A 238326-nucleotide genomic window follows, 5' to 3' on the forward strand; every position below is an offset into this window, starting at 1 on the left:
AGGTTGACAATTCCTCTCCTAATGCGATCCAGGCATCGGCAAGGCATGAAACTAACTGTGTTACATTCTTGTTGATTACTACAATTCACATTCATTATTGATTAATCTATCGATGAAGCGCTTCTCAAGCAACTCTGGTCGCTCAAAGTACCTCTACATTTTGAAATTTACATTAATATACACACACACACACACAGGCACAGGCACAGATACGCACACACAGACACACCCCAGTGGTTGCATTGTTGCCCCAGTGCAACAATGCGAGGTAGCTACCAGCTTGACGGGACCAGATAAATGAGTTGTGTTCTCAACTACAGCTTAAGTTAGTTTTCTAATGGTTCCTCTAGACCTCGAGGGCCAACCAAGACACACCCCAACTGTACTCCATCCTCGCCCACAACAGACTGAAGACAAAGCATGGCATCTGAGACACCCGACCAGAGGTTATTCACTCAAAATTTAAGACATCCCTCATCTCGATGTGCATTAGGGAAGTTTTCTCCTACAGTCTTGTAGATAATAATATTAATAGTAATAATTATATTACATACAACACATCTCAGAATCCTTTGGGACAGATCAACTTCCCCTCTGGATCCTCCTCTCTGTCTTCGCATCTAATGTTATTACTGAACCCTGAAATTATGAACCCTATAAAGGTTTGGTGCAAGATAAAAAAAAATCATTCAGGAGCTACGAGCTTGTACATATCGGTTGAGTCGAAATGATCCCTAAAAGGTAACATTTAGTAGTATCAAAAACTAAAGCCATTAATTGTCTCTAGTTGTGTAAGCTTACACCTTATGAAGGGCGCAAATTAAATGTACATTTTCCTTATCTTAAGCTAGGAGAGAGATAGTTCTGAGCTGTGCTCGAACACTGAGGATGGATTTGACATTTGATATGTCCAGAAATTTGATAAACAGGAAGGTTTCACATGATGTCAAGCACATTCCAAGCCATCATCTTCACCATTTCACAATTATAATGAGACTGAAATCTCTATTCCCATTTAATTGTTAGACTCTGACACTGGGGGATCAAACCAAGAAGTACAAAAAAGTAGCTGTGTGCACATCCCACCTTCTGCCCAGGTGCAGGACAGATAAAGTAGTATAGAGTGAAAGAAATGTAATGCCCGCAGCACTGTTTAAGCTCCCATATTAATTTAATGATCAATTCACAGCAACGTGTCGACCCTAATGGGTCTTCTTCAGGCAAATGGAAACAGGCAAACCAAGAACCATATGGCTGGGAGTCTAACATGCTAGGCATATTAGACTCGTATATCCTGTATATCCTGTATATAACATGTATATCCTGCCCTTTGTGATGGAACCTGTTTGCTTGAACTAAGCTTCTCACCCTGGCTGTCTCAGAGCTGGAATGAAGGATTTGAGATGGTAATGGCTTAGAAGCACAAACCCGCTGAGCGTCACTCCTAAAATCTCCACCTGGTCAGAGATCCCCTGCTACCCACCAAGCTATGGGCCTTGCTCACCTAGCGCCCATCCTGGTTCTACAGACTAGCTTGGGGATGTATGCAATCACTTCCCCATCCAGCAATTGACTAGCTGGATGCGGGAAGTGAATGCATTAAGATTTCAACATGCAATTCACCCACTCAGCTAGTTCAGCTAGGCTTGTTAGTAATTGGGCTTCGGTGGATTTTCTTGAACAGGAAATGCTAAAACGTGTGCATGGGCCAGCTACGGAAGTCTAGACTTAGAGCTAATGTCTGTTTCAAGAAAGACTTCAAGGATCTCACCAATCACAAGCAGCCTGAGCAGGAGTTGGAGTATTGTTTTGGGTAGAAGGAAAGGAAGGAAGCGTTACGTAATCGTCCATTTGCGTCCATATGACATCAAACAAAGGTATCCGCTCCAGAAGGGATATACTCTGAGTCCTCTTATGGGAGGGAGGGAGCCGCGGGCCAATCACAACCGTCCTTGCTGAAGCGCCACAACTGTTTTGACAAGCAGCCGTTAAAGGAGCAGGAAGCTCTGCTGGACTCCATAAACCAGACCTATGAAAGCCTCGTTTTGTCTTCACTCAGCAGTTTAAAAAACGTCAACTGGCATAAACTGATTTATTTGTTGTTGTTTATGTGTTATGGGATATGTTGGATGAAATCATGGGCTTGCCTCACAAACATGTATTAACTGTATATATCTCTTTATGTAATAATAATAATTTCTTATATATATATTATATATTATATAATATAACTTAATCTGTAAAATCTGATGAGGCTATGAGAGAACAAGGAAATATGCAGTGTAAGAGCTCAATTAAACAACCTACTTTAAGACCCACAGAAAAATACAATAACAGACTGACTACCAAGCAGCCATGGGAGTTAGCCAATAGGCTCACTGCCTGCAGTCTGTTTACCAGCTGTTCAGCCAATGGCAACACTTAATTTTCCCTCCCTTTTGAAGTGGCTCCGCATGTGTTTTAACTTCAGTGTTGCCGAGGCTGGAAGAGAGGCTGTCTCTCTCTCACTCATGCGCGCATGCACAGACGCATGCATGCACGCACACACACACACACACACACACACACACACACACACACACACACACACACACACACACACACACACACACACACACACACACACACACACACACACACACACACACATTCTCTCCCTCTGACGGTTGAAAACAGGAGTGGGTGGGGTGCTAGTAAACAGGTTTACTAGCATACAGCTCTGTATATTCAGAAAGCAACCCAGTACTATGGAGCGGAGGCATGCAAAGACAACCACAGAAAGCGCACATGAGCGAACAAAACAACCTCATGGATTTGTGTATTGTGTTAAGTGAGATTTCCGTTTGCGGTAACACAGAAACACAGAAAAAAAGAAATAGAAAGGAGAGCTATTCACCATGGATGTGTGAGGGAGGTAGAGTAGGGTTTTGAACCAGCCACTGAGGTTTGAACCCCACTGCGTAATTAAAGTTCCTGGAAGAGGAAAGGGGTCTGCTTTAGGAAGTCATAACAACAAAATCACATGAAACCGAGCCTTGTCTGGCGCTGTTGTAGTGGGGTTAGAGGGATCTGAATCTGGGCTGGTTTAGTCTAATCCCAGACAGGAGAAACACAAGTTCCTTTTCTGGCAGGGAGCTAGAATTCTTTGCCTTCACAAGACTAATTGTTCCTCTGTTTTCACTGACGACCCCAAAATTTTGGAGAATATGCATCGCAGGGGTATAAAAAAGTTTTGGTATATATTTTTTTTTTTATCACTGAGGTAAAACTAGAAAGACTAATCCATATCCTCATCTGATATTGTTCAATATCTGGAGACGAGAGAGAGCATAGAGAGAGAGATTCATTTAGCATGAACATGTACAATATATCCACTGTAGACATATTTTTCCTCATCCTTTTTACAGGTTTTTAAAGGTTTTTATATCCAGTGTAAATACACATTCCTGGCTCTTTCCCAGAGAACATTTTTGAGCGTTCACTGACATTCTGGGAGTATGAGAGGAATTTAAAGTAGATAAGGAGACATGTAGCTCATCAACGATATGTATACTATATAGAGAGGGGACTACAGGGACTACTGACACTCATTTAAACAAAGAATTTTCTTATAGTTCTTTGCTAGCCTGTAGTGCTATGCTACTAGCCTAGCAAGCTAGAAGGCAGCACTCCACCAACTAACACCCTGGAAACTGGAAATATTCAATTCCTATGATACATTAAAAATTTCAACCCGTTATCACACGATTTCTTGCTCATGCTCACGAAAATGAATATTAAATCGTGTCCCAGAGCACAATTGTGAGCACAATGTGAACCCATGCATTTTGAATGGGAGTTTCTCTGACTTTTTCGTGCTACACAGAACGAAATGTTGTTTCGTTCTGTGTAGCAAACAAAAATTGTTTGTTTGAAGTAAAAACCGGCTAAATCATTTATATTTAAATTAGTTAATGGCTGAAGTGCACAGGTGATAAATCCTCATCTAGGTTTGTGTAAATTACACTTACACGGAACTCATAAACTTGTTTGCAACGTGAACTGTGCTTGCATTGTGTAAATAAATGTTAATCATCACAGTGTCCCCCTCCTATCACAGGAACCTAGAATCAATAAGTTTGGGGGTTGTTCAGATTATTGTGTGCATATAAAATGTTCATGTATTAAATACAGGATATATGCATGCATGTTACAGAAAATTAAAGGTCCTAAACAGGTGCATATGTATGTATACGATAACTTGGGGGGGGCAATCACCATAGCAACCTTGACAGTCAAGTGACGCCGATGCAGGCCCATTGAAAAGAATTGGCCAATAAAACGTAGGCATTTCACATGTTGTACTACATTCTGGTGTGAGACTGGGTGTAAGGGACGTGATTAGTTTCAGTTTTTGAGCTCTGCTGCAGAAATCAAAAAAAATCTGATCGTTGTTGTTTTGACACATCCATAACTAGAGGGTACACTGCGCCCCCCCATACACCTTCTGAAGTCTGAAATTCTTGGTTTAAATGTCATTCTGTGTAGCATAAAAAAGTCAGAGAAACGCTCCCATTCAAAATGCATGGGTTTACATTTTGTTCTGTTTAGCACAAAAAAGTCAGAGAAACGCTCCCATTCAAAATGCATGGGTTTACATTTCGTTCTGTGAAAAAGTCTGAGAAACACTCCCATTCAAAATGCATGGGTTTACATTTCGTTCTGTGTTGCACAAAAAAGTTGGACAATCTTTCTCTTGGACACGATTCAATCGCTAAATTTTTGTGAGCATGAGCACAAAATCGCGTGCGGTCTGGTAACAAACCGCACAGGATCACATTCTGCAAAATTCTGCTAACCTTCTTATTCTGATTCCTATTGGCCACTCTGCACTCTGTCCAACTGTACTTTACTAACTTGCTCAGGCAGCACTGTATATCAATTTCTGCATGTAGATGATTAGAGCAGTGGAAGGTCTACCAAATGATTCCAGATATATAGCTGGAATTTTGGGGGAAAACATGGCAACTGGATGTAAATGTATTCTAAATGCTACCTGGGTGGTGAAATATAATCCATTACCAAAAACAATACATTATGTAGTCATGGCTTCCAAATATTCTAGAAGGTTAACACACACAGTTGATCATTATGGCTGTTAGGTGAATATTTTCTATTGATGTGAGACTGTATATATGCTTTATGCGAGTGAGAGACTTAATAGTGGTCATGGTGTTCGAATCCCAGCCAAAAGGTTTTGGTATGAATGCCAATGTCTGCAGTCTACCTGATGCCTCTTACCAGTACCTGATCCTTAATGACATTTTATCTAAAAATGCACTGCAAGTCACCTTGGATTAAAGCATCTGCTAAATTACTATAATGCTAAAAATACTCAGCCAGAGAGAGAGAGAGAGAGAGTGAGTGTTGGAGAACATCTGGCATACTTCTGTAAGCACAATTTTGGATATGTGGAAAGTGTTCACCATTGGCTTGCGTTGAACTGCATGAAAACTGATTTCAAGATGGGGATCGGTCACAAACGACTCCCACATCCACACCCGTCTTTCCACTACATGTTTACCAGCATAGCCTATGATCGTTCAACCTCATCCTTTAGCAGACAACAAGCTGCTAGTCTATTCCCAGGCTAGTAGAGGCTAGTCTAGGACGAGGCCATTAGGGGCTAGTCAAGGGCCAGGCCACTAGGAGCTAGTCCAGGCCCAGGCTGGTAGAGGGCGAGGCTACCAGAGACTAAACTAGGCACATGCTACCAGAGATTAGTCTGTGCCCAGACTAGTAGAGGCTACTGTAGGCTGGGCACAGGCAACTTGAGGCTAGTCCAAGCAGACTAGTACAGGTGACTAGAAGCTAGTATAGGCCAAAGATACCAGAGGCTAGTCTAGGCCAAGACTATCAGAGGCTTGTTTAGGTCAAGTCTACCAGAGGATTATCCAGGCCCAGGCTAGTAGAAGTTAGTCTAGGCCCAGGCTACCCAGGCATCTATTCTCACTGGGAGTAGTAGCTATCTAATTATGGAGCATAGAGCTAGCACGGTATTGTGACAATTAGGTTAAAGACTGGATGCCTCAGTGCAGAGTAAAATGGCTACTCTTTTAAATAACTAAAATGTGAGAACTACATGCATAAAACCATACTGAAAGGTCAGAGAGGTATTTAAATGAAAGGGAATGAGGTTGAGACAACCATGCACTGGACATGGGTCATGTCATTAATGTTCATATTTGACACTTCATTTGGAAACCCAACCCTTTTTCCATCTTGTAAAGTTGAATATGGAAAAGCTTGAACTTGAAATTCCTTTGCTTCTAAAATGTAATGCAACAAATAGTCTTTTCTTTTTTTTTCTTTTTTAAATTTTTATGTAAACAAAGCACAGCGACAGAGAAGAAAAAACAAAACAAAAAACATCAACAACAACAGAGTAACAAAAAACAACAGAGCTGCCAGATAAATAAAAAATGAATAAATCAAAGGTGTGTCTTGGATGAATGTAATATTGCTGTTATCTACATGGCCAGGTGTTACAGAAATACAAGTTGCAATACAGTCAAGGGCACATCTCTACAGAAAAGGATTACATGTATTTAAGATAGTCAATGAATGGTCCCCAGATGCTCAGAAAGCGGTTTTGTGTTTTAGAGTTGTGGAATCGTAACCTTTCCATCTGGATAATCCCAGTCATTTTGTTGAGCCATTTTCGAAAGCAAGGGGGAACGGAGGATTTCCAGTCCAGGAGAATAATTTTCTTTGCAGCAACCATGCCAAGCATTAATGCTTGTTGTATCTCAGGCGAGTACCTGAGAGCATTCTCTGAGCACCCAAAGAGTGCCAGCTCTGGGTCAGGGGTAATGTCCAATTTATAGACCAGACTTAGCCACTGAAATACATCACACCAGAACTTATGCAGTTGAGGACATAACCAAAAAAGATGTGATAACGAACCCTCCGCATCTCCACATCGGTCACACAGTGGAGAAAGTGATGGATAGATCCTATGCAGCTTAAGCTTAGAATAATGCAATCGATGAACAACTTTGTATTGAATAAATTTGTATCTAACAGATTACCTTCATTCCAGGTATCGTCAGACACCTCAAGCTCCAGCTCGTTAGACCAGGCTTCCCTGAGATGGTGAGTGGATGCGGAGGTGGAGAACAAGGACACAAAGCGAGATATTAGGTGCCTGGAGTCAGGAGGAAGCAGCATGAGATCATAGAATGGGCAACTTGTTGGCATGGTTTCAAAGTTTGGAAATACACCTTTAACATAGTGCCTGATTTGAAGACATCGAAAGTGATGAGAATTTGGTAAATTAAACTTTGTTGTCAGCTGACCAAATTAAGCAAAATGTTTGTCTACATATAGGTCTCCAAGGGCAACAAGTCCCCTCTCTCTCCAGTCTGCAAACACCCTATCCGCCTGGGATGGTAAAAATGAATGATTATGGCATATAGGAGTGTGTACAGGTATTCGGCAGCTTGCAAACGCTTCTTATCTGATTCAAGATCCTAAGGGAGTTTCTCAAAATAAAGTTGTTACCAATAAGTTTACAAGGAGACTCTGTCTTGGAAAAAAGTAAGGTGCAAAGGGAAGAGCCTTGTACCGCTGTGGCTTCAATGTTTAACCACAGGGGAGAGCTGTTAGGTGTCTCACCGGGCTGACCCTGCCACCAGTACATCAAGGCCCTAGGATTAGCTGCCCAATAGTAATTCCTGAATACAGGGAGACCAAACCCCCCCTCCTCTGTAGGCTTTTGCAGGTGTGCTTTAGATACGCGATGCGCCTTGTACCACCAAATAAAAGGAAAGACAATTGAGTCTAGATTCTTAAAAAATGCTGAGGTGAGAAAGATTGGCAGATTCTGAAATAAGTACAAAAACTTAGGAAGAGCCACCATCTTGATTGCATTGATACGCCCTACCATGGACAATGGCAGAGTTCTCCATTGCTCTATATTGCTTTTTAGCTTAAAGATCACATCAGCATAGTTAAGTTTAAATAAATGCTTAGGGTCACAGGGTATTTTAAGCCCTAGATATGTGAAATGATCTTTCACTAGTGTAAATGGCAATGTGTCAAGAAAACGTGGGTCTAAACTGTCTGATAGGGGCATGAACTCACTCTTTCCCCAGTTGATTGTGTAGCCAGAGAGTTTGCCAAATGAGTTAATGAAGTCAAGCAAAGGGGGAACAGACACCTCTGGGTCCGAGAGATACCAGAAATTCACCAGTAACTTTGGTAGCGTAAGTTGTAACTTCAGGGCGAACTTCTACATCGGTTTCTGGATGTTGAAGGTCATACATCGCTGGCCGTTCAAACTCTTCTTCCTCAGGTTCCCAGTAAACCAGTTTGAATCTTGAAGGAGGTTGGCTGGAACTGACCTTGATCCATGGTCTGCTGGATTATGTTTGGTATTGATGTAGTTCCACTGATCTGGCCGAGAAGATTTCCTGATTCTTGTCACTCTGTTTGCCACGTAGACATAGAAGTTCCTGGACGTGTTGTAGATGTAACCCAGTACTATCTTGTCCGTGTAGAACTTGACTGCATGAATCTCTCTACATCAATTTCCTCCATTATCAGGTCTGCCATTTCCGTTGCAAGAACAGCTGCACATAGTTCCAAACGAGGAACAGTGTGTGCAGGACGTGGCGCCAGCTTAGCCTTGCCCATGATGAAGCCAACGTGGCTCCGTCCTTCTTACTCAAAGGTAAGCTACAGCTGATATGGCTAGAGTTGATGCGTCAGAGAAGATACAGATTTATTTGTGGACAGTGGTGAGCAGAGAAATGTCCTTTGGATCTGAAGCTGTAAAAGCTCCGTTAGGGAGTCTCTCCAAGCGTTCCACTGTATTTCCTTCTCTTTTGGCAGTGGAGTGTCCCAGTCATGCTCTGCTGTGGATATCTCTCTCATAAGTGCCTTGCCTTGTATCGTGATTGGTGATACAAAACCCAAGGGATCAAAGAGACTGTTTACAGTTGAGAGTATGCCCCTTCTAGTGAACGGGTTTTCCTTGTTGGACACAGAGAAGAAGAAGAAGAAGTCTGTTTGTAGGTCCCATCTGAGGCCGAGACTGCGTTGGGGAGGCAGCGGATCAGTGTTAAGGTCAAGATCTTTCAAACCTTTCGCATGGTCTTCTGTTGGGAATGTGTCCATAACGGTGCTGCTGTTAGATGCAATCATATGTAGCATGATGCTTGACTCGGCTAACATCTTCCTTGTTCTTTTCAGAACATCGACAGCTTTTCCTGCAGTGGGGAAAGAGGTAAGTCCATCATCCACATAGAAGTTCCTCATGACGAATTGCTCAGCATCCGTCCCATGCTCTTTCTGTCCCTCTTGTGGTGCTCTTCTCAAGCTGTAGATGGCAACAGCTGGTGAAGGGCTGTTACCGAAAACATGTACTGTCATTCGGTACTCGGTCACTGGTTTTGTGAGGTCCTTCGAACCACAGGAATCTAAGAAAGTCACGGTGGTCCTCACAGACAGTGAACAGTAAAACATCTGTTGGATGTCTGCCGAGACTGCAACCTGCTCTCTGCGGAAGCGGATGAGGACACCGAGAAGAGTGTTATTTAGGTCTGGTCCCTTTAAGAGGACATCGTTTAAGGAAACACCTTTGTGTTTGGCGCTAGAGTCGAACACCACCCGTATTTGGTCTGGCTTCTGGGGATTGTAGACTCCAAATGTTGGTAGGTACCAACACTCTTGATCTTTCTTCAATGGTGGAGCTAGCTCTGCCTGGCCTGACTCAAACGTCTTCTGCATGAACTTGATGTATTGTTTTTTCATGTCTGGCTTTCTTTCTAGAGTGCGACTCAGAGATGACAAACGTTTTGCTGCTTGCTCCCTATTATTTGGGAGGTGGCGCCTCGGGTTACGGAAAGGTAATGGAGCCACCCAGCCATTTGCATCATTCATGTAGACATTTCTATCCATGATCTCTAGAAATGCTTCATCTTCCAATGACAAGGCTACTTTCTCATCATCTTTGGTCCTTTAGAATACATTGACTAAGTTCATCTGTGTTGTCTTCCAGGAGGTTGGGTTCTCTTGAGCTTTGACTTTCTGTTTTCTTGTCCAATTTTTCCTTGATGTGGATTACACTGGCACATGGACTAAGAAAAGATGGTCGTCCATTTGGTAGAACGTTGGTCCTGTAAACATTGATGGTGCTTGGCTTGTGGGTTCCTCCCAGACAAACATCTCCAACAATAACCCAGCCAAGGTCGAGTTGTTGAGCATAGGGTGTATTATTGAGTCAGTTGTAGTGTTTACACACTTTATGTACACGTAGTATGTCTCTGTCGAGGAGGAGAATAGCTGCTTCTGGATCGATAGGTGGGATTTTATCCACCACTTCCTTGAGGTGTGGATAATGGCGTGCTATCTCGGGTGAGGGGATCTCAAGGCTGTCATCAGGCATCATATCACACTATGATGGTAGGAAGAGGGATTTGCGTGTCTCCATCAATTGACTCCACTACGAGATTGCTTGCACATCTCCCAGACACCTCTACTACCCCTGAGCAAGTTTTAAGGGTGTATGGAGCAGCACCTGCTTCAATACCAAAGGTGTCAAACAGTTTGGTCTTGGCCAAGGACCGGTTACTTTGTTCATCGATGACAGAGTATGCTTTAATGGCTCTGTCTCTTTGACCTGCAGGGTCATAATTGTTAAGCCACAGAAATGATTCGAATGCTTTAAACATTAATACTCACAGACTAAGACTTTCTCTGGACAACCGAAAAGAGAAGGAACTGACATGCTGTGCTCTCTGGAATGTTGCATTAAACTAGATAACTAATTACGGTAACACAGGAGAGCCAAAACACAACTCAATCATGCAATGCCATTATCAACCACTAGCCGTCTAGAGCAAAAACAAATTGTGGGGGCAGAACAGCATCTTTAAGCGCATCCTTCCCACTAGTCCACCGTATTTCTGCCAAGGCTTACATTTGCAAACGCCTGCTTTTTATCTGGACACATGACGTCGCACACTTTCATCATGCAGCTCTTCAGAAACTCTCCCTCAGTAAATGGCCGGGCTGATATGGCAATCTCCTCCACTACAATAAAACTTGTTTTCACAGCAGCTTCACTTTTTGATTTCGCTTTGGTGAAAAACGTCTGCTGTGATGTCAGATTACTCTTCAACTCCTCTACCTTCTGTAGCTTCTGCTCTGCATCCAGGTGTTTTAACTTGTCCTGATATTTTGTCTCGTAGTGCCGTCTTAGATTATACTCCTTAATTACAGCCACATTACCTCCGCAAATGAGACACACGGGTTTACCGGCAATGTCAGTAAACTATATACTCATTCTCCCACCGGTTTTGAAAGGCTCCGTTTTCAGAATCAACTTTTCTGTTGGCCATTGTTAGGGGCTAGCTTTGATTTGAAATTAGAGTTGTATACATAAACAGACGTTTGATCTGGGATTTGTAGTTTGTGTATTGGCGCTTCATATTGATTGATTGATTGAAATTCTTTATTGACACATGTACAAAGGTAAGCGTACAAATGTACATCAGGTCAAAAGGATGACACAAAAAAGCCCATGGGCTTATTTCCATTGTGGTCCCTTTGTAGTGTAAACATGTTGATAGGTGTAGTGTGTGTGTCAAATGTAATGTAGGCCTACATGACAGTGTGGGAACAAAGTAAAAAATGACATTCTAATCAGACATTCACAATTCATAAAATATGACATATCTATAAAAGAGACACCATAATAAATATCCCTATGACTGTCTGCTGCTCAACCATTTCTTTAAGGCTGTTTTAAAACTGACAAGAGAAACAATTGTCTTCATACTAGCAGGTAATCCATAAAACTGAAGCTGAATATAAAAAGGAACCCTTTCCCATACAACTTCTAAATCTGAACAACACCAGATCAGTGGCACTTCTCCTTGTGGAGTAGCTATGTGTGTTTAGCATCCTAGAGAAATAATTGCATAAATATTTAGGTACCTTGTTTTTAATAATTCTATGCACCATACACAGTTGTATATAGTTTACTCTATCCTCGACTTTCAACCACTTAAGGCTACTACAATGAGCAGGAGTGAGATGAGTGAGAGGTTGTAGCTTAAGGATCAGCCTTACTAGTTTATTTTGAGATGTGTTATTTTTGTGGATTTTAGGGAGGTTTGAAAACCATGAAGTGCAGGCATAATCAAAGTGGCCTTGAGCTGTCCTATCAATTAGGTGGGATATTCTAGCCAGAAATTTTATTCTCTGATTTATTTTGGAAATAACCTTCACAGCCATACCCTCCCCAGTTAATTTATTGTCAAGAATGCAACCTAAGTATGTCACAGTTTGTTTGGCTGTGATCTCAGATTCACCCACTACCACCTTGAATCCAGGTGACTCAATTTTGAACTTGATCCAAAGAGTATTGATTCAGTTTTACCTAAATGGAGGGACAGCTTGTTTTCAGACAGTCATGTACTGACCTTCTGAAGTTCTGAACTCAGTAAACTCTCCACCACAGCTTTATCTTGATGAAAGACTAAGAGGGCTGAATCATCTGCATAAAGATAGAGGTTGCAGGTACAAGCTGACTCCATGTCATTGATATAAAGCAGAACAAATAGAGGCCCTAGGATGCTTCCTTGAGGGACACCACATGACAGTGGGAGTGGGTTTGACATAATCCCATTTACATCCACTACTTGTTCTCTGCCTTCCAAATAGGACTGAACCCACTGAAGTGATGTATTGTTGAAACCCAATGCCCTGAGTTTAGCTAACAGAATAGTGTGGTTAACTGTGTCAAAAGCTTTTTGAAGATCTAACAACCATACCACAATATTTTCCTTCATCCACTTTCTTGATGTGATCCGTCAAGTAAAGCAGACAAGTATCGGTAGAGTGTGACTTTCTAAAACCAGATTTAAATTCATAAAGAAGATTGTGTGAGGATAAGTATTTTTCTATCTGCTCATTAACAACCCTTTCCATTATTTTTGAGAGGCAACATAATATGGATACAGGGCAATAGTTTCCCTGCTCTAATTTACTTCCTCTTATGTGTAAGGGGGTTACACTCGCCCTTTTATATCTCCGGGCCATTAAAAAAAGATACATCAAATTATCTCGCGGGCCGGATATAATTGTACGCCGGGCCGGATGTGGCCCACAGGCCTCGAGTTTGACACATATGGATTAGACTCTTGCCGTATCCGGTCGGTAAAACAGCAAAAACATCATTCTTGCTAAGGAAAGGTTTGAGCGCCGTCTTCTGTTCCTCTTTTAGAGGGAAAGCCAAGTCTAACTATTATCATTGATTAAAACAACTGGTGTTTAATTGTAGCCATCTTGCAATGTTTACTGAATGATTCTGTCGCAGCGCTGGCCTCATCTGTTTAGCTCGATTGGTTTATGATCAGATCCAGGGGAATGGGGTAATCAGCATATTACTGATTCCCAGAGTGACTCACTGAGCAAATTCAAATTGGGCTCTCGCGAGAAGGGTTTCCAGGGTAACATTTCTCCCTAATGCACTTCAATTAACAAGAAATGCTCCCACTGCAGAATTAAGTTTCAATTTAAAATCAACAAAAAAATGTATACAAATCAACAAGTTTAGAATGTATTTCCAAATAAAACTCCCTATTTTGTATGAGGCCAAATAGGGCATCAATAAATGAAACCATCAAGTAATTAATTTCTCTTTTATTTATTAAGCTTATTTCATAAATTATCGCACATAAAAGTTCCTTTTCAATAGTTACAAAGTGGGCTTCTTTATGTAGCGCCTGGAAAACAAAACGAAAGACAAAACAAATGAAAGTTGACTGAAGGAGTGGGAAAAGCAGTTTGATCCCAATAAAAAGTTAGCTTAGCAGCCGTGTGTCAACGTCATGCTAGCAGCAAATAAAAACCGTTACATATACGGGGGTTGTTCTGAAAAGCACATGCTAAAAATATAACTGTAGAAGGAATGCTAACTTTAATTCTCCAGTGTATTCAAACAACAAATAAAAACAAGGAAAAGGAGGAAAACACTTAAAAATAAAAAAGTAAACAGTACTAGCTACAAGGGAGGCTTCACCAAAACAGAACAAAACTCAGACTCTTAGAAATGGCATTTTTTTGTTGCTTGGCTCTCCCTGTTACTGCCGGAATTAGCATGAATAGCTACATGAGGCTAACGGTAGCTGAGAAACAGCAAACTGGCGGAGGAGTTTTGACACTGCACCTAGGAAACAATTGGATCTAACTAGATCCGGTCCGTTCTGGGCCAGGCGTCCTGGTTCCTCGTCTCGTGTTCTACGTTTCCTTCTACAGCCACCTGCTGCATCGTCATAACACCTCCTTGCTGAACAATTAGAGCAGAGGAAATTATCCATCGATTTGTGATTCACAAAAGGGGTAACCCACAGTGTTTCGATGCCCACTGCCAACAGCATGATTGACTAGGGTTGTAACGTTGGTCTGCATGGCTGCCTGTTCCTTCTCTCTGTGGTCCCGAGGACGAGGCAAAACTTTGATCACATGCTTCTTCCTGTTCCAGGGGGCCGGGACTTCCTGTCTTCACCAGGAGGACCTACTTGGACATCTGCTGCAGGAGGTTCTGGAGGAACTCGTGGTATGAGAGGCCCATCTCCGAGCGGTCCTCCACCATGTTCTGGAAGAAGTCTAACTTTGCAGAAGCATCCTCCCTAAAGAGACACAAACAGACCAGTCACTACAGGGAGAATAGCTTAGATTGGTCTCATTCATCATGGCAACATTGGTCATGTTGGTCTGGACCAATGGTTCCCAAACTATGTCATATACTCCATGTGACAATTTACATCGTACAGAGTACCCCCATCATCATGGATAGCTCACAAAAAAGTTTTTGTTCTTAATTCTGCTGCATAAACAAAAGTGAACACGCATATACGTACTGTAACATTCAGCCCCCGAGAACAATGGGGTTCAGTAATGGAAGGCCGGTACATTCCTAATCGCTTGCTGTAGGCCATGCCCATATATGGTCATCTTCCTCTGCCACCAAGTGGAGAGGTTCCTGTTACAGCTGCTCCGCATTGGGATAACGAGGGGTTAAGAGGCAACAGCACGCCGCTGGAGGGTGTGCAGGGGTGGGTGTGTGCCACAACAGGGAACCCTACAGAGACCACACTGTCCTAGACCCACGACATCGGAGAACAGGAGTACGTAAGAGGAGACGACGGCATCGACCCGCTTAGGTTACTCTTTGCCCCCTCATCAAAAGGAGGTTGGCTTTATCATTCAGACTACTTTTGTTAGCGTTTTGAACCCTTTTCCGGGGAGGATTTACCTTATTAGGACTTTATTTGACTACCTCCAGTTCCTGAGCCTGTTAATAAAAGTGAATTTCATTCCTTTGGTTGTGGACCTTGTTAATTATCCAGTCTAGCCACGTGACATTCCCCATCCCGACGGTTTGCCACAGTACATATGTATAGGGATTTTTTTTTGTTGGTTTCGTTTATCAATGACCAAGAGCAAGCCGTGTAGATCTTTCAGTGCATTTTCCTGTCATGGATAAGAGGAACGGGAGTGTTGTTACACAGGGCTGCATGCATCTATTTTTGGTACTGAGCCTTTAGTCAGCCACAGCACTGTTTGGGAAGGTAAATCGCTGATTCATTTCACAAACCCCCAAGATCAATCCATGTACCCCCGGGGGTAAGGGTTCCCCACCTTGACAACTGTTGGTCTAGACAAATTATCACGACTCCGTAATGTACCAAGTAAACCAATAGTCTGGTACTAATAATTAGGATTATTTATCAAAAATGTCCTGCAATTTGCTGCAATTTTAATCCAGATTAGCTACACACCAGGCAGCGCTAACATTGCTAGCATGCTAGTCAAGTAAAGCCAAAGACTGCGGTATTTTTGTACTACAATAACCGCACCAACAACAGCAGTTAAAATGCGGGCACCATCCATCAAACCAAGTCTATCGTAACAATCATGTCATGTGACCCGACTGCAGATTTTCACATTCCGGGTCCTGGCAGCTAAACGCTAGGTGGGGGCACTTAGCTCCCGTCCGTACACCAGCTCTCCACCAAGACGAGGCTGTGCTGTGTTTTCTCTCTCTCTAGCTTTGGGTCAGGACCTCAAGTGGGTTGTCCTGATAGGCAGCTGGGCAGACCCTGATGTCGTCGTTTGGTGCTGCATGTGCTTTCTTGCAAATTGTCTGTAAGTAGCTACGGATAAAGCGTATGATTGATGACTGCAGAGAGCGTTACAGTGTAGAGGAGTACGTGGGTCTCACCTGACAATGTAGAACACGGAGCTGAACGCCCGGTTGTCCTGAAGCCAGTCGAGGAACGCCCTCACCCTCTCTGAAAGCTTGGTCTCCAGCTCTGGGATCTCCGTCTGAGATTCAGGAACAACTTTATTTCTACAGTGCTTATCATGAAAAACAGTACCAACAAAGAGCTTAACAAGGGAATTAGCATCAACTTAAACTGAGATTGTACAATTAAGTGATTATAAGAAAGCTATACATCAAGTTATTACAAGATGTATGTAAAAATGTAAAAGTATCGACTCTTCGTCTGACAGGAAGGGATTACAGTCACTTAACGCTGCGTCTCCATAGGATGAAGGAAAAAAGAGACAGAGCTAAACACATCCTACTTATTGCTAGAAACAAGAGGTCCAGATCTTGGGAGGAAACTCATCCTAGAGCCAGGCTCTGGGCTCTGCGGTCTATGGAGGAACATGCACAAGGTCTGGTATGTTAACTATGTAGGTGGTTTAGGTTCCCAGCCCATCTATCCAGATATATGAAATGAACATCATGTCAACACACACACCCACAGACGCTGCTATTATGGGATGATTACTTACTGTCACGCCAGGGAGAGGGAGAGAGGGGGATTTTGGAGGGGGGATTTTAAACAGCTAATCCAGCAGTAATGCTGGCTAGGTATTGGCTGTGTAGGGGAGGTGGGGGTAATAGAAGAGAAGATAGGTTGAGGTGGAGGAGACAGAGGGGAGAAGGATGAGGAAAGGTGTAGAGGAGGTGAAATAAAGGTGGTATAGAGGGCGTGTAGCAGAGGTAGTGAAGGAAGGACCTGGAGAGGCAGAAGAGAGTAGAGGAGGAGGTAAAGGGAAGGTGGTATAGATGACGTGTAGCAGAGGAAGAGAGGAAAGGACCTGGAAAGGAGAAAGAGTAGAAGAGGAGGAGGAGAGGAGGAGGAGAGGAGGTGTGGCTGAAAGAGAGTAGAGGAGCTAGAGAAAAGAGGTGAAATTGAGGAGGTGAAGAGGAGGTTTAGCGGAAAGAACGACGAGGAGCTGGAGAGGAGGTACGGAGGAGGTGGGGAAAAGGTAGACTTATATTTTAATGGGAACAACCCTACACCAACATCCTACGTATTGCTGGATTTGACTGCCTGGTTTTTAATGACTTTTCAGTTCAACGCAGAGCTTGTGAAAATGTTTGCTTATGGATTTACGGAAATGAAAAAAAGACTAAAAGACTTGGCACTTTAGCAGTTGAATCAGCATTGTTGTGCTGCGCTTTTGCAATGGTTTTATAAACAATGATTGAAAACTGATTCAGAGTTCACAGTACAGACTAGGTTAGGAGAGGTCAAAGTTTGCAGCGCTAATTTGTTGAGGAGGGGCCAGGGTTCAGATTGTTACCGGAGGGTCATAGGACTAAATAGGGTTAATAGGAAAGGTCCGGAGAGGTCAAAGTTTAGGGTACTAACCATATTAGGAGGTATAGAGGCATAGTTGGGACACCCCAGGACATCTCTGATGAACATCTCATTCACACACTTCCCGACCCACAGGTACAACACCTGCAGAGAGACAAGAGATGGAGTAGGTCAGAATGAAGGCATGTGTTAAAGAATGCCCCATAAGTTGCGCCATGAAGTTAAACTTAATTCATTTAGAGGCTGGCAATATTATGGGTCAGTCTTTCACTCTGGACAAGTCACTCCCAACCCATTGTTTGATAACCTGGGATTCCAAAGCTGCTAATAACAGGTCAGAGGTAACCTATAATGGCCAATTTGATTCAACATCATCTTATCCAGTTTTCAATTTACTTTAAAGTCGAGATTTGGAACAGGATCAATTTAAGCAATACTATGTTACCCACTCCATCACTTTAAATAAAAAAAACTAAGAAAATGTTTTCCCCCCACCATCAGGTGGCGGGGGGTCTTACGCTGCCACAGTCCAGTAGGAAGGCTCCGTCTCGGCTCAGCCTCTCAGCTGATAGGTGGAGCAGGCGGGGCTGAGGGACCACTGTGTCGTTCAGATGCAGGGCACCCTGCAGATAGGAGGGGGAACAACATCATTAACAACTGTGCATCACCATTCTAACACGTTCTGAATAGCAGTGGCTAACAGCGAGTTTGCATACATGTCATTAAGTAGCAGGTAGGGTTAGGGATTTTGCTCTCGGATGCCTAGAGGTAGACGAGGACATTGGGGATTGAACTGAAATCAAACCACCAAACCCCCCTAGATTTCCTCAACAATAATTATTATAATAACCTTTATTATACAATAATCGTAGGTGTCTAGCACTTTTGGGGGGAGATGGGAAGTCGGGGTGGTACCTGGTCAGAGATGGTGTCCATGCGGTACATGTCTGGGTAAACCATGCGCATGATCTGCTGCAGCGGCTGGGTCTTGAACTCACACATGGCGAAGACGCGGTCGTCCAGACGCGTGCTCGTGCCAGTCCGCAGCGCTTTCTGTTGGCAAACACAGACTCAGTCTCAGGCACTCACTCCGTCACTCTCTCCATCTCTCCCTCTCTCCCTCCCCCCTCTCATAACAGGAGCTGCTAACGGCAGCTGTTTCAAAAAAGGCAGAAGTGTGTTTTACTGAATCCACACCAGTGAAGAAAAAAAGTGTCTTTAGAAAAGACATACACAACCTTAGAAAACGAACTGAATACACACATACATACGTATGTACAATGTGGCTTTGGGAACGTATGACTGGAACATAAATATGTATGAGTTGTATTTCCAGTTATGGGTGTGGTGTACTTTGTGAGTGTGTGGTTAAGTTTAGGGTGCGGTTCATTGGCTTTAGAGGTATAAATGACACATATTGTTGCTCATTGGGATACAGTGCCTTGCAAAAGTATTCATACCCCTTGAACTTTTCCACATTTTGTCACGTTACAATCGCACACGTAAATTTATTTTATTGGGATTTCATGTGATATACCAACACAAAGGGGCTCATAATTGTGAAGTGGAATGAAAATGAAACATGGTTTTCAATTGTTTTTATAAATAAAGAAAAGTGTGGCGTTCAAAAGTAATCAGCCCCCCTCAGTCAATACTTTGTAGAACCACCTATCACTGCAATTACAGCTGCAACTCTATTGGGGTATCTCTCTACCTATCTCTATCTAGAGACTGACATTTTTGCCCATTCTTCTTTGCAAAATAGCTCGAGCTTCAGATTAAGCATCAGATTGGATGAAGAGAGTCTGTGAACAGCAGTTTTCAAGTCTTTCCAGATATTCTCAATTGTATTTAGGTCTGGACTTTGACTGGGCCATTCTAACACATGACTATGCTTTGACCTAAACCAATCCACAGTAGATCTGGCTGTATGTTTAGGGTAGTTGTCCAGCTGAAAGGTGAACCTCCGCCCCACTCTCAAGTCTTTTGCAGACTAACAGGTTTTCTGCCCTGTATTTGGCTCCATCCATCGTGATGTGTAGTGTTAGTTTTCTGCCATACATTGCATTTTGCATTAAGGCCAAAATCTTCAAGTTTCGTCTCATCTGACCAGAGCACCTTCCTCCAACCCTTGCCACAAGCCATGCGGGGGACACAGCATAGTCAGATGAGAGGTTTTTGGCCTTAATGCAAAATGCAATGTATGGCAGAAAACTAACACCACACGTCACCCTGAACACACCATCCACACCATGAAACATGGTGGTGGCAGCATCATGCTGTGGGGATGCTTTTCTTCAGCAGGGACATGAAAGCTGGTCAGAGTTGATGGGAAGATGGATGGAGCCAAAAACAGGGCAGAAAACCTGTTGAGACTGGGCCGAGGTTCACCTTCCAGCAGGAAAACTACCCTAAACATACAGACACATACAGATGGATAACCTTCCTGATTAAGAGGGCCACAATTTTTCATCATCACTATCAGAGGGCCACATAATCGGATATGAGAGAAGCTACAAAATAATTCAAAATAAGAACAAATTATGTGTAGATATTTGTCTGTATCAGTGGTGGCTGGTAATGAAAGTTGTTGGTGTGGGGTAGTCATGAACGTCTGGGGGTCCTCCCCCAGAAAAAATGTTGAATTTGGTAGATTAGGTGGTAGATTGGTAGATTTCCTGTATTGTGGTGCATTTTGGGGATGGCCACTACCTAAAAAATCATTCAGATTCATAGCCTATGTATGTTAATTGAACCAACATACATTAAATTCATATTTTCTATATTCAAATGCCATTTTTAACATGTCTATACTCTTGTTAAACGACAAACACAACAAGTTTGTTTTAAAAGCCACATGAGTAATTCTTATTTTTTTCAGTGCAAAGGGCTCACATACATTATCATTCAATGATGGCACAAAACTGAAAAACAGTGACCCAACATTAAGTGCAACAACTAGCATTATATTCAGCTCAGTTGTAGTAGTGGCGACTTAAGTTGAAATCTTTCATGACTTATGTTTCTAAGCAAACTAGACACATGGGTTTGCCTTTGAATTCTATGAAAAGATGAGATGAAATTCTATGAGAAGATGGTTTTTGTTAATCAAGTTTTCTGTAAAAAAAAAAGATATATATTTTTTTTATAATTTATTTATTTTTAATCTTAAATTATCTGCGGGCCTCACAGAGTGAGAATGCAGGCCGCATGTAGCCTGTGGGCCGCCAGTTGCCCATCCCTGGTTTATACCAAAGCATATTCACGTGTTAGAATGGCCCAATCAAAGTCCAGACCTAAATAGAATTGAGAATATCTGGAAAGACTTCAAAATTGCTGTTCACAGGTGCTCTCCATCCAATCTGACGGTAAATCTGAAGCTCAAGCTATTTTGCAAAGAAGAATGGGCAAAAATGTCAGTCTCTAGATGTGCAAAGCTGGTAGAGACATACCCCAAAAGACTTGCAGCTGTAATTGCAGCGAAGGTAGTTCTACATAGTATTGACTCAGGGGGGCTGAATACTTTCACAAGCCACACTTTTCAGTTTTTTATTTATAAAAAAAAGTAGAAAACCATGTTTGGTTTTCAATCCACTACACAATTATGCGCCCTTTTGTGTTGGTTTATCAGATGAAACCCCAATAAAATAAATGTATGTGTGGTTGAAATGTGACAAAATGTGGAAAGGTTCAAGGTTGTATGAATACTATTGCAAGGCACTGTATCCATGTGTGGCCCGTGCAGCACCAGCACCTGTTTGAGCAGGGCCAGGATGTAGAGGGGGAAGAGCCGCAGGTTGTCGGGGGCGATCAGGCCGTGCTGCTGCAGGGTGGACACAGTGTTGCGGTACACGCCGAGCCCGTCCACCACCGCGTTGAGCAGCGCGTCGCGGGCATCCGACAGACTGGACGACACAGAGCGGTCGATGGCTGGATAAAAAGATTACACCAGACACCATCATGAGTTAAACACCTGAGTTTTTCTGTTTTTGTCTAGTACAGGTTAGGGGGTTGTGGGACATTGCTGGCTTAGGAGTTACAAATATTGATATATCTGATGCTAATGTTTTTTAAGGGTAAAGGGCCCTTAAATAGAATAAGAACGGACTGCCTAATGATTCGTATCGATGAGAAAACCGATACTAACTACTTGAATTTCACTATTATTATAAATGATAAGGAGCTGATGGTATAGAAAAAGCCATGTCAAAACATAACATTTGAAAAGACAATAGTGAGGATAACAAATGCTCCAATGAAAATATTAATTAATTATTAAGTTCCAGGCGTCTGTAAATAATAATTTGATTCATTCAGTTTCACAGACTGTCACAATAAATTAAATTAAAACTATGAAGTGAAATTTGCTATGTTCTTTGGCCTTTGGGGCGGTGGTGGTGTGACTGACCCATGTTGGCCAGCAGGCAGGTTATGGCCTGGACGTCAGCCCCAGCGAAAACGTCACTCAGCTGGCTGACAACCGGCAGACACAGTGTGTGCACCCGGATTCGCCTCTTCCCTGCACACAGTAGGGGGAGAATGACATCGGTTTGCAGTATGCACAAGTTTTAATTTATGTGGTTAATGAATTAATGAATGAACGAATATATGAATGAATAAAGAAAAAAATGCCTGTAGTATGTGTACATTACCGATGTATATGTATATTTATGTATGCATCTATGGGCATGTATAGAGTGTGTACCCCTACCTTTACTAAAGGTGTTCAGCAGTGCAGCCTGGGTATGTGTATATAAACGTGTGTATTAGTATAAAGTAGCGTATCTAAAATTATGTGTTGGTGTATACCTTTACTGGAGGTGTACAGCAGAGCAGCCTGGAAGCAGGCCAGCGATGAGTCCACCAGAGAGTCATCGATGGACATCTGGACGGCAAAGGCAGAGTCTGGGTTCACGTTGGCCAGGGAAAGCAGGTCTGTGGAGCGCACAAAGAAGTTCCCGTGGAACGTGTGGATAGACAAGCCTGAGGAGGAGAAAGATTGTTAGAGATCAACCAGAACTTTTAAACCAGTGCATTTACACATGAACTACTAAACCAATCTGAATCTGGTACATTCAGTTACGTAAACACTAGGGCTATCCCCGACTAAGAATTTCCACTAGAGGCAATCCATCCTGACTATATTATAGGTTTATGTTATTCCGTTCCCACAATTTACACATATCAACTCAACCCACAAAACTTTTTATACCTGTATTTGACTTAAGTGAAATAGTTATAGAGCTAGCGGGATACACTTCTAATTTACAATTTTAAAGTAATATTGATTGGAGACATTTTGAAACGTAAGACGTATGACGCTCTATCGAGAGAAGTGATACAGCCTGATGGCCTGCCAGGCTAGCACTAGGTAGCACTAGTAGGCTAAACGCATTTTCGCTCAGAGCCAGTGCGGCTGAAATGTAGAAGAAGCTTGTCACTGCCCCGGCCTGCACTGCACTTTCGTTCATAATGCAAACTCATACTTATGCCAAGCCACAGGAGAAGGAATCCTTGTTGCCAAAAAAGCGAAAAAGGGAATTAAAAAGGCAACGTGACCAAGCAAATTCAAAAAACGAGGGTAAACAAAGCTTTTAGGTTTAAAGAGCTCATAAAGGATTACGATTTACAAAGGGAAGCTGTAGTTGCCTGCCATCTTCTCGACAAGTAAGTCAATGTTACGGTCTAAATTACAAGCTTTTCTCATTGCTTGGTTGTGTAATTCCTTACATAGGCAGCATAACAGTAGAACATGTATAGTTAAAAGCCTAAACAGCCTCGTTGGTGGATAGCAGCATAGGCTATGTTTGATTGAATAAGGGTTGCATTTCATGCCTACTACCTCCAACCGATCCACTGCCTCTCTGTCCTTTCCCCCTCCCTAACGTTGAATCACCTAATGATGATGATCTCTGAAAATGCACGCACATCAAAAAATAAACGAATAAAGAATGTATCAATGAATCTAATTAATTAATAATTAATACACATCTTTCATGCGTTGTAGAGCAATATAAGTAGTAAGTAAAAAATGTGTGTTTGTTGTGTGTCAAGTTGTTAACTGATGCTATAGGCTAGACTACGACATAGTAATGAGGTTACAACGTCCATTTTAAAAAGTGAGCACTATTCGTTTGAATGCAACAATTTTACCACTAGATTGGAGTAATTCCTACAGTGTCCCTTTAAAGTAATTTCATACAACAATGAAGAATCAAAAAGTTCAAGAATCATTTAAATGCATTCAATTTCACAAAATAACTGCTTTTCAATGCCTCAATACATAAACAATAGGTAGAGTCAGACAGAAAGATAAATGGATGGCCTTTTTTTAAGCAAAAAATACACTGAAACTACAACTACAAACTACCAGCCTCTGACCTTTAAACTCTTGACCCCTGACCCCCGGGTACCTTTGGTGCAGCGTATCCTCATGACGGCCTCAAAGCCAATCTTGCGGCTGAGGTATCGGTCCAGGTCCTTCCTGAACTTGTTTCGCTGGGCAGGGTTGTGCACGTGATGGTAGGACGGATAGTAGAAGATACTGCCTGCCGAGTACTTAGACACACACGCTGAAGAGGAGAAGGGGAGGAGGGAGAAATGGAGAAGAGGAGTTAATATTATAATAAGATTTAATTAAAGTAAAGGCTGGCTTTCAGGCCATTCAAGTTATAAAAGATAGTTCTGGAAAAATAGTTAACGCTTTATGTTAAAGGACAATTCCGGTATTTTGGACATTGAGCCCTCTTTCTGGTTTGTCTAGGATGAAATAGAGTGGTTGACATCGAAATTTTGACTATTGGTCCTGTCTCAGGACAGTTTAGCAGTTTATAAATTTTAATCTGTAACAAAAAAAAAAATCTGAATGCCAATGTCAATAATTACATTTTTCCAAAAAGTTTCACCATTACAGAGTAAATAGGCCCTATACTTTGTTACATAGATGTACACTGTGTGTCCTTCAGGGACACCTTCCTTATAGTGAACTGCACCCCCTTTTTCTGAATCCATGTTTTGCTGAATCCATCAAAACGGCTTATTGTTACCTGTCTGCTCACTGACTGCGGTTACATGGTCGGACCATGATGATGGCATCAGGGTTAGGGTTAGGGTGTAGTGCAGTGAAGTCTAGAGAGATGCGCGGATGAGCTGTAATGTCATCTGCACCCGCTGCTTAATATCAATAATCCACCTGCAGCAATGTTTGTTTCAACAATTGATACCCGCACCCACCGATCATCATTCATTTAGGTGATCAGACGTCCCAATTTTGAGTTGCATGTACAGCGTCCCAACAAAAGCCAGTCGCCACACTAAAATGTTCAACCACTATGAAATGTCCCCTGTTGTCAGCGATTACACAACCAACGTGGTCTTATTATAGCCTGGCTCCGCCCGCCCACCTACTTCCGCCCAAATTTCATTTTCCCTTCAGTAGTCAGTCTGGGGCTGGGGCTTGTTAGTGGGATTTTGCCAGAACAAATTTCTGTGTGACCAATCAGCGAACAGAGGAAGTGGCTGAGAACGATGACGTCGAAGTAGCGACGTATTGTCAATGACAAGACCCAGCCTCGACAGTTGACTGCAAACATTATCTCTGTCCTTACTATCGAATATTAATGTAGAATTTGTAATTGTTCCTTGAACTCTAAAATTAGATGAACAAAACCTGCAGCTATCGTTGACAGACATCTTCACGCTTCATCTTGTTTTGTTTGTGTACACAGCCTGCGCATGCGCGCAACGTAGTTTCCGGCCGGTCCCGGCGCATGACAAACGTCACGACCAAACGCTATTGCGATTGATTATGGCAGATCCAGAGTGGCACTGGGCAGATCCAATAGTTTTAAACTTCAACAGACACCCGCCTCCAAGTGAGTGAACGTTTGCCAATTACAGCAGTTCCAGACCTTCTGTACAAATGAAATGAAGTACGATGGTCTGGTAGCACCAGGCTAGTCTTATTATATCCCGACCATTAACTAAAAGCCACATGGAAAGAATAAAGCATCCAGCGTATGATTTTAACAATGTGTGAGGGCATACGCAGCAGCTGGAATGATGACGGTAACCAGCGGACGAGTGTAACCGCGACCCGCCCGTAATTCATCCAAATAGATATTACTTACTTACTTACTTTTCTTCCACGCAATCCACCCAACCTGCGGATTATCCGCAGTGTCCGCCCGGGTATGACCGCCAACCGCGCATCTCTACTAGTCCTTACTTTAGTTATTTCTTTACTAGTTAGTAAACACTAAAGCTAAACAGTAGTAAACAGTAAAGCTCCAGCTGTTCATGCGATTCCCTCTCGCAACTGGTGGCGGGGTTCCCTCCATGTCAACAATGGATACGTCATTGCGATTCCCCCAAAAATTCTGGCATGCCAAACTTTTCATCGTGGGGTTTTCGAACGTCGCAGACGAAAAAAATCGCAGATCGCAAGCATGTCACATTACAAGACCTCATCTCGTCGCCGACTTTTCAAAATCGTGTACGACTCGCAAATTTGTCTGTGGCGAACGAATCGGGGCAAAATCGGGCTGAAATCGTGTAGTCTGAACCAGCTATTAGGTGACAAATTTATTAAATGGATCTCTCTACATATGCCGCACCTAGTGCTTCAGTTTTAACGAATGGCCTGAGGTCCCCTGCGTTTCGAATATATATATATAGATATCTCCAAACACACTCATATTAATTTACACACACACACACACACACACACACACACACACACACACACACACACACACACACACACACACACACACACACACACACACACACACACACACACACACACACACACACACACTTTTTCTTCGCTATTTTCTAATACAAGATGCTTCATAGACATGTGCAATAGCTGGGCCATTGATGTAATTTCTCAGAATCCGATCAATGGAGAATGAGAATCCCGGACAAAAGCAAATCACTCAGAATGAAGCAGTACTCATAGTGAGTCTGACAGTGCACCTTTAAGACAGTAAGAACATGCGTTGAGATGGTAAGAGATACAAGGTGTGTATGCGCGTGCGTGCATCTCACCAAGGGTGGCCAGGTCAGCGTACTGGGAGCTGAGCAGGAAGAGGTCCACAGCGATCTGCTGACCGGAGCAGTCCAGGGCTAACTTCTTATAGAAGTCAGTCGCTGGTCCGAGGTGCTGAACACCCTGAACACATAGAGGTAGACAGATTAACGCAGCATCTTAACCATTTATACTATGCTCAGCCAACTATCTGTATCTTGATACTGGAGAGCAAAGGATATAGAGTGTAAAAAGCTGGTGGCTATATGTGTTTACATTCCCTTTCACACATGCAACCAGGGCCGATGGACTGCGGGTGTAAGGGGGACAGGCTTGGGGAATTTTTTTTTTTTTTGGATTGTTGTTCAAATAGTTTAATAACATAACTAAATGTCATGCGGCAATATGTCACAGCCACAGTTTAATAAATTGGCTCTGGCTCTCAGAAGAGAAAGGTGAAGAAAGACAGGGAGAGAAGACACAATTGAGGAAGTCAGGTTCTGACTTATTTTCTAAGGAAGGTGAGCACAAACGTTTAAACACACAAGATGAAACCCCATTCTTAACTCCGTTATCGTTGTTAAAACAAACAGAGACAACCCAAAGCAAGCGCAGGCAATAGGCTACACTTTCAAATGATGAGGCCTTGGTTATTAAGGTAAAGGTTCAATAAAGTGTACGGTAGGCTAATATTGCAACATCAGGCTACTGATTTAAAGCAACCTAATATAAAATGAATACTAAGCCGTTATTAGGCTACATGATAAATAATAACCTATGTGCGAACAATGCCGTAACAAGCATGCACAACATAGGGTGTGCAAGGGGCCTATGTGTGGGTACCTTGCTGGAGGAGCGCTGGTTGGGGTCCTCTCTGGACGGTAGCAGCCCAGCCCCGAGGGAGGGCAGCTGGGTCTGGAAGACGGAGATGCGCCCCCCTGTGGGGGACATGAGATGGTGGGCCGCCTGCAGTGCGGGGCCAAGGGCACTGTGGGTCACCCGGCTCTCCCTGAACATTGAGGGCAAGGAGCCCAGCAGGTCCTTCACCAGCTGGGGGGGGGGGGTAGAAGAGAAGAGTAGAGGAAGAGGGGTAGGAGGATGCAGAGAAGAGGGGGAGAGGGGGGAAGAGAGGCGGAGACGAGGACAAATGGGAAGAGGGTAAGGAGAGGAAGGGGGGGGAAGGAGGATGAGGAGGGGAATCAGTAACGCAAATCACTAAGTATGTGCTCCGCGCACACACTTAAAAAGTAGAACCTAGAGCTGCTTTTTCACCAAAATGACCCACAACATTTAGTCCCAGATATTTCAAGGGCCATAAAGGTTGTCTGTGTTTCCACCACTGTCTAAAGACCCGTGAATATTGGGCAAATTAAGGTAATTTTACATCAGGCACATAACGAATAAAGGACATGGAAAAGAGAGACATAATGAGAAAAATCTGATGAGAAAAATCTGGAAAAAAAAAGTTATGAATTGAATGTGCAGCATTTTCCGAAAAGATGGCAGTTATGGCAGTGAAAAAGATGGATTCAAACCTCAACCTCATATAGCCAGTTATACGAGCATATGCTCCGTACTCTGTACAAAAAATATCCATTGTATTTGGAGGATTCAGTAATTATGGAGTTTGATTTTTAATCAAAGTCTAAAAAAGTACAGCGAAGGGCAGTTTGTGGTTGAAGGGGATTAAGATAAGTGTGTGTGAATTCTTTAATACATCCATGTTTGGGAGAGATTCATTTTGAGGTTGCACATCGCCATGTTATCAAAAGCAATCTATATTCACGTCCCGCAGTGCAAGTAAAACACTTGCTATCGATATGAATGATATACATATAACAGAAAGTGATAATTATAGAGATGTAGTTAACCACCGATGCTATAAAAAAGGGCCGTGTGATTAACTGCATGTCAAAATTAACCGGGATTAAGTCGGGTCTCGGATGCAGATGTTGAAATGGCTGAGATAAAATCTCAGCCATTTATCTCATTTATCTCAGCCAAGTACATAACCAATCAGAGATGTTCAGAACTGCAAACACCACCCCCAAAGTTGAAAGTACTACCATGAGCAGGGCCCGTCGGGGAAGAAATAATGTCCCAAGAAATTAATTTAGACCCTGGGTAAAGTTTCTGTGGTTGTAACACAGCGTAACATATAACCATACATTAATTACAAAAGGCCCATCTTGATACGTAATGAGACGGTATGGTGCAGTGATCATGATTGACAAACTAATGATACGGAATGAATTGACTGATAAAAAAAAAGACTGTCTGCAGTCTGCACCTCCAGGCTGTCCTTCAGGTTCACCATGAGGCTGTCGTGAGACGGAATGAAGATATCTGCAATATTAAAAAACAAAATCAACACATGTCCAATCCAAAGTTCAAAGTTCCCTCGCTGTGATTATAATAGGTGGAACAGCATCAGAGAAGCAGGGCATAACAGTGGCCATAAAAAATATAAGAAACAAGAGATTTTTAGGATCTTTGTGGTTCTGGTTGAGGCCCGAGATTTTGAGAAAGTTTTTTCTTTAATTCAATAAAAGTTTTGACTTTGTTTTTGTTCTGCAGCAGACCACTGGTGTTCCACCATGCCCCCTGGCGTTGTAGAGGTGAAGATTTGGCGTTTGAGGAAGATGATACATGGGATCAAGCAGTTCTACTATGTTGTGGCAGATCTAGGGGGCGACGGTATAGAGCCTGGGCCAGAATTAACGAATGCAAAGAAATGCGCCTGGTTTCCTCTTTCATTAAGGAGATTTCTACCGAAGAGAAACTAATTCCCTCGAGTGGCTGAGGCTTTGAGAAGGGTATTTAATATGTTTATTTCTGCAGCAGCCAGGCTACAAGGTGTTGATTTGAAACCTTTATTGACACATTGTGTGTTTTCTAGAAAATTTCACCCAGATTTGAAGTTGGCTATAAAATTATTATTAAGACATTATTAAGCTGAAGTTGGATTTGTGAGGTGATGTGGTCATACCGTCGATGTCTGAGACCACCAGCATCTGAGGCTGGGAGAGACCCTGCTGCAGGTTGTAGAAGTGGACCGTGCTGTCGAACGTCAGGAAGCCCACCCGCATGCGTGTGTCTCCCGGCAACCTGGCACCACACACACACAAAAATGTAACTCACGCCTAAAACACGTGTGTGTGTGTGTGTGTGTGTGTGTGTGTGTGTGTGTGTGTGTGTGTGTGTGTGTGTGTGTGTGTGTGTGTGTGTGTGTGTGTGTGTGTGTGTGTGTGTGTGTGTGTAATAGAGTACATGACCATTTCAGTTTCAACTGAATTCAACTGAACCCAAACAGTTCAGTTGAATTTGGGTGTGCTCGTGTGAACATGTGTCCCCATGACATCAAGGCAGATATTGGGAAAAATGTCCATTGTGTTTTTTCAGCCATTTACAACCTCTGGCTCCTCCATATTCTGATATTATAAAGATGACTATTAAGATTAACTATCTCAAAACTTCTGTCATCCATCTATGGCCAATCTGGGATCGCACAACTTCTGGGGGGAGATGGCACAGAGCCTTGGTCAGAAACCTTCACTGCAAGGGGCAGAGTTATGCCTTGTTTCCTGTTTCGTTAGAGATATTTTTTCTGCTCAATTGGATGGTGCTTTCAGAAGGTACACTGTGTTATGGAGTCTACACAAATACAAAGCTAAAGTAAGCAAAACACTCCTAACCACGATCAGAGCTATCCTGCCTCCAGACTTTAGATATGATTCTGAAGACTTATTTGTGTGACTAGTCTATGTAGACTGGGTAGCCCCACCCATTCTGCCGGTGATTTGAGTTTGACCTGCAGAAGGGTCTGGAGAAGACCAATACATTTCTTTCTACAAACGTGCAATCTACGATTGAGCTTGGTCTGGCAAGCAAGACTAATGGATCGAGATGACAGGAAAACTTGTCTACTATTCTACATAGCGATGTCCTGATACCACTTTTTCACTTCCAATACGGATATCAGTCCGATACTTTGTTTTACTCTTGAACAAATAATAATAATAAAATTAAAGCTGCGAGCAGCGTTTAAGGTGCCAAGCCTGAGCCGACCAATATAACCCTATTGACCAATAAACCATCAAACCTAACCCTACCGTCCAATAAACCAACAAACCTAACCCTAACCCTACCGACCAATAAACTATCAAACCTAACCCTAACCCTACCGAAAAATATATATATTTTTGCATTTTTTAACCCTGTTAACCCTGCCTTTTGACGTTAAGTAAAATTTGGACGATTTTGAGCCTCAGGCCATGTTGTTTTGCCAATCGACTTCATTTTACTTGAGCAGTTGGAACTTTGGGCCCCAACAGCCACTGAGTGGGTCCCGCGCAAATCAAACATTGCGTCTATGAACTGTGGCGATTTTAGTGACAGGCCACGCCCATTTCGATGCCACGCCCTATTTTAAAATATGTTGAATTTATCTTGTTCAGAATTTGATTCTGAACAACTTTTGTATTGGAGTCAACATCATAGGAGTCCAACTTGATGTTGATATGAGCAATTAACTGTTTTTGCGGTTTAAACCACGCCCGTTTTAGAACTGAATGGCTCATGGGTGCTTTAAACTTGAATGTACAGACTAATCTTTACGTCAGATTGAAGATAATGGTCCATATATGATATGGGCTAAAGGATTTTTGTCAAAGTCAAAAAACCTGGGATCGTTAGGCAATTAAATGTTTTTAACTGAATTCAAAATGGTGGAAAATCTGGGAACCGGAAGTCTTACGTTCTTGAGGCATATTTGTTCATCATGTGGATATGCATGTGTGAGCAAAGTTTCATGAGTGTAGGTCAAACGGGTTAAGAGATATGCTTGTGCAAAGTTTGCATTTTTGGACAATTGGTATAGCACCACCTTTAGGCCAATCAGTGTAATATTTGCTGTCTGCTAATCTTGGGTCAACCTCTACAGGTCTAGTAAGTTTCATAAAAAGCGTGCGAGCGGTTTAGGCTGTGAAAGCAAACGCGGCGGAATAAAATAATAAAAACATTGACAATTACAATAAGTTGCCTTCGCACACTTTGTGCTTGGCACCTAATAATAATAAAACAAACAATTACAATAGGTTGCCTCGCACTTTGTGCTTGGCACCTAATAACACTAACAATTACAATACAATTTATTAGGTGCCTCGCACTTTGTGCTTGGCACCTAATAAAACTAACAATTACAATAAGTTGCCTTCGCACACTGTGCTTGGCACCTAAAAATTGTTGCAAGCAACCATGACGGGGCCCTACTGTTTGATGAATATGGTGGTGGCCTAATGAATACATGATGGTAAAGATTATTTGATGTCATGCCATGTCTCCCAGAAGAGTTGGTTGAACCAGCACATGGTCGTGAGTCCGATGCAATACCACTACACTACATGGACATGTTCACTGCAAAAGGCAGAATAGAGTAAATTTAGAGAAATAGTCCAGAAGGTCTAGATGGCATTGGTATGCCTTAAAAACTGGTTAACGGAAGATGACATATCTAAACAATCACCAACCATGTTTCTAAAGCATACTGTGTCAAAATCCACTGTCAAATGGACATTTGCAAAATAATGTGTGTACCGCTTGAAGGTCCAGCCTGCATTGGAGAGAGGCCGTGGTTCAGAAGAACTTCAAACATATTTGCTCATTGCTCATGATTCCCAATTAGCAATCATTTGTAGTAACCAGGAAAAGTGTTATTGACGTTATTCTTTCACATCTAGTTAATTGAGAAAAGCTCACAATATCATGAGGCTTGTACCGTTGGACTCCTTGCAGTCTCTTTCATATGACATATTGTTTGCGTAGATAACATGACACGAAAAAGATAGTTTACGTTAGCATTTAGCTTCTACCGGAAGTACATCAGATATGTAAGAAGCAGCTAGCCTCTAGCCATATAAACGGGGGTCCCCACACACAAACGGCCGATATATAATAATCATATTTCCAATAGATTAATCATTTTAATCAATTGGACGCCCGCAACACCAAAAATGGTCAGCTTTTGTGATAACCACAAGCGTGGAGATGACAACAGCTGTGCTCCGCTCTAGCCCAAGCTGAAGTCACTGTTGAGATACTGCCACAGCGCTGGCTGTTCAACAGGTAGCTCTAATGCACTCTCTCTCATGCACATGTGCCTAATTGGCTACCACTGTTGTCACGTGACATGCTGTGCGCATCGGATCATACTTCTATCTCCCCTGCGTCATCCGATCCAGTGTACTGGGCCATTATCAGACCGATACCGATGCCGTGGATCGGAGACACAAAGCACTGACTCAATCTCCACCAAACACTCCTGGGCAAGAGATTATAGTTCAACATATAATCAGGGAGCATCTTTTTGGAATGTAAATTTGACACTCACTTATCCAGGTTGTCAAGCAGGGAGTCGCAGAAGTGCTGGAGGTAGCCGGCCTCCATGGCATTGTGAGACACGTCCAACACAAACAGGTAAACGGCAGGCTGGGGAGGACGCAGCTTGGACACATAGAACCAGATTAACATCACATTGTGTTGAACACATTGAACAAGATTAGGATTGACCACATTAGATGTGTACACAAAGAAACTGATTAACACTGCATTGTGTGTGAACTAGGGATGCACCGATACTGTGTGCTCAAGTACTCTTAAAACTTCTTGATACAACCACCCAATACCACTTGTGACAGTCCTGGGCCCGGTTTCCTGATAACGTCCACTCTTAGTGTGTGAGTGTCTTGTGTGTTTGGGCCGACCGTCCATACGGATCCGGCGGATCCGGTGCCCGAAAACGCACTTTTCTGAAACCATGTCCCAGGGTGGATTCAGATAAAAACGGACCTATGCGGTTTTGTGTTAGGATTCGTGTGGACGCCAGAAATGCAAACAATCAAAGCCCCCCCACCAGCTTGGGAGTTGTGTTGAGTTGTGTTGATTTTTTAATTAATTTATTTGATTTGTATTATTTTTGTAGCTTTAAATACAACCTCTTGGTAAATTTAATTACTAACTGTACATTAAAAAGTATTTCTGCTCAATCTAAAAGGTTTAACAACTGCTTTCTCCTCCTCGGCTGTTTGTATACAGCACGCATGGGCTTGATGTGCGCAGGCTTGACGCGCTCAACTTTTTTTTTGTGGAGAACCAATGCCACACAGTGGCCTTGATATGTACTACAGCATTTTCTCGGTGCGTTTGCAAGGAGTTCGTCTTAATGGAGATATTCCTGAAACGCATCAAAGGAAAACGGATCGTTTTCGCACGTGTGGACGGGGCCTGAGCGCGCTACAAAGACTCCTACGTTTAGACTTATCAAAGTTGTTTACCTCTATAGGCGTGGTTCCCGAACGGTCTCTTAGGAGTCTTCTTAGGAAACACTCCTTACATCGTTCGTACACGGCGCTGTCCAGAAAGACAGTGCTGAAATCGATTGCTCAGAGTTCGATTTTCCATTTCATGCGCAGGTGCTTGACAGCATTATAAAAAATATTGCAGTCTTTACGAATAAAACATTGCTCGAAATCCTTCTAGTAGGCCTAAACATTTATTTAACCATGGGCAAACATACTAGCATAGCTTACACTTATTTAAAAAATATATAGAAAATATAGAAACAGCGGAGGAGATTGAGGCAATTACATCCTTAAAGGGGTAGTTCGGAATTTTGGACATCGGACCTCAATTCCAAGTGAGCTATTGGCCGTGTCCCAATTCAGGGGTTGCATCCTTCGAAGGATGCGTCCTTCGAAGGATGCAGCCTTCGTAGACCGCGAAGGCTGCATCGAAGGCCGAACGAGCGTTGTGGAATGGGACGGTCTAGCCTACGGAGCATTTCCGGATTGCGTAACCAGCCGTTAACGTCCTTTACCTTGCGTGACCACGCGCCGCTCCTGTCTCCTAGCAACCCTGACAGCTGCGGTTCAAACCGGACAGTGGAGGAGATATATGGAGCCAGAAATTATCATTTTATTGGTTATGTTTTATCTTTTATTGGAGGAGTGGGAGAAGATTCACCGCCGGAGCCGGCGGGTGAAGAGGAAGAGAGGACGTTGGCTTAACGTTAATTAGTTTAACGTTATATGTCTAGCGTTAATGTAATTGAACTTTGACAATAAAGTTACATATTTAAAATGGTCCCAACCTTACTTTTATATAAAAAAATGTTTTACGTAGTTTTGTCATTAAATATGTATTCGCTGCAGCTGCTGCTTCCGCTCTCTCCGCGCCATTTCTGAAAAAATATCCAACGCGCAATGAATGTTGGGATACGTTGGGCCGTGAAGGATGCATCCGATGCGTCCTTCAAATCCGGGAAACGAAGGCTGCATATCTCGGCCGCATTCGAAGGACCCTTCGAAATGGGACAGCACTTGACGCGCCGCTGTGACGTATGCGGTCTTCAAATGCGTCCTTCGAAGGACGCAACCCCTGAATTGGGACACGGCCATTGTGTTATTTATCATTGGAGACCATTTAACACGTTTCATTGAGTCCTTCTAGTTGCAGAAATCGCTGGTGCAAGTCGATGGGAACTGCTAACCTGCCAATAAAAACAGTTTTACCCACTCCACAGTACACCCGAGGCAAACCAATTATAACGCCCGACTATTGATGTAAATGTCTGTGTTGATAGAATAATGTTAGAAATACTATCCTTGTATCGCAATGATCGCATTACATTTTGAGGGACTACATTCTTAGCAGCGGCGGAATTTCACTTTGCTCCGGTGTAGCAACCAATTCACTACAGCAGAACGTAAACAGAAGCACACTCCAGGTAATATCAGTCCACCACTGTCGTAGCCTGCTTCCAACTACAGGGATTATAAACTAAATGCAATGCGATGCAAGGGTTGTTTTATTTCTAACATTATTCTATCAACACAGACATTTACATAGATAGTCTGGCGTTATAATTGGTTTGCCTCGGGTGTACTGTGGAGTGGGTAACACTGTTTTTATTGGGAGGCTAGCAGTTCCCATCGACTTGCGCCAGCCTAGCACCAGCGATCTCTGCAACTAAGACTGAATGAAACATGTTGAAAACGGTCTCCAATGATAAATAACACATTGGCTCACTTGGAAATGAGGTTTGATGTCCAAAATTACGAACTACCCCTTTAATTAACATGCCGTTTCATTTGGCCTCAATTGGCTAGAACTGCGCACTTGGAATAAACTATTGAACAACTTGGCCTATGAAATGCATGCACATTTTATTATGTGCTTGTGTTTCCAGCAATTATTTTCTTCATGAATGACTTAAAACCATTGGTGAAACAACACTGCCAATGTGGCAGCTCCATGGGCAACAGGGATTTCTAAAGGTTACTGCACAGTGGCGACGACTAGCGTCAGGAGCTGAAACATCACTACGGTAGAGCTAAGAAGGTTCTATGAGCGCTTCAGTCCAACCTTAACAAACGACGTACGAAAGAGATTTGTAGCAAAGAACGTTTCGGGAAACACACAAAATGTTAAGGTAGAACTTAAAGTTGAGGTTTAAAATGACGAGGCGTTAAGAAGGCTTTAAGAAGGTTTCGGGAAACCGGGTCCTGAGCCATCTTGCTTCCCTGTTTCTGCTGGCCTGTGTTCTCCTTCCAGGGAAGCTGATTGCCTGGCCCCTCCCACCTCATTGAGGGATTGAACTCATTGAGGGATGACCTCGCTCTCTCCCACCTGAAAGGCTGGTGCCTGCCTGGCATCCAACTGGGTTTTCTGTTCCTTTAGCTTTTGTTGCTTACTCTTAGTTTAGCTTAACATTTAGTTTAGCATTTAATATCACTCAAACACCACACTACAATACTGAGTTATTAAATAAATGTAGCTGCCATTTAACTGTGTGGACCGCCCTTCATGGTTGTGCTCTTAAACAAGCTGGGCATAACACACTTTACGCAATGTAAACAGTAATGGTATTAATAATCATATCGGTACTCGGTAACAGCAAGTATCCAAATGTAAGAATCTGTACAGAATCGATGCATCCCTAGTGTGAACCCATTGAACCAGATTAAAACAACATTGTAAATAACACATTGAACCAGATTAACATAATTTTGTATGTGAACATATTTAACCAGATTGACACCAAACTATATGTGAACACCGGGTCACATTAACACCATGTCATATCTGACACAGAATCAGATAAAGACACATATGAAAACATGAAATCAGATTAAACCAATGCATGTCTCTGTGTATGCACAAACACTTTGGATAAAACAAGTGCAGAAATTTAAGCATGTTTACTGGATGTTCACAATTCGTATATACTATCTAGTGGGCAACCTAGACCTTGACACAATTTCTCCAACACAACTATTAAAAAGAGGAGAGGAAAGAGCAGAATTGGAGGGATGAAGAGAAAAGGAAAGAGGAGCGGAAAGTGAGGAGATAAGAAAGGAGAGGAAAGAAGACAGGAGAGGAGAGGATTCCTACCATGTAGTCTGAAGAGGCGATGAACTCCACGGTGGCATTCTGAACCTCTGGTCTCTTGTGGGGTTCACCATAAGACCTGGTCACCGGGTTATACATGAACTCATCTGGGACTGGAGAGAGGGAGAGGGGGGAGGGAGGGAGGGGGAGAGAGTACGAGAGACTTCATACGATTGTTTCTCAAAAGTTGCTTCATAGAAAACTATTTCAATTCCCCTCCGTTTTCAAAAAAATGACTGTCCACACCAGCGGTGTAATAGAAAATATCTAAGAAAACAAGGCAAGGCAAAAACTAAAAACGCTCACATAATCATGCTAAGCCAGAAGGTGGCGATAAAACCTTTGTGTCAAACACCACAGGAGTACATTAGCAGCATGCACATTGATGGGCTACTTCTTGAGTAGAGAATACAGCAACGTAGCCTGAAAGCGCAAAGCTAGGTTGACATGTAAACATGTAATTAGTGTGGTTGCAAAACAATCCACACGATTGTTATCTCGTGTCTTATTAGTGTGGTTGCAAAGCAAGACACACTATTGTAATCATGTGTTTTATTAGGTATTAGGAGTATCTGTGGATACCTATTGTTATTCTAGAGATTCTTAATATAATTATTCCAGATTGGTAACCCCTATAGCTCAGCTCGATTGCACAACATTTTTCATATTTTTGGACTTGCCTGAATAAAAAACTGAAAAAAAAACCGGCGTTAGTAAATGGAGTTTACTAACGGAATGGAGTTATGGCAAATTCAATATTTGCTAATTTGCGCTGATTGTTCTATCAACCACAAATCACCTTCACAAGGAAAAAAATAAATCTTGTGTGGTCACAGCTCCAATTTGAAAAATGTGAAAGATGCAGGAATAGGAGTACCCCTCCCTTAAAACATGTGAACATAGTTTGTGCGTCTATGTATGTCTGAGTGTGCTTGTGCATGCACATGTGCGTCTGTCTCTGTCTGTGTTTCTCTGTATGTCTGAGTGTGCATGCGTGCATGTATGTATGTTAAGTCCTATGTAATGTCTACAACGCTGATGTGCTTGAAAGGGCAGCTGCTGGGATAGATGGTGCGTGGGCTGAGAATACCATGTGGTACTGCTTGCAGTCCTAGTTTTATATTATTTTTTTAGGGTAATTATCTATTCCTATAATTTGTTGTATTTACACCAAACCAGAACCAAAAAGTCAGGCATACATCAATGCAGTGCACACTTTTCGAGATCATCCATCGCAGAGTTTTTTATTATTAATACTAACAATATGAATAATCAATATGGAAAGCGAATGGGGCAAAAAACGCTAAAAATCAACCACTCTAAAACGTCAACCACTCTGAAAATTGGTATCCGGGCCTTATTTGACATGCTGAATCTTTTGCAAAAGTACCAAGGAGTAGGTGTACCAAAAAATAAAAAAGACCAGAACCGTAAGCCCAAATTAACCACAATTTGGAACACATACTCCTCAATACTGCCAGGGTTGTCAAAGTTGGTACAAGCAGGTCTCCAAAAAGTAAGGGCCCTCTTCGGTGACAGGGGACACCATAAATTGCAATCAAACAAAAACAATCAGCCCCATTGTTCGATCAATCACAAGTAGGGTTGCAACGATTCGTCAACGTTGTCGATAATAGAAATAGTCGATAATCAATTCCATTGTCGACAATTGTCGCCAGACGTGTTTTTCCAACGGAGTGAGGCATCTCGCTTCATTACAATCTCTGCCGAGAGTCGCACATGCGCAATAGCGTCTCTGCCGAGCGGTAACGTATACAGAAATGGCGGCGTCCTACACAGCAGCTACGCGTACCAAAACTTCTAAAGTTTGGGAGCATTTTAGCCTGGATACGGCGAATAAAAAGATTACTTGCAAGGTTTGCAAAGCAGACCTTGCGTATCACGGCAGCACCTTGGTGATGCACGAACATTTAAAGAGCACGTCGGACAGTTGATCGAAACAGAGTCTGACTCGCCTCGGTAAGATTCAAGTAACATTCAAGCCAATACGTTTTGTTTTTCAAATGAAATTATTATTATTATTATTATTATTAGGAACACCGCGCCCGCGGTGTGGAAACCGTGTGCTTAAATCCTTCCCAGTGCTTCATCCGAGCAGTGTTTGTAATAACACCGTTTAAAATAACAGCGTTATGTAACGCCGTTATTTTTCAGTAACGGGGTAATCCAACTAATTAATTTTTCCGTCGTTACAACGCTGTTACTGTTACTGACAGTTAAATGTGGTGCGTTACTATGAATTGATTGAATAAACTGTGTAATCCGAACGCACCCCTGGCTGCACACACAAACTGCTAGTGAGGAGACCGGGTTTAACAAAGAGATAAGCGATTATGATTGGCATGTTTTATGGTAGCCAATCGGAGCCAGCGTTTTTACACACAAGCCAGGATACGCGTGCCACACGGACACGCACACACAAATACCAAACAGATTCGATGAAGCAGTAGAAATGGCGAGTCCGAAGCAATCAGATGAAAAGTTGTCATTTTCAAGGTGGAGATATAAGCACTACTTCAAATTCATTGAGGTCAAAGGAAAGAATGTGCATGTAAAGTGAACATTATGTCCAGGAGCAAAGACTTTGTCGACATCTGTTGTAAGCAACTCTAATTTAATGAAGCATCCCACAACGACAGACGCATCTACAAAGCTACTTTTTTTTTTACAGTAACGCAAATAATTACTTTCCCTGGTAACTAGATACTTTTACTATAGAGTAATTCAGTTACTAACTCTGTTATATATATATATATATATATATATATATATAGTATAATAGATGCATTTTGAAGTACCCATGTTTCTTGTGTTTATTATCATTTGCCACATAATTAAAGCAACTTCATGCTCAATTTAAGAAGATTTTTATAATTATCAGATTAGTCGACTAATCGTTTCAATAGTTGGTGACTAGTCGACTATTAAAATAGTCGTTAGTTGCAGCCCTAATCACAAGTCAGCGTCAAAACGGTCCAGGAACATTAAACTCGACGTGCTCGCTCATTAGCCTCGCTAGTATTAGCATGTCAGCATGCATGTGCACACGACGAGTTGGCGCAATTACACACATTTTTTAGACAAAATGCACATGCGGCAACATGTCTAGTTAAACCTAACAATACTAGCCGGTAAACACGGCCGTATTCCGCCATTGTTTGTAGGTTTCTCACACATGATCAATGATTGAAACAATTGCCCTGTGTAAATCAAGGTCATAATGTCATCGCATTGGGAAACCTTTGTGGGGTGAGTTTTGAAAAATATCCACCCTTGAAGGAGTTTTATTAAAAGCTTAGTTTTCAGTGACCTGAATTATCGTTTTGGTGTGGACAGGAGGGCAAAGCGCCTAGAAAATGTTCTATTTTTAGAAATGCCCATTTACGTGTGGACGAGAGTGACTTCTGAATATCCATCTCCTGACAAGTAACAATATTCAAGCTAGCCCTGGCACAGAAGCAAAAAACATTAGTTTTTGATAGTCGTTTGTGATCAGGGCCGGTAGAATCCTGGAGGGTTCAAATAAAGAGTCTGGTCTTACCATCATTGACCCGGTAACAAAGGTTACATTTCCACCGCCGCTGGTCCAGAAACGACACAAAGGGATTGATGTACGTCCGACATGACCGGCAGCGCACGATGGTGTTGGATGTGATCACTGGCAACTGCTGCGAGAGAGAGCAAGAGTTTATGGGTTCATGATTTTAAGATTCATTATTATTATTATTATTATTATATATTCAATATATATTTATTCAGCATTTAGTATTTTTGTGGTTTAAATCATTTTTACTACAAATATGTTCAGTATCTATTAGCTGATATTACCATCTCTTAAAGATTTGTGAGGGAATTCTGATTAGAAGGAAACCATAGTTCAGTAAATAAAACTATACATCTCAACACATGTCTACCTTTCTCCTCTGCACCAGTGTTTGACCTTTGCCCTACATCCGAACAGCGTGCCTGTAGTAGACAGCCGACAATGGAACCCCACACAGTTTGCAGGAGCCCAAAATGCAGGCCAGGAATTCTGCACTTGATGTGTTTATATTTATTCTATGTTCTATCTTTACATTTCACTTTTCATCAGAACACAGAAATTTCTCCCTCGGATTAATAAAGTGTCCGGAGTCTGAATCCAGTAGTGTAATTGGTTGGTCTCTCCTGTGACTCCAGGATTCATGGGTGTGGTATCAGGTTCAGGTCCAGTCTTACCTGCAGGTCTCTGAAGGGGTGGAGCAGTAGACCCAGTGGGAGGCGGGCCTTGTTGAGCAGGGCCTGGGTCTGGGGGATGCTGCTCAGGGTGCACCGGAAGGTCCTGGGAATGGAGAGGAGAGGAAAGGGTTATAGAACCCAACAGGAAGTCATCCCCCAGCAGAAAGGTTCTGGGTTCCATCTTCAATGTCCACACGCTACCTTTAGGCATCCTTAAGGAAGTGGCCTCCTAACCCCTACTTGCACATTAATGACATGTATGTATGGCTTTGGATACAATTGATTGAACTACAATGTATATGTAAAACAGAAAACTAAGGTAACACAATGTCCATTTCATATTTAGTTAGTTAACACATGGTAATGCTTAGGTAATAGTCAAAAACAGCCTATGAACATTAGGTCAGGGACGTTTCAGACAAATGTTGCATGTATTGGCCATCACCTTTGAACCATGTTATGTCAAATCCAGCTGAATGGTTCTCGGCCTCCCGTTAAAGCGGCAGTACTTACTGAGGGCTGCAGTTGACCTTCTTCAGGTCCGGGCTGAGGTTGGGCTCTGGGGCCTCCAGAGGCCGGGCAGGAAGCAAGGACCTTTCATGAAGCAGGTTGACCGGCATCAGGGCCTCCATCTCCAGCTCTGGCACACCGCTGAGACCCCCCAGGGCCGCAGACAGCTCGGACATGTTGGGGAAGGGCTAAGGAGACGAGAGGGACCAAACCATGTCAGACACAATCGTGCTTAACCTCTTTAAACCAGTCATATATCATCCAGTCATATATACTAAAAACTTGAGTACATATATGTGGGCGGCATTAGCTCAGGGGGTAGAGCGGGTTGGCTGGTAACTGCAAGGTTGGTGGTTCGATCCCCGGCTCCTCCTAGCTGAGTGTCGAGGTGTCCCTGAGCAAGGCACCTAACCCTAACTGCTCCCGACGTGCTGGCTGTCGCCTTGCATGGCTGACGCTGCCGTCGGTGTGTGAATGTGTGTATGAATGGGTGAATGTCAGGCAATATTGTAAAGCGCTTTGGGTGGCCACTGGTTGCAGAAAATGCGCTATATAAATGCAGTTCATTTACCATGACTCCTGGTTTCAATTATTATAAGTATTCACTATAAGCTTTGGAAAACCTGATAACCTGATAACCTAATATATATAAATATATATAATTAGGTTATCAGGTTTTCCAAAGCTTATAGTGAATACTAGGCCTGTGTCAAAATAGCGCAAGTGCCTTTTTTCAATCGTTCCAAACGAGGAGAGAGCCTACAGCCGCCTTATTTAACAGCACTCCTCCTTTTTTGTGCAGCCACTCTCAGATTTTAGGGTTGAAAATATCTTTAGCTCTCTTTTCAGAGAGCCTTTGGTGTCGTCACTGCCACTCCTTTTCCGGCAACCAATAATATCTTAGATGGGCTCATCACCCTTGTAAACAAGGAAATGGAGGATATGTCAAATATAGATTACAAAAAGGAAACTACACGAAGCTAGTCTGTCATCCAATGACGTTTTGAGTGATGTAATGTTATGTTCTCTCACGGCACAAGCGCTTCTTCCGAGCACTCCACCAGCACCCTGGTTGGCTGTTCATTCACCTGAGCGTACTGCTGGGGCTGCTGCTTCCCATATAGATCATGGGAGGGGGAGGAGTCCACATGGGGGGCTGGGCCCTGCTGATAGGCTGGCTGCATGCCAGGGTAACCATAGTTATTGTAGGGTGGGCCGTGATTGGGCATATCACCGGAGGGGGGGGTCGAGTCTGGATGAGAGACCAAGAGAGAAATAACAGAAGAAATCCTTTGTATTTATTATCTGAATTATGAAAGGAGAAACGGTATAACAGTATGATTATAAGTAGTTTAAATATATTAAACAGTGGTGAGTGTACCTGGATAACTGCCCCCCTCCAGACAGTCAAAGTTGTTGGGAACAGGAGAGGCACTGCCTGTAGTAGAGGAGGAGGTATCCCCTCCTGAGACAGCAAGAGTGATTTTTTTTTTTTATCAAGATGGTCCATCAGAGGAGATGGCAAAACAGAAAGAAAAGAAGGAACTTGAATTATGTGAATCATTACTTTGTGAAGATGAGTTTTTACAACACATACAGAGAAAGATTAATGTAAGCATTTAGCATGAGGCTAACTAGCATAGTGTGTACCAGGAGAGAAATAACCTTTGACACAGCTTTGAGTGGAATAAAAAGCTAAAATTATGGTGTACACACACAGAGCAAGTTAACTCAATGAACAAAGGCAGCGTCATCAGCTCAGAGCTCATTGACTGGGTCATGATACAATCATATCCTGCTAATCCCATTGGCTAACCCGGGTCCAGGATTATCTGGGGGGGGGCAGGGGGTACGGGGTTAAAGATCCTCTTTACCTCCCATTTTATGAAGACACACAAACACACAAACAGTCTTATGGCTTAAACAAACTTCATTTGAGTTGTGAAAGGAACTGGGTACCGAGAGAAATCACCTAGGAACAATATTATTTACAGTGTAGTGCTTTGGGAATTGGACAGGCCAACCCTGAACAGGAGAGCCCTAACGGGACTTAGCGCATCTTGCTCTGGGGAGCGGGACAAGGCTAAAATTAGCACAACTTTTGTTACATCAGATGCTAATTAAGAGTCCACTACCAGGGGGGGATTCTGCCATGGGCCTGCCGTCGGTAACATAAACAACGTAAGTAGGATATGGAGGGGGAGGGGAGAAGGAGGTTTGAAAGCTACAGCAGACCTGCTTCCTCATCCTCATCTTCATCGTCGTCCTCCTCTTCCTCAGAGCTGGAATCGGAGGGACCTGCAGCAGGGCTGGGGTTGGGGTCACATGCCAGGCTACCGCTTCTGTTAGCAACATAGCCATAGTGCATTCCTGTTGGGAGGAGGGGGACAACAGTCAAGACTAGAGTGGGGGGGAGAGACGCGACCAGCTGTAGTGTGTGTGTGTGTGTGTGTGTGTGTGTGTGTGTGTGTGTGTGTGTGTGTGTGTGTGTGTGTGTGTGTGTGTGTGTGTGTGTGTGTGTGTGTGTGTGTGTTCACTGTTAGTCCCGTCTAATGACTAAATCCAATCCACAGACTTTTTAATCACTTAAAATAAAACAGGTCTGTCCCACAGCCATCCACGAGTAAGTAAAAGTCTTCATTAGAACCAGACACACATCAACATCACTAACGCTATGTGTAAAGTCCTCCCACTGCTCTACTCCAAAACAACACACCAACATTTGCATCTTTGTTGAGGAGGTGGAAGCAGGCTTTTCTTCCTTGTTGGAATATGACCATGCTGAAAAACCAGGAGCAGTAGCAACATGCAGGGTTGCCAATTGGTAATGGACCAAAAAGGTGACAACAAACTATGCCAGAAAAGAAAGAAAATAATAAACAAACTCTGTTTACATGACACATAAAAGCCTGTTAGTGATATTCAGACCTACTATATGAAGCAGTGCTTCAGTCGCAACCATTAGAATTGTTTATGTATTTTTTACGTGACATTATAAAAAAAAAAAAAAAATACAACTAAGTTCATACACAACAACAGTACTAAAAAAGTATCAAAGTTTTCGTGGATCATGTTGGGTCATTTCCTAAAACTTACAATCCAAAACACTTTTTTTGTTAAATGACAGTGTTTCAATTCCAACTAAAACAGTAGATTCACTGGCTCTTTAAATTGACAAGCTAACCTTATCTCCAGCATAATTATTTAAAAATCAGGCTGCTTACAGAGTGTTCTCCACGCTGCCTGCGATCTGAGCTAGCAGTCTGCACGAGCAAACGAGCGGCACGAGAAGGTCTACCAGCATCAGCGGAGTTGATGGCGAAGTCATGGCCCACTCTACTCTGCCTCTCATCAGCTAGTCCTCATTGATAACTTGGATGAGACGTAGAACCCCCACCCCCGTGGTGATTTAACTTATTTGGCTTTAAGTTATATCTAGCAAACATGTTGCTGGGAGTGAGGATTAGCATGGACCTGTAGACGTGTGGTCTCTACTCGAAATAACCTGACCAGTGGAACCACAACAAACGCGTGAAGCTGACAATAATCTTTGATCCAGAAGAGGATTGATGAGTAGAATAGAATAGAATAGAATATACTTTATTGTCATTTCCTGCATGAAAATTGTCTTTGGTCTCACTGATAAAACACATAGGATACATTAGAATAGACACATTCATTCCATTAAACAGACATATATCCACCAGATTGGCATGGCACATCACATATACCCCCTCCCTCTAGCCAACACACACAAGCATATCAGATACAACAAGGCAACAAGCACCAGTTCCAGCCCATTTATAGCGCTCTTGTCTACACCTCCCTTTCATCTAGCTTACCTTGGTTTGTTGACCATGGAAATTGCATTTGGGATAAAAGAGTCTTTGTATATTGTTTTCCTTGCCATGCTCAAGTTCAGAATGGAGGGGGTGGGTGTCAACATCTAATATGTTCATGGTTTTTCTGTGTACTGCAGTGCTGTGTGCAGTCCTGCCATCTTAACAATGCTAAAACGATAGCATCGTCTTCCCATTGTCAGTATCCCTCCTTGGCCAAAAGCAAACTCTGCCAGCACTTTCCTGTAGCCGGTGGGAAGACTGGCTAAAATATCCTGTCCAGACACCAACGTCCTTAGAAAAAGTGTTGGCAAAGGTTTAAAATGTGTAGACTGGCCACTCTAAAACTAGATTTGCTCAAATCCGTCTCCTAAATATCCCATCTTGCATACGCAAATTTGTTTATCTTATAAAAGAAGAATATGTCTGTAACAAAACAAGAAAAACTGCATAACTCCAACCCTCTGGTTTCCGAGCCAAGGCGCTGTGCCCCCCCCCCCCCCCCCCCCAAAAAAAAAGTTCAGCTACAGCATTATCTAACTTCTGGATCAAAGATTAGAAATAGGCTAGCAAGACCATTCAGTTTGAACTTACAGTGTTACAAAATGTAATCTCTTGCTTTACCTTGCTGGTGTCCTGGGGAGGAGTGGACTGAAGTGGAGGGGGAGCCCGAGGGGGGTCTGTCTCCATCTGCCATCATGTTACCGTAGCTGACACCTCGGTAGGGGTCATAGATTGCAGCTGCGTGGCTGTTTTGGTCATAGTGATGTTGGTGCGATGTGGGTTGGTCTGCTAACGGTGTAGAATCACAAACTACCGTCAGTCATTGAAATTGGTTAGGAAATTGTTCCTACAATTTTGTAATAGTGACAATTTACCATTAGTATTTAGACTTATTAGCCTAGGATGAAATAGAGTGGTTGAAACCGAAAATTTGACTAGTGGTCCTGTCTCTTTTGTCGTGTGTTATTGGGCATTTTGTAAATCCATTGATTTCTGTAGGAAGACTCATTGCACGTTGACCAGAAACGGAAAGAGGGGCTGGTTGTAGTCTTATCGCTTGGTTCTAGCCCTACTGTTGATGCGGTGAACCGAGCGAAAACACTACAACCAATTGTAAACAGCTCCATTTCCATTTCAGGTCCGGTTTCCGTTTCAATGGGATTTACAAAATGCCAAATAAAGCACAACAGAAACTGTATTTCACTATGATACTTGATTTGGACCACAAACGAACACCACTAACCATTCGTTGCACATTTATGAAAAGGAACATTTAGTGTTGTTTTAAGGACAGGTTTCTGAATGCCCATAGACAGCCATTCTGAAGCAGTCAGCAATTTGAAATGAGCCAAATACCTGAGACAGGACCAATAGTCAAATTTCATCCTAGAGAAACCAGAACGGGGGCAATGTTCAAAATACCGTAATTGTCCTTTAAGTTTAGCAGACACTTTTATTCAAAGTGACTTATTATATACACGTCATCAGTGAGCCAGTGTGGGTGAGGGCATCTGGCTCTAGGACACCTACAGAAGAGGTGCATATGTTGGGCTTCGAATCCAGAACCTGCTCTTCTAAGAGTCTTCGAACAGTCAAACACCCTTACCACTTAGAGTATCCTATATGATATAAATCTAAATCAACACCATGGCTACAGTCAGAAAAATTCCCCAGGATGCACCTGGGTTCAGGGTTTCAGGGGGTAGTATTCACCTGGGTGATGCGGTGTCCCGTTGTAAGCTGTGGATGTGTGATGTGTGGCCGGCGCACCGCAGAACTGCTGCACTGCTGTTGGTGAGGACGCAGGGGGAAGCAAGCTAGTGTTGGCTGATGTCTGGGGATACTGATGTAGCGGAGCCCCCACCAGCATGGGCACAGCCCCGGGGGCCTGGCAGGGAGACTGTGACGACCGCAGGGTGCCGTACTGGCTGCTGCCCGGAGCCGAGGGGTACGATACAATAGGGTAGAGGGGAGCTCCCACGCCGTTGGCTGGCGGCTGATTGATCTGCTGTCGCTGTTGTTGTTGATGTTGCAGTTGCTGTGTTTGGGGAGCGTGGTACGTCTGCTTTCCATAGTACGAGTCAGGTGTGCAATACAGGGCCTGCTGAGGTGGTGGGTCGTGCAGAGCGTTCGTAGGCAGGGGTGGGACGTAGAGCTGGGCAGCAGTAGTAGATGGATGTGGGGGTCGGACGGCTGTGGGTGCTACATTTGGTGGTGGGTGCTGTTGAGGGAGTTGGGGTTGGTGGTGCTGGTTGTTTTGTTGGTGAAAGTAGTTGGTAGTGTGGCCAGTGTTAGAGAGGGGTTTGGAGGGAGGGGGTCCGCTGTAAGTTTGATGCGGGGGTGGGTGCGGATACAGACTGGTCGGTGGGTACATGGCCAGGTATGACTGCTCCGAACCTGAGGACCAACAAATGGAAAGACTCAGTTATCCTATGGTGGTTGACATACAAAACATATCCAAGAAAATCTAAATCCCTCTAACTTTATTCACATTTCGCAAATGCATCATGCATGGGAAACACAACAAGATAAAAAAAGTGCATCAAATAACAGTAAACTGAATGACATAAATGTAAATGAAACAATCAAATGACAGAAGACAGAAGATGGCATCGTTATGTTTTCCATCGGGTAAAAATTATAATGAGCTGAAATAATGACAATAGTATTACCATCACACTCAAGGCACGGGTTATGTCATAAATAAAACACATAGGCGGAGTGAGGGGATGCTAACTAACGCTACATTAAGAGAAGCTATCTTAGCAATACTAAAATAAATGCAATAACAAAACAGACATAGGAAATGTCTGATGTGAGTGTTATGTTAACCAAAATATAATGATAACCATAATCGCATGATGCGCAGTGTGTGTCAGACACCTTGCAGGCTACGGTTCGGCTAGCTACATCATCTCTGCCTGACCGGAGCTAGCACGCATTAAGCCCGCTAGCAAGCAATTAAGGTTTCTGTTCGGCGTTAGTTTATTTGAACGTCAAACAGAGCTTTAATGCTATGCTAACATAGCATAACATAACGCATTAAAGCTCCGTGTGAGTGTATAGATGTCAAAGGGCTGTCTTACTGCATTCATAACAAAATATTGATGTATTGTATTATATCAATAATCGTTATATCAAAACAACCAGGACTTGAAAACAAAAAACATGACAATTCGCAATGGAACAAAACAATATTTGTTGATGAAAAACTGGTCAACTTAAACTTGTTTAGCTTATCGGCTAATCGCTACCTAGGCGGCCTGATTTACCATTCCGGTAGGCGGGCGCAGCGGCAGCTGAGCTCGGCGTTGAATTCTGGTTGTAGCCGGCGGAGGTGGAGGTATTCCGGTTCGTAAAACCCGGAGCAGACATTACGCTCAGTGCTCCTTTTCTTATGACCGCAGGGGTGAATATGAATACATGAGAAACTATTAAAAAATTATTGATTCTCCACAAAAATAAGCCGGTTGTCGGTTGGTGGGAGTCTTGATTCGGGGGTTATCCTCTTATCGGAAGCGGCTCCGGCTGTGGGCTTGCCCCGGTTGAGGATGTTGATGGACTCTTCTCGCTGGGTTCCAAGTTGTCACTCCCCCCTGCGGATCTAACAATATCTTGCCAAATAGGGCTTCAAAGTACTTAATTTCGAGTTGTTTAAATGCCTTCAAAGGTAAATTGTGTTTTATTTTTGATTTTAACTAAATTCAGTGACAAAGTTACACATTAACTAACGGGTTTAGGATATAGGGTAAATTGTCTATCTTTTTTTTTCTTTTGGTTTATTAGTCACTGAATGATTAAATTCTCGTCTCCCATGTTGTGGGAATTTCCTTTGAGGCGTTTTATGAAGTTAGCAGAATAGGTGTTCACACCAAGCAGGTAGAACAAATGTTTATAAATTTGTGTATTTTCTAATTTCACATATTGTTCAATAAAGCTTTAATTTTGCCATCATCACCAAACAGTATCGACGTCATGGCGATGTCCGAGCCCTAGATTGTGACATTAATGATTTTTCCAAGAAAAATAAAACAATAATTTAATGTTTATGTTCAAATGAATAACAGTAAAAAAAATAAATAATAAGATTATGTTTAGTTCAATTTTCCAATAAGCAACAGATTTTATAGTTTCATGAATAAAAGTGGTTCATTAAATGTCTTAAACGTGTCTAGTGAATATAATAACAATAAGATTTTATTTCTTCATAGGCCTCAAAAGAAAAAAATGATGCAGTTCTGCTTGGTAATTTGGCATTTTCTTATTCTATTTTTGTTTGTTTCTGTCCATATGACCAACAGTCTCGGATCATTTTGCTGGCTCGCTGGTGAGCGATGCTATGATGGTGATGACCTCTTCCTCATGGCGCATCCTGTGGAATTCTGGGCCGTCGGTCCGTGCACTCACACTTCTCCTTGAGCATGGCGGGACCTATTGCGCAAGACTCCTCGCCTTGTTGCGGGGCCTTGGTCTGGCACGCAGAGCAGCAGGCGGTCCTCCCGACACCCCTGCATGCTGGGCAGGACAAGACCAGCTGGCAGCAGAACCGGGTAGTACACAGTTGGTACTGGTCCCATGGAGCGCTACAGTACCTGCACTCTGGACACAGGGCAGAAACATGCAGGGAGAGAGGATTTACGTCACAAAACTGTCCGAAAAGCCTGCTTTATGGAAGAGACAATAACTTCAGATTGACGTTGATAAGGTTATACATATCGACATAAAGCTATGTAAAAAGCTATCTATTTAAGATCCATAAAATAAATCTATACAAAATATCTATTGCAGGACATCAAAAAGGTGCCAATACATTTATCTACTTATAGTAATAATTTCCCGTCATAAAGTACATCTTATCATTTCTTTCTAGAGGGGTTCCAATAACATTTTTTCCTTCCCGATACCCGATTACGATAGCTGAACTTGAGTATCGGCTGATACCGAGTACAATTCTTTTGGGGGATATACTGTACATTATTCATTTATTTTAATAGCTCTATACTACTAACCCTGTATGGATATACCGATACAGCATCTATCATTGTAACTACTAATAGTTTTTCTCTTACGATGAATGTATAGTCGGTTCACTTACTGTCGACAAAATGTACTAATTGTAAGTTGCTTTGGATAAAAGCCTCTGCATCTTATGCAGTATCAGAGGCATTTACGATACTGGTATTGGAACAATCTATTTCTTTCAAACTAGGTTTTTGGGATCTGGTGATATAATACAACATATTGTAGCTTTTCACATATTTTCCTCAACCCTACGAACCCTACAGGATTCTCAGTACAGCCCTCATGTCCTCACTGACCTGAGATGATGTCTGCGTTGGAGGAAATAGTATAGCGTCCGTCGAAGACAAACAGCTTTCCCCGATAGAAGCCATCCGGGAAGCGCTCCAGATACTTGTGGATGCCTCCCTTTAGCTGGTAAACTTCTTTACACACTTCCTGAACATACCACAAGACCAACATCATCTTCTGCTGACAACAGAAGCAGCCAGAATGTTTTTCTCCAGCAGTAAGAATACTCCAATGAAAGCAGGAAAAAAAGACGTGGCAAAGAGCCTTTATTTGACCACCTCATCTGGTGTTTATTATCATTATTACAAGCCATTTAAAAATCTTCTCTCTAGTGACAGGAGAAGAGAGCGTGTCCATCCAGATCTATGTTAGATAGAGTAACCTACCATTTGGAACAGTCCACTGGGTAGGTTCCGCCTTTTTAATGTGAGCGTATGTACCTTGGAGAGGAGATATGCGGAGGCCCTCTCACAGCGGATACCCCCGGTGCAATACATCAGGACCTTCTTGTCCCGGAACAGGTCGAGGTTCTGGTCAACATATTCTGGGAAGTAGCTGAACTTCCGGATGTTGGGAGCCAGGCACTGACTGAACTGACCCTAGGATCAGAAGGCAGTTAAAACAAATAATTTATTACTAACCTTCCTTTTTTCAATTCTGTAATTTGGGATCCATTACTTTTCAATCTTTTCTTCCCTTTACCACTGGGAAACATAACTTTAGCCTAACTATACTACTTCAGCAAATTGTTTTAGATGTGCAAAAGAAGGATGTATTAACAAAGATGTAACACACACCATATCCTGTGGAGACAGAATAAACAGGAAAACCTTGTCATTAACAGAATATAAAGAGCTGAGACGTTACATACGATTTTACTCTCATAGAAGTTTCGACAGTCGAGGAGCACAGTGTCCTGAGAAGACTCTCCTTCAGACAGAAGAGATTCTACTTCCTGGTGGAACTCCTCAGGGTTCAGATGAGTTCCTGGAAGACACAAAGAAACATCTACTCTGGGACACTTTATTTTATTCAAAAAGGGTAGGTTTTTATTTAAGCCCATCAGCTAGTCTTGTACATAAAATTATGTACATTAAGTAGACAAATAGACACAAATTATAGGAGTGCTTTTACCAATCAAACATCTACTATTACAAGTAAGACAATTAACTATCAACACCCCTGACCTTAAAGTCACAATGTGGACATTTCAACTAGCTTGTAACTTAAAATAACCTGGATATATCTGTCGTCAATGCTGATCGATAAAATCACATCCTACAACTTATATATTCTACAAATAAAAAAGGCTGGCCTTGTGTATATCTCTTTATTTTCAGGAATCGTACTATCGTGCCATGCCAGCCGGGCTACACTAGTTAGCGTGACACAGTTGAACACCCAGTTAGAGTGAACAAAACCAAACAGTTCAAGTAGTTTTTAATTCAAACTAAAGTTTACATATGGTGACTGTAGACCCCTGCAGATGGGGTTGGAGTACTTGGAATACTTGGATTTCTAAAATATATAGGACATACAACAATACTGTATGGTATCGGTATGGTATTGCATAAGGATTGTTGGCAGCGATATTAGTATGAGGTGAAGGTTACCTGCCAGCTTATAGGAGATGACATCAGGGTTGACTCCCATGGGAACTATCTCCTCGTATACCCCCACCCTTAGGTCTGAGAAACACTCTGCACCCCCATCACTAGACTGGAGAGCGCGCACACACACACACACACACACACACACACACACACACACACACACACACACACACACACACGGTCTGTCAGTTGCTGTCAGTTTCTGTCAGTTTTCTTTAAATTAGATGAAAGCTTAAGGATATTTTTTTGCATTCATAATGACAGTTAATGTATGATGGATCCAATTGATAATTGTACGGTCATAGAAACCATACCTAACCTTTTTTTATATGCATTACATTATTTGATCATTTGACAATAGCGATACAACATCAGGCTAATCAATATTTATATATTATAAAGTGATTATAAATCAACGATCAGTCAATGTCTAATTGTGAACCCCAGCCCTCACTCTGCTGTCTGAGATGTGACTGCATTGGTTTTGGGATCTCCATCTCACCTTAAAGTCTTCCTCTTCCATTGAGTTGAAAAGCGCATGGGAGCACATGGTCTTAATGTAGATGTCAGTTGCCAAGATGCTCCCACCAACTGTTCCGTTGATGCCTTCCGTCGACACCCGTACCTGAAAAATAAAAATAAAAATTACAATATGCTAAATATATACAGCAGTTACCTTGATGTGTATCAATAAAGCTTAATTTTAATTGTAAATTGCAAAATTCCAAAACAATATTGACAGGTTGTGATGTCTTCCATTCATCTGGCAGACTGTACCAAAAGAGAGGGCCAGAGTCCCTAAACACTGTCAACTTGTAGGTCTTGGTCCTTACCTTATAGGAACGATGAGGAGTAGAAAGTAGTGGTAAGTATTTACCTTGCCAGTTAAATGAAGCTTCTCACACAGAGCCTTTTGCCAGGCGCAGATAGTGTAGGGGTCGTCCACCCGAAAGTAACGGTAATAGAGGAGGACTTTACCTAGGCCCCTGATGAGCAGATGGATGTTATAACAACATGCATGATCAGCTAAATTGCACAGTGCAGAAAGAGAGTAAAATAAAAGCATGATTGTTACTTCTGAAGCTCTTCCACTGTTAGGTAACTGGTATCAGGCAGCCATGAAGAGATATCCACTGCTTCTTTATTGTGATCTCTGGGGAGCGGTCTCTCACATTTTTTATCCTCCAGCTGGCTCAACAAATGCTGAAATGTTACCTCTGTGAGCTGTTGGACTTCAGTTACGTGGGTCCTGGCCACATGCTTATGAACAGAAGATGGTTCCCTGAAGGTTTGATCACAACAGTGCCAAACTGGTTGTGAGATCGAATCCCCGTTACTGGCATTTCGTTTTGACGCCACATATGACGAAAAAGCCTGCAAAAAAACATAGTTTATTATTCTGAAAGTATGGAAACCTGCGTCTCTTAATGCGTTTTGATTTACTCACTTGTCTTCTGCAGAAGGTGTTCAACTTTCTAAGTGTGGTAGAAAGTTGGGGCTTCCCTTGTTTTGATTCACTCCGTGTGAATGTCTCCAATTCTAAGTCCGAGAAAAATTCGTCTGAAGACATCTGACACTTTTAATAGCGCTAAATGTTTAATTTAAAATACTATTGTTTTGCTCTTAATACACAGGTTCCTCTCAGCTTCTCGGGTTACGTGCTTACTGTTGGATAATATACAAGTTGTTTCAGAAGTCTATTTTCTGTGATTCATAAAAATACTTATCTAGAGAAAAATATGCGGAATCGGTAAATAAAACCTGGATGTGTAGTTTAAGAAAGCCTGCGATCACCTGAATGTGTATGAACGTCGGAAGACAAAACGCGGCGGACCGCCAGCCACAGCCGCCTGACCTCCCGCTGCACCGGATGTGCATCACTTGAATTCGACCGCTATTATTTTCTGCAACGGGGACTGAAACATCTAGAAGCTTTAAAAGTTGGTTACGCATTTTGTTAATTATTCCCTTTTGCACCAGTCGCTCAAAATCTGTTAGCATAACGGCATTAGGAAAATGTCAAGGAGACGACACAGTGACGAGAGTGAAGGTAAGTGGATGCTGGTGCACCGTTCGGCTTGGTGCTAGGCTAACGGGCTAGTTAGCGTGCCGACGCCGAGCGCCGACTGGAGCGGCGCAGCAATGCGCTAGAATTAGCTTCTCCAAATACGTGAAGAAGCCGGGAATGTTTCAAATCGTCACTTATAATGCGCCCGTGCTGGGTTTATAGCATGCTTCCTGTTATTGACTGAACTTGACTTGTTTAGTCTGATCTCCAGTGATGTAGCCTAGCCGCTAGCCACTATCAGAGCCGTGTGGTTAACCTGGGGGCGTGACTGAAGCCCGTGATGCGCGTGGTGCTGTTTAACAAAAAATAATGTCATGGGCAAGTGGTATTTATCTCTCCATCGACCTTATTTGATATCAGTATAAGCACTGCATATACATTTGAAGTAGAGACAAGCGGACGTTGCGATCTCCGCTTTTCCCTCCATGTAGTGCCCTGAACACGAAGTTCTTTCTTAGTCTCATCTGATTGTATTTAATGTTGATATAACTTTCTATTTTGTAACGCTTAAAGCAGTTTGCTTATTATATACATTTTATGTACTCGAATGATTATTGCACCATTTTAGTCAGGGATGTACCGATACCACTTTTTCACATCCAGCAGCCGTGGCTATCTGCCGATACCAATTGTTCTGCCCTCGATCCCCAGCGCCTTGCCAGGGTCGACAGATAGTTAAACTCCTCTCCAACAAACCACGCAGACGACACGTTCCAGTTCACTCTTATTGTGTGATTAAGAAGGGGGAAACAACGATGTTTTTAAAGGCCAACCTGTAGCTAGAGAAGTAGCAAAGAGAAGACGAGTGCGAAGCACATTGCTTTCCAATGTAATGGATGGTAATGACATCAGGCAAGACTTTACAAGCATTACCAACTTTCGCCAGTAGATGGCATCAGTGGACCATTAACAAACCTAAAACGTTCTATTACATTGATCAGTGGAAACATACATCTAACAGAACCCCGATATCAGTACATTACTTTGTTTTATTCTTGAACAAAAAATTAAACTACAAAATGCAATTCCTGCACAATGTGGTGTGTGCTGTTGTGCAAAGTGAGGTTGAAAATGTTTTAGTAAAGCCACATAGTTTAAGATGTAAAGAAATGTTAAATGGAGTAAATCAAGGTAAGGGATTTCAACAGTCTAAATAGAGACAATGCAAATAGCGCACCATTATTAGGTGCCAAGCACACAAAGTGTGCGAAGGCAACTTATTGTAATTGTCAATGTTTTTATTATTATTATTCCGCGTTTGCATTGCACATCCTACACTGATCGCACGCTTTTTATGAAACTTACTAGACGTGTAGAGGTTGACCCAAGATTAGCACACAGCAAGTATTACACTGATTGGCCCAAAGGTGACGCTATACCAACTGCCCAAAAATGCAAACTTTGCACAAGCATATCTCGTAACCGGTTTGACCTACACTCATGAAACTTTGCTCACACATGTAAATCCTCATGATGAACAAATAAGCCTTTTGAACTGAAAATTTTCGGGTTGCCAAATTTTCCGCCATTTTGCAATTAGTTAAAAACAGTAAATTGCCTAATGATCCTAGGTTTTTTGAATTTGACAAAAGTCCTTTAGCCCATATCATCTATGGACCATTATCTTCAGTCTGAGGTGAAGATTAGTCTGTACATTCAAGTTGCAAGCACCCATGAGCCATTGAGTTCTAAAACGGGCGTGGTTTAAACCGCGAAAATAGTTAATTGCTCATATCAACATCAAGTTGGACTCCTATGATGTTGACCCCAATACAAAAGTTAATAATAATAATCAAATTCTGAACAAGATAAACTCAACATATTTTCAAATATTGCCTTGTATTTGAATGAACTCCTCCTAGGAAATTTATCGGATCTGCTTCAAAATTGGTCAGTACAGTCAAGAAATGGTGCTGAATGAACGCTATAACATTTGTGACTGTACGTTGAAGGGCGTGTCCGTGGCGTGACGTCGAAGTTGGCCACTTTGAATGGAATTTCACGGCGTGGCCTGTCACTAAAATCGCCACAGTTCATAGACACAATGTTTGATTTGAGCGGGACCGACACAGTGGCTATTGGGGTCCAAAGTTTCAACTGCTCAGTTAATATGAAGTTGATTGCCAAAATAACATGGCCCCCAGAGTCTAAAAATCAAAAATCGTCAATTTTACTTGATGCCAAAAGGCTGGGTTAACTTAACCCCATCATCATCAAACTTAATGGTTAGGTTAGGGTTAGGTTTATGGACTGCGTCATGGTCTGGTTAGGTTTGATGGTTTATTGGTTGGTAGGGTTAGGGTTAGGTTTGATGGTTTATTGGTCGGTAGGGTTAGGGTTAGGTTTGATGGTTTATTGATCGGTAGGGTTTGGGTTAGGTCTGATGGTTTATTGGTCGGTAGGGTTAGGTTTGATGGTTTTGTGACTGTACATCGAAGGGCATGTCCGTTGAAAAGTTGAAAGTTGAACACCTTCTGCAGAAGACAAGTGAGTAAATCAAAACGCATGTCCGGCTCAGGCTTGGCACCTTAAACGCTGCTCGCAGATTTAATTTTTTAAATGGTTGAAAACAAATAAAGTGAAGAGTTAAGCAGCATTATTGTGTTGCGTGGTATGCGCCATAACACCAACAGCATAATGGTTATCCAGATAACAAAGAAGTGTACAACACTTGCGTTACAGTGTGTGTATTCACACATACACATGTGGCGCTCACACGGTCGTAGCTCATTGTCTCATTGGCGGGCCAAGCAGAGAAAGGGGAGGTAACCTGGCCCCTTATGACGACATACCGTAGTTTCCCGACTAAGCTGCGGTTTATACACAAATTTTCCAAAATTCCATAAGCTATGTGGCTTATGCATGGGTGCGGCCAATATATGGGAAAAGTTAATTAGGTTATTCGTTCTTTGCTACAAATTTCTTTCATACGTCGTTCGTTGGTAAGGTTGGTCTGAAGCGCTCGTAGAACCTTCTTAGCGCTACCGTAGTGATGATTGCAGCTCCTGACGACAGTCTCCGCCACTGTACAGTAACCTTTAGAAATCCCCGTTGCGCATGAAACTGCCACATTGGCAGTGTTGTGTTTCACCAATATACAGTACAGTAGGCCTACATATAGCCTACGGTACAGCAGGCGAGGTCAGCTCGACTCCCTTCCAATAATTTCAAAAACGTGCAACTTCAAAAAATTATTGTATTTATTTTACAATTCAAAAATGAACAAAACTGTCTTCTAAATTAATGAAATGACACTGGGAAATGAATAAACTTTTTTCAACCACCTCCGCTTTCCCTTGACGGTGCGCAAAGCCCGCACACAGACAGGTAGCAAAAAGAAAAGCAGTCTCAGCATAAACAGTTGTGAGTTAAATTTGTCCATCGGGGCATCAATTCCTCTAATGCTGACGTTTAAAATAAATCAGCACCGATTTGCCTTGATCTTCAACTGTAGCCTTGCTGAACTCCCTGCATCCTCGCTGTCTTTATTCCTTTTTTTCCAGATTCAGGTCTTATGGTGAACTAGCTCATTGTCAGGTGTTTAACAGCGACACTCACTCAGAGACAGTTAAGAAAGACAGGTCCTGTAGCTGCTAAGTGCGTTTGATGTGCTCTCGCCATTCTCCTGCACAAAAATGTGTGTGTGCCAAGCAGTAGGTGTAGTCGGTCTTTGCAGTGACCACTTGGCTGAAGGGTTTTATATGCCTATTCATTACATAATTAGCCCATTTGAAACTTGTGCAGCCTATATACAGGTGCGGCTTATGCATAATTCTGTTTTTTCAATTAAATCAATTAAAGGCTTGCGGTTTATCCACGATGCGGCCTATATGTGGGAAATTATGGTAGGGCGGCGGGCGAAATTCCAAATCGGCACGTTTGAGCTTTCATTTTTTCATATGCGGAGCAGTATACCTAGTGCTCGTTTTACACCTAACACCATTTATAGCCACTGGGGGACCATTGGCAGGCTATGGGAACTCATATTAATGTTAGAAACCCTCCATAAAGTGAAATTTTCATGCCATGGGACCTTTGAGGTTGAAATGCTGCCACACCATTGACATGACTGTTCAAGCGATGGCTCTCATGCGATGGCTCTCATGCACATTAGGGCTGCTCGATTATGGAAAAAATCATAATCACGATTAAAAAAACGAAAGAAAAACAATTATTTTTCAGTTTGAAAACATGATGCATTTATTCATAATTTCTCTCCAAAAAAAACACTTTGTAAATGAGAACTTTGAAATTTCCCCTTAAAAATATACACAAAATGGTCAAATAGAAAATGAAGTCCAGATATGAATCCAGCTGTTCCGCAATTTCTATAAAAAAAAAAAATTAATTTAAAAATCGTTTCGACTCGATTATATTAGTTTGGTGATCGTTTCACTCAATTTTGATCGAAATCACGATCAAAATTTGATTAATCGCCCAGCCCTAATGCACATGCAACTAATTGGCTACTGCTGTTTTTATCAATGACACGTTGCGTGCATCAGATCTTTTTTTTTTTTTTTCTCCCCTCCTATATCTGATCCAGCCCATGCCGTTGTTCGGATCTGGACATCCTTCATTTTGGTTATATTATTATTGTTCAATGCACTTATGTAAGTCACTTTGGACAAAAGAGTCAGATAATTAAATGTAATGGTTATAAACAATATTGCACCCTTGTTTGTCATGCATGAACTTTCTGTCAACAATTCTGTGAAGTGTTCAATCACTTTAGAACACTTTGAACATTGAAAGCTTTGACCGAAAGTTGTCCCTTTTGTACCGGCAACCAAACAATATAACTTTATGGCTTCCTTCTATTTTCAGGCTACTTGTTCTCTCACAGGGGAGAGTACATTTCACACATGTTATTGCTCTTTTAAACGGATAACCCTGAGAATTTGTGTGTTATAAGTTTGATTTGGTTCTGCTCTCATCACAAAACTCATCACCCCTTCATATAGGAGGCCAGGCCCACAAGAGGAGAAGAACATCGGAGCCCACTGAGATTGAAGACCGCCTCGAGTCGTTAATATGTCGTGTGGGAGAGAAGGTATTTTCCGATACGTGATCCAACGCTTTATACAGTAATGCTACGTCACTGGGTCACACAGTGATGCCGTTCAAAACAGTGACGTACAATACAGACATGTTTTCCCTAATGTTCCTCCCACAGAGGAATCACGTATCGGTATTTTCCGATACGTGATCCAACGCTTTATACAGTAATGCTACGTCACTGGGTCACACAGTGATCCCGTTCAAAACAGTGACGTACAATACAGACATGTTTTCCCTAATGTTCCTCCCACAGAGTACCTCCTCTCTGGAGAGCAACCTGGAGGGCCTGGCGGGGGTCCTGGAAGCGGACCTTCCCAACTACAAGAACAAGATCCTGCGCATCTTGTGTGCTGTGTACGTTCCGAGGAAATGGCTTTTTATGAGTGCATTGAATACATTTCATTAATATTCTTTCCGTAGTTTAACTAGTAGTTCATTCATATTTTTAATTCCGTATTCCCTTTCCTACAAAGTTGTTGTCCTCATATTGGACTGATTCTATGTATTTAATTTGTGTGTTTCAGTGCTAGAACCCTACCAGAGAAGTTGTCCGTGTATACTACTCTAGTGGGTCTCCTCAACGCAAGGAACTACAACTTTGGCGGCGAGTTTGTGGAAGCCATGATCAGACAACTCAAGGAAACATTGAAAAACAATTTCTACAATGAAGCACTTTACCTGGTCAGTTGTGTGTGACACAGGTAGCATCACTGGTTACTCCCCAAAGTAATGAAGTACATGGAAACAATATTTCGGCACAATGTATTTCAGCATGCAAAACATTACATTAGAAGGGTGGCATCTGCAATGGTCAGGGTTTTCCTCTCCCAGCCAGAAAGGTACTGTATTTGATCCCCAAAGCCAGCTCTCTACCTGTAGGCATTATTCTGCTGAATTGCCCAAACCCCTATCGGCTACTTAATGTAAAACATCTTGGATAGAAGAGTTGACTAAATATTAACTCATGAATGTGTTAAGTTAATTGTTTGTATTCATATTTTGTAGCTACCTGATATTATTCTTTGATTGTAGCTTTAAAACTAATTGTCTGTAAAAATGTCTATTCTCAGGTGCGTTTTCTGTCTGATCTGGTGAACTGTCACGTGATCGCGGCTCCCTCAATGGTTGCCATGTTTGAAAACTTCATCAGCGTGACCCAGGAGGAGGACGTACCCCAGGTAAATCAGCAGCACATGTATACAGAGTACACAGTGATTTGTACTGTGTTTAAGTAGCAGCCATCCAAAGAGTTAAACTTTATTTGGCAGGATACTCTGGTGGTTGGGGTGTTTGACTCAAAGCCAAAAGGTTCTGGGTTCAATTCTCTGGGTTCAATTCTCTGATGTTTGCAGTCTACCTATATTTTTAATCTGCCTTCTGTTGGCCAAAAAACATCTCTGGCTGTTCAAAACGTAAGAACAGCCAGAGAGCCTATGTCGTTTCCAGCATAGCCGTTTAGTGCTTTGCGGCTCCTGACCCTAATCCTAACCTGCAATATAAAAGTTGTGGGACCCTTTTGTGTGCTCAGGTGCGGTCGGACTGGTTCTTGCACGTTGTTCTTTCCTGTCTGCCCTGGGTGGGGAAGGAGCTTTACGAGAAGAAAGACGTTGAGATGGACCGCCTCCTCAACCAGATCGAAGGATACCTCAAGTAAGCTCTTTCGAGTGGGTTTGTAAAATGACCTAAGAAGACCAACTTGAAATTAAAACTGCGTGCAGTGATGAACGGGACCTCGCACCGGCTTGCGGCCGCATCACGTGCCGTCGTAACATATGCGCACAAGGCACCGCACATGTTACGACGGCACGTGATGCGGCCGCAAGCCGGTGTGAGGTCCCGTTCATCACTGCGCGCAGTTTTAATTTTAATTTTTAGCGAATTTATGTAATCTGTAGAAGCAGATGAGATAAATTCCCTAGGAGGAGTTAGTTGAAATACAAGGCAAAAAAGTGAAAAAATTTCATTCAAAATGGCCAACTTTGACGGCACGCCACGGACACGCCCTTCAACGTACAGTCACAAATTTTATAGTGTTCGTTCAGCTCCATCTTTTGACTGTACTGACCTATTTTGAAGCATATCGGATAAATTGCCTAGGAGGAGTTTGTTCAAATACAAGGTGAAAAAGCGAAATTTGCAGCCGAAAGTGAAAATAAAAAATGCAAATAGCCGACTTCCGGTGGGTTTTGGGGCATGGGTCCAAGAGGCTTTTCTGTAGGTATTGGTACGTTATACGTGCCTACCGATTTTCATACATATTGGTGAAACGTGGCGCAGGGGCTGCTTTTTAAAGTTCCTGTAGGGGGCGCTACAAACATGACAAACACGAATTTTGGTATGTGAGCTACAGGCACCAGTTTACACGCGTCCTGTGAATTTCATATTCATAACTATTACGGTCTCCGCAGAGTGATTGACCCTCCTCTGGCGGCCATTTTGTTTTTCCAATCAACTTCATTTTACTTGAGCAGTTAGAACTTTGGTCCCCAATGGCCACTGAGTTGGTCCCGCTCAAATCCAACATTGCGTCTATGAACTGTGGCTATTTTAGTAACAGGCCACGCCCATTTCGATGGCACACCCCATTTGAAAAAATGTTGACTTTATCTTGTTCAGAATTTGATTCTGAACAACTTTAGTAGAGGGGTCCAACATCATAGGAGTCCAACTTCATGTAGATATGTGCAATTTACTATTTTCGGGGTGAAAAACACACCCCTTTTAGAACTCAATGGCTCATGAGTAATTACTTTATTGTACAGACTAATCCTTATGTCAGATTGAAGATAATGGGCCATAGATGATATCTGCCAAAGGATTTTTGTCAAAGTCGAAAAACCTGGGATCCTTGGGGAATTTACTGTTTTTAACTATTCAAAATGGCGGGAAATCTGGCTACCGGAAGTGCTAAGTCAGTATCTGCAAATTTGTTCATCATGAGGATTTGCATGTGTGGCAAAAAAAAAAGAGTGTAGGTCAAACCGGTGACACGATATGCTTGTGTAAACGTTGAATTTTTGGCATAGTTGGTATAGCGCCACCTTGGGGTCAATGTGAATTTGACGCATAAAATATCAAATTTTACAGCAGTCCCAACAAATGTGCCAAAAAAAAACATTTCGTATATGTTCAGGGGGGGGGAAATGCAGTCGAAACCGTGAAAAATAATAAGAAGAAACAGACCAATTACAATAGGGACCTTGCCGGTTTCGGCTCGGTCCGTAATTAAAATTAAAAGATTACCTCACATAAAAGCCTGTGTTTTTGTGTGTTTGTAAGAAGTGATTTTATGGAGGCTGTCCGAGACTCGTCTCCTCAGGCATGGCCTAATGGTTGTTTCCTCTGCAGGAGACGGTCAAAGACCCACCTGCCCATGCTCCAGGTGTGGACTGCTGAGAAGCCCCACCCCCAGGAGGAGGTGAGAGGAACACACCACACCTCCACCTGTTCCATATCCATGTTGATCTGTTCATTCTGAAAACATCTGTTCAAGTATTGTCATCCTCTCTCTGTGATTAATGTTTTTACTGTTATTTTAATCAAATTTCCTGATGTGTTGCCCTAGTTACGATGACAATTCAGGTGATAGTCAGGTGTAGAAGAAGATACATTTCTACATTTTGTTAATCCCATGAGGAATTTAATGTTTGTTAAAACTCTTTATTATTATTATTATTATTATTATTATTATTATTAAAAATAATTTGAACTCTGCATTTAATGATTCTAACATGCTAGGAGCAGCTGGCTGACAAAGTAGTGCCCACTGTAGTGGTTTGATTAAAATGTTTAATAATGAAGTGTTTCATTCACTGTATGAATAAAGTTTGATTTGATCCTGGTTCTTGCAGTACCTGGACTGTCTGTGGGCCCAGATTCAGAAGCTGAAGAAGGACCGCTGGCAGGAACGCCACATCCTGCGCCCGTACATTGCCTTCGACAGCGTTCTGTGTGAGGCACTGCAGCATAACCTGCCACCCTTTACCCCGCCGGGTCACATGCCCGACACCCAGTACCCCATGCCCAGGGTTGTCTTCCGCATGTTTGACTACACGGATGCCCCAGAGGTAAAGAGGACAAGTACCCCCACCCCGCTGAATGTTGCGTGTTTGCTAATGGTGTCCTAGCTGTACACGTGGAAATGCACACCAATTGCAATCTTTCACATCATGTTATATACACAAACTATATATAATGTACTTAAAATATCAAACCATATCACTGATCAAAATTCCTCAAAGTAGAGACCAAATACTACCACCAACAAACATCTCTTCTAGTTACAACCACAAATGATGTCTTCCCTTTGTTATTCTTGTCATCAAAGTGTTGTTTGATTCTATAAAACCACCAGCAACTGATAATCTACTGTCTTAGCTAATAGTGTTTCACAGGAAATCTGAAAATTGTCTTTAATTAGAACGTGGTCTTTATCTCCCTCAGGTGGTAGTATGGTGCATTTGCAATGGTTTGGCTTGATTTCATCAATTTGATTCACTCTGACCTTTTAATATAGGGGTCAACGTTTAACAATGGGTACTCGAGATATCCACCTGTTTGTGTCTCATCACGTTTATATTGTACTTTATGCATTGGCTTGAATCAGATTAATTGTTTTTATTTGTAGTCTCTAGGGCAGGGGTGTCAAATGTACGGCCCGCGGGCCTAATCCGGCCCACAGTCTAATTTAATCCAGCCCGCCAGATAATATCTAATGTCTATCAGAACTGGCCCGCCGGCATATCGCATTTCAGCGCTAACACGCGTCTTGGTGCGGTAACCCTGGCGCGTCAACTCCGGCAGCCCGTAATCCCAATGGGTAATATTTAGAGTGGAGTAGTAAGTTTATCTTGAGATAACGTGACAATTTTTGAAAAAAAATTAAAAAATTCAGTTGAGTGTAATAATCAGAAATGCCTCAATACTGCCTCTTTGGTCTGTAAATGAACAGAGCAGTGGAGTGCGAGCTCCGTGGGTTGAGAAAATGAACTGATGCTAGATAGCACTAAATTCTACACTCAGCTTTTAAGCATAGGTAAAAAAGGGGGGGGGGAAGTTAACTACAAGATCACATGTATTGTTAAATAGCTAAGATAGCTTCCTAAAATAAATGGCCTAAATGAAACTGTTCATCTTTGACTCATTTCCTGAAACCTGTCTTGGTGCCCAGGGTCCGGTGATGCCCGGCAGCCACTCTGTGGAGCGCTTTGTGATCGAGGAGAACCTGCACTGCATCATCAAATCCCACTGGAAGGAGAGGAAATCATGGTGGGACTGTGTGACTCAGAGCTGTATATATGCTCACACAAATTAATTTGTAATGTATACGTTTGGGGTTTTGAAGTATGATTATCTGCCAGATATAGCTCCTCACATTTGTAATGGTTGCAAAAAATAGATTGTTGTTTTTTGGGGGTATATTGACATTGGATATTAATATTTAATGACCAATACAGGTTGGATCGGTTCTAACCAAACATAAATAAAATATAGTGGACGTTGAATATTAACTCATTCTTTTCTGAGTTGTGATTAGTCAATGTAACTTCTTAAACGTTGCCTTTCTCCCTTCCCTTCAGCGCGGCTCAGTTACTCAGCTACCCTGGAAAAAACAAGATCCCTCTCAATTACCACATCGTGGAGGTACGCTGGTCTGCATCATGACCGTGACCTTGGAGTGACTTCCATCTTAAAATACAGATTTAATTATTAATCGCACACAGAAACTTTGGGCAGAAGTACAGGAAGAATTAATAATAAGAAGAATATACTATTTTAAAAAGTGTCTGATTTGCATTTAATAAGTCACCATCTCCCCTCCCTCAGGTGATCTTTGGAGAGCTGTTCCAGCTTCCCTGTGCACCCCACCTAGACGTCATGTACACCACGCTGCTCATTGAGCTCTGCAAGCTGCAGCCTGGATCTCTGCCTCAAGTCGTATCCTTGTTCCGTTCTGGTGGGGAAGGGTTGCACTGGAAGAGGTCTACATCAGCCTGGCTAACGCCAGACCAAATCTCAAGAAGATTTAGTCTGGGAACCACACATTAATTTTCTCATATTTGAGGTGTGGTTTACAAATGCCCAGAGCCGTTTATTGGGCACAACGATTGTCTATCAAATGCGTCTACGTAGCTCATAGCCAATAAAAATAAAATTCAAAATAAACTAAACTACTTATAACACTATCTAAGGCTGCATCAAAAGGTTACTTCTCGTCTGCTGCCATGTTGGATTCATAGATATAAACAAACGACAAGCTTCGGTGAGTCGCATAGACGTCGTCATCGTCTTGCTGCCCCCCCCCCCCCCCCCCCCCCGTTCTGTGATTGGTTCCCTCGCTGAGGAACAATCGGATCCATGGAATCCAGGCTGCCTAGCAGAGTGAAATGAATTTGCGCGCAAGGCAGCAGGCTAGGTCTATATAACATCAGATGGAAATTCATTAATCCCAGACGGGAAAATCTGGAATCTTATTTAGTTGACTACAACAAAAGGAACAACAAAAGATAAGGTTACATAACTAAAATATAATATAATACAATAATTGATAAATGGCAAAGTAAAATAAGCCCAATTGAATACGTTTGGAGTATATCGCTTTTGTAGGCAAGCAGATCAGGTAAGCTTCAGCCTAACCTACCTAGTTGCTAGATAAATAGCCATCCAGTATTGTTATGTCTGATGTTAATATAAATGTAATATCACCTATGGGTAGTTCTGGGTGTCTTCTCTGACATTGTGACCTTGACAGTTTCCTGCCAGCTGGCCCAAGCCACTGAGATGCTGTACATGAGACTGGACACCATGAACACCACATGCATAGATAGGTGAGGGCTTTTAACAAAAGGTTAAAATGATTTCATGCCTTTTACAAATTTGCTTTTTCGAAAGCGGTGGGAGCTTTACTCATGTCAATGACTTTGTTTTTCAGACTGATCAACTGGTTTTCTCACCATTTGAGCAACTTCCAATTCCGATGGAGCTGGGATGACTGGTAATAAATAAGTTTAATTTATACCAGAGTTTTTATATTTAGAACTGTACACGCATTGATAATCATGTAGTTTATATTGCTCGCATCAACGAGGGCTTGGGGTAAGGGGTGTTTTTTGATAAAGGGCTGTAGAGATAAATGTGTCGCTATTTGAATCTGCTCATTCATTCCCCTGTTTAGGGCAGACTGTTTGACGCTGGATGCGGAGAAACCCAAACCAAAGTTTGTCAAGGAAGTTCTTGAGAAGAGCATGAGGTAGGAAGCATTTGGAGACCATTAAACCACAATGGATTTGGAACTTTTTATTTCCTCTTCATTTCAATTGTTCTGGTATAACTGATCTTACTATATAGTCATATAGCAGACCCTTTTTCCAAACTCTACTTAAAGCTTATTCAGATAGAGGTCATTAAGGAGCAGGTATTGGGTTAGACATATACATCTTGCTCTAGTATGACAGCAGGTATTCAGGGGATCTTGGGCATCGATTCCGTAACCTTTCAGCTGAGAGACAAAACACCTTAGCCTTCCAGCAGTTGCCAGTGAATAATAAAGTATAAGGCGGTGTTCTGTGAGGTCCTTATATTGCTGTGTGTTGTCCAGGCTGTCCTACCACCAGAGGATAGTGGACATCGTCCCAGCTGGTTTCACCGCCCTAATCCCGGCCGAGCCATCCTTCTACTACAAATACGGAGAGGAGTCTGCCGGTAGGCTGTCCTCTAGCACCCCTTGAATGCCAAACTAGCGCTTAAAGCCCAACTATATAATGAAACTAATTCAGAAAACACAAACAGAGGCTCAGTGTGTATTGAGTGATATCAAATCCAACGCCCAGACTCTGTCTCTGTTTCGCTATGTCTTTTTCTCTCGGTCTCTGTCTGGCGTAGCTTCGTTACCGGGATACCAAACATCCATCACCGTGGGCAACGCCATCAAGAACCGAGCGTCCAATGAGGAGATCCTGGCTATCCTGAAGGATATGCCCAAACCTAACCAGGAGGAGGACGACGGTGAGCCAGTTATATAAGATCTCAAACATCTTACTTCTGCAAACCCTTTCACTGATGGGTAGCTTCAATGGCTTTGGCCCACCAGCGACCCAGGTTTGATGTTGACCTAGGCTACGTGTCATTTCCTCTCTTTTTAAACCCACTCTCTGCCTTTACTGCCCCGTCTATAAATGCAGAAAAACATCCATACAAATGTATAGCCGTTTCTCAATACCAAGTACGCGGACTACGTACTCTCAGACTTGGAAGTACGTACATGGCATGTCCGGACTTCGAAGTACAGACTTCCGAGAACGCGAGTACGCACCTGCAATTGGAAGAGCAGCGGACTCGATGACGTCACCACCTCAGCTCTGTTAACTGTGCTTTATGGCCTCAAACTACTGAACAATATAAACTAATTATATAAAACTAAACCCCAGCCTCTTTCATTTTAAAATAGTATGTTAATATTTTGAATGAATATAAATTAAAAGATATGCTTGTTGTGTGTATTTATATACACATACTCGCGTACTTTGAATTGGAACAGTACTTGGGCTACCACTGATGAAGTTTCACGAGAACGAAAGTACACGAGTACAGACGAGAACGAGAATTGAGAAACGGCTTATATTTATTCTAAAAGAATATCATGTGTTTTTGAGGTTTGTGGTCCTATCTTTTTCTGGACCCCCATCTACAAAGCGAAACAACGATTGTTGAAACAGCATACTCTCTCTGTCTCTCTGTCTGTGTGTGTGTGTGGTGGTTTGTCTAGACGAGGGTGAGAGCTTCAACCCTCTGAAAACGGAGGTGTTTTTGCAGACATTGCTCCACCTGGCCGCCAAGTCCTTCAGCCACTCCTTCAGTGCCCTCGCCAAGTAAGTCTACAGTAACAAAACTATTCTGAGACTAAAGTAGGATGGCTACAGTCCTTCAGAAAAGTTTCAGTGCGACACTCGACAAGCATTGAGTCGATGTTTAATATGACCATGGGAGGAGTTACTGGAATCTGACAAAGATTTCTTCCATAGGAAGGACAAGGGATTATGTACAATTATTATGTTGGTTACACTGGTCATAGAGAGTTGGCAAATCGATTATATTTTGTAAGTATGGAACTATGTCAGGGCTCCAGAGTGCAACCAAAATATTTAAGGGTGCGACTAATAATTTCTCTAGGTCGCACTGGTGCACCTGACGCAGCCCGGGTGAAAACTTATAAGATAAATTTCTTTCACAATCGCATCATCTCTCTGTGTTCTCCTGTGACCGAACTCACACTCATGGTAGGATCATATCATCACCGAGGTGCTGCCGTGATACACAAGGTCTGCTTTGCAAACTAATAATATTTTTATTCGCCGTATCCAGGCTAAAATGCTCCCAAACTTTTGAAGTTTTGGTACGCGTAGCTGCTGTGTAGGACGCCGCCATTTCTGTATACGTTACCGCTCGGCAGAGACGCTATTGCGCATGTGCGACTCTCGGTAGAGATTCTAATGAAGTGAGATGCCTCACTCCGTTGGAAAAACACGTCTGGCGACAATTGTCGACAATGGAATTCATTGTCGACTATTTCTATTATCGATTTTTGTCGACAAACGACGAATCGTTGCAGCCCTAATGTGCATAACTATTCACCCCACTAAAGTTGCTTTGGATAAGTCTCTATGAGCTAGCCACATCTTACCACAGGGATTTTTGCCCAATCTTCCTTGCAAACCTGCTCCAGCTCCTTCAAGTTGAATGGTTTGCACTTGTGAACAGCAATCTTTAAGTCTGACCACTGATTTTCTATTGGATTGAGGTCTGGGCTTTGACTAGGCCATTCCAACACATTTACTTGTTTCCCCTTAAACCACTCAAGTGTTGCTTTAGCAGTGTTTGGTGTCATTGTCCTGCTGGAAGGTGAACCTCCGTCCTAGCCTCAAATCACGCACAGAGTGGTACAGGTTTTGCTCAAGAATATCCCTGTATTTAGCACCATCCATCTTTCCCTCAACTCTGTAACGATACGCGTATTCAAACCGAAAACTTTCGTGTTTTATGTGGTCCTTACACAAATGAAAAGACAGCAAATACAGGATAAAAACACAATAAAGTCCAGGACTTATTTCTATTGTGGTCCTCAACACAAAACATCAGGACAAGACAAGGCAGTCACAGAGTCGGAGTGTCACAGAAAGTGTGATAATCAATAAAAACGTTTTTCAAAATTATTTATTTGTTTTTTATATTTAAAAAAATTCGGTACGTACCGAAATGAAATGTGCATCGAATCGTTAGACCCGTACTGAAAAATTTCGGTACGAATGAGTGTATCGTTACACCCCAGTACTGACAGATCATGTGACACTTGGATTGCACACAGGTCTACATCATTTCACTAATTATGTGACTTCTGAAGGTAATTGGTTGCACCAGATTGTTTTTATGGGAGTCATAACAAAAAAATATGGGTGCACCTAAATGTTGTGCTGGTGCACCTAAAAAAATAATTTAAAAAAAGTTAGACACACGAGTGCAACCAATGCATAAAGTTAGACTGGAGGCCTGAACTATGTATATATTGTAACTGTCATTTTTTTCAGTGTCAAAACTGCATCTTGGGTTGGGCATATTCTATGTCGGACCTGCTGTTGTATTGATTCCACCAGGCTGTGGTCTAAAGTGTGTTGTGATTCAACTCTCCAGGTTCCATGAGATCCTGAAGGTGCTGACTGATAGTGATGAGGGGAAGTTACACATCCTCAGGGTGGTGTATGAGGTGTGGCGGAACCATCCACAGGTACAGACCCAATGTTCTGCTGCTAACCTAGCATATAGCTGCTAACCTAGCATGTGTTTTACCTGCCATATTGTATTCAAGACTTGCCTTTTCTTCTTCAGTCTTCCCTCCCACGCCACATTATGAATGTATGTGTTTTTTACTTCCTGCTCTGTTCCAGATGATCTCTGTGCTGGTAGACAAGATGATCCGGACCCAGATCGTGGACTGTGCTGCAGTCGCCAACTGGCTCTTCTCCCAAGACATGGCCCATGAATTCACCAGGTGTGCCACCTTATTTAAAACTTTAATATGGAAAATATCAACTAGATATTACAGCAATAAAATATATTACAAAAACTAGCTTTTTGTAAGTTTTGCAATTTTTTGTAACTTGTAACTGATTAGGTGAGTGCTGCATGCAGTGCTCAACTATTGTTCTTCTTAGGTTTTATTCTTTCTTTCTTCTTTATTATTCTCTACAAACTTTGGGACCCATCTCCTTCCACAATTTTCTTCTAGAGACTCCATTCCAATTTTAAAATGTTCATTTTAGCTTGGAATCGCGCACTTCCTTTCACATTTAACTTTTTAAGGTATTCTACTTTTAAAACATAATTTATTACAATGAAAGTCAATTCTCTGACACTTCAGACTTCGTAACTTCAGACTCCGTTAACCTTTATTCTTTATTCATTATTCAAGACAGTCATATTTATTTTTAAGGTTTAACAAGGGAATAATTGTAGAACAGAATATAATTATTTTTCCATAAATATAATTATAGCCTTTTAGTAACTTAAAACGTCTCACATTTTCACATATTAAGACGGCTCATTTTGTATTGTTGTTCTTCACCCTTCTCATAACTATGTATCACTGCCATGAATTAAGGTCCCTCACTAGCCACAACCAGAAAATGGTTAACCTGTCAACTCTTGTTTTAACGTGAGAAATGTGTTAAAACGACCAAACTCTACATGCTAATGGTGCTATCCATTTATATGGTACGTCCTAGCCCTTTGTATTTGTATCACGTTGGTCATTTTAATGTTGATTTTTCAATGCTCTTACACACTTGATTACATTGCTACTTTATTCCGGTCACCAATTGATGAATTGCACGGTCTTGCTGTGCGTGCAATACAATGTAAAGTTGTGTTTGTTTTGTCGAGCTGGTTTGCTAAAGAGGCTAATGTAGCTAACAATAACAATGACTAGCCAATGAGAAACAGGAAAGCTATAAGTGCTGCAAGCCAGGAAATTACGTCACGTTCTTGCTAGAGCAGGTCGGATGTACCGGCGTACCATACAAATGGGTAGCACCATTACACGCAGAATTTGGTCTTCTTAAGGTTATGTTTCTAAAACGTTATTTTCTCCAATGGCCTCCCGTGCTTTGTTGCTTCATCTTCAGGTTCTACATCTGGGAGATCCTGCACTCGACAATCCGCAAGATGAACAAACACGTCCAGAAGATCCAGAAGGAGCTGGAGGAGGTCAAGGCCCGGCTAGACAAGCAGCAGAACAAGAAGGTTGGGAAGGCAGCCATGTTTGTGGTTTGTTTATGTTTGTAGTTATCCTGGTTAAGTTACAGTCACATTCATGTTACATTCATTCTTTAGAAATAAGTTTATTGATCTTTGAAAGGTTGTACTTGCATTATTATGCCATTATCATTATATTAGTTGAAAATGGTCTCAAAACGGCAATATTATCACTTATCACACGCAATAATTTCTGGGACAATTTATCGCCCAGCGAAATTTGTTATTGTGACAGGCCTATGTATATATGTATATATAATGTATGTATTTTGACTAACCAACACAAGCATCGATGTAGCTCCATACGTTTATTTCTCGAGCCTATTCCTCGCAGAACTCTAATTGTGTGCTTGTGTCTTGCCAGAGGGACAGTGGGGATGAAGAGGACATGGAGAAGAACAGTGAGGATGAGGAGGGTCAGCTGGAGGAGCAGATTGAGAGGCTGCAGGAGAAGGTGGAGTCGGCCCAGAGTGAACAGAAGAACCTCTTCCTCGTCATATTCCAGGTAGCTAGCCTGACCCAAACACCCAGCCTCACCCTTGCGACCCTGACGTCCCCCAGCCTTACAATCCCCAAACACAACCCAGTTGGAGCCCCGACCCAGTCAGATTTAAAAAGTGTGCTGATGGTTGTTTGTTTATAAAGTACATTGATGCATATGGTTGTTTGTTTATAAAGTACATTGGTGCATAAGCATGGGCGTCAGTTTGGTTTGGAATGTACTGGGGACAGAGACGCATTCGAAAGTGCATTTTCAGAAGTGCTGGGTACAATGAGGATGCACTCTTTTTAGTGCAGGTAATGAAAGGTTCTGAAAGAAGAAAGCGTTTCCAAAAAGCATTGGACATATGTGCCACTATGTTCTGCTCCATGTACCCAATGTTGACAACGTGACATGATGACATGACTAAGCTACCAACATGAACAAAGAGGAGCTAGGAAAGGAAATTAACTACGTGTTTAAGTTCAGAAGGGGCAAACGTGTGGCGACACACAGCACTACAAATGTTGTCAAGATTGAAAAAGCAATTAATAATTGTTGCACAGCTGAACGCTGTATCATGAGCTGGCTGTTCTCAATTCACAACACACATCCATCCAATCTACATCAGGCATTCTGACCAAAAACTCATGCACTCCCCACCACGATTTTTCCAGAATTCAAGCAAAGAAAGAATGACCATTTTGAAGTCACAAGAGACTGACTCCACCGACTCCACTATCGTCATCTCCACTATACCCAACACTGTACGAACGCAAACCATGGAGTTAGGCTGCTTGGTGACTATGGCTAACATCAATTGCGAGAGTTAAGACAGCCGACCACTTGAGTGCAAAAAACACAAAAGACCTTGCCACAGCACCAGCAAATCTTAAGCAATAAATATTGCGTCTTACCTTTATTTATGTGGCAGTGGTCTGCAGATGCATCCCGTGGTGTAGCCTGCCACATCCATTTAGTTCAACAGGTTATCGCTCTGATACTGTCCATGGTACTAGCAACCTGCTCTGGTGCTGTTTACCTTCATGTATTCAGGCTAAAATGACTTGATTGTCTGATGCCTCATTATTGCATCCCAGCCAAAGAGTATCGGTATTAATACCTCATTCATTGTCCAAGCCAGGCTGGCAGCTCATACAAAAATAAGTAAGGGATAATGTATAGAACGTCGGTCATTATCGGGAAATAAACCCAGACAGGGCAAACCGGACACCGACGTGAAGCGGAGTGGTCACCCTGAAGGGGCTTATGACCGGTGACGTTCTGTACATTATCCCGCTTATTACATGGCTACTTGCCAAAACGAAAAAATAACATCACACGGTGTCTTTTTACAATTTATTTGTTTCCAGCATTCGTAGTGTTGATCAATAGAGAAATAGTCTGCCAAAGACATTGACGTTGCTTAGCAACCGAATCCGCTGGGGTTGATCAGTTACCGGACTACTTGCGGAGTGATACGAGAGACGAGAATCAGAGCCACTTTCCTTGACAGCGGTCATTATATGCTTAGAAATGGTAATTATTGAAAAATAATTCACCGCAGGAAGTCGGGAAGGCCCCTACAAGTGAACGGCGCATTCCACAGCATTGAGAAGAGCCGTGTAATAATCCATAATATTTCAACTCAAGTTTTCTGTCTTTTTAAGTGGTGGGTACAAAATGAATCTTCACAAAAACTGGTGGGTACTCGTCCCCAGCGTAATCGACGCCTATGTGCATAAGGTTTCAAAGTGCACTGATGTAAGTGTGTTGTGCTAATTGTTTGCATGTTGTTGTGTAGCGTTTCATCATGATGCTGACGGAGCACCTGGTCCGCTGTGAGACGGCCAGTGTGGACATCAACACACCCTGGTACAAGACCTGTACAGAGAGACTGCAGCAGATCTTCCTTATGGTAACACCAACACCCAAACACCACCATTATATAACTAGACACGATATAACTACCACTATATATTTATACTGAGGATGTGAATATCAAATTTTTTTCATGGTCAAATAATCAGAGGATGGTAAGAATGAATAATGAAATATTCGATGTGTGCTGACATTCACAAAGGCAGCCATGGATCATTGGCCATAAATCATTTCATATATATATAGGCCTTAGGCCCTGTCTCAATTCTCCCCCTTCCCCTAGATTTGAGCCCTAACCCTAGATTTGAGCCCTAACCCTAGATTTTGCACGTTCCTGCTAAGAGGTAGGATGTTCCAATACTTAAGAGAGCAAGGGGCAGTGCTGTTTTTCCCTTAAAATAAACCCTTGAACGCTAGCCAGTTCCTTAGCTGACTTGCAACTAAAGGCACTCAAAGCAAGTATTCTTGTTAAGGGGAGAGAAATGGCACTGGGCATTAGTCTGTTGTCCAACTCGCTCTCCGTTCGAGACTAATTAGTGTACTGGTGCTGTTTGGTTGCAGTGTATGAATATTAATGTTTGTGTATATTGTTTTTTCTGTGCATGATTAAGAATAAAAAAAAACTAGAAAATGCATTTCCTGCAGAAAATGCGGTGAGTGCTGTAGTGCAAAGTAAGGTTGAAAATATGTTTTAATGAAGCCACATAGTTTAAGACATTCAAATGGCTTGAATCAAGTGAAAAGATGTGTATTCTTTCACATGTAGTTAATCGAGATGAGCTCACAAAATTATGAGGCTTATGCACAGCTTTCATATGACATTGTGTAGATGGCATGATTTTAAAAAGATCATTTTTAAGCATTGTTGTTAGCATTTAACTTCTACCGGAAGTACACCCGATATGTTGGTAGCCATATAAACGGGGGTCCCCCCCCAAATGCCCCTATATATATCTATATATCTATATCTCTCTCTCCAATCGATTAATCATTTTAGTGCCTGTGAAACAAGAAATTTGGTACCAGTGGATAAAAAGTCTTTCACCGCTGATTTTGTTGGTTAATGATGATTGAAATCAGCTGATACTGGTTAGTTGGCTTGAGTAATGAGCTGTGGTCTCTCCCTTCATCAGCACCATGTTACCATCCAGCCCTACGTGGGGACCCTGGAGAACCTGTTGTTCACAGCTGAGCTGGACCCACACATCCTGGCTGTGTACCAGCAGTTCTGTGCCCTGCAGCTCTGAGACGCACCACACACACCAGCTCTTGCATCAAGATTCTCATCATAACATTTGATTTTTATTTTTATACTTTGTGTGCCATGGAGTAGCTGACTGCATAGTAGCCGATTGTTTAGGACATTTACTTTGAAAGAGTACAAACAAGAAATGGGGGGAAAAGCTATTTCTATGTTGTCATTTTTCTGTAGTTTTCTTGGTCCCTTTTGTTTCTTTTTACCATATACTCTTAGTCCTGTGAGTGTTTTAACCCGTCGCTCACTGTGAGCCTGACTGACGAAGGAGATGGCTTTGGATCAACTAAAAACCCAGAGAGCCCTCTACTTTTTATATGTATTTTATGTAAACTGGGAAATTATTAAAACTCTTTTGAGTCTTCACATGTCTTTTTTTTTTATGTGTTCGATAGCTATCATGCACATTGCAGCACACACACTCCGTCTACTTTGCAGTTCTTTCATAGCATAAGTTTTGGGGGAAAAAATATATATATTTAAGCAATAGATCACGACAGGCTGTGGTGTACGCTCATTATACCACAGTTAAGGGGCGTTGTCCGTCCCGACGCGCAGCGGAGGGGCGGCGACCCCCTTCACTGTGGTAGGGGGTCGCCGCCCCTCCGCTGCGCGTCGGGACGGACAACGCCCCTTAACTGTGGTATAATGAGCGTACACCACAGCCTGTCGTGATCTATTGCTTAATTATAACATATCTACAGGTTCAAACGGAATTCATATTTTTATTCTGCCTCATTTATCAACCGTACTTAAACACAGATGGAATTCACCAAAATGTACTTATACGTACTTAGGAATGTGTGTAAATATAAGCACAGCTCTGCCTCTGGCCATGTGTACAAACAGTATCTACTGATCGCGATATTACAAGCAAAAAGCAAAGCATTAGTTAAGCAATAGATCACGACAGGCTGTGGTATACGCTCATTATATACCCCCTTCACTGTGGTATAATGACCGTATACCACTGACTGAAGTGATCTATTGCTTTTATAAAACGGTTACGTAAGTATGGCGAAATTAAAGTCATAGACGCCCTCAATTTTGAAAAAGCGAGAAAGTCGGAAAAGCATTTTTTTTAACGAATACAAAAAAGTAGTCCCTCCTGGCTGCCTGCAAAGTGTACGGCGGTTGCTATGCAACACACTGTAGCGTCCTTCAGAGAGAAGGCTAGAGACGGTAGCTTGGTTCGCCGGCAATTTAGCCTATTATCGAGTTCACTCGAACTCGATAGTAGGCTAAATTGCCCACCGTGTGCCTATTGCTTTACAACATGTCCACCCTCTCCAGCAATCAACATGTTTTTAGACTTCAGTGAACTATGCTATCGCTTTTATATATAAATAAACAACAGTTAGAGTTAGGCGCGGAGTGATACTGAACTCTGTAAACTGAACGGGTGCCATAGCTGTGTGTATACGCTCAATATACAACAGTTGGGAACCAATCAGATCGCTTGATTTAAGCCACCCGTTTTATAAAGTGTCAATGTATCGTATAAGCAATGAATCAACATACACCTATGTCCTGTTTTCTTTAATAAGAAATAGCAATAATAAAGAATCCTGGATCCTTATAAAAATTGAAATTTTCAGTTAAATTCAGTTGAAAAAGATAGGGATGGTAGATTATTGTTGGCTGACTACTAAATAGGAACAGGGTGACCCTGATAAATATATATGGGCCCAACTTTGACAACCCCATATTCTTTAATAACTTGATTATGAAACTTGCTATGGTTGAGGATCTGTATTGTGGGCGGAGATTTTTATCTGGTTTTTAACCCTACAATGGATCACTCTTCATCCAAATCAACCAATCTAAGGAAAGCTGCTACAGTTTTGATTCAAGGCATAAAATAATTAGGTATGACTGAAATATGGAGGAACATTTATCCAAACCAAATCTAATTTTCCTCCATATTTCAGTTATACCTAAATCTTTTATATATTTTACTTATTTTTTCAGGAGTACATAACACATTCTAGAATTTACATGTTTTTGCACCCTAACCCTAACCCTTGCTTAGGGATTGCTCTTACCTAGCTGCAACCTTTTTAGACCATAATCCCTTGAAACTTACCTGGACAATTGATATGCAACATTCAACACCCTATAGATGGAGATTTTAAAATGGCATGCTAAAAGATCCCGAATTTATCTCATATAACAAATATAGACATGTTTTTAGATGCAAATTCAAATTCCTCCTCACACGCCAATATTTGGGAAGCTCTCAAGGCCTATATGAGAGGCCATATCCTTTCATACAATGCCCATAAAGTAAGAGTAAAATAAAGAAAAACTAGCTTAATTGGAAACAGATATTTAAAAAATTGAACAGGATCACATTGCCACTAAAGAACATTTCAAACTAAAACAGGATATTATATCTGTGCACCCATAAAGCAGAAGCTGCTATGGCTAGGACCAAGTATCATTATTATACATTTGCAAACAAAACAAGCAAATTATTAGCTTGGCAAATTAAGAAGGAGAAATCTTATAAATATATACACTCAATAGTTACTCAAAATATTCAAATTATATAATTCAAAATATTTTATGAAGACTTATATTAGGTATTGAACTGAACAGGATGATGAAAATATTGGAGCAAAACATTATATGGAAGGGATACCTCTTCACAAATTACAAAATTATGATTAAAAAAAACTTGATGCTGACATATCCCAGATGGAGGTCCACCTCGCTATTAACTCTCTACAAAATAATAAGGCTCCTGGGCTAGACGGTTTCCCAATTGAGTATTATAAGGCTTTCTCCAAGAAATGATTGGCTCCCCTAACAAATATGATTAAAGAAGCTCTAGAAAAACAGAAACTACCAGATTCATTGGAAGTAGCAACAATCACACTGCTACCCAACCCTGCTAACCAGCCAGACTGGGACACCCATCTTCCCATGGTGCTCCTGGCGTGTCGCTCTGCGGTCCAGGAGTCCACAGCATGCACACCTGCCCTTCTCATGCTGGGGAGAGAGCTCCGCACCCCAGCAGAGTTGGCGTTTGGTTGGCCGTCTGATTCCCCGGCTGTTCCCCCGGGTCCTGAATACGCCAGGAGGCTTCAGGACCGCCTCGAGTCAGCCCACGCTTTTGCCCGAGAGCAGCAGCAGAGTGCCGGTGTGAGGCAAAAGAGGAACTACGGTATGATTGGAGGACCCAGGGAAGGCACTTTCTGGCTGCAGAGCTAGTCTGGGTCTACAACCCCCAACGGAAGAAGGGCCGGTGCCCTAAGCTCGACAGTCAGTGGGTGGGTCCCAGCAGAGTCCTGGAGAGGTTGGGGGAGGTGGTTTGCAGGGTGCAGATGCCTCCCCAGGGAAAGAAAGTGGCTCTACATAGGGACAGACTAGCTCCTTACAGAGGGGGCTCTTCTCCACATGCACCGGTAACGCCGTATTCACCTCCCCATCCTTCCTCCTCACGCCCTGCTCTCTCCCCTGTTCCCCGTGGTGACAGCTCTCTGCCAGTGACTAATTTACCCGTCCCCTCTTCTTCCCCTCCTCCAGTGGCTGAATCCTCTGCCCCTGTTCCCTTGTCCCCAGTACCTCAAGGTACTGGGGAACTGGAGGGGCTAGGGCCTAGGGTTGGCCCCGTTGGGGGCCACTGTCAGTCAGTGGCCACTGACCGCCACTGTCTCAGTGGCGGTTTTAGGCACAGGCGAAGTGGGCATTATTTCATGACACATGGAGGCGACATGAGCAAACGAAAATCATCCGCGCTGCGAAATGGTTTTCTATTCTATCATATCACTGTGTGGGGAATTGGCATATTGGCGCCCCCTCCGGCTGCAGGTGACCCTGCTTGCTGAGAAGGTGCCATTACAGAAGCTGTGTGAGAAGGGGAAAGGGGAAGGTGGCGCGGGGGACAGTTCACCTCTGGGTCTTCCAAATGGAACGGACAAGGGGGGGAACGGGGGATCCACTGTTAGCGTGGATTGAAATCCTTATTGAAGCCTGCAGGGTTATGTGATAAACATACGGAGGAACGCGATCGCTGAGCTGCCCTACCCTGCATGAGAGGTTAAACTCAGCTAGAATCGCCGCCCACCACCATCATCCAAAATTTGATGTCAACAGACCAAAAATAGTCGGAAAGCCTACAGAAACTATAGATAGTTGATGTGACAATCATATTATTAAAAATAGACTTGGAGCAATGATTTACAAACATTTGTTTTGGGAGCATGCATTTGCAAGTAGTTCGCCGCCCCACCTGCCCATATTGACAGCACAAGCCTGGTTTAGAGCAATACTCTAATGGAATTAGTGGGCTAAAGCCAGTCACACCTCAAATTTCTTGCAATTGAGAAATATGAGTTTATCTTTCACTCATATTGTTATGATATAACATGGCTGTTTGTGAAAAAATATATATATATATTTCGGGGGGGGAGGGGGGGGGCACTCGGAGGAGGTCTCGCCTGGGGTGTAACTCAATGTAGAACCGCCACTGCTCTGTCTCGTCTAAATGCCAGCTGCATTGGGAGTAGTGATGGATTTCATGATTTGTTTGCTTGAATCAGTTTGCGTCGGTCAGTTCGCCAAGAAGATTCGTTCGAATCGTTCGTTCATTCAGTCGCTTTTCCGGTAGCGGTGAATCATGGTTCTCAGCTGAGTCGTTCAGACTAAGCTCCTCCCTCGTTCTCATTCGAACAAATCACGAATGCACAGTTCTCAGCTGAGTTGGTCAGACTCAGCTCCTCCCTCATTCTCATCTCAAACGAATCACGATCGTGCAATGATGCAAACGGTCATCAATCAACATAACATTAACTAAGTTTATTTTAGCTGAGGAGCGCTTCATGTTCGGAATCGGGATGTTGTTGCCCGGCTGGCTCTCGTGACTTCTCAGTCCTCGAGTCTTCACCGCTAAACACAGCAGCGACTAGTGGGTGGAGCTGGGAGTCGAGTCTCGGAGAACAAACGATACGAACGAGACGAACTGAAACAGGGAATCAGGTCGGTTCGTTCATGTTAAAGAGTCGTTCGTTCAAACTGATTTGTTGCGAACTAGCCATCACTAATTGGGAGGTGGTAGGGGCACTGCGTCAGGCAGAGGACTGTCTGGTCTGGGGAGTTCCTGCAGAGGGACCCCATTTCTGAAGGCCAAGTTGTGAAGCACACAGCAAGCCATGATTATTCTGCACACTTTTTCAGGCCAATGCGGCAGTGTCCCCCCCGTGCTGGAAAGGCACAGCCATCGCCCTTTTGCGCGCTAAACGATGCTCCTCGTGCGCGCTCTCTTTACCACGGACATGCATAGCGACACGTAAACCCGACGCAGAACCATCGAGGTTCACGACTATGGCTAAGCGACTGCGTGGTCATTGCATTGCGTGAACGTGGAACCATACTCCATATTCTTTCCTGACGTTAGACCAGACGGGACGGTCTAGCATTTGGACAGATGCCAGAAGGGCTGCGGCCTCTCGTGGGCCGTTTGTCAATCACGGCATGCTCCGTGATTGACAGACCGTCAACAATCCTGTCCGCACGCAACCAACTCCCCCCCCCCCCCCCCCCGTAGCAATGATGACATGTAATATTCTTTCACAAAATCTTGATTTCTTTATTCATTAAGGTAATACAAATAACGTAGTATAACATTTAAAAGTTAATTGTATCATACTATTATTTGATTCCATATAAGGGCATGACTCTCAATCAACCTTAGAGTACAAAGGTATTCAAGTATTATTTTGTCTTACTACAGCCATCATAGGAGTAAAGAGAAATTAGAAAGTCTTGATTTATCAATTTACAGAGTGGTAATACAAGGCCACATTAAACAACTTTCAATGTGGGGTTGAAGAAACTGATCAAAGATAAAATTGTAATTAAAATAAAATATATAAACAACCCCTCAAACAGACAGACATTGCACGCCAAACACCACACTCCCCACATATTAATTGCAACACACAGTAAGGATACAGTAGGACTACCGATAGAAAGAAAAAATTAAATAAAATTATGTTCATGGATTTAAGTATTTGGTATATGTTATAAATGTGATTTTACCTAATCCAAATTTTTAGTTTGTTTGTAAAAAAAGTTGTAAGGCCGTTACATTCCCTTATTTCATTGGGCTGACTTATTATTGGTGGCTCTGATGAGAAGGCTGTATATCGAATCTGGCTTCGTCTGTACTGTACTATGCAGTCCCCTCTGGTAGTTGCTCTGGTTACTCTATTGCCCTTATCTTTCTATTTTATGAACTGGCATAGTGGGTGGGTGGAGTAAGCCCACCGTTAAGATGAGACAGGCATCAGAGAAATGATATATGATAAAAAACAAAGGCCTTCCTGTATTGTAAACAGATTTCACCATCCAATCTTTAATATTAAGTGGTTGGGGATGTGTGAATCCTGCCATTAGCATAAAAAAAATAGAAAATAAGAAAAACACTTGAAATAACCTGTTCATAGGAATGAAGAACAGAACACTTGATCATACAGTAGTTGTGCATACAGTCAGAAGCAATGAGAAGTGTATTAGTTATTAACAGCAGACCTATACAACATAACAGTAGAGGTACTACCTCTGCCATTGACCTTCATGTAACATTGCCCTCATCCTAGATGTACCAAACTGTTGTTGTCTGATTGTACATGGGAAAACAGTTACATTTTCTTTCACTATACTTTCAGTTTTCAAGGACAGTTCAGATTATGTACCATTTAAGACTTCTTGGATTTCTGTTGTACATCATCTCATGTTCTGACAGTCATTTCTAAAATCCTCTGTCAACCCCTTGCCCAAAACGAGAGACGGGTGCAGGGATGAAGACATACCCGATGTAAAGATGAATTGTGCAAAATGGGCCTCAGGTGAAGAAAGAGCATTAAAAAGTCGAGACAACACACCACAGGAAATGCATCTGAATGATAAACACAAGCTTCTGGCCACATGACCTCAATTATCCTCCTTGATGCAATTTGGTTGGTTCGGAACCCTAAAAGTGAAAGTGAAGTGGGTGGAGCAAAGATTTAAACAAATACACTTTGCAGGAAGTCAGTCCCTGAAGGCCAATTTAAAAGAAGAGTGTGCTATCAGTTAAACAACTTCAAGTAATATCATATACTGTGCATTAATTCGGCGTTTCATATGGCGTTTCATAGTGGCATGAAGAAATAAACATTCTTGGTCCATGTTCTAGGTCTTTGTTCCGTCTATTTTCTCCGGTCCTAGAACCTTTGTCCCTGTGTTAACTATGGCAGTCCATGGTCATAGTTCTCTGATTCTTCTCTGACCATGGCTCTTGGTCACAATGTTGTCTGGTTCTAGCAGTCTTTCCCTGGATCTAGTTCTTCATGTTCTTTGGCCCCAATACTTGGTTCTAGTGTTCCCTGGCAGACGGCCTGGCTCACGGTGTCTATGCAGTCGGCCCTGAAGCTGGGCCTGCTACTCCTGGCTGCCTTGGCCTCAGCCAGGATCCTGCGGTACGGGGAGTTGAAGATGAGGATGAAGAGGCAGCTCAGCGCTGCAAACACACCTGCCATCACCAGAACAGACACTGCCAAGAGAGAAAGACATTGTGGTGTTGTCATAGCCTGGCATTGCCAGACGAATTGCAAACTGCAACTAGAAAATGCGTTTCCTGCAGAAAATGTGGTCAGTGCTGTAGTGCAAATTGAGGTTGAAAATATGTTTTAGTAAAGCCACATAGTTTAAGACACATAAAGTGAAGAGTTAGTGATAAAGTTTGAATACATTTGTGTGTGTGTGTGTGTGTGTGTGTGTGTGTGTGTGTGTGTGTGTGTGTGTGTGCGTGCGTGCGTGCGTGCGTGTGTGTGTGTATGGAAGTAAAGAACCCAGAAAGAGTTTCTGGGTTAAAACCCCCAGAATATTTTGGCTGGACTAGTAGACAGCATCCTTATCCCCTTCGATGCAAGTGGCTTGGATAAAAGGTCCTGCGAAATATGACTGTAAACTAGTGAATAAGACGTACCCCTCCAGCTGAGTGCGGCATCCCCCCCAACAGAGCAGGTGGAGAAGGGGGAGTCAGCCAGAGGTCTGGTCAATGCCTGCAGTGCCACCATCAGGGCGACTGACTGCACCTGTCTGCAAAGAGAATTAGCTTTAGCTGCTTTATATACACAGTAGAGTTAGCCGAGCGCTACTAGAGTTGATAAACAGTGGAGTAAGCTGAGAGTTAGTGGCCGTTTATACACAGTAGTGTAAGCACAGTGCTACTAGAGGAAGTGTTGACTTGGGCCCTTTGGGAGAGTTTACAAAGCCAACAGTTTTAAACTTGGGTTTTAAGATGGACAGTGATTTTAAACTGGATCGACAAATTAGCTCTGTGGTAAAGTCCAGCTTTTTCCAAATTAGACAGCTGGCAAAGGTCAAACCACTTCTTGCACATCAGCACTTTGAAACAGTAATCCATGCCTTCATCACATCTCGGCTGGATTACTGTAATGCACTTTATTTTGGAGTTAGCCAGTCCTCCCTTGCACGTCTCCAGTTGGTGCAAAATGCGGCCGCACGCCTGCTAACTGGAGTACGTAAGGAGGGAGCACATCACCCCCATCCTGGCCTCCCTCCACTGGCTGCCTGTGCATTTTAGAGTTCATTTTAAGACTCTTTTATTTGTTTTTAAATCTTTAAATGGACTGGCCCCATCTTACCTCTCTGAGCTTCTTCATCCCTACGCCCCTGCTCGGTGCCTCCGGTCAGCTGATCTGCTGCTCCTGGAGGTACCGAGGTCCAAACGGAAGCTCAGAGGGGACAGAGCCTTTTCAGTTGCCGCTCCAAAATTGTGGAACGAGCTTCCCCTCCACATTAGACAGGCCTCCTCACTGTCCATTTTTAAAACTAGTCTTAAAACCCACTTTTATTCCTTGGCGTTCAACTCAGCATGAGACTCTACCTCTGTTTTAGTGTTGTATGGTTTGTTCTGTTCATTGTTTTTAATGTTTTTTATTTTAATTGTTTTATTTAAATTCTAAATTGTTTTATTGCTTTTGAACTGTTTTGAAAGCAATAAACAATTATTATGTTATATTTATTCTTCTGTTGCATTATGTACAGCACTTTGTTTCAGCTGTGGTTGTTTTAAAGGGCTCTATAAATAAAGTTGAGTTGAGTTGAGTTGAGTTGAGTACTAGAGGAAGCATGGTACCCTGATATGAAGATGAGGCCCGTGGATGTGGCCTCCCCCACTGGATAGGTGCACTCCACACACAGCTCCATGGCAACGGGGTAGATCGCGAAACCAAACAGACCGAAGAGGGAGCATGCAGCCGCCACTGCCACTTCCTGCTGACGCATCTGAGAGACCTGGGAGACAGAAAGGTAGAGAAAGACAGGTAGGAAAGAGACAGACAGGGAGAGAGAGACAGAGTCAGGGAGAGACAAAGACAGACTTAAAGTGCTATGCTCTCTCTAATGACCTGAGATTAACCACTACTAACTTAATATACCTAAATGTAATTATCTTTGGTACCTAAGCTTAATCATCTCCAATCTAATAAACTTCAACCTAACCACCTCTAATCTACTACCTAAACCCTTTCTAAACCATCCACTGACCACTGGAATACTTCACAAAGTGCTGTTTGTATCCATTCAAACAGCCATTCATGCACAGCAGTTAATACACAGTGAAAACAGACATTGACTCACAACAGCGAAGGCGATGCAGGCCAGTGCGCTGAGGGCCATATTGACCTTGGTGACCTCCGTGAACATCTTGGTCTTGTCCACGAAGAGGCCCAGGAGCCCTGCCCCGATCACACCGAACACAATGAAGAGAGAACCACACAGCCCTGCGAAGTACTGCCACACAAAGAGAGCACATTTAGTGAGCAGCAGAGAGAGACACGTTCACAGCACACGCATTCAACGACAGTGGACTCACTTGACTCACTATTGCCTGTTCACTCATACAATGAGGAACTGCGCTAAGGCATTACTAATGTGATCTATTTCCAAGTAAAACAGGATATTAGGGTGCCTCACTAAAACAAAAACATTTCCATTTATGCCTCACACACTGTTTTTATAGTTCAGGCTTTGAAATAAGTTAGCCTCTTTGTGACACAACATTTTCACGTTGGGGATTGGCTGGATTGCTGCAGGGCTTTGGAATAATGAATACTGATATCCAAACTGGCAGATAAAAAGGAAATCTAGCCTACGATATATTTAGATCTCTGGGCAAGTATTGCAGTTTGGAAGGAAAACAAAGTCAGCTAGCTAGCACTAGGGGTGTAGCGATACGTGTATTCTTACTGAAATTTTTTGGTATGGGTCTAACAGTTCAATGCACGTTTCATTTCGGTACGTACCGAAAAAAAAGTGTTTTTTTCTTCTTTTTTTTCCAATGGCGTTGGTTGCTAAAAAGGGTACTACTTTGCCTATATATGGCAATTTTTTGGATTTAGACCTGATGAGAGTGGACAGCCAAGGGACACGTTTGAAGTTGTGTGCAAGATCTGCTCATATGTGATCCGCCCAAAAGTCGGGCAGACGACCAATCTACATGACCACTTGCATGTGTGCCACGCAGAAGTTAATAGAAATGATGGTAAACAAAATATCACAGCACATAGAGCAGGATTATGAACGTTTACAATGTCTCATGTCAATTTACAATAGGCAAAATGTGTCGGCGTTGGCCGACTAACTTTTTTTAATAAAGGATGTTGATGCTGTGTGCCTCCTCTTTGCAACAGAATTTGTTTCAGATATAAAACCATTTAATTTAACATACACACTAAAACAGTTATCATTTTTAAATAAATATTTGGAAACGAAAATTCACGTTTTCCGCAGTGCGCACAACACAGTCAGTAAAAAAGTGAATGTTCTCGGTCACGTATGACTCATAGTCAAAGCTGTCCAAGCATTGGTGGTACATACAATTAAGTGTCATTTGTCATTTTGCTATGACAAGTTGACATTGTCCAAATGGTCTGACCGTATGGGTTGCAATTTGAAAGTTGTTCATCATGACAAATGGTGCATGTACAAGTTTCATGCATATGGAACCTTCCTAGTGGAAATTAGTGATGGATTTCATGGTTATTTTCCTTGATCCAGTTCGCCAAAAAGAATCGTTCAGAATCGTTAAGTCGCGTTTCCGGTACAATGTCTTTAGCTGTGAATCATGGAATGCATGGTTCTCAGATCCTTGTACTCAAATGATCATGCAGACGGTAAACACAACACAGTAGTTCAAGGCAAAAAAATAGCTGCAACTTCATGATTATGTGTACTTTTAGACAACACAACATTGGCTATGTGTATATTCTCCTTGAGCAGAGCCATAATTACTCTGGGCTACAGCCTACAAGCCAAGAACGAGTGACTGACGAGAAGTCAGCTGCGACCCTTACAACTTGCTATGCATTCCTGTCTCTCATTGCCTAAAATTTGACGAGAGCGTCCTAGACTCAACAGACAATGGCATACGATTGGTTGGCTCTTATCTCAGTCCCCCTTCACCACTCTGCTAACTTTACGAGTTCTACAAGCCTGCCAACTTTTGGATCCAAAGTCAGGTTAAAAATAATAATAATACTAACAAATACAATAGGGATCCTACGTTTTTCGTAGGGCCCCTAATAATACTAACGAATACAATAGGGTTCCTACGTTTTTCGTAGGACCCCTTATAATAATAATAATAAAGAAATCGTATTTCGTTCTCGCCTTTTAAAAGGTCTTTTACATATTTCTGTTGACACATCATAATGGGAATTGAAGCGTTCTTACGTTGCTGTAGCCACGCACGCACAGGATCTGCTCCAGCAGGGAGGAGAAGCAGGTGAAGACGGCTATACCACAGCCGAAGCACACCAGCAGTACTAGGTAGGGCCTGTTTCTCAGCAGCTGGAAGACAACAGAGCAGACAGAGATCAGAGAACCACAGCAACTTCAAGGACAGGTAGGGTCAGTTCCCTGGTTGTAGGGTCCGTTAAAGAGCTACAATAAAGACTTTAAGTAGACTTAATGCAATATTCCTCTGTCTACCTTCTTTCTGCTTGCCTGTCAATCTATTTGTCTGTTGTCTGTTCATAGGTTGTATATAACCTATAATTGCTTGCCTGTCTGCCTGCCTCTGTTTAGGTCTTTATATTTAATTTGTCCCTCCATTTCTCTTTTGCTGTACCTCTCTGTGTCTCTCTCTTTACAAGGTTGAGGCCCTGTCCGTCTCTATACCTCTCTCTATCCATCCCTCTCCATACAAGTCTGTCTCTCTATCCGTCTATTTTGAGGTTCTGTATGAAGGGTTCTGAGTTTTTTTTACCAGTTGGAGGTCCTGTCTGAAGGGTTCTGAGGTGTGTTTACCAGTTGGAGGTCCTGTCTGAAGGGTTCTGATGTGTGTTTACCAGTTTGAGGCTCTGGGTGAAGGGTTCTGATGTGTGTTTACCAGTTTGGGGCTCTGGGTGAAGAGTTCTGATGTGTGTTTACCAGTTTGAGGCTCTGGGTGAAGGGTTCTGATGTGTGTTTACCAGTTTGGGGCTCTGGGTGAAGGGTTCTGATGTGTGTTTACCAGTTTGAGGCCCTGGATGAAGGGCTCAGAGGTGGAGGACTCTGCACTGGCAGACGGCGGTGTCGGGGGTCCACTACTCCTTAAACCCACCGTTGCTAGGAAACAGACCAGGCATGCTGGGATAGCATACACCAGCATCTAGTGGAGAAATAATAATGAATGTACAATGGTGAACGATGGCTATCGTTTCATTGTTAACCATCACTCATTGCTACTATGTCCAATAATGTTTTAATCCTTGGTAGAATAAATTCTTAAACATAAGACAATCAGGAGTGTATTGCTTTAGGGTTTGTTGGCACTTAAGTAAGAGTTGAAAAATAGTAGTTTTACTAGTTAAAAGTCTCCAACTTTATTGTCATGAAGAAGTATTGCTCACAACGCTCTTATACACTAGAATTTGTACATGAGTGTACAACATATTGGTACCGAGTGTATTGGTACAGAACTCACCAGAAGAGGGATTCTGTCGTTCGTAGTGACAATCAACGGTGATAGAATGTTAGCAAACAGCAGCCCGACAGGATTGGCTGAAAAAGGAACCAGGGGGCACAAGATTGGCTGAAATGGTGACTGTGTCTCAAAATATCTCTCAAGTCTGCTGCACGGTCAGAATTCACTTCCTTTTTTTTGTGCCACAATCAAGATCTAAGTATTTTTAGACAGATAACAGATAGGAAGTAGAAGGCGTTTTTATGGACATTTGAGACGCAACGCAAGGGGGTTTACGGACCCATTACGTCCTTGCGGACACTCCTTGAGGCAAGGGCCTGACGTGCACCTCCCAAAAATTGTAACCTTGCATCTAGGCGACGCAGCAGCAAGGGCTGTGATTAGTCCGCTAACTAAAACCTGACGCAGAACCAAAACAGGTTCACAACTCTGCCAAGCGTTTGCGTGGGCCTTGCATTGCGTCGACGTGGAACCATAATCACTCCTATAATCAAATACATGTGAACACATAGTTAATTCTGTTATATAGTGGCATGGTAGGCCAAACCAGATAGTACACTTGAGATTCCCTTTCAATTTAGTACACTAAATACTGTTCTCCAAAAGGGATGGAATTGTTTTTGCTATTGGCCGATACTGCAATGTGGTATCGGTCCATTTATTATTACTCACACCATTCTTAAGAAAGAATAAAAGACTTAATCATTTACACATGGAGGCGATCATGTTGGCAGTGGCACGTTGGTTCTCTGAAAACCAAAGGGCGGCCATCTTGGTGGGTGCGAAGATGACCAGTGGCTGAGCCACGGCGCAGAGCGTCTGTCCTGACATCACCAGGGGGTACGGGTCACTCAGACCCAGGCTCTCAAAGGTGCCGAATAACCTCAACAGCGCCCCCAGCATGTTCAGCCATGAGCCAAGGATCAGCTGCATATACAGTAGAAACATCACAGGGGTTATAAGCACAACACAATGGGTTCATAAAGACCAACACCACAGGTTTATAAAGACCAACACAATAGGTTTGTCAGGACTTACACAACTAGCTTGTAAGGACTCACCGGTTAGGTTAAAAATAACAGGTTAAAAATAACTCACACCTCCGGTGGATCAAGAACTGGTTTGTAAGGACTTACACCACTGATTTAATATGACTCACACCACAGGTTGTTTATCTCCACAGGTTGACAAAGGGGAAAAGTGTAGCAGGTAGAGTGTTCAGTGTACTCCCAGCCAAACCTGGGTTCCGGGTTAGATCCCCAATGTCCCATCCTTGAGCAAGATGCCCCAACTACATGCTCTTTAATGAGATGTTGTGGTGTTGAGGCGAGGTGGCCTCAGTCCAGCAACACATGCATCTAAAATTCACTTTGTTTTACCGTGATGCGCAGGCCCAGGCTGTCTATCATCCAGGTGGTCCCAAAGCTGAGGGGGATGGCCACCACCATATAGACCAGGGACAGCCAGTTGATCTGGTCCAGAGTGGCATGCAGGTACTGGGCTGACTGGTCCGCAACCGGGGCAAAGGTCAGCCATAGCTTGTAGAACAGAGGGGAGTGTTTTAGTGAGTCAAACCGAGTGGTTAATGTTCTACGAAAAATCCCATTTATTTTCAACATAGAGATTTTGATTAAAAGCCATAATGTCGTAACCGTCCAAATGATATGTACCACATGCCGTTATATTGTGAATCGATGGTATTTGCTCCTGTAGAAGCCACAAGTTAAACGGGGCAACAACTCCTAAAGTGTGACATAACGTCTCTGATTGGTGGAGCTTGCTGTTACTAGGAAATGTTTACTGCACCCGCAAAAGTCAAGCCGTGGATGACTGCTGTCACTGAACCCAATCACTTACCGCACCAACCATGATTTCCCTTAAATTAATGGAAAGTTAGAGAGTTGCTGTAAGAGCTGTAGAGGAGCTCTACATGTTGAAAAATATGTCGATATAGAATACATGATTAAAAATAAAAGTAAAATTATAAGTTACAGCACTAGCAGTGCTTTTTAGTCATTTTGGTAATTTAAAAGCTATGGATACATAATGTTGAATGAATACGTAATTGGAATCTGCATTCACATTATTCATTATTCACACATATTAAAAACGAGTAACGTTATGGTGCTATCCATTTGTATGGTACGCCAACCCGTACGAGTCGTAAGGTGTAAATCTCCCAGCTTTCTTGCGGCATTTCACAGAGGCACGTCTTCGGGTCCATATAATTTCTCAGACGCTCCATTGTTCCGACCTCTCAGTCGTATGCTTGACTCCTCCGCCAGCAGAGCCAGCTCCTCCGGCTGGACTCCGCATATGACGAGAGGTCGGAACAATGGAGCGTCGGAGAAATTATATGGACCCGAAGTGAACTGACAGCTGTCTACTGAAAACATCTTTTGTGAATGCTGCCTGAGTTTGTTGTTGCTGGTGACGTAAAGAGGTCAGGCAGTGGCTCTATTACCACTAGTTGAAATGGTTACAGCGCCACCTATCATACCGGGGCATGACATGCTTCGGCCAATGAATCAGTTTACTCACTGCCATGTATACTCGGACAATTGCAGTTGTCCAATTGCGGAGCATATTCGAACTATGGCGTTAATCGGATTAAGCTGTGCATTTAAACGGACTGATTGTTATTGTTCATTACATTAGCCTCTTTAGCTAACCAGCTCGAAAAACAAACACAACTTGACATTGTATTCAGGGTTGCCAACTCTCACGCATCTGGCGTGACACTCTGACACTGGCTTGGCAACCTTGTGTACTGCACACTAGGGATGTCACGATACCAGAAATTTAGTAGTCGATACCAATACCAGTGAAATTCCACGATTCTCGATACCCAATTCGATACCACAGTCAATGTCCATGTACTTCAACATACACTCATTTATTAAAAACATTTAAACATTACAAAAAACAGTGGCACTGGTATGTAGCCTTCAAGTAATGAATAAAAATAAACCACTATTAACATTACAAAAAAAGAACAGTAGTATGTAGCGTTCAAGTAATAATTTTTTTTTTTTTTAAATATGCGCTGAAAGCAGGCAGTCATGCAGCTATGCGGCTCGCGTTTACACTTGCGTGCATGGCGGGGTTTAAAACATAACTTCCAACCTAATATTAAGTAATAGGCCTATAACGCAGGTGCGCAAGGCAGCCACAGGAGACGCCAACATTGTTTTCAACCACTCGGTACTGCGCCGTATTAATTACCAAGTTTTGAAAAGAAAAAGTATTTGAAGCAAATAAGCAACGCTGTTTTTGATTTGTTTATTTGGTTTTGAACAAATAGTTTTGGATGCATGCATCGGCTTTGAGCTGGTTTGTTACTTTGAAATTGCATACGCTCGCAAGACACACACACGCGCACGCACACATTCACCTCCGCACCCACTACAACCTGCCGATCTTCAATCAAAACAACATCAAGTAAGTGATGCCGAACGCAGTTGTACCATGCGTGTTTAGAAGCACAACATTGAAACGGGTCCCGTCTGAAACAGTCGCGCGGCGCAGCGTTCCAAACACAAAGTACTTCCAGACACGACTCTTGCTATTCTTTTTATCGACGAGTCGAGGCGGAGCCGTCTCACTCGCTGCAGCTGCAGTTTCCGTCTTCGATGTTCCCGTGTAGGTGTATATGCTGCCCACGTGACGTCCGGAGGAATTGCATCCTCGGTACCTACGGTACTAAGAAAAACGAGTACCGTCACATTTTTTTGAATTTTGGTATCGACTTGGTACCAAAGTATCGGTTCTCGTGACATCCCTACTGCACGCACAGCAAGACAATGCATAAATTGGTGACCGGAATAAAGTAGCAATGTAATCATGTCTGTAAGAGCATTTAAAATCTACATTAAAATGACGTGAACAAAAAAAAAACCATCTCTTTAAGGGTGCAGTCATTTTTGTTGTCGAGTCATACAGTCAGCCTCACTGAACTCGCTCTACTTTCAGAACTAATGGTGAGACCAAAAGGGGGCGTTCCTCCGTGAAATGCCACAAGAAAGCTGGGAGATTTACACCTTACGAAAAGGACGTACCGGCGTACCATACAAATGGATAGGACCATAAGCAAGGGACGTACCATGTCGACAACACTATACACTATATGAAACACTAACACACACACAACTTATATTAACAATATAAACAATCTAATAATGACAAAAGTTATAAGATGCAAGAAACGGGGGGGATGGAGGGGACGTGTCCCCTCAAATATTGGAGACAGACCCATTTGTCCCACCCAAAAATTATAACGTGAGGAGAAAAATATTTTATTTTATTTTATTTTGAAAGTGCAACACAGCGTCTTGTCACCGGCCCCCTGAATGCTGTTTTGTGACCCCAACGGAGCCTTCAAGGCAGCGCGCAGGGTTGGGGGTTAGGCATTCAGGCAGGGAGTGCATTCCATGCAGCGCTGCCTAGAAGGCTGCTTTGGGGGCACATAACACCATCGAGCCACCGGCCCGCTCCCGCCCCCTCGACGGCTCAGACTGTTTGGGAAACGGGAGTCTACAGCTGGCGACAGGTCAGAGCCGTTAAGAGGGTGACCAGACGTCCCGGTTTTACCAGGACAGTCCCGATTTTGATTTTGATTTTTTGCGTGTCCAGAGTCCCGAAAAAAGCCTGACGGGATGCTAAAATGTCCCAGTTTACTCCAACCACTATGAAATGTCCCCTTTTGTTCGCGATTACATAGCCAACGTGGTCTTATTATAGCCCGATCATTAACTAAAAAACATATAGAAACATTAAAGCATCCAGCATATGATTTCAACAATGTGTGAGGGCATACGCAACAGGGATGGTCGCACAGTGGAATGCTGATGGAAAACCAACAGACAAGCGTTGTTTTTTTCCCCGTGCATTTCAGAAGCAGGGAGATTCCGTACAAAAATACATGTCTAATTTGTCAGTTTGCCGTGTGTCTGCCAGGCACTAATGCTCCCGTTGAGCTGATCTTTCCATCATGAACAATACTTGGACTGACGAGAGGAGCCGCATGACCGTTCCCACCTTAAAGGCGTTGCTTGTTACAGGGGCTCATTTTGATGACAGCTTTGAAGAGCGTTTGTCTCTGTGCTCTATGAGGTTGACGTCTCACACACACACACACACACACACACACACACACACACACACACACACACACACACACACACACACACTTTGTTCAAAATGTTCTGAAGCTTCAGGCTAATTCATAAAAATATAGATAGTCCCACACGACACTCATTCAATGTCTTTTCATATTTTCTCTTAAATGTATAGGCCTACCAAAAATATTTATGATTTTTTTCCCCCATTAGCTTTGTTGTGAGCGGTTGTCCTATAGGACAGTGATCATGATTTGCCTCAATATTAGAATATTGAGAACACCCATAGGACAAATAGCAATGGTGGGTGGAAAGCCATAAAGTAGGTCTGTACATGCAGTGTAAGCTTGTCCGGGCTCTGCTTGTCAGGATGTAGGCTATAAATCTGAACACATTTTTTGAATGATTAGAATACATTTTTAGAATTTTAAAAATGTAGGCCTATTCAGAAAATTTGTGATCAAAATTTTCAAATTTTGATCAATATTCTTCCCACGTTATTTATTATTCTACAAAACTGGATGATTAGGCCTGCAATTAAAGAATTGGTTTGATATTTATCAGTTCATTACTGCCATTCAAAATGTGTTTCCTTTACCTTTTCAGGTTTCCTTTCAGGTTTCCGATATGTGTCCCCCCCCAATGTTAAACTCATTCCTACGCCCCTGGGACCAATAGTCAAAATTTCGAGTGTCAACCACTCTATTTCATCCTAGACAACCCAGAAAGGGGCCTCAATGTTCAAAATACCGGAATTGTCCTTTAACTGGTAAAATATTTACAAAATAAGTACTACACCTTTAAGTACACCTAAAGTGTTAACCAACATGCCGTAGCCCTACAAAATGTTTACCTGTCAGATCAAGAGAGCAGAAACCTGTCCTCAAGGATTCTGCAAGCTTCGATACCATGTAGCCTACTATACCCAGTACCGGCGCTCCGCACACGCAGAACACGCACTGCGCGTAGGGCACCAAGTGTCTGGGGGGGCCCCACAAAAATCTGTCTCGTAAAAAATCATCATCATAATAATAATCATAATAACACGATATATTTAAAATTAACATGTGTAAAACGTGTTAATAGCAATACAAAAGTAACATTTGCTCGAGAAAAAGATGCGTCTCCTGTGCGGCCCTCTCTCTCTCCCCTTGGTGCCCCCCTCCCCCACATCCCAGTGGTATGTTTGATTAGATCATTCTCAAGTTTGGCAGACACCTGTGTTTGGACATGGCCTCGAAAAGGCATCAAGAGTCGGGGGCGGATAATAGAAAAAAGAAGAGACAGCGAGATGATGCATGCACGTCGATGGCAGGTAAGACAATGTTTTAAATAAAAATGGCTAATTCTGTAATTTAGTCCTTGTATGAATGTCTATGCTCATGCCAGGTAATGTTAACGTTACCGTTAATGTCAACAAACTAACGTTAGCTCCTATATTATTTTAGCCATCACAAGTCGTCAGCCAAGTATTAGCCAAGTTTACTTATATAGGCCTACTGCATTTCAGGACGTTTATTTGGCGTTTGTTATGTAGCTACCGTTAACGTCAACAAACTAACGTTAGCTCCTATATTCTTTTAGCCATCAGAAGTCGTCAGCCAAGTATTAGACAAGTTTACTTATATAGGCCTAGGTCTACTGCATTTCAGGACGTTTATTTGGCGTTTGTTATGTAGCCTACGTTATGACGTTATGCATGTGTACTGTGAACCAACGAGTATGCAATTGTGTACTGTAGTGGAAAAAGTAATGCTACAGATGATACTTTAAAGTAATGAGTTGATGAATGGAGAATGGCTCCTGGTAACATGAATTCTGAGAAACCTTGCATCTGCAGGGCGACATCTGCAGGTGAAACTACAATTTAAAAGAAAATAAAGAAATCTTAGTTATGTAGATCCCCCTCCATTCATATTCATAGTTTTCAAATTATGTCGATTTTTTTTTATATTGTGAGCCATCGACTATTGTCTTAAAGGTAAAATAGTTTTAAATGTTGTCATGCATCAGTGATTTACACATTGGCTTACATAAACCTGTAATTAATATGTAACATTGTTTTTGAATCAAGGTGCAAAACTGTATTTCAGTGTACAATCCCTGAGTATTTTTTCTTGTATTTCTGAATGCAGGGTCAATGCTTAGATATGTGCAAGGAGTTCCTCAAGACCAGGAGGAAGATTTAGATGATCAACCATCCACCAGCAGTTCAAGCACACATCATCAACCACCAATCTCTGCAGACTCTGCAACAGCACCCAGCCCTGACCAACAACCATCAACTACTAGTTCAGGACTTATGTTAATGTTTGGTGCTATTGTTAATGCAAAATTGGTGTAGTCTTTTATCAAGATTTTAATTTCTCTTTATTTGCACATTACATTTTGCAAAACATTAATGTTGAGAAGTTATTTTGGAAATAAAGAGAAACGTACTGACAATTACTGAATTGATGTTTGATTGTAGATTTTCAGGGGGGCACCACAATGCATTTGTGCTTAGGGCACCCAAATGGCTAGCGCCGGCCCTGACTATACCTGCACTTTGTAGTTAACATAAAAGCATGTCTAAACTGACTGCAAACCAATTACTGACATCTCGTTTCTTTATGGCAGTCTAGTACAGTAGGCTATATGCAAGTTTATCGTCAATTGTAGGTCTCTTGTATTGTATCGTGTAGAATAGTAGGCTATTACATGATATTGTATTGTATTGAGTTGAAGCAGCGTAGGCCGACTTTATACAAGTAGGTTTATATTCCCGGATTTCAAGTCGTGGATAAATAAAGAATTATCATCTTTTGTATAATATAATATAGGCCTACATACGAAAAATATGCTAACGTTGCCTATGTTAGTGTGTACTCGATTTGTCCAAGTTGTTGTCAAGCTTGGCAGATCCTTCCTTATTCAGATTTATTGCCATATTTGTGAAATGCTTACTTACTGCAGCGTTGGAACTGTTCAGAAGACACAACACCAACAGAACGAACCATCGTCTCTTGTATACTTTGAATATGGACCGTGTTGTCAGCTCTCTTGTAGGCTTAATGCAACCAGATACATTGTCGTTTGGGTCGTTCAAAACATCTCCTTCATAGTCCATGATTCCGCACTTTACAGAGGAAAAAACAATAGTGAAGCAGTCGATCTTCAGGTCGATAAAGACAGACCGTAGGACAATGGACACTTGAAAGCGATCATTGCAAATGTTTTTTCTTTTTCACAGCACTGTTGGTGTTTGTTTTGGTCCGCCTTCAGGACAACTCGTCATGTGGGTATGGAAGAACTCGTTCGATTAGGGTCATTTTCCCATCCAAGGGTCCGAACGTACAGTGGGAGGTCCTTCTATCCGCTGCTAACAAATCAGGGATCCAAACATTACAGTGGGCGTTATCTCTCTCAATTACTAACCAATCCGTAACCCGAATAGTACAGTCGGCGGTATCACTAAGACGTAGCCTGTACATTCGGACTCTTGGACGGTATGTGAAGCTATGAAGCCGGTAGGACGGCTTCCCAGATGGGAGTGGCATAAGTCTGTCAAGTAATATTGACCCCTTCGCCTTTAAGTTTTTTTCAACTGTTGATGATTTTAGTCCTTAACAACTGTAGCTCGAAAAAAAAGGACTAGTGCGTTTCAAGCTAATCGATACTTTATTTTTCGATATTATTTTCAATAATATAGCTCGTCTGTATAAACTGTATTGCCTTGGCCTAATCATATCAAAGACACTGTGATATGCCACATTCTGGTCATAGAACATTTGTGGCTGTTTGGTTGAATCTTTGTTTTAGAAACAATATATCCATCAAACACCTTTTTATCTCGCAGTGTGAACAGTCTCTCAGATGAATGAATGAATGAGAGTCCATAAACACAGTCATGTTGAGTTGATGCACTCATTCACACACCTCCCCCTCCACCTCCACCGCGCATGCTCCGTACCGCTCCATGAGTGCTGTTTCGGCCTCTTTCGGGACTGGCCGTACATTTTCGCCTCTTTGTTTTACTGATAGTGGATTTAACTCGGATTCGACCCAATATCCAGTGGACTGTACTGTACCCAAACAGGTTAGTTGCTTTAACTTACCACGGTATTTGTACGTGCCTGCTATATTTCCTCTATTGGTGATTTACGGCCGTGTTAGGCATTGTTCCTCTTCATTTTGCGTGTGTTTTCCGCTGGCTGGTAGGAGCATGATATACGTGCTAGGTTATGTGCCAGAGTGGCGGCGCCGGGCCCTTCAGTCGTACACCGGGATTCTTTTCTGAAAAAAAGTGCATTATAAGCGGCTTTGTTACTGGTCGTGATCCACGAGGCTCCACGGTACCGGAGAAACGGCTCCCGTGGTCGTCTCGCCGCCTGCCTGTCATAAATAATGCTTCTGTTCTTCTGGGGGCGACACAGCAGCTTTTTCCAGTCGTCTGGAAGGTTCTTGGGGGGGGGGGGGGGGGAGAGAAAAAACACGGTCCACCATTAGCATAACCCCATTCTTCTGGGGTGCAAAGTTCAGGGGCTTGCTTACTGCCAAGAGGGGGTCTTTGGTCTGCTCAAATCGGGAGGGGGAACACAAAGTTGGTGCATATTGTAGGGTGGATGTCGCCCTTCGGCAGACTGCAGCAAGCCGTGACCCAGTAAGCAAGGAGAATGTAGGCTACAGACCCATGAAGTATGTTCCTCTTTGATAAATGTCTTTGCGTTGGGAGACGTAATTATGAGCGAGGTGAAGGACAACATTTCAACTGTATTTTAAAGGATGGGCAGTCAAATGTGGCACGACTGTTGAACAAGAGAGCGAAACATCCACTTCCATGTCTGCAGTCTGCCTGCACGCTTCTCAAGATGCATGCAACTTTTCTTTGTAAGCACCTGGCTCCCGTCTGCAGACTTAAGAGCACTTGATGGCAACGCGGATACTTTGTATTCGTGTTCTCATAAACCAAATTGATTTCAGATCACCAACATTTTGACTCATGTGGCATACACGGACAGTACCCAGGTGAACCTAAAATCGTCAACAACAACGTCTGTGAATAAACGTATGCAATGTCTACTAGTCTGTATAAGTCCTCCTCCGAATATATTAATTTGTCTCGCATGGCTTTCTAACTACAGTCCGCCAAGCAGAGTTTCCTGTACTGTTTTAAATGAAGTGTACAAAAAAACTCCTAAGTTGGTCTCATCATCTGTGTTATGAGGTGTAAAGGCTATGTCCACATGAGGCACTCAGTACGTTTACATGCTTCATCCGATTAAAGCCATAGTTACACTATGCTCCTCAATTGGACAACTGCAATTGTCCAAGTATACATGGCGGTGAGAAAATCGATTCATTGGCCGAAGCATGTCTGCCCGGTATGATGGGTGGCGCTGTACCCATTTCAACTAGTGGTAGTAGACTGACCTGGCTGACCTCTTTATGTCACCAGCAATAGTGGTGGATTTCATAATTTGTTAGAATGAATCAGTTTGCGTCGGTCAGTTCGCCAAGAAGAGTCGTTTGTTCGTTCGTTCACATTTCTGGTAACGGTAAATCATGATTCTCAGTCACTGAGTCGGTCAGACTTGGCTCCTCCCTCGTTCTCGTTCGAAAGAATCGCGATTGCACGTTTGCGAATACCGAGTCGGTCAGACTTAGCTCCTCCCTCGTTCTCATTCTCAAACGAATCGTGCAATGGTGCAAACGGTCATCAATCAACACAACATTAACTGAGTTCCTTTTAGCTGAGGAGTGCATCATGTTCGGAATCGGGATGTTGTTGCCCGGCTGACTCTCGTGACTTCTCAGTCCTCGAGTCTTCACCGCTAAACACAGTCAGTGAACGAACGGCGACTCGCAAGTCAGCTTGCGAGTCTAGTGGGTGGAGCTGGGAGTCGAGTCTCCGAGAATGAACGAGACAAACAACGACGAATGAGAGCGGCGAATCAGGTCGGTTCGTTCGTTTTAAAGAGTCGTTCGTTCGAACTGATTCGTTCGTGAACAAGCCACCACTAACCAGCAACAACAAACTCAAACGTCATTCGAGAAAGATGTTTTCAGTAGACAGCTGTCAGTTCACTCCGGGTCCGAGTAATTTCTCTGACGCTCCATTGTACCGACCTCTCGGTCCGTATGCGGACTGCTCTGCCGGCAGAGCCAGCTCCTCTGGCTGGACTCCTCCCACTGCTCCGTTGGCTCAGTTCGTCCGCATATGACCAAGAGGTCGGAACAATAGAAGGTTTCGATAATTTAAAAAAAAGCAAAGAGTCTAGCTCCGCTTTGAACCAGAGGTTGCGAAGCAAGGTTGGTTGCATGAACAAAGGCACGTGTCCTCTGATACCTGTGGAGAGCAACGTATGGAGTGACACGCCAATGGCCAATCATGTAACAGTATCAAGTCTGGCTGCGCCATCTCGTCTCGCGTGTGTTTCATAACAGAAACAGCGCGATGTGAGAAACGAAAGATGAGTACCGCAACGAGTGAGGAAATTGTAAATAATATATATGAAGATAGTTCTTCTCAGATCTCAGGCGCCGCGGCCAGCATTGGTTCATGACAGTACTGGACATATCTCCATGTCCCATTTCCCCCTTTGATGGCATTATCATTATTCTGTTTAATGTAGGCATTTTCGTTATAACATGGATAGCAAGCATAACAACAAAATCGCTAATAGGCGCTAATCGCTAGTTAGCGAACATGCTAACTAGCGATCTTTACAACATGGATGATGGTTCATGACAGTACTGGACATATTTCCATGTCCCAACAACAATGACATCCATATGTTCCATGTTCTAGGGACTCCAGGTTGAAGATAAGCTTTAATCCACCTACCAAGTAATGCAATAGTGATCTCATGATCTCATCTCTTATGTTTACATTTAACACTGCAAATGTTTTTAGAACACTTTTTTGTAGCACATGTTTTTGAGCACTTTATAATTGATAATTGTTAAGTTTTCATTGTGATGTTCATTTTCATTCAGACTTATGTTTATATTTATTTGAGTTTACCCTTTTCCCTGTCTGCCTACAATCAGGGGAAGGTTAAGTTTAAAATAAAACAGTTTACGTTTATATTTTTCTCCTGGTCCTTTAAATTTTTTTATTTATCAATAATTATCGATATCGACCGATATGAAACACTTATATGGTGATAGATTTCAGCCATATCGCCCAGCCCTACTATGAATGACTTATAGGTGTTCTTATCTGATTTAGCTCTTCCGTTCATGTGCCGATTTTTGTGCGAAGTAGATCGGATAAAAGTGTCCTGTTGAGGTCTTATTCGTTTAGTTACCCGATTATGACTCTCCATGTATACGTGCTGACTACTGGTTGTTCAATAAAGGAGTGGAACTGTGGTTAATGATGCGAAAGAAACAACTTATTTTCCCCCTTCATCTGTCTTTTTTTTTTGTTAGTGTTTTTCACTTCACAAACCTGATAACTTCATATCATGGACGGAATGGTTTTATGCCACAGTTAGCTTGATTTAACTTCATTCAAGAAATCCAATGAATGCCACCAGGGAAATAATAACAAGGTTTCTCTCTTCCAGTGTGTTTCAAATAGCTGTTACAAATAGCTGTTACAAAAATGTTAACCAACCACTTTGACTAAATGGAGATTAATATTGAAAGATAGTGAGTGATTCTGCAGAGAATCAGCAAGCCCAATTGGTAGTGTATGTGTTTGTGACAAGCGTTTCCCTCCTTTTTTTTTTTTTTGGTGCAGTGGAAATCCATTTAAATGAGCTTCAAACTTTATATTTCTTTTCGCTGCCCCTATTGTGGAAACTGAGACTATTCAATTCTATTCTATCATTTCTTTCATACAAATACTTGGAAGATGTTTACAATTTTCTGCCTCCTGAACACACGGCACACACACTACAATTCAGCCTTTAACTTTAATATGGTAATACACAAGTACAATTTAATGTATGTCACGGTCAGTACTCAAAATCACAGTATTGACATTTAATAATGGATAATATTACAACACACTGTAATATTGTGGTGTAAGACTGCAATACAGTACTGTGTGTTAGAAGTATTTAATTAAGTACTTAAGTACTCTAATATAAAAAAGAATTATTTGAATACATTACACTTAAATTCTATCATTGTGCTAAATAGTAGTGTCAACAGCCAAATCAACTTTCTACCGGTCTAAAATCAACTCCTCCGCCTCCAACCCAAGGAAACTATTTTCCATGTTCTCTTCCCTCCTCACCCCTCCCTCCCCTCCGCCTCTTTCCTCCCCCACTGCTGACGACTTTGTCACCTACTTTACCCAGAAGGTGAAAGACATCAGCTCCACTTTTACCCCTGCCACCATCCTCCCTCCACCCACCATCCTCCCTCCACCCATCCTCACCTCCGTTTTTACCCACTTCATCCCCCTCACCTCCGAAGAAGTCAATAGAATAGTTAACTCCAACCACGCCACCACCTGCCCTCTTGACCCTATCCCTTCCTCTCTCCTCCAGACCATCTCTGTCGACCTCCTGCCATTTCTCACCGCCCTCATCAATTCCTCCCTCACTTCAGGCATTGTTCCGGCGTCTTTCAAGACTGCCAGAATAAAGCCTCTCCTCAAAAAACCAACCCTTGACACCACAGAGATCCAGAACTACAGACCAGTATCTCTTCTTTCATTCCTCTCTAAAACACTTGAACGTGCCATCTGTAGCCAACTGTCCTCCTGTCTCTCACATAACAACTTGCTTGACCCTCACCAGTCAGGCTTCAAGAAGGCACACTCCACTGAGACGGCTCTCCTCGCAGTGACTGAGTCCCTCCGCGCTGCCAGAGCCTCGTCCCTCTCATCGGTTCTCATTCTCCTCAACCTGTCCACAGCATTTGACACGGTGAACCACCAGATCCTCCTTGCCACTCTCGCCAAACTTGGCATTGCTAAATCGGCCCTATCCTGGTTCACATCTTAACTGTAGAATCGCACCTATCAGGTCACATGGAATGGCTCCCTGTCCAAAACTTGCACACTTGACACTGGTGTCCCTCAAGGCTCTGTACTGGGGCCCCTTCTGTTCTCCCTCTATACCAGGTCTCTAGGCTCTCATACACTGCTATGCCGACGACACCCAGCTATTCCCCTCCTCTGACAAAGCCCTGATTGCAACGCGCATATCTGAATGTCTGGCAGACGTCAGTACTTGGACGACCGCCCATCACCTGAGGCTTAACCTCAACAAGACTGAGCTCCTCCTAATACCGGGGAGTGCCCTCACTTGGACTTACTGGTCACTGTCGAGAACATCACTGTATCTCCGTCTCCAACTGCCAGAAACCTTGGTGTGGTACTAGACAACCAGCTATGTTGCACCGCCAACATAACTGCAGTGGCCCAATCCTGCAGATTTGCACTTTACAACATCCGCAGGATACGGCTCTTCCTCACAAGGGAAGCAGCTCAGCTTCTAGTCCAAGCGCTGGTCATCTCCTGCCTGGACTACTGCAACTCGCTCCTAGCTGGACTCCCGGTCTCTGCTATTAAACCTTTGCAGCGTATCCAGAATGCGGCAGCGCGACTCGTGTTCAACCTACCTAAATTCTCCCACGTGACTCCCCTCTTCCGCCACCTCCACTGGCTCCCTGTAGTAGCCTGCATCAGATTCAAGATGACGGTACTGGCATACAAGGCAGTCGATGGAACTGCCCCTGCCTACCTCCAAGCCTTGGTCAAACCACACACCCCAGCTCGATCTCTCCTCTCAACTACCTCAGCTGGACGTCTGGTACTGCCATCACTAAGAGCAACCAAAGGTCGATCAGCTAAATCACAACTCTTCTCTATCTTGGGACCACAGTGGTGGATCGAGCTCCCTGCTGATGTCAGGACCGCAGAGTCGCTCACCAGCTTCCGCAAACGACTCAAAACCCACCTGTTCAGAGTTCACCTAGACTCTACATAGCCATTCAGTCCCTTATTTGTCTGTTGCACTATTGTTTGTTGTACGTCCTGGCACTTGATGAACGCACTTAATGCAGGTTGTATTCATTCACTGTACTTAATTGTGTAGCATGTACTTAATTGTGTTGTGTATGCATGTTGTATAGCATGTACTTAGTTGTGTAGCATCTGCAGTAGCTAGCTATCACTGCTGTATACGGGGAATGGGGTTAGCCTGGCGATTGTTAGTACTTGCACTTGGTTCTATGAACGTCTTTACTGTACTGACGGCGATATAATAGCTGTTTTCACATATGACCTCCGTCTTTTCTCCGCATTTGTGGAGCAGGAGGTTCGACCGTGAGGGTCATTAACACTTATTCACACTTGATGCCCGATATGCGGAGATCGGTGTCAGTAGAATCTCCGGCTGCAATAATAATTGTTACGAGGTGTGTGTGTGTGTGTGTGTGTGTGTGTGTGTGTGTGTGTGTGTGTGTGTGTGTGTGTGTGTGTGTGTGTGTGTGTGTGTGTGTGTGTGTGTGTGTGTGTGTGTGTGTACGAGCGAGGAGAGCGAGCGGTAGCGTGTGTCAGTTTAGTGAGGTAATGAACGAGTCCGGTTGTGTCTGTGCAAACGTGTAGGACCTACTGTAAAGTTAGTGAAACTAAGAATAAAGTACACAGCCTGTCATTCCGACCATATAACCTATAAGCAGACCCACTGCCGGTCAAAGTGAAGGGTGTTACTCCCGAGAGAATCGACGGGAGAATCTGGGAGCCGACAGCAGGAAAGGTGTAACATAATAATAAAAAAAAATTAAACCATTCAGCGAACAAAAGGCAATAGGCTGATTATCGATTAGGGTGCGGGTGTGGGTGGGTTATGTATAGGCCTGTCGCGATAAGCAATAAATCAATTAATCGCACAATAAATTTAAATGAGACGATAATTTTGCTGTCCGCGATTAATAACCTTTTTTTTTTCTTAATTCTCGTGTCTCTCTATCAATCAGTACGTTTACATGCACAGCTTAATTCGATTAAAGCCATAGTTCGACTATGCTCCTCAATTGGACAACTGCAATTGTCCACGTATACATGGTGGTGAGTAAATCGATTCATTGGCCGAAGTGTGTCATACACCTGTACGATAAGTGGCGCTGTACCTAGGCCTGTCATGATAACAAATTTTACTGGGCGATAAATTGTCCCAGAAATTATTGCGATAAGCGATAATATTGCAGTTTTGAGACCATTTTCAACTAATATAATGATAACGGCATATTAATGCAAGTACAACCTTTCAAAGATCAATAAACTTATTTCTAAAGAATATTTAACACTGGAACTGGCAGACATTTTAAATATCCCAAATAAATAAACAAAACAACCAAAAACAATGAATAAAATTGAAATAAAACTACATGAAGCGAACTACAACTGTCAGTGAGTGCGCACCATTTGAACTGTCCTGTTTGTACTTTGTTTGTCGACTAAACGCCCCAGTGATTGTGGACTGAAGACGGAGACGTCCCATGATCTGTTGTATTTTTTTTTTGCAGCTGGGAAAACTACATCAGATGATTATGCTTTAGGTGCAGATGCATGTTTGTTGTATTGGCGTGTTTGGTTTCTACCGTTTTACAACAAATGCGATATATACCGGCTCGCACAGGTTAAGTGGTTCACCACGGTCATTCGGTTTGAACCCGAAGTGCCCCCACACGGCAGCTGTCGTGTTCGGCTTTGAAACCAATTCCATCTTTGTTTTTCATTCCTCAAAATCTCAACTAGTGTTTTCTCTGGCTTGCTACTCCTCACAGGGCTCCCATGCTGCACTCTGGCAGAGGTCTAGGAAGACGGGTGTATAGAAGGGCTCTGACTCTGTGTAACGCCAGGGCTCCGCCTCCCCACACAGAGACCATGCGGCTGACCAGTGACTGACATGACTCGAGGGTTAACTCCTCATTACACCAAGGAAGCGAGAGCTGTCTGTCGAGACCGATGCTCTGGAGTGAAAACCATTGTCATCCAGTCTCTTTGATAGAGAGAGACACGAGAAAAAATAAAATAAAAGTTTAAAAGCTTATTCATCGCGGACGGCAAAATTATCATCTCATTTTAATTTATCGTGCGATTAATTGATTTATTGCTCATCGCGACACGCCTAGCTGTACTCATTTCAACTAGTGGTAATAGAGCCACCGGTTGACCTCTTTACGTCACCAGTCCAGCAACAACAAACACAGGCGGCATTCGTTTTCAGTGGACAGCGGTCAGTTCACTTTGGGTCCATATCATTTCGTCTCTGTCGTATGCAGACTCCTCCGGCTGCTCTGCCGGCGGAGGAGTCCGCATACGACCAAGAGGTCGAAACAGTGGAACGTCTGAGAAATTATATGGACCCGAAGTGAACTGACAGCTGTCTGCTGAAACATTGCTTTCTCCTCCATGTTCGTTTCAATCTGGACTTCAGACAGTCAAAGCCAAAGTTAATTTCCCCCAATTTCTTTCCCCATGGTTGAGATAAACCCCACTAGGAGACAAGTCTTTACTTGTTGTGGAAGTACCAGAGAGTCGGAGAACCCGACGCAGTCTGTAAGATTCATAATATTTTAAAAAAATTGAAGTTGAAATTGAAGCATAGTGTGTACTGAATGCATGTTGATGATGATACACTCTAGGGATGTAACGGTATGAAATTTAACCTCACGGTTATTGTGACCAAAATGATCCCGGTTTTCGGTATTATCGCTGTATTTTTAAAAATGTGTTCAATATGTTCAGAAAGCACTGATAGGCCTACGGAAACTGAAATAGTTAAGTGTTTATTATATTTATTTATATATTAAATTATCAAAAGTGCAACTTTTAACATCAAAAGAACAAGGGTTCAGCATGTAAACAGCTTATTTATCAGGAACATTTACAGTAGTGCAGGTTTAATCCAAACATTCAAGACATAAAGAACAATATGTAAACAATTACTCGCTCTCCGTCTCCCGCCTCACAATGTTCACTTTACATGCACATTCTTGCCTTTGACCTCAATGAATTTGAAGTAGTGCTTATATCTCCACCTTGAAAATACCAACTTTTCATCGGATTGCTCCGGACTCGCCATTTCTACTGCTTCATCGAATCTGTTTGGTGTTTGTGTGTGCGTGTGCGTGTGGCATGCGTATCCTGGCTTGTGTGTAAAAACACTGGCTCCGATTGGCTACCATGAAACACGACTCTGCCTTAGCCAATCATAATCGCTAACCCACCCGGTCTCCGTCCTCACTAGCAGTTTGTGTGTGCAGCCAGGGGTGCGTTCGGATTACGCAGTTTATTCAATCAATTCATGGTAATGCACCGCATTAAACTGTCAGTAACAGTAACAGCGTTGTAACGACGGAAAAATTAATTAGTTAGATTACCCATTACTGAAAACGTTACCTAACCGCGGGCGCGGTTATCCACCGCGATAATAATTTTATTTGAAATGAAAACGGTAATTGTTATTGACAACATTTTTATCACAGTTTACCGTTACACCGGTAACCGTTACATCCCTAATACACTCCTTATAGGGGCTAACTACATTGGCACGACACCAACAAAAACATTTATTTTGACAGATGTGCCCGATGTTACTACTTTACAACCTCGTTGATGACCCACATTTAGAAAAACATGTACTTTTAATTCAGCCTTGGGTGAAATCGAAGTGTAGTGTCTGTCTGCTTCCACCTGCATGGCATGAATGCATGCCATGCGCGCTCCCACGGCCGGGACACAATTCTTATAGGGGGTAACTACATTCACCGGCTTCCTCCATCTTCTGCGCCACCTTTTTGAATAAATCGCCGTTTCTCGTTTTCAACAACAACAACAACACGCCTATCGTCTCCTTCTACATCCGGCTCACAGCCCCGGAAAAAGATCTCGAGCATGCGCAGAACACAATTCAACGCATAATCCAATTCGACTCGCTTATCTTGCTTAACTCGACTATGAATCGCATTATCTAGGGGTCTTAATTTGACTATGAGTAACCCAATTCGATTCGAGTATAGCTCGACTAAGGTGTATACATGCATATTAGTAATCCAATCATAGTTGGACTAAGCCATTAAGTCGACTTTCTTGAGTGTCATGTAAACGCACTGACTGAGACTGGATGACAAGAGACTGGATGACGGAGCATCGGTCACGACAGACCCCTCTCACTTCCTTGGCGTAATGAGGAGTTAACCCTCGAGCCACATAGTCTGTGTGGGGAGGCAGAGCCCTGGCGTTACAGAGTCAGCCCGTCTATACGCCCGTCTTCTGCGTGTCTTCCTAGACATTCTTTGCCAAAGTGCAGCATGAGAGCCCCGTGAGGAGTAGCAAGCCAGAGAAAACGCTAGCTGAGATTTGGAGGAATGAAAAACAAAGATGGAATTGGTTTCAAAGCCGAATGCGACAGCTGCCGTGGTGAACCACTTAACCTGTGCGAGCCGGTATATCGCATTTGTTAAAACAGTAGCAACTAAACGCGCCAATACAATAAACATGCATTTGCACCTTAAGCATAATCATCAAACAGTTTTCCCAGCTGCAAAAAAAAAAATACAAACAAACAGATCATGGGACGTCTCCATCTTCCCGACAGTCCACAATCACTGACGCGTTTAGTCGACAAACAAAGTACAAACAGGACAGTGCAAATGGTGCGCACTTACATACAGTGTAGTTTGCTTCATGTAGTTTTTATTTAAATTGTATTTATTGTTTTTGGTTGTTTTGTTTATTTATTTTGGATATTTAAAATGTCTTCCAGTTCCAGTGTTAAATATTCTTTAGAAATAACAGTTTATTGATCTTTGAAATAATTTCTGGGACAATTTATCGTCCAGCAAAATTTGTTATTGTGACAGGCCTAATTATGTATAGATTCTTCACTTTTGTTTCAGATACAGCCACGTTGTATTCCAAATACAAAGCATCAGCAGTATTAGACAGATGCCCTTCTATCGATCTACTCGACAATCGAGTCCATTGGCCTTATTCTCCTCTAGTGGTTATATGGGGAAGGAAACTGAATGTGTAATTCTGCATTGAACTCTAACCACCCAGTTACAGTTTTGAACCTAACGCTTGTGTAGTAGTTTGTGCCATTTAAACTTGACCAGCCAACACCTCCATGGAAACCAGTGGGAGCTGGAGGTGTCTTAACTAATAGTCAGTTGAACCAAGCTTGCTGTCACACCATGGCTGATACTGAGGGCTATTTTAGTTCTGTCCCCTGTCTGTAAGGATATAATGATAGCCTTTATTATTTTATTGCATGTATTGTTGTCACAATATAAATATTTTGACCGCGATAGGATACTTTCCTAAATATCTCGATACCATACCTACAACATCAGGAGCGCAGACCTCCGCAAGGAGGTGTATTGAGTAGTTTGTGTTCAGTCGAATTTAGAGCACTACTGTAGTGTGCAGGCTAATAATCCATAGTTTGAGCTTCATCACCACCAAGCGCAATACAATTTTAGTTTATGTGCTTTCTAGGGATGCACAATAGCTTCTTTTTTTTAACGATACCGATAACTTTCAGCTCCTAAAGGCCGATACCGATAACACACACACATACATATATATGATCATGACCTAAGATCATCACATTAATACTATGAACAAACCCAGGGGCGTAGCACCAAATTCTGGGCCCTATATACAAGAAGTCCTGATGTCAGTTTAGTGAAGTAATGAATGAGTCTGGTTGTGTCTGTGCAAACGTGTACTGTAAAGTTAGTGAAACTAAGAATAAAGTACCCAGCTTGTCAATAATCGGCGGCTGCTTCATTCCGACCTATAAGCTGACCCAATGCTCGTCAAAGGGAAGGGTGTTACCCTCGAGAGAACATTGACGTATCCACAGGGAACATCTCCCCTGTGCTCCTCGACTACGGTCTTGGAGCCGACAGCAGGAAAGGTGTAACATAAAAAAAACATATTTTCTATATATGCATGCAGATGTGAACTCATGTATTGTAATTGATTGTATGATGTGTACTTTTAGGGTTACGATAAGACCATTCATCATTTAGCGTAATCATAGTGGGAGCGGGGCACTGAAATTATATTGGCTATGTTATCGGGGCTATTCGTCATGATATCGGACTTATCGGAATGACGTAATCATTTCTGTTATCCGCCCAATAACCATGCAATACATTTCTTATATAGGGTGTAATTAAAGTTAATTCCCTAAATTATAGAACAAGGCAGGTTGGATGTTGCTTATGCATTTTGAAATCATCATCACTCTATTGGGATTAATGGCGAACAATTCATCATTTGGCATAGTTATTTTATAGACTATATGCAGAATCCTTTCACTTTTACAAATTTACACGATTGGCTATTTTTTGCCAGCACGCCTCCCTAGCCAGTATGTGCAATTGTGTTGCCCCTAGCTGATTTTTTAACTCCTCATAGGAGTTAATTATGACTATCTGCTCCTCTTGAGTGAAATAGACTGCTCTTGCTCTATCCATTTTGTAAAGGTGAGTAAAATGACATGATAAACGCCCCTTTCATGTGAACGCGCATTGAACCTAAAGCGGAAAACCTGGTTAGACTAATCGAATCCTAAGTGAGTGTCATAGTACCATTTAAATCTGATCGCGAGTTGCGTCTCTGTCGATCTATGTTCAGCGAGGGTTGTAGTATACCCCACAGGTGGGCTTCTGAAACGGTTTGACTCACTTTGAAACAGACACACACTGACTAACACACTCATACACACATTACAGCAGAGAACAAAGGAGATGGGGTATGCCTTTAGTTTTAAGATGTTCTAGTTAATGCCTCATTTCCACCGTTTGTTTCGGTGCGGCTCAGTCTGCATATATTGGCATTTCCCCTGCCAAAAGTTGGGCATGGCCCCCAAATAAGAGAGCTGAGCAGCTCCTATTTTCGGTACTCCTCTGTTGGGTACCAAGCAGTCTGAAAAGGTGGAGCTACACACGCCGTCCGTTGATTGGTCAACAGAATCATCACTTCCATGCGACGGGGGGATAAAAACAAACAAACACAGTACCTGCGAGGTATTTCTGGACAACGGCGAAAGCTTCATTTATTGAAGAAAATGTTGCGCAAAAGTTTGCCGTTCTTCTTGGATGTCCTCCATCGTTGCTCTTTGTTTAATTTGTCGCATTCTTCCTTTTCATTTAATTTATTTGCAGGCTACACTGTGTTGCGCTGCTATGATGTCACAATGCTTACGGAGCTGCCGCAGCTTCCGCCCTCCAGCTTAAACCCCGCCCTACCATCAGGATACTGTGGCAGTGGAAAAGCAAGCCAGATTTAGCTGTCCCGCGCCGAGCCACACCGCTTGGTGGAAACAAGGCATTATGCCTCGTTTCCACCGAGCAGTGCGGTTCGGTGCGGCTTGGTGGAGTAGTGAAGGTCGGTTTGGCGCAGTGCAGTTATGGCTCGCGTTTCCACAGCCGACAGTACCTTTATGGTAGGGCGGGTTTAAGCCGGATGGCGATAGCCGTGGTAGCTACTTAAGCATCGTGACCTCATAGCAGCCCAACACAGTGTAGACTGCTAATAAATCCAAGGAAATAGAAGAACGCGACACAATGAACAAAGAGCAACAATGTAGGACGTCCAAGAAGGACGTCAACATTTTGTGAGACATTTTCATACCAATCAACGGACGGCGTGTGTAGCTTGAACTTGCCAGAACCCTTTCAAGCATCTCAGTACCCCAACGGAGGAGTACTGTGAGACGAGTACGGTTCAATACCGGCTCATTCCAGATCACTCCCAATTTTGGCAGTGGAAACGCGAACCGTGCCGCACCTTTGCATACTGAACCGACCCCCACCCTCCGGTGGAAATGCGCCATTAGTGTGTAGGTATTTTCATTTGTTTTTATCTTGCCTTATTCTTCCACTTAGTGCTCAGTTGACACACACACACACACACACACACACACACACACACACACACACACACACACACACACACACACACACACACACACACAAGGGGCCCGCTGAGCCCCTCGTGTGTAACAGGGATTGTGTGTTCATATGTTTTTATGTGTGAATTACTAACCTAATATTATGAACATGATCAAGCACAGCAGTAAACATACGATTCAACAACAAGGTCACACCAATAGTGTGATAGTCATATAATAATAAGATAATATGGAATATTCAGGCATCACAGCAGAAAGCACAGGACAGTGAAAATGGCGATAAGTAAATAGATCATATTAATATATTTATATTTAGGACCCATGTTTTGGATGAGATCTTACACCAAGGTCCTGTCTACCTGTGGTCACTAAAGATCCTGACACTTATCGGAAGAGCAAGAGTGCTCACCCCGTTGTCCTTGTGACATGCTTAGCTTATCACCCTATCCTCCCCTGGTCACTAATTGGGCAGTTTGACTCCTCACTTCTCCACTGTGAAAGCCAGTGTGTGATGAGCGTGCATCACCCAGGTGGGTGCTACACACTGGTCAGTTCAGTGGATGGTCAGTGATGTCCCCCATCACACACCCTTTGAGTTTTAAAGTGCTTTGAGAACCTTGATTTTTAATAATGATGAAATTAGATGGGCCATTGCTTCAGCTTTTACTCTGTGGGCGAACATCGCCTTTTTAAAAGGGAGCAGTGAGAGTGTAACAGCTTAATTATTTAATGGATAGGGTTGAATAAGTGGCCCGGAGATGGCAATTAAAGAATCCTAAACTGACCTATGTACAGGGAGGGAAAACGTATGCATCCCAACCCAGGTAGTTGAAGAATTGAAGCTCCAACTTAAACTCGGGTCTTCACTAAGCTCACCCTGGCAACATTTGTACTGCCCATGAGCATGTCACCAAACTGCTCTGTAATCCAAACTCTTGATAGTGAGGTTAAATGAACCAGTGTTAGACTTCCCAGTCCTGAAGCAAGGATGTCACATACTGACATGCGACTGACGTATGTCATACCATCACAAGCTTGGAGAGCTTTAACATTGAATCGTTCCCTTAGTGCTGGGCGGTATGACCAAAAATTGATATCACAGTATTTTTCTAAATTCTAACGGTTTAACGGTATATGACGGTATTTTTTTTTCATGCATAATCAGGTGTTCACTAGTGCTGCCACTAACGACTGATTTTATGACAACTAATCTTTTGATTAGTCAACTTATCTAAACAATTAATTACAAATAAATTTTTAATAATTAAAAAAATAAAATAAATACACGCTGAGGCAGTCACGCAGCTATGCTGCTTGCGTTTACACTGCGTGCATGGCGGGGTTTACAACATAACTTCCAATGTAATAAGTAATATAACGCAGACCTGTGCGAAAGGCAGCCACAGGAGACACCAACATTGTTTTCAACCGCTCGGTACCACACTGTATTAATTTCCAAGTTTGGAAAATATATTTATTTAGATATTAAGTATTTGAAGCGAATAAGCAACGCTGTTTTTGTTTTCATTATTTGGTTTTGAATGAATAGTTTTGGATGCATGCATCGGCTTTGAGTTGGTTTGTTACTTTGAAATCACGTACGCTCGCAACACACACACACGATCATTCATTCACAGCTGCACCCACTACAACCTGCCGATCTTCAATCAAAACAACATAAAATAAGTGATGCTGCACACAGTGTTTAGAAGCACAACATTGAAAAGGATCCAGTCCGAAACAGTCGTGTGTCGCAGCGTTCCAAATGTTGTGTAATCAAATACCGGTATGGCGGTATATAAAAAATTCATATAACGAAAATACACACCGGTATTCTGTGTGAACCGGTATACCGCCCAGCACTAGGTGTAACCATGAATCTTTCAATTATTCTAATGAGTTCAAACCTCAATGTATTCAGCCTACCTGTAGGCATCCTTGTGCCAGAATTTCCTTTAAGCCGATTGACTAATGTCTGGTAAAATACTTAATAACTTATAACAATCGATTATATCTATCTATTATGGGTGCAATCATTTTATGAGTCAATTCAAGAATCTCTTTAGTCTAACCTTTTTTCCAAGCGATCTCATGAGTGATGCAAAGTTTGTTTCGTCTCTGATCTTGTTGATATATATGAGAGAGAGAGAGAGAGAGAGAGAGAGAGAGAGAGAGAGAGAGAGAGAGAGAGAGAGAGAGAGAGAGAGAGAGAGAGAGAGAGAGAGAGAGAGAGAGAGAGAGAGAGAGAGAGAGAGAGAGAGAGAGAGAGAGAGAGAGAGAGAGAGAGAGAGAGAGGACCTCGACTGTCTGATTACCCCCTACTGTGTACCGACCTGCTTTGGATTAGAACTAGGGGTGCACGATAATTTTCGGGCCGATAAAGGTCTTATTGTGATATATTTCAGCCGTAATATCCTCACATAGCCACAGGGAGCAGCACCGAGCACATATAATTGTTAAGAGGTAATATCCTCACATAGCCACAGGGAGCAGCACCGAGCACATATAATTGTTAAGAGGTAATATCCTCACATAGCCACAGGGAGCAGCACCGAGCACATACAATAGTTAAGAGGTAATATCCTCACATAGTCATAAAGGGGCAGCACCGAGCACATGCAATAAAGTAAAGTAAAGCTGTAACACTTGCACATAGTCCAAAGGGGGCAACAACGGACACACAGATGAAGTGAGCAGGTTTAAACGTTGTAGAAGAAGCCTACCTTTACCTATCTATATAAGCACGACTTGGACTTTTAGAAGAGAGAATTTCTTGGGTGGCGTATCGTAGATATAAAGCTTGGAGACGCTCCGCGTGTGTTATACACAATTCCTCTCCTTTTGTTTCATAGACAATAGACTAAAACCTTTACCAAATAAAGTGAATTAAAAGCGATCTTGTCTCGGTGGCCTTTCCTGGATTAAAAATAACAACATTATCGTAACCCTAAAATTACACATCATACAATCACAATACATGAGTTCATAACTGCACGCGGATATAGAAAATGTTTTTTTATTATTATTATGTTACACCTTTCCTGCTGTCAGCTCCCAGACCGTAGTCGAGGAGCACAGTGTCGATGTTCTCTCTGGGGTACCACCCTTTACTTTGACCAGCAGCGGTCTGCTTATAGGTCGGAATATGGTCGGAATGAAGCGGCCGCCGATGATTGACAGGCTGGGTATTTTATTCTTAGTTTCACTAATGTTACAATACACGTTTGCACAGACACAACCAGACTCGTTCGTTACTTCACTAAACTGACATACGCTACTGCTTGCTCTCCTCGCTCGTCCACTCACTCACACACACACTGCCATTCCCGCACACACACATACGCTACTCTTGTAACACTTATTATTGACAACAGTTGCTGAACATTATAGGGTCCCGGCCTTCCACTCCCTGTTTTCTCAGTTAAACACAGAAATCAACTACATTTGTCCCAGTGTTTGTTAGATGTGAAATTAAGCAAAAGAAGACGCTCTCTTCCTCCGGTAACGCAGTCGTTCGCGACGCCTTTCTTATTCGTCGTTTCTTCTATTTGTCTGTAACTCATGCTCCAATCTTTCATCGATTGATGCAGATGTTGTGGATACAACTGAATATATGATACATCGCTGCAGCAACATTTAAGATGATCGCGGTGAGTTCTGCCCATTCTGCCTCCGTTGCTGCGGTCAGACCAAAACACACCTGAGTGACAGGCGGTGTACTGTGAACCTTGACCCTACGTCATATCCTGCCCCTTGCCAGCCAGCCCCCCTAAAGCCCCTATTGATTCTACTGATGTCTGTGCGACAATGTCATGATCTTAGGTCATGATCATATATATTATGTGTGTGTGTTAGCGGTTATTGGTATCGGTCTTTAGGAGCTGAAAGTTATCTGTTATCGGTATCGGTTTAAAAAAAAGTTATCATGCAGCCCTAGTGAAAATGGCTACACAGTACATACAATCCATATCTGCGAGTGGACTGCTCATTTCATTCTTGGTTTTGCGCGTTCATGTCACTTTATAGTAATCCTTTTTCATTATAGTGTTTAAATGTGTCTACTCAAGAAGATCCTCTACACATTAGCCGTATTCACACATGTGCTCCGCATTTTCAGGAGATGCAACCCTGAGGGTGATTCACACTTGATGCTTTATATGCGGATATCGATGTCATTCTGACTTCAGTAGAATTAATGGGGGGTTTAGGGGGTCGGGCTTACAAGGGGCGGGATATGACATAGGGTCTAAGAAGTTTGCAAGAGGCGGGATAAGTGCGGGTGCTGTCACTCTAGTTTATTTTGGTTTGCCGCAGATAGCAAAGAGGCAGAAAAAAGAAAAAGTGTATTTTTTTGCTTCATTTGGCCTTCATGTGGAAGGCTGGGACCCTATAATGTTCAGCTAACTGCTGTAAATAATAATGAATAAATAATTTATTTATTCATATAAATAAATAATAAAAAGCTGTGAACACATGAATTGTAATTAATTGTATGATGTGTATTTTATTATAATTTAAATATTTTTTTAACTATTCAGCGAACAAAATGCAACAGACCGAAGCATCATCATCACGTCCACTCAAGTGGTGTGAGAATTACCAACTTTCTACTTCTCATTCACAGTAATTTACATTTCCTACAGAGAAAATACTCCCTCTGGGGTAGTCTTTTCAGGAGATTTTCAGGATACCAATGTCAGGATATGTTGTTGACACACATGGCCCAACAGGAGAATAACAGGACTTGCACGTATTTGTGAAAGCAGCCATTAGCTGCTTTCACATATGGACGTACAACCGTCTATTCTCCCGACGGGCCTTATATGCGCTAACTCTGGTAACAGTTATTATTGACAACAGTTAGCTGAACATTATAGGTCCTGTCCTTCAACTCCCTGTTTTCTCAGTTAAATACAGAAATCAACTACATTTGTCCCAGTGTTTGTTAGATGTGAAATGAAGCCAAAAAAGACGCTCTCTTCCTCCTGTAACGCAGTCGTTCGCGACACCTTTCTTGTTCGTTGTTTCTTCTATTTGTCTCTAACTCATGCTCCAATATTTCATTGATCGATGCGGATGTTGTGGATGCAATGGAATATATGATGCATCGCTGCAGCAACATTTAAGATGATCGCCATGAGTTGTCTCCGCGCTGTCTGCGGTCAAACCAAAATAAACGGAGACCCTACGTCAGGGGTACTCAAATACAAATCTTGAAGGAAGAAAAAATATATACATACACATATCTATCTACATATCACCATTTCTCCATTTTACCCATCATGGCACGGCATGAGCAGTGCCATCTTGTGCAGGATAGGGAATTTATCTGCAGTAACCATCTTTGTCCAGAAGGTGGGAGCATCACAGTCAGCCTCTTTCAGTGCAAGGCTTTCTTGGAGGTCAATCAACTCACTTTGCAGAGAAGCAGCACTGGCCCATTGGAAGATGTGTTGTGTTTCTGCAGAGAACTCTGATATTTATGATCAGAAAGGGGTTTTCAATGAACAGTAGGACTTGTTTTCCTAATGTGAAGTCATCAAAGCGGGTCTTGAAATTCTCCATCAGCTTCTCCAGGAATTTCACATGATTCTGAGGATGTCCTTCTTCTTTGGTCTTTTCCAAAAGTTTTGGGAAGTGGAGCAGTCCCTCCTGTAGGTAAAAAAACAATAATTAATAAGGAGCACTGCTTCAAAGGGTATGATGAAGTATCAAAAAGGTGTTCATTGGAATCCAGGGAATGTGTGTGGTAGAAAAGATTTCTACCAACACTTGCACAAAGGACAGACTGGTGGATTATGCAGTGGTATGATGTCAGGCTGGTGATTTTTCAGGCGCTGAACCAGCCCCCTCTCCCCATCATGGCTGGAGTTTCATTGACACCACTTTCTTCAAATCAATCCCTCTTTCATTCAGCATTTCCATTACTGCCTCATACATGTCTTCCCCCCTTGTGTGCCCACTGAGGTTTGTTAGGCCCAAAACATCTTCCACAAACTCCCCCTTTGCTTCATCATAATACCTCACAAACACCAGCAATTGAGCATTGTCAGTGTTGTCAGTGGACTCATCCACTGCTAATGCAATGCACTGTGCATTTTTCATTCCATCACTCAGCTGTTTCATTAAATCATCAGCCAGTATTTATGTTCTTCTTGTAGCTGTTGAATCTGAGAGGGGAATTTGCTTGATTTTATTGATAATTTCTTCTTTTTGTTTCCCTTCAAACATGGTCCCCATCACTTCGGTCATACATTCTTTAATTATTTCTGCATCTGAGAATGGCTTTTTGTGTTTACCTAACACCCACGCTACTCTGAGTGAGGCTTGAGATTTTAGCTGTTCTTAGCTCTGAATTTTTGAATTTTTATAACATGGATAGCAAGCATAACAACAACATCGCTAATAGGCGCTAATCGCTAGTTAGCGAACATGCTAACTAGCGATCTTTACAACATGGATGATGGTTCATGACAGTACTGGACATATTTCCATGTCCCAACAACAATGACATCCATATGTTCCATGTTCTAGGGACTCCAGGTTGAAGATAAGCTTTAATCCACCTACCAAGTAATGCAATAGTGATCTCATGATCTCATCTCTTATGTTTACATTTAACACCGCAAATGTTTTTAGAACACTTTTTTGTAGCACATGTTTTTGAGCACTTTATAATTGTTTTCATTGTGATGTTCATTTTCATTCAGACTTATGTTTATATTTATTTGAGATTACCCTTTTCACTGTCTGCCTACAATCAGTGGAAGGTTAAGTTTAAAATAAAACAGTTTACGTTTATATTTTCCTCCTGGTCCTTTAAAAATTCATCAACTCCATCACCTTGTTAGTGATCCCTTTAGCTTTGGCGCTGTCCTTGGGGAATTTTTTCCCTTTCTCAAATGCTGTGGTTATCGACTGAGTCTTGCTGGTGGTGGTTTGTGCTTTCTTGGTGTCCGTTCATTTCTCAGTTTTTTATCGGCTTTCAGGTAATCGTTGTACACTTCTCCATGTCTGCTTTTCAAATGGCTGATGAGATTTGATCAGTGTTTGTAATAACGGCGTTTAAAATAACGGCGTTAGGTAACGCCGTTATTTTTTCAGTAACGAGTAATCTAACTCATTACTGTTTCCATTGTTACAACGCCATTACCGTTACTGACCGTTCAATGTGGTATGTTACTATGAATTGATTGAATAAACTGCGTAATCCAAACGCACCCCTGGCTCCACACACAAACTGCTAATGAGGAGACCAGGTGGTTTAACAACGAGATAAGAGATTATGATTGGCTAAGGCAGAGTCATGTTTCATGGTAGCCAATCGGAGGCAGTGTTTTTACACACAACTCCAAACAGATTTGATGAAACAATAGAAATGGCGAGTCCGGAGCAATCGGATGAAAAGTTGTCATTTTCAATTCATTCATGAGGTCAAAGGCAAGAACGTGCATGTAAAGGTGAAATAAATAACAACAACAACAAAAAACATCGGTATCGGCCAAATTGTTATTTTAAACGTCGGTATCGGCCCAGAATGTCACAATCGGTGCATCCCTAGTTTACAGAAATACACATATACGTGTGCAAGGTGTAAGGTGGGAACTTACAGAGGAACTTTAGCAAATACATTGAGGCTGAAGCATTTGGAGCAAGATGCTGAAGGAACACATCTTTTCGGATGACCCGAAAGCTATACTTGTGATGCTGGCTAGAAGAACGGGTTAGACCCGAACGGGTCCCAAACTTTAAGGTAATTTGTACGTCTGTTCCTTCTGTTCTGTAGCAGCTGACTGAAGAACCTCTGACAATCCCTGCAGAAGTACCTGGTTTCACAAATCTCTCACACAATGTGCTCTAGTGGACTAATAAAACGAATTAACTGTGGATAGCAATTCCAAATGTGATTGTAGGTTTTTGCCCTCGGCCACACCCCTACGTTGTTTTGTATAGACACGTTTGCTACATTACTACATGTGGAACAACCATGCTAGTCTGAAATTAGGATGGAACAGCATTCATGCATAGTGTTATCTCAGGAACACACCAAGGAAGTATGGAAGTATGTCATCGGATTAAAAAAAAAAGCCATTGAATATAAGCACTGAATATTTATGCAGTGAAATAACATCTGAACTTTTTGCCTCTGAATTTAAATCTTTACATTTTCAACAAATCATTTTCACCTTTATTTTTCACAAATTCAAAATCGAATATTCAACGTTAAAAAAATCAATATGCAATATTAACATGCAAAATTCAATGTATAAAATTCAACTTAAATAATTTCAACGTCCCCAAATTCAACATGCCAAATTCAGCTCCAAAATTCAACGTATGAAATTCAGTGTTAACATCTGGGGACCAAGAGCAATCGATCCTAGATGCTAGATTGCCGTCAAGCAAGGAGCGCGAGCGGGAATAATAGCATCACTCATTGGATACCTGACTCGTTTTTTACACTGCCAAGCAGGTGTTACACCGAATTCTGCGACTCACTGAAAAGTGTGACCCCCCCAGGGGGTGGTGTTTCACATTTACTGCTACATGCACAAGTTTGAAGCGTAGACAGGCATGAAGTCGTTCACGTGCGGAAACATGCAAGAGCTTAAAACATAGCATTTGTATCGTCATCGATCACTCGGAATGGGTGCATTCGCTTTGTTACACCGGGCAATAGCACATTGATTGGCTGAAGCAAAACGGTTGATTTGCCTCTGTGGTGGCATGATGATGATGGGTATTTATTTCTTGATACAAACATTAATTCTAAACAGCATTTTCCACAGTAGAAAAAAAATCTGTAATTAAACACTGATTGTTGCTTCTTATGGGAAAAGAAGCAACGGTGGTGGACCATACTAAACGCCCTATCCATAGTATGGGTCTGTAAAATGCTAATCAAATTTGATTTGATTAGCACATTTAATAACCGGGGTCTTATGTTTTATTAATGTTTTTGTTATAATGCCCACCGTTTTTGCAGTTAATGAAATAAACTATGAACTTGGGGCGATCCGAGGTCCCCTTTGCCTACGTTTGGTGTAGTGTTGTAACGGTATGCGTATAGAAACCGAAATCGCGACACTCTGATAACCGCCTCGCTGCCGGAGGGCCGAGGGCCGAGTCAAACCTGAAAAATGTTTTCAGGTCATTTGTCAACCTCATAGCTGCATACTCAGTTATTCATGTATGCGATCATCACAGAGTCCACAAGCAGCAGGTCACAATCCACGATGGGTCACAAGCCATGATAGCTGGCCGTCGAATTCTGTGCCCTCACTGTAAATGCAGAAAAATTTCCCAATTGAAATGCTTTGGTTTGAATTTCGTTCTGTGTTGAACAAAATAAGTCGCACCATCATGCTCTGGGACACGATTCAATAGATACATTTTGACAATTTGAATTTTGATTTGTGTGTGATTTGTGAGTCAGGTATCCAACGAGTGACTATTATTCCCGCTCGCTCTCCTTGCTTGACCGCGATCTAGCATCTAGGATCGATTGCTCTTCCTATGGTCCCCGGATGTTAACGCTGAATTTCATTCATTGAATTTTGCAGCTGAATTTGGCATGTTGAATTTGGCAACGTTTTAAATATTTAAGTTGAATTTTGCATATTTTATTTTTTAACGTTGAATATTTGATTTTTGAATTTGTGAACATGGAAAAATGGAGGAGAAAATGATTTGTTAAATTCGTAGGACAAAAAAAAAGATGCGTTATTTCATTTCATAAATTTTCAGTGCTCAAAATTCAATGGCTTTTTATTTTCTGTTCCGATGAGGCAGATATACTTCCATAATACCAGTAAATCTCAAAGATTGACCAGACCATTTGTTAATGTATATTATGTGAGCTTTAAATGACCACAATGGTTTTTTTTCTTGAAACACTTGTTCTGGGAGTGTTTGCTGATGGCTGAATCAGATTAGGACGATGTTGAGAAGAGAAGCCGCACAATTAACAATTCAACAATTCTTTGTTAAAAAATACTACTAGACATACTAGACAATTCATTTTCTATTAATCACGAAGATCTAAAAGTAATAGTTTCTGTATTACAGAGAACATCAGAGAGAGTGTGTGTGTGTGTGTGTGTGTGTGTGTGTGTGTGTGTGTGTGTGTGTGTGTGTGTGTGTGTGTGTGTGTGTGTGTGTGTGTGTGTGTGTGTGTGTGTGTGTGTTCGTGTGATCCTAGCCAAACTTCCTCTTGCAATCTTACAGAGAGTGCTGGGGGGGAACTGTATTTGGAAACATGTTATATCTGAAAACAAGGCCTCGGAAATCGAGAGGCAGCCATTTTATTGGCTAATACCAGTACAATGTTAACCCACTGTGTGTCCAGCCCTTCCCATCGTCATTGTGCATCTGTGAGCTTCTGTTAGGCTATGCCAGAGTTAGGGCCCTATCTTGCACATGTATTGTTGCTAGTTTGCACCCGGGCAAAACTGATTTCCCCCCACAGCAAACAGGCGGCACTACACTTGCGCCTGTAGAGGCGTTCCGGAGCAAATTAAACTTGGTGCTATTTTAGTGATCTAAAAAAGCGCCACTGACCGAAAAATACCTGGTCTAAATGCACTAGCGTAGTTGGTGTTGCTATTTTGACGTGCCATGGCAGGTTGGGACTGCAACATTTCTTACACACGTAGGCTATACACAGCACAAACATGCAAATGATTAGCCTGATTGAAATATTATCATATGTCAAAGATTGTTCATATGTGTGAAACTGCATAGAAATAGCATGTGGATTGTGGAAACATTTTTTCCATAGGGGCTGCATGAATGAACACTGTATAGTAGGGTATGCCATGCATTAAAATAATAATAATAACAATAATAAACTCGAGCAGAGTATATCCCAGCCTTCCAAAACAAAATCTTGTTTTAGGGTAAATGGTTGGTTAAATTATTTGCGAAAGAACAGCTGATATAGTGGTAAGTAACTTTTATATCAATGCATCTGCAAACACTGTACAGCAAACACATATTTTCTTTACACAGATATTGTGTACAAGCCCATAACTTTTAGTATTGATGAGCATTTGATCGTGAGAAGACATAGTTTTACAGAGTGAAAAAAGAACGAATGAATGTGGGTGATGCTTGGCGCACATGTGTGTGCGCACCCATCTGTTTAAACACACACAAACTAAACACGTAACGCATAATACAATCCATGGCGATGTATATAAACGGGGGGACCTATGCTTATTATGAACACAAGTCGATAATGTATATAATACTGGTAACAAACAATGTTTGTTAATGTATTGTCTAGGGGTGCACAATAATTATCCGGCCGATAACAGAAATGATTACGTCATTCCGATAAGTCCGATATCATGACCAATAGCCCCGATAACATAGCCTGTATAATTTCAGTGCCCCGCTCACACTATAAGGCTAAATTATAGGTCTTATCGTTATCCTAAAAGTACACATCATACAATCAATTACAATACATGAGTTCACAACTGCACACGTATATGGAATTATTTCTATTTTTTATTATTATGTTACACCTGTGAAATATTTCAGCCGTAATATCGTCACATAGCCACAGGGAGCAGCACAGAGCACATACAATAGTTAAGAGGTAATATCCTCACATAGTCACAGGGAGCAGCAGCGAGCACATACAATAGTTAAGAGGTAATATCCTCACATAGTCACAAGGGGGCAACAACGGATCACACATAGTTGAAGTGGGCAGGTTTAAACGTCGTAGAAGACGTCTACCCATACCTGTCTATTTAAGCACCATCTTAACTTTTAGACAACAGAATCTCTTGGGCAGTGTATCGTTAGATATTCAGCTTAGAGACGCTCTGTACGTGTTATATACAATTCCTCTCCTTTTGTTTCATAGACAATAGACCAAAACCTTTACCAAATAAAGTGAGTTAAAAGCAATCTTGTTTCGGCTGCCTTTTCTGGATTAAAAGAACATAACACACCTTTCCTGCTGTCGGCTTCCAGAAAAGCGGCATAACTTAACAGTACACGTTTACACAGACACAACCAAACTCGTTCATTACTTCACTAAACTGACACACGCTACCGCTCGCTCTCCTTGCTCGTCCACTCACACACACACACTGCCATTCCCGCACACACACATATGCTACTCTCGTTAGGGGTGTACGGTATAAACGGTATAGAAAGTACACCGGTATGAATTTGTGCTACGGTATGGATTTTGACAATACTGTGAGACTGGTGTGACCGGTAGGCCAGTGTTGTGTGTAACTTGTTACAAAGTAAGTAACGTAAATACAGTAACAGAATTTATTTTTAATGTGAAAAGTAAAGTTACGCGAAACTACTGAAAATATGGTAACGAAATGTTCCTTTTTCAATTCGGTGCAACGTTACTTTTCTCAGGGACCGATTTGACAGCGATACTGCCTTCTCAGGCAGTATGCTATTTCCAAAGCCAGTCCTTACGACAAAAAAAGCCAGCGGTGGAACGAGATAACGAACGCCGTCACTGTTTACCTGTGTAAGGACATGGTTCCCTTTCAAAAAGTCGATAGAAAGGGCTTTAAAGAGATGGTCAAAACACTCGATCCCAGGTACGCGTTACCTGCCCGCACACTCTTCAGCCAAATTGAGATGCCAAAATTATATGGCAAGGTCCGCGACCAAGTGGAGAAAGAAATTCATACTATCCATACTGGAAGTAACTTTTTTTATATTGCAGTTTTACTCACTAAATGTTCTTAAAATACTTCTGTACTATGTGAAATATTTCCTAGTAATACAAAAATACAGTAATAGCTGCCTAACCAGTATTTTACCCCGTTCAGAAGCATTTATATAGAAATTAGAATATAAAATGAATATACCGTGATATAATACCATTACTGTCTATGCCTCAAATCATACCGTGACATAAATTTCAGTCCATACCGTACAGCCCTAACTCTTGTAACAATTATTATTGACAGTTAGCTGAACATTATAGGGTCCTGGCATTCCACTCCCTGTTTTCTCAGTTAAACACATATCAACTACATTTGTCCCAGTGTTTGTTAGATGTGAAATTAAGCAAAATAAGACGCTCTCTTCCTCCGGTAACGCAGTCGTTCGCGGCGCCTTTCTTATTTGTTGTTTCTTCTATTTGTCTGTAACTCATGCTCCAATCTTTCATAGATTGATGCGGATGTTGTGGATGCAACGGAATATATGATGCATCGCTGCAGCAACATTTAAAGGTCCCATGGCATGAAATTTTCACTTTATGAGGTTTTCTTTAACATTAATATGAGTTCCCCTAGCCTGCCTGTGGTCCCCCAGTAGCTAAAAATTGTGTTAGGTGTAAAATGAGCAGTAGGTATCTTGCTCCGCCTTTGGAAAAATCAACGCTCAAATGTGCAGATTTTGGATCTGGCCTCATATGTCGTATGTGTGTGTGTGTGTGTGTGTGTGTGTGTGTGTGTGTGTGAATACACACACTGTAACGCAAGTGTGCTTTGTTATTTGGATAACCGCTCTGCTGTTGGTGTTATGGCGCATAACACGCAGCACAATAACACAAGCTTACATAAAGCTCCCATTTGGTGAAAAGACTAGACTGCGTTGTGCCGGTTCTCTGAGGTCTCTGGTATTTCCACAACGAGATTCGTAGTGGGGGGTAATCTCGGCCATGGTTGAGAAGGAATCGGGATCCGCGACATGGAGGAGAAAGGGATTGTTGCCCAGGATTGTCCGCCGGAGCCCCGCTGCCCGCTGAACGCTACCCGTTGCCCGGGGTTGTCTCCCGCCGGAGCCCCGGGCAGCGGGCAGCGGGGCTCTCCAGCGGGAGACATCCCCGGGCAACAATCGTGGGCAACAATCCCTTTCTCCTCCATTTCGCGGTTCAGTCTGTACTCAATATTGACATGGAAGTGGAAGAACCAGACGCAGTCGTTTGATTCATAATATCATCCGGAGGCGCAAACAGCTTTTGACCATGATAATATATTATATTATATTATATTATATAGATATCTAAATATAATATGATATTATTTAGATATAGAGCTCCATGACTCCTGCCGGAGTGTTCAGTGTTCCACTGTAAACACTAGTGCTCAGGGCCACACCCTCCACCTGGACCCGCCTCTCTCCTCCTCATTAGCATTTAAAGCGACAGACACAGAAACGGCGCGTTTGTGGAAAGCTCATTGTGGGACTGGCACATAGAGGCTGTAACTCTGCACCAAGGCTGAATTTATTGAACGTCTTCAATTACTGTATTAGGGGCCCACTAACACCTATATTAAAGCATCCATAAAATAGCATGCCATGGGACCTTTAAGTTGATCGCGATGAGTTCTGCCTCTGTTGCTTTCCGGTCAGACCAAAACATACCTGAGTGCAGTGGCGGACTGTTTGAAGGGCAGGGGCGAAAAAATAAAAAGGGCACATTCTGCACAACATGGGGCACCACCAGCACGCAAAAAGCTATGATTCATCATGTATGATGAAATAGTCCTCATCCTCATTAAGAATATACAGAAGAGAATTAGGGCCACACATAAGAAAGAAAAAATTGTTCTGACCTTATTCTCAGAATTCTGAGAACAAAGTCAGAATTCTGACTATATTCTCAGAATTCCATAGACTTCAAAGTCAGAATTCTGACTGTAATCTCAGAATTCCATAATTCTGACTTTAAACTCTTGCTCTAGAGGCCACATCATCATAATTGATTGATTGAAGGGGCACCCTAGAGGGTACTCAATATTTTTTGCATGTGTAAAGGGCAGCCAATAAGGCACTTCCTCTCATTTTCACCGCTCTAGAGGGCAATGAAGCGCGCTTCTTCAACCAAGGAGGCACAAGGGGGGGCGGTTGCCTACCCTGCCCCCCCCCCCCCCCCCCCCACCCTGAGTCCACCTGAGTGACAGGGGCCGTCCTTATCCAGCCTCTTGCGAACCTCGACCCTACGTCATATCCCGCCCCTTGCAAGCCCGCCCCCTAAACCCCCTGTTGATTCTACTGATGTCTGAGCGACACCGACATCCGCATATCATGCATCAAGTGTGAATAAAAACCCACAGGTTTTTGGGTTTGTTCATAGTATTAATGTCATGATCTTAAGTCATGATCATATATATGTATATGTGTGTGTGTTATCGATATCGGCCTTTAGGAGCTGAAAGTTATCGGGTATCGGTTAAAAAAAAATGTTAGCGTGCATCCCTAGTATTGCCGCATATCATTAAATAGACCCATAGTTGCGGCCACAGGACCCCCAGTGTTTCTGAAGTTGTAGAAGAAAACGCAATTCATGTGTGAATTAGGCCTATTTGGCCATAAACTGAGCCATTTGAAGTTTGAAATTCATGTGTGGTCATGCATCTGTCTCAGCGAGACTGCAAACATGCTGTCAAAATATCAACTCGTCAAGTTCAGGGGATCGGAGATCTCATTGGTTACACCCAAAACACACCTACGGGTTTCAGACCAACCCATTTTAGATTTGCGTCAGGCACAAGTCAAAATTTCGGTACGGGTCTAACGGTTTCATTAGGTACGTACCAAAAAAAAACAACATATATATATTTTTTTAAAGGCTTTTTTTTTGATTGTCACACACTGAGTGCTTTTTCTTGTACTGATGTTTTGTGTTGAGGACCGCAAGGGAAATAAGTCCTGGACTTTATTGTGTTTTTATCCTCAATTGTATTTGATGTCTTTTCATTTGTGTAAGGCATTTGTTTGATATAATTTAATAGATCAATTCAAAATCTAATTGTTTAATAAAAATAAAATTAAAAAACTGCTGAACCGAAAAACATACCTAACCGTTACTTAAAAAACGAGGTACATACCGAATTGTGACTTTTGTGTATCGTTACACCCCTTGTGTGTGTGTGTATGTGTGTGTGTGTGACACAGACACCACTGTTATTACTTTCACTACTGTTGTTCCTATCATTACCTCACGCTCAGAGAGGCTGGCTGTTCACAAGTCATGGATGCTTCAGGCAAACAACACACACACTTCTCACAACAGAACCTTTGCTGCGACAGAGCTCCTCTTAATCAACCACACATTCGGGTGTCAAAGGTTACGGCAGTCGCCATGTCGAGGGTTTGCTAAAGCAGAGCACACTGGGAGCTGTAGGAATGTAGTGTAGGCTTAGTTACTGGAAGTTGTTTGGAATTGTTTACTGATCAGTTTGATGTAAGCAGCCTTTTATATTCATACAGTCCCAGAATACATTATCTCCCCCAAAGAACTCTTCTTAATAATACAGATTCTTATAACAATGTTCCTTCCATCTTCCTTCCTTCTTCATCCCTCCTCTCCCCCTTCTGCTGCCTCTTTCTCCCTCTCTCGCTTCTTCCTCTTCTCCCCTCTCTCTCTCTTCATCCACTCCTGCCTCATCTGCTCATCTTCCCACCTCCTCTCCCCCTTCCATCTTCTCTCTTGCTCCATCCCTATCTTCCATCCCTCTCCTCTCTTCCTCCCACCCACCTGCCTTCTCTCTCCAGGTGGTGATGAGGGGTTTTCCATGATGAGAAGTTAGCGGTAAGCGACGTTAGCCACGTCAGCAGTGCACATCAACAGGAACGCACGTGGTCGCCACGACAACTGCAGTGTCCACATGGCGGCGCTAGGGGTGAGTGTGACCCCTGACCTTTTCCCGCCTCTCTCTTTCTGTTTATAAGTGTCGTTGGAACTGTTGTTGAAACTTTTAGGTAATTTTTGTAAATCAATTAATTTGACGATCAACATAAAATAAATACAATTTATTATTTTGATTGTTTTAATCAATGAATCAGGCAAATATACCCTTTTTGATACTTGGAGCTTCAGAAATTTAACCATTTCGGGGTTCCTTGTTATTATACTCAATGCAAGGTAAGGCTCTTAGGGCTCTGGTGATCATTTAGATTTATTTTATTAATGCCCCTTTTCCACTGACCAGCTCAACTCGCCTCGACTTGGCCCGCCTTTTTTTGCGTTCCCGTCACCAAAAAAAGTATCTAGTACCTGGTGCTTTCTTTAGTAGCACCTCCGTCGAGGTTCCAAGCGAGCTGAGTAGGTACTTTTGTATGACGTAAACAGGCTGCAGGCAACTGATTGGCCAGTGGCAGCAAATGGGAATAATCACTCAAAGTTAAGTTGTGTCTGGCGTGGCTGGAGTCCATGGACCCGCTCCCGAGGGGGACACGGATCAGCGTTTCGCTGTTTCGTTTTTGTGTCGTTCCTTTCCCAGGGCTCGAGTTTCGCCTCCATCAACGTGACCGTATGACAAAAATAGACGCGCAGTCATTGCGTTTTTTATTTTATTTTATTTCCCATTTCCCATCATAACCTTTTCCGGGAATCAGGAAATAGCCTTGATCAGATTTCCCGGGAATCCCGTCTACCGGGATTAAAACCTAATATGACCCGCCCACGTCGAAGAGGTACTTTTTTAGATGGAAACGCGACGTGCCTGGAACCAAACGCACTTAGTCGTTGGTACTGTCGGTGGAAAAGCGGCATAAGTGATTAATCATAAACAATGGGCTTAACCAGGGGTCGACAACCTTTTGGCTGCCCGGCCACTTAACAATGTTTAAAAAACATACCCAGACCCCCATGGCAGTTATTATTTTCATAAGTTGCATTCATTTGTTTATTACATTACTGCTGATGTTCGTCTTACCGTCTAGAGCAGGGATAGGCAACTTTCACGTTAAAGAGGGCCACAATTTTTCATCATCACCATCAGAGGGCCACATAACTGCGCACTTCAACTTATCGGATATGAGAGAAGCTACAAAATAATTATATGTGTATATGTCTGTATCAGTTGCGACTGGCGACTTGGCGTAGTCATGGATGGGGGTTCTGGTGGTCCTCCCCCTAAGTATTGTGACATCATAGCAGCGCGACACAGTGTCACCTGCTTTCTCTTTATACATTAAAACAAAGAAAGATGAAAAAGAAGAACGCAACACATTAAACAAAGAACAACAATGGAGTCAGTGGCGGTCTTAACATAAAGGCATAGGTAGGCGGCCGCTTCGGGCCCCCATACCAACCTCAAAAAAAAAAAATATATTTTATCATCATGAATGCTTCAAAAGAATGGTAAATATTATTAATGTTCTGAAGAAATACGTTGAAATGTTTAGGTAGTAGTTAAAATGTCCAGTTAATGGTTATTTGTCACTACACAAACACCCCCTACTTTCACAATGAAATGGACTAGTTCGTAACGGTGCGCAGCGCGAAAGATAAACACAGTGACAGGAGGACTGGGAAGTACATAAACAGAGACGAGTCTAAACGTGAAAATAAAATAAAGGGTTAGGAAATAAAGTTACCCAAGCTGCTCAAATTAAAGGAAAAAGCGAAAAGCCGCCGATAAGTATTTGGCAACGCTGCCAAAGATGACACACTTTTTTACAGCTACTGGTGGAGATACAGACAGGAACAACAATGTCCAAAGCATTGAACATGGGTCTGCTTATGCAATTGCAACTTCAGCCCTTTCTCCCTCACACACACACACACACACACACACACACACGTACATAGGTTTGTTTGTAGTATGTTTGAAATGTTCAATCTCAACTGTAATGTCAATTCACTTACAATATCCTGTATCTTGTACTTGGGTTTGTTTGTAGAATGTTTGAAATGTCAATCTCAAGTGCAATGCCAATTGCAACCTCACTCACTCACACATACAAAGTCAATTATAAAAAAAAAAAAAAGAATAAACAGTGCTGGTTTTCCTGGCATTTTGGCAAAGACAGGTGTTATGTGAAAACTTATTTGTTTGGGTTCCATCGTGACTATTAGTTTGTGTAGTGTTAGACTTTGTATGTTCTCTGCTTTCCATCTTCATTTTGGAGTAAAGAAGGGGGGGAAGGTTTTTTTTCTCATCTCCAACCTTTACTTACGCGTAGATTAGCTTTCGCTGTTGTCCAGAAATACCTTGCGGGCACTGTGTTTTCTTTATTTTTATCCTCCTGTCGCACAAAAGTGACAATTCTATCGACCAATCAACGGATGGCGTGTGTAGCTCCACCTTTTCGGCACCCTGTCAGACCGCTTGGTACCCCAACGGAGGAGTACCAAAAAATAGGTACAGCTCAGCGCTCTTATTTTGGGACCCTGCCCAACTTTTGGTGGTGGAAACGGCAATGTAAGTGAACCGTGCCGCACCGAACCGTACTGCACGGCTCGGTGCAGTACGGTTCGAGGCATAAGCTCTTGCTTGTCTGCTGATAATAGGGAAGAAGTTAAGGCAGTAAACTCGCAAATTATGCAAGCGTGTGTGTGTGCTGTTAAAAGTAATTATGTAGTTTGCGAACAGTGAATTAATTCAGGATTATTTCTAAATGTGTTATTATTTTGTCAACCATAATACATTATCCAGATTTGTAGTTACTCAATTACATAACAAATTGATTTATTTTGATATTGCTTGTGCCAGTGTAATGGCAGTGTTATGGCACCTTGCATGCTTGTGGTGGCAACGTTGCCATAGGTTGCCAACCCAGATAATCATGAGTTGCAGGGGTGCCCCGGTGGTGCACTGGGCTAAGGCGCATACCATATAGGCACAGTCCTAATCGCAGAGACTCAGGATCGAATCCAGCCTGGGTCATTTACTGCATGTCCTCCCCTCTGTCTTCCACACTTTCCTCTCTATCTCTCTCTATAATAAAGCTGCAAAAATAAATCTTGAAAAAAAAAAAAATCATGAGTTGCAGCCATTGTATGATGTAGTAACTGACAGTCACCAGACAGTCTTTGTGACTTAACGGTTGCTCTTTAGCTGGTGGTTAGTCATGACCTCCATATCTGTTATTATTTTGTCTGTCTATTAACCAGCTAACATGCTAACGGCACACCCTCCCTCCTGTGTGTGTGTGTGTGTGTGTGTGTGTGTGTGTGTGTGTGTGTGTGTGTGTGTGTGTGTGTGTGTGTGTGTGTGTGTGTGTGTGTGTGTGTGTGTGTGTGTGTGTGTGTGTGTGTAGAACCCCGACATGCTGACCAGGAAGATCAAGTTGTGGGATATCAACGCCCACATCACCTGTCGGCTGTGTGAGGGGTACCTGATCGATGCTACCACGGTTACGGAGTGCTTACACACCTGTGAGTCTTGGACACACACACACTACCAACATCTATCCATCATGTTAAAATCTGAAGCCACTCTGTATACCAACACACTGTGATACTTACGCATCCTCGCTCTAGCGTTCTCGCTTTTGCTTATTCTGTCTGTCTCTCTCTCTCGCTCTGTTTATTTCTCTTCATCTCTTCAAAATTTCCCTCATTTTTTCTGCTGCTGCATGTTTCCACACAACATCATAAAATACGCACTAATGCATAGCAGTGCCACAACATTCCACTAGAGAGAGCTGTAGGCAAACACCTTGTCTGGATGAGAAACCGCCTGATTATGTTTTTAGATGAAGAGATTCTCATCACATTGGTGCAGTTCCCATGATAGTTCAACTGAGCTCAACACCCATTAGTATCTAGCGCTGCTCAGGCTAGCCAGACAAACTTCATGAATACTTAGCATACAAGCATGCTAGCATACTATAATAATCATTTTAGGTGGCAAATCGAATAATTAACATTTTTATTGTAAAGCTTGATCTAAATATCTGTCTTGTGCCTGAAGGAGGAGTACTTTATTAATCTCAGATGGTAAATAATAAAAGGTTTATTTGGTTATATTAAATTATGTGTATCAAAGGTGCTGTACAAAATATCTGTTTAGAGTTGAATGTGCCTGACTCTCTGTGAGCAAATTTCGACTTAAGCCCGCTCCCGGCAACACTTGTCATTGGAAATATTGGGGGGAAAATGACTGAAGAGAGGGGTTGAGTGGTTTCCAAATCTTGCACCATTCTGCTCTTTTCTGCTCTTACTCTTTACAACTCTCATACCTTCAGCAGATTAAAGACATGTGCAACACAAACGTGTGACAGATGTCTGTGTGGTTATACATGATGTAGTCTGCAGGAGCTGTCTCGTGAAGTATCTGGAGGAGAACAACACGTGTCCGACCTGTAGAATCGTGATCCACCAAAGTCACCCGCTGCAATACATAGGGTACACACACACACACACACACACACACACACACACACACACACACACACACACACACACACACACACACACACACACACACACACAAACTCTTTAATATTCAATCCCTAAGACGTTTTTATTGAAATATAATTGTCAACCAGGAGTAGTAAGAACCGACCGTAGTAAAACCTCCACTTTTAGTGCTTATCCACTGCTGTACACTAGGGGGCTGTGTCTGACCACAAATTATCCATGTAGGCAGCGATGGGTCTGCTTTATTTGCACTATATCTATATCTATATATATCACTATTATTTAATATATATATATTTATCACTTTATATTATTTAATGTATATATATTTATCACTTTATTTTTCTTATACACTGTAATGTATATGTTGTATATGTTGTACATGTTCATATACTAATTATCAGAAGCTTACTGCTGCTGTTCTCTTTCAGACATGACAGAACAATGCAAGACATTGTATACAAGCTCGTCCCAGGATTGCAAGAGGGTAGGACACACACACACACACACACACACACACACACACACACACACACACACACACACACACACACACACACACACACACACACTCAACTGTGCAAAGAGCCCTCTGACTATAGTTCAAAGGGATCTTCTCTGTCTCTGTTTGTGTAGCGGAGATGAAGAAGCAGAGAGACTTCTATCAGAAGTTGGGGATGGAGGTTCCCGGGGACATCAAAGGAGAGCTGTGCACCATGAAAACCCCCCTGGACCAACGGAATGGTACGACCCAACCCACTAGCACCATATCACAGTACACAGCTAGCTGCGTCAGGTGGCTGCACGCTATACCTGCTACATCCAGCTAGCTCTGTGCGGTAGCGTCATACCACATCTGCTAAAATCAGCTAGCTGCGTGAGTAAAGTATAAAGTATACTACTCTGACTCCGTAACCACGGAGACCCCACGAGCCTTCAAAGTTCTCCGTCGGGATGTTGGATAAGCAATGCAATTCACCGCCCGATCAGTACGCAAGACTGGCCTAATACCATGACGCCAATGGTCGGGACGGTCGTTGATTGTTGTGCTTCCGGGTCACAGTGAACAAGGACGTCCGAGAGAGAAAGACTGCTTTGCGAGTTGGAGCTGATAAATATTGAAAATATACAATATAAATTAGGGCTGTAACGATATGCGTATCGAAACCGAAATCGCGACACTCAAACCTGTCACACGGTGTGAGAAGGCAGATTCGGGCGCACCCTTTTTTAAAGCTGCTTTCACACCACCGCGGGGGAAACGCCCTGATGACCGCCTTGCTGCCGGAGGGTTCCGCGCGGAGGTGTGAGAGGGCCAGGCGTTTTTAAAAGCGGCTACTGCTGCTGCTGCCGCCGCTGCCGAAAGTTTCAACACGGGGAAAGCTCACGTGGGCGGCAACCGCTTCCTGGTCCAACCACCGCGGTTGTAACCGCCTCCCCTCTGCCGCCCGTCCCTCACTGAAATGAAGGGAGGCGGAGAGTTGCCGCGCGGCGGTGTGACAGCAGCTTGACACACACCCGCGCTACCGCTCAAAAAAATCGTGACACAAACCGAATCGTGAGTTGGTGTATCGTTACAGCCCTAATATATATATACGTTATTGTATACAATATACAATACAACATTCTAAATAAAACCGGTCACAGAGCCAACTCTTACTAAAATGGCGGTGTTGTTGTTTTGAGAGGAGTCAAACCGGAAAAGTGATTCTTGAAATGATGTTGTTAGAGGACCAATCACAGCCCTTGCTTCGTCCGTCTCCGTTGCCTCGACGGATAGTTAAAAAATATTGGATGCGCACGTAGAACTACGGAGAGGGTCTCTGACGCCGGAGAGGGCTCTCCGAGTCTACGCGCAGCACTTAGTAATAAAAACCAGTCTGAATTAAAGCTAAAAATCTTGCTGTGTGTGCCACACGCAGGCACACTCATACGCATGCATTTAGGCATACACACATAACCAAGGAATGCACACAGATGAAGACACATTGTTGAACACACAGCCAAGGCATGCACATAGTGGAACACTATGAACACTACCAGAGAGACTATACAGTCTCTCTGGTTCTCTCGCTCTCTCTCATATGGCTCACCCCAGAACCTCCTGTTACCAGCCAACATCTGAAAAAGTGGCGAGAAGGGAGGGAGATAAACAGAGACCGTAAGGGGGAGATGAAGCCAGTATACACAGAGAGACGGAGGGAGCATGTGACGCGGTATACACAGAGAGCAGCAGGCAGAGAGAAAGAGTACTGGCTGTTCCATACATCTCTGTCCTGCCAATTAGTTTGCCAATGACCTACAGTTAAGAAAGCACCTGTCGTCCAGGACGACAGGTGCTTTCTTTTCACTCTCAACTTGAAGAGCAATGATCCCATTTCATGTGCTGTAGCCCCTGGGTCTATTCCTGGAACCCCGGGAGTCCTCAAGGTTGTTTTGAGGAGAACCAAAGCCCATCCTGTCCACTCCAGGTCCGCCATCAGCCAGCCACTCTCTGGGGACAATCATCGCCGTGGTAATGGCAGAGAAGGCCTAACCCCCCTCGCCCACCTCTCTCCTCAATCCCCTCACAATCAGGGCCAGACTTTGTTTATATGTGTCTGTAGGGCCCTGTTTATCAGTTTGATACGTAACCGTTTTTCCTTTGAGTTGCTTTTTTTTGTATTGTCTGTTATTCTGGCCCTGACCTTTTAAAAGAGTCCCAAAACACAAAAGTAAGACGATAGGTACCATCTCTGGGGAAGGATGGGGTATTGCATGTCTCGTTGCCGATTGTCGAGGGTCTGCTGGGATTGTTGAGGTCACCCGAAAGGACACTTTCATCAGGTGATGATGGGAGCCAATCAGAAAATGGCAACTGCTACTGTAAGCTGTTATTGTTTCATGCCTGTAAAAATTGCCCTTAGTGCTAGACTTTAGAAACGTTAAGTGGTTCCTATTGTCTCGAGAGTTGGACTAATGTTGTGTATCTAAGAATCAAGAGCCACTGGATAATATGGTAAAAACAGCTCATCTTAGGCTAGGTGCTTCAAAAACAAACCCTGACTAAATCATGTCTGGCCAGGATTGTAAACCAGCAGCAGTTTAATTTGAGTTTCTCCCATGGGGGATTAGCTTTGGTTTTTCCTCACACAAGCGTCCCAAAGGGCAAACCAAATTATTTCAAAGCATTGGAGTAATTGTTTCCAAAATGCATTGTATGAAAAAAAAATTCAAAGAAATGAAACACTAATAGAACACAATAAAATGAATGTAGGTTTTGAAGAGACACTTGTGGATTTGAACCGCGAGGAAGGCTGTGGCTGTGTGTGTGTGTGTGTGTGTGTGTGTGTGTGTGTGTGTGTGTGTGTGTGTGTGTGTGTGTGTGTGTGTGTGTGTGTGTGTGTGTGTGTGTGTGTGGTGACTATCCCTACACAGAGTCAGTTTTGGGTTTGATGGCTGTTGAAACCTTGAAACCTGTAGATCGCAAAGCTCTAAGCTCTGTTCATCATATCAAAACCAGTGTCGAACGCTCTGTTTGGCGAAATGTGCGGTGTTTTGGTTGTTTTAGAGACATCACTCCTCTCCTAGGTTGTTTTGATCAGTGACATGAGAGAGAAATACAAGCCTGTTCCTCTTTTAAGTTTAATGTTCGCCTGACTGTGATTATCTCTGTCTTGTACTAGCTCTCTCCCACCCATCTCCCTCCCTCTCTTTCTTTCTTTTTTTCTTTCTCTCCATCTGTCCATCCTCCTCGTCTATCCTCTTCCCCCTCTGATGAATAGAGAGGCAGTGCTTTTAAAGTAAGGGAGAAAGAAAACACCAAGGAGAGAGATAGAAGGACATATTTTCATGTCTTGCAGCAGGGTTCCTCTCCCGAGGAGAAGTGAGAATAAAGATTTTTCGACACCCTCGCACGATGAAATGCCCGTAGTGTGTGATTTCTGGTGATTTTTGCTGGAAAACAGACACCGGCTGTTAAATCACAGTGATGAACACTCACTAACCGGCTATAAGTCAAACCTTGTACCCCCAGTATTTAATTGATTAGCCACACAGTGTAATAGCAGATTGCAGACCGCCTTTTTCTGTCTGAACAGAAAAGGATTTCTCTACGAATTGAACCAATAAGTTGCTGTTATAATGGCTCATGTTGTTTGGTCCATGTGTACTAGATAGCACCGACGGCCAATCATGTTGGATCGCTGTTGGAATTTTGGTCAAACAACATTTGAACAAATCATGTATCATGTTTTATGCACTGGTTGATTAGAATGCAAGATGTGTTGGTGTTGTCCATGCAGTGAGTGTGTGTGTGTTGACATACATAAGATAACTTTTATTGCTATGTCAACACAGTTGATTGGAATTTGTCTTAGTGCCACACAGGTTAAAATAAGGCAATACACGCACAGTACATAAAAGACATAATGTTTAATGTTTAATACACTATCATTAACATCCTGATAGAAGGCTAGGGTCCCTCATTCTTATTTTTTTAACCAGGTGACGCAAAATCAGAGGAGACGACAAATAAGGAGGCCCGGGAGGAGAAACCAGAGGAGGACAACGACTATCACCGTAGCGATGAACAGGTATGGCTCTACCAATCACGTGCATTTAACCACGGTAGCACCACATAACAGGTCTTATGGGGACGGGATGTTTGTAGGTTCAATCCCCAACGAAATGTGAGCTTCCTAACTTCTCCTGATGAACTATTAACTGCTTTAGGGGAAGCCATTACTGGTTTTTCAACAATTTCCCAGTTCTCATTTAGGTTAATTCTCCTTTGAAAGTACCAACTTGTGTTGCTTTTTATTTGTTCTCGACCAAAGCATCCAATCCATCAATAAGCCCCTACCCCCAGCACAGTTGCTAAAACAACTTTTTAAACCAATAGGAAGCATGAAAACTTGACTTCAAATTACCAAACAGACCCTTCAAACCTTTTTCATTACATTTTACCACTTCAATTCCAAGTAAGTCTGGTAGAGTTTAGTTTTCGGTTGTTAAAATTGAGATGTGTCATACCTTTTGGTAATTGCATTGGAACAGCCAGGTCTATAATGTAGATAAAGGCTTATCTAGCAACTGTTAATATTCTTATTAGGGGTATTGTGCGTCTTATATCTGAATTCAAATGTCGATAATCCTTGTTTTGTTTTTTTTGGCACACTCTGGCCTTCCGTCATGCTTTTTGAATAAAAGGTGCTCCCTTAAAGAAGCTGTCAACGGCAGCCTATCGGCTCGCTTCCTACCTGCATGGAAAGACATCAATGTCTGGTGGGGGTCGAAGGTCATTCAGCCGCCCGGTGAAACGGGTTCAGAATACATAATGGTACCACTGCAGTGGGCAGAATGACAGAGAGGGAGGAGGTGTGGGGGAGTCTGAGGCTTGGTGCATAGAGATGTGAGTGAAGCATGTTGTTGACCACAGTTCTAACACTTAAGAAGAAGAAGAGGATCCCCTTTTTTAAAGGGGATTTTAAAGGGAGAAGAATTGACTCAGAGTAGATAGAATGGATGTAATAGACATGTGGAGGAGAGATGAGAAAAGAGGAGGAGATGGGAGAGAGAGAGAGGAGGTGATGGTGGGAGAGAGTAGGTGATGGTTGGAGAGAGGGGACGATGGTGGGAGAGATGAGGTGATTTTGGGAGAGAGGAGGAGATGGTGGGAAATAAGAGGAGATGGTGGGAAAGAGGAGTAGATGGTGGGAGAGAGGAAGGGCTGGTGGGAGAGAGGAGGAGATGGTTGCGGCTGGTTGGTTAGAGCATGGAGCTCACTCTACATGCATTCATGCTATACATGTTAGTGCACGTGCACTTCCCTCGGTAACTTCCCTCATTGTGCATGACAGATTCTTCCTCTAGGCAGACCTTGGAGGATGGCCTAAAGGGGGAGGTGAATGTGGGTGGTTATATGAGTATAACGAGTATGCTAATGTAATTCACACACATCACAAAATGATGCCTTCAATGTAAAGAGGCCCCGCTGTTGGTGAAAAAAAACTGCTAAAATGAGTCTCTATAAAGTGGGACATACAGTATTTCACGGTATAATATTTAAGCTGAACAACACATTTGCATAAGTAACTGACTCACTGGCTCAACTGGAGAGAAAGAATCAGTCAAGTTAAGAGGGGAGGCTTACAGTTTAGAAAAGAGGAGGAGGAGAAGACTGAGAGAAGGGGAAATGTGTGTCAGAGGAGGCAGCATGGGAGAAACAGAAGAGATCAGGCCTCCAGCAGCTAGGTCGTATGGTACTGGCCGATGTCTAGAACCTGACACTAGAGTTACCAGAATCCTCAGTGGCTGTGTGTACCCCCTAGCGGCCGACCTTACAGCACACCACCCTGAGGCTGTGGTAGAGAGAGATAGCTTGAAACTCTAACCATTGCCTCATTTATTGCAATGTATGTATACTGATAAACGATATTGCCCTTCGTTACCTCTCCTATTCATTTTTAAACTGCTTTGGCAATTAAAGTGTTTTCATTGCCAATAAAGCTATTTTGAATTAAATTGAGAGAGGGATGAAGAGAGAGAGATGGATGGGGTGAAGTAAGAGTAATGTTGAGAGGGATGGGTAAGAGAACAAGGGCCTAGAGAGACAGACAGAAAGATGAGTGGTAAGTGGAAAGACAAATGGAGAGAGAGTGAATGAGAGAGGGTTGAGGGTGAGATGGAGAGAGAAAGACACAGGGGGGGGTGGGGGGAGCTGGGAAAGATGCATGGAGAGAAGAAATAGAGCTAATGAGAGCACCGTCCCGGTCGGAAGAAAATAGCCAGGAGAAGGTCAAAGACACCAAGGTCATAGAGAAATCCCATCAGCCAATCACCAACCTGCTCTACCATTTCCGTGGTAACACATTCTGAAATAACCCAGAGATATCTGAATAGTCAGTCGTGTATAGGGAATCGGAAATTACTTTCAATTTGGATATTTCAATCCCTAACATACATTCTAATCAAATTTGTCTTGTTAATCACATCTGGATTATGATAACACACGCACGCATGCACGCACGCATGCACGCACGCAACAAAGCTTTTATTGACATTAAGGGGGAATTCACAGCAATCTGCGTGGTGAGTGGTGGTGCTGAGTGCTGAGTGGTGGTGTCCCCCATGCACAGAACATACACATCGACAGTGATGTTATGCTGTATGGATTCAAAGTGATGTCTGTGCGACTCAACATACATGAGCTTGATCAATGTCTAGAGAGTTTGCATCTGTCAATGCTTATTTTCAAGTATTTACTTACATGTGTGTGTTTCTGTATATGTGTGCAGGTAAGCATCTGTCTGGAGTGTAACAGCAGTAAGCTGCGGGGGCTGAAGAGGAAGTGGATCCGCTGCTCGGCTCAGGCCACCGTCCTGCACCTCAAGAAGTTCATCGCCAAGAAGCTCAACCTCACCTCCTTCAACGAGGTACAGCGCCCCCTGGTGGCCGCAAGGCACACCACACGCTTCTGGAATTCCTCATGCCACCTGCCCATTTGCTAGGGTCCATCGCAGTCCTAATCTAGCTGTAGCAAGGTGTCCTTACCCCTACCTGCTTCTTAATGAGTGTCTGCACTCTCTGTTTTGGATATATGTGTCTGCTACGAATGACTTAATTAATCAAATTCGAAACGGAAAAACTGAATCTTTTACCCATACAGACATCAAATTCAAGATCAGTTCACACACAAGCCACACATGGATACACACCCTTATAAACCACACCCGCACCACATACACCCAGCCCTTGTTAGTGTGTCAACCCAGTAGCGTTAACATTCTGTCATGTCTCCGTCAAAACAGCACATACTGAGTGTGAGCTTGTGTGTCTGTATGTGTGTTTTTGTCTGAATAGCTCTGTCTGTATGTGTGTATGTATGCATGTGTAGCTCTCTGTGTTGTGTGTCTGTGTGTGTACCCCTCTGTGTGGTGTGGGTTTAAAGCTCTCTATGGGTGGAGCTAACCCATGATGTCTGCTATTCTCTTTATCTGACATCATTGAGAAGAGTGTGGGGGGAGGTGTTTGTGGGTGGCTAGGGAGGGAGGGTGGTCTTCCATAACACAACTAAGACAGAATAAACCAAACAATACACAAACCTCTATTGTCACTCTATTGTCATCCTGTTTGTAGAGCACTGATGTGAGACTTGCATGTGTTATGTTTACACGCACACACCCACTAACAACCTGCCTATGCGTTAGCGGGACCACAGGTTCTGGTCTGGACCTGGTGGTGCTCCAGAAAGACTCCACCAGGACACTTTCACTTTCTCTTCCTGAGCCTACCATTCTTACTTCTTCTTTTGTTCCTCTCTTCCACCACTGTCTCCTTTATTCTCTTTTGATCGACCTCTGTTATTTATTCCTCTCTCCCCCTTTCTAATCCACCCTGTGTCTTCACCTCAAGGTATTGTTAGACCCTCTATCTTTCTTTCTTTCTTTCTTTCTGCTCTTTCTTACTTAAACCTCATCCAACTTAATTAACATGTCTAAATGCCCAACACTATAAATGTCTTAATAAAGTTACTAATTTACTATGTAAGTCATTTAGCAGGCATTTTTGGATATTTGTGGATATTCTTACATATCATTAAGGAGCAGGTAGGACTTAAGGGTATCTTGCTCAAGGATGACTTCAAGAAGACTGTGGACTTTTGGGACTGAATCCAGAACCTAACTAATGGTTAAATAATGATGTTTTTGTGTCCCTCGCAGCTGGACATTTTATGCAATGAGGAGATCCTGGGCAAGGACCACACTTTGAAATTTGTTGTTGTGACAAGATGGAGATTTAAGGTACTGATTGATCAAATATTTTATTCATTGATCTGTCGCTCGAGAGCCAGACCGCAGTGATTCACTTAGCCACTCCAGTGTGATGGGAATATTGATCTGTTTAACACCATAAGAAAGGGGTTCCAGTAAAATGTTCACAGTGAATATATATATTTTTTTGTACTATGTCATAGATTTGACATTACTATGTCAAATTATAATATTTGGTGTTTATTTACATGCCTCTAGACTTGAAATAGACTTGAGTTCTGTACGATGCGTTAAAGCGAGCGAAAAGCCCCTCGACATTTTGCTTAGTATTCTTTTCCCCGTTAAAAACAATTTAATTCTATTTCTCTTTTGGGCCGAACTACAAACATGAGCTGAAGTTTGCACTTCGAGCTTTGTATGTACCGAAATACTAATTTACTCTTCATTTTGTAGCAGTGTACCAAGACAAATTCCTTGTGTGTTAATTCCTAATGTGTTAACTTACTTGTCTTATGAACAGATTGTGCTACATTGTCTGTAGATGTGTGCGTATAGATATTTATTGACATTTATAAGCAGGTGTCGTGTCAAACTTCATATATTATCTTTTAGCTAACAGACAACTTAAGCTAACAGACAAATTGGTGTAAAGTGTGTAAAAATTAGGGCTGGACAATGATTAAAAGTTTTAATCGCGATTAATTGAATAGTACGCAAAATGAATTTCAGTGCCCTACTGACAAATAAAGTAGTATCATAGTATTGGTGAGTTAACTCGCGATTAATCACTTTAAAAATTATTTTTTAAATCTACTCCAATTTAAGTTAAATTTGATTATCAAATGGAATGACACATTATCATTCATACCAAATGTCTAAGTAAACACTAGACCAAGTGATCTTGAGGAAGTTTTATTGACTCACTCAGTGTGGGTTGAATATGAAACTTACGGAATGCCACAGATTTGGGAATTGTAAACAGGCAGTTAATTAGTACAATTGTAAACCAACAGTTACTACTAGTGTAGTTAAATTTAAATAAGTAGCGCCACATATTTGGGAATTGTAAACAGGCTTCACTTACTGCAAGTGTAATAATGTAAAGTAAAAAAAATATTTCTGGTATGAATGTTGACATTCTGTGGGCAAAACCTTTCAAAATCAAAGTGAAAAAAAAAGAGAAGAGCGAACGTGCATTAATGCATCAATTTGTATTAATCATGTTAAAATAAGATTGCGTTAACACGTAATTAATGCGTTAACTTGCCCAGCCCTAGTCAAAATTCAAAAGTTATTATAAAGCTTTGATGAATACTTGATTCTGATTGGTGGTCAGTAATGCCTCATTTCCACTGAGTGGTGTGGTACGGTTCGGTGTGGTACGGTGCGGTTCTATTGGTTCTATACGGTTGGTTCTATACGGTTCTATATGGTTTTATTATTCGGCGGCGGTGCTGAGCCGTACCTATTTTTTGGTACTCCTTCGTTTGGGTAGCATGCGATCTGAAAGGGTGCCGAAATGGTGGAGCTACACGCTGTCCTTTGATTGATCGACAGAATCGGCACTTCCGTGCGACAGGGGATACAAAAAGCAAACTTCCAAACTTTGAATCTAACAGGCAATTTTTTAATTAGCAGAAGCGATACAATCTTTTTAAAATTAATACAGAAAATGTTGTTATATTTGTGTAGACCCCTCTGCTTTGCGTCAGGGTGCTGCATCACCACGCCAGGGTTTATTTTGCAGTAATAACAGTCAGAGAGAGAGACCGACCCACTTTATTAACCAATTGTTTATGTGACAATAATGCCCTAAACAAAAGGTATAATGGGATTGATCATTTCAGAGCCATGCTGAGTCCTTTTCCATTTATCTCACCAGAAATCTCCGCTCCTTCTCCACTACAGACCGAAGATGGACCTGCTGTAGCCAGGACTCCCGGCTCTTTGGTTTGATTTCTGATGTATTTTTTACTGTGTTTTGTTTTGTTGTTCGACAGCGGGGTCTGGGTAAGACTGTTTTGGCTAACGCGTGTCGCCGATGGGATCATTTTTCTTTTTGTACTGAGACGATGAAACCCGCGGGGGGAGAGAGAGACCAACCGTGGTGAGAAAATCCACACCAGCAGAACTAGAGCTGAATGAGGAGGAGTCAACACGACAAACTAACAAAATACGCCGACCTCCAGCACACACTGCTCTCCTGGAAGCTTCTGGAACTAAGATAAACTTTTTTTTGTTTTTTTTGTTGAATTGTGTGTTCGCTATGTCCTAGATATGTGAACGGAAAAAAAAAACTTGCCGCTGGAGAGAGAGCATATATTTATACTTTTGTACAGACGAGATACATGGAGCCGTGAATATATTGGTGCTCTGTTTACACACAAACAAACAAACAAACGAGATGTCGGTGAGGGGGTTGGGGGGCGTAACCCATTTCTTATTTTTTAGGAGAAGGGAAGGAGGATGTTTTTGATACAAGGTAGGTTTCCCCCAAAATAACTAGTCACATCAGAGCATCGATAAAGTTATATCACAAGATGTAATTTTTCTTAAGTTGTTTATTAAACCATGTCTGTTTTCATTTTTTATTTTATTTGCTTTTTATTTACTTTTGGGTTCTTCAGATTGTCAAATTGTGAATAGGCTGACTTTTTTTTGTGTAGTAAATTATGTTCTATATATAGATATTGTACATAAAATGTCATTACAAGAGCGCAAGAGAGAGAGAGAGACTTTAGACTGTTAAAAGATGGGATTCCAGAAGTGCTATCTATACGTTGGGCCACATGTATGTAGTCTGGCTTTAAAAAAAATAGGTTCACAAAGACCCACTATCCGTATCAGAATATATAAATCTACATCTTTATTTTGTCTGAAGAAGGCACAAAAAATGTATATCAAATCCTCCATTCTATGTGTATTCGGGGCCTACGTATGCTTTTATTTTGGTAAATTGCTGTTATGTCCCGTTTTCAGCTAGAACCAGAAATCAAACCTTCAGTACCCCACATTCAGTCATCCATCCCTCCCAACTCAAATACTTTTTCATTCAACATGCTGTTATTTTTATTTTTAACAAAGTGCATAAAACAGTCATAAACAGCTCCCAGGAAAACACTTGGACAAATGGCAGGGCCTTAGTCGAAGCATGGAATCAAGTTCTTTTAAATTATTATTTTATTAATGTACATGTCTTAATAACTCATCCATCTGCTGTCAAACAATCAAAAACATCTCTGGGACACAGAAGATATAGCTGACGCTATTGCTAGAAGCTTATTATTAGCTTGCCTCTTCTAGAACATACTGGTCTTATCGCGACAGAAACTGGTTCCGTCTACCAACTTCCTTCATTGCAAATTTAAGTCAAAAAAATATTTATTGGGAATACCAGCATATAAGGTGTTAATGTGAAAATATGATTCAAGGTAATTTACAAATAACTCTTCAAAATTTATGAACAAAATCAGATGTTCCACAGGGGACCGAGTCATTTTCAAATAGTTTTGATACACAATTGTATAAAAAAATTACGGCTATTTTGCCATTTGGTGCTCATGCGTGTATGTAATACCCTTGAAAGAGTCCACAACTGTCTGACATTAACTGTGACCTCAGCAAAGCCATTGAAGCAGATCTTGAGCTTTCTGAGTCATTTCCACCCTGTTTCAACCCCACTTCTCTGATAACCAACACTTTGCTGGCCATTTTAACTTGTGTTATACTATGGCCATTCCCACCCTTTTCCTTGCTATGATCTTAACCACCCTCCGATCATCCCTTTCTCATTCACAACTGGAAGTATCACTATCCCCCACCCTATCCCATAATGTGGTCAACTCCACCCAATTCCCTTCTATGATCACAACCACCCACCACCCTATCCCTTAATCTGGTTACCACATAGCAATTCCCAATTGTGATAACTAACGCCCTATCCCCTAATGTGGTCATCACCACCCTATTCACTACTCTGATCACCACCACCCACCACCCTATGCCATAATGGGGTCATCACCACCCTAATCACTACTGTGATCCCCATCACCCTATCCCGTAATGTGGTCATCCCCACCCTATTCAGTAATGTGATCACCATCGACCCACAACCTATCCCATAATGTGGTCATCCCCTCCCTATTCACTACTGTGATCACCGACACCCTATCCCGTAATGTGGTTATCACCTTCCTTTTCCCTATGAGGTCCTCTCCACCCTTAACCCTGGTTATTCAGATGGTCTTATTGTCGTTTCAACCAATGTATTGTTTCGGTAGAGGTTTCATTCCTTTTCCCTTCTAAAACAAGCTACATGTTTGATTTGAGTGGGAATGGAAAGTTTTGCCTCGGTCACCAAGGCAACCAACGTGTTGTGGAAAAGCCCACTTTCTCCATCGATTCACTGTGTTTGTTCTTTGTTTGAGGTGCTTCTGTGAGGTGAAATAAGTTGTTTGATATGTTTCAGGTGCTAACGGTGTATTAACTCTCCTGAGACACAACAGAATCTATTACAGGAAGACTATGGAACATTATCGACTGTTTTATTTTTATGAAAGAAAAATGTGTGAAAACCCGATCAAATACTTTGTGATTTTTGTCATGATCAGCTTGACCAAAACGCCTTTTGTTTTTGATTGTAATATTTTCAGAAGAATAATAACCATAACCATAATTATTAATTATTGTTTATTATTATTATTATTATTTGGTTATCTTGAGATCCCGGCTTGCATATAATCTCATCCTAGGTTCCTAGGTCCAATTCTAAATTAGCAGGAAATGTGTTGGTAACACAGTTAAAACCCATCCCATCCCTAGCCCATCTAATGACAATAATGCAATCTCATGGTAGATTCACATAGTTCCCATGACAACCCTTTATTGTCCTGTTCCCTATTCTCATTGCGTTCATTTTGGCAGCATCTTAACCTACAAAGTGGGTCCCAGAGGGGTTAGTACCACCGCGTCCTTGGGTCTTGGGACGGCATACAGAATAATTTACTGGAAAATCCTCCCACATCCCTACAGCGCTGGAGAATAATCCGACCAACCCAAAATATCTCTCAATGTTAAATTCCTCTAACCCTTGTCTAAGCCATGCCATGGTTTGACATGGTTTGATCGGGTCCTTCTAATTTAAGACCTTAGGCATAACATATTTACCAAAGGACTGCAGAAGACCACGATGCATTAAAAAGTTTGGTACATAAACATCACACAGCATCACTGTCAAACATTGGGGTTTTTGTTCAGAATACATCTGAACACACAATTGCCCCCCTGCAGCCGCTGAGATGCTACCCTTACTCACTAACATCCCCAACAGTCACGTTATGTGTTGGCATGACGCCGGAGTGTTTGCATATTCAGGTAACTTTTTTTTAAGTCATGTTTATCTTTTTTTTTAATGCGTTTTAAGAGTCGTGTTTTTCGGGGGCGTTGCCACGGTGATCTTAAAGCTGGGCGTCTGGGTGGAGATTCTCGTCTGTTCCTTTCCCATGGTGCTCAACTGTGGTGCTAACATCTTCTGACCTGACACTTTTCTAAATACTCTAGTAAAATATATTCAGGGAGAGAAAATGTGAGTCTTCCCTTTCTTTGTGAACAGTGAGTAATTACATAAAACACAGGTACTGCACAGGTGTTTTATTTAAATGCATTGTGGAACCCAACTAAGTGGTCTTGAACAGTACGGGTGCTTTGAAGGTGTGTGTTCAAGTACCGGTAGTTCCTGTAGGCACTAGGTCACAGCATTTTAAGTAGAAAGGCAGTGGCATGCGGGCTTCACGGGCTGCTGCACACGCAGTTATCTGAACGTGTGTGTGTGTGTGTGTGTGTGTGTGTGTGTGTGTGTGTGTGTGTGTGTGTGTGTGTGTGTGTGTGTGTGTGTGTGTGTGTGTGTGTGTGTGTGTGTGTGTGTGTGTGTGTGTGTGTGTGGCGAGGATTAAATAGAAAACAGAAATGTGGGTTAGCAGAGGTCAGCTTGATAGTACGACGGCACTAAAACTCCAGAAGTCCATCTTGAAGCTTGCTCTTTAAACAATCTGCACTACTCTGCAATACACAACATCACTGTTGGCTTTCGCGAGACACTGTGTTGCAGGCTAGCCTTTAGGCAATGTTAGCATTCGGGACACATGTTCTCTGTAGAGAGGAGAGCTGTAAGTGATGTGCTACACTAATCTATGCTTTAGTGTTTTGAGACTGATTTGCTCCCCTCCCCAGTGATCTTTATTTTGGCACGCCCCCATGAGCCATAACAAACGACTTCTGTAAATGTGTCCACTTTAGTATTATTTATTGAAGCTGTAAAATATTACAAGCTTGTGTTTTGTTTAAAAACATATTTCTTTCCCACATGTTTATTTTGTTGTATACTTTATTCTCTCCATCAATCTCAATTCTATTTTGAAACGGGCTACTGTACTCATGCACATGTTCTTTTGAAATTTTGGAATTTATAACAAAAAACATTCATGTTATTTTTCTTGTTTGTGCTCACATCTACTCAACATTTGTCAGTGTAACAACCACACAACAGGTTTGCTAATATTTGAATCGAAGGAAAAGTGAAACACAAAATACATCTCTTCAATCTGGCAAAGTTCATTTGTATTTACAAAGATTTTATTTTGAATAATGTGCAATATGTGTTTCTCAGACAGTTCCTGATTTCACTGTACAGCTCAAACTGTTGTTTTATTTCCAGTCGATTCCTCAGGTCACACACCCTGCCTTCTGTTAGGCAACCAGGGAATCTCAGAATTTACACTAATGCATCGCAAACACAAAACGACTGGACTTTTCTACGCTTTCCGTCTCTTCTTTCGGGTTCTTATGACAGATTTTCCTTTCAGACTTTGTTTGTTTCTTGTTTTTGTTGTTTATTTTTCTTGGTGAATGCAGGCACTTATTCAGGTGTCCATTTTCCTTTCCCGCCTTTTTTTTATGAATGTTATTTATTGCACATGTAATGAAATGTTTTTTTCATTGCCACATATAAGTCAAGGAGTTTGGGGTCGAGACCGGGGTTTGAATTTCTTACGTAGAAAAATTACGTAGGCTTTTGTCAAAACCTAAGTGTGTATTTCATCAATAAATGCCTTTTTTAAAATGTTATCAGTGCACTGCTGTTTCATGTTTGTCAGACAAGTTGGTGTGTACTTTCAACACTTTGCTTGGTCAAAAATGGAGTAACAAAGGTGATTTCTGCGGTGGCAGTATTAACATGCTTTGTCGAATGGATACATATTAGTAGGGAATTGTTAATTTTCTTGTTATCTTATGAAATTATTCACAGCAGCAGTTGGCTCCGTACTGGTCACAACGTTCAGAAACTGCATAACACCACAACACCCTATACAAAAGGAGTCTGTGTTCATCTGGAAATTGACATTTAAGTGTTTGTATAGGCTGCTGAATTCGTGCTGATTTCTGCAGGTCTTGCAACCGGTTTGTCATGAAATATATAGAGCTAGACACAATTTTACTTACAAGTTTACTTACACCAAATATGTAACACTGAGCATTTAAAGTGGTACGGCAGTCCTAATTCACAATACTGGAGAGTTGGCTCCCCCTCCCCCCTCCAGTGTCTGTTGTGGCAGAACTACTGCCATCAGCTGGATAATAGGTTCTGCAATAACATAGGACTGCTGGATCCCAGATGAACAGACCCCCGATGTGGCGTCTTGATTTGGTCACAAACTTACCATATTGTCTGTGTGAACACACCCCTTAAGGGTGGTGCTGGGTGTAAAGGATGGAGGGGAATATGATATGAAATGAGCCAGAACATGCCAACATTTTCCATCACAAGGCTCATTAATTATGGGAAGGATGATGTAAGCCAGAAGAATTTGGAGTCCTGCTGTGTTTCCTCTTTTCACAAAATGACAACACTTGTTTCCTGCCTACCTGCAGAAAAAGACAGTCACTCACATACTCACAAAAACGTGTGTGTGTGTTTGTTTCTGTTTTTTACACTGCATATTCCCAGAGCTTTACAATTCTATCATTTACCGCATGACCCTGACTGTCAGGTTTGTTTTGTAATGTTTAGACAAGGTTACGGTTAGGGCTAACCCTAACCATATCTGTAAATAGAAAAAAGTTAACACATCTTGAGCAAGATGCCAGAAACCACCTGCTGCTTAATGACATTTACCTAAATTCAACGTTGCATAGGATAAACGCATCTGATAAACGATTAAGAGTTAATAATCATGAAACGGTCTTGGAAGACCCACTCGGCATCATGTCACCTAGAAAGCACGATTCCCTTCTCCTTGCGATTCCATGGTGAACACTCGTGTGTGTTTGTCTGTGTATTGGACTCTTAGGCAGCAGAACAGAAGAAAATAACTCTGCTGTGAACCGGTGTGTCATACAATTTATGCTCAAATTAATCAGTTATAGATTGCTCCAGATCACACTTGAGATTGATTTCTGGTGTAGTCTGGTCTGGACTGAATTCATTTACAATAAAATACTACACCACCTTTTGAGAACCTTTTGAGGGCAATTATTATTCTTATTTAATTTCTCACGCTTGGAAGGAAGTTCTAGCAAAGGGACAATGTCAGGAGGATTAGGAAAATGTAAAGTGTTAATTATTGGGTATACTACCAAAGAACCATCGATCTGTGTAAATTAGTGACTGATCTACATCCAATGTCTCTCTTAAATGCAAGCACCGGATTAGAGACCAATAAACCAGATGTCTGTCCCTGCTGTGTTGTCTGGTTCATCAACGAGATACCTTTTCCTCGTAAGTCCCTGGTACTATAAGACATGAACATAAATGCAGCTTGTTTTTCAGTTTAGCCCTAAGCTCAGAGTTTGATGATGGTGTTTGAGTGCTAACATGTCTTTCTGAATGCCCACATGTTGCACACACGTGTCCTTCAGTTTTAACTCTCACAACTACAGTTGCCCTGAGTAACATGTGCGTGATTGCTTTTTTTGGAATGAAGAATTCAAACCTGTCAATGCAGTCCATTAATGAAATAAAAAGATGGTTAGGTTTATGATTAATGTTTCCATCTGTGAATCTGTTAAATCACAGGCTAAACACACCTATATTTAAACATCCATGCACGCACATGTGTCACATGCTTACATACATATTCTGACAGATGGCTGAAAAGATAACTTGCACGAAAGACCCTCATGCACACACGCACCATATTGGTGCCAAAATGAAAAGATCCATTTATTGTGGTGCCAATTTGCAGTGTGCTAGTGTGTTGTTTAGCAGGGGACTAAACATGTTCAACCTCCCTGGAGAGTGGAACCACTCTGGAGTTGGTTCTGTGGTTATCTTCCGGGCCTGGAGACATTAGCCCAGCGGTAGCTAACATTAGCCCATTGAGCCCATTGAAGAATCTGAGCAATTTTTCTTATTTACTTTGTGTTTATTTGCTCTTTATCAAATGTATGTTTTTAAATATTTACTTAATAATAATAATAATAAATGTACATTGATTATCAAAAGGAAAGGTCATTTGTTTAATTACCTTGTTGTATAGTTGTGAGGGGTGCAGGGTATTTGTCCTTTTTAAGTGCCATAAAGCAAGGCAATTCCATTCCCCAGAGTCGCTGCCTGCTAGCAAATGCTAGAGCAAAACATTATTATCATTGCATACAGTAATACTTATAATACTAATAATAATTATAATCTATTATTCATGTGGTTATGTGTGCCTGCGTGTGTGTGCTCGTTCAGGCATGTTACAACAATAACAATTCTACTGCATTTCTTTCTATTTAATGCTGAAAAGGTCCAGAGCCTGAGGTATTGGTGGCCTTAAATAACTGAGCACTAGCTAACTGCTAATAAGACTGCAGCATTTGCATGAAGCACCTCTGCATGAAGCACCTAGCGTGTGCTAGTCACACTCTGTCAAGTCTCCACTCTTGCTTCAATAGTATTGAATGTTGTATTCCGATCAAACAGTATGTTTGGCAAGAGAATTGGGGAGTCCTTGGGAGTGAGGGAGCTGGGCTCCTTCCGGATGACCCTCCCCCTCCGCAGATTGTTCCTCTGTGTTAAAGAGACCTCAATGTTTGGGTTCAGCTCTGGTAGAGACTATCGATCCGTTCTGCCTAACAACTCATCGACCTGCATCACTCTCGCTCTCTCACCCTCTTTTGCTTTCTCTCACGCTCTCTGTCTAACTATCTCGCCTTCTCTCTCTCTCCCTTCATTTCTTTCTTTCTCCACTCCTCTCTCTCCCTATCTCTCTCACTTTTGCTCTGCCTCTCCCCTCCCCTCCCTCCCTTTCTCGCTCTCTCCTTTGTCTCTCCCACCACCCTTCTCCCTTTGTCTCGATGACGCCCTCTCTTTCTGTCTCTCTTTCTGTCTCTCCAGCTTGGTAAATCTTACCTGGATGCTCCCCGCTACTCTCAAGCTCTTTGATTGTTTCCGCCTGGCAACAATAGACATTTTATCTTCATGAGAGCTAGCTTCCGATTGGCTGTGGAGTCCGGTGAAGTATCAGAGCCTGATGGAAGACAATCTCCTCGGTGTCAGATTGCATCAGCTGGGATTGGGTTGATGCTGTGCCAAACGGTGTGCTCCCAAGGACTTTATGTGCTAGCCACCGGTGGTCTGTCTTAGTGGTTACACACTAAGCTAAGATCAGCAATGAATAACGTCTGTTATCCTGTTGCAATGATGATACAAAAAAAAAACACAAAAAAACCCACTAAAGTCTCGCTAAATCCCAGCAGGTTCCATCAGTTTTATGAAATGATTGGGTATTGATTGATTTATAAACATACATGACGTATCCACTGCAGTAGGTTGAACGTACATTTGAAAAACCTCATGTCTCTACATTATACACAGAAAAAATGTGGTTTCACACACTAATGTATGTACACAATTACATTAAAACGTTTCTGTACAAAATTAAGTTAAGCCAGTTATGCTCTAAATGTTCTTGAACACTGATCAGCTGAACGGAGTGATTGATCACATGTCTGTGGCTTGGTATGCTGATTGGACAGCTAGACAGGATTCATCATTCCTCTTCCTTTCTAATCAAATGTCTCCATGAGGGCTGTATCAGGAGACGGCTGTCGGAGGCTCTAGCCAACCTCACATGCACCACTCAGGTTCCATGGTTAAGCATGTGCGCGTTCATGTCAGGCTTTAATATGCACTTGTCTGAGCAGAATTGGTAGAAATTGCACTCAGAAAAGCATTCAAGAAAATCCAAATGTACACACTATGAACTATGAACACACACTATATACACTATGGTGTATGTAAATATTAACATTTACTAATTAACTGTAGAATAACTAAAGCAAAGTTATATAACAAGTCAAGAAGGCATATACAAAGATTTCACGGTACGTTTTCAGGATGCTCTTAGCTGCTTGTGTATCGATCCAAGACTGGCCTGGGGAAATAAAAACAAAATAAAAAAAGAGTAAGCGGTAACCAGTGAAGATGTTTCTTATCATGTCAGTTTATTTCCTCCAAACACAGTGGGATAGAACTCTGAAGAATAAGTTCCCTCGGTCAAATGCCAATGGGAAATAACATGGGGTTTATGAATGATCGTACATAACAAACTCTGTAGGTGGCGGAGAAGTAAAAGCTACGTCACGTTTTGAACTACACACTTTTTCCATCAATTTCGACTGGGTTTTTGGGTGTTGGTGCCGTTAAAGTAACATTAATAATCGTTTACTACTTTAACGGCACCGACAATCCAAAAACCAAGTCGAAACTAGATCTAGTTCTTCGCCACCTACAGAGTTTGTTATGTACGATCATTCATAAACCCCATGTTATTTCCCATTGGCATTTGACCGAGACATATTCTTCATATTCTTCACTCACTTTCACGTCTATTGAAAGTGGGTTTTTGAGATGGACAGTGTTGCTTTGTGTGTGTGTCTGCGTTTGAGGGGGGGGGGGGGGGGGGGGGCGACGACTTAAAGTTCAAATTCAAGTTGGCAGACATAACACTTGCACTATGTTCAATATTCACGCCTAATATTTAGTATTTACAACAACAGTGAATTCCATAGGATAGTAATTCAATCCAAACAAAATGATCATGGATTGATTCAGGATCATTCATTCATTGAGTTGACTTGTTGGCTTCCTGTTGTTGTTGTTGTTGTTGATGATATTCCTTCCTTCTCTCTAAGACTCGATGTGTCTTCCTGTGTGCTTCCTGGTGCATGGAAACTAAAAGCTTGCGAGCAACAGTTCCTCCCCACTCCTTCTTTGATATAATGAGAGCCCCCTCTGCCATCTCAATCAAGCCACCTCCTCTTCCTCTTCTCCTCCATTTCTCCTGGATTCCTCCATCTCTCCTCTCCTACATTTCTACTCCTCTCCGCTATCTCCACCATTTTTCCTTCTCCTCCCCCATCCCTCTTCCTCCTCCATCACTCCTCCATCTTTCGTCCTCCTTCATCTCCCCGCTTCCTCCTCCTCCCCCTCCTCCTCCAGGGTTTGGCTTGGCTCCCTTGCATTGGCACTTTAAAAAAACGTCTGCCAGATAGATATATGAAGCGATGTAGAGTGAAGTGTGGCACGTTAGAGAGAATTTAGATTTCTATCAGAGTGTCCCTGCAGACGGAAGCACGTCACTATTTAGAGATGGCAAAGTCTGTCTCTAGCACCTGGGGCATTCACACTTAGAGGCATTCACATCTCTGAGGTTGACGCTTTGCATCCAATAAACAATATACTACTATTTATTTTAATCAAGGGCTTTCTCATAGATAAAGTTGTGAATGATTTGTGATTGGATTGGTTTTGTGGTTGTGCCGTTAATGTCATCTGTAGAGATGATATTGTTTTTAGACTAAACACAGCTGGCAAAGCTATCAGGCGACCTATGACCCTGACAGTGTAAACTCTGTATAGGTTGTATACTATACAGTGTTTACGAGACCATATACAGTAGGTTGTACAAACCAGTGTAATGTAATACTATACAGTATATGTAGCACTAATACAGTATATTTTGTGCTATCCAGTATAGGTGAGTAGAGTGCTTTGACTTCTACTTCTTCTCAGTTTGTTATAAAAGAAAGATGAGGTGATTATATTTTTAAGTAAAATAAGAAACAATATACAATTTGTGTTATTTAAACATCTTTTTTTGGAGAGGGAAGTGAGCTAAGAAATAACAAAACTTTCATTCCATGTTCTTTTTTACCCTAATTCGTTTCTCTAAAAACACCATTCGCTTTGCCAGTGTTGCATAGCAACTGATCTCAAACCGTCAAATAGAGGTGGACCCATCTTCTCTTTTTTGGAATTCCTGCACTTCCAACTGGACAGAAAAAACTCATACAACTCCTGTTTGATGTCCATTTTCTGAAGTCTGGCAAGCAGAATTAATGCTGTGGGAGACAGGGTGGGGTTCAGTTCTACTGCAGACTCCTAAGTCATAAAGCTGAAAGCATACTTTGTGCAAATTTGTATAGTTAATGTGTATAGTTTTTGTTGACATAAAAGAACAACATAAAAAAGTGCAAAAATATTATACAGAGCCAGAATGATAGCAACAGGGCATCAGACACACATCATGCTGAATAACCAAACACACCTGGGCTGTTGGGAGGGTGAATATCTTTGTTTACATTAAGTTTAGAAGGAATGAAGTCTGACATTTAAAAACATTCCGGCTACCATCCCAGCATCTTCACTAAGAACTCCAAAAAAAAAAGATTACGATAAACTGATACAAAACAGGGTAAAGCCCTGTTTTGTATCAGTTTATCGTAATCTTTATTTTTATTTGTATTTTTTTAAATCTCTCTCTCTACCTTGTCTCTATCATCCTATTTGTCACCCCTCTACCTCTCTCTCTACCTCTATCTCTCAATCTCTGACAGAAAGGGCCACCACAAACCAACCAACAAAAAACAAACAATAAACTGAACAAACCAACAAACTAATTAATAAACGATTCAACTAACTGAACAACCAACTGATTAGCTACATAAACAACCAACCGATTCACTAACCGACCAACAAACTTTAGAGCAACCATCAAACGTTCCTAAAGATAACCTCTGCTTTGTCTCATGGCTGGCTGATGCTTGCAGTCTTGTTTTCCTGTATTACTGTAATTATGTGATCCGAGGCTTCTCTCAGGTCCATCTCTTTGTCACTTTGTACCACCGGGATCCTTATACAATAATGGGGAACACACAGCAGACTTACAATTACACCACCGTGATCACCACCGCAGAGTATGTCTGACAGTCAGTCTTAGCTGGCCCTATAATAGAACTGTTGTGTTCAGTAAATTAAGCTTTATCAACAGGATTGGTCACATTAGATAAGGCCAACAGTTGAGATGTGGCGTTGTAGCTAAGATGAAAGACAAACGAGGGTTAGGATTAGGAGTATTTAAGGCCGGGGGTCTTCAACCTTTTCACCCGGGACCCAAAATACATTGTGTCAGTGGTACTCAATGACTCACTCAGAAAACCCTTAGCCCCCTGAAATTGGTGATTCTTTCGTTTCAATGAAAGAACACACACTTTTGTTGTGTGGGAAAGGTTTAAATTGGCATTCATTCCCAGGACAAATTACTTTGCATTGGTCACGGGACTATCTACACCCAACCCAGTATCACACAATTTCGTGCTCATGCTCACGAAAGTGTATCTATTGAATCGTGTCCCAGAGCAGATTGTCCAACTTTTCTTGTGCTATGCAGAACGAAATGTGAACCCATGCATTTTGCATGGGAGTGTTTCTCAGACTTGACATGCCTACGTTTTTTTTTGCCTATTCTTTTCAATGGGCCTGCATCCATGTCACATGACTGCTGAGTGTCGGCTTAGCTCAGGAGGTAGAGCAGGTTGTTGTAACCGGAAGGTTGCTAGTTCGATCCCCAGCTCCTCCTGGCGTCGATGTGTCCCTGAGCAAGACACTTAACCCTAACTGCTCCTGACGAGCTGGCTGCCACCTTGCATGGTTGACTCCGCCGTCGGTGTGTATTAACCGTTGTAAGTCGCTTTGGATAAAAACGTCTGCTAAATGCCCTAAATGTAAATTAGTTTCTGTCTGCAAAAACAAATAAGATGTCGGACATATTCTCAAGAGAAAATGCAATGTTGATATAGATTCTACATTAAAATGGGTTTTGATAACAATTTAGTGATAAATGTGCCTTTTATTGTCATAATCTTCATTCAGTGATTGTTAATGATGTTTAGTTAGTCACCTGCTCATGGTGCTTTTTTTTTTGTTGCTTATTTTGGGGGTTTGAGGAACTATAATTGGGGTAAGCTATATTCTGTTTAAGAAATAATCTTAATGACATTTGATTGAACAACATTTCTTTCAAACATGAGGAGCAATGAGCTACATTTTTGATCAGAATCCCTGATACGACCTATGGCCATTAATTCATTTTCTAGAACATGCACGTATATTTCCTGTATTTAATACATGAACATGTTATATGAACACAATATTCGGAACAACCTCCAAACATATTGATTCTAGGTTCCTGTGATTGGAGCGGTACGCTGTGATGAGGAACATTAATGTACACAATGTAAGTCTTCAGTAATTTACTATTTTAAAGATAAATGATTTAGCCGGCTTTTACTCCAAACAATAGCTCTGCTCCAAACCACAGCTCACTCGCCATAACAACGTTAGGTGTGGCAACTGAGCTTCCGTAAATTGTTCTGCTTTTGTCGTAAACTGGGTTCCACTGGCTAGGAAAGATATTCTAAGATACGCAAGACAGAACAGCGACTACCCAAGTGCCGCCGAGGCAATGACCTACTCATATGTGAGAAGTTTTTATTCATGCTCGTGTGTATTCACTATTTCTGTTGAGTGCAATGATCATGGCAAGCTGCATATTTATAGGAATAAGCAATAGAGAACCAGATTAAAAGTTGTTTAATTTCTAAAGATTGAAAGTGGAATCTATCTGAATTATCTATATTATCAACCACATTATTGAGTGTGTGAAAAGCACATTGGAAACACAAGCTGTTGCTAGAAATTAATCTAAATTTGTTGACAAGAGATCGAAACTCAACCTTCAACCAGGGTGCATCTTGGGATTGCTCTGTGAAAATTGTGGGTCTCTGGAAAAAAGCGGGACCTAACTCTAACCTGAAACCACTTCTACAGCTGGACCACGACTCATTTTGGGTCCTGTAAATTGATTAAAAAAGGAAAATTTCACAAATATAGAAAAGATATAGTCAGCCTGCCCAAAGGCAATTAGGCAATTATTTTTTTTATTAATTCATGGCATTAATTAGCACTCTAAATTAGTACACTAATTTAAATTAAATTAGTACACTCATTTAGAGTCCTATACCTGCTCAGGCAACAGCAGAATGCAAGCAGCACAAACAGGTATCTGCAATGTCAACGAGACCTCACTACATAAGGTTGCAGAGCCCTGTCTTGTATCTTGTCTCTCAAATATAAGGCGCAACTGCAACGCAACGTCCACATAGATGTTGCGGGTCACTGATAAAGTTAATTTAGGGAATTCAACTTTTAGTTGCATGCTTCAGCTAACCTAGCTAACATTTTGATTCCAATAAACATTACAATCGTGTAACTTCTATACTTTTGAAATGTTTTTTACACTTCAATAGTATCCAAAACATTGGATGGGTGGCTTTTGCGGTTTATTATCCAGAGGTTGCGCAGACGTATACATTGAAAACTGTTTGCGACATTGTTGTTTTGCATTGTGTGTGAGTGAAGGATTCTGACAAATGACGCAAAAGTAGTAGTTAACTGTTAGATAATGATTATTACTCCATTAACTAATTTTATTTAATGGTTCATTATTCTACCCTTATTGTAAACAAGGGTAGAATAATATTGTACAATATACTTTTTTCTGGTTAAGATTCCTTTTTGTTTGGTGAACTTTGTCCCAAATTAGTCTGCTGTGAAGTGGAACCATCGGTCATTAGATTCATAAGATACATCATTAACTTTTCTGATTCATCTTCTCGTGATTTATCACTCAATGTTGGTGTTTCACCTTCATTCACTTTAGAGAATCCTTTGAACTAGTCTTTTCAAACCAAGAGCGTGACAACGTTAATTAGAAAAAATGGGGGTGAGGGAAATCAAAGCTTGTCCAACTCCTCCTTGAGAAAAGTCTCTTGTGGATCACCAGACGTTAGTTCCGGGGCTTTTGTGTCCAACGGGAGAGCAGAGGCGGAGACTTCAAATGGTTCACTGAGAATGAGATGCTTTAAGTATCCTTGACAATATCTCTCCGATGGACTTGGCGTTCCTCCTGAATTACCCCAGTTTGCCTCACGGGGGTTTCCTGTCACAAGAGGAATGGAGACACACAAAGAGAGGAGAGCCAGTGTATGTAAGGAGGAAGAAAGGTTCTCATTTAAAATATGCTGAATAGTTTCCACTCCAGGGAAGAGGGTCATCTATTCACCCTGTTTTTTGGCCTCCTGACAAAAATGCTAAATGGATCCCTGACACATCTCTTCTTTATCCCTTTTATTACAAATATATTAAGTAACTGAACTGTGGGTTAGGGTCCTGGAAGGGGAGAAAAACAAAATAAATCCCCAAAATAATATGCTTGGCATGAAAAACTCCCAGTCTATTGTAGGTCCAGAGTTTGATTATATGTTTTTCAGGAGATCATAATCGGGTCTCCATGTCGTTGAATATTGTCTGAGCAGAGATGAGATGCTTTGCTGGGTGTTGCAACACTTCACAAGGATGAGTGAAAGGGTTGTTGTGAGGTGAATGCCTGCTGAGGAGGCTTGCATCACCTCCTTCCCTCCTGCAGCTCAGCGTACGTCAAACACACCTGTGGACACTCGCTCCTCTCCTCTCAACACCTTGACTTGGAAGGGGTTCAGGGGTTGCTTCAGTAGCTGGAGGAGGAGAAACAGGTGAAGATGTAAAGCAGACACTGGGGGAATGTAGGAGTCTGCATGCTGATTTGCATAAGATAGAGGATCTCAGCGGTTGAAGCTTTGATGTGTCCTACCCCCCCTCCACCTTCCCTTCCATAAAATCCCCGCCTCTGCCTTTAATTCTGTTTCTATAAGACGTGTTTGCATTTGCCCCCATAAGAAACACAACCATGGGTTATGTCTGATATTCCATATTTTAAAGCTGATGACATATGATATGATAAGATATTAAATTAGATGAAAAGTCCTAGAACTGAAGAATAGTAGTAGAAAAGTCAAATATAATATAATTTCATTGAGTTGGGTCAATCAATCTCTCAGCATCTGGTAGGTAATCAGATGAATGTTGCCAACTAGCCTCCATGCTAACTCTACTGAATCTACGGTAATGGTGTGTGGTGGTTTCGGTCCTCGCTAAATAAAATGAAATGTATAAATGTAATAGAAACAGATGCACGAGGCCTCTGTCATCACTTTTTTTTTGTCCCACGTATAGCTTAATTGAACTTGAGAAGAAATAAAACATATGAAGCAGCTTGGAATTTCACAGCTTCAGGACTTGTTTTCCTATTTTAACAGAAACAGAAGCAAGATTGCCGTAGGAATCTAATTAATGACTATTTTTACTTATTTTTCTTTTAATCCAGTGAGGCAGTCTATAATGGTCATTGTATCAAATCATTGATGTGAAGGAGATTTCTCTGGCGACGAAACCTGGTGTTGATGACGTCGCCGCGAGAAAGAATTTCAAGGGCGATCAAACTCACGACTGCAACATTCCACTTATAAAACTTGCCAGAAGTTAAGCGAAGCATTGGCGCAAACGCATCTTTCAGCTCGTCATTGTGTAATACCCAGGTGGTAGAAGCAGCTTTCTACTCTGCTACTACTTGTTCCTCCTGTGGAGTTGAAATGTGTGATGTGTTGCATTTCTCTCCTCTCCTAGCTGCACACGTGACCTATTCAGAGCGGGTAGGCGCGTGACGAGGTACAGAGGTAGATTGGGCGCTAGCTGCCTGTCGTTTCGGTGTGTGGCAGAGAATGTGCCTTCATCACATGTCATCCAGAGGGCTTGTCAGAGAGAGACTGCAAGCTATTTATAGATCAAGATGCCATCTATTCACAAAGGGAAAGCGGGCTGGAGGGATGGAAAGTGACACTTTTTGTTTTTTTGCAACAAAAAATCGTATTCATTATGTAAATATGTATTCAGCCACATTCAACATTAGTGTTAGCCTAAAATGTATTCAATATCAGTGCACTAATGGCGCATTTTCTGAGCTGTATTGAGCCGTACTCATCTCACAGTACTACTTTGTTGAGGTACTGAGACTGTCCTTGGAGCCCCTCCTCTCCTACAACCTTACCCTCCCCTCATCTCTTTGTGCATAACCTCACTCCCCCCTACACTCACTTTCACCTTCTCTCCTGTCATCCCCTTCCCTTTTACCTCTTCCTCTCTTCCGCTCCTGTTACCCCCCTCCCTCCTCTTTTTTTGCCTCCCCGCTCCTCGCTCAGCTTACATGTAAAACAGACCTAAGATCCATCACCTGGTCACTCATAACACCATTGGTTACGATCAGTTCCCAGGTATTATTGCAGATGTTTCTGTGATGTTGAGATGCTGTCTAGCATACAACTCCATCTGATCCTGTGATTCAGGATCAGATGCAGTTGGTGATGAGATGGGAATTGTTGTTCAACTTGAGGGTACTGCAGACCAGTGTACCACTATCCTATTTTTAAGCATATGCTTTTAGTAGTTAAAGTGGTTAGCTGTTCTTAAACTGATACCAACTATTTTGGAATATAAGAGATGTAGCAGATAGCAGTTCGACCGCTCTCGGGTCTCGAACCTGCGTTCTAACCACCTCAGTGGTTAGAACGCTCTAACCACTGAGCTAACAGCCCAGGCTTCTACCTCAGCGGCTAGAAGCGTTCTTAAGGCTAGGGGTGTGAGGATTTACAAACATACTAACGCCAGCTAGCCCAGGCTAGTTGGCATCCATAGAGAGAGTTGTGATTCATATGTCTGTTGTGAAAATAATGGTAGTCTGTTTGATGGCGATTTGGGTAACGTTTCCATGATCTTTTTTCTTTATGTTGCAGACCGCTTTTTTTGTGGCAACATGCAAATTGAGCAGTATTCTCTTATATAAGATAGCCGAGCATGACGGTTACCCTTGAAAGACGCATGAGGCAGTGACACAGAGAACATGACCTATTCCACTAGATATTTTGCTGTATTTAATATACGTTTTTGTTGTATCTGAAGCTATCCAAAATTATGTGTTTTTCTTTTGGCTGCTAGGTTTCAAGCCAAGCACTATGTTGGTTTTGCAGTAGTTGTTTACAATTCAGAGATGGAGCTTCCAAGCTGCAGCCCTCTCTGGAAGATGGTGGTTTAGTTCTTTGATCACAGATTGTTGGTTTTTAGGTTTGGAGATGAAAAACATTGCTATAGTCGAATAAACGTACTGTGTTGTGTTGATGATCAGACTTATATGCTTTATGCTTATATGCAAATAGCACTACCAGTATAATAATGTAACTAATAGTATAACCATTAACAATTTGTATTGTGCCACCAAGCAAAAAGTGGTTCTGCATTGAAGTCGTAACTTTTAAAAGGCAGTCTTAAACATTTCATCCCCTGCAATCCATCTTCTGTACAAAACTGAAACTCAGACATAAAAATAACCTCTCATTTCTCATCTCTGATGCGAGCCCTCCACGATTCATTACCCCTTGCACAGAAATAGGTCACAGCTGACATTACTCTTTCTCAGAGTTCACCCACATTTTAGCAGCAGCTATCATAAACACTGCATTAGCAACAGTTATCATTAATGCCATAATGATAATTCTTGCTAACGTCCATCTGCCCCTGCCTGTTCTCCTGCTCCACTCCTGCTCGGGTCTGGACACGGCCAGGTTGCAGATGGCCGGCTCAACATGTATCTGCGGAGCCCGTTGTATAAACCTGGGATGTCCTTGTTTCCCGAACCCTTTGTAGTCTTATACCTCATATAAACCCGTCGCACTGCTCCATGCCGCCAGATTGGTGGGATCAAAGGGAATATTTACGACAATTTTGTGGTTCCCATAGACCTCTGAAGAGTAAGTCCCACTGCCGAGGCTCCGGTTCAGTCAGTCAAATGTCTATGGGAAATAACATGGGGGTTTTGAATGATCGTATATAACAAACTCTGTAGGTGGCTAAGAAGTCAAAGCTGCATCACGTTTTGAACTACACACTTTTTCCATCTAGTTTCGACTGGGTTTTTGGATTGTCTGTGCCGTTAAAGTAGTTAACTATTATGAAGAAGCATTATGCTAACGTGGATCTGCGCACACTTAGACGTCACGTCACGTCACGACTCTCCCAGTCAAGGTTGCATAGCAACGGCAATGTTTCATAGTTTGTCTTCACCGAAATGGAGTTCAGTGGCACCAAAGGCCGCTTACGGATGTGGCACCAACACTGCTCGTTCATGTGTGAAATCCTCCTGTTTGATAGGTTGTTAAGAAATTCTGAAAATGTTACTGTTCGTGGAGAAAAGAGGCTGAACCTTGCCAGCGATTAAGTTTGCGCAGATTGGAACTAGCTCCCGGTTAGCATTAATAATAGTTTACTAATTTAACGGCACAGACAATCCAAAAACGTGACTTCTGGTGGGAGGCAGGACTTATTCTTCAGAGGTCTATTTGGACCTGAAGTGAATCTGATGGTTTGTGTTTTTTGCTTTTCTCCCTCTCCCTCTCCCTCTCCCTCATACACCAAGGGTTCTATCGGTCGAGTTCCATATTTGAAATGGGTCAATGATATTAAAGGGGGGGGGGGGGGGCATAAACGCACTACCGATTTTGGGAGACGGTTCTTCTTAAACAGAGAGTAGTAGCAGTAATGTATTTATGAGATACATATATTTAAGGAGCAGGAAGTGGTTAGTATTTTGCTCAGGGATGCCTTGGCCGTTTTGCCATTAGTGGATGCCATTTGGAATTATAACTTATAACTTAGCTCCTTTCACAAGCGTAGGGATAATACATCATCTATTCGCCAGCTGATGAGTCGTTAATGGTGACAGAGGAGCTGATGGTATTAATAACCTTTCAGAACTCCCATTTTGAGGTGCAGAGGTATTAGGAACCTCATCTGAGTAGAAAGCATGTCTCACCAAAGTTCACCTCAGAGGTCTGTCTGCAAGCCAGCCGCTAACGAGAGCCTCGACAGGTCATCCGCATTGTCTTGTCTACGGGAGAATCTATTCTCAATGTTTTTCTTTTTCTCTGCGTCTCCATATGTGGAAATAAACTGCTGAAACTATTTGCCAACCCGGCTGTGCTCTGTGGGAGCAACACTTTATTATTGATCAAAGCAGAAAGTGATTCATAAATTATGTTTGGTAAGTAGCAGGTAGAGAACGGGAGTTGAAAGCCCACCGGTATTATCAGTTGTTAAGTGAAATAAAATCATCTGAAACAGCATCAATTTACAAACTCTAACTGTGTTAGTCCAAAAGCGATGGGGCCACATGACTCCATACAAAGTCAACGTAGAGATGCATATCAGGCGACTTTTGTCGCTAGAAAAACCTGCGGCAAGATTTGACTTGTGGCGCGGCATGAACGCGACACTTTCGCTCAAGTTTAAATATTTGAACTTTGCCGCGGCAGTTGCTTGATGACAGCCAATCAGCATTCACTCCCTGAGTGACGTAACGTAACAGCCAATCAGCGTTCAACCGGCCGGGCCAACCGTTCCCTGCACTCCGCAGTGAACCGCAGCATGGAGGAGAAAGTGATTGTTGCCGTTTGCGGCTCCCGGAGCTTTATATATAATATTATATGATATTATATAATAAAGTATATAAATATCTATATAATATAATACATAATATCACGGCCAAAAGCTGTGTGCGCCTCCGGATGATATTATGAATAGACTGCATCCGGTTCTCCAACGTCTCTGGTACTATGGTAAAAAATAATGAAGGTTTAAAAGGATATCTCTGCCATATGGTTGGAATAATAGTGGAGAATAACCGGATCAAGAGGGCCCTGTCCCTTTGTCATTCATAACACCTCAGAGGGTCCTGGGCTGACCGGAGTGTGTGTGTGTGTGTGTGTGTGTGTGTGTGTGGACGAGCGAGGAGAGCGAGCGGTAGCGTGTGTCAGTTTAGTGAGGTAATGAACGAGTCCGGTTGTGTCTGTGCAAACGTGTAGGCCCTACTGTAAAGTTAGTGAAACTAAGAATAAAGTACACAGCCTGTCAATAATCGGTGGCCGCTTCATTCCGACCATATTCAAACCTATAAGCAGACCCACTGCCGGTCAAAGTGAACGGTGTTACTCCCGAGAGAATCGACGGGAGAATCTGGGAGCCGACAGCAGGAAAGGTGTAACAAAATATTGCATATTACAGCGAACAAAAGGCAATAGGCTGATTATCGATTAGGGTGCGGGTGCCACTCAATGACATGCAAACGTAGACCGAAGCGTCATCAACACGCCCACTCAACTGGTGTGAAATGCCAACATCCTACTGCTCATTCACATATACAGGTAATTAGCATTTCCTGCGGAGAACATACTACCTCGGGGGTAGTATTTTTTTCAGGAGGTCCAATGTCAGGATATGTCATTCACATATACGGCACCTCCGTAGAATAGACGGAGGACAGACGGATGCACGTCCATATGTGAAAGCAGCATATATCAACCCCGGTTCTCCAGACGATCGACGCCAGATCGTAACAGACCCTGAATAGTTTGTATCTTCTTGTGGCCTCTCTGTTTAATCCTTCTTTCCGAAGAACTGTCCAGTCCAACCCTTCTAACCAGTGTTTCCTTGTTCCTCAGTTCCATGCTCCCCAGCCCCTCCGTCAGGACTCCACCGGACTCGTAACAGATTCCCACTATTCTCCTGCTTCCCCTGGATTCTCAATAAACACCTCTGTTCCATCTAAGTTGCCTGGTCAATCCTGTGTTGTGCTTTTGGGCCCGCTACCACCCCCCGTAATCGTAACAAAAATACTAATGGTGACCACAATAAACACCTGAATGTGAACAAATTAACTTAATAACCTAACTCTTACGTTAGACACACAAACACGCACACTCACTCCGTCTGCAGGGACACAGAAAATGTATGTTTGGTACGTACATGAGCTTAAATAAAACAACCCTCAAAATAGTCACGCATAAAATGATCATATATGGATGTAGAACAACTTGAAATAATTTTACTAGAATTTAAAGAGCATCAGAACTATGTACAGTCAGCTCGCCAGCTCGACTAATACATCATGAATCAAATCTCCACTGATGCAGAGGTTTGAGTGACAGGTTTGATTTCATTTCATTTCAGCTTTCATAGGGTTACATGCTGCCATTCCGACATCATTTAGTGCCGGCATTCCGATCAGTGGCACCAACTTCAGGTCAACATTGGAGGGTCATAAATATTTAGTTCAAATGTGTTCAACTAAAAAGTAGCCATGACTTCTCCAAAGTCCTAATTACAGAATTTGAGGTTCAGAACAGTAGTTCAAAGTCTTTGTACTTCCGGCGCCGCAGCGAGTGGCAGCCCGACACAGCAGCTCCCGACCCCTTTTCCTATTTTCAGGTGATCATGGACAATCCCTCTCACCCTCTCTACGCCGAGCTGAGGCAACTCAGGAGCACGTTCAGCCACAGACTCATTCAGCCACGTGCCTCAAAGCGCTTGGGGGGCTCTTTCATCCCATCAGCTATCAGACTTTACAACACCTCAACCCCTTGCTCCAAACACCTCCAAAGCCCCAACATCTCCTTTTCTAGACTTGATTAAAGACTAAACCCCACACCTCAGGACTGATTGTTGTTTAAACCTTGTTATTTATTTCATTTTCATTACCTTAGGAACCCTGCACATTGGCACATTTATACTTATAGTCATATTTATTTTTTAATGCACAAGTCACCTACAAACGGACAGTTACATGTATATAGTATGTTTATCTTATTCAAATAGTTTTTTATTATATTTTATTTCAATTGGTAAATTTATTTGTATATATACTCTTGTTTTGCACTCTCTTTCCCACTGTACCGCTGGTCACTTGTGAATTTCTCCTAAGGGGGATTAATAAATACTATCTTATCTTATAATAAATTATTTCAGTATTATTTATCTGTAATTTATTGATTAATTCCAAATTTTGGTTGTGATGATGTATGAAATAACCATCAATTGACGACTGCACTTTACGAGTGCCGGGCGTGCACTTATTTAACATGCCCTGGGAATGTAGAAATATTCTATGAAACTTAAAACTGGACTTGGATGAACGTGGCTTGGATGAACATTGGAACAAAATTAATTGCTTGGAGTGCCGCGGCAGAACGAATCAAGGAATGGGCGCAGTTAACTTAATATCGGCCCAAAGGCAATACAATTCACTTTACAAAGGAGAAAGGCAAGAATATAGCCTAGACCCACCCCTTTCCACACAAATTCTCGAAGGGGATCAATACAATGAAACCAACAGTTTTTGCCCATAGAGGGCAAATCTGTTAAACATAGACTGTTGAACAATATCCCCCGACCTCAGAGATGATCAGAACAGCCGGTCAGGTGAAATTGATCGAGCCACAGAATAACAAGTCATATTTTTACATGCCATAGGCCTGCATGCAGTTGTTAGATTGCACATAACATGTTGTCTTCTTTTTCGACTCTCCAGCAATCTCTGCATTCCCTTAATTAATGGCCTAGGTGCGCAAAGACAGGCGGGATTTCCGATGCTCCTTTTACCGTTAACCACTTCACAATGAACGTTCAAATAACCCCCAGAGTGTCCATCAGTCCCAACATTTTGAAACAGAATCGAAAAGTCCAAGTGTGAATTGGGTCAGTGGGGATTTTGGGAGAGACTGGATAAGGGCCTTATGTCTTGGGCCAAAGATCCACAGCGAATGAGGGTCGACGACTAGTCGATTCCCAATGACGAACGTCATACCGCCACTCCGACAATGGAAAGAGAAATTGTCAGAGTGGGTTTGAAAACAATGGAAGTGCCGCCACTCCGACAATTAGACGTCAATGTCGGAGTGGGGGTATCTCGGAATGGAAGGCGGTCCCCCTTTCATAGTTACCTTGTTGTACTTGTCACCTTACCTGTCATCTAGAATTCTCGTGCTCACGCTCGAGCCTCAACGTCAATGAGACCAACTGGAAATATATGAAATGGCTATGAAATTAAACTTAAACTGTGATTCTGGAAAAATAATAAATTATATCGAAATTCTGTTTCAATACAGATGAAGAAGATGAAGAAGTAGTTGAGTGCTTAGAAGAACAAGAGTGCTGCATGTAGCACTCACCTAATTATTTAAAGGATAGTTAAAGGAAAAGGGTATTCTTAGATGGTGGATCAGACTGTAAAGCAAGTGTTGCTGCTTTGAAATCCTTATGTTCTCTCCTCCTCTCACTACAAGCACTAACCTTTAACAGCACAGGCCAACCTAAAGCGACGAGTTCTATCCTTTTGTGGTTGGTTGAGAGGGGTCAGACTTCTTGTAAAGATTAAGTCTTGTTAAGGTTACAGCTCATTAAGACTGCTCCTAATGCCGTAGTAAGTAAAGATTACCTGACCTGGGTAGCTACAATGGGTTTAGTATGTGTAAAACACACAAGTATGCGCACACACACACACGCACACACACACACACACACACACATTATTTGCCCCATTTTCCGATTATCTCATCTCTAATCTATTTGCCTCAAAACGAATCTATTCATCCAACAGAAAAATAAATCGACTCTCCAATTCCAATTAAAGACATTATTCTTACATCTGAAAATGTATGTGATGTAGGATCATTTTTACATTGATGAATTATTCTCAGGAAATTTGCTGTAGACATATTGTATTTATGAGGCAAATAAAATAAAAATGTCCTCAATTGTCAATCATTTTTTTCTTTGACTTGAACTGGTCTCGAATGGTCTCCTCGTAGAGACCTGCAATAGAGATCCTCATGTAGAAGTCTCATCTGGCCTATGGTCCAGTCAAGGTCCACCCATGGCCTCAGGTATGTGCATGGATCACGTGAAAAGGAAGGAAAATGTGATCGGACAATGAGGTCAGGGTAAATACCAGACGATAACCCTGATGTTGCCCTTGAGCAGGGTTTTTCCCTCAATATCAAACAGCATTCAGGGAAATATGAGAGAGCGAGAGAGTCAGAAAGCAACAGAGAAAGAGAGAAAGAGGCATCCAGGGAAATACAATAGAGAGAAAGGGACAAAGGCTTAATGAGAGAAAGGGATAAAGAGAGATATTAATAGCCAAGCCGTTTTGACAGGGATTCAAAATGCACTTGCAAGCTTAGCAACGCTTCACTATCTAATGAGATCATCTCCATTGATGTCGTGCGTGCGTGGGTCGTGCGTTCATGCGAACGGATAGATGCGTGGGTGAGGGCAGCGGTGGCCGCTCTGTGTGTTGCTATGATCAGTTCGCATCTCATTCTTCTGCAATCAGTCTCTCACCAATAGCTGTGTGTGTGTGTGTGTGTGTTCGTGGGAGAGTTGTGAATGAACAGTCCCTGGGTCATTTTCTAAGACACAGGGACACAATGACCTCTCAGGCATTTAAACAGCAGCATGATATACAAACCCCCCACAACGACTGTGATAATGTCTACTGTTGATCCTAGATGCCAGGACATGGTGCTTCGATTGTGTGTTATTAGCAAGAGAGAGGGAAAGAATTACAGAGCATGCTTTGGAGGGAGCGCCATCTGTTTAGTTTAGCGGCCAGAGGAGAGAGAGGGAGGGGCTTAAGATAAAGTGATATCCAACATTGTTGCATGTTATTACACTTTCTTTTTTTTGCTAAATATTTGAGCAAAAAAAAGTCATATATTTTCTAATTGTCTATTGTTGTTGTTCTACTTCTTATGCTGGGGACTGTTAACTGATGTACACAGCTCACATGAAGTAAGAGATCAGAAATTGTGGAAGACAGAATATAGTTAATTACACTCATTAGCCTCCTCCAGCCTTGATAATACTAGAGAAGGCTGGCAGCTGGCGTCAACGGGTATGGCAGATTATAATCCTGCTAAAATCCTCCTAATGTCCTGAATGTTTGACATGAACGCCAGCCAGAGAGGCCTACTCTTCCTCCGCTCAATAAGAAACACATCCGGCTTTAGGTGACGGATGTCGTGCCCAGGCACAACGAGGAATATGCTGCACTGTGAGTATAATCTATGATTGACATTGCCTTGCTTTTATCTTACAGGCAGTGTTCTTGAATCTCCTAAATAAGGGAAATGTATGGTTCGATTTAAATTAGATTAACTAAGATTTAACTTAATGAGTAAAAAGGTTTTGAGCTTTGAAAGACTTTTGTCAAACAACAGTTACCAGCTGTGTAGTGGCTAAAGTTCCCTTCTTGTGATCGGTAAGTATTTCTCAACATATTCATTCACTTAACCACTCCAGACGGAAAGAACGAGTCTCTACGTGTGTTTAGTTTCATTAACGATGGTAGAAAAAAAAAAAGTGTGTTCACTCCGTCTTTACTGTATACTCAGGGTGTGTCTTGTCACCTCTACTTTTTTTTACACTATACATACATACTCTTTACACTAACAATTGTACATCAAATTCTGCATTTGTCAAACTGCTAAAGTTTGCAGATGACACCACTGTCATAGGCCTCATATCTGATGGGGAGGAATCTACCTACCAGAGTGAGGTTGAACAGCTGGTGCAGTGGTGTGAAGACAATAACCTAATCCTCAATACAACCAAAACCAAATAACTCATAGTTGACTTCAGGAAAAAGGCAGGCCAGCACCTTCCCATCTCCATTAATGGCCAAGTTGTGGAGTGGGTATCCTCCTTCCGTTTCTTAGGCACCACTATCCACCAGTCCCTATCATGGAACCTGAACATCAGTCTCATTATTACCAAAGCCCATCAGAGATTATACTGCCTCCGTCAGCTGAGGAAATTTGGGGTTAGTCAGGCAGGCATGACCCATTTTTATCGTGCAGCCATCGAAAGCGTGCTCACCTTCTCCATCTTGGTCTGGTATGGTAGTGCTACCAGCCGGGACAAACAACGCCTTGAGAGGGTAGTACGCAGGGCCTCTAAAACCATTGGCTGTAGTCTGCCTACCATACCCTCACACTATGACACCAGGATTTCCAGGAAAGCTGGAAACATCATCTCTGACCGCTCTCATCCAGCACACCACTTATTCACACTCTTACCATCAAGGAAGAGGTACAGAAGCATCACAAGTAGAACATCACGCTTTAGGGATAGTACCTACCTACAAGCTATACGCCACCTGAACACGCACTAAGCACTTTATGGTCTACCTCACTTTGCACTTTTTGCACTACTGTACTTTATTGCTGCAATTCTCTGTGAACCATGCATTGTGTGTTTTTTATGTGTGTTAAGTGTTGTACTCCTTGTTATTTATGTGCCGTTTGGATTTTTGTCTTGTTATGTTGTGTTGTTATTGTTGCTGTGTGATACGTGTGAGCATACCAAAACACATTCCTATCAACTGTATTTGTTATTGTTGAAATGGCTATAATAAACTTGAACTTGTCTTCAGAAACTTCCACTGCGTAGCCTTTGTTCAGCAGGTCTGACATGAAGGTCTTGTAGTCGTCGTGGAAACTGGAGTTCTTGGTGAGTTTCCTTTTCAGGTTTGATGCCCGTTGCTTGGCAACACATTTGTTGTTTGGCATCACCACATTTTTGTTTTTGAGAGGCATCCCAATGTTGTAGTGCCCATTGACTTTCTTAATTGTCACAGACTATCAACTGAACGTCTTCTCGCAACATTTCTGACTTCTCTTCGGAAGCTTGCTCCGGAAAGTCGTTATCATATTGCTGCAGTAGCATGCTGTCCACACTGCTGACTGAGAGTCTTTTGACTGAAGCCCTTTGACTGTAGTGGCTTGACTTGACTTGTCTTGACTTGTGGTGATCGTCACTTTTCTTGAGAGGGCCATTAACTACCCAACCGAGGGTCGTCTTTAGGTTTTAGGTCTTTAGGTTTTCTGTAAGGCCCGTTGTCTTGGCTGTGGATCACTACTTTATTTATGTCTAGTGTACACCTACTGTCCACAAGCACCCTCCCTCCCCATATGGATATGGAGAATTGTTGCCACGTCCCAGTGGTGGTGGTGTCATATATATGAAAGAGGGCATTCAAATATACTACAATGATCAATTAGGAGGCCAATGCCCTAAAGGAAGAGATGCAATAGGTGACTCGAGGACATTAACAAGTAAGCTATAGACCTGTGAGAATGGTTCCGTATATAACCAGATAGAACCAGTCTCTCCCAAAATCCACACTGACCCAATTCACGCTTGGACTTTTCGATTCTGTTTCTAAATGTTGGAACCAACTGATGGACACTGAACTCTGGGGGTTATTTGAACGTTCATTGTGAAGTGGTCCTACTGTAAAAGGAGCTTCGGAAATCCCGCCTGTCTTTGCGCACCGAGGCCATTAATTAAGGGAATGCTGAGAGAATGCTGGCGAGTCGAGAAAAAGAAGACTAAATATGCAAACATGTTATGTGCAATCTAACAACTGCAATATATAATATAACTGCAAACAATATTCGCGATGTCATTGAAACCACTATACTACCCATAAATCCTGAAGTGTGACACGATGTCTTTGATTGGTGGAGCTCGCTGTCACCAGGAAACGTTTACTGCACCAGCGAAAGTGAACGACTGCTACTGCTACCAGAGAATGTCTAATAGGAAGGAATAGGAGTCCGTACACGGGCTCTGCTGCTACTGAACACGATCGCTTACCACAGCAACCATGATTTATATTATGGAAAGTTAGAGTTGTGGTTAGAGCTGTAGAGGAAATGAGCTGTACATGTAGAAAAAGATAAGATTGTATGGTGGATTGTACATTGGCTACCTGACGTGAGAGTTGAAGATGTTTTTTTATCTAACCAGAAAAATACCTCATTGAGATTAATAATCTAATTTTGAAGTGTCCTGGCCAAAACAAGCAGCAGTAGCCTACAGTCACAAATAGCCTATACATAAAACATTGGAAAAAGAAAACAACTAAAACAGTCGACAGGGGGGGGATATACTGTAAATACATTGAACAAAGAGTAACAATGGAGGACATCCAAGAAGGACGACAAACTTTTGCGCAACATTTTCTTCAATAAACGTGCTTTCGCCGTTGTCCAGAAATACCTTGTGGGTACTGTGTTTGTTTGTTTTTGTCCCCATCGCACAGAAGTGACGATTCTGTCCATTCAACGGACAACGTGTGTAGCTCCACCTTTTCGGCACCCTTTCAGACCGCTTGGTACCCCAACGGAGGAGTACCGAAAAAAAGGTACGGCTCAGCGCGGTTAATGCCGGACCCTGCCCAACTTTTGGCGGTGGAAAGGCGTGTGTGCGCGTGTGTGTGTATGTAAGCGGTGTGTGTGCGTGTGTGCGGTGGGTGTTTGTGTGTGCGTATGTGTGTGAGCTGCAGGCTGCTTGAGATAGGATGCAATGATAACGGCAAGAAAATAAATGCTACATGGTATGCTTATAATATCTTATATAGCGTGTAATGAGACAAGACGATTTTCTAGGTCAGCAGAAGCTGAATTTTATTCGAATTCAGCCTATAATCTATACATACATGACAAATTGATGATATGCTGTAGGCCTATGTAAAGCCTAGTTTTTATATTGTAAATATTTTTATATTGTCTGGTTATACCTGAACGACACTCCCCATGGAAAAAGTACACGTGATAGTTGGTGTTACAACACTCCTCGTTGATTGGATTGGTGGACGTGGATTGTCAATGGTTGGATACAGATCTCATTATAACGATATTTGAATAAAAGCTACATGGTCTACTTATTATATTCTAACTAAATAATTGTATATTTATATATATATATAATTAGGTGATTAAATAATTTGTATAATTGTATAATTTGGCTGCATACATGATGCAGCGCTCAACTATTGTTCTTAAGTTTTATTCTTTCTTTCTTTCTTCTTTATTATTCTCTACAAACTTTGGGCCATATCTCCTTCCACAATTTTTCACCTAGAGACTGCATTCTAATTTTAAAATGTTTAGATTCATTCAAACGTCTAACAAATCGACACAGTATTTCGATATCATTTATACTTTTTTCAGAATCACAGTTTAATAGTTTAGTTTCATACCGGGTTTGTATATTTTCAGTCTAACCCTAACCCTTGACTTACGTTGAGGCTAGTGTGTGAGGACGTTCTAGCAGTGTTGCCAGATTGGGCGCTGAGGCTACAGTGTGAGGACGTTCTAGCAGTGTTGCCAGATTGGGCGCTGAGGCTACAGTGTGAGGACGTTCTAGCAGTGTTACCAGATTGGTTTTGTGCCCAATTGGGCTACTTTTGATCACGTTAGGCTGGAAAAATTTGCAATGCGCGGGATTTTTGATTTGGGCTGGATTGAAAAAAACTGGCGGGATTATTATTATTATCTTTTTTTACAAACATCAATCAATACCAATAGACATGAGGTTGACGCTTCTATTTGACGCAATAACGTTAGCATTAAGGGGTGGGAGATGGGCACCTGTCCAATAGTAATTAGGGGCGAGGGAGGGCCATCAGACCTGTCACTCAAACCTCTGCGCCAGTTGAAAGGACGTTTGATTCATGATGAGCTGCGTTGACTGTACAGTCCTCCGGTTGATGTTCCGGTTTAGTGACTAATGGAGTAAGACGTACCTGCGGGAGCTCCTGTGAAACTCTTTTAATTTATCATATAGGGCCTTTTCGCAACTCTCTTTTTCCACATTTCGACTCCACAAGCTCGTTGTGACTGTATTATAAGCCGTTATGCCTCCAAAACAGAAAAATACTAACAACTCGGCGGCTACGCAAACGAGGCCTACCCCCCAGGCCACATCCTCCCCGGGGAGTCGTGAGGCCGTCCCGCCGCGGGGTGCGCCTGCTAAGCCCTCCGCTCCAGAGAAAACCGCCGCCGTTTCGAACATGACCTCCTCGGACTTTAAGGCTGAACTCCTCGCCGCTCTTCGAGATGAGGTGGTTGGCATTTTTAAGGCAGAATTGGAGACGGCATTGACGAATAACTTCGCTCAGATGAAGTCCGAGCTACGGAGTGTGAAGGTGGAGCTAAACGCTAACATGGCGGCTATCCGGTCGGAGGTGGATGTGCTGAAGGTGACTGACGGACACGGAGGGCTCGCTGGCGACGTGCACTGACGATGTGCTTTCACTTCAAAGGAAAGTGGTCAAACTTTCGGCCCAACTTGTTACTTTGGACAGCAAATGTGAAGATCTGGAGGCGAGATCTCGCCGTAACAACATCAGGATGGTCTGGTAAGATTATTTCAAATCGAAGTTCTACATAAATGTAAGATAATTTTATGCTTGACTATTTTGAGGGTTGTTTTATTTTAGCTCATGTACCAAACATACATTTTCTGCCTCTGTGTCCCTGCACACGGCGCATGCGTGTATGTAACAGTTATTAAATCAATTAGGTCGCATTCAGCTTTGTGCTCACCATCGGTCTTTTAAATGCCTACTTTGTGTGTTGTGTATTAATGTAATCTCATTGAAGACCCATTTGCTACTGCTGTCAGTGTGTTCTTTTAGGCCCTGACACACCAACCAGATTATCCAATCCGGTATTACGCAATTTCGTACTCATGCACACGAACGTTAATCTATTGAATCGTGTCCCAGAGCACGATTGTCCGACTTTTTTCGGGCTACACAGAACGAAATGTAAATCAATGCATTTTGAATTTGAGCGTTTCTCTGACTTTTTCGTGCTATACAGAATGAAATGTAAACCCATGCATTTTGAATGGGAGCGTTTCTCTGACTTTTTCGTGCTCCACAGAACGAAATGTAAACCCATGTAGTTTGAATGGGAGACAATTTTGTGCTGGACTAAACAAAACGATAGAGAGAGGGGGAGAGAGAGAGAGAGAGATGCTTCAGAAGGGGTGTGCGCAGACAGTATAGTGCACCCTCTAGTTATATATATGTCAATATTTCTGTAAAATGTAAACCCATGCATTTTGAATGCATTTTTCAGAATTTTTCGTGCTTCACAGAACAAAACGAGAGAGAGAGCTTCAGAAGGGGTGTGCACAGATCGTACAGTGCACCCTAGTTATGTATATGTCAAAACCACAAATGCAACAAAGGGTCAAAGCTTTGTATTATGGATACTCCAATTTTTGCAGCAGAAAGTGCAGTGCACCCTCTATTATGTATTGTGCTCATGCTCACGAAAGATTATCTATTGAATCATGTTCCAGAGCACGATTCTCTGACTTTTGTGCTACACAGAACGAAATTCAAACCATAGCCTTTCAATTGGGATATTTTCTTTGACTTCAGAAGGGGTGTGCGCAGATAGTACAGTGCATCCAGTTATGTATTTGTCAAAACAACAAATGCATCAAAGGGTAAATGTTATGTATTAGAGATACTCTGATTTTCCCGCTTTGTACGGCAGACCTCCTCAAAAACATTTTGTGCTCATGCTCACAAAAATTAATCTATTGAATCGTGTCCCAGAGCACGATTGTGACATTTATTCGTGCTGCACAAAACAAAATGTAAAACCATGCATTTTGGATGGGAGCGTTTCTCACAATTTAACTATATATATATAAATATATATATTCATATATGTATTAGTGGTGTCAAACGAGTAAAATATTTTATTGTGATTAATCACATTAATGTCATAGTTAACTCCCAATTAATCGCTCATTTTTATCTATTCTAAATGTTCCTTGATTTCTTTTTGTCCCATTATATTTTTTTCTCATTTTAATGCTCTTATCTACATGGGAAAGTGGATCGGCTTGCTTTGTGCAAATGTTTTTTATTCAAAACAACATTGGCATATACTGTAGTGTTCAATTTCACACTAACATTCTCACTTGGAGCAGTTGTTCACTGTCCATCAATAAAAGGTTGAAAAAAAAGGATGATAAAAAGATTTACACAGTTAAAATGGGTTTGCGTTAACGCCATTAATAACGCTTTTAACTGCAAGGACTTATATATTTATTTATTTATTTATTATTTACGGAGACGCCCTCTAATAAAAGCTACATGGTCTACTTATAATATTATAACTAAATAATTTTATATTTATATATAATTATTTTTTTGTATTAAATTAATTAAATATTAAACCAATGCATTTCAATCGGGAGATTTATTTTCGACTTAAGAAGGGGGCGCAGTGCACACTCTAGTTATGGATTAGTCAAATCAACAATCCAATTTATCCAATTTTTGCAGCAGACCCCCTCAAAAACTGAAACTAACCACGTCCCTTAAACCCAGTCTCACACCAGATTGTAGTATAACCACGTTGGCCAACAGCGGAAAACGCAGTAGTTTTAAAATAAAGTGTAAATATAATAACGTGACATATACTTTTTTGGCCTATTCTTTTCAATGGCCATGTGTGCAAGTCACGTGACTGTCATGGTTGCTATGGTGGTTGCTATTGACTGCCCCCTTCAACCCCCCTTCCCACAGTTATCGTATATATCCATATGCACTTGTTTACGACCTATGGCCATTATTTCATTTTCTGTAACATCCACACATACAGTATATCATGCATTTAATACATGTACGTGTTACACACACAATATTGCACAATATTCTGAACAACCCCCGAACATATTGATTCTAGATTCCTGTGATAGGAGCGGGATGCTGCGATGAGGAACATTAATGTACACAATGTTCACGTTCACGTTGTAAACGACTTCATGAGTTCAAACATAGCTCTGCTCCAAACCACGTTAAGTGCGTTAACGACGTTAACGATGTTAAGTATGGCAGAGCTGCCATCAATTGTGTTGTTTTTGTCGTAAACTAGGGTCCGCTGGCTAGGAAATAGACAGATATTCCAAGATGTCCTTCAAAAGCTACCCTGGAATAACTTTCTATTTTCCGCGGTTGTGATACATTTCAGCCATAATATCCCCACATAGCCACAGGGAGCAGCACCGAGCACATACAATAGTTAAGAGGTAATATCCTCACAGTCACAAGGGGGCAGCACCGAGCACATGCAATAAAGCTGCAACACTTTTACATAGCCAAGAGGGGGCAACAACGGGCACACAGATGAAGTGAGCAGATTTAAACGTCGTAGAAGAAGCCTACCTTTACCTCTATTTAAGCACCATTTTAACTTTTAGAAGACAGAATCTTGGGCGGCGTATCGTTAGATATTAAGCTTAGATACGCTCTGCGCGTGTTATATACAATTCCTCCCCCTTGTTTCATAGACAATTAGACCAAACCTTTAGCAAATAAAGTGAGTTAAAAGCGATCTTGATTCGGCCACCTTTTCTGGATTAAAACATAACACGGTTTAGACTTATAATTAATCATTCCTCCTCCTGAGTGTGCTTCCTTTATTTATGTCTAGTGTACACCTACTGTCCACAAGCACCCGCCCTCCCCATATGGATATGGAGAATTGTTGCCACGTCCCAGTGGTGGTGGTGTCATATATATGAAAGAGGGCATTCAAATATACTACAATGATCAATTAGGAGGCCAATGCCCTAAAGGAAGAGATGCAATAGGTGACTCGAGGACATTAACAAGTAAGCTATAGACCTGGGATCTCTTTTATATCAAAGAGGGTCTCAAGGACGCATACGATTATCAACGTGGGGCCTCCAGCCCTACAGGAAAGGCTCACACAGCATCATTAAATGCTCCATTGAAACGCATTGGCAACAAGCCGTTTGCTTGTTGCCAAGAAGTGAATCTTAATTAGTTTACAAGAGATAGAAATTAGACCTTTAACCAGGGTGCATCTTGGGATTACTCTGTGAAAATTGTGGATCTCTGGAAAAAAGCCGGCCCTAACCCGAAACCTCAGACCCCCCCCTCCCTGCCCTCGGGGTCCGAGAGGGCCAAGTTTCGGTGTGGGGGTCCCACTTTGGCCCTAGAATAAGGTAGTCAATGTTCAGGACGGTAGGACCTTCCTATCTCAAAAACTTTCTTTCCACCAAATTCTGATCCACAAGGTCTTGCAGGCAACACTTTTGAGATGCTTTGTCCAAAAAACAGTCTTTTTTGTGTAAGGCTTAGAACTCCAAATCTCAGATATGTTGTTCTCGGGACCCCGAAAAATCTGCCTATACATTTTGGCATCTCTACCTATCTCGAAAAGGGGCGTGACCTCCAACAGTAGAGTAAATGTGCATGAGAGGTTCGTTTCTAGTACCCATTTTTTGTGGGATTGAGGTGTAAATTTGTGCCTTAAGGTGTGTAAACACAGCTGGCCTGTTAACAAGTTTTTGAAGTCTGGGGTCAAAAGGAGCCGCCATCACGCCCCTTATGAGATAACAAAAACGTGCATTTCTCTCGTAACTTTGTCATTATTTAAAAGAGGCCTGACTCTCAGATATGCATGTTGGATGGCTAGGGTGTTGGTCTGGGATGAACTTCAGGCCAAAATCTTGCAAGCGAGCCGCTGGGTGAAGTGCAATGAGATTGAGCACTTGCGGAGTCATTTCTTGTAGGGCTGGAGCCCCCAAGTTGATAATTGTATGCGTCCTTTGAGACCCCCTTTGATATAAAAGAGCCCCCAGGTCTATAGCTTACTTGTTACTGTCCTTGACTCAGAAGTTACCTGTTACATCACTTCCTTTAGGGCTTCGGTCTCCTGATTGATCATTGTAGTATATTTGAATGCCCTCTTTCATAGATATGACACCACCACCACTGGGACGTGGCAACAATTCTCCATTTCCATAGGGGGGGGGGGCTGCTTGTGGACAGCAGGGTTACACTAGACCTAAATAGGAAGCTTGCAATTGTCAGCTGTTGTGCTGTGTGTTCTCCCCCTGTGTCGGCTACACCTCCAGCCTGCCTGCTTCACTCCCTCCAGCCTGATGCTCTTGGGTCCAGCAGCTATCGCTTCCCTTAACAGCAATGAGCATTTCAATCACCAGAATTAGTCAATGCACACTCAGGAGGAGGAATGTCCTCTCTTACATGACTACATACATAACTTAATTAGGGGTGCACGATAATTATCTGGCCGTTAACAGAAATTATTACGTCATTCCAATAAGTCTGATATCATGACGAATAGCCCCGATAACATAGCCTATATCATTTCAGTGCCCCGCTCCCAGTAACGCTAAATTAAAGGTCTTATTGTAACCCTAAAATTAGCCTACACATCATACAATCAATTATAATACATGAGTTCATAACTGCACGCAGATATAGAAAATGTTTTTTATTATTATGTTACACCTGCTGTCGGCTCCCAGGCCGTAGTCGAGGAGCACAGCGTCAATGTTCTCTCGGGGGTACCACCTGACCGGCAGTACACTTTGACTGGCAGTGGGTCTGCTTATAGGTCGGAATATGGTCTGATTGAAGCGGCCGCCAATGATTGACAGGCTGGGTATTTTATTCTTTGTTTCACTAACGTTACAATACATGTTTGCACAGACACAACCGGACTCATTCGTTACTTCACTAAACTGACACACGCTACCGCTCGCTCGTCCCCTCACTCACACACACACACTGCCATTCCCACGCACACACCAACGCTACTCTTGTAACACTTATGATTGACAGCTAAATGATTAACAGTTAGCTGAACATTATAGGGTCCCGGCCTTCCACTCCCTGTTTTCTCAGTTAAACACAGATATCAACTACATTTGTCCCAGTGTTTGTTAGATGTTAAATGAAGCAAAAGAAGACGCTCTCTTCCTCCGGTAACGCAGTCGTTCGCGACGCCTTTCTTATTCATCGTTTCTTCTATTTGTCTGTAACTCATGCTCCAATCTTTCATCGATTGATGCAGATGTTGTGGATGCAACGGAATATATGATGCATTGCTGGCACACCACAGGCTCCCAGCCACATCACAGGCCCGGCTCGGGGCTGCAGCTGGATGCTAAACACCATAAGCCCCTTTTACAACGTACTTTCACAAGATTTTCATTCTCCTAATGTAATCACACTAAAAAGATTAGGAAACATACTTAAAACCAGTGGCATAGCCAGAAATGTCCATATGGGTGGGCACAGAAAAAAAAAAAGGGCAAAGCCAATTTGATTAAACATAAGATTAGATGCACCATACAAACATTAATCAAAGGCATGTTATATTTATGACATGAAGGTGGAATTTATTAAAGGCATTTTATTTATGTATTGAACACTTGCACTTCAACGCTTTCGGTCACAGCTGGCAATTTGCCGTTAGGCCAAACATTTTAAACATGCGCAAAACTGCATGAACAAAGCTTCGGTGTGTTATCACATGAAATTGAAACAGATTGGCCATATAAGACAAGCCTTCTGCAAAGATGATAACTTATCACACACACGCAGAGAGAGAGAGAGTAGAAGTTCTGACATTTTAAATATATATATTTTTCAAAAGAGCTGTCTTAAAGTGTGTTTCTGTGCTTCACCGCCATAACATTGTCTTAACAGTATAAGTCGTTTTTTTATTTCATATTTTAGCAACCCCGACATAAGAAACTCATAAGACCATTATTAATGTTATTAAGCAATCAATAAAGGGGTCAATTAAAGGGGTAGTTTGGAAGTTTGGACATCGGACCTCATTTCCGAGTGAGCCAGTGTGTTATTTATCATTGGAGACCGCTTTCAACACGTTTCATTCAGTCCTTCTAGTTGCAGAGATCGCTGGTGCTAGGGCTAGTGCAAGTTGATTTTGAGTTTCTGCTAGCCTGACAATAAAAACAGTATTTCTAACATTATTAGGAATAAAACTACCCTTGCATTTAGTTTATACTTCCTTGTAGTTGGAAGCAGGCTACTTTAGTGGTGGACTGATATTACCTAGGTACCACTACTAGGTGTCCCTACTGTAGTGTGCTTCTCTGTTTATATTCTGCTGTAGTGAATAGGTTGCTAGACCGGAGCAAATAAAATTCTGCCTCTGCTGAGAAAGTAGTCCCTCAAAATCTAATACGATCATTGCGATGCAAGGATAGTTTTATTTCTAACATTATTCTATCAACACATACATTTACATCAATAGTTTGGTGTTATAATTTATTTGCCTCGGGTATACTTTGGAGTGGGTAAAACAGTTTTATTGGCAGACTAGCAGAAACCATTGACTTGCACTAGCCTAGCACCAGTGATCTCTGCAACTAGAAGGACTGAATGAAACGTGTTAAACGGTCTCCAATGATAAATAACACACTGGCTCACTTGGAAATGTCCGATGTCCAAAATTCCAAATTCCCCCTTAAACAAATTTCTTATAAGTGCTTATAAAAGTATATAATCTTATAATAATCTTATTATAATCTTATAATCTCACAATAAACATGTTTATTATGTTATTATTAACACTTAAAGATAGTATTATTAACACCAATTCATGTTAATAAGCAGGGGTGCACATAACTGGTACGCAAGTACGCCCATAATCAGGGATGCGTAATCACTTGTGTCACTACCACGGTTTTGCGTAACTAACCGTCCGGTCATCAAAACAAAACTATGCGTTAATCTTGTCTGAGGCGTTCCGCCACCTGCAAAGAAAATTAGGGCTCTCAAGTTTTGAAGACAGGCAAGAGTGACGTCCCCTTTTTTTGGATTTGCTGATAAGTGGCAGGCTCGACTAAGAAATCCAGGGAAGACGTGCTTGATTCCTCCATAGTGAATACATTTTGGGCGCTGCGGCATATTAAATATAGCCTCGTTTTTTTCAGCGTGAGAAATACAATGTGTGGCGGGAGTGCGTGACAAAAGACTCGAGTGACTGTCACGCTCAATGCGTGACACTTGAGAGCCATGGAAAAGGCAAACGGAGCTGAAGCAGAAGAAAATTGTTTTTTCCGAAAAGTGGCTCCAAGATGTGCCATGGCTCTTTCATGGCGCTTTTTTAATGATTGATTGATTGATTGATTGAGGTATGAGTAAGAAGTAGAAATATAGCCATGTTTCCAGCTTGAAAAATGTGACTTTGAAAACTGTACATCTTCCAGTTCAACACTGAACTAGTGTGGGTTTGGTGCCTCAAGATCTTTCTTAACTAAAGTATTGTTGAAACAGTTGACGTTTCAGAAGGCTTTCTCATAGAATATGTTTTTGCTTTAGTTCCAACCTGTGGCTCTGCTTAAAGAAATGACAACTAGAATTGAAGAAATAGGTAATGCACAAGCTATGCGCAAGCATGTGTGACTCAGACAACACACAAATACATGTACCCACGCACACACGTGCGCACGCACGCACACACACCCCTATGCACACACACACACACACTGGGGCATTCTCTGTGACGACATTCAGACTCTGCAGCTGACGTGTCGCTAGTACAGCCTTTTGTGCCCCTCTGAGCTGAGATGCCGCTGGTCCTGCAGGCCCATGCTAATCAGCCTCCCACCCTCCCCTACATCCACCCTCATCCTCCCCACCTCCCACAGAGAATATAGCCTAGTAATTGGGGTCGAGATGGGTTTTCCTTCATGAACGGAGCCATCCCAGGGCCATCTCCCTCAGCCCATTTCCCCCCCTTCAAACCGTCGGCCAGCAAGACGATCCCTGTTCCTTCCGTTTGGTGGTCGTTCAGTATCTGCCGTTAATTGCCTCTCCTGGAGCAGAGGTCAGCCTGTGTGTTGCGGAGACGGTAAAGAAATGACTCCATAACAACAGCGACTAGTGGCAGGATTGGGAGTGATCTAACATTCACAATATGTCGGCTGTAACTGCGGGTGGAGGCTGACACACAGCCTGCTTGCCGCCTATACTAGAGCTAAACAGAATTCAGCACTGTTCACCATCATATGTTTGAGCCATCGATCCTGAACGAGCCTTTTAAAGTTTATAAGGCCATTGTTTTCATTGTTGTTCTTTCTGCAGTGACATGATGCTGTGTGTTACAATAGAAACAAATTGTCAAAGTGTTATGTATCCAGAAAGAGGAATGATATGGACAACCTCACAAAAACGCACACACACACACACACACACACACACACACACACACACACACACACACACACACACACATTCCAATTGACGAGATACATTTGCCAAAATTGGACACATTTATTCTGCAATTATTCTCGTCACTAAAGAGAACCATGTTCCTTTTTTCCCTTTCTCACATTCCAGCCATGAGAATGTGGTGTTGGAGACACAAGTTGATTTCAGACTGTGTAGAACAGAGAGGGAGAGAAAGATGGTAGGGTAAGGAGAGAGAGAAGGGCAGAGAGTAAGGGACAAAGAGAGAGAGAGAGAGAGGAAGAAGGGCAGACGGACAGAGAAAGGGAGCGATGGGAGCATGGAAGAAACATGGGGAAAGAATGGGAGGTGCTGGGGGGCAGAGCTTGAAATGAGAGTGGATCAGACATAAGGCTAAAGAGAGAGATAGATCAAGAGAGAGGGACGGAAAAGAAAAGAGGGAGAGGATCACGCAAAGAGTGAGAGAAATGAAAGATACAGTCTCAGCAGAAGGCAGATAAAAGAGATGGGGGAGGCCAAAGGAGAGAGGGTGGGACAAAGGGGGAGAGAGAGGATACCGTCTGCAGTTTGCTGGTGTTTGTAAAAGATAAAAGATTATTCTGGGGAAATACATTATATTTCATATATTCAGTATACAAAGAGGAAGCGCAGTGTGAGGGTATAAGCTAACAGCACGGTTACTCAGACCTAGACTGGGAAATACAACATGCTCACATATTATTCACAACATGGCCTAAAACTACAATATAGGGCCACGGCATATTTGTAGTTGTTACTTTTGTGTGTGTGGTGTTAATGTTGGTTTAAGTCGTAGTGCAATCGCAAAATTTTCTTCGGGGGCTGTTTGACTGTTTGTCTCTATGTTCCTCACAAACACAGACACTCCCTTGATCTTTAATATCAATACCATCTTTACTACTATTACTACTATTACATTGGATTTATGTATCAGATTCTGTTATCCAAAATACATGTTCCTTACATAATAATGTAATGTATATACATAATGTATATACATAATAATGTAATGTATATACATAATGTAATATGGTAATGACCACATGTCCATCACAGCTGGGGACGTAACAAAGTAGGAGGTGGATATAGAGTAATTCACACGTACCGAGTCATTGACGTATGTATGTTAATTGACCAGATGATTTCTTCCTCCACCTCTACATTGCACCATTGTTCTCCATGGTTGTCATTGAAAGCATTCCGAGCATCTCTGTGATGCAGCCTGAGGAATGGAAGAAGGTTACCGTTGGTAATGGCTGCAGTTGGTCGTGGTTGCAAAAACTGTCGTGTTGTATATACTGTCACAATGTCACTTTCATTATGATCATTACTACTGTTAAAGAAAGGCACTTGACTATTATTATGTTATTATTGTGATATTTAATGAAATTCTTTGTTTGTCCAAGAATAACAGTGCTACTGCTGCCACCTTTTCATTTATTTTCAAAATTGAGGAAAACTGTGATTCAAGATGCTAGTATTATTTCTGGACCATCGCATTTGATAAGGTCTTCAAAGTGTTCTTCTGATCCGTCCATTAAGTGATCTTTCTTACCAAAGACCTTCAGATGCATAAAGCACTGTCACAGCCATGGCGCTCTGAAGAGATAAATTAAAAACACTCGACACTTCAAATTCAAGGAGGAACCAAATTTTGGAAAATATAACAATATGGCTGATTGGAAGCAGAGTTTTGAAGGTTGCATGTGAAGATCTCAATGTCTGGCTTTAAAAGCTCTGCCAGTGAAAGAAAAAGCCTCACAATATTATAGAGGCCAGGGCACAGAATGGCCAGTAAGGCTGTTGATATCCAACAGAGCTTGTCCAGTACTGTTAGAGCTGAGATGCACCATGCACTAGAGCTGTCCCAAACGATTATTTTTCAAACAATTAATCTAGCGATTATTTTTTCGAGTAGTCGACTAATCTGTCGATTAATTTTAATTTGAATTACAATTAATTAATTACAATTAATCTAACAATTATTTTTTCAGTTACCGATTATTTCACATTACTTGATCAATATAACTTTTCACACGATAAGGATATCAAAACATTTCTTGTTAACATATCAATATTTACTAAACATTTCTTTAACATTGGCACTTTTTTGTGCAATTAAATTGTGCAAACTGCAAAATAATGCATTCTGATGTCAGATGCAGCGTCTAACAAAATAGCTAAATAAATAAGAAGTCCCCCAGGAGGAAGTGTGTGTGTGTGTGTGTGTGTGTGTGTGTGTGTGTGTGTGTGTGTGTGTGTGTGTGTGTGTGTGTGTGTGTGTGTGTGTGTGTGTGTGTGTGTGTGTGTGTGTGTGTGTGTGTGTCATCTTCGTTGTTCTATGATTGTAGGAGTAGCCCACTGGGCTTGCGCACGAGCACGGAACAAGCCGATAGGAGTATAAAAGACGTCTCTATTGAACGGAGAAAATAACTAGACAATAGTAGTTGCGGACTTATTTTCTTAACTATATACAGTCCTATTAGTTTGTCCCTCTCCTCTCTTAGTCACGTCTTCATGGTGCATCAGTATCCACATCTACCATGAATTTGTACCGATTGCGCAATCCCGCGCTAAAATTGTAGAGGTATACGTTTAAGCCAGCGGTCCATTTTTGCGTTAGTCTACTGAAAGCTCATAGCGATGGAAATAATTGCCACGAACAGTACATGGGTCGTGTGCAACTTTTGTCCGGGAGAGAACGAGAAGGAGCAAGGGGTTCTGTGTTCCTGCGTGCGCGTGTGTGTGTGTAGTTCAAATCAAAATAAATCACTTTTTAAAACACTTTGTTTTCAATTAATTCATTAACTTTTAATCATTTTACATGTACTATGGGAACAGTAGTTGCTGACTTATTTTCTCAACTATATACAGTCCTATTAGCTTCTCCCTTTCCTCTCTTAGTCACGTCTTCATGGTGTGAATGTGTACCGATTGCTCAATCCCGCACTGAAATTGTAGAGGTACGTTTAAGCCAGCGGTCCATTTTTACATTAGTCTACTGAAAGCTCATAGCGATGGAAATAATTGCCAAGAACAGCACATGGGTCGTGTACAACTTTTGAGAGGGAGAGAAGGAGCAAGCGCGAAGGGGTTTTGTGTGCCTGCGTGCGTGTGTGTGTCAAAGATTGTATGAAGGACAGATGCGCCACTGAAATCGGAAGATGGTTTGTCAAGTGAAGTCAATAGACACCGCATTATGCTAGCCTGGGTTGCGGGATTTAAAAAAAATATGCGCAATCCCGCGCTGAAATTTAAGCCCTGAGTATAACGTAACGTTTACTCAGGGAGTAGGATCTTTGGTTTACCACTGCAACTGCTTGATAAATTAACATTCCAGGGTGGGGAAGGGGAGAAATCAACAGAACTTAGTGTTTTGCTGCCATCCTGGGAGAGAGAACGGGGAGAGAAAAAAAAAAAAAAAGGGACGACACGTCGATGCAAATTATTCATGTTGACTAATTTATGACGTTGATTACGTCGACGAGTCGTCCTAGCTCTACCATGCACCACTTATTCATAGCCATCCATAGCTCATTTGTTAAGTCACAACCCATCAGAAAATAGCATATTGGCACTGTAAATCTAAAATCAGGGCTAGCTAACTGCAGGCTAGCAAATTGTAAATCATACCAACCAGTTGAGTTGAGGGGAAACTCAGTACAAAACCTGTCAAACAATTATTTACGACAGCTACTCAAATGCTTATAGCCGAATGTGATAGTCTCCATGTTTTGGGGAAGTCGAACGAGTGGACCTAAATGCTCGACACAAAGAGACACAGAGTAAATCATAAGGGATTTTACTTAGGGCAACAAATAAGATAAGGCAGGGAATGAGGCGAGGGGCTTGATGGCAGGCGGGTAGTCGGACAGGCGAGGGTTTGGCAACAGGAGGGTCGGGAGACTGTACACAGGGAGAAGATGTTAGTGTGAGCGATGGAACAAAATGACCAAACAATCTAGACATGAGAGCCAGGGATGAGGTACTGACAGTTACGCGTAAACAACAATCTAGCGATGATTGTCTGGAGAACCAGGGTTGAAATACTGTGTGCTGATAAAAATTGTCGGCAGGTGTCTAGAGCGCTGGAGATGAATTGAATGGCGGATGGCGTGACACTTTATTTATGTCATTATATCTACTTCATGTAATATCTCTATAGTTCAACTATGCCTGATAATTGTTTTTCAAACTGACATTCATTAAACAAATGTCCATGACATTATCATGAAGGAAAATGCCCAAAGTGTTTAAATGTCTACTGCTGTGTTAACGCTTGAGAGAGCAACATATTCACAGCACTATGCATAATAAGGAAATTAAATTAATCCTGCACCACAATGGGATGATACAGGAAAACACTTATTGTTTAATAAATACAATACAATACAATTCAAATGACTCATATCTGCATTGAAAGGGACATTTGCTCCGATTAAAACATTTTAGGACATTTTAAATATTGAAATCATGATGTCAGAATCTCGGAAAGACCATTTTTCACTGTGGTGTGAAACCTGCAACCGAAGCCCAGCCCCAACCAAACTCCCTGTAACATCAATAAATCGGAAGAGCTCAAAATTATTAATGAACTTTGGATTGCTTTCAGCTAAAGCGCTCTTGGTCCAGGATCTAATTGTTGACCATAAGATAGATATTCTGTGCCTATGTGAAACCTGGTTAAAACCCTACGCGGTGTCACGCGATTTTGTGCTCACAAAAATGTATCCATTGAATTGTGTCCCAGAGCACGATTGTCCAACTTTTTTCGTGCTAAACTGAACAAAATGTAAACCCATTCATTTTGAATGGGAGCGTTTCTGACTTTTTCGTGCTACACAGATTGACATTTAAATCAATAATTTTCAATTCGACTTCAGATGCGGTGTGTGCAGATATCACAGTGCACCCTCTTTTTATATAGGCCTACACGTTAAAACAGCAAATGCAACATAGGGTAAATACTGTGTATTATGGATACTCCGATTTTGCAGCAGTTCTAAAACAACTGAAACTAACCACGTCCCCTATGACGAAATATCATCTTTTTTCGTGCTACACAGAACTAAATGTAAACCCATGCATTTTGAATGGGAGCGTTTCTCAGACTATTTTTGTCCTGGACTAAACTAAATATAAACCCATGAATGGGAGCGTTTTGATATATATATATATATATATATATATCCTACTGTAGCAGGCCCATGGATGTGGGGTTTCCACGCCACCAAGTCAAAGAGACAGAACCAACACACACAGCAGTACAACAGTATAATGTTCGATGTTTTTTATTCACCCACGTTAGCAGTCCGTTTGTGCAGTGGTTAATCAGACGGTCCAGGGGCCTCATGTACAACGACTTGCGTGGATTTCTGACTAAAACTTTGCGGACGCCAAAATCTGGAAAGCTGCTGCGCACAAATAAATCTGGATGTATCAATCCTTGCGTAAGCACGATTTCACGCAGATTCTCTTTGTACATCCCAATTAACGTGAAATTGAGCGCACATGCACGAGCCCGTCTCTCCACCCAGTCTCCTCCCTCATTTAATATGCTAATTCGTATAAATAGGCCTGCAGTAGTGCGCTCGTTAGGAGAAAGGAGAACATGGAGAAAGGAAGAAAAAATAACTTTAGTGAATGCGAGGTGGAGGCGCTGATTTCGGAGGTAGAGGCCAGAAATAAGATCTTGTTTGGCTCTCTTTCCTCCGGAATCAGCACCAAAAGCAAAAAACTGGCGTGGGAAAACGTTGCCAAGTCGGTCAATGAGGTTGGGGCGGAAAGCCGAACTGTGGCTGACATAAAAAAAGTGGTCGGACGTCAAGGTGGACGTAAAAAGAAAGGTCTCTGCCTACCGGAGAAGCGTGGGTCAGAGCGCAGCGGGGTGGAGTCTGGGAGCTCGCCCTATTTGAGCAAAGGGTGGCAGCTGTGATTTGGGATCGGCTCCTTTTTGACCAAAAAATCATAATAGTCGCGGAACACCTGTTAATTTTGAATGCGAGCATCTTCTATCAAGGCCAACACTGCCATTGTCAACCTATCGATTATTGCCACATTTTGCGCATGCTTTTAAATTCTCATTTATTTGGATGCATGCTGACGATAGGTTGTATCCATACACCCAATGTGTCAATAATATGTACATAATTCGAAATTGGCCGACTGGTTCATTGATGGATTGATTTTAAGTAACAATGGCTTGTGCTTACTCCACTCAACATCACATAATAATATTGCAGTCAAGAATTTCACAACAAATGTGTGAAGAGAGATCATATGTCATGCGTGGTCCGGAAAATATGTAATGTTTAATAAACAAGCAATCACTGAAAATAATATTGCTGGGGCTTCCTTTTAATTGCAATATTGACAATTTAGTTTTATGGGTCTGTTTAAGTTTAGCCTAACAGTGTCACATTATGCGTCTCGACAACAGTAACGCATGATTGAAGCGCATTTAAGATCACGCATTCCGACGTTCAAATCCACTTTGAACTCGCCTCATATTGCAATATTACTTCTTGACTCGTGATCGCATAGGCTTAATGTTGTTGCGCTGCATTGCCTCTATGTGCCGCCAACTGACAAAATGCAGCAGAAATGTGCGTAAGCCAGGCATTTAGTTTGCGTGGAGAACCGCACTTTCTCACGTCAAGTCAGTCTTTGTACATCCGAACGTTTGCGTGAGAAGTTGCTTACGCTGCTTTTTTGTGCGTAAGCAAGCTTTGTACATGAGGCCCCAGGTCACAACGGGTTATCTGTCTGTGTCTGTCTGTCTTCCCCTGCTCAATGATCCTCAGGCTTGCATCTCAATGGGAGGAAGTCCATATAAGGCTTGGGGTGGAGCTAGCAGGCTGCCAGATATCTCAGTTCAATTAACACTCCCCTCACTCCTCCCTGGCGTCTGCCACAATACATATATATATTTATTTATTATAAACAGAGAGGCACTCTTAAGCATATCACTTTCTTGGCTCCGCAGTAGATCTCTATGGCTCCCTCTCTCTCCCTTCCACTGTGTTTCGGCCGGGGTATAAGATTTTGCACCAGACCTCCTCGAAGCAACGAAAATGAATCTATTGAATCATCTATTAAATTCAAGATGGGTGGGCGAGAATAGGGATATAGTGTCATGCCATAAGGATTTCATTATAACACCAAGAAAATAAAAGCTATATGGTCTACTTATAACATTATATATATGATTATATTATGTGTGCAATGCAACCTGGTATCACGCAATTTCGTGCTTGTCCGACTTTTTTGTAAACGAAACGTAAACCCTGATTTTTGCAGTAGACCTCAAAAACTGAAACCAACTACTTCCCTTAAACCCAGTCTCACACCAAAATGTAATATAACTGTTGTCTTCACATTTCATCTATGAGTCTATGAACAGGCCAGTGCCTCTCCTACTGATACCAGGTGTTATTTCCAACATTCCTCCATTTGTTATGTCCCAACAAGGACTGGGCATAGCCAGGGCCATACCTTATCAAGGGAGAGACTGCTTCTGTTCTTTTATTCACATTTTCTTATTATAATACTCGCCCCAAACCTTTGGTTCGGGGAGAAGAGGGATTGACAGCGAAGGAGCACGTCAGGAGACTGCTCCTCACCACCTACACTATAGATTATTCAACCTAAGTCTGTATCTTGCTGTATTACATCCTGGAATAAACCATCTATTCGACCCTCTGATCCAACCTGTCAAGCTTCGTTGATTTCCACTTCAAGAATTACTCACGTCACATGACAGTCAAGATTGCTATGGTGGTTGTGGTGCTATGGACGCTGCTATTGATGAAAGCCAAACATGGATGACTTCCATTTGATCTGTGGAAATTGCAATATTAACGTTAGCTGCTTTCACATGATTCACGATTGATGCAGATGTTGTGGATGCAATGGAATATATGATGCATTGCTGCAGCAACATTTAAGATGATCATGATGAGTTCTGCCTGTTGAGCCTCTGCCTCTGCACTGTCTGCAGTCAAACCAAAACAAACAGAGACCCTACGTCATATCCTGCCCCTTGCAAGCCCGCCCCCTTAAACAAGCCGGAGATTCTACTGATGACTGAGCGACAACGATGTCTGCATATCGGGCATCAAGTGTGAATAAGTGTGAATGACCCCCACGGTCAAACCTCCTGATCCACAAATGCGGAGAAAAGACGGAGGACATTATGTGAAAACGGCTATTGTGTTTAAATGTGTTTTCAGTTCTAGTTATAAATGTGCTTTTTATTGTCATAATATTCATTCAATTATAGTATATGATGTTTAGTTAGTCAACTACTCGTGGCGTTTTTCATGCTTATTTGGGGGTTTTGAGGTACTATAATCGGGTATATTCTGTTTAAGAAATAACCGTAATGATCAATATTTGATTAGACAACCTTTATTTCAAACAATTGGAGCAATGAGAAAAAAAAATGCCTCCCACTTATTGTACAGTATATATCCATATGGGCTTATCCTAAGAGCATTAATTCATATATCCTGTATTTAATATATGAACATGTTATATGAACACAATATTCTGAACAACCTCCAAACATTGATTCGCTGTGATGAGGAACATTAATGTACACAATGGAAGCACAGTTCACGTTGCAAACAAGTTTGAGTTCCATGTAAAATGTAATTTACACAAACCTAGATGAAGATGTATCACCTGAATAGTGCACTTCAGTCATTTACTAATTTAAAGATAAATGATTTTGCCGGCTTTCACTCCAAACAATAGCTCTGCTCCAAACCACAGCTCCCTCCTTGCCATAACAACGTTAAGTGTGGCAGCTGAGCCGTTAATTGTTTTGTTTTTGTCATAAACTAGGTTCTGCTGGCTAGGAAGGAAATAGAACACCTGCTTAAATCTGTTTAGTTGTAATAAATAAGTCACTTTGGTAATCAAAGATTTTTTTAATCGCTGTCTGGGGTGGTTACGTCACTCTGAGTGATGCATACGGACATATTTTGTAGTGACACAGCCAATAACCTGTTTGTGAAGCAAAACACCAAGCTCATTGATTTAACGAGGTAGGTTTATTCTGAAGACTTCATTAATTTATTATGAATGAGAGGTCATTCTTCATCAGAGTGTGCATTATGTGAGTGTGTGCAGAGTGTGCATATGACTATTTTTGTTGATTGAAATCCTCACTGCAAGCTTCCTATTTTTATCTGGTTTACCCCTACTGTCCACAAGCACCCCTTCCTACTCCTCCTACTCCTTTCTCTCCTTCTCCCTCTCTGTGTGTCTCTCTCTCCTTCTCCCTCTCTCTGGGTCTGGGTCTCTCTGGAAGTTTAATTGGAGGCGAGTCACTTGCATGTCATGTAGGGATGTAACGGTATGAAAATTTAACCTCACGGTTATTGTGACCAAAATTATCCCGGTTTTCGGTATTATCGCGGTATTTTTAAAAGTGTGTTCAATATGTTCAGAAAGCACTGATAGGCCTACGGAAACTGAAATAGTTCAGTGTTTATTATATTTATTTATATTATCAAAAGTGCAACTTTTAACATCAAAGGAACAAGGGTTCAGCATGTAAACAGCTTATTTATCAGGAATATTTACAGTAGTGCAGGTTTAATCCAAACATTCAAGACATAAAGAACAATATGTAAACAATTACTCGCTCTCCGTCTCCCGCCGACACTTCCTCCGCAGATCGCCGTGACCGCGACCTCATAATGTTCATTTTACATGCACATTCTTGCCTTTGACCTCAATGAATTTGAAGTAGTGCTTATATCTCCACCTTAAAAATACCAACTTTTCATCGGATTGCTCCGGACTCGCCATTTCTACTGCTTCATCGAATCTGTTTGGTGTTTGTGTGTGCGTGTGGCACGCGTATCCTGGCTTGTGTGTAAAAACACTGGCTCCGATTGGCTACCATGAAACACGACTCTGCCTTAGCCAATCATAATTGCTAACCCACCCGGTCTCCGTCCTCACTAGCTTGTGTGTGCAGCCAGGGGTGCGTTCGGATTACGCAGTTTATTCAATCAATTCATGGTAACGCACCGCATTTAACTGTCAGTAACAGCGTTGTAACGACGGGAAAATTAATTAGTTAGATTACCCATTACTGAAAACGTTACCTAACGCTGTTATTTTAAACTGCGTTATTCCAAACACTGCTCGGATGAAGCGCTGGGAAGGATTTAAGCACACGGTTTCCACACCGCGGGCGCGGTTATCCACCGCGATAATTTTATTTGAAATGAAAACGGTAATTGTTATTGACAACATTTTTATCGCGGTTTACCGTTACACCGGTAACCGTTACATCCCTAATGTCATGAGTAAGAGCCCAAATCATGTCATTCCTCCCAGCCCACCTCCTCCACCACACTAGAACAGTGTGAAACAGGAGCACCAGAGCATTTTTTTCACCAAAACCGACTCACAGGGCATTCATTGCTACTAGTGACCATCGCAAAATCAATGAAAAAATGATGCAATGACACCTTTAATTTAGAAGAGAGTTTTGTTCATTTTTAAAATGTAAAATAAATGCAATCATTTTTTGAAGTCGCAAGTTTTTTAAATTATTGGAAGCAAGTCGGGCTGACTTCGCCTGGTGTACCCACGGTCCAAACAAAGAACAGCCGAGACAATATCTATATAATCATCTTCATATTATATATATTATAACCAGGAACTGAATTGTGATTAATTGTGATTGAAGCTTTGGGAGTTACACACGCCTCTGCTCTGTAGAGTTGCTCAGGACTAACTGAGGAAGATGCTTTGAGGCTGGCCTTTTATATGTCCACGTTACCATGTCACATGGGAAACGCTTGAGCTACTCAAATTCGGCTGTCTTTGCCAACACCGTGGTCCCATCGTGGTCCCTGTGTAAATGACACAGAACTGATCAACACAATTTCATTGTGAACTGTGCTTACTTTGTGTATATTAATGTTCCTCATCACAGTGTCCCGCTCCTATCACAGGAATCTAATCAATATGTTTGGGGGTTTACAATATTGTTTTCATTTTTTTTTAACATGTTCATGTATTAACTACAGGATATATGTGTGCATGTTACAGAAAATTAAATAATGGCCACAGGTCGTAAACAAGTGCATATGGATATATACGATACTAGGAGGCGGGTGGAAATCGTTCTGTGCAGCACGAAAAAAGTCTGACAATCGTACTCTGGGACACTTTTCAATAGATTAATTTTCGTGCGCATGAACACACACACACACACACACACACACACACACACATTCCTGTAGAGGCATCAGAGTGAGGACCGAGTAACTGTGCATTGGTAGTGAGGACCACCCTTTCTGCTACACTTAGAGAGAGGTAGTTGCAACTTTTCCCCACTAGGTGACCCCCTGATTCCATTTCCCACCTCAAATTCTTTAAAAACCAAAGTATAAAAATCAGTTTTAAAAACCCAGTTTACTAGTCAAGTGGGGACTTTTTCATGGGCACCATATTAAATTAGTTTGCAGCCAGACAATTTAACAATAACTCCTTTTTTTTGCTCAATAGTCACCCTTTACCACTATATATGTTTGTATATATATTTTAACAAACCAATTATGTAATAATACATCATAATTATTATTATATGAGGTTGTGGCTTATAAACAAGTGGAATACTTACAAAATAATGTTGATTTAAAGTTAGTCAGTCTACTGCACAGAAGCTTAATTGTGTATTTAACATGTACACAGCACTCCACACAGCCCTTACATACAAACAAACAAAAACAACACTTATGTTCAGATGGTGTTTGTGGATTTTAGTTCTGCCTTTAACACTATCATTCCCCATAAACTGGTACAGAAACTGAGCAACTTCAGCCTGGGGGGCAGCTCATTGTGCACTTTGATTCTGGATTTCTTCTGCAATAGATCACAGATTGCGAGGGTGGGGAATTTTACATCACATACGCTCACCCTCAACACAGGCATGCCCAAGGGGTGTGTCCTCAGCCCTCTCTGATACTCCATATTCACACATGACTGTTCTTCCGTTCCCCATTGTCAAGTTTGCTGACATCAAACAACGAAGCAGCCTACAGAGAAGAGGTACAGCACCTGACACATTGGTGTCTACAAAATAACCTGGACTTAAATATCGGCAAAAGCAAGTGTGAATCTGAGAATTACTCTGAACCTCCTTATCCAAGGGGAGGAAGTGGAGGGTAGAGAAGTTCCTCGGAGTCCACGTTTCAGCCAACCTCACCTGGATCATGCACATTGGCCAACACAACAGGTGAGGAAAGCCCAACAGAGACTAGGAATATCCTAAGATATATATCCTAAGAAAGTTAAAACACGCCCACCTACCCCACTCTGCTCAACTTATCAACCATGGAAAGCATCTTGACCTACTGTTGCACTGCAAGATTTACCAGCTGCACAGAGGACAACAAGAAGGACATCTGGCGGGTAGTGAGGGCAGCGGAGCATATCATTCTATCAGACATCCACATTGGGCAAGAAGAAAGCCAGCAGCATCTCCAAGGATCACCCACACCTCGGACACAGTCTGTTCTCTCCATTGCCCTCAGAGAGAAGATACACGACAATCAAAACCAAAACAGACTGAAAAATATCCATTAGCCATTGCTGCAATCACATGGGGAAATGACTGTAGACGGGACTTCATCTATACACATTGAAATAAAACCTTCACTTTTTCCCTCCTTTCTGAACTTATTTATCGCCTATTACATCTATTCATGCTTTATTCTAGGATGTCTGTATTTTGCTTTTGATGAAGATGCCATGCTGGAGCTGTTTAACAGTGTTTCATTGTTTAACAGTGTCAAATAAATTCTATTCTACTTCACTAGTTAAGATGTAAAAAAAAAAAAATAAAGCAGCAGGTGTCTGTAATTATATTTATTTCAGGTTATTTTGTTACTCTATTTCCCATTCTCTTTACAGAGTATGAAAAAAATACATCCACATTAGAATGTGTTGAATAAAGAACACTTAAGTGCCAACCATCTTTTGTAATTATATTACACCTGAATGGGAAAACACTAATAAAGTGACAAAAACATGTGTCACATATTTAAACAGTAGATTATGACATTACATGTCTTTGAGCTTTCTAAATGAACGACAGCATTCACATTTAGAATGTGTTGAATAAAGAACACTAAAGTGCCAACCATCTTCTGTAATTATATTACACCTGAATGGGAAAACACAATAATAAATATAGTTGCCAGCAACAATAACGTGGTCCTACGGTATAACAGCCATCAGCCTAGCCATCAGCCTAGCCGCCACATATACCATGTGCTCTAGTACTGGCCTCTTGTCAAGCAAGCACCTGCCACAAAATGAGACTCCCCTTATATAAGCCAATGAGTCCCAGGTGGACTGATTGGGCCATACCAATAATAAGGGGAACTTCCCTGGCCAAGGCGGGGTTAACCTTCTGCCCCCTAGTGCTCCGGAAGTCCAAATACCACATTAAATATGATGTGAGGGGAGAGACAGTGAGAAGAGATTTTGACATTCTCACATGACAGTATGACTGACAGTATGACCAACTGTATGACAGTATGACCAACTGTATGACTGTATGACCAACTGTATGACCGACAGTATGACAGTACGACCAACACTATGACCGACAGTATGACAGACAGTATGACTGTATGACAGTATGACCAACAGTATGACTGTATAACTGACAGTATGACCGTATGACTGTATGAACAAAAGTATGACAGTATGACTGTATGAACGACAATATGACAGTTTGACAGTATGACCGACAGTATGACCGTAGACTGCCAAGGGCAGATTGGAGTATATTTTGAGAAATATAAGTCTTTCCTATGTGGAGGTATGGTGAGCTTGGTTAGTATGGTAATATGCATTGGTATGCCTTAAAAACTGGTTTTCCGGCAGTTAACATATCAAAACAATCACCAACCATGTTTCTAAAGCCTACTGTGTCAAAATCCACTGTCAAACGGATGTTTGCGAAATAACGTGTGTACCCCTTTAAGGCCCAGCCTGCATTGTAGAGAGGCCATGGTTCAGAAGGGAGAACTTCAAACTAATGTTTTTTGGTTGTTTTTTCAGATATAGTCTTCAAATTTGGCATGGGTATACTATGGAATCTCCTCTTAATAGCCACATTCAACAGCTGGGCCTAGGTCTTTTGGATGCAATGTTGGAGCTGTTTAAACATGTTGTAGAGCTGTATACATATGCATGTATTTCACTTTAAAATACATATCTCTGCCATATTTTGCCTTATTGCTATTATTTGATCACCCTATAGTCCCACAGTGACCTGGTACATGTGTGCCAAGTTTGGAGCTTTTCCCACTTTCAGCACCAAAGGAGTTAATGTGTGGGTGTTTGGTCAAGTTGTGGTCACTGCACTATATCCCAATGGTCTGACCATATGGGTTGCAATGTGAAAGTTGTTCATCATGAGAAATGGTGCATGTATACCAAGTTTCATACAAATTATACCTTCCTAGTGGTAATGGCAGCCTGTTGAAGTCCTGAACTTCAAGGCCTTGTTATAGCGCCACCTATGTGTTATTCTGGACCATCTTTTGATTCCTTTACTAACTTTATGAGTTCTACAAGCCTGCCAATTTTTATAACTTTTGGAGCCAAAAAGTCAGAATAAAAATAATAATAAATATAGTTGCCAGCAACAATAACGGGGTCCTACGGTATAACAGCCACCAGCCTAGCCACCAGCCTAGCCATCAGCCTAGCCATCAGCCTAGCCATCAGCCTAGCCATCAGCCTAGCCATCAGCCTAGCAGCCACATATACCATGTGCTCTAGTACTGGCCTCTTGTCAAGCCAACACCTTCCCCCTCTACCACAAAATGAGACTCCCCTTATATAAGCCAATAAGTCCCAGGTGGACTGATTGGGCCATACCAATAATAAGGGGAACTTCCCTGGCCAAGGCGGGGTTAACCTTCTGCCCCCTAGTGCTCCGGAAGTCCAAATACCACATTAAATATGATGTGAGGGGAGAGACAGTGAGAAGGGATTTTCACATTCTCACATGACCGTATGACCGACAGTATAATAGTATGACCAACTGTATGACAGACAGTATGACAGACAGTATGACCAACAGTATGACTGTATAACCGACAGTATGACTGTATGAACGAAAGTATGACAGTATGACCGTATGACTGTATGAACGACAATATGACAGTTTGACAGTATGACCGACAGTATGACCGTAGACTGCCAAGGGCAGATTGGAGTATATTTTGAGAAATCTAAGTCTTTCCTATGTGGAGGTATGGTGAGCTTGGTTGGTATGGTAATATGCATTGGTATGCCTTAAAAACTATTTTTCCGGCAGTTAACATATCAAAACAATCACCAACCATGTTACTAAAGCCTACTGTTTCAAAATCCACTGTCAAACGGATGTTTGCGAAATAACGTGTGTACCCCTTTAAGGCCCATCTTGCATTGTATTGAGGCCATGGTTCAGAAGGGAGAACTTCAAACTAATGTTTTTTGGTTGTTTTTTCAGATATAGTCTTCAAATTTGGCATGGGTATACTATGGAATCTCCTCTTAATAGCCACATTCAACAGCTGGGCCTAGGTCTTTTGGATGCAATGTTGGAGCTGTTTAAACATGTTGTAGAGCTGTATACATATGCATGTATTTCACTTTAAAATACATATTTCTGCCATCTTTTGCCTTATTGCTATTATTTGATCACCCTATAGTCCCACAGTGACCTGGTACATGTTTGCCAAGTTTGGAGCTTTTCCCACTTTCAGCACCAAAGGAGTTAATGTGTGGGTGTTTGGTCAAGTTGTGGTCACTGCACTATATCCCAATGGTCTGACCATATGGGTTGCAATGAGAAAGTTGTTCATCATGACAAATGGTGCATGTATACCAAGTTTCATACAAATTGCACCTTCCTAGTGGTAATGGCAGCCTGTTGAAGTCCTGAACTTCAAGACCTTGTTATAGCGCCACCTATGTGTTATTCTGGCCCATCTTTTGATTCCTTAACTAACTCTACGAGTTCTATAAGCCTGCCAATTTTTATAACTTTTGGAGCCAAAAAGTCAGAATAAAAATAATAATAATAATAATAATAATAATAATAATAATACTAACGAATACAATAGGTTTCCTACGGATTCCGTAGGACCCCTAATAATACTAACGAATACAATAGGTTTCCTACGGATTCCGTAGGACCCCTAATAATAATACTAACGAATACAATAGGTTTCCTACGGAGATTCCGTAGGACCCCTAATAATCAAGTGACAAAAACACGTCACATATTTAAACAGTAGATTATGACATTACATGTCTTTGAGCTGCTAAAAGAACGACAGCATTCACATTTAGAATGTGTTGAATAAAGAACACTAAAGTGCCAACCATCTTCTGTAATTATATTACACCTGAATGGGAAAACACAATAATAATAATCAAGTGACAAAAACACGTCACATATTTAAACAGTAGATTATGACATTACATGTCTTTGAGCTGCTAAAAGAACGACAGCATTCACATTTAGAATGTGTTGAATAAAGAACACTAAAGTGCCAACCATCTTCTGTAATTATATTACACCTGAATGGGAAAACACAATAATAATAATCAAGTGACAAAAACACGTCACATATTTAAACAGTAGATTATGACATTACATGTCTTTGAGCTGCTAAAAGAACGACAGCATCCACATTTAGAATGTGTTGAATAAAGAAGACTAGAGTAGTCACTCTATTCAAAATTTAAGGTTGCGCGAAGCAGACCTCCTGTTCAGCGTAACAATTCTGTTGTACACTAGGTTTTTAACATCCTTCCAGGTTCTCTTGCCCAGAACTTTCTCTTTGTTTATGCATTTCATGCACGCTTCTTTTCCTGGTACTTGGCGCTGTTTGATAAACGCATCCAAGTGCTTGTGCACTGCTGTCCTCTCAGCCTCAGACCATCCTCTCCTTGCCTTTGCTAGGGGTGACAAATGACAGAAAACAATGCATACCTTAAATAAACAGGCATCAATAAACATTTTCATCTGTACAAACATAGCTTGCAGGTAGTCACAGATAGCAACCACAGTACTTATGTAGTATACAATTTAGTACCAATTTATACATTTCATTCAGAGTTTGGACCGTGTGGCAAGGCCATGCAAGGCTAGTTCATTTGTATAGCCCCTTAGTTTTTCTCAAAGGGCTTTACACAGCATCATAACATCATCTGCCCTACATCAACTGGGAAAAACTCCCAACAAAACCCCTTGGGGGGAAACGATCTGTATGCTTCTCCTGCCTAGTTTTAGAACCTACTTATTTCCTTGGACTTGGGCCGTTCTCCACTCTCTCTCTCGATCACATTTAGTCCTGGTTCCTGATCTACAACACAGACAGGCAAACATTAGGAGAACTTTTTTTTTTTTTTTTTTTTAATCTGACTTTCAAAAAACAGGTTGCCGTTACACTATATTTTTGCTTGATATGAAGACAGTTCTTCACAATTGCATAATGTTGGGCAATAATTTGACTGCCACAAAGACGACAATATAAATGAATTAAATACAATTACATTATTTAATGAATTAAATAATTATTTAAAAACTTGAAAGAAGAAAGGGGATGGAGTAGTGCATTGTTATTCATGCAAAATTATTTTATTACTCTTTTATTTAATAAGTTGTAAGTAAGAAAAACACAACCAGCAGGGTACAAAAAGGTTGTATTTCTAAATTCCACTACCATCATTAATCTCACCATCTGCATTTGACTTCTCATCCTCAGTTTGTGGCTCACGGCGGACTTTGCCTAACAGGTCCGAAGGTGCATCTGAAGTTTCTGTTTCCAGTGTATCATTTCAAAGTGAAAAAAAACAGAATCAGTCTGGAAAGTGCCATTTTGCCTGCCCCCATCTTGTTATGACTTGCAAAAGTGAAAGTTAAGTGAGGCAGGGTTCCTACCACCCTCCTCAAAGTTGCTTAGTGCCAGAGAAAGAGATACAGACCCCCCCGCCCCAGACCACGACAGAGGTGTCATTCAACTTGTAAGTCAATGCATCATCACAAAAGTTATAAAAAATATTTTATGAAGGTTGAAAAGTTACTTAGTGTGACTATATTTCTCAAGAGTGATATTAAACCAGCACTGTCTTGGATTTTGTTTAAATATGAAAAATGACCACATGCATTATTAACCAAGAGGGATTTTTTCTGAGTTTCATAATAATCATTAAACTAACCATCTGCGTCTGACCTCCCATCTTTCAAGTTGTCAAGGCCAGTGGTGGTTGAGATGGCAGCATCTCCAACTGAAAAAAAAAGTAAACAAAAAAGTGACACATGCACTATGATACAAATAATATAAATGTAATTCTGATCATCAAAATCTGTTTAAGTCATCATGTCCGTGTCCAAGATCTGCTGATCTTGCCATTTCTCTGCATTTCTCTCATATGTCTGAGACTTCCCAGATTATATGTACAGTAGCATCTTAGTATTCCTCCTCGCTCATCGGGTCTTAGATTGCATCTCTAGGCCCTAGTTTTTTGGCAATGTGACCAGTATCTTCCTGCCTGCCTTCCTAATGTTCACCCTTTTTGGATTTTCAGTCGAAAGCAGGCTTGTCTCAGCTCCTGCTTTGTGTCCACTCACTGCTCATCTGTTGGCAACCAGAATTTTGCCTTCATCAAAATAAATAAATGTACTAACGGCCTCTGCTTAACATTGTGTATCCTAATTTATAATTCTATGTTTTAAGCTTTACAAAATTATTTCTTCAGTGACAAAAATCTCAACAGTACTTTTAAGGATGAAATTCAACAGTTTGGATACTAGAACAAAAAAATAATAAATTCTGTCAACTGCAACATTTCATTGTACGGTAATTTAGACAGTAAACATCTGGGGCGGTGTTTAGCTCAGTTGGTAGAGGGTGTGTCATTGCGTGTCATTCCCCCCATCTCTGCCTCCTATTTTCTGTCACTGTCTCTACTATCCTATCGAATAAAGGCATAAAAAGCCAAAAAATATACTTAAAAAAAAAAAAAAAGACAGTAAACATCTCACCATCTGTGTCTGACTTCCCATCCTCAGTTCGTGGTTCACGGCGGACTTTCCCTAACAGGTCCGAAGGTGCATCTGTAAAGCAAGAGCAACAATGAGATCATAATACCAGCTGTAGAGAAGGATGAAATTATTAATTATTTTGTATTTTACAACCCATGCTCTGAGTTTTAACAAACTTACTGCTGGTTTTCAGAGTCCGAGTCCTGGTCTGTTTTCTCTTCTTCTGGGAGAGCCTCATATCTGGGTTCGATCCCACACTCTCATCTACAACAGCAAAAGACAAACGTTAGTCAATCTTTACAGGTTAAAGTTTGAAAGAAAGCCTTCATCTCACCCCCTGGGTTGAGCCGAGGTCTACCGGTCATTTCCAGACTATACATTTAAAAAGCACAAGTCAGTGGAATATCTGTGGAATATTAGTGTTAATGCAAGTCTTAAATAGCTGTATCTTCCCACAGCAATCACTTCCATGGAGTGTTTGGTCCGTAACACAGGTCTGTTGGTCACTCTGCTGTAAACCCAGGAGATCATTTTCTTGTATCCTAGAACCTTTATCCAATGAGGAGAGAGAACGGCAGGAGGAGACGTAGATATTGGACGAGGGCGGAGAATGCTAACTCCATCCGCTGACAGGAAGTTAGCTAAAAACAACCGGATCACTGACTTCTGCTTTAATTATATAGTCTGACTTGTCAGGCTAGGCTCCACATCATGGCTGAAAAAACAAATAGGATCAGAGCCCCTGAGCCGGTGTGCAGCTGTTAATGACAGATCCGACTACACAAATACATTCATCGTAACATGTACGTGATAACCTTTCCCTCCACTGATTGATTACCAAAGGCTTTGGTGACAACAGTGAGGAAGCTCAGCAAAACAGGGAGAAATGAAAAGATTTGAAATGCAATTTATAAAATCAATAAGTTGTATTTGAATCAACATTGTTTGAAATTAATTATTTCACTCGTAATCCATGTAATAAGAAGGAAAATGTGTAGTTTATCAGTCGTTATGCCCAAATAAACCCCAACAGAATGAATAGAACCCCGACGCAAAATAAAATGACTCAAAAGTAGTGAGAATGTTTATATCAAAAAAATGTTCAGATCAGAGAAAGGCATCCTCAGTTTTAAGATGCAGGTACCACCAAATATGTTAACCTTCTGTCTAGCACTGCAACAATTAATCAAAAAATAATAGACTTAATTAATTAACTATTCTGATAATCTAATAAGTGTAAATGAGTATTTTTTGAATGAAAAAAAGCTCCAGATTCTCTTCTTCAGCTTCTTAAATGTGAACATTTCTGGTTTCTTTGTTCCTTTCTGACAATTAACTGAGTCTCTCTGGTTTCTGGACAAAACAAGACATTTGAGGACGATGTCACCTGCTGGTTTGAGACACACTGGTCAATAAAATGTTTAAAAATGCCAAACAACTGATCAATAATGAAAATAATCGTTCGGGTTAGTCCTATTTCTGTTCTGTTTGTTTTATTGTTCTTCTTTCCTCCCTCCCTCCTTCCTTTATTACCCCTTTCCTTCCCTCTTTCCTTCCCCTTCTCCTTTGTTCTCTCCTCTTTCCTTCCCTCCCTCCCTCCCTCCCTCTTCCCTTCTCTGTCCTCCCTCCTCCTCCTCCTCCTCCTCCTCCTCCTCCTCCTTTGTTCCTTCCTCTTTTCCTCCCTCTCTCCTTCGAGGACAACAAATAAGATAAGTCAAATAAGACATGCACCTCTAACATGTTTAAAATAAACAGAAGCCTAAGACACATACCATCGTCTTGCCCTCTGCCTGGGTTCTTTGTCTTTGGGCGAAGGTCAGAGGTCGATGTGGGAGGTTCACCTACGAAAGATAATTAGTCAGTTCAGAACCAAAAAGACTACTGCTGAATAAACTAGCTCAATTGGGTCAAAACAGGACAAAACTGTCAGCTGTAGTGCATACATACCACTAACAGAGAGGCTGATGTTGTCTAGGTTCTTGCCCTTCATGGTCCCTGTCCTCTCCTCCATAGCAAACAGAAGTTTGCTGATTTTGGCAATCTGAAACGTTTTGTCTGTCTGCCGGTAAAAGTCCTGATGCACCCGGATGTCGTGTCCCATAAATCTTGCGACTTGTTCAAGCTCTTGTTCACTTAGATCGAGGAGTTGACAGAGAGTGGCAACTTGTTTCCTTAATTTGGTTGATCTAAGGAGCTCAGGGTTTTCTGCTTTACTATCCTCAGCATATTTTCGCAAGCAATCACAGCCACGTATATTTGTCAATGCACCTGGTCTTGCGAAGAGATATGGGTTTTCTGCGGGTATGCCAGCTTCATCCCTCCTTTCAAGTAACAAGTCAATCGACTCCTTCATTCTCTCCGTAAAGAAAACTGGGACCTTCCTGTCTCTTTTTCCTCTGACCTCTATGCGTGTTAGAAGACCGCTGAGCTGTTTCTCAAGTGGCGACAATGTTTCATAGATGTCTTTGTTAATGGGATTAGTGCTTGCTGTCTTGTAGATGTGAAGAGACAAGCGTGATGCTTCGCCTTCATGCCGTTTGTTGAAGATGATGACCTGTGCCAGAACTGTCTCATTCAATGTCTTGTAGGCTGTTAAACTTAGCTCCTTTGTTAGTTCCTCCTTTGCTTTATCCTCTATCTTCCTCAGATGATCCCTCAGGGCAACCACATCTTTGGTAAGGGGGATGTCGTCTTGTTTGTTCCATCGTTTTTCTTGCATTGTCTGATGAGCACTCACAGCCACATGATTCTTCCAGTTTTTTTCTAGAAGTTCAAGGAATTTTTTGGCCTTCTTCTCAGCCAGGTCATCATCATTCATGAGTGCTTCACCAATGAGGACCTCCACTGCTCCTTTTAGACAGAATCCGATTTTGACAGCAGTAGATGGTTTCCCATACTCGTTTTTGCCAGGACTAAACTCTGAAACCTTCTTTGCCGCACTGACTACAAGCTCCTTCATTCTCTCCGTAAAGAAAACTGGGACCTTCCTGTCTCTTTTTCCTCTGACCTCTATGCGTGTTAGAAGACCGCTTCTTATGGGAAGATAAGAGACAGCAGAGAGAGAGGTCGTGTTTCCCGAAGCTCCGCTAGACAGTGGCAAAAAGTACTTAATTCATCGTTCAGGTCTACTTTATTTTACTTTATTTCATGATCATAATACTTAAGAATATATAGTTTGTTTCCGTCAACCTCAATTGCTCGATTCAACAATACTTTTTGGCACTTTGACTACCGGATCAGACCGCAGCAAAAGCCTTGGACTTTCCTATCGCCAACATGCCTCTGTACTCGGATGTCTCAGGCACAGAGACTGGGAAATGCACAGACTGCACCAAACTGCAACAGACAGTGGCTTTATTTGAAACGAGGCTAGCAGCATTAGAAAAATGCAAAGGACTTCTCCAGGATACAGTGCCGATGGGTGAGTTTGCTGAGCTAGCTCAGACAAATCCACAACAGGATGATCAAAGCTATACTGTATCCTTCCCGAAGCTGGACAAGAGAGAGACAATTCCAACTGCCTCTCATTGGCACAGAGTCGGCGCTAAGCCCAAACAACATTCCAAAGTGAATCAACAAGTTCACTCAACGCCAAATGCTAAGCTTCCCAAAGCTAAAATCAGCCGGATTAGCCAATCGCTGAAGTTTACCATGCCGATGAAGAACCGGTTCCTGCCACTCCAGGAGTCCACGAACGCGCCTGCCACCCATGCACCCCTAAGCCCCAAGATGCGTCCAAACGGATGGTGTGGACAAAGACCGACCATGACCCTGTCGCCAGAGAGGCCAGCTGCGCATGCATCTGCCACCCGTGCACCCCTGAGCCCCAGGATGCGTCCGGACGGACGGTGGGGACAGAGATGGAACAAGAACCAGTCACCACGGAGTCGAGCTGTGCATGCGTCTGCGACCGCCACTTCAAGCCAACAAGGGCCCATCTCACAGAAAGCAGATGAACCAGACACTCTGGTGTCTGGTTCTATCCAGACAGTTACTGATTGTAGGAGACTCAACCATAAAGGATATAACCGGTAAGAAGATCAAAACATGCTACTTCCCAGATGTGATGGTTAGTGATGTCAACCAGAAACTAGCCACAATTATACTGGAAAACCCCAAAATCTCAGATTATTGTGCATGCAGGACTTAATGATATTCGAAAAGAACAGTCAGAACTTCTGAAGAGGGATTTCACTGAACTATTGGACACACTGGACAAATTACACGTTAGGTCATTCATCAGTGGACCCATACCAGCCGTTGACAGGGGAATAAACAGATTCAGTCGTCTAATTGCACTGAATACATGGCTTTCAAGAGTCTGCAATGAAAGAGGAAGGGGCTTTATTGACAATTTCAACTTGTTCTGGGGGCGCAAATATCTTTTCAGAGCAGATGGCCTACACCCAAACAGGTTAGGCTCAAAACTGTTAAGGGACAATCTTCTCTTCTCACTCTCCCACCATGAGAAGAAGCGAGACTACAGCCTCCCCCACACATCTACTGTCCCACTATCTGACACACAGATAGCAGACAGACCACAGACCTTGAAGAGAGACAACAGCCTGCCCGACACCATCGACACCATGCCTCCCCCCTTTGCTGATGCTGGCTTGGCGAGGAACGGCCACCCCCCTCCTCTGCACTCCCCCATCGACGATGACCTCCAGCACTCACCCATCGATGATGACCTCCAGCTGTCCCCCATTGATGATGACCACCAGCCTCATCTCTCCCATAGCCACAACGACAACTCCAGTTCCACTGTCTCCTCCCTTTATGATTTTCCAGATGAATTTAAGAAACTGAGAAATGTTGGCATCAAACTTGCATCTGCGTCAATGATACCATCCCCATGTCATGACCACAGTCTGATAACAGCCAAGCGGAGGGCGCCCCAGCCCCCCCCTCCCTGTACTGATAGTAGTCCTGATTATTACTGAGACAAAAAAGGGTTCAGCCGTAGACACAGCACAAAGGAAGTTTTGCATAATCTGTTGAACCCAAGGTTGCCTACATCAAAACATGGCAACTTTTGCATTCCTGCTGTAATCACTAAGAGTAAACAAAGGGAAACTTAGATGCACTGCTAACCTCTCAAATCTCATACCTATTCCCTCCAAACCAAAATCAACCTTAAAGCCTATCAATAACACCATCAGGATGGGTCTACTTAATGTTAGGTCTCTTAATAACAAATCTTTTTTAGTTAATGATTTTATTACCACTGCTCAACTGGATTTTATGTTTTTAACTGAAACATGGCTAGAACAAAATAACAGTGCAACCGTTCTGATAGAGACAGCTCCTCCCAACTATAACTTTTTTGTTTCTTCTACTGCCTGGATTTCTTCTTTCGTCCACTTTTTTCTTTTGGTTTGTGATGACCCTGAATAAAATAAGACATTCATTTAATGTTCTTGAAAAAGGGGACTATACTTTGAGGGACAGCTATAAAACTGTATGGGATGTCACAAACTGAAAAAAACTTTCTAGCTTGGTCCAGAGATGTTCTGCACCAAATTTGATGACAATTGCTCAAAATGTGTAGGAGTAGTAGCCTAGTCCTAACTAGACCTTCGTACTCATTTCATTCATACCGATGGTCTAGAACTGCTATAGAGACAAACGATTGCTCACTTGAAGGTGGGTGCTGTTGAAGTTTAAAACCTATTGGCTCTGCCCAGTGCCACTCCGGATCTGCCTTAACTAATCGTTAACGTTTGGTCGTGACGTATTTCATGCTTAGCAAACTCCTTCACCACTAACGGAGACAGCTGGAAAATTAAACTTTTCCCGAATCCCGTGGGAAGAAGCGCCACAACATCTTGACCACCAACAAAACTAAGCAAAGCCTGTTCCTGCTCCGGCTTTAATTTATCTATATTCGGCAGAGTTTCCACAACAGACCGAATAGCTTCGTTAGCATCTTTCTCCATGGTCTTCCTGCTGCTTCCTGGTATTTGTTTGACTACAACTGAAACTCGCGCACGACCTGTACGTCACTGTTCTCAGGCCTGCATGCATTATATTGAGTGGTGTCCTTGATCGCTGTTCAGCGGTCCAGCCAAAAACTTTGAACAGCTTGCCTTTTGTTGTATGTGATTCCCCAGAGACCTCCCCAACCAGTGGCATCTTTTCATCCGACCAATCTATTAAAAACATGAGCAAAACTGAGAAGATTTCCAATATATGTAGTACATGTAACTAGGGCTGGGTATTGTTAAGAATCTCACGATTCGATTCGATTTCGATTCGGTAGGCCACGATTCGATTCGATTTCGATTCGATATTGTTTGAAATGCTTTGATATCGATTCAGTATCAAGTAGAAATACACAAAAGATAATTTTTTTTATTATTATTATTTATTTTGTTTCATCCCCTAACTCGGGAGTAATAAAACATTAGCTCAATAATACCAGTACATGGTGCAAAAGTAAGACAGTGCTGTATTAGCACTAAACTAAAGTGCATGTAACTTAAATTATGTATATATTTCCACTTGGAAACTGTAAATAAATAACTCACAGCATTTGGGGAAAAAAAACAAAATGAAAATATAAAATCAGCACAATAATACCAGTATGGTATACAAAAGTTTAAAAAAATATATGGCAGTGCTGTATTAAATATAATGTATTTATACTTAAATCATGTACAGTATTTCTTTCTTTCTTCTGAGCTAACAGTAACATGGCATCCTTGAACAATAACACATAAGACCCAGGTGCCTTAATATCTGGTTACAAACTAGATGTGTATACAAGTAAAACATATGTTTGCGTGTTGGTATGGCGTATCGTGGTTCGAGCGTGTTTACCATCTTCTTAAAACCCTTGTTTTCGACGACACTGTACGGCCGCAGGTCCTTGCATATGAAGACAGCCACTGACTCTGTTATCTTCTGTGCGCGGGCAGAACCTGGCGCCAGTTTGCACATAAGGGCTCTGTCGAGTTGTGTTTGTTTTGAATCCGCGGATTTAGCCATGGGTTGCTGCAGAACGTCTGCATGGTGTCGGCTCAGGTGATTCCGCAGGTTCGTCGTGTTGCTACAATATTTCAGAACCGCCTGGCAAATTTTGCACACCACCTTACTTTTATCTCTTTCTTGTGTTCCAGGTTTACACGGGAATACAAAATGAATCCACATGTCTGCTTTGTAGTTTGAAGGTGCTGGCTTAACGCTGCGGTTTGATTTAGTGCGGCCGCCGTCCGTACAGCGCGAATCACACGAGGATGTTGCTTACAGCGCCCCCACTGGCCAGGGCTTGAATTGATTCATAAGATTGCTGAATCGATATCGAATTGCAGGGAAAATAATTGCAATGCATTGCTGAATCGATATTTTTACCCAGCCCTACATGTAACCTTGTAATGAAACAAAAAATATTAGTAAAGGCGTGACAATGACATAATGGGTGGGTTAGTTGACTCAATATGTTTGTAATGCTATTATGAACAATTATAAGATACTCATGAGGCTTTTATTAATGTTCTTAAGCATCTACAAACTGTTAGTAAGTTTCTTATAAGTTATTATAAATGTCTTATCTGATATTGACTATATTATAATGGTGTTATTAACACATATATAGTCTTATAAACACAATGTTAATAAGCATCTTATAAGGGACTTATTACCTATTAAATAATGCTTATTACAGGGACCTTAGTATAAAGCATTACCCTCTTTTTTAGTATTGAATCTTCAACACAGTGAACACAGTCATTAGTGTGCTTATTCCCTCAATAACTGCCTACAGCACATACCTGATGCTTTTGAAGATGAAGGTGAAGCTTTTGTAGATGCAGGTGAAGGTGAAAGCAAAGAAGTCATCTCATCCTCCTCTTCGGTGCCTGACGCATCACTGTCCGATATGGAAAATAACCAAATAACCATTTAAGAAAGAGCTGGAGCTGGGGCTGCCTGACAAATATGAACACATCCCTATACAATGCTAGAGGGTACAATGTCTTAATAGTTACTTTCCACCAATGAGAGCTCCAGCCCATCATGCACGATCTGCTGGTTGTAATACCACATTGCAGAATTCAATCTACTGGTATATTTCTAACTTTAGTAATTGATAGTAATTGATGGTAATTGATCCGCTTTGGCAGTCGCCAAAACATTCTCTATCGAGGTAAACCCTTGATTGTTAATACATTTATTTAGTTATTTACACAGGTCTATCTTACCTTGTGGATCAATGTTGATCTCGTCAAGATTCTTTCCTTTGAATTCAGACAGCTGTCCTCGTTCCAGGGCCATAAGAACCTTACTTATCTTCGCCAGCTGTAATGTCCCCTCAGGTAGCCTATAATACTGGCGATGTACTCTGATGTCATGGCCGAGGAAGTCAGCAAGGTCATCCATTTCATTGTCCTTTAAATTGAGGACCTTGGACATAGTGGCAATGTGTTTCTGCAATTTAGTGGATAATGCTTCTGGCTGTTTTGCCCCACAGCTTTGAGCAACCTGACGAATAACATCTGATCCTCTGAAGTGACTGAGAGCTTGTGGTCTCCCAAACATGAACCGATTCTCATCAGGCACATCGCAGTTCCGGCGAGTCTTGACAAGTAACTCCATCGATGCTAGCATATCAGGTGTGAGGAGGATGGGGACCTTTCTATCTCGCTTGCCTCTTATCTCTATTCGCTGGAAGTGCTTACAAAGCTTCTTCTCAAGGTCAGACAAAGCAAGCTCTACATCTGGATGAGTCACAAAAGTATCTCTCAATGTAATAGCAGCAAGGGACATCTTGGACACTTCTCCTTCTCTTCTATTAAAAAGGATCACCTCACAAAGTGTCATTTTTGCAAGTTCTGCCCACTGCTTCTTAGTTGGTTCTTCTTCGAGGTTTGTTTGGCACTCCTTCCTTTTTATGTTGAGATACTGGTGCATTTTTTTCACATCTTCAGCAAAGGGAAGAAGTTGTGGAGCATTCCATTTAGCCTCACTCAAAGTCCTGAGTGCCTGGGATGACACACACTCATTCCATTTAGTGTCACAGATTTGTTTAAACATCTGCACATTGCTAATGGCCTCATCACCACCTGAGATCATTGCTTCACATTCAACAATATTTGCCATTTTCTTGAGGTTGTGGCCTAACTTCAATGCCAACGATGGTGTTTTGTATTTGTTTGTTTCCTCATTGAAACCAGACACATTCTTCACTGCTTCTATCACATAAGGGAAATTAGCTGGTACAAAGAAATCTGACACCTCCTTTAATTTGCCATTTTTCTTTCCTTGCAGAACTAGTCGCCCTGTCTCCCGCATCTTTTGTCTGATATAATCATGTTTTGTGACATCATGCCCATGCTTATTGAAGAGGTGTTCCCCTAATTTCAGTATGCTTTGTTCTTTGCGGACAACTTCTGTTACATCATCTTGTTGCATGTCAAGCACCAGTTTCCAAAATCTTGCATTCACACTGTCTGGAACTGGCTGAGCATACGCACAAAGGGCCTGAACTCTTGTTTTTCCTGGCTTTAAACCTTTGACTTTCTTGTGTAGGTGACACCTCTGCATGTGCCTCCAACGTGATTTCCTCTTGAGGTAAGCCTCACAGTTCACACAGTGCATGTAATCACTGGCATTTACAGGTACACTGGATTGTTGACGGGGAATCACCATTCCTTTTCCTTTTTTAAGCACCTGATTATTATGTGCACGGTTCCCTCTATTCCTCAATAAACCGAACTGTATTCTCCGCTCTTTAGACCACTTGTGTTTCGATTCCAAATGACGTGCCATTTTGCTGAAAGGCTTAGAGCAGAACAAGCAGTAGAACCTTTTCGTGTACAGTCTGCCACCATGTTCTTTCTTCTTTAGCGTCATTACCGTCACATCAGAACTAGAAGAGCAGGGTAGTTCTCCAAAACTGCATTTACAGAACGCAACTGGCATGACCAGCGGGTCTGTGACAGCTGCACAAGTTCAGATTGCAATCCCAACCTATTCTGAACATCTCTGAATGCGTGATGGTGTACCAGTGATTTGCTGAAAAATGAGTATAAACTCTGTAATGTGTCAAACAAATCACTGGCTTCTGGTACTGCATGACAGGTGTGGCAGAGCACCAAGTTTAATTGATGTGCATAACAATGCACATAAATGGCCTCTGGGTGCTTGTCCCTGAATTTTGCTTGAACACCTCCAATAGCACCACTCATTACTGATGCTCCATCGTAGGCCTGTGCAACACACTTCACATCTGAAATGCCATCATGAACTAGTTGTTCTTCAAGGGCTGCAGTTATGCTCTCTGCATAAAATGCTCTCAATTCCCTCATGGCCAGCAAACACTCCTTGACTCTACCCTCAGTTACATACCGGACACATATAGCCAACTGCTCCGTGTGACCATCTCTGGCTTCATCTGCCATAATGGAAAACATTCCAGCATGTCTCAACTCCTTGACAATACTTGCTGTTACCTCCTTCACACAGCACTCAATCATTTCATTTTGCGATGAAGCTGATAAATAGGTGCTGTGGGATGGGACTGAATAAGACTGCAGGAAAGGATCAAACTCCTTTAAATAATCGATGCACTCCAGGAAATTTACCTTATTGCTACTAGATGTCCCCTCATCATGGCCCCAGAATGGAATGTTTTGCTTTGCTAGCAATTGTATGGTGGCTACAATGCGCCGCAAGTATTCTTGCCTATTTCTGATTTCAGCCTCATTTCCTGAATATTACTGGTCAACCACACTCCCATGGGAGACAGTTGATTTTAAAACTGTGCCATGACACCATGCTTGCTTTATGGGCAGGTGTTTTCTCATGCTCTCTGAAGAGATCAAGCGCTTTCTTCCAATTAGTCAATCCAGTGGTAACAAAAGTGTCATGTTTCACATTTTTACCGAACATTCTGCATGAAGAACAGAAAGCTGCATCTTGGTGCATAGCATTTACCAACTCCCAAACTTTTCTGCAAACACCATCTGGGACAGGCTGTGCATAGGCACAAAGTGATTGGATCCGACTTTTGCCTGGCTTTGGTGTGCTACATTTTCGTGAAAGCTGACACCTGGACATGTGCCTCCATAAGGATTTTCTTTTGAGCAAAGCCTCACAGTTTATGCAGTGCATGTAGTCACTTGCTGTCCCTGGTTCCTCAGCTTGTTGACTTGGGATAAGTGTTCCACTACCAGTTCTTAGGACCTCATTATTATGAGCATGGTCTCCTTTGTTTCTGATCAGGTCAAAATGCAATTTTCGTTCCTTTGAGTTCAAAGGAAAAATGATTGCTTGTGCTACAGCCTTTTCATTGCTGTGTTTGCGCACTAAGTGCCTCGCCATCTATCTTACAGTACAGACAATAATGCTTTTTACTGTAAGCTCTAGCTCCATCTTTCTTTTTTTGCAGCTTCATAACCAACACATTTCCCAGGTTTGTGTCAGAGTTTTCACTTTCTGATCTAATATCTTTATCTGCAGAAATACTGTGCAATGTCTTTCTACTATAAGTCCTCTTTGAGGACTTCTTCTTCATCCGTTTCACTATTGGATCCTTATTTGTGAGATTGTCGGATCCCTCTGAACTGCTTCCAAATGATTGTTTAGAAGGAATGTATTCACCATCACTGCAGCTGATGGATGAATCAGAAACATCTGATCGCTCAGGCACCTTGGAGGTCTGTTCCAGGTATTCTTTGGTAAGCTGGAAATGAAATAAACAAAGACACTTATACCTAAATGATCTGCTATAACATTAACCAGGTTTCAAAATCTTACATAGTCTATGAGATCCCCTTAAAACTTTAGCACCTGTTTCGGTTTGTTTTATTTCTGTTATTCGTTTATTTTTTGCCGCAATGTTAGTCTATTGCATGTAATGAAGCAGTGGGGGGATAAATGTACAATTTATTTTCTAGTTTTCATTATGGAAACTTACAAATATGCCGTCAGTTCTTATCAGCAGTGGTACATCTGGGTCTTCACCAACACCACTGTGGGAACTTTCAGGGGTGCATATATCCGTGTTGCTCTGATTATCTAGGATTATTTCCTATGGGGAGGGGGAACAATATAAAGCACTGGCAGCTACAGGTAGCTACAGGAATACATTGAAAAATTATATAAAACAATATTTGTGACTTGCAGAGAATTTCTCAAAAGATTAATATGTATGAAAATACAAGCACTAGAATCCATGAGAGAGAGCAGGAGAGAGTGAGCTCGAGAGAGAGAGAGAGAGAGCGTGCATGCTATACCCTCTCATCTGCCGCTGGTAGCCTAGCTTTGACTCTGACCCCTGACCTAATTGGCCGCTGAGAACATTTTTGGTTGCACCCAAATAATGTGCTGGTGCACCTACCGTAATTTCCCACATATAGGCCGCATCATGGATAAACTGCAAGCCTTTAATTTATGTATTAAAAAAAACAGAATTGTGCACAAGCTGCACTGATATATAAGCCGCACAAGTTTCAAATGGGCTGATTATGTAATGAATAGGCATATAAAACCCTTCAGCCAAGTGGTCACTGCAAATCGATGTTAAACTTGAACTTGCTTTTTCCCCTTAACGTTAAGACCGACCTAGGCCTACTGCTTGGCACACGCACATTTTTGTGCAGGAGAACGGCGAGAGCACATCAAACGCTCGTAGCAACTACAGGATCTGTCTTTCTTAAGGCCTACTGTCTCCGAGTGCGTGTCGCTGTTAAACACCTGACAATGAGCTAGTTTACCATGATAAGACCGCCATATGAATCTGGAAGAAATTAATAAAGACAGCCAGGATGCAGTGAGTTCAGCAAGGCTACAGTTGAAGATCAAGGTAAATCGGTGCTGATTTATTTTAAACGTCAGCATTAGAGGAATTGACGTGTTCCCCCATGGACAAATTTAACTCGCAACTGTTTATGCTGAGACTGCTTTGCATTTGTGGGGATTTCTAAAGGTTACTGTAGTAAAGGAGACTAGCGTCACGAGCTGAACCATCACTACGGTAAATCTAAGAAGGTTCTACGAACGCTTCAGACCAACCTTACGAACGAAAGATTCGTAGCAAAGAACGTTTCTGGAAACACGCAAGATGTTAAGGTAGAACTTAAAGTAGAGGTTACGAATGACGTAGCGTTAAGGCTTTAAGAAGTTTTAAGTAATTATTGAGCCAAAGTCTGACTGAAACTTAAACTTACACAAAGCAGCCTGGTATATGAATAAGTCAGCTTCCACCGCTGAACAATGACTGTTAGATTCAGACAACTTTGTGCTGTGAGGAAAAGCTCCCTCTGTCTGTATCTCTGCCTGTGCCACCTGTCCGTGTGTAGCCTCCAGCTGCAGCGCTGGAGCCGGGGTCTGGTGGTGTGGCAAGGGCCTGTGGCCAGCTTTTTCGACGTTTTGAGTCACAGGCACGACGCAAAACGTTGAAAAAGTCAGAAAAAACCCGACCTGCTACACCACACGCCGACCGATGCAAAACGTTGAGGAAAGCCGAAAAAAACAGACCTGCAGCTGGAGCCTACCGCCGTCTGCTCCGACACAGACCCCCCTCCCCTCCCCCATTTCGGAACAGCAGCGGACCCCGAAAGCAGTGGACAACCCTCAACCGCCTGAGGACAGGTGTGGGACGCTTCGGGGCAGCAATGCTGAAGTGGGGCATCACAGACAGTGCCCAATACGAATGTGGAGACCCACTACAAACTGTGGAACACATCCTAACCAGCTGCCCCAAACACCGGCCCCCGAACGGTGAGCGTGGTCTAATTGACCTTGATTATAGGACGCTGGACTGGCTCGCCTCAACAGAATTGAAGGTCTAAGGACATACGACAGAAGCAGAAGAAGGTAGACACACAGGCCTCCCACGCAATGGGAATTTTTAAACCCTCGCAGCAAATGTTTTAAAAAGACACGATAGTACAAGCAAGGACTATTAAATAGAAGGAGGATTGTTAACCATGCCGTGACAGGAAGTCTGCAGTGTTGTTCTGTCCCCTCTTTGATTGGAAGGTAAAGTGATTAACCGGGAACACGGTTAGCGTCTTGGCATTGATTCTAGAAGACAATGTCAGATAAGCATGTTTCTGTTTCTTTTTTTCATGCGGGCCCAGCATCACCATAGCAACAGCATCATTACCTATCTTTCAACATAAAAGCAGGATGCTTACCACATTAAAATATACTTCAAGAGATCACAGATTAAACCCGGTTCCATCACCTATCAAGTAGTGGCGCCAAAGAATTATGATTGCGGGGGCTACACGGGGGCTCGATTGTGGGCTAATTCATTTTAACGCCACAAATAATACTACACACTACAATATGATATGAATCAACCAATCAAATCACACAACAACGAGTATGGGCAACGAGAGTTGCAAACTCCTACGTATAACTTGGGAGGGGGGGCTTTGAGGAGGATCAGGCTTTTTAAGGGAGATTAAGCCCCCGCTTGCCCCCCCTCGAGAACAGGAGCTGTGGGGCCTCATTCTCTCCTGGGGGATTTCTAGTGCCCTTGTTGACATTCCCACCCACACACACCATCCATCCATCTGTCAATCTAATCCATCCTTCACTCTCTCTCACACACACACACACACACACACACACACACACACACACACACACACACACACACACACACACACACACACACACACACACACACGCACACACACACGCACACACACACACACACACACGCACCACACACACACACACACACGCACGCACCACATGCACCACACATACAGACACACACACACACACACACCACATGCACCACACATACAGACACTCCACACCCTAGCAGACACTCCACAATCTCCACACATTCAGACGCAAGTATGTGACTCTCCAAAAAGTACCATTAATCCCCCAGAGACACTCATACAGGATATGCAAACTCCTTGGATCTATTTTATCTTACTGCTGAATCTGTGCTTTATAAGGTTAATTTTACAATGTCACTCAGTAAACCCTTCTGAGAGCAATACTAGATGCAAAGTGAGGAGGGTCATTAAAACCCAATACGACAGACCATAATAGTCCATGTGTTACTTACTGGCCATCACCTCTCTGCCAGCCTCCTCCAGGGAAGGGATTACAGTAGCAAATTGAGCTGGACCAGGTATCAGAACGCGACAAGCACTTATTCTGGAATATTGCCCGAACATATTTTACTGTTTGTTCTCAATGTTGTAGCTGTAATTCCCAGAACAGCAGTACAGTACATATAGTGCAGACATATAGAGTGCAATATTTTATTTCACTGACCAGCCCATTAATGTATTGTCCATCTCACTATTTTTCGCTATAGTAAACATTTAGCAGCAGAACAGAAAACCATTTGTTATAATGTGGATGTTATGTTATTTCCCAACAGCCTGCCATTCAAGTATTTTTAAGCTAAACATTTTTCTTCAAGCAGAGAGTTCAGATTATAAATTGAAATCCCTCTTAAATTGACCTTCTGCCTTGTGTCTTTCTAAAAAGAGGCAACTAAAACAAGATTAATTTAACGGTGAATGATTTTCTTTTTTTCCTCCTGTGTTTCTCCTGTAGATTAACACAGCTGTGGCTCCTCCAAGTATCGGGTCTCTATGTGCTATCAACCCTGCCAAAAAGAGCTTCTTTGTCACAGGAGAACCATCTGGCTGCCATGGAATTCTGACAGCCCGGTTTGTCGTCACCAGGGGTTGCCGGCACTTAGCAACGGGGTCTTAAAGACAGCCATGGCAAGGCACCTGCTTGGCAACAACAAGCCATCAGGTATGAGCCGCTGTGTCGCTTAAATTACGATGCATCAGTTTGTAGTGGCTCATTCAATTAATCAGACGAGCGCTGCAATTCTCTAAGAATCTGAAACAGGATGTCCAATCAGGGCCTGGAGACAACGATTCATATATTAGGATAGTTTAAACGGTCTTAACAGTTGCAATTCTTGCAACAATTTAAACTGTTTAAACTGTTTGCACAAAGTAAAGTTTTCAATCAATATATTTATGTAGTTTTATATTATTTATAAGATTAGAAAACCCTTTCATTGATCCCTGCAGAGGATATGTTATGATGCGATTGTGTTACAGCATCATAAAAAGTACAATGCAAATCAAACAGAAAATAAGAATGCAAATTATAATACAAATATGATACAAATGGTAATAACTACAACATAAATAAAACCCATATGAATCTAATAAGAAAAACTTGGGTAAACAAGTGACATGGTCATCAGAGGATGTGTATGGCCAATGTTCTTGGTTATAGTAGATGAAGACAACACTGTTTTGTGGTGGATTATCCAATAGGAAAGGTTTTTATTGTTGTAGAGAGAGAAGAGTTAGAACTGTGTAATGTACATAACAAATGCAAATGACTGTTACTGTAGGGTAGGGTAGCGTGTGCAGGTAGAGGGAGCGGTGTTGAGGGCTCATCAAGCCATAAGCAGGAACAGCTGGCTCGGCTGGCCGGCGGGACAAGGAGCTGGTGTGGAGTGTGAGAGAGAGAGCGCTGTTCGCGTGCGGTGGCTGTGGACCTTGGGTGAGTACCTCGCATCTAACCACCTAGATAGGTAAGAGTGCACTCACCCAGGGGAAGCTTAGGAACATACAAGTTCATTGCACCACGCAGAGACAGACGTAAGCTGACTACCCAGAGGGATAACGAGCGCGGTAGGTCAGTACATAACACTGTGTCCTACGTGTTTCCTGGCTCTGTCACACACATTTATGCCAGTGATAACTGGTCGCAAGGTGTGTGTGTGTTAAGTGTTTGTGTGAATATTTCTTCCTGTGTAATAATTTGGGAGTAAGGGTGTTTGTGTGTCTAAATAAGCAAAAATGTAACAATTTATTGAAAACAAATCATTATCCTTCCAAGCAAATCAGTTCCTCAAGAAAACAAAAAGTGGTGGTTACCAACACAGGCTTTAAAGAGTGGTGATGTTAAAGATTGTTGATTTATCTGGTCATCGCCATTAATTGTGAACAGTAGATATAAAAGTGTTTATTTTTCCATTTGAATCATCTCATGTGTTTGCAAGCGTAGATCATTTGATGAATTAATTCATCACTGACTGCACTTATTCAGTGAATTAAATGCATGTATTACACTTACTAATAAATAAGTGCACTTATTGTAGATTGCTTTGGACAAAAGCGTCAGCTAAATAAATGTAATTGAATGTAATTCCCTCATATTCTTGAGGTTTTCAACAAAAAAACGAAATATAACCACATTAAAATTAAAGAAATAATGTATGGATCAAAATTATATATAAACACACCACACCATGCAGGGTCATGGTCCGATGCCAGGCGGAGCTCAGTTGGGGGTGTCTGCGGGTTTGCGTACAATGGTAAATGATGGTAGACTCCGGGTCGCACTTATGCACGTTTTGGCCCTGGCTCCAATACAAAGCGAGCGAGTAAGTGCATTACACAAAACATCAGTTTGAAATGAGCCAACAGTGGCAGAGAAGCATGCAATGCCAAATGGCATAATCAAAAACAACGGCTTCACAATAATCTTACCCACCATTTTGAAATAAAGTGATAGAATTGACCTCTTAATCATATTTTTGTTGCCTTGGATTCACAGGAATTCTGATGAGTTAATGTATCATGTTGTGGGGGGTAGCTAAACTCAATAAGTTCACCCTCCTCCTCCCACTCATTTCTTATAAGCTATCGGTCTTAAAAAACATTAATCTCTCATCATCTCTCTCTCTCTCTCTTCCCCCCCCTAACCTCATCTCTCCTCCTCTGTTCTCTCTTTCATCCTTACTGTAGCGGGTACAAATAGTTACTGCGCCTTTAAGACGCATGACGGGCACGGGAAAAAAGAAAAGGGAGGCGGGAGAGAAAATGAGCGGGGAAAAGGGGAGCGGTAGTGAAGGATCCCGGCTGTGTGCAAGGCGAAGTTAGGCTAAAGAGATACCGGGTGGTCAAATGCAGGTGACACTTTGGTTATTAGTAACGCGGTTGCATGTAGGTTTGTTCGTTTTGTTGTTTTGTTTTGCTAGCGCTAAGTTCAGTCTAGTACGGTTTGGCGTCGCCTCGACCGCTGGGAGTGATGTGGCCTTTTGAGCGTTTCGTTGTGGAGTACCTAAGCCTGGACGTCAGCGGTATCGATGGGGGAAAGAGGCGATCCAAGTACGAAGGAGGACGCTGTACTACGTAGCTGCCCGAAAGCTGGGGAAGTTTGCCCTGCCAGCCATCGTACATCCCGACGTGCGATCTCTGCTGCGGTAGTTATATATAGTAATCCCTGCACCACACCTAACCATTTAACTGATAACACACGAAAACACACACTGTCCGCAGACCGAACAGAACTGTGACTGAACAAACTAACGCTGCGTTTGCACGCGCACACTGCACTGGAAGGGACATTGCACCACTGTGCATTCCGTGCATATACCCCAAACAACCACCCATTGAGCTGGACTGTACAGTAGAGTACAGCTGGTTCACACAAATAGCTGTTCAGGACTGAAAGTAGTGTCTTTCTTAATGTGTTAAGTATTATAATACATATAGATATAAGATTGTGATTGTGATTCGAACATTAAATGCACGTCTGGTGATTTAGCATAGGAATGTGGTGTATGTGTTTCTGGTTTAAATGTTAGTTTATTGGAACAAATGTATGTATACTTTGTTGAACGTTGTAAGTGTCTTTTGAACCATTTCTCTGAAATATAAGCTGTGGTTTCATTTTAAGTAAACCACAGGAAAAGGACAGACATTTTCTATTTTATTTATTTTGTATTGGGCTACTTACCTGGGGGTAGGGGCACTTCAACTGTTTGATACAGGTATTAATGGTAGTGAATATTGGCCATGCATGCCTTAATATACAGAGACATACGTATACAAGTCATGCATGCTCATTTAGTTACAAAGGCATAAAATAAAATAACACTAACAGCACTAAAAAGAATAATATCAATAAATAAAAACAAAAACAAAAAAAACACTGCGAGTTAGCTGGTCCAAGCAAGCAAATATACCACTAATGTAAAGCTGTTTTATTGACATAATCCCTAGGTCTTTCCAGATCAAAAAAGCCTTGTCAATAACTGACGGAGTGAACAGAGGGTTAGAATGTACTGGGGCCGAAACAGGTATTGTTAAGGTTTTTGTAGAATTGTTTTTTTTTTATTCTAGGGGTGCTTTTGTTCATAATAAATTGTGAGATTGAGCTATCGAGAGTGGAAAAAGGTTTTATGGAGGAAAATAGGCATGCATTGGAAAAGATAAAAGAACTTGGGCAGTACATTAATTTTAATACAATTTATCCGAAAAGCAGACAGAGGCAAGAGTGACCACCGGTGGACGTCTTGGGACAGCCTGGCTAAAAGAGGGGAAAAGTTAAATTTCAATAGTTCTAAATAGTTTTTAGTTACAGACACCCAAACACCCAAAGTGCTCCAGAGACGTTCTGACAGGTAACTTTGAGAGGGGATAGGCTGTGACTGCTGCATTAACTGGCATAAGTTCGCTTTTATGCAGATTTAAAGGTCACATGGCGTGCTATTTTATGGATGCTTTAATATAGGTGTTGGTCCCCTAGTACAGTAATTGAAGACGTTCCAGAAATTCAGCCTCGGTGCAGAGTTACAGCCACTACGAGCCAGGCCCACAATGAGCTCTCCACAAACGTGCCGTTTTCAGAGGCGGGTCAATGTGGTGTGGCCCTGAGCAGCTTGTGGCCCTGAGCAGCTTGGTGTGGCCCTGAGCAGCTTGGTGTGGCCCTGAGCAGCTTGTGGCCACGGTACCATGCGCTAGTGTTTACAGTGGAACACTGAACACTCCGGGAGTGCTGGAGCTCTATATCTAAATAATATCATATTATATTTAGATATCTATATAATGGTCAAAAGCTGTTTGCGCCTACGGATGATATTATGAATCTCAAACGACTGCGTCAGGTTCTCAGACACCTCTGGTTCTTCCATGTCAATATTAAGTACAGACTGAACCGCGAAATGGAGGAGACAGGAATTGTTGCCCGGGGTTGCCTCCCGCTGCCTCTGCCCACGGTAGCGGGCAGCCCGCTGAACGCTGCCCGTTGCCCGGGGTTGTCTCCCGCTGGAGCACCGCGACAACCCTGCGGGAGACAACCCCGGGCAACGGGCAGCATTCAGCGGGCAGTGGGTCTCCGGCGGACAATCCTGGGCAACAACAGCGGGGCTCCAGCGGGCAACCATCCCGCGGGAGATAACCCCGGGCAGCGTTCAGCCGGCAGCGGAGCTCCGGCGGACAATCCTGGGCAACAATCCTTTTCTCCTCCATGTCGCGGTTCCCAATTCCTTCTCAACCATGGCCGAGATATCCCCCACTATGAATCTTGTTGTGGAAATACCAGAGACCTCAGAGAACCCGACACAGTCTAGTCTTTTCACCAAATGGGAGCTTTATGCAAGCTTGCGTTATTGTGCTGCGTGTTATGCGGCGTAACACCAACAGCAGAATGGTTATCCAAATAACAAAGAACACTTGCGTTACTGTGTGTATTCACACACACACACGTGTAGTGCTCGCACGGTCCTAGCTCATTGGCGGGCCAAGCAGAGAAAGGGGAGGTAACATGGCCCCATATGACATCATATGGGGCCAGCTCGCAAATCAATGTGTTTCAGCTATCCTTTTTTCAAAGACGGAGCAAGATATCTACTTCTCGGTTTACACCTAATGCAATTTTTAGCTACTGGGGGACCAAAGGGAGGCTAGGGAAACTCAACTTCATGTTATGGGACCATGGGACCTTTAATTTATAACCTGAGATATTCCCAAATTCTTTCAATACTGTTACAAGGGGATAGATTTGTCTGGACTAGAGAGAAAGACCAAGAGGTCATCGGTATACAGGGATACCTTATGTTCTATTCCACCTCTTGAGATACCCAGCATCTGACTGGCCCTGGGGGCTTCTGTTAGGGGTTCAATGGCAAACAGTAATGGAGAGAGTGGGCAGCCCTGTCGGGTACCACGTTTGAGGGAGAAATAAGTCAGAGTAGTCATTATTTGTGCGGACACAGGCAAGAGGGGATGTATACAAAAGCTTAATCCTTGAATAATTGATATTTCCAAAGCCAAAACGTTTCAATGTGTAAAACAGGTAATCCACTCAACACGGTCAAATGCCTTTTTGGCATCCATTGAAATTACAAGCTCAGGGTTGTCAGAGGTTGTGGGTGTATACAGAATATCAAACAGTCGTCTGACATTATGAAAGGAATGTTCTTTACAAACCCTGTTTGGTCTTCGGAAATGATATTTGGAAGGACACACATAGCCGTCTAGCCAGCATTTTAGCTAGTATTTTGACATCTGCACAAAGCAGAGAGATAGGGCGATAATTACTACAGGACAGTGGGTCCTTATCCTTTTTCAATATAAGATAAATAGTAGCCTGACGTAACGTGAGAGGGACTGAGCCACTTTGCAGCGATTCATTAAACATGTTAAGTAGCAGGGGGGACAGTATCTGCAAATGTTGTAAAAATTCGGCAGGGAAACAGTCAGGGCCAGGGCATTTCCCAGTCTGCATAAACATTAAAGCACTCCTAAGTTTGTTTATTGTAAATGGTACATCCAGGCTAGATGCCACTTCAGATTTGATGGAAGGGATATCTAAGGAACTAAAAAAGTGTTTGTATTGTGTTTTGTTATCTGGGCTCTCAGAAGAGTATAATGAAGCATAAACGTCTCTGAACAGATTGTTAATCGATTGAGGGTTAATGGTTGTTCCATTATCTGTGTTAATCTGGGCAATGTGCATTGATGAGTAGGACTGCCGAATTTGGTAAGCAAGCAATTTACTCGGCTTATCTCCAAACTCATAGAAATTATGGCGTGTTTTTAACAGGGACTCTGCTGTTTCATTGGAGACCAGAATGTCATAATCTGCCTTCTTGTGAGTGATTCTTTGAAAAGATCAGCATCAGGTGTGTCTACACACTTTAACTGCAGCTCTCCTATATCTTTGGAGAGAGAGACTTTCTTTGCCATAGCAAGCTTTCTCTGATAGAATGTGTGATTTTTTTTCTCTAGCAGAATAAGATATTATTTCTCCTCTTAAGTAAGCTTTACATGACTCCCATATGGCTGCTGCCGATACATCTGGATTAACATTGGTAGATATGAAAAGATCAATACGACTGTTTGTGCTAATAAAGTTGGTGTCAGCAAGTAACAACGAATTAAAGCGCCAGGGAGAGCGGGAAAGAGCCTGCCTGGGAAGGAGACATCCATGACGACGGTTGCATGGTCTAAAATTACAATTGGATTGTAAAAATATGATGTGACAGAGGAGAGGAGTTTATTATCAATGAGAAAGAAGTCTTCATGAGAACGTGCCATGGACAGGAGAGAAGAATGAGAACTGCTTGGTGCTAGGATAAAAAAAGCGCCAGGCGTCTGAGATGGCATACTGTTCCATGAATACCGTAGTTTCCAGACTATAAGCCGCGGTTTATACACAAATTTTCCAAAATTTCGTAAGCTATGCGGCTTATGCATGGGTGCGGCCAATACATGGGAAAACGATTTCTAAAAATTGACGGTGCACAAAGCCCACACACAGACAGGTAGCAAAAAGCAAAACAGTCCTCTAATGCTGACGTTAAAAATAAATCGGCACCGATTTACCTTGATCTTCAACTGTAGCCTTGCTGAACTCCCTGCATCCTTGCTGTCTTTATTCTTTTTTTTCAGATTCATATGGCGGTCTTATCATGGTAAACTAGCTCATTGTCAGGTGTTTAACTGCGACACGTACTCTGAGACAGTAAAGAAAGACTAAAGAATTTGAAAAAAGTGAAAGTAAAGAATAGCTGCAATGCGCATTTGATGTGCTCTCGCCATTCTCCTGCACAAAAATGTGCGCGTGCCAAGCAGAAGGCCTAGTCGGTCTTAACGTAAAGGGGGAAAAGCAAGTTCAAGTTTAACGCTTTGCAGTGACCACTTGGCTGAAGGGTTTCATATGCCTATTCATTACATAATTAGCCCATTTGAAACTTGTGTGGCCTATATATGGGTGTGGCTTATGCACAATTCTGTTTTTTTTTAATCCATAATTTAAAGGCTTGCGCTTTATCCACGATGCAGACTATATGCGGGAAATGATGGTAGCTGGATTGCGGTCGATGATTTAGATGGAGCATAAGGCCTGTTAGATGAGCAAGGGGCAAGCAAGGTGTCAAGACAGCAGTTGAAGTCACCACCAAGGATAAGTTGGTGACAGTTTAGAATTAAGAGAAAAAAAAGTTCTCATTATCCCAATTTGGGCCGTACACATTTGCCAACACCAAGTTATTCGTTCCAATTCTACCTGTAACAATTATAAAATGTCCATTAGGGTCTGAAATGACAGTGGACACTGAGAAGGGGATTGATTTATGAATGAGAATTTCCACACCACGTGCCTTGCTTGAAAATGAGGAGTGATAAAGTTGGCCCACCCAACCTCTGTGAAGTTTAGCGTGATCTAATGGCTTACGGTGAGCCTCTTGTAAAAAAGCAATTTGAGTGTTTGAGTGAATTAAGATGGTTAATCACTTTGTTGCGCTTGACAGGAGAGTTCAAGCCTTTAACATTCAAACTAGTGAATCGAATGGCACCACTCGGTGCAGATAAGGAGAATGTACTAGCCATCAAATGATGGGATTGACGGTGTGAGTGTAAATGTAGCCTCTATGAGTGGAATAAAGCACCTGTTTGGGTCCAAGACTGTGATTTATAGCAGTAGCACGTAAATAATAGGAGGAAAATACACTAACAAAACACACAATAAAACAAAAAATAAACTAGTGCAATAAGCATTCGCAGACATTATTTTGAACACATGTCCGTCTATAGAAAAAACGATGAAACACTGAAACACGAATATCTACCATTTAAACTTGAAACAATAGGCTACTCTAGATGGTACGTATGTGGAGAAGGTATCTGCAAACGACTCCAAATTACCAGCATCACGTTGAGCTGCACCCAGCGCAAGTGCATATATTATCATGAGAGAAATGGGAGAAGAGCTCACCTCGCCTTCAAGCACAAATAATAGGCATCAACAATAACGTTCGTTTTCCATAGGGTTGAATATGGGTTTCATTGGCTTATGTGTCTATGTTCAAGTTCTGTACAAACTTGTCAGCCTCTGAAACGGACTTGATCCATGTCTTCTCGCCATTGGGGAGGGTGATACGGAGCTTGCCTGGATACAGGAGAGCCGTCTTGTAAAGTTCCGCCATGGAGCTTTTGTACTCTGCTCTTTGCTTCAAAACGTCGCTGCTGTAGTCTTCGTAGAGTCGGATCTTGTGCTCCTTGTAGAACAAATCACCTCGTCTGCGAGCCGCAGGTCCTTAACTTGGAAGCGGTGGAGGCGTAGGATGACAGGCCGCGGCTTATCTCCTGTAGCAGGCTTGGGTGCAAGGCTCCGGTGGGCACGATCGATCTCAGGTGGCGAAGGGAGGACCTCCGTACCAAAGACATCAACAAGTAGTTTGGAAAAGAATGCGGTTGGTCGTGGCCCTTCAAGTGATTCAGGTAAACCGATAATCCTAATGTTTTGGCACTTGCTGTGCCCCTCCAGGTCGGCTACTTTCGGTTTCAGCAGCACGTTATCTTGTTGGAGGGTAGAACATGCTGTTTCTAGTTGTTGAAGCCGAAGGTCCACTTCATTAGAGTTGCCTTCCAAAGAGCTGATCCGCTGCCCTTGTTCTGTAACAGTCGAGTGCAAGCCGTCCAGTGTCGTTGTCAAGTTCTGCTAATGTAACGCTAGCAGACGGTGAAGAGGCCTCTTTATCCTGCTTGCCCTTTGTTTTAGACATTGCCATGATTTAATAATAGTCAGCACACTAACACTAGACTTTTGAAAACTTGAGAAAGAGAGGTTTAAAAGGTAAACTAAAAGTTCAGTCGTGGGAGTGAGCTGCCTGCGCGTCTACTCCACACACCTCATACCGAAGTCATACCCTTAGTTTTCTAAGCTTAGATATTTTATTTATAGTTCCTAGATTGCATTAAATGCTCACATTATGGATTCATGAGGATTTATTCACACAATGAGATGAATATTCATTCGATGGAATGTGAATCAGTGGTTGAATAATGATGTAAGAGTAAAGAAGAGCATCAAACAGGCTAGGACATACGCTTTACGATTCCATTTTTACAAAGTCATTAAAGGTACAATATGCAAAATGTTTTAGTTTGAAATGTAAGCTAAAACACATTTTTTCATGTAGACTTTGTTTCAAGGCTACAGGGATCTACGTAAATTGCTCAAACTGTAGCAGTGTAGAGAAATATTATGTTTAACAAGATGGTGGGCGGGATTTGGAGAGGGTAGGGAGAGAGAGGAGTGAGTGGCAGTGTTGTTTTTTTCCTCCAAATTTAGTCTAGAGCTAGTTTTAAATCTCAAATTAGGCATAATATTATGCATAATATTATCCTTTAAGGAGCAGGGCTAGATATTCTTCCTCAAAGATGCCTACAAAGGTAGACTGAGGGTACATGGGGATCTAACTCAGAAACTTAAGCAGGGAGTAGGATATTCAAAAAAGCCAACATAGGATGGACCGAGGAGGGAGGGGTATTACATGATTATACATTTTTCAGGTCTTGGTTTCTGAACACAGGAAGCAATTAAGTTCTCCCCAGTGGTACGATCAATATAATTTAAGGGCTGGGATGTGTGCCTGATTCAGAGATAAACTGCTGACCAGCTGGGAAGTAAATGCCTTTTTTATGTTTTTATAAAGGAATCTAAAACTCCAGTGCGGCACCACCACCACCACCATGATGCCCAGCTTGGTGAGCCTCGCTGTGCCTCGCACTCATGACTGATGGCCCTCCCATCCATCACAGACAGCCGCATACCCATGGGTGCTGGAGGTGTTTCTCATCACACTCCTACAAGCACCTGTCAGGAGAGGAAAAATCACACACACACACACACACACACACACACACACACACACACACACACACCAAGCTTCCTTATTTATGAGTGTTTGTATGTATCTGTGAGTGTTACGTTTCCAGCGACGGAGGCTCTGTCCAGCTGGTACCCGTCACGGCAACACGATGACAAACTGTGTGTGTGTGTGTGTGTGTGTGTTGCTTTTTAACACATGAGGAGTTTTCCATTAGTGTTCCCTAGTGCAAGCCCCTCAGCTCTGTCCTGATTGGTACACACACACACACACACACACACACACACACACACACACACACAAATACACAACCCAGATGGCTTCATAAGGTGCTAGAGAAAGCATCTGAAAGACACAAACTCCCATTACCTTGAACACACACCACCCCTTGTATGAAGGGGTGGTTTCTCTGACTTTTAGAGAGAGAGAGAGAGAGATTTTTACAGCAGACCTCCTCAAAAACATTTTGTGCTCATGAATATGTATCTATTGAAACGTGTCCCAGAGCACAGTTGTCTGACTTCTTTCATGCTACACAAAACTAAATTCAAACCAAAGCATTTCAATTGGGATATTTTCTTCAAATTCAGAAGGGGTGTGCGCAGATAGTACAGTGCACCCTCTAGTTATGTATTTGTCAAAACAACAAATACAACAAAGGGTAAATGCAGTGTATTAGGGATACTCAGATTCTTCCACTTTTTACCTCAAAAACATTTCGTGTTCATGCTCACGAAGATTAATCTATTGAATCGTGTCCCAGAGCACGATTGTCCGACTTTATTTGTACTGCACAGAACTAAATGTAAACCCATGCATTTTGGATGGGAGCGTTTCTCAGAATATATTTATTTATTTATTTATTTATTTATTTATTTATTTATTATATACGAAGAGGCCCTCTTAAGGCCATCAGTTACTTGGCTCCAAAGTGCATCAGTGTCTCTCTCTACGGCTCCCTCTCTCTCCTTTCCACTGTGTTTTGGCCAGGGTTTCTGCACAAATGTCAAAAGTTATGATATGCTTAAAGCCTAGTTTTTATATTATAAATGTTTTAATATTGTCTGGTTATACCTGAACCACACTTCCACATTGGTGGAAGTGGATTTTCAATGGTCTGATACAGATACAGTATAACGACAATTGAATAAAAGCTACATGGTCTACTTATATTATAACTAAATAATTAGTATATTTATATAATATATATATAATATATATTTAAATATTGAATTAATTCAATATTAAACCAATACATTTCAATCAGGAGATTTTTTCGACTTCAGAAGGGGTTGCGCAGTATTCGTCAAAACAATAATCCGATTTATTATATTTTTGCAGCAGACCCCCTCAAAAGCTGAATCTAACCATGTCCCTTAAACCCAGTCTCACACCAGATTGTAGTAAAACTACATTGGCCCACAGCAGAAAACGCAGTCATTTTAAAATAACGGCTCTAAACATGTGACATGCCTACCTTTTTTTAGCCCATTCTTTTCAATGGGCCTGTGTAGGCCTGGGCTATATGGCTAAAAGACATATTGCGATATAACTTGATCATATTGATCGATATCGATAACTATTGATAATTTTAATGACCTAAAAAGAGTAGGAATTACTATGATGGATTTAAACACTTCTGTTTAACACTTTATATGACCTTCCACTGTTCTTCATTGATAAATACTCCAATGTCGATACAACAATTAAAAACCCTCTAATATTGTAAATAAGTATGGAACCAGGTTTGTGTAACAAACCCAGCTGCTAGATTCGGTGGACCAGTCTCTTATCGATATACAGTATATCGAACATGTTTATATTGATATTGAACAAAAGTCTATCACGATACGATAATTTATTGTTTTATTGCTCAAAATAGCACCAAACCTCTGCAGTAGCATGATTAGGGTCCCTACACATAAAAAAAAGCATCAACAACTAGTCAAGATGGCTGTGAAGTGAATGACCATTGTAAAACTACCCCTGCATGTTGTTCTTACATGTAACATCATAGTTTTCTGAATATTGTCATTATTGAAGGTGGGTAGTCGTCACTCATTATAAAAACACTATTCATTACTTCCGCCAGCATCCATGAAATAGCCTTAAACTCCTGTACCCCCACTGATGAAAACATTCCTTCAGCAGAATACCTGACATGGGTTTCAGACAACAAACTTCTCTCTGAAAATGTATTCACGGTTGCTATACAGTATATAACATATTGCTATAAGTCTAACATGCTTTTCCGGATAAAAGAAACAGTTATCATATTATGAGTGATAATATCACCTCTGCTCATCACCTGATCTTTAAACATAATTAAAGTTGGTTACACTCACAGACTGACAGTCAGCCGTGCAGCCCCGTCCCCTTCATGGATGAATCCAGTGGAAGTAACCCATGTAACATCTGTCAGAAAGATTGCATCCTGCAATTAATTGCTGAATTATAGCCTGAGGTTTCCATGGATGTCAATTGGATGTCCGGAAGTTATTCCAGGCCATACAGAATAATTGGAATGCAAAACAGATGCCCTGTGAGTTTCCAACGATGGCGAAAGAGAGTGAGGCTTGTGGTGGCAGTTATTAACCTTCACACATCCATAGGTGATGCAAACTTCTCTGATGACCTTGATGTGTTAAAGAGTGTTCACTGGGCGTGGAACCAGCAAATATCAAACCTCTACAGATGAAATTAGGGCATAGCCCTGTTCAGCCCTGTGTCAGACTGATGGATCATTTGGAAGCATTGAAGTGAGCAGGAGAAAAAGTCTGGTTTATCAGTGTTTTACTATCTTTCTCACAATAATGAACCTCTGTCTGTTCCTCTCTGGTGGGTTGGAATTTAGTGGAGAGATAAATAGAGGGTTGTCCTTCAACACTGATGAAGCAGTCCATCAAAGACAGACCTGGATAGCAGGCCAGCCAGTTTAACAGTTGTGCTGTTGTTACACCTTGGTCTTTGATGCCTGTTCATTACGAAATCAGTACTCAACTTAGCCTAGTGAATAAAACATGTGATTGATTGATGTGATTGGTATTATGAGATAACCAACACTGGCTTGTTTATAGTATTCTGTAGATTTTCCATACATATGTAGCGCTTGTCTGGGGCCAGTACTGGAAAAAGCACTAAATATCTATCTAGATTCGAGGGAGAGGTAGCCTAAGAAAAAAGGTTGAACAAATGACCAGTTTATTGAAATCCAGGAGCTTCTTTCAACACTTCTTTTAACGCTTCTTTCATGGGAAATCTTGAGAGGAAAAAATGTTTTTTTATACGTGGGAAGTTCCCTTGAACAGCACGCATAGTGCGCCCACTTTAGGCAATAACTTTAACTACTCCTGAGGTTAGTAGCCCTAATTTCATGAGGGTTACACATATATTGTTTAAATATTTAGATTGACTTTTGTATGATTCATTATTTTGGATTTATTGAATTGGCAGCATGTAGAGGTTAGAGGTTAGGCCTCTCGGGGTGTATGCAGTTAGAGGGCAGACATTGGGGTTCAAATTCTGAACCTTCCAGCTGTGAGCCAAAAACCCTGACCCCTAGACAATGTTCTAAATACATACTGTTAGTATTCCAGCAGTAAATGTGAGTAGTAGATAAATACACAATTGGCGTTGGCAAAACATCAATAAACCAGTCTGCAAGAGTCCGTCAGTCCATAATAACATACGTCTCCTTTCTGCATGGTGTTGTAGAGGAGGAGTAAAAATTGCCTCTGCCCGCCTAGACGCAGAGTTCCACTTATCCATCACCTAGGACCTCAGCGCTCTTCAGCTAAACTCGGAAATTTTCTTGATCTGGGGCCGTATTCACTAAAAATCTTAGGGCTAAAAGTAGGTCATAAGTGGCGAATTTAGGAGTAACTCCTAAAAATAAGGGCGTGTCAGTCCTAAATTTAGAACTCCTCTTTTTTTTTACTAAGAGCAATTCACAAAGTATTTTAGGCCTAAAAGTAGCACCTAAGTCTAGGAGAGCTTAAATGTTTTCGAGAAAAAATGGTTACAAATATACCTTTAATTATTTAATATATAAATATAAATAAATAATTTAAACCATCATTATTTCTCTCATGTATTAATAGTAATACAACACTTTAATCATTATTTATTTCAAATAATAGGAATACATGGTTTGAAGTAAAAAATAATATAACTACTCTTACTTATGATTACTATCTAATAATTTATTGTAAGATGATTTATTGTATTAAGTTTATAATCAGCTCAGTAGCAATTGGTCCTGGGAGTTGGACCAGTTGATCTTTCACGTTGTCTTCGCCTTCATTCATGAAGGCATGATAGGAGGACTTGAACGGTGGTATGGGCAGAAATTTAAAGGTCCCATGGCATGAAATTTTCACTTTATGAGGTTTTCTAACATTAATATGAGTTCCCCTAGCCCCCAGCCTAGGTGTAAAACAAGCAGTAGGTATCTTGCTCCATCTTGGGATCTGGCCCCATATGTCGTCATATGGGGCCAGGTTACCTCCCCTTTCTCTGCTTGGCCTGCCCAGAGAATTTGGCCCGCCAATGAGCTAGGACCGTGCGAGCTCCACGTGTGTGTGTGTGTGTGTGTGAGAATACACACACTGTAACACAAGTGTTCTTTGTTATTTGGATAACCGTTCTGCTGTTGGTGTTATGGCGCATAACACACAACACAATAACGCAAGCTTGCATAAAGCTCCCATTTGGTGAAAAGACTAGACTGCGTCGGGTTCTCTGAGGTCTCTGGTATTTCCACAACGAGATTCGTAGTGGGGGATATCTCGGCCATTGTTGAGAAGGAATTGGGAACCGCCGTCTCCCGCCGGAGCCCTGCCGCCCGCCGGAGCCCAGCCCAGTCAACGGGCAGCGTTCAGCGGGCAGCGGGGCTCCAGCGGGAGACAACCCCGGTCAACGGGCAGCATTCAGCAGGCAGCGGGGCTCCGGCGGACAATCCTGTGCAACAATCCCTTCCAAAAAACAATAATAATAATCTCTACCAAAAATCTCTTCCAAAAAAAACAATTGGGTTGTTGCCTGCTGAACGCTGCCCGGTGACCGGGCTGGGCTCCGGCGGGCGGCGGGCTCCGGTGGGAGACAGCAGCGGGCAGCGGGGCTCCGGCGGGAGACAACCCCGGGCAACAATCCCTTTCTCCTCCATTTCGCGGTTCAGTCTGTACTTAATATTGACGTGGAAGTGGAAGAACCAGAGGCGTCTGAGAACCCGACGCAGTCGTTTGAGATTCATAATATCATCCAGAGGTGCAAACAGCTTTTGACCATGCTAATATATATTATATTATATAGATATATCTATATATAATATTTTATTTAGATATAGAGCTCCAGGACTCCCACCGGACCAAGGGCCTGGACCCACCTCTAAAAACGGCACGTTTGTGGAGAGCTCATTGTGGGACTGGCTCGTAGTGGTTGTAATTCTGCACCAAGGCTGAATTTCTTCAACGTCTTCAAATACTGTATTAGGGGCCCACTAACACCTATATATAAGCATCCATAAAGTAGCCACGGGTGTGCCTGGGATTAAATCATTAAAATCATTAAACAAAGTAAAATGTGAGCAGTGCACATTGCTATAGGACTGCGTAGTGACCGGGCTAGGTCCAAGCATTTGCTACCACAGAAGCAGGGCTGTGAAGGAAACCCCCCCCTATTGGATTTTGCGATTCTATCCATACATTTCATTCCCCCATGTACAGCGTGGAGTGATTTAGTGTCAGTGCGTGGAGTGATTTAGAGCGTGCCAGTGCTGCGTTTAGGGTGGTTTGGGGCAGCCTCCAGAGGATTCCTGATGATGGACCATGGTTTAAGTGAAAGTGGTTCACTCAACATTTGTCATTTATTTTGGCCGAGCCTAATTGAATCAGTGCTCCGGTTATTGCAGCACGTATCGATCGCTCCGGACCCTGGCTTCCACCGGACACTTGCAGCAGTTATTCTAACAATGTTCCGGTAAATCACCATGAACTTGAGGCCACCCAAAATCTCACAGGCGCACCTTAATTATAATTTCTGGCTATGCTCAAACATTAAGTGCTTGAAATATGCTCATTGAATAATAGTTTGCAGGGTGCTTTTAATTACCCTCCTTGATATAATGCAATTTACGTATTTTTATTGTTTGCTTTCTCTCTTTTTAACGTGCATACAACATCATTATTGTGGTGTGCACAAACTTGTCATCATGTGTGTATTCTGCTAACTGCACTGTCCATAACTATTTGTTACGACTTAATTTGTAGCCTAGGCTATTTCCTAATTTTTCGTTGATTTAGTGGGCTCGTATGTGTTGCGAATGAGTTTCACCGAGACCGCTGGCACTCAACGACCAATCACCGTTCTGACAGCTTCTAAACTCGTGCACGAGTATCGAAGTAATGGTTGTTACTCTTAGTTCACTCTTAGTGATTTATCCTTAGTATGAGTAGGTCTCAGCAACTTAGGATAAAAAGCTTTGTGAATATGGCCCCAGATCTACAGTAAGATAAAACATTCAGTGGCAACTCCCAGGAATAAGGAGAGATGCGCTGGTACATGTCATCTTTCATTTAAAGAAGCTTTTGTCCAAACAGACTAATAAGTCAGGATAAAAGCAATCAACATTAGATTGAATACTAATTTGAGTGTTGGAGTACATTTGCTATATAAACCAGATAGACATACGGATGAGCTGCTTTTTCCATTTTGCCTTGCCTGACCTGTGTTGTAGTAGGGCGAGTGTCTGAGGGTGTCTAAAATATGCACAAAAACAAATTGAAGCTAAGAGCTAAAGGGGCTGTTGTCATTCCTAATTGTCCATAGACCTCCATTTAATCATCCAGTTATTATATAATGGAATAATTAACAATCCAATATCTTTGTCGCCCTGGTCGTCTCAGAGCATGTCGTTTGTAGAATAGAATGCAATAGGAGGATACAATTGAGGGGAAAAGCATTAGGTATGGAAAGAAGAACTTTTAATATCTTATTTTTTAATTTCAAGTTGTCTGTCTTCTGGCACAGTTGTACCAGTCTTGTCAGAGGACCTTGATGAAACGATAGAGGCTTTGATCCAACTGATTCCCATGGAGATGTTTGGGAAATCTCTTTCATGATCAAATGACGCTGCCATGTCAAAAGCTTTACTTCTCTCATGCACGTTCCAAGACCATAGTTGATCGTAGATGGGTTCCACCAACTCTCTTCTCTTAACATAATGTGATCCAATGAAGGGAACCTGGGAAGCACTGATACGATCAATACATCACAGTGGGCCAACCGGGGCCGATTAATTTCACACAGGTATCGGGCTGTACTGCAAGGCTTATTATTGGGTGAGGGGATAGATAGATGGAGAATAGAAGGGACGAGAGGATGGAGTGATAAAGATGGAGAACAGATGGGAAGAGAGATAAGGATAGATAGATAAAGATGGAGAACAGATGGGAAGAGAGATAAGGATAGATAGATAAAGATGGAGAACAGATGGCAAGAGAGGGATAGAGAGAGATAAAGATACATAGAGAAAGATGGAGAACAGAGGGGAAGAAAGAGATATTGAGCGATAAAGGGATCGAGAAAGCTGGAGAACAAAATTTAAGAGGGAGTTATGCAGAGAGACGAACAGAATGGAAGAGTGAAAAGCGCGATTAACAGAGATGGAGAACAGGGTCCTAAGTGGCCAATTTAGGAGTAACTCCTAAAAAAAATGTCAGTTGCAATGTCAGTCCTAAAATTAGGACTCCTATTTTCTTTTACTAAGAGCAATTCACAAAGTGTTTTAGGCCTAAAAGTAGCTCATAAGTCTAGGAGAGCTTAAAAGTCCTCGAGAGGACTCCTAACTCACTAAGATCTATTCACAAAGAATCTGAAAATGGCTGCAGCGCGACCGAATGCTTTGGAGATAATTGAGGACTGCGAATTGATAAAGACGTCCCAAACAAAAAGCAATAACCCGATCAGTCCGGAGATAAAATGTTTGGCAACACTTAGATATTTAGCAACAGGGAATATGCAACTTTGCAACGCAGACGATTTAAGAATGTCGCAACCATCAGTCAGCCGTGCCATAAATCAAACCATCAACCATCAGCACTCTCTCTAAACCACATATCATCCAACAGTTTATCCGGTTTCCTTTGGACAATCAGCAACTATACAGGATCAAAGCCAACTCCATGGCAATCACAGGTATGCCCGGTGTGGTTGGTGCTATTGACGGGACGCACATCAAAATCATTGCGCCGTCAACAGATGAGGACACGGTCTGAGGCAGCTTTTTGAGAGGCACCATGTACCAGCTGGATGTCACTTGCTGGGTGACAGTGGCTATCCCTGCAAGACGTGGCTCTTGACACCCTATCTCAATCCACAACCGGGAGCACAGTTAAATTATAACATGTAAGTGGTTATGACCATTACGATTGATTACGATTAGAGCACACATATATAAATATAAAATATAAATCCCCAAATATAATCCCCCTCCTCTCCAGCACAAACTGGGCCAGCAGTAGCAATTGGTCCTGGAACCAGTTGGGCTTTCGCTTGTGTTTCACGTCTTTTTGTCTCTGCTTTCATTCATCATGATAGGAGGACTTGAACGGTGGTATGGGCTGATATTTTAAGTGTTCAAGTGCTGGAAATATGCTCATTGGATTATAGTTTGCAGGGTGCCGGCACTCAACAACCAATCACCGTACTAACCGCTTCTAAACTCGTGCACGAGAATTGACGTAGGGGGGCGTTAGGGGGCGTGATTCTTAGTTCACTCTTAGTGATTTATCCTTAGTATGAGTAGGTCTCAGCGACTTTGTAAATTACTTTAAAGAAAAAACTCCTACATAAACACTTTTAGCGCAAGTTAGGAGCACTCCTAGCAGTAAGATAAAAAGCTTTGTGAATACGGCCCCTGATTGACAAACATTATGAATCATTATTGGTGTTTTTGCAATTTTTATTTTTATGCAAAGAAAAAGCAAGGCCATATTTCTTTTTTATATGAGACTTGGTTATAAGATAAATAAAGTTGTTTCATATCACAACAGTTTAGTCTGTGTATGTATATTTCACATTTATTTCATTAAATACACAGGATCAGATGTTATAATCCCTTGTGCCAAAATCCAAGGAAAACACATTCAGAAGCCCCTGCCCAAACCAACCTTATAAGCACGCTGGCCACTAAGCTACCAACCAATGGTGAAAAACACAAGACAAATGGCCCAACTAACAGCAGTATGCAGTTTAAACCTTAACACCTTTCCCCTAGGCGTATGAGTTTGGAAATTCTAGAGAAACGTTTAAATAATGTTTTACACTTTAACCAGTTTGATTTTAGTCAACTAAAATCAAAATGATATTTAGTTGACTATACAATACAATACATTAAAAAAGTAATAAATGAGCATTTAGTAGCTTATTTTTCAAAAAACTCCCCGGAGTATCACCCTGGAACCCCCTAGGGCGGGGGTCACTAACAGGCGGACCGCGGTCCTATACGGACCCGTCAATAAATTATTCAAGTATTTTAAATTTTGACGGGGCGCTTCTATTTTGACCGGCGCAGCGTTTCTAGACTTTACGGTACTGGTTTAGCGAATCAGGAATTCCACTGACCAATTGCATTCGAGTTAAGCCATCCCACGTGATGCTACTCAGCCAATCGAATCTGTGCATTCCCGGCGCTGGCTGCCTGGCTCAGACAGTGAGAGATCATGCGAGAGTTGATAGAGAAAGAAGTC

The 238326-nt window shown here is 42.1% G+C and overlaps 7 protein-coding genes across 9 annotated transcripts; 2 read left to right on the plus strand and 5 right to left on the minus strand.

The window, feature by feature from the left end:
• Positions 1–13717: 13717 nt before the first annotated feature.
• sec24b (SEC24 homolog B, COPII coat complex component) lies at positions 13718–49263 on the minus strand. Of its 2 annotated transcripts, none has more exons than XM_084469702.1 (24): positions 49013–49263; positions 47454–48137; positions 46362–46529; positions 44134–44268; positions 43280–43363; positions 42987–43150; positions 41902–42086; positions 41389–41491; positions 40712–40835; positions 37153–37262; positions 33092–33204; positions 29693–29811; positions 28994–29049; positions 27547–27753; positions 26724–26847; positions 24086–24244; positions 22482–22655; positions 22081–22191; positions 21427–21602; positions 18588–18725; positions 18191–18295; positions 17724–17816; positions 16277–16380; positions 13718–14681 (listed from the first exon to the last, which is right to left on the minus strand). In XM_084469702.1, exons 1-24 carry the CDS (start codon positions 49113–49115, stop codon positions 14567–14569), a joined length of 3654 nt encoding a protein of 1217 aa, XP_084325828.1. In that variant the 5' UTR covers positions 49116–49263; the 3' UTR covers positions 13718–14566. The 2 variants fall into 2 exon arrangements, with proteins under 2 accessions (XP_084325828.1, XP_084325827.1); XM_084469701.1 differs by having other exon boundaries at positions 40712–40838.
• A 658-nt stretch (positions 49264–49921) lies between these two features.
• On the minus strand, positions 49922–54461 carry tstd2 (thiosulfate sulfurtransferase like domain containing 2). Its single transcript, XM_084469703.1, has 9 exons — positions 54111–54461; positions 53739–54037; positions 53541–53649; positions 53166–53288; positions 52664–52769; positions 51922–52037; positions 51491–51649; positions 51059–51197; positions 49922–50339 (listed from the first exon to the last, which is right to left on the minus strand). The coding sequence occupies exons 1-9, from the start codon at positions 54231–54233 to the stop codon at positions 50101–50103; spliced, it is 1413 nt and encodes a 470-aa protein (XP_084325829.1). The 5' UTR covers positions 54234–54461; the 3' UTR covers positions 49922–50100.
• Positions 54462–54553: 92 nt separating this feature from the next.
• ncbp1 (nuclear cap binding protein subunit 1) lies at positions 54554–76078 on the plus strand. The gene is made up of 23 exons (XM_084469351.1): positions 54554–54713; positions 59696–59784; positions 60046–60146; positions 60317–60473; positions 60863–60970; positions 61321–61442; positions 63141–63210; positions 63644–63859; positions 64963–65060; positions 65372–65435; positions 65619–65729; positions 66555–66619; positions 66724–66786; positions 66967–67041; positions 67390–67493; positions 67674–67796; positions 68557–68659; positions 70476–70569; positions 70730–70833; positions 71966–72083; positions 72460–72600; positions 74381–74494; positions 75591–76078. Exons 1-23 carry the CDS (start codon positions 54680–54682, stop codon positions 75702–75704), a joined length of 2388 nt encoding a protein of 795 aa, XP_084325477.1. The 5' UTR covers positions 54554–54679; the 3' UTR covers positions 75705–76078.
• A 5223-nt stretch (positions 76079–81301) lies between these two features.
• Positions 81302–98230, minus strand: slc49a3 (solute carrier family 49 member 3). 2 transcript variants are annotated; one of them, XM_084469967.1, is made up of 11 exons: positions 98121–98230; positions 96762–96929; positions 90074–90232; positions 89405–89621; positions 88695–88771; positions 88242–88379; positions 87461–87577; positions 85367–85519; positions 84864–85021; positions 83688–83800; positions 81302–83252 (listed from the first exon to the last, which is right to left on the minus strand). In XM_084469967.1, exons 1-11 carry the CDS (start codon positions 98190–98192, stop codon positions 83020–83022), a joined length of 1605 nt encoding a protein of 534 aa, XP_084326093.1. In that variant the 5' UTR covers positions 98193–98230; the 3' UTR covers positions 81302–83019. The 2 variants fall into 2 exon arrangements, with proteins under 2 accessions (XP_084326093.1, XP_084326094.1); XM_084469968.1 differs by lacking the exon at positions 98121–98230 and having other exon boundaries at positions 96762–97068.
• Positions 97765–148563, plus strand: pcgf3 (polycomb group ring finger 3). Its single transcript, XM_084469969.1, has 10 exons — positions 97765–97889; positions 128188–128315; positions 131680–131797; positions 132673–132769; positions 133216–133271; positions 133421–133528; positions 137270–137358; positions 140062–140199; positions 141487–141567; positions 143420–148563. Exons 2-10 carry the CDS (start codon positions 128301–128303, stop codon positions 143465–143467), a joined length of 750 nt encoding a protein of 249 aa, XP_084326095.1. The 5' UTR covers positions 97765–97889; positions 128188–128300; the 3' UTR covers positions 143468–148563.
• A 53268-nt stretch (positions 148564–201831) lies between these two features.
• LOC311344700 (uncharacterized protein) lies at positions 201832–205621 on the minus strand (the record flags this gene model as incomplete). The annotated part of the gene is made up of 4 exons (XM_084469057.1): positions 201832–201905; positions 202663–202734; positions 202843–202926; positions 204610–205621. The coding sequence occupies 4 exons, from the start codon at positions 205619–205621 to the stop codon at positions 201832–201834; spliced, it is 1242 nt and encodes a 413-aa protein (XP_084325183.1).
• Positions 205622–212519: 6898 nt separating this feature from the next.
• LOC311344702 (zinc finger MYM-type protein 1-like) lies at positions 212520–213644 on the minus strand (the record flags this gene model as incomplete). Its single annotated transcript, XM_084469058.1, has 2 exons — positions 212520–213370; positions 213602–213644. The coding sequence occupies 2 exons, from the start codon at positions 213642–213644 to the stop codon at positions 212520–212522; spliced, it is 894 nt and encodes a 297-aa protein (XP_084325184.1).
• Positions 213645–238326: the final 24682 nt, after the last annotated feature.

The sequence above is a fragment of the Micromesistius poutassou genome, assembly GCF_964030765.1.
Source record: "Micromesistius poutassou genome assembly, chromosome: 6".
Lineage (NCBI taxonomy): Eukaryota > Metazoa > Chordata > Actinopteri > Gadiformes > Gadidae > Micromesistius > Micromesistius poutassou.

What these genes read in the sequence shown, in the direction of transcription:
- slc49a3 (XM_084469967.1), bottom strand. Translation starts at nt 98,192, where the DNA reads ATGACAGGCAGGCGGCGAGACGACCACGGGAGCCGTTTCTCCGGTACC. An exon ending in TGAACAGTTCCAACGCTGCA is followed by an intron (nt 90,233 to 96,761) that starts GTAAGTAAGCAT and finishes CTGTTCTACAAG; the next exon opens with CTATGGCTGACCTTTGCCCC. An exon ending in TGCCGCACTCAGCTGGAGGG is followed by an intron (nt 83,253 to 83,687) that starts GTACGTCTTATT and finishes CTCTCTTGGCAG; the next exon opens with TGTCTGTTCTGGTGATGGCA.
- pcgf3 (XM_084469969.1), top strand. An exon ending in CGTCCCAGGATTGCAAGAGG is followed by an intron (nt 133,272 to 133,420) that starts GTAGGACACACA and finishes CTGTTTGTGTAG; the next exon opens with CGGAGATGAAGAAGCAGAGA. An exon ending in ACCTCACCTCCTTCAACGAG is followed by an intron (nt 140,200 to 141,486) that starts GTACAGCGCCCC and finishes TGTCCCTCGCAG; the next exon opens with CTGGACATTTTATGCAATGA.
- tstd2 (XM_084469703.1), bottom strand. Translation starts at nt 54,233, where the DNA reads ATGTCTTCAGACGAATTTTTCTCGGACTTAGAATTGGAGACATTCACA. An exon ending in AGCTTCATTTAACTGGCAAG is followed by an intron (nt 53,289 to 53,540) that starts GTAAATACTTAC and finishes TTTATTTTTCAG; the next exon opens with GTACGGGTGTCGACGGAAGG. An exon ending in CATCTCCTATAAGCTGGCAG is followed by an intron (nt 52,038 to 52,663) that starts GTAACCTTCACC and finishes TGTGTCTTCCAG; the next exon opens with GAACTCATCTGAACCCTGAG.
- ncbp1 (XM_084469351.1), top strand. Translation starts at nt 54,680, where the DNA reads ATGTCAAGGAGACGACACAGTGACGAGAGTGAAG. An exon ending in TGGAAGGAGAGGAAATCATG is followed by an intron (nt 65,061 to 65,371) that starts GTGGGACTGTGT and finishes CCTTCCCTTCAG; the next exon opens with CGCGGCTCAGTTACTCAGCT. An exon ending in CTGGATCTCTGCCTCAAGTC is followed by an intron (nt 65,730 to 66,554) that starts GTATCCTTGTTC and finishes GTTTCCTGCCAG; the next exon opens with CTGGCCCAAGCCACTGAGAT.
- sec24b (XM_084469701.1), bottom strand. Translation starts at nt 49,115, where the DNA reads ATGTCTGCTCCGGGTTTTACGAACCGGAATACCTCCACCTCCGCCGGC. An exon ending in AAGGTCAACTGCAGCCCTCA is followed by an intron (nt 41,492 to 41,901) that starts GTAAGTACTGCC and finishes CTCCATTCCCAG; the next exon opens with GACCTTCCGGTGCACCCTGA. An exon ending in GGTGGTCTCAGACATCGACG is followed by an intron (nt 29,050 to 29,692) that starts GTATGACCACAT and finishes TTAATATTGCAG; the next exon opens with ATATCTTCATTCCGTCTCAC.